General features: G+C 41.0%; 10 protein-coding genes and 2 long non-coding RNA genes across 34 annotated transcripts; 5 read left to right on the forward strand and 7 right to left on the reverse strand.

The window, feature by feature from the left end:
• The first annotated feature begins 1,080 nt into the window (after window positions 1-1,080).
• LOC110016540 (uncharacterized protein C6orf118) lies at window positions 1,081-7,114 on the forward strand. 10 transcript variants are annotated; one of them, XR_013647668.1, is made up of 13 exons: window positions 1,081-1,235; window positions 1,427-1,757; window positions 1,830-1,978; window positions 2,060-2,176; window positions 4,741-4,800; window positions 4,981-5,105; window positions 5,185-5,252; window positions 5,469-5,638; window positions 5,768-5,826; window positions 5,907-5,969; window positions 6,043-6,153; window positions 6,347-6,438; window positions 6,698-7,114. XR_013647668.1 is itself a non-coding variant. In XM_078931383.1 (11 exons), exons 2-10 carry the CDS (start codon window positions 1,442-1,444, stop codon window positions 6,110-6,112), a joined length of 1,269 nt encoding a protein of 422 aa, XP_078787509.1. In that variant the 5' UTR covers window positions 1,081-1,235; window positions 1,427-1,441; the 3' UTR covers window positions 6,113-6,153; window positions 6,698-7,114. The 10 variants fall into 10 exon arrangements, 4 of the variants coding, with proteins under 4 accessions (XP_078787509.1, XP_078787510.1, XP_020565374.1 ...); XR_013647662.1 differs by having other exon boundaries at window positions 1,427-1,978; XR_013647664.1 differs by having other exon boundaries at window positions 1,427-1,978; window positions 6,043-6,114.
• A 659-nt stretch (window positions 7,115-7,773) lies between these two features.
• pla2g12b (phospholipase A2, group XIIB) lies at window positions 7,774-10,338 on the forward strand. Its single transcript, XM_004077454.5, has 4 exons — window positions 7,774-8,583; window positions 8,903-8,979; window positions 9,054-9,219; window positions 9,292-10,338. The coding sequence occupies exons 1-4, from the start codon at window positions 8,085-8,087 to the stop codon at window positions 9,408-9,410; spliced, it is 861 nt and encodes a 286-aa protein (XP_004077502.1). The 5' UTR covers window positions 7,774-8,084; the 3' UTR covers window positions 9,411-10,338.
• oit3 (oncoprotein induced transcript 3) lies at window positions 9,791-22,591 on the reverse strand. The gene is made up of 9 exons (XM_023963193.2): window positions 22,188-22,591; window positions 18,575-18,949; window positions 18,392-18,502; window positions 16,035-16,157; window positions 15,837-15,959; window positions 13,341-13,501; window positions 12,838-13,250; window positions 11,590-11,689; window positions 9,791-10,540 (listed from the first exon to the last, which is right to left on the reverse strand). The coding sequence occupies exons 1-9, from the start codon at window positions 22,243-22,245 to the stop codon at window positions 10,388-10,390; spliced, it is 1,617 nt and encodes a 538-aa protein (XP_023818961.1). The 5' UTR covers window positions 22,246-22,591; the 3' UTR covers window positions 9,791-10,387.
• A 770-nt stretch (window positions 22,592-23,361) lies between these two features.
• Window positions 23,362-84,934, reverse strand: mcu (mitochondrial calcium uniporter). Of its 2 annotated transcripts, none has more exons than XM_011484664.4 (9): window positions 84,542-84,934; window positions 53,910-54,020; window positions 32,148-32,211; window positions 30,205-30,375; window positions 29,896-30,000; window positions 29,647-29,807; window positions 27,511-27,714; window positions 26,043-26,159; window positions 23,362-25,966 (listed from the first exon to the last, which is right to left on the reverse strand). In XM_011484664.4, the coding sequence occupies exons 1-9, from the start codon at window positions 84,659-84,661 to the stop codon at window positions 25,886-25,888; spliced, it is 1,134 nt and encodes a 377-aa protein (XP_011482966.1). In that variant the 5' UTR covers window positions 84,662-84,934; the 3' UTR covers window positions 23,362-25,885. The 2 variants fall into 2 exon arrangements, with proteins under 2 accessions (XP_011482966.1, XP_004077503.1); XM_004077455.5 differs by having other exon boundaries at window positions 53,910-54,023.
• Window positions 84,935-91,919: 6,985 nt separating this feature from the next.
• On the forward strand, window positions 91,920-128,070 carry micu1 (mitochondrial calcium uptake 1). The gene is made up of 12 exons (XM_023962943.2): window positions 91,920-92,248; window positions 96,172-96,336; window positions 102,680-102,863; window positions 104,287-104,449; window positions 107,913-107,956; window positions 118,133-118,247; window positions 120,922-121,004; window positions 121,126-121,326; window positions 122,193-122,330; window positions 124,554-124,662; window positions 125,808-125,897; window positions 127,529-128,070. Exons 2-12 carry the CDS (start codon window positions 96,173-96,175, stop codon window positions 127,687-127,689), a joined length of 1,452 nt encoding a protein of 483 aa, XP_023818711.1. The 5' UTR covers window positions 91,920-92,248; window position 96,172; the 3' UTR covers window positions 127,690-128,070.
• Window positions 114,703-114,959, reverse strand: LOC144984049 (uncharacterized). Its single transcript, XR_013647669.1, has 2 exons — window positions 114,823-114,959; window positions 114,703-114,785 (listed from the first exon to the last, which is right to left on the reverse strand). It is a non-coding gene; the product is annotated as an uncharacterized LOC144984049 (long non-coding RNA).
• Window positions 128,071-131,316: 3,246 nt separating the features above from the next.
• Window positions 131,317-137,558, reverse strand: nolc1 (nucleolar and coiled-body phosphoprotein 1). Of its 8 annotated transcripts, XM_078931390.1 has the most exons (14): window positions 137,396-137,558; window positions 137,129-137,184; window positions 135,426-135,574; window positions 135,251-135,357; window positions 135,056-135,170; window positions 134,754-134,969; window positions 134,371-134,490; window positions 134,211-134,297; window positions 133,779-134,108; window positions 133,488-133,583; window positions 132,489-133,217; window positions 132,249-132,379; window positions 132,088-132,171; window positions 131,317-132,009 (listed from the first exon to the last, which is right to left on the reverse strand). In XM_078931390.1, the coding sequence occupies exons 1-14, from the start codon at window positions 137,504-137,506 to the stop codon at window positions 131,851-131,853; spliced, it is 2,490 nt and encodes an 829-aa protein (XP_078787516.1). In that variant the 5' UTR covers window positions 137,507-137,558; the 3' UTR covers window positions 131,317-131,850. The 8 variants fall into 8 exon arrangements, with proteins under 8 accessions (XP_078787516.1, XP_078787513.1, XP_078787512.1 ...); XM_078931387.1 differs by having other exon boundaries at window positions 132,489-133,583; XM_078931386.1 differs by having other exon boundaries at window positions 132,489-133,703; window positions 133,746-134,108.
• Window positions 137,559-137,939: 381 nt separating this feature from the next.
• Window positions 137,940-140,958, forward strand: mrps6 (mitochondrial ribosomal protein S6). Its single transcript, XM_004077457.4, has 2 exons — window positions 137,940-138,468; window positions 140,827-140,958. Exon 1 carries the CDS (start codon window positions 138,092-138,094, stop codon window positions 138,428-138,430), a length of 339 nt encoding a protein of 112 aa, XP_004077505.1. The 5' UTR covers window positions 137,940-138,091; the 3' UTR covers window positions 138,431-138,468; window positions 140,827-140,958.
• A 431-nt stretch (window positions 140,959-141,389) lies between these two features.
• psap (prosaposin) lies at window positions 141,390-148,583 on the forward strand. Of its 2 annotated transcripts, none has more exons than XM_023963583.2 (14): window positions 141,390-141,723; window positions 143,475-143,608; window positions 143,726-143,800; window positions 143,882-144,007; window positions 144,253-144,456; window positions 144,532-144,675; window positions 144,765-144,821; window positions 146,531-146,689; window positions 146,757-146,849; window positions 146,926-147,109; window positions 147,321-147,484; window positions 147,577-147,657; window positions 147,783-147,890; window positions 147,966-148,583. In XM_023963583.2, the coding sequence occupies exons 1-14, from the start codon at window positions 141,690-141,692 to the stop codon at window positions 147,999-148,001; spliced, it is 1,599 nt and encodes a 532-aa protein (XP_023819351.1). In that variant the 5' UTR covers window positions 141,390-141,689; the 3' UTR covers window positions 148,002-148,583. The 2 variants fall into 2 exon arrangements, with proteins under 2 accessions (XP_023819351.1, XP_078787517.1); XM_078931391.1 differs by lacking the exon at window positions 141,390-141,723 and adding an exon at window positions 141,809-142,089.
• Window positions 148,584-148,634: 51 nt separating this feature from the next.
• On the reverse strand, window positions 148,635-153,876 carry slc29a3 (solute carrier family 29 member 3). The gene is made up of 7 exons (XM_023963584.2): window positions 153,748-153,876; window positions 153,062-153,135; window positions 152,598-152,944; window positions 152,323-152,405; window positions 151,455-151,681; window positions 149,794-149,956; window positions 148,635-149,677 (listed from the first exon to the last, which is right to left on the reverse strand). Coding segments are annotated over exons 2-7 (1,413 nt in total). The 5' UTR covers window positions 153,063-153,135; window positions 153,748-153,876; the 3' UTR covers window positions 148,635-149,085.
• Window positions 153,877-155,459: 1,583 nt separating this feature from the next.
• unc5b (unc-5 netrin receptor B) lies at window positions 155,460-221,951 on the reverse strand. 5 transcript variants are annotated; one of them, XR_013647670.1, is made up of 17 exons: window positions 221,174-221,943; window positions 174,980-175,210; window positions 174,649-174,792; window positions 173,438-173,541; window positions 172,305-172,485; window positions 170,811-170,978; window positions 170,425-170,589; window positions 168,381-168,413; window positions 165,505-165,699; window positions 164,777-165,139; window positions 164,586-164,673; window positions 164,160-164,334; window positions 162,815-163,025; window positions 160,993-161,483; window positions 159,125-159,289; window positions 157,939-158,117; window positions 155,460-157,818 (listed from the first exon to the last, which is right to left on the reverse strand). XR_013647670.1 is itself a non-coding variant. In XM_023963579.2 (17 exons), exons 1-17 carry the CDS (start codon window positions 221,262-221,264, stop codon window positions 157,653-157,655), a joined length of 2,838 nt encoding a protein of 945 aa, XP_023819347.1. In that variant the 5' UTR covers window positions 221,265-221,951; the 3' UTR covers window positions 155,460-157,652. The 5 variants fall into 5 exon arrangements, 3 of the variants coding, with proteins under 3 accessions (XP_023819347.1, XP_078787518.1, XP_023819348.1); XM_023963579.2 differs by having other exon boundaries at window positions 160,993-161,142; window positions 162,786-163,025; window positions 221,174-221,951; XM_078931392.1 differs by lacking the exon at window positions 221,174-221,943 and adding an exon at window positions 175,531-175,630 and having other exon boundaries at window positions 160,993-161,142; window positions 162,786-163,025.
• A 35,055-nt stretch (window positions 221,952-257,006) lies between these two features.
• On the reverse strand, window positions 257,007-261,402 carry LOC144984050 (uncharacterized). Its single transcript, XR_013647672.1, has 3 exons — window positions 261,156-261,402; window positions 257,655-257,830; window positions 257,007-257,427 (listed from the first exon to the last, which is right to left on the reverse strand). It is a non-coding gene; the product is annotated as an uncharacterized LOC144984050 (long non-coding RNA).
• Window positions 261,403-288,358: the final 26,956 nt, after the last annotated feature.

Below are 288,358 nucleotides of genomic sequence, written 5' to 3' on the forward strand. Positions count from 1 at the left end.
ATGGATTTTAGTCTTCATAATAAAATCTATAGATCCTAAATTTTGACGTTTTAAATTAATTGTCATCTTACGCACTGTTATCATTGGCAAAATGTGGTCCATGTAAGTGTACAGCAAGTATTGGTCTACACTAAAAGTGAGCCAGTTTACATTTTATTTAGTATTGTAAATGTTCCAATTTAGTCTGAAAAAGTATTCAGTTACCGTAGTTTATCCAACTGGTACATGGTCTATACTTTAGATCTACTTGCTTTATACCTATACTCAAGTATACTTTAAGAAAAACTTTAAGTGAGGTACTTTTTCAAGTGTAGTACCATTTTATGCATAGCCTATATTGCATCAAACGATCCTGGAGACTATAAATATAACATTTTATTGTGTTGTTTCAGTAAACTATGAAACTTCACTGGTTTTCTGCTCGTTTTCCCCCATTTGTGGGGTAAGAAATATAGATTCAAGGCAATTTACTGATGCATCACTATTTTCTTTCACTATTTTCACCCATAAAAACCCATGGTGACATCAGTGTAACAGAAAAAATATCAGAATTTTTTTTGCTGGTCCATTTTGTATGTGGTATATTCTACAATATTTACTATTTCAGGGAAAAATTGGTTACTGTTAGCTAGCCCCTCTTAAGTACTTGCTGTCATCATGTTTGATTTGTTTGAACAGACTTTTCAATAAAGCTAAATGTTTTGTTGTTGTTTTTTCTCTTAAAACTCCATGCGCTGTCTGCGGCTGCGCACATTTGTCTATTTTCAACATTTCCTCGTGTTGCCTTTGGGAAACCTGGAATTTATCAACGTCGTTCGAATTCCTCCATCGACTACTGACGCGACTTCGCCGCAAAAAATGTTTAAACTCTTTTCATTTAGTATTTTCGTAAAACCATATGTTTTTATAAAATCCATCAACAGTTATGAGCACCCATAAATATTTTTAGCTAACACGAATTTTCAGACAACGTAAAACTCTTAAAATGAATACATAAAAAAATGTAGCGCTTATCTAAATTTTAACCCCTTTACTGCGCAGATATTTGTATGTTTATGGCAAAGAGCTGCTGTCACACAAGGCACAGCCGTTATTTGGTTTGGAACCTAAACTGTCATTTGTACGATCATTACCGTGACAGTGAACGCAACACAGGCTTGTCTCCTTGGCAACCTGGAAACGCTCGAACTGACGTCCCAAGGATTTGATTCTGTTAAATCTCAGCGAGTTAGCAGGTAAAACGTCACTTTTCTGAATATTTAGCAACAAAATTTGCAAATGCAAATATTTTGTGTTAAAGTTATGTTTAAAAAAAAAAGGGTCAAAATTGTCTTTTGATTTAGTTTTGCGATATTTGCAATATTTGTGCTACAGAAACAGATTTTAAGAAGCCAAATAAAGATGTTTTGTTAAAACAACACTGCAGTGTGTTTTCACAGCCATGTCCAGCAGCTGCAGGCAGAAGCAGGGTTTCCACAGACGGCTCCAAGCTGCAGGATCCACTCAGAAGGCTGATCTCCTGACCTGCCCCACGGGTCACCCAGGGCCCGGCAGCCCGAGCCAGAGCCAACCCCCCAAAGGGACGAAGCCTTATAGTGAGAGGACGACCCAGGGACGGGAAGACACTCCAAACTCCCAGAAATGGAAAAAGACACAGACCCTAACCTGCGAGAAGAAGAAGGAAGTAAAAAAGCAGGCTTCCAACTCTACTATAGTGGATTCGGAGGTTTTGAGGTCAAGGAAAAACGAGGCCAAATTTACGTCACCGCATTCACGCACTACAGAAAACACACATCCAGGTAAGAATGGCAGCTCAGCCTCATTTTCAGGCCTTCAGGAAGAAGCCTCCTCTTCATCCAAACAACCCAAACAGTCCTCCATCCAGGAAGGCCTGAGCTCTGAAGCCTTTGACAGGCGACCTCTGGCCCAGCAGAACATCTGGGCGGGCGGAAAGCTTCATGAGAGCAAACTGATTAAGGTCAGGGATGGTCACACCGTCTATGAATGACATGCTCGCTCTGGCTCCTTTTATGACTCTCTGATTCTCTTCCATACAAAGAAACTGAAGTCTGTGCAGAGCTGGCCCAGCAGAGACCGCCTCTCCGTGTGCGGTGACGTCTTTGATGATGTATGTGAAGGCTTGCCATTATTTGGACGCATCCTGAGGGAAATTAAGGTTTTTCCATTTCCTCTCTACCCACTAGCACATTTTTAGCATGGGCCGTCGAAAGTTAGAGCCGAGAGAGAGAGTAGGTCCCTGGTGTAGGAGTGCAAGTAGAGCAACCACGGGAACCTGGCCGGCGTGCATCAGGGAGCGTGACTTTAGGGGGGGGCAGCCACTCCACCATCGCGCACGCTCGTAAAATGATGTCCTGTGAGCTCGATTCCTTCCACATGAGAGCAAACCTACTCAGAATGTTTAGGATATTTATTCACCTTCATTTGTTGGAGTGAGTGGACCGTTATGTCTTTTTATGGGAACTGCAGAAACAAATATTTGCATAAGAGAATTAAAAAGAACCCTGCAAAAATCCCCAAATCTCCACAAAACCACTAGTTTTTAGTTCAAATATCTTGATATAAGACAAAAATAACCTCATAGTAACTCGAAAAATCCATTTTAGGAAAATAAATAGACTCTTGTTTCAGAAAATTCTGTCCTTTTTTGTCTTGCAAAAAAAATCTTATCAAAAATCAAAAAGCATCTTAATATAAGAAAGCATGTCCTAGAATTTTTTTAGATTAAATTAAGGATTCTAGGTAAAACTATTCAACTCCTCTCCAGCAATTTTTGCTTTTTTTTTTTAAAGAAAAATGATCAAATTTGAAGAATTTTTGACGTATTTCTAGGAGCCTGTTTTTGCTGATTTGTTGAAGAGCAATTAATGTTGAATATCTTGCTGGGTTGTTTTTACACAGTATTTTAAAGCAGAAGTTTTATTTTTGAACGGAGATGGGTTTTGTTTCAACAAACAGATTTGCTTTATTTTAAAAAACTGGAAACTTTTGTTTTGACTTGTAATTTACATTCAATTTTTTTGACAGATGTAGCTTAAATGTGTCATTCTATTCTTATTTCTAAATGATTCAGGGCTAAAAATGACTGCTCTAGTGCTTAAAATAGGATATTTGGGGGTTATGAGTGTAAATAAACGTAATGTAAATTTATTTTTACAAATTTGAGCAATACACATATTTTAGATCAATTTAATTCTGTTTACCAGAGCAAAAATACCTTAATATGATTATTTATGTGGCTAATTTCAAGGTTTATATTGGTTTAAAAAGAGCACACTGCAAAAACTGAATCTTTAGAAAGTTTTAACAATTTCAACATATTTATTTCTGTCCTGCAAGAAAAAAACCCTATCAAGAATGTTTTTTATGAACAAGAATAATCTACCCACTTGCAGAAGTTTTTGCATCTTTTCTAAGAGAATTTTTTTAAAATTTCAACAATTTTTTGACTTATTTAGGGGCTTGTTTTTGCAGAGTAATGATTTATTTTACGACAATAAATCTTAAATATCTTGATGAATCATTTGATCTTGAAACCTCTTATATTTTGCAATATTTCTAATGAAACACAATTTTACTTTACATTTAAGTGGAAGTGGAAGAATTCTAGTCTTATTTTGGGATGATTGTGGTAGAGAAATTAGGAGATTTGAACAGTTGTAGCTCCTATCCTCCTAGGATATTTTGGAGGGATAAATGTACAACTTTATATACTTTAAAGACATAAAGCTCTTTATTTGTGCAACACACGCTAATTTCAATGCATAATATTTTTAATTAATACCTTAATATGTCTATTCTAGGCTAACTTCAAGATTTAATTTTGTTTTAAAGGCAACTAATTTCACTTGAAAAATATTATGTCTTAAAATTAGCATTGCTCAAAAAAATAGTTTTATACCCAAATATTAAGAGATGCAACATCCCGTCATCTTAAAGTAAGATCAGAATTACACATTTAAAGATAAAATTGTCACAAATATCATCATTTACAATAAAACGTCTGCCTAAAAATATTATGTAAAACTTAAAAAAACACTTGTTTCGTCAGACATGTTTGGTCAAGACGTTTTCAAGATCAAATCACTTAACAAGACAAATGTTACTGTAATGGGAAGTTGGTTTGTCTTATGATAAGATATTTAAACTAAAAATGATATTTAAAAAGTCCCAGTGTGATTTTGTTGGTTTCTTTTTGGGATGCTTTAGCAGAAAGTACTACAACTGAAGTTTATTTTATGAAGTATACTTGAGTACAAGTATATCAAATCTACTAAAATCCTTGTACATGTAGCGTAGGAAGTATACTGAATACTTTTTCAGGCTAAATTTTAAGAGGAAACAAAATAAAAAAGTAAACTTCAAGTACATTGCCTCACTTGTAGTAAAGAGTACTTGTAGTACAGCTTAATAGACTACTTTCTGCTAAGTGGTGTTGTTTTTTAAGACAGATTTTTCTTAAAATGTGTCATTCTGGTCTTATTTTTAGATCTAGAAATAAAAATGGTTGGACTATTGCTTAAAAAAGGAGATGTTTGGGGCAAAGTGTGTAAATACACTTACTTTAAAGATTTAAAACTCTTTTTTTTACAGTAAATGTTTAATTTTGAAACAATATTTACAGTATAGTAAAATGAGAGTGTTTTTATTTACTTTCAGTAAAGACAAGGCAAGCCATCTTGTATTTTTATATTATTTAACTTATGTTTCTTTGTCTTCCAGACTGAATATGATTTATATGTCAACCACTTGATGGCCTCCCAGTCCCCACAGCACAACATGGTAAAAGCTGATATGAGTTTATCTTTTTTCTTCTTCTTCTGGTTTACCTGGAAAGGTTAAAACCAGACCTGGTTCTTTCAAAGTAAAAGTCTTCCTTTGGTCACAATTTCAAAAGTAGTATTTATGTTAAAGCATCAGTAGGATTAGCCGGATTCATTCTTCATGCTTGTTGTGTTTCAGCCGATGAATGCTCTGGTGGAAGATATCGGTCGCAGCAAAGTGAGAGAAAAGGAGCTGGAGGAGGCTGAGAAAGAGGTTTGCAGGCTGGAACAGCAAGCCACGAGATCTCTGGAGGAGAATAAACGGTAACACAGCCAAAACCCAGCCAAAAGCAATGAATCTTCTGCATTCTCAGTAGATTTAGCCCGTTTGTTCTTTTTTTAGCCTCAAAGTCCAACACGAGTTGCAGAACATTCCAGCCACAACAGGCCCAGAGGACAGAACCTCAGCGGGTAAAAGACAAAAAAACCGCATCCAAACACTTGCATTTCATCCTGCAGTGAGAGCAGAGAGCACACGTGATCCTGCAACTGTTGCCTTTTTAGCGTGCGAGCGAGCAAACCTGAAAAAGAAGGCTGAACACCCAGCGTTTGTGTGCATGTTTGTGCACGGACGCATCTCTTTTCCCTGCTTTGCATTCTCGCCCGTTTCCTCTGGTGTGACAACAGATGCGTCTGTGTGGGAGAACGCCGCGCTCCGCTCCGACGTCAGCAGCTCCAAAAGGCTGCAGGTGCTGCACGTGGCCAAGGAGGTCCTGCAGTTAGAGGAGGAGGTTCAGGAGAAGCTGGTGTCCAGGGTCACGACCTCTGCAGCCGAGCGTCTCCTCCAAGAGTTAAAGGTGCTGAGAGAACACTCCAGCTGAAGAGGGTTGAGGGTTGGAATCCTCACGTTTTCTCACGCTGAAAACATGCCTGATAATTGCACTGAACGCATGAGCGCGTTTTTTTGTTTGGTTTTCTTCTCCCAGGCCGAGATAATGACACTGATAGCTTCAAATCACCGTTTAAGGACAATGAACCAGGCAAGGGAAAGTACCAGCTTTCCCACCTTATTATAAGTCCATTATCCACACTTGAGCGCATGTTTGATTTCACATTTACCCCCCAGGACCTTGAGATCAGACTCCATGCAGTTCTGCAGAAAGAGAAAGGAAGCCAGGCCACAGGAAGGTGTGTAAAGTGACGCACAATGAACGCACGAAACCAGTCTATTTGCATCTGCGTGTGTTGTGTTTCATCACAGGATGTTGTGGGACCAAATATATGAAGACCTACACCTGCGAGAAACTCCAAATTGCAGCTCGGATGACTGAACGTCAGTGTGTGCGACAAGATGCAATAAAATAAACCGAATGTAAAGTTTAAATCACGACTTCATCCATAAGAGCACAAATTGGGATGTTGGGGGGAACAGTTTACAATGTTTGTTTTAAACTTTTTTTTAAGAAACTTGTTAAAAAAAGAACTCAGTCTGACTGAATCATCTCAGACTATTTACAAGTTTTTAATAAATATTTGAAATTGCGTTTACTGAGATTTTAATTTAGGATGGATTTAAAAAAGCAACAGAAGGAGAGATAACTCCTTACAACCACAAGAGGGCAGCAGAGACATTTGAGAAAAGTGCACAGAAAAACAAGTGAGATTTATTTCCTGCCTTTGTACTTTAAAGTCCCACTTACATCATCTTTTGATCTATTTTTAAAGCGTTCCCATTGGCCTTTTGTCATTTTTAGCCAAAATCATGATTTTGTGTCGTTTTCCAGGACATAGTTTCTGCAGAGCACAAGAAGTTTGTTAGAAATTGTTAGAATAGTGCTTAGAAGTTGTGGGCGGGTGTGTTGCCGTGGAGTAACCCATCCCTTTAACCCATCTGTTTACTCTCTCTCTCCCACTAGCCTACAGCCCCTCACACCCCTAACTTAACATTACCGGTGCAACCAAAATGGGCAGCAATATCGGAGCCAACCAAGCGTACGGTTTTGAGAGGGATGGCAGCTCGGATGAGGAAAACAAAGACGAATGTGGATCTATGGAGCGGAGCAGGGAGCCCAGCATATGTGCTTTGTCACAAATCTGATCTTTTTTTAATTTGTATTTTTTTATCAACTCCTGATTCACAATGATTTGAACAAATCGATTTATCGATTTTATTGATTTTAACCACTATCACCATTTTATATGTGTGCTGTGTTTTATTGTTCCATACTTGACACTGTTTTTAATACTGACTTTGTCTCATATTAATTGTATAGCACTTTGTAATCTGGATTTCGAAAAGTGCTATATAAATAAAGTATATTATAAAAAATAAAGTTTATCATAAATAAATACTGGGAAAAAAGCCTAATTTGAGCCTAATTCTCTTATAATATGTCCTTCATTCATGGAAAAATGCTTCAAGAACATGTTAAAAACAAAAAAATGTGTGACTGCGTCTTCAAACATGACTTCCCTTAGCAAAAAGTAGTACACTTGGAGTTTATTTTATCAAGTATACTTGAGTAGAAGCGTATCAAATATATGCTACTGAGCATATACATGTAGTGTAGGAAGTAACTGAATATTTCTTCAGTCTAACTTGAAACATTTTAAGTATACAGTTTCTTAAAGAGTATATCAAAGTAAACTTCAAGTATACTGCCTGACTCATAGTATTTGACTAAGTACACTTATAGTACACTTATTTTCATTAAGGAAAACTGGATGAGTGCAGGTGCTTTTTACTTATTGTGGTTTATATGTATTTTTATCACTTTTTTTTTAAATAACATGATGCGATCAAAAAAATAATCCCATGAAAAGTTAGCCCCCCCCCCCCCCCCCCCCCATATGATAAGGGTAATGTTTTGTTTGCCTCTGTTCTAAAAAGGTGTCGGTCTGTGACCTTTATCAAAAACTGCAAAGACAATTTGAGCTCTGTTATGTCTTGAGAAAGGTCATCGTGGAGGTGGTGGTGGTGGGGGGGGGTCCTCCTTTGGGCTCAGTTTCTATATGACTTTAGTCATATAAATCCAATTATAACTTTGTGCGTACATCTGTGTTGAAAGCGCTCGTTTGATGAGCTCAAGAGCCACAGAGAATGAGAGGATTAGCAGAATTATGAAGCGTTCTCTGCTTCTATTGATATGCTGCGACCTTTTACCCCTGATATGATAGAGTGCCTTGCTGTCCGCCAGAAGCTAATCTGAGGTCAAAGTCTGCTGTCAGGCTGACGGAATCAGCCGGTGCTGCGAGCTCGTCCTTCTCCGCTGTCTCTGGAAAAGCTCCTCTGCTCCGTCTGTCATGTTCCTCCGGACCGCGGCCCTGCTCCTCCTCTGCGCTTCGCTGGCCATGTCTGCCACTCTAGTCTACCACCAGACTGAGGCCAAAGAGGAGCAGGACGCTCCTGTTGTGGAGCCTTCGCGACATGGTGATGGCGAGGCCCACGGCGCAACAACAAACGCTGCTCCAGATGCTGAAGCGGGTGATTTAAAGGAAAATGAGGTTTTGGGCAAAACATTTGCAGTGGATACCGAAGAACAGAAGAGAACAAGTTCATCCACCAAGGAGGATCTTACTAATAATGCTCCCCCAGAAGAGCATCGTTCCTCTGAGGAGACCAACGCCATCAGACCAGTCCAGACTATCAAGCCCCCAAACAAACCGCCTGCAGAAGAAGATGCTAACAGCTGGAGCCTCACGTCCATTAGAAATAGTTTTCAGACCGTGCACGGATACTTCGACACCCTGGTGGAGCTGGTTGGAGGACAGAATGGCGTGTGTCAGTACCGCTGCAGATACGGTAAGGCTGCACCGCAGATGGACCAACCGTCTGTGTAGACGTTTCTGTGAGGTGAAGCTCACCTGGGCGTTGGGTTTGGGAGACCTTTAGGCCTCTGCGCCACAACCGCTTTGTACCCATGTGTCAAAGTTGGGCAAGACATCACATTGTTCCTGGTGGTTGTCGGTTGGCACCAGTGTTTTTAGCCGCCATCAGTGTGTGAAAGTGTGTGTGCATGTATGGGACTGTGACTGTAAAGCGCTTTGAGGCTTATAAGAAGGCACTAAAGTGCTATAGAGGTGTGCGCCATTTCTCCTGATTTAAATGTGGGTTTTCACAGGAGAACCTCCTCGTCCTCGACCCAACTTCCAGCAACAAGAGCCCAACGGCTGCAACTCCTCCCTGATGGGATTCCAGGTTGGTGCATCCCGTCCAGCTGTCACATTCGTCACAAAGCTGCCCTAACACCACTGTTGTTTTTGGTCTGGCAGTTTGACGTTGGGATCCCTGCTATGACCAAGTGCTGCAACCAGCTGGACTCCTGTTATGACACCTGCGGGGTGAACAAGTACGACTGCGATGCCAAGTTTCGCGCCTGTCTGCACGCCATCTGCTCCGATCTCAAGAAGAGTCTGGGCTTTGTGTCCAAGGTTCAAGGTAAGATGGCCTCCTAAAAACGTCAGGCCATTTTCTGGACCTTCTGAACCTTCTGTGCCTTTCTCCTGCCAGCGTGCGAATCGATGGCAGACGCTCTGTACAACACAGTGTGGACTCTGGGCTGCAGGCCTTACATGAACAGCCAGAGGGCGGCGTGCGTCTGCGAAGGAGAGGAAAGGGACGAGCTGTGAAACCCCAGCAACCATCACCGTCATGGACAGTGCAGCCGGAAGCCCGGAGGCGTCTCACAGGAGCCTCCAGAAGAAGACCAGACACAGAACCCTTCCATCAGATTTGTTCATGTTACATTTTAAGAGAAGTAATGCTTCTCCATGTGACTTTAAGGATCTTAATTAATTGCTCATGCATATTTAACTATCCGTGCTCCTCAATTCAGGCCAGAATTCAGGCCTTCTGTGACTCCATTAGCATAAATTACTAAATGACTCCACATTGAATCTCTGAAAGGAGGATTAAATTTTCATTAATGGACACAAAAGCAGGAAAAAGTTGCACAGAGCTCTTCAGTTCCTATAAGCCAATCTAAAAAAAAGCCACATTCACTACTATGTCAATGTTATTAGTCACTTTTAATGAACAAACTGCATCTTAAATGGCACGATTACATTTCGATTAGCTGCTAAAGTGACGGAGCGTGTGTTAAATGTGTTTAACGTGTGACGTTCCCCCTCTTCCATCATCCATTACACCCAGAAAATGAGTCACATGTTCCACTTTTATTTTCCAAATCAGTGATGGGGCAGAAAGTACGCTGCTCTTTATGAATCCTGAAGGCCCGTAAGCTCTAAGCGAGCCTAAGAAGTGGTACAATGTGCACCTCAGGAAAAGCTCAGATTGTGCTGCTGTAGCTGGAAATGAACTGTGGCGCCCTCGTGATGCTTTTTAATAGAAACGTCAATCATTTTAATGTCTGTAAATTGTGCTTTGAGGCACAGATACACAAACTTGGACGTGCTTGTTCATCACCAGCAGTATAAATAACAGATGGGGGGGAAGCAGAGTGTGTGTAGTTATGCCTGTGTGTGAGTGAGGGGGGATAGTGCAATGCCTTTATGTTTTTGGTGTTTTTAATACCAAAATAAAGTAAAGGTGGTCACATCGAATGTTCTGTTTTTCGGGACGTTTGGTTTCTGTATCAGCAGTTTCTTTATGGTAGAATGTAGATGGGGCCCGAGCTCAGGGTGCGGCGCTCCTGGGATCCACCTGTCCTGACCTCCCGTCGAGCACGCCCCCGGCAGCGCTGGCTGCAGCGGCCGTCTCCTGCGCCGCACACCAACACCCGACAGTGGAGGTAGACTTGCTGCAAAATACAGCAAACAAGCCCAAAGTGAAATGTTAGAGAAAAATCCCAACAACGTCAAGAGGATCAGACAGAAGGACAGCTATGAAGGTGTGGGAGCCACCATTGACTGTATAATGGAACTGGACTGAGTAAAGGTGAAGTCACCTATGAAAAATGGTTTACTTCAAGTTGCTTCCAAAACAAGCCAAGTCAGTCGCCACTTTTTCATGATATGGACATAACCATGTTGAAGCCAGAGGTCATCAGTAGGCAGTGATTGGTCTGAGTTTGTCCAAGTCATGGTTTCTATGGCAACCACTCTCATCAATCCGGAGTGAGCTTATTGGAGGTCCTCGCCCCTACCACTTGAAGGCGGGTTTGAGAGAATCTGTTAAGTACATTTTTTGAACGGTGGATGTGAGAGGGATCACCTACTTTAATTGTGGCATCTGATTGGCTGCTTCATGACGTGAATCAGTTGCACTCATTGACTATATAAACAGAACTGGACTGAGTGACCCCTCCCCCCTGGCATTCCAAACAGAAAGTACTCACTGGTCATAAGAAGCTAAAATCCCATAGACTTCTATGGGATCAGACTCAGTCCTCCTATTTGTCAGAGTAACCATTCTTGCTCGGAAACCAATTTTTTAAAACATATTCCTAATGGTCCTTATTTTTTCCACAAGATATTTTTTCCTGTAGTTCAAGTTATAAACTGACCAATCAGTTGCCTGATAGGTGGCGTCATATCGAACGTTCAAAGCGTTTTGATTGACAGATTCTCCCCAGCCCACTTTCAAGTGGTAGGGGCGTGGCCTTCCAACAACCTCTGTCCTGATTGGCGAGAGTGGTTGCCATAGAAACATTGACTCAGACTCAATCGGACACTGCTTAATGATGTTGTCTGGTTCCAACATGGCGGTGTCCGTATCAGTAAAAAATGGTGACTGAATTGACTTCATTCGGCCGAAACCGGAAGTAAACCATTTTTTTTATGGGTGACGTCACAATCACTCAGTCCATTTCTCAAATACAGTCAATCGACACCCTGGTCTGCTACTCACCCGGTTGTCCCTGCCGACGAACTTAAAGACCGGAACCTGGTAGTGCTTGGAGAGCTGGTCCTTTGATGAATACTGAGTCACCGTCTCATCCGAGATGCATCTGCACAGGGAAACGCAGAGTCATGCTTTAGCATCCTGCATCGTCATCGGAAAGGCTGCTGCGTCAGGCAAACACATAAAAGAACGCTTCCAAAGTCAGCAGTTTCTGTAGTCTGAGCTTTCACCGTTTTATTTAAGAGACATTTTATCTGAAAGATGTGTGGGGGGAGGGGGGTCTGCTGTCCTATAACTTGCTATGACACTGACGTTTCGGTGAAAACAGATCGCTCTATATGTTTTGACTCTTCTCATGAGATTGGAGGACTGAATGTCTGGTATTAATTAGACAGAACTGAACAGGAAAATGACTTATTTGCAGCATATATAAAAAAGGAAAGTCTTAAAATGTGTACAAATAAAATTAAACCTGCTATCTTGAACCACCCATAGAGCTATCACCTTAACCCTAATTAGTCCAGGGCTTTTTAGCATTAGTTTACAATTTACTGTAATAAGTTATCTTTAAAACATTCCCCAGCCATCTTTTTAAAAACAAACCCCAGCTTCTTATTTATTTTTTCAGATATCTTTGATTATATCACAAAAGTGATAAAAATCACAAAAGTTGACATCAAACTATTGTGTTTTAAGATCGCATGGATGGAGACAATATAAAAAAGGTACATATCCAAGTATAAGATCATATTTCTTGTTTTATCACATTTATGTGTCATAACTCTTGATGTGTTTTGTTTTAAACCTAAAATTTGTAAGTTTTTTTTTAAACCTTTATATGAAATTGTTGACTGAAATCTATACTAATAAAGGGGTCAATGTCATTCCAGCGTCACTGCAAAAGTAAGTTTTGTCTCAAAAAAATGTCTTATTAAGGAAAATATTCTCATCAAGAAAGTTTTTCAATGGGAAAATACTGAGAGTTTAAAAAAATATAACTTGTTTAAATAAGAATTCTTGATAAAAACAGTTTTCTTGCCCTATTATCTGAATTCTTACCCAATTTGGAGCAAATCTGCCAAAGGGGTAGGAATATTTGGCTTACTTTTAATGGGCCTGTTTTGCATTTGGCTGGCAAACCCGTTGGGGATTTCAGAGACCACAAAGGGTTAAATAGACTTAATTCTGCTTATAAATCCACAACAAAGTCCAATGCAGCTCATCAGTGTCAACGTTTAGGAGAAAGGGGTTCACCCGTCTTTGATGAGGAAATATTTCAGGGCCTGGTCCGCTGTGGGTCCTGGCGTCGCAAAGCAGCTCTCCACCAGAGCAGACAGGCCCTCAACTCTGTCCTTGGGCTCCACGCCAAAGAACAGAGAGTCGTGCAGACGCAGCTGTGGGGGGGAGCGGTAAGGCTCCAGAAACTCTGCGCTCTTGAAGAGCTCCAAGTAGAACCAGAAGACTCCCCGGCTGTGGCCTGCAAGCTCCAGGGCCGAGCTGTGCAGACTGGCCTGGTACCCGTCTGACACGTGGTACTCTCTGGGGAACTCGCATGTAACCGGGAGGACCAGTTTGCTGGTCCGCACTATGACGTCCCTGCTGCTGCTCGGGTTGCTCCTGGGGAGGCCTGTCACCAGGTTGGTCCCCACAATCCTGTTTTCCGTCACCTGGGAGTCACGTCAATAATTTAACAAAGTCTCCAGCCGCTGTATGACACTTTTAACGTCAAAATTTGAAGGTGAATCCATCCTCCTGACCTCCACCACAGTGCCGCAGGTCTTCAGGCTGAAGCTGAGGTTGATGTGCGTGCCGTTGGAGACACCTCGACATGATGAGTTGGACAGAAAGAGCTCCAGTCCTCCTACCAGGTCTTTAGGAACTGAGACTGTAATGGAGCTGGAGTCGCACTGGACAGGCACTGCAGGTGTCAGGATGACAGAAACGACAGGATGTCACACGTCTGCAAAAGGGACCCGAATCCCCAGGCATCATTTGGACGCGACCATGAGACCATGAGATGCAACGTGTGTCAGTCACAAGATGAGGCAGGAAAAGAGCAACCAACCATAGACCACAACATCTGACACAGATCATGATCATTCAATATTTTACTTCTCACAAAGAAAACAATGAAGCTCACAAAGGATAGTTTGTTAAAAAAAATGGAATCACTAAACAGAAGAAGAACAAATTTTGTGAATGTTCACAGCAAACGTTTTGATCTTTGCAAAGACTAAAAACTTTCCTTTTACAGATTCAACATATTTGAGCGGGTTGCTTTAACCTCTTTGTTCGACGCCTTTCCAAGCTTTTTTCTAAATCTGTACGGTCCAGAATTTTTGTCTCAACAGGAGCTACGATCTGAAAATGACAAAAGAAAAACTGAATTTAAGACTAAAAAAAACTCAAGTTTCACTGTAATTTTTGGTTCAGAATTAAGGACATAGTTTTAAAGTTCAATAAAAGTTAAACTGTCATTCATTGTTATTATTTTGAAAACAAACATTTGTTCTTATCTTCTAAGAATAAGTGCTTGTTTTAAATGTTATGATGAGCCAACACATACTAAGATTTTCATTTTGTTCTAAAATTAGTCATATTTCCACTTAAAATCACTGTTTAGTGACAAAAACTAAACAGTGATTAGATTTTAGTCAATGTGATGAAAATGAACAATATTGTTTATTAAAAACTAAGAAAATACAATCCATTTTTCTTAAAACTAGCAAAAACTACTTATTACAGGGCTGCATAACATTTAACTTGAAGTAATTCTAGCTTTTTATCTATATTTTGACCCTTTTTTACTTGCTTGTGTGTTTTATTCCACTTGTTGCACGAACAGTTCATTTTACTACTTTCTGGTGATTTTCTTCTTTAGATTTATGATCTTTTTCTATGTTTAGCTTCTTCGTTTTGCTCCGTCCGTTCATTCATATATATATATATATATATATATATATCGAAAAAAAAAGATATATATTAAATATATGTTAAAACAAAAAAACAGACTTGGAGAAACAAATAAATTTCATTTGACTCATTTAATTTTTAGGATAGATTTATTTTAAAATGTATCAAAAAAACAAATTTCCTTTTTCTTTTTGTTGTTGTGTAAACTAAGTTGTGTAATTTAATGTACTTACGACACTTTTATGCTTTAACTTTGTAATATCGACTACTCCCCACTCTAACCCTTATCCCCCATCGTTTCTTTCTCTCCTCTTTTGTTTCTTTTTTCTGTCCGGACCAACAAGGACTGCATCCAAATATAATTTTCCTGAATAAAGCTTATCCTCAAATACGAAAGGGGTTTATACTAATATACACTCAGTCTGTCTGAAGATCCATAAACCCCAATTGTAACAATAAAATCTGTCCAATATAAGAGCCACTCAGCTCTGATCTGCTTGCTCAGCTGTTGGACGGGACAAGTTAGAAAAGAAAAAAAAAAGAAAAAATAAAATGTGTTATTTAAGCAATCTGATTCATTCATCTTCTTGACCGTTTATTCCCTTTCGGGGTCACGGGGGTTGCCGGAGCCTATCCCGGCCACTTGGGCGTAGGCAAGGGATGCCCTGGACTGGTCGCCAGTCTGTCGCAGGGTGGAATATCCTCAATCACACATCCATTCACTCTCACAGTCACACCTATGGACAATTTAGAGTTGCCAATCAACCTATGAAGCATGTTTTTGGACAGTGGGAGGAAGCCGGAGATCCCGGAGAAAACCCACGCATACACGGGGAGAACATGCAAACTCCACACAGAAAGGTCCCCCATTGATGTTGTGTTTTTCATATCCCCCAGCCGGGACCTGAACCGGGGGCCTTCTTGCTGTGAGGCAAGAGCGCTAACCACTGCGCCACTGTGCAGCCTTCTGCAATCTGATTCCCAAATCATATTATTATTTATTATTTTATATATTAATACATTTTATGGGGACTTAATTCTTAATTCCTGCAGTCATTTAATCAATTAAGACAACAGAGAAAAAATCAAGGAGAAACATCTGAAGTTTTTTCTTTATCTTGTTTTTTTTTCTTTCCTTGTTATTACAGTTGATGAGATTTTAAAATTTGATAAATTTATGTCAGACAAGGACATTTAACAAAACTATATAATCTTTCTGTCAATCAATTATCGTTAGAAAACCTGTTGTTCTCGATTAAATCTCTCCAAAAAAATCCTTCAATGACCACGTTTTCTTTTTGTAAATATTGCAGCATCCCCACCCCTCCTCACATACTCACCCTGGCATGTGCGTCTGTCCTCCCCCAGCTCCAGTCCTCTGGGACAGTGGCACTGGTGGGTGTCCTGCAGGGTGGTGCAGCTGTGGCTGCAGCCCCCACTGTTGACGTGACAGCCTGCAGTCTCTGTGTGGGGCAGCACAGGTGGAAACATGAAATGCATGTGATTATCTGCATGCAATACAGACAGGTGGTCCATACCCCTGCAGGTGAGTCCATCCTCGCTCAGCAGGCGGCCCCGCCCACACGCACAGCGCCTGGAGCCTTTGGTGTTCACACATAGCTCCGAACAGCCGCCGTTGTCCTTGTCGCATTCATTGATGTCTGAACAGAGACGGTCAAAGTTTTTCCACTTCAGACATTGAATTCCATTTTTCAGGCGTGATGGATCGAAGACCTTAAATGCAGTTTGTGAGGATGAGAGAGGGGGGCCGTGATGGATGGAAGGGGAGGAAGAGCAGAGAAGGAGGGATGCAGAAGCATGGACAGACGTCGGCGTGTTTGGATGCTGAATAATGAAATAACTGCCGTTTTCCAGCTCTGCATGCATGTCAGCCCCATCATTAGCTGCTGCTTTGCCCCACACACACACACATGCACATGTTGGCAACAATGCACACTCAGCGTTGTAAAATCATTTTTGATGCTGTTTCTTTCTAAAAGCCATCACATGCCTCTCTAATTTAATATTAATGATCTTTAGTCCTTTTACTTTTTCCAAGGACTTGATGTTTTTGTGCCTTTTTTATTATTTCCATTATCACGATAAAATGGATAAAAACATGCAAACTGCAAAAAAAGGGGCTCTTCAGAAATTAGACAAAAATTCTGACCCCATCACCAGTTCTTCTTGAAATAAAAATTAAAAAAAAGTGCCAGAAAAATGGTCTAACCAAGAATTTTTATCTTTAAGAAAAAAATTCCAGTCACAAAAACATGCTTTCTCAAACGAAATGTTCCTGATCAGACTGTTTTTTTTTAAACAAGTTGTTTCTTGATCTTGAGATTTCGCATTAGATACCGTCTTGTTTCAATTTATTAATATTTGCTGGCATAAAAGTCCAAAAGAAACATACGTGACAGTAGGGGACTATGAGTCAATAAAACATCAGGAATATTTATCATGAATGTGCTTCACAATTTGCCATATTAAAGCAAAAAACAACAAAAACACATTTGGTATTTAGGGTTTGAAAAGAAATCTAGTTTTATCTAAGAAGTGATTGCAGGGATTACTTAATTTACCAGAGGAAGTTCAGAGTTAGGTTAGGGATTAAACTAGTCAAAAATGGAACATTTAAAACTTTAGGGACAAACTTGTAATCTGCAAAAGTTTGAACCCCAACATCAAATTTATTTTTGAGTGAAATTTTCTTTTGGAGATGTTTGTTGTTAGTTTTAGTTCGTCTAAAAATGTTTTATACTTGAACACTTAAAAAAAATTAGTTTTACATCTAATAATTTCCACAATTTAACACCACGAACAGATGTTTTTGTACGAGTATAAATAAATTTTAAAATAACATTTTTGTCCTGTTATTATTCTATTTATAGTTTCCTCCCAGTCAGGATTTATTGGTACCAATTATCAGCATCTTTAAATTTGTACGGTGGCCCTGAAGTACAAATTACATCAACAAAACACTTGATGTAAAAACATTTTAAAGATCACTGTGACAGTTAAAAAAAGCAAAACAAATGTAAAAAAAACAGATGTAAATTTTGGAAAATCAAACCAGAAAACCAAAACATAAAAACCTCAGGAAAAGAAAGTAATTTCCAGAAAACAAAATGAAAAAACATGAAAATGACGAAACTTTTTTAACCTTTTGGCTTTTAGAATTTCGTTTTGTTTTCTAAAATGCTGATTTTTTTTTTTTTTTTAGCAATGGTTTTGCCTTTTCTAAATTGTTGTTGTAACCTTTACAACGTTTTTGCCTTGAGTTATTTGCTGATGTGATTTTCCCTGCACTGCCACTATAGGTTTGTTAAAAACTGAAACTGCCTTTGAATGCAGTTTTTCACACAGCCGGAGAGGAATATGGTGGGATTATAATCCTCAAATTCCTGCAATTTAAGAACTTGCCCATTGGTTTTATCTAACCAAGGAAGAACAGGGATCAGACTGAAAGCACTCCATGTTTTCTGATAAACTGTTTCATGGTAGAAATCACCAAAAAGATCAATTTTTTTTTTACTAAAAGATATTTTGTAAAAACTCCTTTGAGGCTGTTCTGGAAAAAGAGTCAAAGGATGAAATCCTATTTGACGTCATGAACAGAAAAAACAGTTTGGTCAGGACCATGAGAACAAAGGAAGATTTAAATAGAGCTAATCTGGACTTGGAGGGACTTCCCTAAAAGCCAACAGACACAAATCAGCATCTTTTCCCTTTAGAACATCTGGAGCAAGAAGATCCACTTCCACTCGACCACTTTTATTTTCTTGCCATTGTTATTCCCAAACCATTTCCCGCCTATCATTCTTCCAAGCTGCTTATCTGTGCCTCCTGGACAACTTATCTGTCCCGACTCTTCCTCCGTCCCAGCCGGTCTCACCCAGGCACGTTTGTCGGTCTGGACCCAGGACAGTTCCAGCAGGACAGCGACAGTCAGACGGCAAACATCTGGGCCCTGTGCAGTCCACCTCGTCGCATATGTCATAGAAGTCTGGGCAGCAGAAACACACCCGGTTAAAGGGATTCCCAGAGCATCATCTGAACATCTGCCAGCTTCACTCACGGCCGCAGTAAACGTGGAAGCAGACGGCGGGTTTGGGGAGGCGGTACACGAAGTATCCTCCAGGACAGGCCTTGACGTCCACGGTGGCGTTCCACTGGCAGCAGTCGTCGTTGAAGCTGGCACACACGGGCAGGGTGACGACGCCGTCTTGGAGCTGGGGGTGGCTGCCGCTGAGCCAGATGGGGGCGTGTGTTCCACAGTGGTTCTCAGGGATGCAGAAAGTGGGCATGGCGTCGCCAGCCAGGCCGGTGAAGCGGTACCACTCCCCCGACACGTGGCTGTCACACAGGGGGACGCCGGACGACTGGTTCACGTGGAACTCCGTGTTCCTCCAGGGTTCATTCAGGCTGATGTAGGCAGAGCACGGATCCAAGGCTAAGGCAAGAGGCAACAGATTTAGTCAAAACTATTTTTTTAAAGGGAATTCAGTCAGGATTTCTGTGTGGGGTTAAAACCTCTTCAGAATTGTTCAAATCCACTAACAAAACCCAAACAGGTGTTTGGGGATATCCAGAGTAAGAAGTTTTAACCTTTGTATGGGAAACTACCACCTGCTGTGTTGAGGCAAAGTAGGAAATTTGGCAATTTTCATGATTTGGTAAAACAAACTTTTGTTGGTGCAATCTCCACAAAATTACATATAAACATGAATTTATATATTTTTTAAAACCATCGTTAGCACCAGCTACAAAATTGAAACTCTTCTTAGAAATCTCTATCACTTCCTAACTCCTCCACCATCACTGGGAAGCTACTTGGCAAAAAAAATCATCCAATTAAGAAGAAGTTGTAGATTTTGAACGCCGTCAGCATGAAAAGATTCAAAACTGACTTTCCCCTGTTGTTCACGCATTTTTGACAGGATTATAGTGAAAATTTAACACCCAAACTCCCAGCTGAAGCTGAATGACATACAACATGAATGCATTAGAAATGTGGGCGTGGTTAACAAATAACCTCAGTTGCCAAGGAAATCCAAAAGTTTACTTCTGCCGAAACTTCTAAAAGTTACGTAGACCTCTTCGTCCCCCTCAGACGACCAAAAAATTAAATGGTTGCTATGGAGATAGAGCCAATAGAAAAGGCAGTAGGACAAAAGAGGGGGGGGGGGGGGGGAGGGGCGTGTGAATCTACTTAATTAGTGAGGGCGGGTAGGGAGGGGTCTGTGAGGGCGAGGACGGGCTAGTTGATGCTGCAGGCGGCTGTACTTGGATTTTTATGGTTATGTTTAGGATACTGGTGATCTCCTAATGACCACCACCAGTGCAAATGTGTCATCTGTAGAGGACATTTCTCAATGTGAATAGTTCCAAACTACTATACTAATACTGATTAACTTCTGTTGGTATCAGAGGAATTTTGGGCCTTTTTAATCGTACCAAATGTGAAGAGGTGGGTTTTTGGTGGATTTAAAAAAACTTAACTGGACAAAATTGGTAATCAGGAGGATAAGTATATATATTTACAATTTATGAACCCAAACTAGGTTTAAAATGTGTTTTTGTTTGGCTTTTCTTCCCTTTTTGTACTGGTTAAGGTATAAGTCTGTAATTCTGATCCTGATAGCGGAATCCATCTTTTAAAAAACAATCCAAATCTGGGGAGATTCTTTTTTTTTGTTTTAATGGCAGCATATTCGAAAAATGGTGACGCCTTTCAACCCGTTTACAGGCGTGATGTCAGAAAGTTGCATCAGCTCTTCTCACATGTGAGCAGCGGTGGCGCATCGGGAAAAGAGCTGCACTGGAAGAGGAAAACAAGGCGCAACAGAACAATCAATAGTGCCTCTTGTCTTCATGGCCCATCAACGGTGTAATTAAGACACAGGTGTAAAACAACACGAGGTGACATGTGGGGCACAGGCAGCACCGGTGAAAGGGAAAGCAGTCAGCATCCCTTCTACACGCTGGAATCATTTTTCTAACCTCTACTGTTATCAACCTTTTTCTAATTAACTTCAGAAAGTGTGTTTTTCTAGTATCCTGGAAACATGTGGAGCTGAGGTTTGTGCCCCTCCTATCGCTATTCACCTCAGTTTTCTGTTCATCATGAGGCTGAGCCCCTGCAGGCTCTGTGCAGCCTAGACCCTCTGCTAACATCAACAAGCGTTCTGACCCACACCGCTCCACTTTCAACAGCACAGATGGGACAGAGCGGACTCATGTGGGTGCATGTTAATGCGAGCTTTGAATCTTCCAGATGGGACCGGAACACCTTAACATGTGAAGGAAAAACGACCTTGTTCTTCTGATTCTGACTTTAGCGGATGAAAGGCCCACGAGAAGAAATCGGGTCACAACAGTCACCAAATGATGAACTTGGGTCTTGGAGCATATGGAACCCAAACAGCTGGAGCTGCCTTTAACTGACATGGAATCAAAATAAATCTGCATTTTTAAGGAACATGTAGGTTTAAATACTCTTTAAGGCTGAAACTATTTGGTCCTTGCAAAGATTTCAAACCTGACATTCAAGATATTTTACCGGGTTTTCTGTTGTTTTAACTTTCACACTTTTCCAAGCTTTTCTCAAAATCAGCAGTTGAGATTTTTTTTGTCTCATTTAGATTTAGAAATAAGAAAATTATTATAAAAAAATAAGTCTTTACATTTAACAACAGAAAAACTTGATTTAATAGGAAATCTCAGATTTCTTTGCAATTTTTGGTTCAGTTCTAAGGATGTTATTTAAAAGTGCAATAAACCTTAGACTGGCACTCATGGTCATGATTTTGAAAAAAAAAATTTAGATTTATCTTCTCAGAAATAGTGCTAGTTTTAGATTTCATGAGGATTTATTAAGATGGACTAACTGATACTAAAATCGACACTTAGTTCACATTATATGGTCGTTTCCACTATTTTCCACTAGTTTTTATTCACTGTAATCAAAATGAACTGAAAGTAGGTTCATAAAAACTCAAAAATACAAACTATTTGCTTAGAGCAAGCCAAAAATACTTATCATTGGCCTGTAAACCATTTCATTTGAAGTAATTCTATGGAGGAGTTAACTTTTTTATCTTATTTTTCCCATTTGAATGTTTGTGTGGAACTAGATTTTAATACTTCATAATTTCTTGTGGAGTTAAAATGATTTAACAGACAATTTTATTACTTTCCAGTAATTTTCTTCCTATTTTCTTTCCTGTTTTAAAGCTGCCTCTTTTTGCAGTAATAGGCATTCTCATGAGATAAACACTGTCAGATTGGGGCTAATTACACACGCCAAATATATTTAGAAATGCTTAAAAATTAAGGTTTTATTTAATCTTGCATTGAAACCAACAAGGATCTGCCCAAAAAGGATCAGACAGACATCTTACCTTTTTTTATAAAAATGTTTTTCAGTTGAAAACGGCGCACAATTATTTCGTTTTCAGATCACAAACAGACACAGCTGGATCCTATAATGTTACTGACAAAATCAAAAGGTCACAATAAAAGCATTTTCAATTTAAAAGCATGTTGAAGGACGGAGAACAAAAACAGAACATTGTTTGTCCATTGAAACACATTTATGCCCCTTTATTTGACTCTCACCACGTTAAAAAAACTTTTATAATATAAATGAATAAATGTGCATGATTAGGTGTAAGAACAGCTGAACTCACCTACACCTGGAGCTGCAAAGGCTTCCTGCAGTAGACTGATAAATACCAGAAGCATCATGATGTGCCGCCTCTCTGAAATCCCACCACAAACCCAACACTGCAGCCGCTAACCTTGACCACACGGTGTTAAATGAGTCTCTCTGTTTTTTTCATTGCTCTTTTTCACCCTGACCCCTGTATCAAACGCCCCCACTGTTTTGAACTCTGAAGCCCCTCCCACTTCGCCTCCTTCCAAAAAGGGAAACGTACATTAGCAGGTGACATCACACTCCAACCATCACATCAACCGTCTTTGCTGTGGAGGAACAAGAACAACATTTCGCTGTCTGTTTGTTTGTCAGGAAAATTGAACATTTCTTAATAAGAAGTAGTTTAAACTGAGATTATGAGTAAAAACAAATGTTTTAGGACTACAAATCCCTGCAGATCCAGCATTTTGTTGAGTTTCAAGCGATGTTGTTTCACTCCTCTGTAGCGTTGTGCCTACAGGTACAGATACATCTGAAGCTGCAGGATCAATGACATGGAAAAAAAAAAGAATATTTGTGGTTCAGAAATACTAATCACTCTTTTTTTAGGGAAATCCTGTCGCTCCATGTTACCTTTTTACAGGACACATCAGACCTTTTGGTTTAATACAACATATGACTATTTCTTAAATATAAATCTGAGTTTCTTGATGATGGGGGCCGAGATCCAATAAAAAAAATATCTGCAAAACTTTTCATGTGATGTCTATTTAGCACAACTTTAAAGACAATATCCTGGAGCTTCATTAGGGTCACTTTTCTTTTTTCCTAAATTTAGAAAACATGCAGAACAACAACATCAGTCCATAAAAAAGTGAAGATAAAAGAAAAATTCGTAGTAAAATAATTTCCAACTAAGCATTTTAGTCATGTTGGAAAGTCTGAACGCTCTTTAAGAGGCATGTTTTATTTCTAAAATTCAGTGTAATACTATTCAAATTCTATCAAATCAAGGAAATAACTTATTTTTTTTCATTTCTTTCGCTGTTTTTTTTTCAAATGAACAGGTTAATCTTAAAGGACATCCTGCACAGAAGCAGCTGGAGGTCAGGCAGGATCACAGCAGATCCTCTGGACCTTGAATGTTTCCTCTTTGCCAAAAAACAAACACAACAACAACAAAAAAAACGTCATCAGGACAAGTGTTTCCAAAAACTGGATAAGAGTTTTATTGATAATTGAATTACATTTCTCTTTTATACATATTTCATAAATGATACAGGATTTTACATTTTTCTTTTTTGCCAACATTACAGCATCTTATGTCAACTGAAGAAAACAAACACAAAAGAGGTCAGAATGAAGGACGAGACCTTTTCCATCCTAAGTCTGCTTCACTCTTTGGGCCGTTTAAAGGTGCCTTAAAGCAAGTGCAAGGCAAAAATAATTAGAACCAAAATAACAGAACAACAATATTAATGGGACTTTGGAGAAGAGGTCTGAGGTGTGCCCCGACACGAGTCTTCAAGTGACGGAGGGTGGTGTTTCCATCCGTTTCTGAAGGTGGGTGAAGCGTGAGGAGGGGCGGGGCTTTGGTGGTAAACACGACGGGGCGGGGTTCGAGCAGTTTGTTGGCTGGGGTATAAATCACATGGGTCAGGGCGGAGTCTTTAGACGGCGCCCTGACCACCGCCCTTTTTAACGACTAAAACCTCTACAAACGACGCTCTTAAATTATCTTTGCAGTTATTTTAATAAATCTTTTTTTTTTCTTTTTTACATAACTTCTCATGTAAACATACATTCATGCAACACCCTCTTTAGGATAAATTTCCCTATATTTGATATATTTCGTCTTTGAAAAGTAAAGAGAAAAAAAAGGCAATAATGGATTTCAAAGTAAGATAAGAAAAGACGATGGTGGACAGATGTGTTGAGGAGAAAAATGCAGAGGGGGGGACCAAAGGTCTGCGGGTTTGATTCACAACAAAGTCGACTTCTGATCATTCAGACAGAGCCTCCATTTGCAAATACATGGAGTTTTCCTGCATTTGAAACTGAAATGCTGTTCCTGCAGGGCCAGATCCTGTCTGATAACCTGCAGGTAAACATGCCGATCTCTTCCACGGCATCCAGCCACACCAGTTCTACGTCATCTTGAACTTTAGACAAGCTCCCTTTGGGTCAGTGCACCTCCCCTCTGCAGAGGCAGTCAAAAATAACCGGTCTAGGAGACGTGTTTCTCCTCTTTTTGGAGTGATAAAAGGGGCTGGCGAAAAAGGCCACCAATCCTCAACATGAACAGAAAATGACGCGAGGTGGACAAAGGTTGACTTGAAAACAAAAAACAAAAAGAAGACAGATATGGCTTTGAGTGGGTCTTAAAAGATATGTGGAGGAAACTGTGGCAAACAAATGTGCCCCATCAAGTACAAAAGTTGCAATAATGCTCCTAAACATTCATAAGTTTCTACAGAGGGCACACCACAGCATGCAGTCTACCCTGGCTTGCAACTGAGGGAGCAGGGAGAGGAGGTTCTCGTCTTTTTCCGGTTGTAGTGTTTCTTTAAGCAAATAAAAACATCCTTCTCCTTCTGCGAGAAAAGCCGCTCTTGGATAAAGGAGCAGAGCATGCTCAGGGGTTTCTGTGAGCCTGCGGTTATCGTCTTTAGTTTGCAGCAAACTTGGATTTTTGTCCGACATTCAGCTCCAGAGAAAGACATTTCCCACCTGATTTGATGTCAGCTCTGGTTTTCCCGCCTCCGGAGCCGTCCGTCCGAGCGGGACGCAGCTCCTGAGCCGTTTTAAAAAACACGTCGGACTGTGAACGCTTTCAGTGTAAGGCCCTCTGTGGCGGCAGACGGTTTGGACAGGACGGAAATGACTCTATGCTGAAATGGTATTCCTAAGAGAGCTCCCCCCCGCTGCAAAAGAAAACTAGCTTCTGGTCATCCATTTATTTGATTGTATATATTTATATTTATACTTTTTTTGTATTTTCTCATAACAAATATACTATGGCTTTCAAAATAAAAAGTGCCAAAATATTGTTTTTTTCCTTTTTTTTCGGAATAAAAGAACACAGTGATGTTGTTGTCGGTAGGACTGTCAGACTGCCCCTCAAGATGTCAACAGGAAGAGGAAAGCAGAGATTCCTGCATCCCGCCGGCGAGATATGCTCCTGACGGAGGTCGCACAGGGAAGGACTTTCACCTGGAGGAGGCGCGGCTCAAAGGAGGCGTGGCGGGCGGCAGAGTTCCAGGGAATATCATGGGAAACCCAAGTATCCTTGGAGGTTCGGCTTGGGTCAGAACTTCCCGGTAAACGTGTCCGAGCCACGGCTGCGTGTTTGCCAAAAGGCTGGTGACTGTGTCCCACAAACACACTCGCTCAGCTCGATGCTGCTGTGTGGCGTCATCATCATCATCGTCCTCTTCATCCTTCAGCTGTGAGACGTGTTCAGTTTCTCTCACCATCCTTTTCTTTTGAAAAATCTTCCGATTCCAACTGAAATATTCAGCCCAGAGAGTAAAAAAAAAAAAAAAAAAAAAAATTGGACAAAAGAAAAAAGAAAGAGCTAAATTTTAAACTCAGGAACAGGAGGGGGGGGGTAGTAGGGTTATAAGGCGAGGACATGGTGGCAGAAAGAAAGAAAGAAGGAAATTACAAAAAAAGCAAGAAAAAGAAAAGGAAATTAAGAGCTTGGACAGGAGGAAGCAGCTCTTTCCGTCAATTTTTTGTTTCGGATAGCTGCTGAATTGGGAGCTGGAGCTGGAGGGGGTCCCGTAGACGCTTCAGATCCAACTCCACCTGCGGACGCAGAGGAAATGAAAAGGTATGGGTGGAGAGGCGAAGGCACAACAGAATCAAAAAGAGAGAGATGTACCTCAGCGATGTCGTCCTTCAGCTTGTTGTACTTCTCGATGTCGAAGCGTGTTCTCTTCACCCCCTTGTGGAAGAACAGCAGATACTGTCTGTCTCTGGCGTCTGGGTAAACGTACTCCTGCAGGGTTTAGAGACGGAAACAATAACGTTAAGAAGAATCCACATCTTAGGGTGGAGTAAGAAAAAAAACAAAAACGAGGAATATCTTTCAGGGTTTCAACAAAGTTAAATTTAAGACAAAATCCATTCTGACGAAAAAAAATTTGTAATGTGGCATTTTTCTCATGATGGAGGGGATCATGTGGAGCAAAAAAGTATTTAGTCAGCTGCAAAATGTGCAAGTTCTCCCACTTGAAAATATGAGAGAGGCCTGTAATTTTCAACCTCAACTACGAGATACAAAGTGGGGAAAAAATAATCCAGAAAATCATCACGATGCGATTTTTTCCAACACCCGTCGTTTGCAGTGGAAGGGAAACAAACGGTCGGCGTCTGCTTTCGCTCACATGCGATTCGATTACCTGGATCCCCTTTGTGCCACGTTTATCAGGTCTTTCACCAAACCGTATATAAGGATTTCCACCAAGGCAAGGCAAGGCAAGGCAAGTTTATTTGTATAGCACAATTCGTACACAAAGTAATTCAAGGTGCTTCACAAAACAGAAAAATGCATTAAAATCACAAAACATCATAGAAATAATCAACGTAAAATTTACTTTAAAAGAAAAGAAAAAAAAAATTTTGAAAAGTGATTTAAAAATACAGGAAGGAAAGGAAAGAAAAGTGCAGATAGGACCTTTCAGTCATTTACACGGCTAAACAGAAATGTTTTAAGTCTAGATGGTTCTGGTCAAGACTCGAGCAGCAGCATTCTGGATGTACTGAAGATGTTTTACAGCTCAGTTGGTTTTATTTACTATGAGTAATCTCTATTTTTCAAGCCATTTGTCTATGAATTTGCACTTTTCCATTTTCCTGCATTGATGAGCGTAAAATAATTGGCCACCTGAGGAAAAAAATGACTTATGACCAGTTTACGACTTTAAGACATGGTGCATGGTGTTTTATTGTTTATTTTAATGTATCTTATTGTTTAGTGATTTTATGTATATTTGATTTTATGTTCAGCCCTTTGGTTGCTTTTGCTTTTATGAGTCTTACACAAATAATAAAACTGATTGAATGATTGATTCCTGGGAAAGTTTTTATTTTTTTCGTGACAAAAAGTAAAAAAAAAAAAAAAGTAGGGACACATTTAGGAATTTAGGACAATTTCATGAATTAAAAGCGGATCAAATCAGGATCTGGAGCCATTCTGTCTTAGAGTTTTTCTGAAAGTTTCTTTGTCCGATCAAGTAGAAATTCATAAAACAAAATGTGCAAATCCATAATAAAATTATATTTATGTGTTTAAAAAAACATTGTTATAAATGAATACAAGTCGCAGCAAACATAGAAAATAGCCTTACCTGACGTGTAAGAACAAAGTAGGCATACATGGCCATGGCGGTGCCATAGGTAATGAAATAGGTGACCGGCTCCATGATATCCCAGGAATACTCCCACCAGGTCAGCCGGGCCAGGATGCCAAACTGGGTGGCCATGTACGCCATGCCCCCCCAGAGCACCCATGTGGTGCGTCGCTCTGCCTTCTTACTCAGCTCCTCCCTCACCTGCACACACCAAGACAGTCATGCTTTCCAAGGGGATCAACTCCAGACAAATAAAAATATATACATGCAAAGTGATTCTAAAGAAGCCAAAAGGGCCAAAGTGATGCACGTAAATGGAAGTTAAGCTAAAAATATTGTCTATTTTATGCTAAAATAACAGAATCAGCCCTTAAAGAAACTTTTCCTAAAGATCTTCAACTTAAAGCCAAAAAGCTGTGGATTTATTGATTATTTTGTGTTCCAGAGCCCCAAAAACCCACTTTGACATGACAGAGTTTTGGCCCAATGAGCTGAAAGTACATAAGAAGAGGTTTGAGAAACTGAAAAAGTACTGTTTTTACAACAATTTAAACCCATTTTAGACATTATGATCTATTGGTTCTGAGCTTCCTGTGACTGGGGTTCTCAGACTCTTCATCATATTCTTCATTTTGACTCTGATGCTACTGCAGAAACATTTGACTGTACTGCAGATTTTCTCTTTGACCATCTACCCATAATGCTCCAGGGATGGAACAGCTTCCAGCTCTTCCTCTGATCACACCTTTGCTAATCGTCATCGTCTAGATTGACTAAAAGTTCAGGAGGTATTTGTTCTTCTTCTGTTTATTTGCTCCCTTCAATGAGGACTACTGCAATACTTTAACATATTCAGTCCAACATAAGTCCACACATCTTCATGACTGGAAAGGAGCAGTGAGACGAATGAAATTCTTAGTTTTTTTCTATCTAAATATTAAAGTTTAACAGAAAAAGAAGTAAAAATGAGAGACTACCTTCTGCACCAAACAACACTACATTTCTTACATAAAACCTTATTGGAGCAACTTTTCAGAACTTTTTCTTGTCTTTCCAAACTTAATTCCATAATTTTCCCCAAGCAAAATAAAAGCATGTTTGCCTTAAAGTTGTGTGAAGAACTTCAAACTTTAAATCATATTTGGACTGACTGGACGAACTGTCTGCTGCTGAGGTGTCGCATCATGAGAACGCCGTAAATGGGGGAAAGAAGTTAAAAAATAAAAAAAAAAGTTTAATTCATTTTAGATCTTTGCAGATGCATGCAAGCTTTTAATTATTTTTACTTATTTAACCAAGGACGTTTTATCTTGAGCAGCTTCAAATGAACTTTTAGTAGATTTCCATGTGCAAAAAAGCCTATTTTTGAAAACCTACTGCTGTTACTAAAGCCTTAGTCACAACTGCCCTCATGAGTGGATTAGTGGGCATAGAATGGGCAAACCTGTTCTGGGCATGTCCAGGGGTTGCACAAACTATCAAGGCTGTAAACCTGTCAGAGAAAATGTTAATGCACATTTTTTCCTACACGAATGCTGCAGGCGACAGGTTGCAGTGAAGACTTATACAAGCCCAAGCCACATGCACCTGTACAGGTGCATGAAAATGGAACGTACCATTGTCGTGTGTGTGGTAAGTGTATTGTGTAGTTGTGTGAGTTGGAGGCACTTATGGTGTACGGTTGATCCTGTCGTATGGCGCCCTTACGACACACTTTAGTCGCTAGTGAGGTGCGAGTCCTGGCTCCCCACTGACTGTGCCCAAATACTGCAAATGTGTGCACGTGACACGTGCATGTAGGATGCCCGTAAAGTGCCCACACAAGCCACTGTGATGGTCTAATTTCCTCTTTTCTGCTAACACTTATCACGTGAACAGCACTTAACGGGCCTCTTGTGCTGTGCACTGGATTTGAGGGGTGAAGAAATGAGTACGACACGCCTGTGTTATATGTTCTACAATTGTTTGCTACAGCGTGTTGTCTGCCGCATACCTATTAAAAAAATTGCGCATGAACATCGTCCTTTACAGGTTTGCACATTTCTCGCCAGGGGCAGTTGTGTCTATAAGGCTTTAATTAGGTGGTTTTGTTTCGCCTGTTCTTGGATCTCTGGGCAGAAACTGGTACCGGACCTTTTCTAAGGGGCGAAGTTGAGAGTTGAGGTCCTCCAGTCGCAGAATCAGTTCGCGTTCTTTGCCGAGTTGGTGCTCCTCGATGCGCAGCGTGGTGTAGAGCTGCTGCACCAGGAACTTGACGTCATTCAACCTCTCTGCCTCCTCATTGGGCAGGACCTCTGAGCGGGGAAGACGAGAGGCAAACGGATATTGAGATAACGCAACTGACAAGGAGCAGGCAGGGCCCTCCCCTCCGCTGGTGCTCACCTCTCCTGGGGGGCCGCACCAGATGTGTGGTGTCATTGATGACGAGCTTGAAGTCATCCAGCAGGAGGATGTCTATGCCGGTGGAGGAGGCAACCCGTGCTCCATCTGTGGAGAGGCAGACGGCTGATGGGTTTCCACTTCAAACTCCCCTCACCTCTCACCATAATCAGGCTTGTTGTCGTCTGATTATCATGAGAGGCAAAAGCAGAAACACAAGTGGACGTTTCGGCATAATGAGCAGCGAGCAGAGCGATGCAGAAAGTGGCGTTAAAAACCTTCTTCACTCCAGTGTTGTGTTGGTGCTCATACCCATGGAGTAGATGGCTACTCTGTCGATGCCTCTGTCCTCCGCCTGGAGCTGTTGCAGGAAAACCCCCACACAGTCGCTCAGAGGCTTGAGGGTGAACTGACAGCGCTCTCGCCGGGACGGCAAACTGACTGAGATGACTGGCAGCCCATTCTGGTAGACCACCGTCACCTCTGCAGACAACAGGGAGACAAAAGAGAGCAGTTTGAGGCTGCAAGATGGGAGAACTCTCCAGAGAGGGATTCAAATACAACAGAACTATTATCCAGCTGCTCAAATAAATAAATAAGGACAAAAACTAACTTTTGATTCTACAAAAACATATTTAAAAAAAATGCCTTTAAAAGTTATATTAAAGAATTGGTAAAGAAGAACACAATATGAGTGAGATTAAAGTCGCTTTTTCCCACTGCCTTTAAGCAATTTATCAAACTATTTGATTGATCGTTAAATTCAATAGATTTAATGTGTATGCTGTATGTATAAGGACAAATGTGCCTAAATTAAAAATCAATTATAATGTCAGGACAATAGTGTCATCTTCTTGTATTTATCCTAAATAGATTTGATATTTCTTTCCTCTTGTTATTAATGAAATTACTTGAAATAAACCAATCAATCGATCATCAAATCAATCGGGTCTCAACTGAGGATTTCTTTGAGATCCATTTTCTCCTAACGACGTGATACTAACTATACTGTAATTGAGGCAACAAACATTTGGATTCTTCCAAATTCCTCCATTTTTTATTAAAAACGTGTCACTCTGAAACCCCTCTGGGTGAAACCTGAGCAGGTAGAGCCGATCCGCTTCTGCATAAAAGTGGTTTTGGAAAGTCTGCACACCTGCAGCCATTCACTTGCAAATCACCCAGGGTTAAAGACCCACTTCAATGATAATCCTATTTTTTGGTGTTTAAAACCTGCCTTTTTCTGATGATGGAGGACAAGTAAAGCAAATTAAGGCCATGGGGGTCACACTTTTTGATATACTTCTAAGGAACCAGACCACTGGGAACGCTTTGATCAAAAGATGATCAGAGTAGGATTTTAAGATGTATTTCATTTGGAAGGTACATCAGCATTAATCTATTAGTAGTTTGCAAAACAAACATGAAGATTTAGTGATGTGCGATATTTCGTGTCCCTTTAATTAAAATAAACGAAATAACGCCCCTGCAGCTGGACGTAGTGTAGTTAGGAATTATCCTGAAAGAATTTCAAAGCAAACAACCCGTCCATCTGCTTTGTTGGCGTCCTCCTAGTTCTGCTTTCAAGGATGGGGAGGGGGTATAACAGCTGTTACTGGGTAACAAGAGGGGGATCTCAGAGCAGCCAAGAAAATTACACACCCATTAGCTGCTTTTGTGCTCGTCATAATGTATTCATAAGGCTGGTATTGCATCAATGCTGGTCCCGAACCAAACGATGGTTGTTATGAAGTTGCACAGCTTCTGCCTGATTGTCCTTCTGAATGGCCTGCAGTGACAGAGCCATGAATCAACGCAGAGAGAAGGTGATCCACGCTGAATCCAGAAAACGCCGCCCGCAGCCAAAGAGCCACTGCAGTGAATCAGCAGATCTCTGCAGGACCTCCGGCAGGGAGGTGAGGGATCATCCGCCGGCCACCCCACCTCTCCTGGAAGGTTTTGGTGGGTTTGCATCCGTCACTCCTGTTAGTTATCAGAGATCCTTCGCACACTTTTAAAACTCACTTAAAAATTGAGTTCCTTCCAACCACCTCTGCTCTCCATCACCAGCGAGCAGATGCTACATGAGACATATTCCATAATAATGACCACTGGGTGCTCACTAAAAACGATCAATGAGGCGTCTCTTTCTGGTCAAAATCACATTTGTCCCATGCAGTTTGCAGAAGCTGATAAAGTTGTATTTTTGTGTTGTTGGAAGGGATCCCCTCAGTGTGAAGAAGGGCAGGACTTACCTTCAGGAGCAGCAGAAGAACACAACAGTCTCTGGCCATGCCATGAGGGGGCGCCCCTCCAAACCTGCAGAGAGGAACAGACAGTAATTGTAGAGCTCCCCCCTTCAAGCACTCTCATTTTACAAGTTCTAGATTTCCCGCTGGGGTAAGTGAGGCACTCAGAAACTCGACACGACCCTAATCTGCCCCATTTACTTTCCTCGAGTGGCAGGATTACTCACAAAACGGTTTTCACTTGGTGACAACGCTCCTGTTTGCAGAGCTGAGCCACACCCAAGGAGGCAAGATTAGACGACTGCGGCTGCGCAGTCGCGGAAATCCATTTCACAAAGCTTCCCGTGTCCCGTTTTAACATGGCCCAAAAACAAAAACCACAGAGGGACACACAGAGAACAGGCAGCCAAAAGTATCAGCGCGGTTTCCTGCACAGATCCTGCATTTGTTCAGATCCAAAAACTCTTGCATTCATGCATTCTGTTCTAATGTGAGCGCTTGTTGTGCTTAGGTTGATTCAAGACGGCCAGACGTTCCTGCCCAATTCAAAGAAAAAAGCTGCTTCCTCCGAAGAAAAAAGGGAAACCCTCTTTCCTGCTGAATAATTCTCATAACAGAGATCAGAAACAGGACATCCCGCTGCTTCAAAACACATCTGTCAGCTTGACACTCGGCTCACAACAAGTCTGTACACAGCTGGAGAATGCCTCCACGCAGGGCCAGAGGAACATGCATGCATCCTCCTGTCTGCACGCTTTCACTGCAGAGGCACTCAGGCTCCGAGCAGCCTGTCAGTCAGGCGGGAAATGTGTCTGCCAATTAGAAGACAGATGTCTAATTCGAACGGACAAAGCCGGCGTCGAAAAGAGGAGACGACGACAGGATAAACGATGGAAACGCTGACAGTTACCTGCTGCCTAAACTGCAAGTCTGGGAGCTACAAGGAAGCGGCAGCGGCGTGTTGCTGATGCAGCACACTGGTGTGCAAGCTTTAAATGAGAGCTGCTGTCTCCAGTACAGGCCAAGTATTGACTATGCTTGGCCTGTATGGTGTGCTGAGATGGGGCTTTTTAGCCGCCTTGGAATATCTGCACAGTTTGCAGGGATCTGCTCATCTGTGCTCCGCTGCCGCTTGAAGCCAAGAAGGGAAAAGGTTTGATGGTGAGACTCTCAAAGTCCAAATCATCCGACCCTGACGTCAGGATGCACATCCGTCTGTGAATGAAAGCTTGAATCACGCATGCATGTGTGAAGGAAAGCCTCACTCCATCCCCCTCGGCACACCGCCACCTAAATGCGGCCTGAAATATTTAACAGCAGTCAATACCACAGCAACCTTGGAATCAATGTCACACAGATAAGAGAGGGAAAGACACAAACACGCCGGCTTTGTGAGACGGACAGATGAGCTGGCTGGAGGAGGAGGAGGAAGGAGGAGGTGTGACGAGGAGCAGCAGGGGAGCGGTGGAAATAATGAGGGCTTGAGTAACGGCGGGAGTCACGAGTACTTTTCTAACCAACTGTACCCCACAGCAGAGGATCCCTCCCTGCTGAAACGTGACTCGTGTCAAGAGATGGAGGCAAACGAGAGAAAGGAAAAAAGAAAAAAAAGAGGAGGAACTGAAAACAAAAAGGAGGGGTTTGAGATGAGAAACCATTGAAGGAAAAAGCCAGGAGGACTGCTGATCACTGCAGTAAAGGATTCCCTCGTCCACAAGGGGGGTTGCCCCTAGAATTCACCCTCCCTCCTCCTCCTCCTCCTCCATCCATGCAATTTGCACTGAATCTTGATGTGCTGGTTCTTCTATCGAGTGTCATCTGCAATGCGCCTTCACTTCCTCGCCATTTCATCAACTCCCGCCTGTGCGTCGGTGCAATTTCCTTCAATTAAGACTTTAAAGCCATCACGTCTGGTGAGCAGAAACCTAGCAGACAAAAAGCTCCCTTTGTAGCCGTGCCGGCTGCACGCCACCCGCCCCCCCGCACGCCCACGCCAACCTGCTGGCGTGTTACTTAACACCAAGTGTTAAATGCGTGTTTGATCCGCACCTTTCCGTGCAAAAATAAGCTTGGAGTGAGAATGCTGAAGATTCGTCAAAGCAGCAACACATCCGTGTGCAACGCCACGCGCTCATAAACTGTCAGCCGAGGAGCGAGGATCCTGTTCACCGTCAGGAGAGAGGAAAAATTATTCTACCAGTGACAACATGTTTCATGCCGTTTGGCGGGAATTTCTAACAATTCCCATCGAATTCATACATTTTCATGTTCTTCCAGCCAGCCGTTTGGCTGAACCCACCTGGGGGCTTTTGGATCCAAATGCTGATCTATTCTCACTTATTTTGTCTGATCTATGATGCCAAAGTTAATAATGTGAAGCTGGAGTCCTACATTAGAGTAATAAACTATCAATTCAGGGTTCAGCTGCAAATCATTGAGAGTTTTTGTGTGTGTGTTGTCTGAGACTAATGTGAGCTCAAAAGATCATTTCTAATGATTTAGAATCCGATGCTTTTTTATATTTAACTTATCGATGTCTTTTTAAACTTTGTGAAAAGGCTCCGAATGAATCCGATTTTTGTTTTTTACTCTTACTATGATAAACTGTCCAAACATCCTAGCTTTAGGTAATAATGAGCAGACTACTAACCATTCCTTTGATACAGGCCTTACATTGATTTATTGTAGGAATAAACTTCATTTTTCCGACATAATTCAACTTTTGGGGCGATCTTTATCCTTTTACTATAACCAAACAGAAGAGACAACACTTTTATGTTCCTGTCAGGTTTGAAACTGAAAATAACTGGAGCCAGGTGAGTTCCCCCAGTGACCACTGGGGGAGTTTATTCAAAAGAAACTTAAATTTTCTCAAAGCAAAACAAAATGCATTAAAAAACACTTGTTTTGATGCTTTTTTGTCTTGGTGGTTAAACTTAAAGACCCGCTGTGATGAAAATGGGGGTCATCATATACATCATATACATGATTTTTCTAATTTACATAATCTCCATATATTTTAGATCACTGATCTGCATTTGCCATGTTGATTTCTAAAATAGTTATGTCTATTTTTTACACAATAATTAAGTAATTCATCTTTGTCATGTGCTTTATTGATACCTAAGGATTCTTAATTCAGTCTGACAAAAGTTATTAACCGGATAATGATAAATCATGTAATCAAATGGTTACGGCAGAACAGCGGTGGCATTATATTAGTTCACTATCTTCCACTCCCTTTCAAGCAATATTTAATTTTATGTCTAATTATCTTAAGTTTGATACATCATTCCATCATACTCCTGGGTGGTGGTGGGGTGCTCGTCTGGGGCTGTGGGCGTCCCTCTCCGGTGGGGCCCTGCGTTGGGCTCTTCCGGCGCGGCGGGGGGCTGCTTTCCTGGCTGGGCTGGGGCGGCGCTCTCTTTCCCTCTGCGCCTCCCTGCTCTCTGGCTCTGGGGGCCTCGCGGCGGTCCTGCTGGCCCTGGCCTGGGTGGCGGTCTTGGTCGCCCGGGGGGCGGTTGTTCCCTGCCTGTTCCCGTGTGGCGTTGGGGGAATTCCGGCTGCCGCTGCTGCTGCGGCGGGGGTGTGGGTGTGGGGGTGGCTGGGCGCTCCTCCTCCTTCTTTTCACATTCCATCATCCATTTTAGAAGAACATAAACACTCACCTGAGCACAGGTGTTGGCTCACCTTTGCACTAATAGGTTGCATGATTGAATGAATGAAAGATTTTACACTAGTTGGTTTAAAGGCATAGGTATGCGTTCGTGAACACTATCTGTTTTGTGTGCATGTTGACATGTGGACATTTTTGCGGCTAGCAGGTGTGTTGATAATATTTGAGTGTGTGTGAACAGGCCCCGCCCTTTTTGTACTACGTTTGAACCGTACCGTAACGATAAACAACCAGTAAGTCTGTCTGCTCTATGCTGCTTCATGGTCTTACCCCCCTTCCCCTCCTATTATCACCCTCCTACCCCCCCCTCTCTCTAACGTCCCTCTCTCTACTTCCCCTCTTTCCTTTTCCGTCCGGTCCAACACCAAAGATTTTCAAACATGATTGAAATTAATAAAGTTTGGCCTCAATTACAAAAGGGGTTTATTCAGACATACCTTTGGTTTGTCTGAAGATGAATAACCCCTCTTGTTAAAATAAAATATGTCCAACACAAGAGGCCCTCAGCTCTCATCTGTTTGCCTAGCTGTTGGACAGGACAAGTTAAAAAAAAAAAAAAAAAAAAAAAAAAAAAGTTTGATACATCATTGTATGAATGTATAACTGATGATTGTAAGGTTTGTTGTGTATTATTCTTATTTGTTTGTTTGAAACAAACCATTTCAAATAAATAAAAAAATCAAATCAAATTGATGACAAATTAAGCTTGAAATTGCATTTCTACGCATTTCTTTATTCAAATCGTTGTGAATCTGGAGTAGACGAAAAAATACAGTTTGAAAAAGAACCTAATTGTGACGTAGAAAATACGCTTGGGGGGCCACAAGCTCCCCGCTCCGCTCCATTCTGATGCAGGACGACGGTAATGTTGGGTTGGGGGTGAGAGGGGCTGTAAGCTAGTAGAAGAGCGTGGTTTGAAGATGGCAAAAAGTGGCTCGAAATAGGCCATAAACACACAGAATCACACGACCACACAGTCTGTCTAAATACGCAGTCACTGCTAACAGGATCCTGAGCAACAGATGCTGACAGAGAGACGGGATTTCCAAAACTTCTGTCACTTTTCTCTGTGGTTTTCAGCCACATGACACACTTGTCAAAGGACGCAAATCTTACCCAGTGTTGAAGTGTCAAAAGCATCCTTTAGGTATCGCTTCACAAAAGAATCAGGACATTTGACTGAAGGACTCTAAATTTCCTTTTATTCATCTACCATGGTGCATGGTGTTTGTCCTTTATTAGTCCTTGACAGACCCCTTTTCTTACCCTCACCCCCTCGCCTATGTAAAACTAGGACACTTCTATCCCTCCCACGGGCCAAAAGTTAACATTGCTGCTGACTCCACTTGAAGGTCCATTTTATTCAATAAAGCATTCAATTTATGGACTAGTAAACTGAAGAGAAGAAAAATGAACATTTGGCCACGAAAACACCTTCTGAAAGGAATAAACCTGAAAGATGACTTCATTCCTTTAATCTGCTGGAGCTCTCTGGATTTGTGTTTCTGCTTTATGACCCTTTTATAGCTCACATTAAGAGGCTGCTGACCAACACAGACAGTAAAAGATGAAGTTTTTTTTATTCATAAAAACTTTTTCAGCACAAGATGGCTTGGATTGATCGAAAACTTCAGTTACTGAGCAGCAATAGTACAAATGAACCAAATAACAGACTGGAAATAGCTCAACATTACTAGGACCCAAGAATCGATTTTGTGAAAAATCGTGATACACACATACGCCGTAGTGTTTACCCCGGCGTGGGGCTTATTCAGCACACTTTGCTCATCAGATAACACAAACGGTGCTAACGTCCACACAACAGTCAGCGGCGTCTCTCCTCCAGCCACTCGACAAGATAACAAACAGAAGCTGCTTTTCCTAAGGACTCTGTTACAAGACTTTAGCAGATATGAAGGCTGCAGTCGCATCCTCATACTAAGTGTTTTCCTCTCATCCACAGAGGGAAGCCATGGGCCCCCCTCCTAATCTGATCCCTCCACTGCAATGCAGGCTGGATAGTGAAAACTATTTTCCTCTGATTAGGCAATAAAACCCAGAGAGATCTAAATGAATCCAGATGAATCCATTTCTCTTTAAGGAACTGCATTTCAGGAATGAGATTTGCTCGTCTGATTTTTCCGGATAAGACCAGCTTTTTGGACATATGGAGCGGTCTGATGGTGGCATCGACACCCACCCCACCTCCTCTCGCTGGGACCAACACCGGTGGAAATGGCTGCATTCTTAAAGAGCAGTGCAGGTTTTTACGCCGGCGACTATGGGACAGACGCCCGCGGCCACCATGCAGAGCTGGGTTCAGCCGAGCGGCAGCACCTGCTACTGAAAAAAGATGCATACACTTAAACGACCCCCTTTGACTTTCCATACAGCAGATGGCACTAGCTGCTTGTGTCAGCTTTAAATTTACTTCAGGAAGACAGATCCTCGCTCGGCTTTTTGCAGATGACATCACTTTTTATGTTTTAGAACTCGCGGTGACCTCACTGGCAATACAGAAGATTGAACCCGATCTTCCTTCTAGTTGAGCGGAGATGACAGAGCCACGGGTCTGTGTGAAGCTGGATGTTTGAAGCTCCTGTCTACCCCAGTAATCAATCATGTCGATCGGAACAGTTCTTACACAGCTTAGTTAAAGCTTAATTAGAACTGTACAGTATCCTCGCTCATCTTCTCCAACACTGGATGTTTGTGCAAAACTGCAAAAAAGAAGCATCTTTTAGAAAAGCTTTATTTATACCTTTGCTTCTTTTTTTGAAGCTTTACTTAACACTAGCTAGTGTGGAAATGTAGTTAACCTTTCTATCTCTGATTTCTGGAGGAACCAGGGTGAAACAACCTGATTTTGGAGATGGACCATCCGGGGATTGTCTGCCCTGGACCAACATTAACCAAGATTTATAGGTTGATTTCTCTGATCAATGTACAGAATCACACATTTCAGTCAAAATAAAAGTTCATTACAACAACAAACATAAACATGTTGGCATAACACTGTTTGATAAAAACTTCTAAACATCTAATTAGCTGAATTGTGATCAGGTTGGAAGATTTATTCTCTATTTTAAGAAAAAAAAAACATTGGTTTTTTTTTTTCAAAACAGACCTTTTTGCCAGAAACGCAAAATGTATCTTAAAGTATGTCCTGCATCATTAAAAAAATGTCACCAGAACATGTTAAAAACACAAATGATGAATCTGTTGTTTGTCTAAATACAAATATTATGCAAAAGCACAGAAAACCATCACCCAAAAAAAACTATTTTAAATGGCTGTATGTGAAAATCTCATTTATTTGTCATAAGATGCTAAATAAAGTCATACAGGATAGAAATTCCACGTCAGATGTTTGCAGCAGAGACGTTCCCTCCATAACGCTAATGACGGCTTCTCTAAAAAGCAGCGATTAATGCCGTATCACGCTGAGAGCCTGCATTATTACTGGGTCACCAGCAATTCGTCTCTCATCAGTGAAGCTTCAGGGCAGAAGATGCTCCACAGTTTTTCAGCTTCATCATTTTTTTTTTTTTTACCATAATCTCTTATTTGACTCCGGTTACAGTCGGATGATCCGTCAGCAATAAAATCTACAGTAAAATGTTTATGCTTTAGATAAATGGTTTTCAATCCTCGGTTTAGCGGCCGTGCTGGTTTGTGACGTTGAAATACATTCCCACAATGCTTGATAAAGAGAGATTTAGTGGAATCTGTGAGGGCCGCTCTGGGCTTGGACATTGTTTCTGCTCTATTTTTACCCCACCGGCACTCTTTGCTCGTTATGTAGCCATCAATGAGCAGCTTCTTGGGCGGATTCTGGAGTCACGAGAAGCATCATCTCGCCACCATGAAGAAGAACAAACAAAAAATGTAACAAAATACTTTACACTGCAAAAAATTACCTTTCACCAAATCGTTTTGTCTAGTTCCTTGTTTAAATATTTAAATATATTAAATATTTCATTTGCTTCCTGGTAGCTTTTCAGTGAGATGTAACGGCTTGTTTTAGGACAATACATCCTGTTGAGTTATTTGATCTCGAAAAACATCTTATTTTAAGCAAAAGCTCTAAAGAAACAAATTGGTTTTACTTTACATGTTAGGATGTTTATTTGTGAATGGTGAGGGGACTCATCTCAAGAGACAGATTTAGGGAAATTTGAAAAGTTTGAATGAAAATGAAAAGTTTACTTTGACTCTGAACAAATACATTTTTAACAACAGGATAGATTTAAGTTACATTTTTAAGACAAAATCATCTCAAAATGTGTAATTCTAGTTTTTAAGATGATTATGGATTTGGAAATAAGAATAGTTGGAATACTTTACTGTATATGGGGGGGGGGTGCATAAATATACCTAATTTTAAGATGTAAACTCTTTTTTGAGCAATAAACACTTTTCTTTTCAGACCATTATGATTATTTACAGCTAATTTCAAGATTAAATTTGATCTTAACAGGGCAGATTTTTCACTTAAAACAATAGAAAAATATGTATTTTTTTAACTTGTTTTGAAAAAGACCTTTTTCCAGTGCATGTGTGTCTCTGAGTTCCTTTTTTTATTCTAAATGATGTATTGCCATATTTTAAGTTTGCTGCCTCGCAGCCGATTTGGAAAGATCCGTAAATCGCATGAACTCTGGACAGACGCGCATGTAAGCTGCGTCCAAAATAAACCCCCTTTTATGCATTAAAACCGACCCTACGGCTTTATGCAGCTTGAAGTAGATCCTTTGAAGTTTTAAAAACTCACCAAAACAACCATTAGCTTTGTAAGAACTGAGGATTTTTTTTGACCACATGATAGGGGACATTTATGAAGAAAATTCATCTTAAAGTTGTATTGCCTAGTGTTTCTGTCTTCAAATTGTTGTGAACAGATGAAAACATGCAGACAATGTGATGTAGGACTACAATTGGCGAGCTACAAGCTCCCTGCTCTGCTCCATTCTGATGCATCCACCTGCAGACAAACAGATCTATGTAGGTCTGTGTTTCCCTCGTCTGAGCTGGAATCTGGATCTAAAATGTACGTCTGGATGGCTCTGACATTGCTCGCCATTTTTTGTTGCACCGGTAATGTAAGGCTGGAAGTTGTGAGGGGCTGTAAGCTAGCTGGAGAGAGTGTAAAACACAGCGATGATGGAAGTGGGGGCCAGTCCTGCTCAGAACTCAGAGGCGAGTTTCTGATGAACTGCAATCGCAACGCAGAAACTATGTCCTAGAAAACGACACAGTTTATTATGATTTTGGCTAAAAACGGGAAACTGGTGATGAAAAAAAAAACACCACTGGGAACGCTTTAAAATAGATCTGAAGATAATCAGAGCGGACTTTAAACATTTCTTTGACAAACTCAACAGCAATTTGTAAAAAAAAAAAATGTTTGCATAGATTTATTTATAATTTTTTAGTCACTATTGTTGAACAATGCATAAATATATGTTTAAATAAATATACATTTATATACATATTTTCATAATTCTCCTTGTAAACTATAAGGATTAAACAATTGTTTATTAAGCAAAACTTAATGATAACTGTTCAATCTTGACGATTAAATTGTTGACTTTTGTATTTTAGATCTTCTCCTCTTTATATTCAATTTTGTTCTTTTTTTTTCCTTTCTTCCATAAAATTGTATTGGTGTGTGACCATGTGAAAATTTCCATCATAGGTAAACCTCAACAAAACGATCCACAAAATCCAGAAAATCACATCACAATCAGACACTTTAATTTTAGAAAAATGGTCAAATGTAACTTCAAAAACTAAACACTATAACAAATAAAATGCTGTCTCCTAACTATCACCGAGGGACACTGTAACACGCATCTTTAATTTAGTTTGTTTTTATTTTAACAGTCTTTGTAGGAATGATAAAAATTTTGTTGTTAAGGTCAATTTGACCCGCATTCATAAACTTTAAAAAAAAAGGATTTTTCTCCTCAGTTAAATATAAATAAAAATCAGAACAAGTATACAAATACTGTATATGCATTTAAAAGGTTAAAGGAATAGGCAAAATAGTAATTCTAAATCTTAATTCATTATTTGAAACAATATTTCATTTAAAAAATAAAAAACACAACAACCTGCAGAAGGAAAATCTGCCCAGCCCACTTAATGGAACAACTGGGAGCGGCGATTTCTGTTTGCGTTCTGGTGAAACAACGAAACAGGTTTGAACAACAAAATAATTCAAGCAGAAGAAAAAAGCAGCGGTTCCCATCAGAACCGGAGGACTCGGCTGACCCGTGTGTCCACTTTTTTATTTTTTCCACTTGCGTGACTTTTTCAACCAAATCTAAAAATCACAGCAGTTGTTGATTTAATCTGACCCACCCTGGTTTTACTGCGAAGCAGAGCAGTTCTGAGAACTCGCTCCGTCTGCCGGCTCCTCTGTGGTCGACAGCAAACACGTGAGCTGCAGACCAACTTCCTCCAGGTCACATTCAGCCACAACCAAACCAGAACCTACAAGGTTTCATTTGGAGCAATACATAAACACATTATTGCCTCTTCCTGCTGCTTCACAGATGAAAACATGACGCCGCTCCGTCTATATCAAATGTTTTTCCAGCTCAGAGGTAATTCTGTAAATAAAGGTGGAATATTTGTCGAGCTTTACCACAACGCGTGCGTTACAGACACCGACATCATCCAGTTCTCACGCTGCATCTTTTATTTATGAAGCAAACCCCGGGAAGGTTTCTTCTGAGAAACGTTTCAAGTGCTTCCCAGCCGCTCTCCACGCCTTCAACAAGCCTTTGACTGCCAAACAATAAAGTCAGTGGAAGGAACTGGTGAGACGGCTCAGGAAGGTTATTTAACCTGCGTTTAACCAGTGGGTGACTCTTGACTTTTGCAATCTTGTTTTTTGTTTTCCAAAAGTTTTCAGGGACGGCAGCAGCAGCTCTGAGCAGCAGTGGTTCCAGGTGGAGGACTTATAATAAAGCAGCTAAAAAATAATAAAATTAAATTAAAAATTATTTGATCTGGAATGTTGTCAAGTTGCTTTATTCTATTTCGCTGAGGCAGGAATCTTTAGGAAATTTAAATGTTTTTAGCACAACTAAGTGTGTGGAACTTCCATTAGCTCCACGATACACCTAACACACAAACGACAATGCTATGTTCCAGCTTTATGATGGTTCTTGAGGTGGCCATGCAAGCCTCAAGGAACTGCAAGACACACCTGCGCTCCCCTAAAGATGATGTCACCCCCCCCCCCACCCCCCCAATACAGGTGCATGTGACTACGGCATTAGTTGTCCATCTTGGATCTCACTGTAGTGACCAGCAACAGGGTTCACTTTCACGTGAATAAAGAGTCTGTTATTTCTAAAGAACACATCTGTTAATGGAAGGACCATCAAACCAGAATGCGCTTGTTACTTCAAAATAAAAGCATCCGGCAAGTTAGTGAAAAGATTAAACAGCAAAAAGGTTAAAGACCCACTCCGATGGAAGTCCTGTTTTTGTTGTTTTTAATATTTTCTTTTTTTATGTATAAGTAAATAAATAAAGAAAATAAGGGTGAAATAGCTTTTCTGAGTGTTTCTTTATTCAAATCATTGTGAATCAGGAGCAGGCAAAAACATTCAGCTTGAAAAAGAGCCTATGAGTGATGATGTAGAAAATATGCTGGGAAGTCCACAGGCTTCCCTCCCTGAGCTCTCGGTGACGGCAAGAGGAAGGGGGGGTGGGGTTGTTCCACGCCGACGGTCCCGACCACAACTCAAGAGGTGAATTTCTAATAAATTCCTGCATCTCTGCAGAAACTATGTTCTGGTTTTTGGATTTTTTTTTATTTTTTTTTTTTGGGGGGGGGGGGGTATGCTTGTAGCTGAAGTTTTAAAATGTTTTTTAAACAAGATTTTTGATACAAATCTGGTTTTTAGACCAAAAAAAAAAAAAGAAAAGAAAAAAGGATTATAAACATGTTACTGGATAAAAAAAAACTAAAGTTTATGCTTTTTTTAAAAAAAGTCTTCAAACTAGATTGAAATATGTATTTACAAACAAAATTGGTTTTGTTTTTTTGCATTTGAAAAAATATTATGTCTACAAACATGATATGAAAGTAAAGAACGATTGAAAATCAAAAAAAATGTGACGTTTTTGGACAATCCTACAACTTTTGCAGATGGTTGACCACTGACGGCCTGAGCTTCACTACAGACAGAAAAAAAGGGTTTTATTGTGCTTCTTCCTTCTAAAAATCCAATTAATTTGATCATTACATCCCCGACAGCTACTGATGTACACGGCCCTTTTGCAAAAGCCAGACTGATAATGTGAAAAGCAGAAACTCCTCCAGTTGTTCTCTCACAAAGAAATTCAAAAGCTCTGACAGCAGCAGACGGCTTTGATAAGATCCTGTAATTATGCAAGTCTGCTGCGCTTCTCGTCAGCAAAAGGTTAGGCTGGGAGATGCGCGGCAGAGATGGACGGCGCTGCTGTTGAAGCGTGTGACCCGATACTGGCGGATCGAGAGATCAGATCTCCACCATCAGCTGTAGACGCCGCTTCCTTGAGAACACGGTCCTTCCAGTCTCGCCAAACTAACCAACACATCCTTGTTAGACGCTTTATTTTTTGTGAACTCAGCTGAAAGTGGATTTGCAATTTAAAAAAAACAACAACAAAAAAGATTATTGCTCAAAGAAAAAACTGATGTGTAAACTCAGAACCCGCTGGTCACAGGGTTGCTGGAGCCTATCCCAGCTGCTCTTGGGCAAAAGAAGGCCTTAACCTGGCCAGGTCGCCAATCTCTCGTTTAATGCAACTAAGCATAGCAAAAATTCTATGAATTCCCCTAAAAGTGTCAGATTAAGGAAAAATTGTAGAACAGGTTAGGAAAATATGGAGTCATGCAGATTAATCTCCTGAAAAGTATCTGGAAGAGCGAAGAAATTTCAGTCTTTTATAAGTCTGAGGACAGTTTTTGAGTCTGACTCGCTGATTGATCTAGAATAGTTTGTATTCTGCTCTTTTTCCCTCTTACAGAGGACCTTTCAGAGTAAAAGCACAACACGCATGGATCTGACCAAATCTGCTTTGCTACCATCAGAACGCCAGTTTTCTAGGGAACCAGCAACTGGGACTACTTTTCTGTTTTTTCCAACACTTTTCTCATTTTTTTCCATTTATTTTCATTTATGTATTTGTTCCTTTCATAAAAGGAAAAAACACTGAACACTGAAACAAGAAAAAGAAAGAGAAAAATCACAGTTTTCACTGCAAACTATTTGATCGTCGCAAAGATTTACAACCTTTTTTTGTGACATTTAAGAGATTTTAGCAGCTTTGAAGTTGTTTAAACTTCTCTTTGCTCTACATCTTGACAAGATTTTCATGAAATCAGCCCAGTCCAGATTTTTTTTGCCTCATTAAGATCTAGGATCTAGAAAAAAGGGAAATAATTAATAAAATGAGTCCAAATACTTTTATTTAACAATGAAAAAAACTTGATTACTTCATTTATTAAATGTTCATAAAACATCTAAATCCATTTTAATACCTAATAAAATGAAGAAGCAACATTAATTAGTTCAGAACCAAAGATATAGATTCATGTTCTTAGATTAACTGCTAATTCAGGATTTTATGACGATTTATTTAGATGGGGAACTTGAACTACAATTCTTTTTTTATGTTTTTTTTATTTTAGTCATTTCCACTTATCACACAAATTTTTCTGTCACTACAATTAGGTTCATCAAAACTCAAAATATACAACTAGCAAGAAAACACTTATTGTTGTGCTGTAAAACATTTAATTTGAAGTTAATCTAATTGACTTAAAATTCTGAACTAATTTTAGCTTATTGTGAATGCTTTTGTGGAACTCCTTGTTTCTAGACTTTGACATCTTATTAATGATGCATACGTTTACGACTTCTTATGATTAGTGTCTTTTTCCACGTCTAGGCTGCCTTTTTTTGCAGTTTTTACAATGAATCTCCATCTGTCAAAACAACCGTTTTCAGGAGTTGTCACAGCAAATTCTGATGAGTAATTGTGGTTCTGGTCGGAGCCGCTCCGTCAAATCCTTTTTTTTTTTAAAAAACTTTATAATTCAAAACAAATAGAACAAATATGTATGACAAGAACAATAGTCATAACAATGAGAATGCCAGGGCGTGGTACCTGTATTTCAAAATAAATAGTACAAAAACAGATTACTATGCATTGAAAACGTTCAAAGACAGACAGTTTTCATAAATACGTATGGCTTTTTTGTTCGAGCTAATGTAAGTAGTGTGCAAATAAGATTATAATTCTTTAATTATTACAGGGAAAAATAGTTGTGATGAAGCAAATTTTGATTTATGAATATGAAACTTACTAAATATTATAATTAGATGAATTCCCAATTTTATGTTTGATTTTATTTTATTTCGCGTAGGCCAAATATGATATATTCAAATTTCATCTGAAACTGTGAATCTAATTTGTGATTTATAAACGTGCACATTCGTGGGACGAAAAACAGTTTACAGAAACTGGGCCAGCCTGTGAGCCGTCAGGTATTCTGCACACCTGCAGAGTTGAAAGGCAGAGGTGTGAGGGCCGCATCTCCTGGCGGCATAAAACAACCGCACAACTGCGACACCGGGGAGTCCAGCCATGTCAGCCCACTGACATGCGGTTCGTTAACTCTCCCCTCATCGCCCCTCCAGTTCTTCATCACATTCTGCCCTCTCAGGCTCCCATGTCACTTTACGCCTGAATGTCAAAGTAAACTAGACTTCCCATTCATTAAGTCTAAACAGCACATCCCCCTGACCTCATTCACAGAGTTCATCCACGCAATCAGGACTTCCTCTTCCCTTTTTGATTTCCGTTTCAACTCTTCGTCTTTCTCTGTTCTTCCTCTGCTTCTCGACCACTCCAACCATAATTTCTGCCTTTCCTTCCTCTACTACAGGACTAAGCCTCTGTGTGGATGTACTGATGCGTGGACTGGGTCCAGGCCATCTGAGCCTTTTCTTTCAGAAAACACCTCAGCTCGACATGAAGCAGAAGCACAAGGCGTTCGGTGTTTATAAAGCTGATCTCTGAAAGCTGCAACAGGAGAACATTAAAGGTCTGTTGGTAAAAGACAAACACGGGTGACATTATAGAGAGTTTGTTTTATTCATTTATTCTAATTAAGTGTTAATTGCATGGAGCTAAAATCGTGCTGACAGCATGCAGGTCTCCTCCTGTGTGGATCTCGACTTTGCAGAGCTGACGGTTTTGGATGCAGTCCCGGAAAAAGCTGCAGGGCACAGAGATGGATGCAGAGCCCCCAAACACAAATAGAGAAGAAAGCGACTGCTGGGTTTATTGCACATATATGGGATTCCTTTAGGCTGGCGTCTGCAGACACAGTCATCAAACTTCTGCACTTTGAGCAAAACAATCTCTTTCTTCCTGTTTTATTTGCCGTCTTCACAGCCGACCGATGAGGAGAAACAAAACGCTGCTCTCAAAATTAAATTCTGCACAACTGAGGAACCCAATATAAAAATAATTAAGTGGGGGCTAAATGAATAGAAGCCAATAATACAGAAAAAAAATATGTATGTATGTCTGTCCGTCTGGGCGATGGCACGTGAACTCCACACGTTCATGTTTTCTTTTTCTTTAATTGTGGCTGTGTTTGTTTACTGTAAATATGCTCAGTTCTGCATAGAATGCGTTTTTGTTTTAGCCCCTCATGTTTCATGGAGAGTAGCTTAAGTTTACGCAAACATTCATTCTTCTATCTTTTTGGTATTTTCATTTTGTTAGAAGGGGGGAAAAAAAGATTTCTAAGGACCAGACAGCTGATCAGCTGGTTACTGATTTTGTGTCAAAAGGAATAAAAGACCCCTTGACACCAACCCAGAGTCGTCTTCGTTCAACACCAGAACCCAAGTGTAACGGGAAACGCGACCCAGTTACACCTGTACAGAAAAACCAAAGAGCCACCATTGCAGTGAGGACATTTGTCATGTTTATGGTATATATAACCCCCCCCCCAGCAGTCACTGAAATCACTGGTGAGCACAAAAAGGTTTTTAGTTTCAAAATTTTAGGTTTAAACTATGACAAGAGTTATAACACATGATTGTGATTCACTTACAATAAATCCTATTTCTTTAGACATTTTTTACATTGTTTTAACGTTGATTATACAGTATAGTAAACTGTATAGTTATACAGTTCTATTTTATCTATGTACATTTGATCTCAAAACAAAACAGTCTGATCCAAATTTTTGGGATATTTTCTGTAAACAACTACAAAATGTACTACTTGAGTTTCTTTGGACAGTGTCTGGTTCATTATAGAGTTAATGTGTTAAATATTGATAAAATATCTGTTAAAAAAAAGAGAAGAAGATGGGGTTTATTAAAAAGATAGATTTCAAGCAGTGCCGCAAAGAAACGGTTTAAAGATTATTAAAAAGGGCAAAAAAGGCTCTGGTTAAGGTGATAACAGAGGCCCGCACGTTATGAGCACTTATAGTTCAATATAGCAAGATTACGTTGATCATTTTTAGACTTCAATTATTTTTTTGATTAGTAAACCCAAAAGGCCCTGAACTCTAAGGGTCAGTCATCTGATGTGAAAAAACATTCTGAGCCAAACATTCTAATATTGCTTAAACTCTACTAAAAATAAAAACCCAAAAGAGGTTTTATTGGCCCTGCAACACACAGGCGACCTGTCCGGGTTAGAACCCTGCCTAGCTTGTATAGGCTCCAGCAGCCTGGTGACCCTAAAAAGGATTAGGTGGAAGATGCATGAATGGAAAATGTTTTATTGATCAGTTATTTCACATCAGGAACAGTGAGAAAAACACCACCTTTTCTAAAGTGATTCACAGAAGAGTCACAGGAAATTCTCTGAGGAGAATCTAGTGTCTACTGTCATTCACGGTTTAACGTTAGGAAGATGTGTAATATTACTGCGTCTCTTCCGAAAACACAAATGCAAAAAAAAGATGTGCCACATAAGAATCGTTCAGGTAAAAAAAAAGGAGTTTGCGACCTCAACAACACAACAGCAGCTTTGAAATATCAAAGCTGCTTCTTATCCATCTGCTGCCAAACACCTAAAATCCTCAGAAAGCTTTAATCATTGCACACGCCTAAGATGAGCAGGACGTTTGAAAAGAGCAGACGGGTAAAAGCTAATTAGGAGAAGAGCTAGTTAAAACCAAAACTTTGCATAAAAACTAACAGACTTTGTCCAGAAAGGTGCGACAAACACGTGTGTGTGTGTGTGTGTGTGTGGGTGTGTGTGTGTGTGTGTGTGTGTGTGCGACTTTCCTGTCTTTAGTCAAGATCGTGATAAACCGATCTACCGACACGCCATGCTCTTCATGAAAAACCTCCAGATCTTTTCTGCTTATTCGTCCAGAAATGAATTCAGAATTTAAAGAGGGCCTATCTCAATTCTTGAAGGTTTTTTTAATGCAACATATTAGCCCGGCACAACAAATTGCTAATTTACCGTTATCATAACATCAATACGCACGTCGCAAAAGACGGCGAAAAGTGCAATGAATGGAAACTTTAAATGTGCTAAAACAATTTTATGGCAGCTTGAAGTATTTAACGAATCAAATAAATCCCTTTATGCATCTGACCAATCGGATGGACCCATTTTATGTTAGATGTTTGCCTCCTATGTAGACAAGGGTTATTTGGAGTATAATTTAATTTATGGTGACTCTTATTTAAATCAAACTGCTGCAGTGAAATGGAAATTATGTACTTGGTTGATTTACTATTTGACCGCTAATACCGCAAAATGCGAATTTTCCTCGTATGGTGGAGCCCTACAACGTATGTAGCTTTGTTGTTATACATTGGGAACTGGTGGCGAGCCATGCATTTGGTGCCTTCAGAGACGTCCCTCTGCCTACTATCTGTATTAGCACTCCTCACAAGATTAACAATACATCGGTGGAGTCAAAACGCACATCACAGTGGTGGAACAGATTCTGAATGAGCAACTATAAATGTGCACTTTCTGAAGATCAACTTGCTGCAATTCCAAACATCCCTGAGGGAAAATTCATAAATGTCTCTGCTGTCCTGCTAAGAGGAACAACGCAATGTCTTATGAAGAGGCTGAAGAAGTGTGATGGACATGAAAGTCATTTGGTTTACTCCACATTGATATTTTATACAAGGCAGCAGTGGATGCAGTTTATTTTTGCCAGACAGCAGCAAAACTGTCATGTAGTATTAACCTGTTAACCTGAAGCTGTTGCTGTTTCAACACATATTGAAGCACTTTTTATGTAGTTTTATGTATTATTTATTATTTTAGCAGTACATTTTTTACATTATTTTAAAAAGATGAATGCTGCACTGACCAGAAGGCACTTTTAATTTCATTGTATGACAATGACAATAAAGATCTATCTATCTATCTATCGACTGCTATTTATTGCCTTATTTAATCCGTTATTTATACTGTACTTTTACTTCCACCTTGTATTATTTTTATTCTTACTCATTGCTACTTTGTTTTTCGTACTTTCCAACTGCTATTTTTTCTTGTTTTTGGCTGCTGTGACAACCCAATTTCCCCCCGGGGATCAATAAAGTCCTATCCTTTCCTATACTATCTATCTATCTATCTATCTATCTATCTATCTATCTATCTATCTATCTATCTATCTATCTATCTATCTATCTATCTATCTATCTATCTATCTATCTATCTATCTATCTATCTATCTATATCCAGGATGAAATCTCCACCTCTGAACAGGAACTATCTTATGGAATCAATTTAAGACATATTTAGCTGAGCAGAAAGTTTTGGTCTACAACATAATAACTTTCTGGGGGGAAAAAAGCCAAAAGGTTTAAATAAAGGTAAATGGGATTTTGATAATCTTCTGCTTCAAATAGACAGTTAAACTGCATGAAAACACAACATTTCATATCCCATCGTGATAACAGTGTTAGGCTCATAACACGCCACCGGCCACACTTACCCCAACAGGAGCAATTATAATAAATGCATGCAAAAAAAAAAAAAAACCTGCTCTGCTGCTGAAATAGAAGCTCTTTCTCACAATCGGGGAAAGAAAAACACCCCCCAAATAACCAGACTGTGACCCAGAAGGCTCAGTGGTTTCCAACAGAAAAAAAACGTTGAGAAACTTTCTCAATGAGGTGACAGAACTAGAAGAGAGGCACTTCCTGTGCTGAAAGCAGCACCGCACGTGTGACGTAAAAGTCAGCAGCAGCTTTCGTGGTTTTCTTCTAAAACAATTGAACTGATCCAAACGTTTCCGGCCGTGAACATTTGCAGATCATCAAAAGGGTCTTGCTGTCCTGGACGAGAAGTTGAGGCCGGTCGCCTCCGATAGTTTACATCTCCCAAGCTTTTGGCCATAAAAGGAGAGAAAGGGCTTGAAATGCACTGAGAGGAACAACAGACTTCTTATTTTTTCTGGTTGAAAGTCAGAGGACGCCTGTTAGCCCCCCCACCCGGAAAAAAAACTCAGTCAGTCAGTTATTCAAATGTTGTGGTGCAACATTGTCCTGACACTCCTTATATTAAGCCTGCCATTGTTTGCAACAAGGTGCAAACTATTCACAACAGAGATGCAAGACGGCGCTCAGCCGTCTGAGCCACACCCACCTCCAGAACGTGGACCAAAGGTGAGAACCCCACCCCCATCCATTGATAAGAAGGGGGTGGTGGTAAAATGAGAGGTATTTTACTGATTTGGGGCTATTATGGTAAAGATTTATCATCTATAACTGTAATTCTCCGCTCAGACCGCAGGCGTTCTCACTTCAGACCTGTACATATGGGGAGGCATAAGCCGCATCGACTCGAACCCAGAACTTGATTCCTCCTCGAGTCGGTTAAATATTTGACAACTCCAGCAGACGGGTCGAGAGGTTCATTGGCAGATGGTGCCGCTGAGAGCGTCTCCGCGAGCGTGACAGCATACACGGCCGTGACCTATCGGGCCTCCGGGGAGCCTGCAGCTTCACCGAAAGATGCCGAGGAGGAGGGAGCGCGAAAGAGGAAGTGCTGCCTGAGCCAGAGGAGTGTCTGGCAGACCGTGTAGATGTGGGAGGGAAAGAGAATACGGGAGGAGAACACTCATAACCTTCAATGAGGTTTTAATTTGTTTTTATGCTGCTGTATTTCTTTCTTTCAATGCTTTCAGGGCAGGACTATCGTCAGGTTTACAGCAGAGGCGAATCAGAGACATTCCCTGCTGAGCCTCCCGTGTCTCCTCCCTCTTCCTCCCTCTGAACAAAGACTTCACTCTGGAGAAAGGCGGGGGAGACTCCCTAGGACCAGTTTCCCCATCGGTTGTTTAACTGTCAAGAAGCAGGCCTTGAACCTTCAGCAGACACTTTCTTTAAGCTTTCCTCTCTGACCGCAGGAAAGGTAAACACTCTTGAAAAGCTGTTACCCAGCTGGGTATGGTCTAATGCGGCGTGTCCAAAGCCAGGATGGCCAGCACTCAAGAGAACAGATACCCTGTTCTCGTTATACCAGCTGGCGCAGGTTTGTGGGTGGACCATTTCCCGGAGAGACAAAAATGCCCCCGTAACCTTGAGCCGATTTTTTTTAACTCAACGTCCAAGTTTTATTGGATTACAGCCGCTCACAGGAATACTAAATGCAAAGAGGACGCTCTGACGGAGTCATAGAGGAATAGCTGTAAGCAGGGTTTGTTGGGGCAACACGGCTCTGAGGCCTTCAAAAAAAAAGAAAACTTTTCAAGAGAATAGCACTAATGTTCAGCTAAAGCCTTGCCAGGAACAGCAGAGTTTCACATGGGTGTTAATTTAAGCACAAAGCATCATGATAAACAAAAAATGATTTAAGACGTAAATCTAAAAGATGCTGAATATATACTGCAGATAAATTGAGCAAAAGCTCCCAAACAACCACTTTTTTGGGTCAAAATAGTTTTATAAGGAAAACAAATCTGGCTGAATAGAAAACACGTGACAGCAAAAATAAGAAATGATCAGAAAGCTTCAACCCGGAGCAGAAAAGCATTCACCAACAAACCAAAACAATATAATTTATTTTCAGACGAGACAAGTCAGAAACGTGCTTCAAATTAAAGACGATGCTTTAACCTGAAAGTGCAGATCATAAAGAAAAGACAAGAGCGAGATGGGAAACTGTTGCAGTGGGTGGGGTTACTGACAGGCTTTCTACCGCTAGCTTACAGCCCCACACACCCCCAACCAAACACAAAAGGCGAGCGGTATCGAAGCTTTCCAGCTCAGACGAGGAACACCAAGAGTGGATCCGCCCAGCGCAATTTCTACGTCACAAATTCAAACCGCATTTTTTCCGCTGCTCCTGATTCACAACGATTTGAATAAAGGAAAACTCAGGAACGCAACTTTCTTTATTTATGTCCTCCAACATAAGAAAAACACTATTTTCATCAGAAAGAGTCTTTAACGCATCAGAAACTTGTGATAGAAAACAATCAGCTCATGTGCCTGGGGAGGGTTTGCTCTTCTAAACACATTTAATCAAGGATTTCTTCATCAAAGTGGTTCAGTGCAGCAACAACCTTTAAAGGCTCCCCCCAAAATAACAGGGCTAACTGGAAATCACCAGTTGAATGACCCCCACCCCCCACCCCCACCACACACACAGAAACATCAGAAACATGATACGCCTACATCTCAATTCCATTCAAATCGTTGATGGATTTTATTCTCTCAGCACCTCAAAGAGAACGATGGAACCATGATGGGTTCTGGAACGGGAGCTTTCTGAAGGATCCAACGTTCTGCTGGTCCACAACCATCCGTAACACAATCTCTAAAACCTCATGGAAATACAGGGATTTTCTCCACTGACCATTCAGAAATGATTTCAGACATGAAGCAATGAACAGGTCAAACAAGTCAGACAGCCAGAGCTCGCCGCTGTCAGGTGCTGCTCACAGACGCAGAACTGAAATATGGATTTCCTCGCGATGTCGTAAAGCGGCACAGGAATCAATGAAAGGACATTCCGGTGGGTTTCATTTTGAGGGTTTCTCAGGACGCGCACGCAGAACCACTGACCTGTGGAGACAGGGCAGTGATGGGCTGGTTGAAGAGTGTGGAGTGGCCAGCCGACCGTAGGCCATGGGCTCTCCTGACGCTCTGACGGCTGAAGGGAGCGGGCAGGAACTCCTGCTGAAGAAAAAACACAAAATGTATCAGGTCTGTTTCATTTTTTTTAGAAGAATCTGCAAAAGTAAACCTTTTAGATTTCCTTGGCAACAGAGGTTTTTTGTTAACTGTACCGACATTCCTAATATGTTTGTATCGTGTGACGTTGTTTTTCTCGGCTTGGGCTAACAATTCACGTTTTAATATTGGGGGATAACAGACTCTTCCAAAGGTGAAAGGTCAACAACAAAGTGGACTTAACCTGCTGACACGTGTGTGAAATCTTGTGAAGATCACTTCTTCTGCTATATTGCTACATCTTTTGAAATTATTTACCATCAGTACATTTTACTAGACAAAAAACTAAAGAAGTAAAGAGTGAATGATTCAAAATTACACTGATTTAATACAATTAAAGTCAAAACGCACTTTTGTTCACTTATCTAGCGTAGAAATAATGTACTCTAGTTCCTCCATAAATAAATAAAATTGCAAAACTGTTTAAAGATGGTCAATTTTCTTAAACATTTTGAAGAACTTAAAGACCCCACTCCAATAAAATTGATGCTTTTAACTTTTTCTGGTGGCATTTTTCTGATGATGGAGGATGTATTTGAATAAAAGTAAGCTAAGTATTTTTTTGTTCAAACCTTAGAGAATTAAAATTTCAAAAAACGTGATGCAAAAGAACCAAATGCAAAATTAGAGTAACCAACATTTACATGGAGGCTTCTTTAGTGTGATAAAATGTCTTAAATGGATTCATCAAATAAATCAATTATTTAACAGTTTGATGTCAGATTTCAGTGTTGATTAAAAGACCAAAGAACTGCTGCCGTGTCTTGTAATCAGTGAGATATTTTACCTATTTCTAGAGTATTTTTGGAATTAGAAGAACCGTTTTTAAGTTTTGTCTGAGCATTACTGCAAAAACAAAGTTTGAGTTTTGGTCTCTAATACCTGGTGAGATGCACTGCATCCATTTCTGCATCTCAAATGAACTACTGTCCAGAATCCACATAAAAAAAAGCAGTTTTCCCTGATCTATTCCTCATATTACTTCAAACACAGAGGCTGTAGTTCGAGACCAAAACAGCTACAATTTAAAAAGAGTCCATCACCATGAAATGACTTTCCAAGCAGCTCTAAAACTAATGCAGTGAAACATTAAACCGGTGCTCAGAGCAGAAACCGGCTTTTATTTTTTAACCATTCTGTTGTTTAAGTGTCAATCTGAGCTAAAATACTGTGCAGATTTATATAATATGACATAAAGAAAATAGATAAATTAAGTGTGTGTTAAATTTCAGATGCGTGGTTTTCCATTAAAGTTAGGTTGCCGTAAAGCACCTGCAGGCGTTGGGCGGCGGCGGTGATGGCACCGCTTTTAGTATTACGGCTGCAAAACAAGCAGAACTAATCGTCGGAGTCAAAGCGGAGGATGGACAATGAAGCCGACTCGCCATTGTTCATAACTGCATTTGACTCAAATCAGTCCATTAAGTTGCCAAGAGGGGCAATTTCAGCAGCTGACCACCTGGTACGGAGATGAAGTGGCGACACCTCAGCCGAGTATGATATCACAGGAGGTTCAGAGACACGTCCTCCACATTAAGATAGGCAATGGACCGTGGTACTGAGACAGCGTGCCGTGGCGGGATTATTGGCTCGTCCTTATCTGTGACAGGCCAGGCGTGCAGCACCAACTCACAGGAAGGGTCTCGAGGGTCTGCTGCCTTTCCACAAACCGACAGGAGAGTCTCTCCTGATCTGTCGAGTTTCCCGCTCTGAAAACGTCTTATTGTCTGCAGCTTGTTGGTTCTGTTCAAAAACAATTGGTTTGGGCTTGATTGAGAAAAAAAATCTACTTTCATACTTTTCTATGCCCGGTAAAAGTGATTTTTTTTTTTATTTACAGAAAAAAAGCAGTTAAAAGACATTTAATCCCTGCATTGCGAAAGATTTAATCCTTCTTTATTTCGTTTAAAATTATTTTATCTTCTCTTTGCTCCACACCTTTTCTCAAAATCAGCACAAAACCTTTGGTCTCATTAGGAGCGAAGATCTAGAAAATAAAGGAATTTTATTATTAAAATGATTCCAAATCCTTTTCCTACAAACTCTTGACATTTTTATTTAAGACTCAAAAAAACTCCAATTTCAGTTCAATTTTTGGTTCAATTTTAATGAAGTTCAATAAAAGTTAAACTGGCATTTATTGTCGTTATTTTGGAAACAAAAATTTAGATTTATGTTCTAAGAAGAAGTGCTCGTTTTAGATTTGATTAGGATTTTGTAAGAGGGATGACTAAGATGTGGGGCTAAGATTCTCATTTTGTTTGCATTTTGTTCCAAAATGAGTCATTTCCACTTATTACACTAGTTTGATGTCACTGTAATCCAAATAAACTACAATAAGGTTCATAAAATAAATAAATAAATAAAAACCAGTTGCTTAGATCAGTGTTTTTCAACCTTTTTTGAGCCACAGCACACTTTAACCTTGACAAAAATCCCGCGCGGCACACCAGCATCCAAAAATTTAAAAAACTAAAAAAATGGAGAAACTCATAGTCTGTTTTGATCTACAGCTCTTCCACAATCTCACGTGCATTTTTGTGATAATTGTGGCAGAAAAAGCTGGAAGCTGCAGCTGTTTTTTCTAAGAGATGTAATAAATGTAATAAAAGTTCAGTTAGAAGATTTTAAAACTGTTTGATGTGAGTTCGTTGTGCTTTCAAGATGTTTAACAACGAAGACTCATTGTGCGCTGAGACGCTGTCACTTTAATCCAATGCATCATGGGAGATGTAGTGCAAACAGCCACCGAACGCAGACAGACTCTCTTCTCTGAGCTTCATTGTTTTGTTCACTTGTTCCACGGTCTTTAACCGGATCCCGCGGAAAGCTACACTGCTAAAGACGAGCTTTAGCTGGTATTTTTGTTGGAACTAAGCAATTTTATGAGCAGAATCAGAACAAGGAAGTGAAAACTTTAAGCACTTCTGATTGGTCAGACTGATGACATGTGATTAACTCTCCAAGAATGATTGGCGGAGACAGTTAAAGGGGCGGGACTTTTCCGCAAACAGCTTTAGTTGCAGTTAAATCGCGGTACCGTCATTCTTATCAAAATGTATTTAATAGAATCAAATGAACAGAAAGAAAAAAGTATTTTACGATCTTTCATATTCCGCAGTACTCAATGTTTTATCAGGGCCTGTTTGGATGACCACAGAGCTGATCTCCTGGAGATGGAAAATGTTTTTGGATCAGTTAATGAGGGCAATTTCCCACGGCACACCTGACCATCTCCCACGGCACACTAGTGTGCCGTGGGAGATGGTCAACACTGGTTGAAAAACACTGGCTTAGAACTAGCAGAAAAATCCTTATTATTGAACTGTTTGACATTCGATTTAAAGTAATTCTCCCTAAAATTTGGCTTTTAATGATTTTTTTCCCCTTTTTGAATGTTTGTGTGGATCTCATTATCTTGTTAAGTAAAAGCTACTCGCTGCATGTTTCTAGTGATTTTCTTCTTAAGGTTAGCATTCTTGTCCTATTGTTAGGCTACCTCTTTTTGCAATATGGCGTCCTGTGGATGAGTATATTTCTCCACAGGCGGTGTCTTTGGTAAACGGTGGTGGCGACTTCTCAACACCATCAGGCTTGCAGCACAGAGTGCACAAAGCAGTGGGCGGCTCGGTCTATTGCTGCTGATTAGATCGCCACCGACAACAGCTGTTCTCTCTAGATACTCCCAAACAAAGAGAGTCCACCCATGGGGTTTGTGCAAAAGGCCCATCCAATGCACCCCAACTGGTTAAAATCCTCCTTTAGTCCTCCAGAAAACCAGAAAAAGATGGCAAAGAAGTGACAGGAAAGATTTGTTTTTAGTGCTGCTAAAACAGAAATTCCCATTGCTTTGATTGTTATAAAAAATGTCAAAGATCCGCTCTGATGAAAACTGTATTTTTAACACGTTCTTGTGGCATTTTTCTCACGATGGAGGACACATATAAGGCCAACACTGCATTTCTGAGTATTTCTTTATTCAAGTTGTTGTGAATCAGGAACAGATGAAAAAATGCTGTCGGGTCGGGATTGGTGAATTTCTAATGAACTCTTGCCGCTCTGCAGAAACTATGTCTTATTGGCTAAAACAGCATAATCACAATTTAAAGACCACTGGTTTGAAAATAGATTTAAAAAATGATTGGAGTGTGTCTTTTTTGGTTACATCACGGTAAAAAACCAAGCCCTTACCTCTGTTTTTTTTTTTTTAAGTACTCCATCCACCTGCCTTTCACAGTTTCTCCATATTTTCAGGGTCGCTGTGGTGTGAAGCCCATCCCAGCTGTCATGTCCACAGAAGCTGAGCTGCTCGCCAGCGGATTTCTGAGACAAAGAATCATTCACGCTCACCTAGCTGCTGTTTAATTAACCCTGTTCATTCCTCTGCCAGGGTAATAGTAACTGCCACTTTCAAAGCACCCTTTTGTTGACCTTCACATTTCACACTCAGGTTTAAATAATCCACTTTACCTTCATCATTTTTATTCCAAAACAGCATGTTTTATAGGTCCATGAGAATCAGTTGTTTTACCTGGGTGAATAAAAAATTTAACATTTCCAGCTGAAGGGTTTTCCTTTGGCATTACATGTGTGAGTCTTTCAGATTTGATTTGAATTTACCGTTTATTATTGGAGTTTTTGATAAATAAATATAAAGTCGTGCTTTCGGGTCAGGAATCTGACCCCGACAGCAGATGGTGAACGGACAGAGTCTTGAAAAGGGATCGGCTGGCGTAGATCACGACTCAGTTTTAGACCTGCCCCTATGGCTTCATGTCACATTAAAACTGCATGTCCAATATATAAAAAGAACAAAGGGTGTTGTTTAATATCTGCTTCGGTAGATGAACCATTTCAAGCGAACGCACAAAAGCGATCAATTATTGCAGAGTTTACATCCCTCAGACTCCCTGGATCTCCTGCATTCAACCTCCTGGTAACCCAAGTGCTAGTTGGAGACGGAGAGGAAGCCCCGGGGAGAGCCGGCAATGGCCGGTCACCGAAAGCAAAGAGGAAGAAACCGAGATCGGAGAGGAGATAAATGAGATTTCCAACACATTAAGCACACTCAGAGCCACCCACTGCCTGCACACGAGGGGGAGGAGAGTCCTCTGACTGACTGACTGACTGAAAGCCAATTACATTATTTTATACGTGTAAGAAAAAGAAGTGACTGATCTTTGGGGGTGTCCTGATCCTCCACTGATGATAGACTGACATGCATACGCTCAAGGATAGACAGAAAATAACCCTATCAGGCTGATGTGACAGACCCAAACACGCCGCTTCATGACGGGACACTGGCAGCCCGCTCAAGGACGTGCCAGCGACGGTCTCTGGACGTCTGCTCTGCTGCAGGGCAGCGGACAAACCCTGCAATGCAAATGTTTGCATCGCCGACAAAAAAACAGAAATATGGTTCCTTACTGAAACAGAAAACAAGCAGAGGGACTGATGTTCTAATGAGACAATATGTTTCTTAATTACTGCTCACACTTTGGTCCAACTACCGTAGGGAGCAGATGGAGCGCCGGCTCATTACAGGTAGTGAGGAGCTCACAGAGCCGTGGCGTGGAGGAGGAGCCTTCTTCAAGAACTCCCTCGATCTAATAAAACTCAAAAATCCTTAGATTACTTTTTTAACACAATTTTCTTTTCTCAGAAACTGAGCCAAACTGTTGGCGGTTTTCATCATTTGTCTCAGAAGAAAACATCTGTATCTTAAAGAAGTCGTTTCCTTTGACCTCATCTCTGTGAAGGGCCGCTGAGCCACATTTCTGAACAGTGTTGCTGTAAAAAAAGGGTTCCTATATTCTCTCAGGATTCTCTTTATTTAGGAATCTCCCTCTGGTTCTGCATCAGTTCTGTCAAAATAAAACCGGGACTTTACTTTGGGATTTTTCTTTCCTCTCAGCTGTTACGTCATTGTCCTAAAACAGTGTTAGGGCCACCGTATAAAATAAAATAAGATAATGTTGTAAAACTATTAGAAAAAAGTAATAAAATCACGAGGAAAAATTGGCAACATTTTACAAATATACAGTCGTACAACTATTGGAAAAAGGTTGAAATTGTTATGATGAGAAAGCCGTACATTTATGTGGGAAATATGTCAAGATTTTGCCAGAATGAAGTCATACATTTATAGGAAAAAATGTCAACATTTTGAAAAATTTAAGTTGTAAATTTAATGAGAAAACAAGTCAGAAAATTATGAAAACAAAATGTCAACATTTTACAAGACAAAGGACATCAAAATTAAAAAAAGTCACCATTTTTTCCAAAAATATTTTTGTACAATTATGAGGAAAAATGTCAAAGTTCAACAAGAATAGTGTCGTAAGTTCATGTGAAAAAATTTCAAAATTCTTCCAATAATAAAGACAAAAATTTATACGAAAAAGATGTCAAAATTTTCCAAGAATAATTTATACATTTTTGTGTAAAAAAATGTCAGACTTTTACAAAAATAGTCATAAAATAAGAGAAAAAGTTGTAAAGTTACAAAGAAAAAGCTTTTTTCCCAATTTTATGGAATTAAAGTTGTTTTTGAGAAAGTCAACATTTTACGAAAGTAAAGATAATGAGAAATTATGAGAAAAAATGTCAATGTCAAAAGTTGAGCTTTTTTGAAAAATAAAGTTGTACTTTGATATAAAAAAGGATTTTACATTTGCAACAAAAAGTCAAGCAGATTGTTGATCAGTGTGATTTCCAGCCCATTTTCTATACATTTGCTGCAACAAAAATTAAACAGACAATATTTAATTATCTTTGCTGTAACTTTTGAAAAGCTAAAAGTGACATTTACTTTTCAAAAAGCATAACTTAGTCTTTAGTTTAGTTTGAAGCCTAAATGTAAGAGTTTCTTCTTGTATAATATTTCTGAATTATTGTTTGCCTAATTGTACAGCTTTTTTCTAGAAAATCTTTGGCTTTCTTCTCATAATTTTGTAATTCTTCTACCACCAACTATAACTGTTTGTTTTCTACTCCATTGTCTTTCATGCTGTCTTAATTGACACACAATTAGCCTGACCTTTCCTTCACAATACTCAGGTGAAGTCGTGAAGATGTGAAGTCACCATCGTTGCTACAAACCTTTGAGTCCAGACAAGAGGAGTAACAGGAAGGAACATTAAAAAATTTTGTAGAGACCAGCAACACTGTTGTTCTGTGTTGTGACAACACAACAAGCCCAAATCATGACCCATCCACCCACATGCCAGACAGTTACCATTTGTTTGAAAGTCTGGCAATACTAGTTTGGGTGGTTAGTGGGTTGTTTTTCTGTCAGACATCATAAAGGTTAACTAGTTTTTTTTTTTTTTTTAAACTTGTCTCCTAAAAACATCTCATTCCAGAAGCTTGGTGGGTACACAAGTTTTGCCAACCTCACCAATTAAGTTTGACTGTTTTTCCATTAAAACAGCCAGAAAATGCACCGATCCTAAATGCATAGGGGGTCAAAAAACATGGTACATAGATGTCAAGAATGTTGGGCGGAACAGGTTTTCCTCGGTTGCATCGCAGAGATGTGGACAAGGCGGACGATCGGCAGTGGAGAGTAAACACGTGGGTGTGAGGCGGAGGAAGAGCAGGCACGAGTCTGAATGACGCGGTGAGCAAGCATTAGCGCATCTCAGAGGAGCTCTGCTGCAGCTCAGCATACAGTCCGGCGTAACTCTAGCCTTCCACATCCATCTCTTTTTCCTGGACCTGTCACTTGACTCTGGTGGGTTTCAGGCATGCATGGGACAGGTGCAGCAGCTTTCAAAAAACAAGCCTGTCATGCTGTTTTTCTCACCTCCACCCTGCAGAGCAGCACAAAGACGGCCGGCTAGCCTTAAATGCATACCACTTTGCAAACCTGAACATGCCTTTGCCTGAGCCAGCTGTGTTTCATCAAAACAAAAAAGTTGTTTCTAATCAATCTTTATTCGTGATGAAGTCAGGAATGATGCTCAAATAAACAACATTTGCAAAATAAAACAGCTTGACGAATTCAGCAATCCTTCATAATGAGCCTATTTCGATAGAGTAAATCAATAACGGTTTAAAAAAAAGATCCAAGCGAAGTGATTTTGCATGTTAAAAGGCAACGGGCCCACCCACAACCTCCACCCACAACACTCAACTGAAGGGCTTAAAAAGGTGTCCTTCAGCTTATTATAGCTGCCTTTAGCTGTGGCCTCATATGTGCTGAATGGGCCTATTATTATTATTTTTGAATAAATATATATATATATTTCTGCTGCACTGGCTCATCTTAGTGGAGCATTATAAAATCAAATGAAGCTCCTGACAGGTTTTTCTGCTTTGAAGTTTAACAAAAAGGGAAAAATGTGAGAAAAATGGAAATGAGACTCAAATATGTAAACAAGCAGTAGATACAGCAACACAGACTGGAAAGCTTTTACTAAATGTCTTCATGAAACCTTTGACACCTCCAGGGGTAATTCAAGTCATTTCTTGTGCATCAAATGGATAAATATTAAGATTTTAGACCATTTATACCACTTTGTGCATTATGTTTGGTCAAATATTTATATGAAAAATCCTTTTTTTAATTAAAAATTAAGTTGAAACAAAACTGTGGGTGAAATAAGAATAAAAATACAGACATATAATATTTTGTGGTTTTAGGGACTAATATACAGTGTGGTTTTTTTTTACATTTTACATTGCTTTCTGTGATTTGAACATTTCTAGGCAAACTGCAGTGAGTTAAATCCTAAATACACTTAAGTGAAACGTTCATTTGGATTTTCAATCTGAGTTTGCATCTGCAAGGTGCATTTTTGTGCAGGATCTTGCGAGATGAGATGAACGGATAGGTTACTTTTCAAAGGTAGCAGACTGCGAGATGGATAACCTTCAGTCCTCCGCTTGAAAAAAAAAGGACATTCTCCTGGTGCCAAGTGTTGCCGGGGCAACAGCAGCACCTGGACTCCTACAAAGCTCCTGTGCATCATCTGCTTCTGATCTTATCAGAAAAAAAAAAAAAGGAAATATCACTCCCAGTTTATCACGTCAACCCTGTGGCCTGGATTTACAGGAAGGGGAATTTCAGAACCAGTGAAACCCCTGGACTTACAAGACAGCTCAATACATTTGAACTGTTAAAAAAACTGCCCAAGGCTTTAGAAAGAGAGCGACCACCGAGCAGCTGTGAGCTCCTCTTACAAATCAAATAAGGAGACACTCCAAACCTCCTTTTCCACTCTCACAATCTCCTTTTATCCATGTTCTTTAAATCCAGTTTACCTGAAAGGTGGGAACATCTCAGGGTTGCCCTGAGGAGACTCGTGGGTAAGGTACCTGACAAGCTTGTGTCGAAGGATTGCCTAAGAGTGCTTCCCCGCTCAGGTCTTCTGCCTCCTCACCTCTCTCCGAATGACTCGAGAGCACATGTTCCTCCCGCAGAGGGGGAGGAGATAACCTGATCCTGCTGGTGAACCGTCATATCTGTGCATGAAAGATGACAGCTCCACTGCAGATGGCCTGACAGGTGGAACTTTAAAGTCCCCACTCCGATCGATCATCTTTTGATCTATTTTCAAAGTGTTCCCAGTGGTCTTTTAATTATGACTAGCCAAAATCAAACAACTTGTGTTAGGGCTGCACAATATGAGGAAAACTCACGATATGCGATGTCAGTGATCAATATTGCAATGACGATATAACTTGCGATACATGAACAAATAGCAAAAAGGCCAAAAACATAATTTCCACTTCACTGCAACAGTTTAATTCAAATAAGAGTCAACATTAACTTAAATTATACTCCAACTGACCCTCGTCTACATAGGAGGCGAACATTTAATATTAAAGGGCTCCATCGGATTGGTCAAATGCATAAAGGGATTAATTTGATTCGTTTAATACTTCAAGATTGTTTTAGCACATTTAGGGCAACCATTTATTGCAAATTTCATGGGCGGGAGTGTTGGCGCAGAGCAACCCCACCCCTCTGTTGCTGAGAGCTCTCTGTTTAAGCGCTCTCCTGCTAGCTCACAGCCCCACGTGCAACGGACACACCAGGCATGTGATGCTCTTTCAAGCTATTCTGAGATCGCTCAACTCCATCTGGATGAAATCCACCTGCTGGACTATTAAACATGTAGTTGTAGAGTTAGATAAGTTATACAAATTAAAACCTATCTCTTTAGCAAAGCATTTACATGTTTGTTTTTTTACAGGAATCCGTTTATTAAGGAGTTTTTCTTTTCCAAAAAGGTCTAACGGCAGAGATGCCCAGTTTAGTTCAGTCTGTTTAGTTCAGTTTAATCTGTTTAGTTTAGTTTAGAAATTGTATTTTAGAACTGTTTTTTTTGTTTTGTACAAATAGTGAAGCCGTTGAGACAACTGTGCTGTAATATTGGGCTATATACATGAAACTGAGTTGAATGGAATTTAATTAATATAAGAAAAATTTGGCAATGTAGAATTACGTCCAAGCACAAACCACAGTTATTAATTTCTCCTCTTTGATCAATTTCCAATCAAATCGGTGTCTCTGACTTTCATCGCGTTATGTTCAAAGAACCTGAAAGCAGACTTAAAAACTTGTATGGGGGCCTGAAACGCACATATATGTGCATTTACATCAACTTCTCTTTGAAAGCCGGCGCTTGAATGCAGATATACGTGCATCTCACTCCAATCATAACATTACCGGTGCAACGGAAATGGCGAGCAGTATTGAAGCTATCAAGCCATACCGTTTTGAGCCAGATACCAGTTCAGACGAGGAAAATGAAGATGTAGATGGATTTATTTGTTTGCAAGGATGCATCAGAATGGACCGGACAGGGAGCTGGCGGCCCGCCCAGCGTATTTTCTACATCACAAAAGGCTGTTTTTCAAAAAGCATATGCATCATCTGCTCCTGCACAACAATTTGAATAAAGAAATACTCAGAAATTCAAATTCCACTATATTTGTATAGCACATTTCCTGCTATAGAGCATCTTCAAGTTCTTTTTCATCATAAACTCGATAAAAGTAAGACAAAAAGTAGTAGTTAGAGTAGCAAACATAGTAAAAGATGAATAAATAAAAAGAAATAAAAACCAAAATAAATCAAGTTCATTTTTAATATAAATTTTAAAATGTTTTTCTTAAAAACCTCCACAGTAGGTGAAGCCCTCGTGTCCTCAGGCGGGCTGGTCCACAGTGCTCAGAAGTGGCCTCGCCGTCGGTTGTTGTTCCGACTTTTGGCCCCTGAGGGCTCTGGGAGGGTCATAAGCTAAACGCAAATCTGATAAAAATGAAAGGCCAATCCCATTTAAACTTTTATAAACTAATAAAAGAACTTTCAAATCCATTTTAAAGCTTGATTTTCTTAATTTATGTCCTCCATCATCAGAAAAATGCCACAGGAACATGCTTAAAAAACAGCAGTAGGTTTTTAACAGAGAACCAAGAACTGACAGGGTCAAAGAGATATCCTTAAACTGGGGGGGGCTCAAAGCGTTAATTAGCTAAGCAGCACTGGGACATCGCTTCCACTCTGTTACCATTGACAGCAGAACAAGAAAACAGCGGAGGGAAAAACACTGTGTACTGTAATTTAATATAGCTGCCACGTGATGGACATGTGGCCATTAGATACTCTCAAGAACAGCATGCTGAGCATGCGGTTGCAGCAACAGAGACACGCTTATACCACCTGCACAAAGGTATAGGGTCACAGAAATGAGTCTACTACAAACACACCATTCAAAATCTCTGTTCTCGTCACAGAATGCACGCTTTGCATGAGCGAGGGGAGGAAGCACGGCTGGTTTTGCATACCGTCTGCGCATGACCGCGTGTGTGCGTGCTATAAAAAGAAGCAGGGTGATAAATTCAGTAGTGGTGCACAGGACCTGAACATGTGAAATGGGGATACTGCTGCAGCTGTAACTGCAGCTGACTCAGACATATTCAATTAGAAGAAAAAAAACTCTCTTATTTTAGTTTGCCTTACTTGGCATGCTGGAACAAAAGTGTGCTGTCAGCTGTGCTGCGAAACCACATGATGAGACCATTAGTACCAATCAGTGGCTGAAAAGTCAACTAAAGAACTGATGATGAGTAATAAACACATTTGTTTGGAATGGCATTGATTTGTATTGTTTATATTTTCACATTTCATATAATTTTAGTTTTGAAAACGCCCCAGATTTGATAAAAACTGGAAAGCTGCAGTTCTTCAAAAGACCACTTAAAATCTGAAGTCAGAGATGAGCAATTTATTGTTGACTCCAGATTTTACATTAAAAAAATAAAATCATATGTAGCCTGAGGTCAACATTTTTATGACATCTGTGTTTTTATGTGTATGTTGGTGTTGGTGGGAGGTTTTAGAGATCAAATGTCCACCCATTTGCAGTCGGGGTGCAACAAATCATGGGTAATCCATGATCCGTTTGGGTCACCAGCGACGGTTCGAGTATTTTTTATTTACAGGAATATCTTGGCTTCAAGGATATCACTAATGTTTTGTTTTGTTTTCATAAATAACATGAGCAATATTTTAATGAGATATAGATGTGTGTATAGCATGCTTTGAAGTACTTTATATGTGTTTTATTAAATACATGTTTTGACGTTTTTAAAAAAAAAAAGTAATTTGTAAGCTTTTATCTTGTTATTTTCTCCTGTTCTTTCCTTTTTACTGATCCAGAAATTGACCCAAACTGTGGACCGTAACATGTGGTGTTGTTGCAGTGGGCGGAGTAAAATCCAGCCATAATATGACAATTCATAAAAAATCCTATCCCATTTTAAATAATATATTGGGTCCTATACAGTTGTACATATTACCAGCAGAAAAATAAAGAAATATCACGATGATTGCTTTCCTTATCTTTGTTGTGCTGTTGTTAGGCGGGAACACCTATCCCTTCATTAGCATCAGGACTCGCCTTACACACCTTTCCCAGTGGAAATCCACACTATCAGGTGTTTTCATTATAAACGGTGTTGTCCTCTGGGTTCTGTATCACAGCTCCAATACTGAAAAGATTCAACTTTGATTCACAAGTTTGTTATTCGATCCATTGTATGATGGTGCAACGTTTAATTCATCTCCTCTGCAATAGCTCACCAACCAAGACGGTCTCTATGGAAATCCATGTTCCTTCCACCGCCACTTTATTTATAGAATAGCAGACCACTGCTTAACTGGCAAGATGATTTACTGTAGAGTGGGGGGGGGGGGCATCTAAAATCTTAACCTCATTTATTCCCTCTCAGATTTGCGAGGAAAAAACGTTTAAAATCAACAAACCAAAAACAAATCCCTGGAGTTGGGGAAAATGCTCGTGTGCAGACCGAGGCTGATGCAAATATGCACAAATAGAAAGAAGCATGCAGACAACGGGTCATCGCCGACCTTCCCTGACAGGAAGTCTGAGGACGTGCAGTTAGTTTCTTTTTGAGCTTTTGTGTGTGCGGAATGAAGATGAGAAACCACATTTAAAAACAGCTTCCATCGCCTGGAAGTGTCAGACAGCAGAGTCCAGTGGCAAAGTTAAATAAACTGGCAGTGGATTTCTCACACAAAAATGTGAGCAAACACTTTGAAGAGAAAACCGTCAGAGGATTTGTCCAGAAAAAAGTCCTCACCTCATCCGTCCAGCGGTGTAACGATTAATCAATGAATCGATTTATACTCCTACAATCCAACCAGAGCGATATGTCTGGGGCAAGTTATTCATCAAATCAACCTATACAGCTATAAAAAATTTAAAAAAATGAAATAAATGGATTATATTGAAACAGTATTCCCCCCATATTCGTGGGGGACCGGAGAGAATCCACAAAAACAGAGAACTACCCCAAACCCTTGCGTCTGAAGAAATGTCGGTCACCGATCCTGAAACCTTTCTGAAACATTTATGTTGCTCTGTAAAACATTTATGAAAGGACGTTGGAATATTGCTCAGCATGAAGAGCTTTTTCTTCTTTAGACCAATAGTCTGTAGCATACTGTATAACACAAAAGTGTAAGTCTGTGCCTTCAAACCAGGGGCCCGTGCTTCCTCCCTCATCAGTTAAGTGCAAGAAGGCATCTTCTTCCAGAAGAGGTCAGTTGCATCGATATTAAAAACCTGCTCTGGATGATAATTACTCTCCGTGATCATCTTCCTCAGCATTTCAGGAGATTTTCCAGCCACTTCTGAGTCAGCTGATGCAACTTCTCTGTGCACGAGCAAAAACTTTGTTGATAGGGATTGAGGAACTGGTGGAAATAGCTGTGAAATATTCCTTAGCAGCCGGGAAGACAGCTGATGGGCCGGCATGCTCTTCATCTACGCTCCCCTCCTCCTCCCCTGCAACACCTCCTTCGGACGCAAAAACTTTAAACAAGCGTCTTGAACTCTGTGTTTTTGTGATGAACCGGAGTCCCGTGACTGACAAAAAAATCTGCAAATACATGATACTGTGAATATTGGAACGCAAATAAGTGGGTGAACAATGCATTTCATTCCAGTTCAATGTGTGGAAACACTGTGACAAACAGTGTGATAGAATGTTCTACTAATGTTCCAGTTGTATTATTCTAATATGGAAAAACAACAGTGGGCTGGTCTGTAGGAAACTAAAATGTGAATGGATTTGACATGAATTCTTGTTTACTTTGTTGTACACATTTAATTTACACTTGATAATCTTGCAGAAAAACTTCACCTGCTCTGTTCAGTACCCAGGTATTTCTCTCTGAGTCACACTGGTTGACTAAAGATGTCCTGGATCAATTTTAGGTCAGTGGATCAAATCGTTCGAAATGAACCAATATCGACAACCACTAATGATGATATGAATCGAATTGTCAAAATGAATCCTTACACCCCTCCTCTCTTCTTATTTCAGAGGTAATGTCTCTGAAAAGCTGCCAAAGGTCAATTTTTTGTTGTTTTTTTTTTTGTTAACTCTGGACATGCAGGTGCTTTGTTCAGACAATATTTTTTTTTTTTGTGGGTCTGACTCAATGACTCATACAAGCAGGTATGCGCTAAAATTATTCACTCCCCCTGCTCCACTTTCTCAAGCCAATATGTAGCGAATGAGCTCCCCACCACGCTCTGCAGATACACCCCCCCCCCCCCCCCCCCCAGGTTTACAATTGACCAGAAGGCACTTGACCAATAACTTGGGTCAAAACAAAGCACAAATATTTGTGAGACCAGATTCGTTTCCCAGCTGTGAGATATTTTTGACCATTTGGGTTTCGTCATTGAAAACAATCAACTTGAATCCATGGGAAGAATTCGGTTAGTAAGGCCACATTTCCATTAAGCAGCGGAAAATGTAATTGAGTCCAAAATCAGTGACTTTTAATAGTATTTATTGCCCAAAATATCAGCTCTACATAATATCCCTTCTTCTGAAAGAATACTTTTGCTGTATCCTCCATTTCTGATGCTTTAAGAGTTCCTTGAAGTAACAATTAGACAGCCAGATCAGTTTTCCATTCAAAACTACAGTAGATGCACATGGACCAGAGTAAAAAGCAGGATAAGAAACGTGTGTTGTTACAAGTGAAAAGCATGTCAGCAAGGTCAAGCTAATTACTGCAAACAAAATACTAGGGCTGCATATTATGAGGAAAACTCAATATTAGTGATCAATCTTGCAATGACAATATGACTTGAATACATGAACAAATAGCAAAACGAAAAATTAATTTTCATTCCACTGCAACAATTTTATTTAAATGAAAGTCTACAATAATTTTTCTGAAAAATATTAAAAAAGGAGACACATAAGAACTTGTCAGGAAACACACCAAAGCACAATTATTTACCTTTCTGGTAGTACTGGTAGCTTGGGCTTCTTAAAAGGGTTTCATCTGTCTATGCTTGTCTAAACATTAAAGGTTACCATTTGTCTCTGTTTTCATCATCTTTCGATATTGCGATGTTAAATTTTCAATTTTTGTGCAGGGCTACAGAATACAGAACATTATGTTAAGTGTCCTTTTTCTTTTTAAATACAGGTCTTTAACTTTGTTGGGATTTTTCTATCATGAAAACTTTGTATGCACCCGTATCTACCATGGCATCCGTGCAGCCTTGGTGATTACAGAGCAAAGAATCCAGGCACTGAACCAAACCTGGGGATCTTTGAAGCTGAGGATGTGCACCCGGCCTGATCGATCTCTGTTAGATTCCAACTCCTTGACTTCTGCCGTGTAATGAGGCAGTCACAAGCATCCTTCATAAGATCCAGACAGCTGGTGTCAGGCAGAGGGGAGGCAGACAGTGCAAAAGAAAACTATCACACTAAGGGCTTCAAAAGTAAGTTAAAGTTTTGAAAATAAGAAAACAGCATGTTAGCCACACGGAACTGGATTATTGTTATAAACATAACAATAAAATCATGAGGTTTTGCTTTTATTAGTGCATTCCTTAAGCCTTAGTTCCAACTGCCCTTACCAGTGGATATGGGCAAATGTCTACGGGTCACCTTTGTGCCCTGTACAGATTTGCCAACCAATATTAAGGTTGTAGCGAACCCGTAGAGTAAAAAGGGACAGCCACATTTTTCTATGGCCATGCTGTGGGCAATAGTCGTCGTAGCGTTCTCTGATACAACCGTTCAGGGTAAGTAGGTAAGGGTAAAGCAGGAAAGATGCAGGCTCATTGTACAGATTTTCATTATTCCCAAATCTTGTGGGCTGCGCAAGGATTAGTGCTGTTTATATGACAATTGCATGCTCCTTAATTGGGAAAACAGACCATCAGAGCGTAGTTTGTATAAGAATTCTACAGGCATCATATGGGCATTTACATATTATGTACACACCCAGTAAGCGGCCAGTACTAGCATCTTACCAATGATTAGTGTGGTACAAGGGCGCATTACAACAACATCACCCGTGTGTCATTAGTGCGTGGATCTTACATTAGCCGTACAAATACTTCATGATACACAAGACAACGTTTTCATGATGTCCCTTAAAGGTGGCCGTACAAACCTCACCGTAACCTCAAAACACACCTACGCTCTCCTCAAAATGTGGCCACTCCTTTCTATGAACACCCCTTCGGCCTGGACAACCCAAAAACCTGCAGCACCGGTACGTGTGCAGGCATTAATATTATACTTTATTATTTCTAAAAAAAAAGTATCCAAACAAATACAAAAAAAAGTAAAACAGTGCATCCTAATATTATGTCTTGCTTTTATTTAAACACTTTTAGTAAAATAAATACATTTCAAGTCTGAGCCACGTTAAATGGGAACTTATACAAGCTTTTTTAGAGTCCTTGCCACAAAGTGGGAAAAAGTGACACATAAATGCAAGTTTGAAAAGCTGAATTTTGACAGCAGAGCGGTGAAAAGAGCAGAGTGTTCAGACGCACCAATGAAACAAACACCACCGTGGCTGGCATGTTTCCCCACAAGACTGACATGAAGAGAAACTTCCTGACAAACACCCACTCCCTACATCCATCTCAGCACAAAAAAGAAATATTACAACTCCCTTTACAGTCCATTCAACAGTGTTAGTGAGGGAAGCAAACACGAGTGTGTCACCCAACAGATCAACTCTTAAATAAATGCTGATTTCCACTCAGCAGCGCCGTCTCACCTGCTTCTGCCCCTTCAGAGATCAATGGGCTTTATCAAAGGAGGCATCAGCCTGCAGCCAGGGCAGAAAAGGTGTAACGAACTTGAAAATGTCAAGAGCTTCTTCCATTAACCCAGAAGATCGATCCCGCACCAACAGAAGAGCTACTTATCGGCCGCATAAATGCATGAATCATGGGCGGGGCATTCAAGTTTCAGCAAATTCCCATTTCCACAGTCCAGTGTTCGATAATTTGTGCATGTTATCTGCATCGCAAAGATCGTTTCCAAAGGGTGTTGTCCTTCTAGTCAAGCTATAACCAAACTGGGGCAGAACTTTGTGGTCAAAAACAAGCCAATGCATTCCTGCAAAAAGCTAATTACTTGGTGTGATCTGTAAATTCCCATCTTCAGAGTCCTTAAAATCAGACCACTTTCCTCAGAGTTTCTTTTGTTTTTCTGTGACAGGAAAATGGGGTTTTTGACTAAACCTCTAAATGGGAAGCAACGATTGTGCCGTCAGTCCAAAGATGATTTTATTTGTGCTGCTGGTGACAGCTTCACTAAATGAGAAGCCACTATCCAACATCAGAGGTGAACGGCTGGCCGAGGGAACCCTCTCACTTCACAATCCCCACGTTCCGTCAGATTACTCCATTAGTGAAATAAAACTCACTCGTGCATAGTGTTTCCCATTCTAATTAAGAGATACCTTCTTCTGACAACCTAGTCGGGTTCATCTCTCCAACTCCGTGCTTCACTTGGATGATTTTCCTGATGCTGCCCTGCACAGACGTTCGTTTTCAAAATTCACCGGAGAAACTGTGGTTTCTGCTTCTATAAGAGCTGCACCAGTTTATTTCCTTATAAACACTGACTGCAACTCTGCTTTAAACAGTATTAGCAAAGTAAATATTTAAGTTCAGTTTTGCCAGCACCTCAGAGGAGTGCAGGTTCCTGCTATGGACTTGCAGTCAGTTTTCAAAGTTTATCAGGATTACATTTGTAGGAATTCCATGTCTATTTAGACTTTGGGTTCATCCATCCGTCCATCTTCTAAACCCACTGAATCCCTTTGGGATCCTGGGATTGCTGGAGCCTATCCCAGCTAGTTTTGGTCGAAGGTGGGGTACACCTCCGACTGGTCACCACTCTGCCACAGGGCCACACAATTAAGTGACAATTTGGATTAATGGCCAGTTCAGTGGCAGAGTGTCCGCCCTGAGACTCCACAGTCATGAGTTCAAATCAACGACCGAGTTGAAAATGGCCTCTAAAAATGGGACCCAGTGCCTCCCTGCTTGACACTAAGCATTAAAGGGTTGTATTGGGAAGGAGCACGGGCGTGTCTGCAGCTCACCGCCCCCCCCAGGGGATGAGTCAAATGCAGAGAACAAATTTCACACACCTAGGTGCGTGACTACTAATGGGACTTTAACTTTTACCAATCAATTAACCTATGGCGCATGTTTTTGGACTGTGGGAGGAATCTGGAGAAAATTCCCGCATGAACAAGGAGAACAAGCAAACTCCACAGAGAAAGGATCCAGTTGGGATTCAAACCAGGGTGTTCTCGTTGTGAGGCGAGTGCTGACCACTGCACCGCAATGTAGCTAAGCGTGAGCTGTGAATTCAACATGACATCCTTCATTCATTCATCCATTCATCTTCTTAACCGTTTATTCCCTTTCGGGGTCACGGGGTTGCCGGAGCCTATCCCGGCCACTTGGGCGTAGGCAAGGGATACCCTGGACTGGTCGCCAGTCTGTCGCAGGGTGGAATATCTTCAATCACACATCCATTCACTCTCACACTCACACCTATGGACAATTTAGAGTTGCCAATCAACCTATGTAGCATGTTTTTGGACGGTGGGAGGAAGCCGGAGATCCCGGAGAAAACCCACGCATGCACGGGGAGAACATGCAAACTCCACACAGAAAGGTCCCCCATTGATGTTGTGTTTTTCATATCCCCCAGCCGGGACCTGAACCGGGGGCCTTCTTGCTGTGAGGCAAGAGCGCTAACCACTGCGCCACTGTGCAGCCCCATGACAGTGACATCCTTAATGATGCTAATTCTGAGCTGAATTACCATTAAAACAGATTAAATTGTGAAATTAACATTAGATTGAATTAAACCATGAACAGAAAAAGGGGCACCTTAATAAAATCTTATTGGTAAAATCAATAGTTTTTAAGGTAATGATGTCATCATGATGTCCCAACTGTCTTTATGGCAGTAATATTGTCCAGGGAACATTGCCACGGCACACCTCCACAGGCAGGCTGAGTGGTCTATGTCCAAGAACAGAACCAAAACCACCACAATAACACTACCCTGGGGTCAAGTAGACCCACTGATTTTTGTTTTCAAGAAATTTGATTTAAAAGTTATTTTTGCAAAACATCTCAAAACCTATGATAGGATTATTTTTACCCCATCACCCAGCTCTTGACATAGTTATTTATGATCAGCTTTCACAAGAACTCACATAAATAACCACTGCACACCACTAATAGATCAACCACTTTGTTCTCCCACTAATTAATAATTACAATGGCCAATGAGATCAATGCAATTTTTAGGTCTGTTGCTTGCAAATAGGTCCCCCAATTCCTTCAATGTTGATCCTAAATTGCCCGTGTTTCTTTTAATTAGTAATTTTAGGCACTTCACAGCTCAATTCCACTGTTATTTATGGAAAACAAAGCAACACTAGTTCAAGTAAAAGTGGAAAGTGGTATAAAATGTAGTTTGTGTAACAAAACAGCGCATTCACTTAAAATTCTGATTTTTAAAATAAATAACAGGCACATATTTCATAAAAGTTTAGGCATGCCGGCCTTCAAATACGTAAACCTTATCGAAGTCTCGTTTGTTTTGGGGTTTATGAACCGGTGTCCTCACAGATCCGTCACAGTAATGAGCCAAACATCACATTTAATGAAAGCACAAAAGGCAGGACGGCTGATGACCTTCAGGCTCCAGCAGCCGGTTCACCTGCCCTCCTGGCAGGGGTTGCTAATAGCTTGAGGTCTCAGATGGGAGCGGGTAACCAAGCATTGCTGTCATCCATCATCACATTACAAACATTGGCCTAGTTTAATGTCCTTTGCAGACTCGACTGGAGCCACACAGAAACAGGGCAAGCAGCTAATTAGTTGATGCCATGAGCAGAGGTCCACCAATCATTTACCTCTTTGAGGGAAGAATTTCTTCCGAAGCGGTAATGAAGCCGTTGTGCATCACTCTGGTCTTGTTCATTACAGTGCTATGGCAGCCGCATTATGACTGCCCACAGACAAAACCAGCTTTTAGGTCCAGTTAAGATTTGAATCATTATGACATAAAATGTTCTGCAGGCGGACGCCGCTTTACGGAAAATAATCCCTTAAGTATGAACCTTCTATGATACTATTTCACCAACTTTTTTCCCCCAAACAGCTGGTAAGCATGAGGAAGGGGCTATAATGTGACGTTGATTGTGCAGGAAAATAAAATAAAAAAAATGGTAGAGGAGGAGCACAGCCATCATACTGGCATACGTTTGAGATTCAGCGTAGCAAGAAATGGAAAGGGGGATTTTCCTGAGTGCTGTTGAACATGCTCAAAAGACCTTATTTGTCAAAAAAAACTGCTGTAATTACTCCTCCGCTATAGCGTCCAACAGCCCATTAAAGAACTGCAAAATCGTTATCTCCTCAATTTCTGCAACCTAAAGTGTGTTTACACCTATGAGTATATCAAACACTAAAAGGTACAAAAGGCACCTTAGCCTTCGTTTAACCTCCCTACAAAGCTGTCAACCTAACTGTAATGAATACTCTGACGGCGAAACAATAGCTCTAAACTCGTGCAGCGGCTCACATTCTCCTCCCAGGTCTTCACAGGTCCGTTCAACCCAAACTGACAGGAGCTCCATCAGGAGCAGAGCCATCAGACACAGCAGCATCACACAAGAAAGGTTCTCCAAGATGATCCAACACACCTTCATTATGGCACCTCGAGATTCCAACGGTGTTATTCCAAACACCTTTAAAATCCTGTTATCGTGGCATGCTTTCTGTGTACATTTGGTCCAGATTAAATTAAGAAATCCATCCAAAAACACCATTTAAGTTTGTGTACATTTTCTTTTAAAACAAAACTACTGTGTTTTGCGTCATCTGGTTACCAAAAGAGTTTCTGATTGTCTACAGGGTGTCTATTAACAAGTGATAATGGACACCTAAAAAAGAAGTTCCCGTCACATAGATGTTCTAAATCAGTGTTTTTCAACGTTTTTTGAGCCACGGCACACTTTAACCTTGACAAAAATCCCGCGGCACACCAGCATCCACGAATTTAAAAAAAAAAAGGAGAAACTCATAGTCTTTATTGATCTACAGTCCCTCCACAATCTCACATGCATTTTTGTGATGATTGTGGCAGAAAAAGCTGGAAGCTGCAGCTGTTTTTTCTAAAAGATGTAATAAAAGTTAAGTTAGAAGATTTAAAAACTGTTTGATGTGTGTTTGTTGTTGTTTTCAAGACGTTTAACAAGGACGACTCATTGTGCGCTGAGACACTGTCACTTTAAGCCAATGCATCATGGGAAATGTAGTGCGAACAGCCGCCGAACGCCGACAAACTGGCATCTCTGAGCTTTATGGTTTTGTTCACTTGTTCCACGGTCTGACATCGGATTCTGTGGAAAGCTGCACCGTTAAATACGACCTTTAGCTGGTATTTTTGTTGGAACTGAAAGACTTTATGAGCAGAATCAGAACAAGGAGTGAGGATTTTGAACCACTTCTGATTGGTCAGACTGATGACATATGATTAAACCTCCAAGAATGATTGGCGGAGACAGTTAAAGGGGCGGGACTTTTCCGAAAACAGCTGTAGCTGCGTCTAAATCGGGGTACCGTCATTTTTATCAAAATCTCTTTAATAGGATCAAATAAACACAAAGAAAAAACTATTATATGATCTTTAAAATTTTCCTAACTACTCAGTGTTTTATCAGGACCTGTTTGGATGAACACAGAGCTGATACCCTGGAGATGGTAAATGTTTTTGGATCAGTTAATGAGGGCAATTTCCCACGGCACACTGCTTGAAAAACACTGTTCTATTTAAACTATCCTGACCATCAGCATATATGTCGCTTTTCCTGTACCATGACAATGAGCTGCACCACAAATCAAATAGTTCATTTAATGAAAAAGCCATTTAAGCCGACAAATAAGAATAAAGTACTAAATTATTTCTCAAGTGACCATGGTATAAGCGGGATAATGCTTGACGAGGCATCCATTATCAGGAATTAACAGATTTCACGAAAGCAACCAGGCTTCTGTGCCGTTGGCTTAAATCAGACAACAGTAACTAACTTGCATCTACATAATAAATAGATTTTTACGTCTTTGAGGTGCAGTGTTATGAACAAAACGAGTCCCAAAACAAAATCCAACGCAGTTATATTTGAACTGCATAAGTTCAGGTGGCTTTTTCTCCAAAGAGTGCTCCAACTTCACGACTCCACAGGGCGCCATTTCTCTAAGCACAGCAACACTGCATCCATGCTGTAAATAAACTAAAATAAAAATTCCAGGAAACATTGCCTAATAAAAACACAACATAAAAAGAAGCACACAGGGATCATAACTTCAGACAAATAGTAAATTTCTCCGGATGCCAAAGCACAGCCAAAAGTGCAATCATTCAGCATGGTGACGCTGGTGCATCAAAGATAAGTTGCAACTAAAGAAGAGGGAACCATCATGCCTGCCTGATGCTTCAAGATTGGCTTCTTTCCTCTATTTCCTTTTTTTCGCTTTTCTGCAACTCACCATCTAAAACCAACGAGTAAAAAGAGGGCAGACTGTACCGAGCTCTGTTCAGCTTTTCAATTGTTACAAGTTCCTCTCTAATATTTTCAAATTGAATGGATTCTGCCAAAGCGATCTAGAAATTATTGAGGTTTTCTTTTTTGAAGCCATCTAAAGTAAATGCACTCCATGATGTCTCATTTGTTTAGCCATTTTAAACCCCAAAACAGTTTCATCATGCTGGCTCGGCTTCAACCACTCCAGCTGTACTGATGTGGAAACTGTAAGCTTGCAATGATCTGTGGTGGGAAAACGCTGAGCTATATACACTGCATCGCATACTGAATCATTTCGTCACTAACTCATGCCTGATATTCTGCAGAATCAATTTACCTACAAGGATCAGCTTTCATACTCATTACATTCTCCGTGCACACACGGACACTGCAGATCAATCTTAGCACGGAAAACCAAAGGTTGAGACAATTCTTCTCCTGAAGAAGCAGCAACACACTAAAAGATATGCATCCACGATGATTACAACTGCCCTTACTAGAGGACTGCAGGCCGTCTGTGGGCGAAAAATGGGCAAACCTATACAGGACATGCAAGTCTGAAAGAAATATCAAGATTGCAGACTACTCAGTGATCCCGTAGGACAAAAATGTTCATTCCCATTTTTTTCCTACATCCATGCTGCGGGCGACAGTTCATAGCGAACACTTGGAAAAACCTTTAAGGGTGAAGTAAGTCAAATATGGACTTATTATCTTTTGCATGTGGCCTAACTTTTGGAAATTAGGCAATTAGACATCCTACAGGCACTTACGTATCACGTGCACACCCCGTGCGTGCAGCATTTGCAACTACCACACGCATAAGAATGGTACATACCATTTTGTGGAACGTACTTGTTTGATAAGTAATGACTAAAATAAATCATCTTTAAACAACATCATGTTAGCAATGGTGACGTTTGCAAAACTGCATGTAAACAAATTGAAAAAACTGAACAAAACTGAAGTTTAAATGGTTTGCAACAAAGTCTTATGTTGGGGAAAACCACTTTACGCAAGTTATGTCGTCACATCAAATGTCATGCATGAGAGCTGAGAAGATAGTTTGTGAGATTTGTCACAAAAAAGAAAAGAAAGAAAAAAAGATCTGGATCCAGAAATCACCAGCAGATTTCCAACACAATGGCAATAAAACCAAAAAACTGAGCTGCTGCAATGACAAAGTCCAAACTCAGCGGAAGTGTTTTGGTGGAAGTGGTTTGGCTTCAAAGAGCTTCACCCAATAAATGCCTCCATAAACTGAAGCAGCAAGGGGCAGAAACCTGGATCAGATGATGGTCTGAGCGAATGATAGCAGGGGTGCAGTTCTGATAAGATTATAACCACATTTTGCTGGATACAAAAACCTATGTGTGATATTCAAACCTTCGTTTTCATGTATTGAAGGTCCGACACCAAGTAGGAACAATCCAAAGACTCAAATGTAGAAATTAAAAGAAGAAAACTAGAAATAATTAGAGACTCATTCCAATTAAAATGGTGTTTTTAACATGTTCTTGTGCCATTTTCTATGTATTAGGAAAACTGAGCATTTCTAAGTTATTCTTTATTCAAATTAAGCCTGCACAATAAATCGCACATTTATCGTTATCGCAATTTCAAGCTGTGCAATACGCACATCAGAAAACTCAGCGAAAATTGCAATAAATATTTACCTTAAATGTGCTAAAACATCAAATCGGATGAACTCCTTCACATTGTCGAGTAATCGGATGGAGTCCTTTTATGTTAGATTTTCGTCTCCTATTAAGACTAGGGTCATTCGTAGTGTAATCTAAGTTATGTTGACTCATTTAAATTAAACTGTTGCAGTGAAATGGAATTGATGTTTTTGGGTTGATTTGTATTTGTTCGCGATTTTTCCTCATATCATGCAGCCCTAATTCAAATCAAATCAGTCTAAGCAAAGATGCCCAGACTTCCCTCGTCCCGGCCACTTCCTCCAGCTCCTCTGGGGGGACCCTGAGGCTTTCCCAGGCCAGCCGAGAGATGTAGGAAGCTCATTTCAGCCGCTTGTATTTGGGACCTCGTTCTTAGGGTCATGACCCAGAGCTCATGACCATAGGAGTGTATTGGAACGAAGATTGACCAGTAAATTGAGGGCTTTGCTTTCTGGCTCAGCTCTCTCTTCTCCACGACAGACCGGTACAACGGCCGCATAACTACAGACGCTGCTCCGTTCCGCCTGTCAATCTCACGATTCAATCTTCCCTAACTCATGAACAAGACCCAAAGATATTTAAACTCCTCCACCTGGGGCAGGGACACTCCACCCACAGAGAGATGGCAAACTACCTTTCATCAAATCTTTGGGAATCAATTCTGATCATCCACCTGCAGACAAATAGATCCATGACCGTCTTTGTTTTCCTCGTCTGAGATGGAATCTGGATCAAAACTGTGCGGCTGGATGGCTTCAATATTGATCACCATTTTGGTTGCACCGGTAATATTTGGTTTTGAAGGGCTGTAAGCTTGCAAGAAAGCATGTTAACAGATGGATGATGGGAAGGGACGCCAACACTCCGCCTCACAGTTCCGCCCACAACTCAGGGCTGACTCTGACGGGAAAAATGTTTTTTCCATGAAACCTAATGTTGTACTGACCAACAACTGCAACTGAATGAATGTATGCAAGACTGCAGATGAAGTTCGACACCATTCTGTCCATCAGGGCTGCAGAACATTAATGAACCTGTCTGTCTGTGTAGTTTTTCAATCACTCAGCTCATCTTATCACGTTCAGCACAACCACAAGCTCAGTCACTCTCTTATCACCCTAATCCGGATAACTTTAGCACAGAGTCCATGAAGGCAGAGGGAATAAATTAGTTTACTCCTACACTGACTGGATTAAAACCCCAAAGAGCGGACCTGACCCCATCACTCCAACAGCTAGAGGTAGCAGATGTTCAACCCCCCTGAACAGCTTGGTTGCATATCTTTATTTTATGTTTCTGCATAAAATGTTAGGTTACTTATACAGATAATCCAGGAGTTTATCAATCTTTGCGTAAAGACTTGTTGAGTGGATTTGCAGTGACTCAACCGAGCCGCTTTGCATTACGGCAGGAATATTTCATGCGACAGCTGACTTAATGGTTATCTATTACAGGGAATGTCCACCTCTGGAGCCGAGTGTCGGCTTTCCAGCAGGATCCTGAAGCACGAGTCCGATCGCCAATTAAAAATGGGCTGTGCACAGAAGCTCTGGTCTTCCAGTGAAGCATGTGCAGCTAATTTAAAACAAACTCTAAACTATTCCCTGTAGCTTTGCATGAAAACAGTCCAGACGTTTGTCAAAATGTCTTTAATGTTAACTACCCAACATATCCTGATGCTGTTAACTTGCTAGGAAGGGTTACATATTCTAACGGAAGAGTTCGTTAGACACAGACTTAATTCATTTGTAAACAACATCCACTCTAATGTCCGGAAACTAGGTAAAGGTAAACAGAAGTTGAAGAAATGCATTGTTTTGATTTCATTAAGTACTCAAAATGTTGTTTCTCTTTATTCTTTTTCTTCCAACTTACTTTTTTCCCCAATTCCCCAATTTTTTGTCCATTCACATCTCCAGAAACGGTTTCAGCAGGTCAAACTTCCAACCATTCAGCTCATTATTGACTTAATTTCTCTCTTTGGGAAGATTTTTGGCACCTTTAAATTTATCAGGAATTCAACCAAATTCTTAAAAAACGTTCAACTTTCTTTCACCTATGATAAATTTAGGGTTTCTAGGTATGGGCGATATATCGGTACCAGTATGGGTGTCGGCCAATATTTGTATAACTTGAGCTTATCTGTATCGATAAATAATCTACCAATATTCCTCTGACTGTTTTTTAGATACACTTTATTTTAAAATGTATACTTGTTTCTAAAAGATTGGAACAAAGGTTATCAAATAATTAAAAACGATTGGAAAAATATATTTTTATTAGAGTCACATCTTGCTTTAACATTTTAATTGAGAAAAGAAATGCAAATTTATGTCACTATCACACGCTTGTGTTAACAATTTTGATCACATAACTGGAACGAGCGCCTTTTGTACTTTAAAGCCTCAGAAATCTGACAGAGCTCATTTTAAAATACCTTAAATATACAGTAAGCAAAACATGCACATATTAGTGAGCTGGAGAAATCTTTGCTTCGTATTCAGATTCAGGGAAACAAATTTGACAGCCAGCATGACTCAGCAAAACAGAGAAATATATGTACAGTTGGTCTGTAGTTGTAGGTAATGGTAAATCCCAGCTTTGGATGAATCCAAATTCCTCCTAGCTTTTTTTATTCAAATCTGTGTTTTTTCATCCATCTTGCTGTCTTTAGCTATTGTTTTGATATTTTTTGCAAAGATTACAGCTATTTAAAGCTTCATTCTCTTTATGTAGGTCTTTCATCATCAAAGAAATGCCACAAGAACACGTTAAAAACACCAAAAACACAATTTTCTTCAGAAAGGGTCTTTAACGAACAGAAAGGACATGACTGAAAGAAAAGGGTCAGTAGTTGGTTCTGCAGGTAGGCAAGAGTCCCAACAGTTCATTGGACCTCACTAATTCTTTGGGAAATGTTTAATTCCTTTCGACCAACTTTGCATTTTCTAGTTTTCTACATTTTCTGCAAAGTGTCAACGTTCATGATCATGAAGCTCCTCTGCAGTAGTTACTCCTTATTCAGCTAGCTGTTCTGCAGCATCAGCAAAAGCCCATTCAAACAAATTTCTGCAGGAAATCCATTTCATCTACTTTTAATTACTTTCAAATTAGAGCCAAGTTTGCTCATCTGAATGAAACCTTTCTGCCCATCTTAAGCTATAATGCTTTGCGCCATGCATCGTCGTAATAGACACGGTTCTAAAAAAAATCGAAGTTCTGTTGAATTTGCCACGAGAAAGCTTTCAAAATGTGTGTTCCTATAGTTTCTTTTTCTCCCAAACCAACACAGCTGTCTGACATTCTGCTTGTGTGACTTGAGTGTGGCATAAACTCAAGCGTGAAACCCTCCAGACTGCAGCGAGCCTCACAGATGGGTCCAGAGGTTTTCCTGTCACCGAAACAGTTCATCGAACAGGAGGGGAGAAAAATGACAACCGCAGAGACTGACATCAAATGGAAATCAGATGGCCTAAATGCTAAAACATCGTTGGGGGGGGGAGTGTGATAGTGAGGCTCCGCAGACAGCAACAAGACAGTGATTAAAAGCCCCACTGCCATCATCTTTTGATCTATCTATGATGCATTCCCAATGGTCTTCTAATTATGATTACGTCATTTTTGGACAAAAATTAAAAAAACCTGTGTTGTGCCGGACTATCTAGTAGTGCCCTGGATTTTAAAAGCAATTCAGACACCATGGTTAATACTTATTTTTAAATGACATCAGTAGTACAAATCTTATAAATTAAAACATTTTTTAATACTTTATGAATCTACTGTGTTCTGCTGATAAAAACTTTGATGATTTATAAAAAAGAAATTCAAATACTTTGTTTTTCCACATGACAAATGGTTTAAACGCAATGCATTGTGGTCTATATTCGCCAATCTGGTGAGCATCGGTGCACACTGTTTTTTCGCAAAGACTTCTGGGAAGTTTCCAGGGCACTGGATTTTGGAATTGTGGAATCAGACGGCTCTACAAAGTGGCAAACGTGAATTTGGACACAACCATAGTTTCTGCAGAGCGGAAGAAATTCGCCTCTGGGTTGTGGGCCCGACTGTTGGTGCAGAGTAAGCCCTCCCCTACTTCCCAACATCAATCGGTTCAGAAGCTCTCTCGCCAGCTTACAGCCCTAACCTAACATTACCGCTGCAACAAAAATGGTGAGCAATATTGTATATCCAGCTGTAGATTTTTGAGCCAGATTCCAAACAGACATTTTTTCCTACTGCATTTTTTTCATTTGCTCCTGATTCACAACGACTTGAATAGAATATAATACTCAGAAATCCAATTTTAAGCTAAATCTGCTTTATATATGTCCTCCATCGTCAGAAAAATGCTACAAGATCATGGTAAAAACACCCCAAAACTCCCTTTTTGATCAGAGTGGGTCTTTTAAAATTGGATTGGAGGAGCTTCTCATTGCACTCCAACCAGCTGTTGTAAAATGCAAACACAGGAAGTATCGAATGAAGTAGGAAGCTCTGCAACAGATTTGTACTTTCAGTTCAGTAAAGCGTTTCTGAGGCTGCAGCAGCTGCAGCAGCTACGAACCAGACCTGCATCAGCTTGCAGGAAAACCCAGGATCTCCCTGAATGGGGAAACACCCAGGGAGGGGGGCAACGGCAGGGTGGCTGGCTGGCTGGCTGGCTGGGCGGGTCTGACATCATCGGAGTGCAAGCCTCCATCTTCATGGGATGTCTCATGTATGTGTGCATGCACACAAATTGCAACTCTGAGGCCCCCCCCCCCCCCCCCCCTGCTCTCACCCTCGCGTTTGACTGAGCTCCTTCCTCTCCGGATGTTCATCATCATTCGGAGTTTCTCCTGCTGCAGCAGGAGGAGCAGGGTCATGGATCACCTTCTTCTCCAGAACCTCCTGCACCTTCAAGGTGGTCACCAGAGCAGCCCCCCCTGCCCCCCACCCCTCCAAAAAAAAAAACGAGAGAAAAAACAGCCTCACATCGCAATGCAGATGATCGGACCGGCAGCGGTTGACAAGTGTCCCTGAAAAGTTGAAGGACGCAGGAACAGCCTGGTTTTTTATTTTTGCGTGACAGGCGAGTTGCGGTGAACGCTCCACAAAAAGCTGCATTGCCCGCCTGTCACACACAGCAGCCCCGCGTCCCACCGAGGCTTCGGAAAACGCCGCCGCTCCACTCATCTTTGCGCAGGACGGATTGTCAAGAAAACCCCAATAAATTCAGAAACATCTTCCGGCTAGTTAGCTTTTACTTCCTTAGCAAGCCGCCGCTCCGGTCCAGCCCGCCCGCCCGCCTTGGCCGGTCCCCGCTCCCCGTGTGTGAGCGCTCCCGCGTACCGGGAACTTACCGGGCTTAGTATGTGCTGCTGCCGTCGCTGTGAAGACACAACTAGTGCGGGGAGGCTGCCGGTCACGGCTCCGCCGCTCCGGGATAAGAGGAGGACCGATCTGCACACTTTCCCAGCCATCGCTGTAGTGAACGCTCGCCGGGAAGGAGACTCTGCTGCGGGCGGGCGGACCGAGAGGCACCGAGGGGAAGAGCCAGGCTGGTGGGCGGGTTGTGGGGCTGGACTACGGCTGCACACACATGCCCAGTGCTGCACCACTATGCAAAGATAAATCACTCCACGGACACGCTGCGTGAAAGAGGGGGAAACATCAGCCACGCATGCCAAACATTCATTATTCAGCTTCTTCTCTCAATTCCACAGGGCTCTAGCTGGGCTTTAATACTATATTAACAAACATACATATTTATATTTAAAAACAAAATGAAGAAAAACATGTTTTTATTTGGTTTAAACACTTTTGTTTTGAAAAGTTTCTAATTTATCTGTCACCTATCTTCTTATTTTATCTATAAAACTTATATTAGCATCTATCATCCATTTAAAAAATGCATAAAACTGACAATTAAAGCTTCAACAGTTGCCCTCAGCAAAAAAGTAATCAATTTAAGTCTACTACAAGACCAAAAGTAAGGCAGAATATTTCAAGTTTACTTCTATTGTAAGCTTAATATGTTCCAATTTAGTCTAAAGAAGTATTCAGTTAATACACTTCCCACATTAAACGTACATGGTCTATATTTTATTTGTTTTATTTTATTTACAGCCTTAAGGTCCAAATATACCGTAAACACCGAAACCATACATGAAAGAAAGTAAAACATGTAGCATAAAATAACCAGAGAATGCTAAAAACAATCAAAGTGATAAACAAACAAAGTAAAAAAGAGGAAACTATAGGTATTTATAGAAGTATTTCCAAATTGGGGACTGGCACTACCGTGTGTCTAATGTGTGCTAAAAGGATTCTATTTTTAGAAGAATTTAGACGTTGAATAAACCATAAATGAAGTGTCTATAGAGGATACTTGCTATACTTACCCTCAAAAATGTTTTATTAAAAACAAACTTCAAGTGTAATACTCTTTAATTGAATTACTTAAGTAAACTGTCAATACTGAAAGTGTGGCAGTGTACTTGAAGTTCAACTATGTCAAGAATTTAATGTGTTCCTATTATGTCTAAAGAATAATTCAGTTAATATATAAATATAAAACATATTACAATGTTTCAAGGAACAAACTGATCGCCTTATTACAGAAATGAGAAAAGAATATATTTTTTAATTCGGTTTAGAAGCTTTTGTTTTGAAAAACATCCATCTTAAGTTTTGCATATCCTTTTCTTTCTTCCATAAAACTAACATAAGCTGCTAAAATGCATAAACCTGCATAAAGCTGCGAATTTATGCTTCAGCAGAACCTTTGCAAAAAGTAGTAAATTTAAGTGTTCTAGCTACAAGTAGTATATAGTAAATGTGAGGCAATGTACTTGAAGTTTCCTTATTATCTACTATTGGCAGGAAGATCCTTATTGACACAGGATGTATTTTAATTTGAAAGGAACCTGTATGTGCTGCTGTCAAAAGTAATCCTCTAAAAATATAACACTTTTATAATTCTATTATGGTAAATATTGATATGCTAAATTTTAGAAACAAATTACTTAATGACCACAAAAACATACATTTTCTTTTCTACTAAACAGTGAAGTAGGACTTTATGGGTCTCATTGAGTTTTGGTCAGGAATAGGAACAAATGGTTCTTTTATCTTAAAAGGTTGCAGATGCTAAATTTGAGACAAGTGTACGTGAAGTTTACTTTTTACATACTATTGTAAACTTAAAATGTTCTAATTTAGCCTGAAGAAGCATTCAATTAGCACTTCATATACTGCCTAAAATACTATTTTTTGCCTTCAAAGAGGCAGACACAGCTTGAATGGGCTAATTAATTTGCAGTCGCTTTCCCCCAGCAACCATTTCTCTGTCTAATATTAGCTCGTCCTTCAACCCCACTCTGAGACCATGTCCCAACTGAGAAATTGCCAGGATCAAATTTTACTGAGCCAAAACAGCTGCTAAACAGATTTAGAACTACTTTAGAGCGTCTCTGAGCCGAAAAGGGCCGAGTTCCGTTTTCTGTTTTCTCCAGAGTCACTCAGCCTTTACAAATGTGGATAAAAGGAGTGGTAATGGGTCTGTTAGGTCAATGAATGTCCAGGAGACTCACCCTGGTAGAATCTGTTTTTCTTAACCTTTGACCAATCACAAAACACTATCAGGCACACCTGTATGGGTTAAAGGAGAAAACAGATAACCTACAGTTGATTTAAGAGCCTAATAAATACACTTTGCTGTTTTTTTTAAATATTTTTTTAGTTCTATCAAGATTAAAATGACTAAAATACCCAAACAGGAGGGGGAAATACTTTTAAGAGTACTTTTTCTGTAAAGCTTAACAGCGAGTTCGTTCATCAATATGAGTATTATTGAAATGGGAATTGAAAAACAGAAGTGCAAATCCCCCATCTGTATCCAACCGGTAGCATGATTGCTAAGTACAGACAAAGAATAACAGCTTTCTTGTCTTTGAATGATCGATCTCCAACAGAGGAAGTCAAAACAATCTATTATTTGCCATTTACTTCATTTGTGATTTATTTTGAAATATATGATATTTGGATAACAGAAATGCCCCTGTTTCCTCTCCCTGCCTCCAGGTGCAAAGCATCAGGCTGCGTGGGCGATGCAATTTAAATGCAAATACCCAGCCGGAGACAATATAGCCCTTCAAGGCCTGGAGGATGCATGGATTCATAAGGTGGATCCCAGTGAAGAGCCAAACACTACCGGGCATCGGTCCATAAAAACCTGTAGTTCAAAGCTGGAACTGGTGTGTCCGCAGGGTAAACAGAGAACGCCGCAGCGAAGTGAAACCTACTACAGGGATTAGATTTCAGGGTCTTTTAAGTAATGAGAGATGGAGCTTCTGTTTGCTTTTTGAAAGGTCTTTATTCTGTTGACTGAGTGTAATCAACCTAAAATGAGAACCTACACAAAAGGAACATACCACATGTCTGCATCAGACATCTGCAACTGAGTTGGATTCTTACAGTATGTAAAAACGGAAATTTGATCCATTTTACTCCTCATTTCTCAGTGTCCAGATGAGCCCTGCCTGTGCAACAGGATCACACACCGGTGTCACCACAATCTGGCAGTGTTTCAAACTGGACTCCATTGAAATGTCTTAAGTATAATCTGAACACTAATCAGTTTTGTTTCCCTCAAACTTCTGGAGAGCTAAACCCTCAGAAAGAGGCAGGCCTCTCCTTAATTTTGCAACACGATAATGAGAAAGATCTACCGAAGGAGTTCCCATTTGCACATGTACGCACACGCCTGTGCACAACTGACATGAAACCTAGCTGCATAAAAGAGCCCCTCCCTGTTTTGACATAAAAGAAGGAATGCTTGTGGGTGTGTAGCATGCTTTTTGAAACAAATCATAGTTTTAGTCCTTGTGAGAACGAACACATGAGGGTTTAAACATACCAAAAAAATGGAAACTGTAACAGAAGCCAGCTAATGTCAGCAGGTTTCCCTTAACCCATATTTTCCTTGTCATGTAAAGTGACAACTTACAGATCAAGTTTCACCTGAGTTTGATAGCAAGCCAGGTTTGTCTGCATTGCACTATTACCAGTTACCAGCATGTTCCTGCTTTTCTGCAGGTATGTCTCTTTTATCAAAGTGAGAAAGCAAACATGCTGTGTTTTAGAAAAAACAACCTGCTAAAAATAGTTTAGCCTCCACAGGCCAGTCTTATCTCCCAACGCACCTTCAAACTGCTCCAATAAATCATATTTAATTAGCATGTATTTTTCTTGCATAGATGGCAGGCTGTGACACTGCAGCACATTCATAAAAAGGAAAGACTTTTAGCAAAATGTACTCATTTATGAAGAAGGGAAAAGCATTTGGTTGCTCTTGGAATTCAAAATATGAGTTATCTAAACCACATTAGCCATTTATCAGCCATTTCTATAATTAACAATATACTTTTTAAAACATTTCTCTGTGGTCTTAGTAGGCTTAGATCCTGTGTAATTGATAGCAGCATTGTCACATGCACCCGTATGGAGGGGGGTTGACCCGTACGGGTACCGTGGGTTTTTGGGTTGTCCGGATCTGTGGAGGGTCGTAGAGGGGAGTGGCTGCATTTTAAGCGGAGCACAGGTGTATCTTGCAGTTCCCTTGAGGCTCGTACGGCCACCTTAAGGGACATCGTGAGAATGGAATGTACCATTTTCATGCATGTGGTAATTGAGTGCCCTGTTTGTCTTGTTTCCTCATTTCTAACAGCACGACTAACCAGGTCCTTGTGCAGCGTTCAGGATGCACGTGCCTGCAGCTCACCTATTAAACCCTGCTGTTGTTTTGAGTGTCCTGTGTGACCTGTCGTTTGCAGCAGCATGCCCACAGAAAAAAATTGCATGAATATTTTTGCTCTAAGGGTTCATCAAGCAATCTACCCTCTTGATATTTTGGGCAGGCAGTGTGCCTGTACAACAAGTGTTTTTCGCCCACGAAAAGCCCATATCTACTTGTAAGGGAAGTTCTGACTAAGGCTTTATTGAAATGTCATCCTCAAGTCGTGTGGGATGTTTTAAAATCTGCTTTGTCATGTTTTACATATTCATGGGATCAATATAACACTGGCAATGTGAGTGGGATAAATGACAAAAAGTTGTTAAAAGTCAGCGGTTGCTTCTGCTCTTGTGGGCTTTTGCTGGAATTCTCGTTGCGATAACACTAATATATAATATAAGGCTTCAGGGGCTGAGAATTGCATGTTGTGGGACTTGTGTGATTAATCGCTGGCATTAATGAGCCAAGGACTAAAGAGCTGCAAGCACAGTTAAGTGGTCTCACTTATTAAACAGGGGGGAATGAGAAAAGAGGATTCACAAAACGCTTTAACAAAGGACGGTGGGGGGCAAATAGTTTACCTTGTGCAATTTGTACTACAGATTGTAAACAGCAACATTAATTTTAATTTGCATCATTGATGATATAGCTGTTCCTCTCAGCTTGATAAAATATGACATGATTTTCAAATTAGTGGCAGAAAACTGCTTACAAACAATCTTAAAATATCACAAGTTTCCAGATTTACTTCATTGTAGCTTACTGATCGACACACAGGAGTTAATTTAAATAACTTTGCAGACTACAACAAATGATTGTGACGCTATATTAGAGAAGAGTGATGTGAATGGTGAACTACCATAGACTCTATTTGCAAAGCAGCATGAAAATGAATAGGTTTCTTGGCACTGTGCTGATATCGTTATGAGGAATGGATATTATGACCTTCTCTTCATTTTTCAGGCTCAACTCAAGCTCTTTGAGTCAGTTGTGCTGCTTTGTAATCTGCTTATCTTTAGGTTATTCCAAATATCATCTTGTCATTGTCAATGTACCGGTAGGCTCACATAAAGCAGAAGTTTGGTCTGCAGAGTTTGACCATATTAGAACATATAAGGTTCTTTTGGACTGCAGCCATCCCTGACAAACCCAGAGACTTCTCCTCTCACATCCTCCATTCAGTCCAGCAAGATATGAACTCCAGACAACATTGAGTTTCAGTGGGCTGTGACAGTCAGGAAAAGGTCATGCATTCAGATCCTGCAGTTTCGTTCAGTGCTACCATTCAAGTTAGATTTATGATCGCAGATCCCCAGTCCTTTGGATCAGCTGTGATCGGTCTGTTACTTTAAAGCAATAAGTAGTTGCAGTTGTTGCTACTTCTTAAGTAATTGAATCAGCAGCTATTATAAAATCAACCAGTAACTGTGAAACATACCCTATTTCCTTGTTTAGACCAAAATGATGTAACTTGTGGCGTTTGATGGCACAACTTTGTCGCGTTTGTCTCCTTTGTAGTTGTATTGAGCTGCAGGCCAGCTCTGCAGAGGCCTGTGTCATCAGAGTAATGTGGTTCATCATAAAGGAGCGTATGTGTTTTATCTCCAATAAGCAACAATATTGTTATTTCATTAAAATGAAATTGTTTTTCTGAGTTCTGTCTTGCACACACTGATAATAATTAATGCGTGTCATAAAATACACAAGCGCAATGCAAAACTGGCCAATAGTCAAAGAAACTTGTGCAATAGTTCAGACCTTCAGAATAAATAAACTAGTATACCTCTACACACAAGTGTAACAAAGAATGAGAATCTCTCTCCTCTAAGTGTTCCAGTTTTGTGTTGTATTTTAGATGTGGGACTATGTGTTCACTATTAAAATCAAATTAATCTTTATTTATAAAGCACTTTTCATGCACATGCAAAACAAAGTGATTTACATAGAAAAAAAACATTTTTCAATTTAAAAACCCAAAGCAAAAGTAAAGTCCATCACACACACAGATACACAAAATTAAAACACACACAATGCCCACAACCCAAGACTAGCCAGCATTGAACAAAAAAACAATCAAACTTTATTCATCTTATTCACAAGTTGAAGTATATATTACTCCACCGGGCCCCTGACTACAATACCCATAATGCTCCAACAATCATAACACACAGTGTGGCTTTGTAGTTTACCAAAGTCAACATTTTTTACAGATTTTTGTCTTTTTATGGCGAACTGTATATTATTTAACAAAATTCAAGGATTTCAAGTTAACCCCCCCCCCCCCCCCCCCCAAATGTAAGGTCACTTAATTCTGATTTAATTCAGTTCATTAGATTTTCACATTCTGGCTAAGATGCATCAACAATAGTAAAACTAAATCATAAATATAAATTTCAATTTTTTTATTTCTGACAACATCTAGTTCCCACGTAGTACTGCATTGCAATCAACCTCTGTCAAAAGTTAGAAACTATTTTATAATTATGAAGAAGAAATCTGAATTTACGCAAAAAAAAAGGTTTACATTTTTTTTATTATAATAGTTACATTAGCATAAGCGCAAACCAGTGTCCTATGTTTCAAAGTGTGAAATAAGACTTTATGGCTCCTTTTGGGTTGTGGTTACTGAAAAATCGACCCGAATAGTGTTGAAGGTTGCAGATCCTTGGTCTATAGTACTCTTGCTTTACTAGTACTCAAGTACACCTAATAAAATAAGCTTCAAGTGGAGTACTTTTTGCTAAGGGAATGCAAAAAAAATGCACTGTTCCACATTAAAATCAAGACAAGTAGCCATTTTTCTTCAGCCACGCTGATTAAAACTGCTTAGAATAGCTTAATGAAAGTAAAATAGATCAGATCAGGAAATTGAAATTATTTACGTTAAATACTTAAAAATAAATAAAAAAATAAATAAAGGGGTCGTACATAAGTTATTTTAAACTAGGCTAACGTGGCGTGTTTTTCCACACCTGTGACGCATTTTTGTTTGGTAATAGATGATTGAATAGAAGACACTTTGATGAAACAAACGTTCTGAATTGTTTGAATGTTCTTGTTTTGTTTGTGTCACAAATAATGGACCCGTCCGGTTTCCTTCCACGCGCCTGATGTTGTTGTTGGGCGGGGCCGCGTGCACGTCGGTCCTCCCAGCCGCCTGAACGGCTCTCAACGCGGAACTACGTCTATTCATCCGACCGACGAGGTGCGAACGTGAACCAGACTCGCCGACCACTCCACTTTTGGACTGACTGGGGTTCGAGTCGTCGTCAAAGTGAGTGAATATAAAACGTGTTTTTCTGAAGGCGGAGGGATGGGAATTTAAAAAAAAACCCGTAGGGAGGGTTGACAGTAGCTAGCTAACAACTAGCTAGCTAGCGTTAACTGCGCTGCAGAGCGGTTACCTTACTGCTGCTAAAAGACCTTAAATTACTTATAACAACTCTCAATTCAAGTTTAAAATTAGAATATTTACGTTAATTAATGATAAGTCACTGGCAACTATTTATTATTTTACTGTTAAGTTAAGTTGCAGCAAGAATCAACGCAGAATCAATGCGTGAATCAAACGGCTACTACAACAACAGAGAGTTTACTGCAGTTCATCAAAAATACTTAATTAAAATACTTAACCCCGATGCCAGTCCATCTTAGCTTATGGTTTATGGGATGGATGTTGTTGTTAAGACCCCTAATAACTTTAAAAATCACGCCAATCATTCCTGTTCAACACACGTAGGTAACTTTATTCTGACAACAGGATGGATGTTGTTTCAGTCGTTTTCGTTTATTATTATGATTATTTTAGCTGCTTTATCACGCAGTTTATTCTATTATAGGTTAAATCATAAACATTTCAGGGGGTGACCTTAAGGATCTGCATGTACAGTTTTTCTGCAGCCAGTGATTCCTATGGAAATGATCTGAGCAGGTCATTCAAGTGCATTTTTAAATAAAAAAGGGTAAAATAATTGGGTTCTAATGGAGGACATGGAATTTACCAGATTAATGTAAAACATGACCGCAGTGTATGACCTCTTATTTAAAATAAGTTTTTGTTAATGCTTTAATGCAATTGTGTGTTAGTTGTTGAAGCCTTTAAGTTTCTTTTTTTCTTCTTCTTTTTTTTACATAAAAGAGACCCATTGTCAATAGATAATACATAAGTATTAAATGGCTACTCAGAGGAAATCATTATTTTAAAAAAAGATGTTTAGCAATATATATTTTTTTATTTCTGCACCAGTAATACTTATTTATGTTGTATTTCTTGTAAAGTATTATACAGAGCATCATTTTAAAAACCTCTTAAGACCCATTCCAATGAAAATTGTGTTATTGTTTTTTTTAAACATGCTTTTGTGGCATTTTTCTGATGATGGAGGACATATATGACGCTCAGATTTCCAAGTATTTCTATAAATAATTGAACAGACAAAAAATGTTTGAAACGGGTAGTAGTTGTGACGGAAAGGCCACAAGCTCCCTGCTCCTTTCCATTAGGATGCGTCCAGTTGTAGACGACTACATCCATGCACGCCTTTGTATTCCTCTTCCTAAGCATCGGGCTCAAAGCTGTACGGCTGGATGGAGATCTCCAATATTGCTCACCATTTTTGTTGCAGGCAGCTGTAATGTTAGATGGGCCTTAAGCTAGTGGGAGAGTGTGTAAACAGATGGATGACGGGAAATTGGGGTGGGCTTACTCCACAGTTCTGTCCACAACCCAGGGGATTTAATAAACTCCTGCCGCTCTGCAGACACTATGTTGGAAAACAGACCACAGAGGCTTATGGATTTATGGTTATTGAAAGACCACTGGGAACGCTTTAAAAAAGATAAAAAGATGATCGAAGTGGGACTTTAAAGGTTGACCATACATCTGATAGCTAAATTGATTTTCCATAAATTGTAATACTGTTCAGTGCTATGTACTAGTACCATTATGATCAATCTGATCCTCTGTTCCTTGACTATTATTACTTAGATTAAACACTTGAGGACTTTTTCATTATGGTAAAAAATAATGCTGGCTGGAGAGTTAAATGTAACTTTATTGATTCTGTAGATATGGATTCAGCTCGCAGATCTACTTACAATGTAGATTTATGAAACATATATTATGTAAAAAATGTCTTGTGCTTCTGGACATGCATTGTAAAATCATGAGCCATTATACACCGTTACATAGTTAATGATAAAGCAATTGGTCACATTTGTGATTAGAAGAGGCTACAGTTAGTCAAGAACAGGTTGTAAAGATGGATCTTTCTAATATTTGATTTTTTTTTATGTGCAGTCAGATTCCACCTCTATACCTATGTACCCAATAATGTTGCATGGATGAAAACCCTTTTTTTTGCCCCTTCTAGTGGTCTGTGACTTCATCACTATGATAGCAGCAGCTCTTTGATGCTGAAGATGCTTTTCTCATAAAAGCTTATAGTAAATGTTCTAGAAGTCGATTCTCAAGTGTGCAATTCAGAAACATTAAAGGAATAAAGCTAAGATGCTTTATGCCAATATGACAATCTAACATTAAGTGACAGATATGTTATAAATCGATTTTATAAAACACTACCTATGGATATCTAAAACCTACTTGTCCTTTTTAGTGTTTTTGCACATTGACCAATGTCATGTTTACATCGTGTTTAGGGGTCATGTTGAGGTCACCATTTTTCCCACTTTTACAGATTCATTTTTTAACCTTTTATTATTGATAAGCGTTCTGCTCATTTCCTATACATTAAAACAATCATCCCAAAAATCATCTGTTCAAACCTCAGTCGGATGCCTCAGATCTCTAAAACACGTGGATCTAGACGCGCAGTGGCCTGCAGTTGTTTCTGAAGCAGCCCTGTGAAACTGTCAGCATCCACCTTTCCTGCAGTTTTGCTGAAATGGTGCGTCGCTAATGTTCCTTCCAGTTCCAATTGTCACGGACTTCTGAACTCTTCAATTAGCTTGGGTCATGTCTTCAATTTTTTCTTCCTGCTGGCCGCATTTGACAGTCACTTCCTGAATTGTTAATGACATATCAACAGGTGATGGCTTTAGGCCTCCGTGACGTGAAGTCCTCCGCCTGGTGATGGAAAAGTGCCCACATGGGAACCGCAGATACAAGCCAGTAGCCAAATGCTTTATTGTTAATAATCTTTCTGTGGATTATGAATTAAGGGACAAAATTATTTAAATTAAAGCTGTGAAGCTTGGATTCATTAGTGGAAATTACTTTAGGCTTAGTTTCTGTTGTGGGATGATACAAAAGTAATTATTGATCAAATTGATTGACTTTTTTTCAAGTAAGATTTACTTGGATCTGGACTTGTCCTAAAAGTTCTTTTTACAGTAAAATCAGTGTTTTTTATTTTAATTTAGTTTCTTGTTTCAAAAGAATTGTGCATAATTTTGGTTCACGTGGACAAAATATGCGTGAAACAGTTAATTAAGTTCTGTTAAAGTTCAGCTCCTTTAATTTGGAAATGGTGTGGTTTTTATATGTCCGATGCTTGTTTAAAAAAAAAAAAGTAGAAAAAAAACTGTGCCTTTGTTTTATTTTCAGATATTTTTCTGTTGTAATCAGCCTTGATTACAATGGTAAAAGGGAAACAGACAGATTTTTGTTACCGGGAGCCCCTCTTAAGTTTATTCTCTTTGACTGATGCCAAAGAAGAAGCGTCTGTAAACCATAAATGTTATTGAGTGATATGTAATCACCACTTGATTTGCAGTTTTATCAGAACAGTCAGCGTCCTCCGCAGGTATACCTTCTTTCAGTCACCAAATGAGAAAAGGGGATCCTGTCCAAAGCTGTTACGACACGGGCAGTCGTCTGTGTTTCTGCAGAACAGTGCGCTTGCAAAACTGCTGTTCCTTTTTAGTCATTCACAGAACAGACTTCACGTTGCAGAATCTGTTGACTGACAAGTGCTCTCTTTTTTTCTAAATAATTGCTTGTTTTCGCATTTGTGCATTCAAACTGCTTTTATTTTTCATTTATTGTAAAAAATAAACCGTCTTGTAAGATGGTTTAGAAACATAACAGTCGGGGAAGCATCAGTAAATGTTACAAAGAGTTGCCTTTATTTCTCTAGATAAATAAAACAAGATGCATCTGTCAATCTTTACTTCCACTGCATTATATTTTTCCGTAAGAGCGCACCATTTCTCCCCTTACATCTACTTTCTCCACAGGATGTTTCGCTTGCGGGCCTTGTCCGCGGTTTCGGTGGGGCTTACGCAGGTATGCCGGCGTTATCATGGCGGGGCGGTGCGAGGACCCGCCCAAAAGAGGCTGATGCTAGCAGCGCTGGTTGGAGTAACTGGTGTTTCCGCTGGTGCGGGGCTGCTTTGGAAAAGGTAGGTCTTTTAAAACAGGCTTGCTCCTTTTTTTTCTTTAAGCAATTAGTTATTACAAATAGCCTATATGTTTGCATACATAGCAGTTTAAGAGAAACATGGAGTTCCAGATCTGTTTGCAGCTGTTCAAATTTTGTCTGTTAACGACCAACTGTAGACTTTGATCTCAGAGGAAAATATTCACTTCCCTTGTATTAAGTTAAATTTTTTCAAATTATTATTTGGAAATACAAGAATATAAAATTCTGCATTTTTGTGTGTGTTCATTTTCGTGTGAAATGGCGAAATAGAAATAGGAAACGCAAAATGATGATGTCACCTAGGTGAAATGTGCTTCAGTTGATGACTTTGGTGGGAAGTTTGTCAAGCGCCAAACGCCAGAGAGATGGAGAAAAAAGATCAGATGGTGCATCATTTAGAGCAGGGGTCACCAACCCTGTGCCCGCGGGCGCCAGTGCGCCCGCGAGCACCCCTTGTGGCGCCCGCAGGGAATGCACCCAAAAAAAAATCTTTTTTTTTTTTTTATTGAAGCAAATATTCAACAAACAACCACCGCATGTCTGTCAATGACAACAATATCAATTCTGAGATAAAGGTAGACAAAGAAAACCCAAATATGTAAACAAATATAACTTAAAAAATAATCACTAAAAGTAAGGGTCTATTACAAAAGTTTAAATAGATCAAATAAATTACACAATTTCTGGACATTCTTATGATTCATGTAATGTAAAGATTTTTTTTTTTTTTTTTTTTTTTTTTTTTTTTTTAACTTGTCCTGTCCAACAGCTAGGCAAACAGATGAGAGCTGAGGGCCTCTTGTGTTGGACATATTTTATTTTAACAAGAGGGGTTATTCATCTTCAGACAAACCAAAGGTATGTCTGAATAAACCCCTTTTGTAATTGAGGCCAAAATTTATTAATTTCAATCATGTTTGAAAATCTTTGGTGTTGGACCGGACGGAAAAGGAAAGAGGGGAAGAAGAGAGAGGGACGTTAGAGAGAGGGGGGGTAGGAGGGTGATAATAGGAGGGGAAGGGGGGTAAGACCATGAAGCAGCATAGAGCAGGCAGGTTTACTGGTTGTTTATCGTTACGGTACGGTTCAAATGTAGTACAAAAAGGGCGGGGCCTGTTCACACACACTCAAATATTATCAACACACCTGCTAGCCGCAAAAATGTCCACATGTCAACATGCACACAAAACAGATAGTGTTCACGAACGCATACCTATGCCTTTAAACCAACTAGTGTGAAATCTTTCATTCATTCAATCATGCAAACTATTAGTGCAAAGGTGAGCTAACACCTGTGCTCAGGTGAGTGTTTATGTTCTTCTAAAATGGATGGTGGAATGTGAAAAGAAGGAGGAGGAGCGCCCAGCCACCCCCACACCCATACCCCCGCCGCAGCAGCAGCGGCAGCCGGAATTCCCCCAACGCCACACGGGAACAGGCAGGGAACAACCGCCCCCCGGGCGACCAAGACCGCCACCCAGGCCAGGGCCAGCCGGACCGCCGCGAGGCCCCCAGAGCCAGAGAGCAGGGAGGCGCAGAGGGAAAGAGAGCGCCGCCCCAGCCCAGCCAGAAAAGCAGCCCCCCGCCGCGCCGGAAGAGCCCAACGCAGGGCCCCACCGGAGAGGGACGCCCACAGCCCCAGACGAGCACCCCACCACCACCCAGGAGTTCCGGGCATCCCCCCGCCCCGACCCCAGGTACGAGCCAGGACCCCCCAAGGGAGACCCGCTCCGCACTCCAGGCAGCCACCCACCCGGCCCACGGTTGGTCCAGGTAGGAGCAAGGCAGGGGCCCGCCGCCCCCGCCCAGGAGGGGGGAACCCCGGGGAAAAAAGGGCGGCCCACAAGGGATGTTATAAATATGGCCCGACCAGGCTCGGCCATGTTGGAAGTTTGGCGGGGCCCAGCGCCCAGGGGCAAGGACCAGGACCCACCCCCCAGGGACACGAACACCCCCGGCTCAGGTGTAATATGAACCCCCCCACCGTGCGGAGAGAGCACCGCCGGGCCCAGGGAGCCGGCACCCAAGGGACACGGCCGCCATCGCCAAGGGGCCCGCACCCCCCACCAGGGAAGGGGTAGGGGACAGATGGACCCAGGTCCCACCTTCCTTGTAAAATGTGTGTGCGTGTATGGGTGTTTGAGAGGGTGTTTGTGTGCATGTGTGTGTGTTTATGTTTGAATGTATATATTGAAGGGGGAGGGGTGTGTGTACTAAGGGGGGTGCAGTTAAAATTGGCGAGTAGGGCACTAAGGGGACATCTCCTGATTACTCACAGTGATGTCCCCTCACCCTCCACACCAAGGGGCCCTAAATGTCTAAGGTGCGGTTAAAATTGGCGGGTAGGGTGCCAGGAGGACATCTGCTGCTTGCTTGCAGTGATGTCCAAGCACCCCCCCTACCAAGGACCCTACATGTCTAAGGTGCAAATAAAACCGAAAGAGGGGGGGCCCACTCCATACGGCAACCATAGGAGGGGGGCCACTCCCAAGTAGCCCCCCCCCCAAGGCGCATCGCAGGCTAGACCCCCCACCCCCTCACCCTAATATGAGGTTATATAAGGAAGGGGGTAAGTTGGGGACAGCTGGTAGACTGTCCCCCGGTGGTCAAACAGCCGTCCCCCAGCCCACCCCCAGCAAAGGGGCCAGGGCCACCCAGCCCAGGGGCCCACCCCCGGAGGCGCCGACACCCCAGGCCCGGCACCACCCACCCCACACAGAGAGAGAGGAGCCAGAAAGCGCCGCCCCCCCCCGGAGCAAGCCCAGGCCCCCACCCCCAGACGCCGGCCCTAGAAGAGCTCTGGTCAGGCCTCGACGGGACCGAGGAGGCCAACCGGCCGAGGCAACCACTGATTGCCTCAGCGGAGACCCCGACCCGCTAGCCCCCCCGACCCGTACTAATAATGGGCCCCCCCTCCCCCCCAGAACGCCCCCCCACAGGACAGGGCCGACAAGCCCCCCACCCCACCCCACCCCAGACCCCGCAGCCGAAGCGGGTGACACCCAGAGCGACCGGGGGCCCCGAGAGGGTTGTCCCGTCCCGCCCCAGAGCCAGGGAAGGGCCGATCCCAGCCCCAGGTGCAGATGGGCAGCCCATCCGGCGCCGCTGGGCCCCCCCCACCCGAGCAGGGCCCCCCGCCAACCCCCCCCAGCACAGGCAAAGGGACCACCCCCCCAAGCCAAGCCAGACCACCACCCCACCCCCCCACCACGCACCCCCACACCCAAGCCCAGAGGACCACGCAGCGCCCCAGCCCGCCCCACCCAGGCACCGGACCCGACCCCCCGACCAACGGAGCCCCCCACCGCCCCCGCCAGGCACCGGAAGCCCCGACCCCCACCCCAAACCACGGCAGAAGGGCAAGGAGCAGCGACGACCAAGCCCCCCACCCCCTAAGTCATGGAGTCAACCACAGGAGACCAGAGAGACCGAATTCTTTCAAAGTTACTTGAGCTTTGGGCTGACATTTTTTCCAAGCTGATATGATCAAACAGCAGATTTCTGTGTTGACTTATGTTTATATTTTTCTTGTTTTTCCAATTTATTAAAATAGTTTTTTTGGCAATACAAAGAGTTATGAAAATGATAGAAGCTAATCCTTCTTCTATATCGATGGCACTCATGTCACCAAGCACACAAAGTGACGGTGAGGCAGTGATTGAAACCTTAAGCCAGACTGATAAATCGGCACATACCTGCTGCCAGAGAGCCTGGACAGGAGTGCAGAACCACAGTGCGTGCATGTAGCTGTCGGGTAGATTATTATCACAGTGCTCGCAAATGTCTGAGTTACTGAGACCCATCTTGAACATCCTCTGTCCAGTGTAGTAAATTCTGTGAAGAGTTTTGAGATGGATTAGCTGCAGATTTGGACTTTTTGTCAGTTTAAAGGTGTTTAGACAAAGTTCTGACCAGAAGCTTTCATCTGTGCTGATGCTCAAATCTGCATCCCATTTTTTTGTTGGAAGGGCAATATTGTTATCTAAATTACATAAAAGTTTGTATATTTTGGAGAGAGTTCTATTCATTGAAAAATTAATCAGAGTGGTAACTACATCTGGTAGCTTTAAATCGTCGTCTTTAATTTTATACTTTTTAGTAATACTTGATTTAAGTTGCTGATATTCCAAGAAGTTATTTATTCCATGTTTGTCTTGAAGTTCCTGGGGGGTTATGAATCTTCTATCAATAATTACGTGCTCTAGTTGTTTTATGCCCCCTGCTTGCCAAGCTGGGAAGTGAATCATTTTTTTGTTAATAAGGATGTCCGGGTTGTTCCAGATGGGTGTCATTTTGCACGGTTGAATTGATGATTTTGATATTTTGAGAAATTCCCACCAGGCTGTTAAGGTGGCATTTATATTAATGCTTTTGAAACAATCCTGTTTTTTAACTGTTTGGCTAATAAATGGTAGCTGTGACAGGTTGATCTTTCCACATAACGCCTGTTCCAAGTCTAACCATGAGTTGGTTTCTGGATTATTTTTTAACCATTTTAAGATGTATTGTAATCTATTTGCAAGAAAGTATTTGTGGAAGTTAGGTAATTCTAATCCTCCACAGTTTTTTGCAGATTTTAAAGTTTTTAGACTAATTCTTGCAGGTTTGTTGTTCCATAGAAAGCTTGATATGGATGAGTCTAATGCTTTGAACCATTTTAATGGCGGTTGTGTGGGAATCATTGAGAAGAGATAATTAACCTTGGGTAAGATTTTTAATGTAATATGTAATGTAAAGATTTTGAGAATAGGTTGAGGTGGTTGAGTAATCCATTAATGTGAGGATTAATATTCCTGTCTGTTTTTATTTACATTTATGTTTAAAAAGTTAAAATTAAGTTAAAGTTTTAAAGGTTTAAAAGTTTAGCTTTAGTGTGTTCAATAAATATTTATCTTGTTCGGCTGCAACCTAAAGTCTGTTTTGAAATTAGGCTCCCTCTGCAACTGAGTTTGACCCCCCCCTGTAATACGAGTCTACAAAATTCATGCATGTTTTTGTGTGTAAAATGAGCAAATAAAAATAGGGCACACAAAAGGAAGTCCTCAAATTGTGTTTTTTTTTTTTTTTTGGGGGGGGGGGGGGGGGGGGGGGGCTAGGAGGTTTTTAGTGGCGCCCTTCATACCACTTGGTGCCCATGAAATAGCCCTCGGTCTCAAAAAGGTTGGTGACCCCTGATTTAGAGGAAAAAGAAAGAACAGGAGAAACAGGATAAAGAAAAGGGTTTGTCTCTATAGCTAGGGATGCACTTTTTCTAGTGCCAAAACGACGTCAACAACCAAAATCAGATTTGCTGATTCACGTTGACTGAGCTTTTAAACACTTATGGTTGGGCAAAGAGCCTGTGTTGTTGTTTAGGTGTCACCAGCAATATTTCTACTGTTAAAGGGTAATTTTATTTTAAGTCAAGTTTGCATGTTTATGATCAGTAGGTGGATGGACCTTTGGGACAACCCAACAAAGCATTAAACTTTACCATTTTAAGCCCATCAATGGGCCTGTCCCACTCCAGGATTCATTTTGACCGTACAGAAGCAAATGGATGATTTTTGGTGCCTATATGTCAATGATAAGAATTATGTCTTGAGGAAAAACATTAATTAAAAAAATAGGTCACTGTTAATTGCTACACCTATACAGGTGTGTTGTCTTTATACTAGGCTTTAATTGTTTTTTAATAGCTGGCTTGAATAGTTTTGAAAATTTAGACTAAGGCTTTGGTAAATGCCAAATTGGTGTCACAGTCATTTGCTATTCATTTGCAAAAAGGTTTAAAAGTAGTGAAGGCACACAGTTAAAGGGACTATGGAAGGCAAAAATCTTTTGGGACAACATGGCCGAGCTGTAGGAGTGATAGATGGCGCCTCGGGGCACTTAAGACTGATGGGATGAGACTGCTTTTGGCCTTCACCACAGGCGTCATTCTTCTTGTGTCACATTAAATTGAATTATTTAGTCTGCTTTAGACAGTTCCTGCTATTCATTATTATTATTCCAGTTTTCAATTTAGCTGGAAGTATGGTCAAAATAAAAGTTAAACACATGTCAGAGCATAATTTATCCTTCACATGGTGAATGCATTTTGATTATTTTTTTAAATATTATAGCTAAAGTAAATTAAAAGCTGCAAAACACTCCAAGTATGGCTCAACTTGACCCTTGACTCCTACAGTTTCTCAGGAAAAAGAACTGATGTATTTTCTGATTTGCAATACTGTTCCTCTGGTTGCTTTAATGTTTTTTAAAAAAAAAATTCGTCCAGAAATGAAAACATGTTGATTTGGAAGAGTTAAATAACTGATGGGACCTCTCCTCTTCTTCCACAGAGCGTACGCTGATGCAGGACCCTCTGTTCGGCACTCAGAGCGAGCAGGAGGGGAAGAGGCAGATTTTGTTAGAGATGCAGGAATAGAGTCTGAGAAATCGGTGGAGTCCACCGGTGGAGGCGAGGAAGAAAAAGACGAAGAGGGGAAGAAAAAGAAGCCCCGCTCAGGATTCCGTGACCGCAAGGTAATCAATAAAATATACGTCGACATGCATTCATTCAGTGAACATAATACTTTGGATGAACCCACTCGCTGGTTCTGGTCTGGTGAGCACACGCTAGCATGTTTGACTGAATAGTTTCAGGCTCAGACAGAGCGATTTGTGGAATATAGCATCCTGACGGCGTTGGGCAGAAAATGAGCAACACAAGAGGAACCAACAGTCTTCTGTACCAAGTAAACACAGTTTTAAAGCTGCTTTCTGGGTTGTTTGAAAAAGAAATGTGTATTATTATTATTATTTTCGGATAAAGAAACATTTTGTATAAATTTGCATCATTTTTGTGGATGCTGGAGGGAATATTGCTGTTATTCTTGCTTCAGCAGCAGCCATTGTCTGTTAAAATCACACGACCGGAGGGTGAATTTATGATGTCCTTGTCCTTGAAGTAAGAGCACACATTCATGAATCCATTCCCATTTCCATTAGAGATCAGAAATGTTCTAGCGCCTCATGATTACATTTGAATATTATTTATGGGACAGCAATTATCCATACATCTTTTTTGGGATTGGCCCTGGAGGAGTTTAGCTTTTCCTCTCCGCTGACTCCTTGCAACGTTAATGCCAAGACGTAGTGCATCAAAATAATACTACATTTACTAAATGACTTCAGTAAAAATAGGCGGTCAGTAGCTGCACAATCTTTTAGACTGGAATATTTAAAAAAAAGAATGCATTATGATGAAAGGAAGAAAAACTACTTTGATGCAAATATATTAGCATTTAGAAGCTGCAGGTATTTTGATCATTCATGCTGTGGAAATGTCGTTCATTATCATAAGCTTAGACTTGGACACTAAATTGTGGCTCCAAAGTCCACCAGAGCTGCCCTCTAATATCAGTGTCTGTAATCACTTTAGAGATGTTATTATTCAAGCTTGACGTCGACCTCAAAATACAAGAGTTTCACACGTAGAGGCAATAGGAACTCAATTTTTCAGCTTTGCACCGTTAGTCTCAAATATTTTCCTGGAAAGCAGATGGGGTTGTCAAAACAAACCGTGAGCTGGCTAATGTGTGTAGCAAAGCTGAATAATTTAGTTTTGCGTTTCCCAGCGTGACGTTCCCGTGTCAGCGCTGTTGTTTTTTGTTGTGTACACCGTTTTGTGAGTTTGGAAACACTGCCGTTTCCCTTGTTTTGAGGCGGATGCCGGAAACCTCTGTGTTTTGATTGCCGACACAGGAGTCGAAAGGTTAATGCGGCCTCCCATCAGAGCTGACAACTCTCCTCACGCCTTCTACTTTTGCCCCCCGCCTCATTCACGGTTTAAATACCTCATAAGCTTTGAACTGTTTGATGTCACACATGACAACCAGCTTAATTAAATAAACGAAGCTGGTCTTCATGACACATAAAACATTTTTGCTCTTGTTCCGGTTGGCAGGTCATGGAGTATGAGAACAGGATCAGGGCATACTCGACCCCGGACAAGATTTTCCGCTACTTTGCCACACTGAAGGTCATTAATGAGCACGGGGATGCTGAGGTTTACATGACACCCCAGGACTTCATCCGCTCCATCACACCCAATGAGAAGCAGCCTGAGAGTAAGTTCTCGGTCCTCACTTCCTCCTAGCACTCTCAGTTTTTTACCAGTAAAAATATCTATACGGTAAATAATAGGTGAAATTCTCAAAGTAGGCATCTTAATTATTTTTTACAATATTATAGATGCATTAAGGCTGTAAAACCTCCTACTATACACTTATTAGGCTTTTCTCATACAGAAATTTAATTGAATTTTTAACACTTTTCTTTCTTGTTTGAGCTCTCAAAGTTCAAACCTTCCATTTTAAAGAATGAAAACAAAGATCTGCTCGCGATCAAAGATGAATGTAGATTTGTCAAGCTGAGCATAGTCTGTACAGGAGGCACCACATGGAGAAGATTGAATGACACTTTTCTACAGGACGCAGAACACAATGCGATGGAAAGACTGCGAAAGGGCAACGGCATTATTGCGAGGGACCACTGTACTGACGCACAATATTTCCTTTCTATTTGTTGATATTGTTGTTTAGTCGGGATTAAGTGTTTTTACGTGTGACTATTCCTAACATTTGCCCTAAAATTCTTTAATTACCCCATTTAATTTTAATTTGTTGACATTATAACAGTGTGACGTGTATTAGTGGCCTGTTGTAGGAGAGGAAGATTGTCCAGTCATGCTGAGTTGAGGTAATCATGACACAGCAGTTCATTAATTTCTCCAACTGAGAGCAGATCTCCAGCACGGAGCCCACAATGAATGTTTGACCCTTGACCCTTTGTGGTTCTTGAAGACTGGAAACTTGTCACTGATGTGTTTTAACAACACACTTACTCCATACAGTGTTTTAAATTCATGATACACTTCATTTAGTGCGGTAACACGTTAACATCTATTATTGGGTTGCAGCTGAATCCTTACTATGTGCGGTTGCTTGTAGTGTGTTTGTGCTTCCGAGAAGATCCAGCACTGCAGTTATCACTTCATAAAGAGTGATCCTGGTCTGCATTTGCTGCTTTTCACCGGCTCTTAAATCTGCCAGGCCCCCCGTTGCCCATCCTCTCTTGGGCTGTAACCCTTATGCCAGCGCTTCCTGATTCCTTTAGGCCTTCTTTGCGTTATCCTTCCATTTTGAATGCAACATAAGATTTTGGATTAGAGGGGAATGCATTTTATTTCACTCTAAACTTCTATTTCGTTGTCATCTAAGATGCATCAAGCCCAAACAAACAGGGAAACCAAAAAGGTTATCTGCTGCTGATGACAAATGGATGCATTAATCTGCTCTTACCTTACTGTATGAGGTCGTCTGGAGTGGCAGAGAAGTATGTCAGAGTAGTTCAGGACATGTATGAGAGAAGTGTGACGGTGGTGAGATGTGCTGTAGGTCAGACAGAGGAGTTCAAGGTGGAGGTGGGACTACACCAAGGATCAGCTTTGAGTCCTTTTTTGTTTGCTATGCTGATGGACAGGCTGACAGACGAGGTAAGACAGGAATCTCCCTGGACAATGATGTTTGCGGATGACATTGTAATTTGCAGTGAGAGTAGAGAGCAGGTGGAGGAACAGCTAGAGAGGTGGAGGTTTGCTCTGGAAAGAAGAGGCATGAAGGTCAGTCGTAGTAAGACAGAATACATGTGTCTGAACGAGAGGGATCAAGGTAGAAGCGTTAGGTTACAGGGGGCTGAGGTGAAGAAGGTGCAGGAGATTAAGTACTTGGGGTCAACAGTTCAGTGTGATGGGGAGTGTGGAAAAGAGGTGAAGAGGCGAGTGCAGGCAGGTTGGAGCGGGTGGAGGAAAGTGTCAGGAGTGTTGTGTGACAGAAGAGTGCCAGCAAGACTCAAAGGAAAGGTGTACAAGACAGTGGTGAGACCAGCTCTGCTCTATGGGTTAGAGACGGTAGCAGTGAGACAGAGACAAGAGGCTGAGATGGAGGTAGCAGAGATGAAGATGTTGAGGTTCTCCTTAGGAGTGACCAGGTTAGACAGGATAAGGAACGAGTACATCAGAGGGACGGCTCATGTTGCCTGTGTCAGCGACAAAGTCAGAGAAGCCAGACTGAGATGGTTTGGACATGTTCAGAGGAGGGATAGTGGATATATTGGTAGAAGGATGTTGGAGATGGAGCTGCCTGGCAGGAGGGCAAGAGGACGGCCAAAGAGGAGATACATGGATGTCTTAACAGAGGACATGAAGTTGGCTAATGTTAGGGTAGAAGATGTCCATGATAGAGTGAGGTGGAAAAGGATGATTCGCTGTGGCGACCCCTGATGGGAAAAGCCGAAAGAGAAAGAATCTGCTCTTACCGTTTTAATGCTCATCAGATTTTCTGGGCCAGAGAGGATGTACGGCCTCTGGAGGTGTATATGGCATACGTAGGCATGACGGCTGCATCACGCTTGAAGGGATTTTGTATTATCTATACTGTTTCCCTGCAACTGAAGTCAAAGATCTGTGTAGAATAAAAATCTACGTCCGGCTTTCCTTAGTTTCCGAGCCTGACTGTTAAAATTCTGTTTGGTCTGTACTACCATAAAGAACCCAGTTTCAATAAAAATCAAAGAAACCCTGTGGAGAAGCCACAACTCTTTACTTTGTGCTTCATTAAAGGTATAATTCTGTTTTGGGAGATTTTAACACATTCTTGTCATTTTTTTTTTTAAAGCAAATTAAGGTCCAATTGCATTTCTAAAGATTTATTTATTCAAATCGTTGGGAATCAGGAGCAGATAAAAAAATGCTGTTTAAAAAAGATCGTATTTGTGATGTAGGAAATAAGCTGCGTGGGCCACAAGCTCCCTGCTCCGCTCCATTCTGATGCATACACTTGCAGACAAATAGCTTCAAGAAAGTCTTTGTTTTTCTTATCTGAGCTGGAATCTGGCTCAAACCTGTACGGCGGGATGGCTGCAATATTGCTCTTTGTTTCTGTTGTACTGGTAATGTTAGGTCTGGGTATTGGGGGGCTGCGCGCTAGCAGGGGAGAGCGTACAGAGAGAGCTCTCGGCATCGGGAAGGGGGGCGGGGTTGCTCCGCACCAACAGTCCCACCCACAACTCAGAAGTGTATTTCTAATGAGGTCCTGCTGTTCTGCAGAAACTGTCCTCCAAAAAAAAAAAAAGAACGCAGGTTTTTAGAGTTTAGCTTGAAAACAGCACAATCGTTTTTGAAAGGCCAGTAGAAACGTTTTAAAAATAGATCAGCACATGATCCGAGTCGGTCTTTAAAGGACTTCTTTTAATACTTCTTGTTCCAAGTATTTATTACAGTTTGTCCTTTTTGTACAAAATACAATAAATACTGTCTGATTCCTGTGAGTAAACAGATCTCAAACAGAACTGACTGGATTGTCAGGGAAAATGATAACTGCAGACCAAATACAAACCCTATTGAACCTGTATTCACTGTATTTTTCCTGATACATTTTTTTTGTTCAGCAGAAATCTGTCATCTGTGTTTGTAGTTTTCTTGCCTGCTTATGCATGCATAATTTGTGCTTTTGTTTATTTTATTTTCCTCAGATCTAGGCCTAGATCAGTTCATTGTGAAACGCTATGATGGAAAGGTAAGAAGTCTGTTTCTTTATTTTTTGTTTTTCTCATCTCACTATGTCACAATAGCAGCAGCACTTCTTTAAAAGTTGGGTTGTATTAACATCTTATCCTTTGAATTGTTTTTTGCTTTTTTTGACTGGACAGCCAGTCGATAATTTTGCAGCTTTCAATGCTAAAAACAATAAATGCAAAAGACAGTGTTGAGGAATCATTCTACCCAAAAAACTAAAAAAATTTTTATTTTTTTTTAATCTTCCTTAATCACTCCTGGTTTCTGCCTTTTGACACCTTCCCTTTTATGTTAATAATGTGTCCTAAAACCATCTGTCTCAGTCAGATAAAGCCGTTCATGCACCACATACCCCTGACATTTATCAGGTCTGATGATGATGGTAGGTGGAATTCAGATGAATTAATACCAGAGTCCCTGAAAAAAGTTGGTTTCTACTGTTTACAGGAAAGTAAGCAATAAAAAAACTAAACTATAAACCCCCAACGTCATCATTAACATTAATGCTTTTCTTGATATTGATTTGTGAGCAGTACTGCCCACTTAGAGATTCCAGTGAGCATCCCTCGATCCCCCCAGCAAACCATCCTTATTCATTTCGTATTAGCAAGTCCTAAGTGTGATGATTTTAGTTTCTAATCTCATTACAAAATTCATCAACCTTGTGGATGCTAGGACTCTGGACTATATTTCCATGTTGATGAGCCAGACAAAGTCTCTGAAGCGACAGAATTGGTTTCTTTTCACAATTTTTCTCCTCCAGCTCTCGTAGTTTTTATGCCTTTTAGCTTTACGATGCCTAATATTTAGTGGACAACTCTATACTTTTAATTACTTTTAATTAAAGTCATGTACCCTTTGGAGGCTGTACACTAATATAAAACCAAGTGCTTAAAAAGTTTGGAGACAGCCTAAAATCAGATTATTACGCTTTCCAGTCATCGTGGCTCTTATCTGCTTATGTAAATATTTTAGCCCGGTCGTGTGCCGTATGATTTTGCTGTTGGCTGGAAACGCAGTGAAACCACAGCATGTTCAGTGTTTCAGCATTTCATTTTGAGGATCACGTACTTGTTTTCCTGTCGTGGTTAGAGGGGCACAAAGATTTTTCTTTTAACCCACAGAGACTATAAGCTTTTCCTGCTTTCCATTTATAATAGTTTTTTATTTTGAAGAAGCTATGAAATCGAGCTGACATGAGAGCAGCAACTGAAAAAAAACCGAATAGACTAATAACCAATCAATAGTGTGTAAATATAGACATTCATAGAGGAGTGGTGAAGTCCAAAACTAGCTCTTTTATTTGGGGTTGGGTGTTAAACATCTTTAGAAGAAGAAGCAGACGGCACACATGTCTCTCTGACCCCCCCTCTGCTGCTGGTGGTAGTATTCTCCTGGATCAGTCTAAATGTAAGACAAAATTATCCTATATAATGTTTCTGACCTGTTGTTTTGTTTAAATTGATTAATTAGACATTAAATTGTTTTAAAATGTTGTCAAACACTGTTCCTCATATTGCTGTTAATTCTGGTGATTTTTTTTTCTTTTTTTAATGTTTTTTTTAAAATTCATGTTATAAATGTAGACATGCGTTCAGCTGCCAGAAATGTTGATGAAAAGTCACGTTTTCAGTGTTGATGCCTCTCCAGTGCTCTTACCATCCATCCCCGTAGAAAGACATTTCTTTCCCACTGCCCCCTTTTTTTAAATGGTTCCATCTATCAATCTTCTTTTTTTTCCTCACACAATCTCTCCATCCTTCCTCCTTGTCCCTGCCATTTATAATGCTCCTCTATCTCCCCCCCCCCCCCCCCCCCCCTCCTGGTCTCGTTGCCGTTCTGCCCCTCCCTCTCTGCAGGACTTCTGGCAGGTATGGGTGTATGCCGAGCAGCATGTGTGCACCTGAATGAGAACTGCACTTTGTGGTCTCCACCTTCTCTCCCATATTTCTGATCTCTCTCCTCTTTGAATTACCTGCACCTCTCTCCTGAAGAAGGAACAGCTGTTCGGTTGTGTCAGTTCAGGGGAATGGCCCAACATGGATTCATCTTTGCCACATCTCAGCTAAAGCAAGTTATGACCTCAGTAAAGTTTTATAATCAATACAGACAGAACAGAAGCCAAATTATGCATTTAAAATTTGCATTTATTCGTGTTACAAACTTCACCTGTTTTTGGTGTCCAATAGCACATTTAATCAGGTCCTTCTAAAGTATTGGTGAATTAGTGAACTTTGACTCTTATTTATTGTAGGTGTCGGCCTGCATTGATTGGAGTCCATTCATTGTACCTTTGTTTGTTTAAGGATCGGCCGAAAGACCTGTTAGTCTGAGAGGAAACAGAAAGCAGAGCAGTTTCATAACAAAGCTCCACTAATAACTGAAAAAAGCCGTCTGAATGTCGGATCCTACCTCAAGTTGCAGCAACATTTGTCAATTTAATTTAGTAATTGATTGGTTTATTTCAAGAAATAAATAAAAAACTAGGGGGAAAAAGAAAAAAATGAAATATACATAGATATATCAAATCTGTTCTAAGACATTAACTAGAAAATAATGAAAACAAAATATCTTTTTGTTATTATAATTGCTTTTAACCATATATAGACAGTTTGCACATACACACATTACACACGTGACACAAAAATACAATAAGTATAGTAATGGTCAAATAAAATTTGATTAATTTGAAAGTGACTGGAAGAAGCAAACTTATCAGTCTGTACATGAAAACTGGACTAAGTGACCCCTCCCCCCTGGCGTTCCGTACAGGAAGTGGCTCCAAGAAGCCAAAACCCTATATAATTCTATAGAGAAATAAACAGATGTTAGTCATTTTATTGGTCAGAATAACCATTCTCGCGTTGATACCTTTTTCTTAACATGTTGTTGATAATCGTTATTTTTTTATACTATTTCTGTGGCCGTTATTCAAGTTATAAACTTACCAATCAGATGCCTTCATAAAGGTAGGTACAGTACTTCGTACTGGTTCCCACGTCCACCGTTTAAAAATGTTGGACAGATTTCGTTTAGCCTGCTGTCAAATGGTAGGCGTGCTCCTTTCCAACAAGCTCACTCCTGACTGTCGAGAGGGGGTTCCATAACGTCTGGCTCCAATATGGTGGCATCATTCTAGAAAAAAGGACAACTGAATTGACTTCATTTGTTTGGAGCCAGAACTAGAAGTGTTTGGAGCTACGGTCGAAGGTGTACTCTCATAAATTGATCGTAAGAAGTAGGAATGTCCCGATTAGGTTTTTATTTTTTAGCTCCAGTTAGATTTCAAGTCATTTGGTTTTGAGAATCTGCCCATAACCGAGTCCCAATCCAATACCTTTGTAACACATATAAGTGAACAAATGTAAAATAAACAGGTCCAAGTTTTACCCTATTTTTAATTTTATCCACCGTCTTTTATCATTTAACACATAAACAAGTTGTTGTTTGGTTTAAGAAAAAACTGTCAGTTTAAAAATTAAAAGAGTTGACCCGGGAAGTCTGGATCTGCAAATATCTTGCTATCTTTTCAGAGAACTGATTTTGTGCGCTTCCTTCTCAAATTATTGCCATATTCTTTTCCACTTTACAGCAATAAAATGTCGTGACATGCGGACTTATGATTAGTCTATAATAATAAGCTTAAAATGGATATCCTTGATAGGGACAACACCCAATTCCTATCAAGTTTAAGACTACGTGATTGGGCCCGATATCCAATTAAAAGGGTTTTTTTTAGTACTATTTGAGCTCATATCTGTGACTGTAAGTACTTCAATGGTTCATGCTAGTTTTCTTTGAAGGTTTTTCTTCCTCACTCAAATTAGTCAAACACGCCTTAATTTTAGCTGTGCCTTTTGAATGATCAGGTCCGCTGGCGGGTCTGAATGCTTCTGTCATTCTGGATAAGAAGATAATAAATCATGCTCAGCAAAGGGCAGGTTATGAACTGTTACCCATAAAGAGAATGGGGAGTGTCGAGACAAGCACACACCCTCCTTTCTGTGCAAAACAAACTGCTTTTTTTTTTTTTTTTTTTACTGGAAACCTTCCAACTGCCTTATGTATAGCTTACTGAAGGCATGCCTTTCCTGCTGAATTATTTAAAGTAGAGACTGTAATTCAGTTCTGCTGCACTGCTACATAATTTACAATTTATTATAGTAGTCAGTCCCCTAAAGTGAAGCTTATACCTCACTTCAAAAACTGTGAAAGCTGAGATGGTAGCAAAAAAATAAACAGATAAACAGTTCATTGTTGAATCCTTTCTGTGCTGTTCCCCTGCACTTCCTCTGTCTTGCTTTACAAATACACCTTTTCCCCTCATCTTTTCATTTCTTTCTGAGAAATATTGGCTTTTTCACATGCTTTGGTGTTCTAGCTGTCTTCCCAGCATGCACTGCTCTATTGCCTGTGGCTGGAGGAGAAATTAGGTGGTGTTGGCGCCCCCTTTCTGCGCATGATGGCACCACAGGGTGGTTTTGTATCCAGGAAATGGCTCTTTTAGCAAACATATTAGGCTGTTTTGCTATGCTTGAAAACTCACAAATTCATCCTTTTGGATTGTTCAACTGTTAGTGCTGCATGGTTTCTGTAGAGCATGAATTCGATCCTCTGACAGTCGGAGTTGATGTCTAAAATCTCCTACAGGTTGTGGCCCTCAATCTTTGTACAGTTGTTGAGGAGAAACCTCAGCTGTCACTCAGGGGTGGTGAAGGAGGCTGCTTCAGGGGAAACAAACCTTTTTATTTGTTCTGAACTGAAAACATTTTCACTCTTTCTGATTCCACAGGAACCTCCTGGTGCAGCTGCATGGACTGTTACTGCTCTGTTTGAATCCTACTCTCTGTATCCACTCTTCTTTTTTAATCTAACTCTTCTGTTTCTAAACACCTTTTCCTTGTTTGTTTGTTTCCCTTTTACTCTCTGTTTTTCTGCGTAGTTGGTTTGTTAAACAGGTTGATTCATTTGGTTGGTCTTTCCTATAATGAGACTGGTGACAGTCTTTAGTCAACAGCCTCTTTTATTTTTGCTCTCTACCTAATTGCTAGTTTTTTGTGTGAAGCGTCTGCTTACAGGTAAAAAGCCAAATGTTCACCTACCCCCACACTCCTGCATGTGCACCCCCTCAGTACAGTCCTACCGTACACTGTCATGTTGCTGTAAATGTTTGTTTTGTTGGCTCATCGGCTTTTAGGCCCAACTGATAAATATCCATCTCTACAGCAGGTGGACCAGTCGGTTTGAGTTGTTTGTTTTTTTACCTGCTGAAGTGACAGAGCCCCTGAGCTCTTATTCCACACAGAACCACACCAAAGGCCACCATTTTTATGCAGTTCTGTCCACAGAAGTCTTTTTTTTCTCCCTGTCACAAACACTGAAACACACTGGTGGGTCTCCTGTCGAACATTCAAAAAGCTTGAAAGATTTCTTCCGAGTTGCTTTCAAGTGGTAGGGACGTGGCCCTCCAACAAGCTCTCTTATGATTGGGGAGAGTGGTTGCCATAGAAACGTTGGCTCAGACCGGCTCGAACCGATAACCGTTCACTGACGATTTTCACATTGAGAAAAAATGGCGACACGATTGGCTTCATTTCGTTGGAGCCGGAAGTAAGCCGTTTTCTGCTGGTGACATTCTACTCACTCCAATTCTGACGTACAGTCAATGGTTGCACCATAGACCTGATCTGTGGTCGTCACAAACACTGTGGTGAGCAGCTCTGACTGCATTGTAGTTGTTTTTCCCCCTTACATGTTTTTTTAACTTCAAAATAGTTCTGGATGCAACGTCAGCATCTTGGCTGTCCTCAAACAGCAATTGGCTGATAAGATTATGTAAATACACCTGTCACTTTCTTGGGATTGCCTTGCACGTACATTGTTGCCCCCTTTTGCCCTTAGAGCCGTCTTCCTTTATTATTATCATGGCACAGATTCAACAGAGTGTTGGAAATATTCCCTGGAGATTTTGATCCATATTGACATCGTTGCATCATGCAGTTGCTGCAGATTTGCTGGCTGCACATCATGATGTAAACCTCCTGCTCCCCCAGATCCCAAAGGTGTGCTGTTGGTCTGAAATCTGGGGACTGCGGAGGCCATTAGAGTAGAATAAGCTCATTCACGTGTTTGAGAAGATCTGAGCTTTGGATGATGCAGCATTTTCCTGACAGAGGTAGCTAATATTGAGTGGAGACACCTTGGTGAGTCGGCAGGACCCCGATGGGTTTAGTCTATGCTCATTTAATAGTTAGGTGTCAAATATCTGCTGGGCAAATCAAAATCTGTTGAATTGTAGCCTCAGATTTGTTTTCATAGTTGAGTGAAGTAGCTGCTGAGGTTCTACATTGGTTGTTATTTTAGATTTATTGCTCTTCTGTCATCTCTAAACAGTCTGTCCATTCTCACATGACCTCGGACATGAATGTGCCAGTTTGTATCTTTTGTGCAGAGGTTTTATTTCAGTGTGATAAATGTTTACTGTTTTAAAGAAGCAAAAACTAACAACTAAAAATTCAGAAAAATCATTTTTTTTATAATAACCAAGTAACAATGAAATAAAACTCTTCAGTTGGCTTATACAACGCCTGGTGTAATTTAATAAAACAATAAATAATACATTTTTAATTTTAGCATGGCGTAAACATTTAACGTAAACATGCTGGAATGCAGTAGAGAAGCACGTTCCGGTTCAATGGTGAGACATGTTGTTTGGGTTTAAACTGAGAGTTGTGGCATCCCTAATATGCATGTTCTGTTTTTGGACCCTTCCATGAAAATCTGCAGGAAAGTAGATGAGCTTCTACTCTTCTGTTTAAACTCACACTAACCTGTCTGTCAGCAGCAATACTGTAACAGAACTGTAACAGAAGTCAGTAAATTCTCCTCTCCGTCTCTATTTGAGTTACAGATTCAGTTCATGTTGGTAAAAGTGGCAAATTTGTTAGCACTTGATTGTAGTGTTGTGTGTGTGTATAGCAGAGTGGTTGCTATTTACTGACGTTTTGTTTAATTAGAATTTAAAAACATTTTAATCATTAAGGAAAAGACAAGCTGGAACACTTCTTTAGGTCTTTATATTGATGTGAAAGTTTTAACCCTTATATAGTCGCTATAGAAATAGATTTATCATCTACATGTAAAATCCTGACTGGGTTAGACTATTCGATTTTTGGATTTTTGTCTTGTGCCTGAAAAATTGTCCTGAGGATCTGCTGCTCTTTAGCCTTGTGCAGAGGTGTGATTATCCCGTGTCTGACCTCTAACTGAGCCTGCAGCTCTGTCAATTCAAAGTTTCTGCTCAGTTCGTTATCGCGATGCAGCTGATGGTCATGACCTCAACATAGGCGACATTTGACAAACACGGTGGGGACAACAGATTTTCTTCTGCATTTGAGACCAACCAGCAAAGATTGGTTCTATAGTCCTGAACTTTTAATGCATTTTACTATCAGTGTTTTGTAGGTGCCACCATAAAATAAAATAGAATAGAAAATTATAGCTTTATTGTCATTTTACAAGTACAACGAAATTTTAGCAGCAACTACCTTGTGGGGAAAAAAAACTAAATGTGGTAAAAAAAAAAAGTTGTTCATTTCTGTTCGCTCTGGGGTAGAAGATTAGATTAATTATAGCAGCAGGGTATTTAGGAATCACCTCCTTTACAGTGGATCTATCATTACTGATGAAAACGGTTGATAAGAAGCTTAAGTGATGCATGAAGTGATTTTGCATAGATATAATCTATATTTTGTCCCTGTTTGTGCTGTTTAGAGGATTCTTTAGAGCTAAGGTTCTGTTTCTAAAACATCAGTACACAAGAGGATGAGCCACTGAATTTTTTGGGCAAAGGGCAATAAATATCACTCAGGGCAGCTTGGAGAACACTTTGTCTTCTTCTTTCTCATCCATGTCAATATGATGGCTCTCAGTGAATGGAAGAGAACACTGGTCATTTTTAGAATCCATACTTATTGGGATACTGAGTTAAAAGAAAGAAATACTCTTTTAGTCAACGGATGTTTAAGGTAAACGTTTGATTTGATTCACTCTGACAGTATCTATAGTGAAATCAGGTGGTTGTGTTGTCTGGTTCCTCTCCTAGCTGTTAAACTTAGTTGGTTTCTTTCCAAGGTGCTGGTAATTTTGTGCTTCCTCCTCAATTTGGGCATAAAGAACAGATGTTATTTCTAATGTAGCTCCTGTCATTAAAATGACAGTGTAACTACAGTATCTGTATAGAGGAAGTGAATGCTGCTTTCTTGTTCATTGAGATAAGACAGTTAAGCACATCTGAGTTTTCTTGGCGGGTTTTGGTTATCCTTAATTTGCTTAGTTTCAGTAGTCTCTCCTCTCATTACTTTTGGATAAAAAACCATTGACTGTAAATGGGAACTGGACTAAGTAACCCCGCCCCCTCACATTCTAAACAGGGAGTTCCAGAGGCTCCAAGAAGTCCAAATCCCATAGACATCTATAGCCAAATAAACAGCTGTAACTCAGTCGATCTATTTGTCAGAGTATATATTCTTGCACTGATACCGTTTTTTAACATGTTCTTGATAATCCTGATTTATTTATTTTTTCTGTAGCACAAGTTATACAAGTTTACACCGGGCCCATTATTATTATTGAAAAAAAAAAGTTATTCAAGTTATAAACTGACCAATCAGATGCTTCAAGTGTTTGACAGATTTTGTGTAGCCGCTTACATGAAGTAGGGGTGTGGACTTCCATGAAACTCACTTCTGATTGGCGAGAGTGTTTACCATGAAAACAATGACTCAGAATGACTAAAGACCAATCCCTGCTTATTGAAGTCGTCTGGCTCCAGCATAATGACGCAAAAAAATTGTATTGCAAAAAAAAAAGGTGACTCAATTGACTTTATGTGGTTGGAGCTGGATGTAAGCCATTTTTAATGGGATGACGGGGACCGCCCACTCCAATTCTCAGATACAGTCAATGATGTAAACAATCCTGTTTCTCTTCTTTTATCTGCACTTCTGTCCATGCAACGGCATGCAAGCCCTTTACCTCTTCAAGTGTCAACCCTTTTCTATCTTTTTCAACTGGTAGGAAGGATCTAAAATGTCTTTTCTGTCGCTTTACTAAACATTTCAAGGAATGTTTCAGCACCAATGGCTTCTTTTGACATTCTAATCTTTGGCTTGTGAGATCTGTGTGATGGGTAGAAAGTCTGTCCTATGGGAAACATGTCAAAGTTGTTTTAAGCGTTTTTGGAAGATGTGCCCCCATGTTTTTGCCTTCATTCGTGTCCTTCACAGGATTTTCTCCTAAAAACATTTGTCAAAAAGTAAGACATCACCGTTTTTTCAATCCATAGTTTTGAGAACCTGTTTTCTGTGGTAACTGCGGGTGAAAGAGACAAATGACGTCTTAAACGTGAGCGGCCTCCTCCGGTTTGTTTGGGAGCGTTTCTGTCTGCTGTGTGCATCTGTTTTTGTCATTGTAAGGCCCTGCTTAAGACGGCAGAGGGCCTGATGTTCTCTAACAGTTTTTTTCTCCTCCCTCCTCCTCCTCCTCTCAAATGGACCCCTTTGCAGACGGAGGTAACTCTGACCAGGCTCCGCCCCCCCTTCCACCTCTGGGCATGCTCTGTCCATCTGTTTGGTGGAGCGTCCTCCCAACGGGACGCTGTCTTTTCAGTCTGTCCTTTTTGTGTCTTCTCTGCATGTCTAATAAGCGACTTTTGTGCAGCGCTGTGAATTTTCACGTTGGCGTTCATGTTTGTACAGGCAGGAAAATGTGCTCTAATTTGAAGGCATTGGGTTGTGTTTCAGTCACACTGAAGTAACGGTGTGTGTCTTACAGTCTGTTGTGACGTTTTCTGTTCTGTTTGTCAATTTCACGCTGTCAATACAACCTTGGTGAAAACGTGTTTTCTAGCTGAACTAATGACAAACAAATGGTTTCCATCCAAACCTGCCGTCATGGTGTCATGTGCATGCAGTATTGCATGATGGGTATTGTCATGACTAATCCGTTCACTTTGCATTTTATGACGGTGTTTCACTGTTGACCACAATCTACTAATGCCTTAAATCTGAGACGCACTCATTAAGAGACTTGAAGCTGTCTGTTCTGTGGCCATAAACATGAGCGTCTCTAATGCCATAACTTTGTCTTTTTTTGCCGTTTCGGTCTGAATGAGCAGAAAATTGCCCACGAGAGGGAGAGGTTTGCGGACGAGGACAGTATATTTTACAGCCTGGGAGAGTGCGGCCTCATCTCCTTCTCCGACTACATCTTCCTCACCACTGTGCTGTCCAGTAAGAAACTTCAAACATAACTGCTGTCATTGTCTTTCTATAAATCCTGTATTCGATTAAAAACAGTCCTTTCCTCTCATTTGGAGCTCCATAAACTACAGGGATTAAAATAAAATAAATTAGCTGGACTGTTGAGGTGTTTTGGAAAAAGGCGTTTCCATGTTTCTGATTATTCTTTGGTCTGTCTTCAAAGTGCCCCCAGTGGTCTTTTATTTAAAATTAAGCCTTTTTTTTTTTGCCAAAATCCCAAAAACCTGTCATTTCCTGGGACATAGTATCTGCAGAGCAGCAGAAGTTCATAATAAATTCACCCCTGAGTTGTGGGCGGGAACGTTGGCAAGGACTTGGCCTGCGCTGATTTCTCTAACTCTCTTTACGTTCTCTCCCGATAGCTTACCGCCCCAGCTAACATTAGTGGCGCAATAAAATGGCGAGCTATGTTAGATCCAGATTCCAGCTCGGACGAGGAAAACAAAGACGTTTGTGGATCTATTTGTCTACAATTGGATTCATCAGGATGGAGCAGAGAGCTCGTGTCTGTCGTTGTAGTTTGTACGTAACAACCACAACCTTTACAAACGGCATTTTTTCATTTGCTCAAAATATTTGAAAAATGTGATTTTTTTCGTTTTTATCAGATGTACTTATAGTTACATTTTTTTAGAATTTAGATGACAGTGGTTCCTCTCTTATTGCAGGAGTTGAGTTCTAAAAATAACCCGCAAAAGGAGAAATCCACAAAGTAGAATTATAGATGTTTTAAGGCAGAAAAACTCCTCACTACACAATTTATACACTTTAGTCAGACAGACAACAACATTTTCACACTTTTCTCTGTTGTGTAAAAAGCTAAATTTCAAACAAGTGTAGTTATAGAATAAAGCAAAGATCTGACAACGATGTAGATTTATGTAGGTTTGGCAAGCTGAATGCATTCTGCACAGGAGACACACCACAGAGGAGATTGATTGACAAGGTCTCCGGCCAATCAGGACTAAGAACACAATGCACTGTTGGAAAAAAAAAGCATGTAAAACTGCACCACAAAATGATCGAAACAGTGAAAGAGGAACCGAGAAATAGACACCCATTTTTCAGATATGATTCTAGTTTATTATTTATTTTGAATTCACATCAAACATATCAACAGTTTTTTTAAACTCCTCTTTTTGTGGAGGGTTTTTTGTTCAGCCTTTTGGATAAATCTGGCTTTAAAATCTGTCTCCATTCTGTTTGAAATGTTTAATTTAAAAAGCCTGGATTGTTGTGGACAGACAGATGGTTCAGTCACTCACCTGCCAAGTTCCTGTTTGGTTTTTTCCTGGTGCTATTCGTTTCCAAAGACTTCCCTGATGGTTGTGTAAAACACACCATCTGGCATCCAGGTCAGAAGGTGCCGTCATCCTTCAGGTCCGGGCGCATGGAGGGCAGCCTCAGAGGTCTGGTTAAGTCGTTGGCAGCCAAGAGCTGCTTTGTTAAAAACAAATATGAAGAATGGAGCTCAAAGCTCAACGGTGAAAATGAATGCAGAAAAATCCAGTCTTCAGTCCTGCCAACGTCTGATCACTTCTATCATAGAAATATTCCTCAACCCAGAAGAATTACTGCTATGTACTTCAGTCTGTGCTTTGGCAGCAAATGAAGGTTTCCAGCTGCAGAAGAAAATCAAAAGCCAGTGGATCCCTGCTGTCATCTCCAGGAGTCTGTATTTAGACATTACCCTGCAAACATTTATCTCCATTTGCTTCATCCTTGGTCTCTCTTTGCATCATTTTAAAAGACCCACTCCAACAAAAAATGATGTTTTTAACATGTTCTTGTTGCATTTTTCTAATCATGGAGGGCATATAAGAAGAAAATGAAGCCTAAAGTAGCATTTCTGAGTGTTTCTGTATTCAAATTGTTGTGAATCAGGAGCAGATGATTAAATGTAGCAGCGGTCTCTGCTCGTCTTTGTTTTCCTCATCCGAGCTGGAATCTGGATCTAAACCGTACAGATGGATTGCTCTGACGTTGCTCGCCGTTTTTATTGCACCCCAAATGTTAGGTTTGGGGTGTGAGGGGCAGAGCGTGTAAACAGATGGGTGACGGGAAGTGGGGGCAGGCTTACTCTGAGCCAGCTGTCCCACCCACACATCAGAGGTGAATGTCTAGGTTCACTGGTTTTTTCATATAGGCTAAAAACAACATAATCATAATTAAAAGAGCATTTTAAAAATAGATCAAAAGATGATCGGAGCTGTTCTTAAATGCCATTGTATGAAAATGTTCTTTATGAATTTGTTATCAAATACAATATTTCCTGTATATAAAAAGATTTTTAAAAACATCTTTTTTAGCAGAAAAAAGGGAATTTGAATGTTGGGCAAAAACGAATCCTGTCAGACTTTCTTTGATCCTGTGAAGCACGGCGGCTGTGGCGGCGGAGGTGCGGGCTTCACTTTGTAGTTCTTGTTGTTTTTGTCTCCGGCATCATTATTGAGCCTGTTTGAGGCTTTAGCTTATTCCCTGCAGAGAGAGGTCTGAAATTGGAGCGCAGTAAACGCGTAATGACCGGCTCAGGGCTGAATTCTTAAGCTGTCGAGGGGTCGATTCACTGCAGCGGGTTTTCTTTTTGTGATGGATTGATTCAAGAATGTTTCTGTCTGCACGGTTTGTGTTCTGTGATGTTCAGCTCCCCAGAGGAACTTTGAGATTGCCTTTAAGATGTTCGACCTGAACGGCGATGGAGAGGTGGACCTGGAAGAGTTTGAACAGGTTAGAAGGATACAAATCACCTAAAAACTCATCAAAAAGAGGCCCAGAAGCCGCCATAGTTGTAGTTTTTTGGTAAAGTTTTTACATTTATGATTCACTGAAGCGCATCTTTCTTCTGCAGGTCCAGAGCATCATTCGATCCCAGACCAGCATGGGCATGCGGCACCGCGACCGCTCCACCACCGGAAACACGCTGAAGACCGCCGGCTGCAGCTCCGCTCTCACCACATACTTCTTTGGAGAAGACCTGAAGGGAAAACTCACCATCGGCAGCTTCCTGGAGTTTCAGAGAAAGCTGCAGCATGATGTGCTGAAATTAGAGGTAAAGGTGGAGAAAAGTCTGCTGTTTCATCTGCAGTAAGACTAAAGTTAAAGCAGAAAGAATATTGAATAAATGAAATGTTTCAAAGTTTTTTATGAACTAAAGTTTCTTTTTGCTGTAGTGTTTTTTTATTTTATTTTTTATTATTTTTTTGTCTTATATTGACATTTGACAGAGCAGAAAGAAAAATTCTGGGTTTAATCTGACCTCGCTTGCTTATTATTTAACCAACTTCATAAATTCACCCTACCTACCCGTCACCGGCAGCACTTTCAAATCACAGCAGTTGTTACGGTTACGGTTCATTCTTTTATATCGCCCGTTCATGATGGCTGACGTAGAATAGTGGCAGTATTTAAACAGGTGGGCGGAGTCACAGTAACAGTGCTGCATGAATAGACCCTTTCTTTATGACGCCATAGGGGGGAAAAAGGCCACTGTGAGAAGAGATCGTCACTCTGACCCGATTTTATTTACAAATCCGACAAATGCAAACGTCAGACCAAGTGTTTTTTGTCTGAAGTGTATCTTTACTAGATTTATAAAGATCGCAAATCAGCAAAACGCCAACAATTTGTACTCGAATATCTGAATATTCAGATACTCGTTACAGCCCTTTTGAATACATACATTTATATTTTTTTGCCAGTTTAGCCTTTTTTTATGATTTTTTTTCTGTGTTCAGACTAAAGGAATTGTTTACATAAATTGTTATGTTTTCAGCAACTTTCCCATTTAAACAGAGATTTGCTCACAGATGTATTGTTACAGACGAATCGAAAGCTTCAAGCACGACTCGGCTGTAGTTTCTGCGTCTCGTCGTGCGCCGTCGCTCAGCCTTCTGTCTCTTCATCTGCTCTCTGCAGTTTGAAAGGAACGACCCCGTGGACGGCAGGATCTCGGAGAGGCAGTTTGGCGGCATGCTGCTGGCCTACAGCGGCGTCCAGTCTCGCAAACTCAAGCAGATGCAGAAGGGCTTGAAGAAAATGTTTAAGGACGCACAGGTACTTCTGCATTTCTGGTCACGCCAGGCTTTTAATGAAATGCAAAAACAAATGAGGTGGTATATCAAATATAAAGGCAACGAGTGTGGAAAAATAAGTAACTGGACTCGTTGATTAAACTTGTTTTTAATCAGTTTTCTTTCGGTTCACATTAAGCTGATCTGGAAGGAGTGTAGTCCTCCTTCTTTCTACCAGCCTTCATCTTGTCCCTTTCCGCTTAAAAAAGGAGGATTTTCTGCATCTAAATCTGCCCTCCGCATTTCCCTGCCAGTTCTTTGAGGCGCTGCGGTCTCCTGGTGGTTCTGCTTTGCAGTAATGAGCCCATTCGCTCAGCAGACTGAAGTAACTCCCATGGACATCCCCGCCCCAAAAACAGCTCCAATTTGATTGGTTTCAATTCCAAGTCTGTAACAGTCGCATCATAATTGATTTTACATTAAAGCGCCGCAGATGTCAGCGGAGCTGTGATGAACCAGTTTGACGGTTCAGCCCTGAAATGAAATGAAATGAAATGAAATGTTGCTCTGCTGCGGTTCCGTTTAGGAAAAATCTGAAAGCTGGGGTGTCGCTGACACTGCAATAAGCATCACTGCTTCGCTCTTCTCCCTGCTTCTGTAATGTAAACATGAACCTCTGACAGTAACCAGCTGCTGCTTCTTAATTTGTAGCGCGCTCAGTGAAACGTACGATAGCGACCGTGTTTGTCAGGTATACCTGTGCGAGCGCTTTCCCCTCTCTGATCATTCATGACACTTTTTCATTCGCGTGTGTCAAAAATCTCCGCAGATTTCCTCCAGACTTTTATTGCTTGTCAAAATGACACGCTGCAGTTTTCCTGACGGGTTTTCACTCGGGATGGGTACTGTTTGGACTTCATCCTTTACTTTAGAAACGGCTCCGGTGCCTAGACGGTAGGGATGTCCTCGCCAGGTTTTTTTGGGGGTCTCGATCTGATTCAGAGGACCAAGATCCGATCTGACACGTTTGTAGCATAAAAATCCCTGATTTTTATGTCAATAACCTTCTTTAAACAATTATCACTTTAACAGACCACATCTGTGAAGTAGCTTTAAAAATCCAGTTAAATTAGTGCAACTATTAACAAAAAATAACTATTTGTCTAAAAATAGGTGATAATTAGTCATGTGAGAAAGTTTAGTCTAAAACATTTTCTGACCATATGTGATTTATGTTTCCATTAAAAGGTCTTAATGACTTTCTTTTAAAATCGCTGTAGGAGCATGAATGTGATGATGGTTACTAGCTCATATCAGTTTAACCATTTATTTATTTTATTTTTTTATCGATTTCTCTTTTAATCGCTTTTTCCTGGAGGGTGCACTTTGTAGACGGTCTCTTGGTGGCCGTCTCACCGCCGTCTCTCTGTTGAGAGCTCGGAGAGAGCAATTTTCATTTAAAAGGAACAAAAACTCGATCCTTTTTCTGTTGAAAGGCCTTTAAAAGGTTTGTCTTTAAAAGACAAACCAATAGAAACGTTTGCTGTCAGTTTTAAACGTTTATGAAAAGAGTTACTGAGCCTGCAAATCCAAATCTGGGAATATTTCGCTAACTTTACCGAACTGCTTTTGTGCGTCTCCTTCTCAAACCGGTCTCGTATTCTTCTGCGCTTTGCGACAATAAATATTTAGCGCTGATCATAAAATGAATAAAATAAATATCTGATGCCTGATCGGCATATGACATCCGGACCCAATTTACGGATCGAATCAGGACATCCCTGATAAACAGGACTCAAACCAATGGTTCAAAAACGGGGGAAAAAACACTCTTATTATTGAAATATTGAAGTATGGTGAAGCAGCGTCACACGATGGAGGAGACCGCTTAAATGTGCCTGACATGCTTTACTTTATTCTTTCTGACCGTCTGACTGCAGCGCGGCATCTCCATTTCACTGAAGCAAGCATTTAACATGTCATCGCCGCGACGGCGTCACTCTAATCCACCATCTTGTACACTTTTCACCTCACCCATTCCTATATGAAACCGCCCACAATTGCTACAGAGCTCAAATGATTGGCTAGAATTGTGCAGCAAAACTGAATAAAATTCAAGTGATTGACATGTCTGAAACAAAACGAAGCAGCAACATCCACATTTTTATCTGATACTAGTCATACCCAATACGTTGGTACCAGTACCAACTTGAGTTTCAGTAGCCATCCCATCCCTAAACTGTTTTTTTTTTCCTGTCTTGACCAGGGAATCACATTTGAGGAGGTGGAGAACTTTTTTACTTTCTTAAAGAACGTGAACGACGTGGACACAGCTCTGAGCTTCTACCACATGGCTGGAGCTTCAATCGACAAAGGTGAACCCAAACTCCTCCTCTAACCTTCTGGCTGTCGTCCTAACGACTCCTCTGTGAAGCCTTTTACACGCAGACAACCAAACGCCTATCGACTACCAGCAGCAGCAGCCGGCAGGAGAACACGATGCTCACTGACACGAGGACCGCCATGGCCCATCGTTTAACGGCCGTTCTTCTGCTCCAAAACGCCACAAAGACAGATTTCTGCTGCTTTCTTATTAACAATCAACACGGGAGCAAAACATTACAATCACTGGCCTCTGAATTTAAAATATATAAATATTTCGTTTTTCTTTTTACTGAAAGTCATCTTAATCCTAGTCTTTGTGGTTCTTATGCTGTATAGCATCAATGCAGTATCCAGTCAAGTGTGCAGCACCGCCTGCTTTGTTGAGGTTTTTGTCATATTTCAGCCTTTACTCTTGATTTTGTTTACTCCAAAAAGGCAGTTTAAGTCAACAAAAAACAAAAGACTGGAGTATAATCAGTAGTAAAAATGAACTCAAATGAATCTGCTTCCTCTTAACATCACTGGTTTGGTGCTTCTGCATGGGTTGTCTTCACTGATGGAACAGCAGGCTCCATCCTGAGGTGCTTCTTTCCATGATTAGTTTTCATGTTTACTCAGACCTTCAGGCTTCTTGGAGAGCTGCCAGGCTTCTGTAAATTCTTTGGATTCTTGTTGTTGTCGTCCAGAAAAGGAGTTTTTTTTTTTTTTGGTTTCCTTTGATCTCCTTCATGTTGCTCCGGAGTCCAGTGGTTTCACAGCCTCTCAGCACATTTCCATCGAAGCATTAATGAGCTTCTCGCCATCATTTAACTCTTTCTTTTACCATCACCTGATTATTTTCTTTGTCTTTCTTCAACATTTTACTCCTTTTAGCTCCTGGTGAACGTTCAGGGATGGATAATAAATCTAACATGTTTATGTTTTTAGTTTTGCTCATTAAAATCTTCTTCTCAGCTCCATGTGGTGAGACCATCTGCTCCTCCTTCACCTCCTTTCAGCTCCTCTTCAGCGAACGCAAAGCTTTTTAAAACATTTTTTAAATAATGATCCAAGACACTTTGACTTGTACACAGTGTTGTCTGCATGGAGCCTTTCAGTGCTCACTCCCAGCCTCCTCCTTCCTTCTGTCTCTCAGCTACCATGAAGCAAGTGGCTCGCACAGTGGCCAAGGTGGAGCTGTCCGACCACGTCTGCAACGTGGTGTTTGCGCTGTTCGACTGCGATGGTAAGGAAGCTCCGCCCCTCACTCGCTGCCAAGTGCTTTGAGAAATATTTGTTCATCTGCCTTTTCATCCTTCACAACGACTTAATCTGACACCGCCCGGCCATTTGAAGCTGCATCCTTGTGTGTAGTCGTGATGAAACGGCGAGGAGGCAAACTTGGAGTTGTTGAAAACCTCTTGGAACAGTCAGAAGATCCTCCTGAGCCCAGATTCTTAAAATGATCCTAGAACGTGTTTTGCATGTTTACGAATGCGCCAAGCACAGATTCCTGAACGCGCTTTTAGCAAACGGGACTCACACCGGACTTTCACACCGCTCTAGCACATGTCCGCCACCTACAGTTGGTGTGAAATGTCGAAGCGAAACAAATCCTTCAGAGTTTTATTACCATGTACGAGAGACTTGGTGTCACTCATTTTTCCTCCATGATCAATTTTCAAACGATTCCGTATTTTGAAATGTGTCACTAGCAACTGTGAGTCCCTGATTGGTCAAAGTTCAACTGGTTTAACTTTCGACACGCGTTGAATGGCGGATCGTTTTGTACTTAGAAGCCATGCTTAGTGGTGCTGGAATGCAATCGCTTTGAATGTGGAGGCCCGAAACACGCCTTTCCACGCACCACATAGGCTTTTCAGTGAACGTGCTCAATTGAACAATCGTTCCTGAGCCTCGTGTCACCGTAGCATTAGAAATGAGGAAATTAGACGATCACAGCATAGCGTGTGTGGGCATCCTACGAGCACTTGCCTTAAACCTGCACACCACGTTCCTGCAGTTTTTGCACCCGGTCAGTAAGGAGCCAGTACGCATACTTCCACCTGACTAACAGCCTGAGTGTGGGGTAAAGGCATCGTACGTCACCTGTAACCGCCCCCCTTGTAACTGCAATCATCCTTACAATTACGATTCACTCACCACACGCACGACAATGGTACGTTCCATTTTCATGACGTCCTTTGAGGTGGAGCCTGAAGGGAGCTGCACGACTCACCTGAGCTCACGTTAGGATTCAGCCACTCCTGTACGACCCTCCACGGAGCCCCGGACATCCCAAAAACCAGCAGCACTCGGACAGGAACGTTCCCGTTTAAACCGCTCCATCAGACTGTCTGAGGTGATGTTTGCATGACGAACCATACATTCCATAAAACACTATGAACCGCTCTGGAGTTCATCTGGAGGCTAAATTTGGTTTGGAGCTCTGTAACTGCAGACTGCTGACCCCCTCCGTCAATTTTTGCCAAACACTTTGTGGTGGATTTGCTGTTGTGCTCAATCACTTTTTCACTGGAGTGAAATTCAGACGCAGCGTGGAAGCGGATCGGCTGCACAGGAGCGTCTTATAGCTGGAACCCACCAGAGCGCCCTACTTTCTCAGTTTGACCCCGTCTGCATGTCAGCAGGATTTTAGTCTCCTCTCGACGTGGAATTAGTCTGAACACCCGATGTCAAACGTTTGCTTCAAGTAACGAATACTTTTGACATCATCTTTGTGTATTTTGAAGAAAAAATCCATACAGACAAAACCTTTGTAAGTTGAAAACAAATTGATACCAAATTCCAAGTTTCTTCATGATCTTATTACCCCCGCCCCTCCCCCCATTTCCTCCCGCCGTCTGTCCTCCTCAGGGAACGGCGAGCTCAGCAATAAGGAGTTCATCGCCATAATGAAGCAGCGGCTGATGCGGGGGCTGGAGAAACCCAAGGACATGGGCTTCACGCGGCTGGTGCGCGCCATGTGGAAGTGCGCCCAGGACACGGCCTGGGACTTCGCCTCGCCCAAGACATAATGGAGGCGGCACCCGGAAACGCCGCAGCCATCACCGCACGCATCGGAATGACTGAAGCTGCAGCACGCTCAGCAGTTTGGGCTGAGCGGGGTGTGTGCAGCAAAGCATTATGGGTATTTGAGGAATCCTCATCAGCAGAGACTGAAAATGCTGAAACAGCACTCGTTTGATTTCCTGCTGTCATCTCATCAAACTCAGCGTGACAGAAAGAGAAGCTTTCAGTCCATGACCCCCCTCCTCCCCCCTCAGCTTCTGTGGCTCACGCTTGGATGCTCGTCTTTTTTTGCAATATTCACTGTTTGTACGCTAATTATTGGTCACTGAAACACTTTAAAAGATGCTTAAAAATCCTCTATTAAAGGTGTTTTATTAACGTAAAAACTCCTGCAGCTTCAGTTTCCAAACTGTTATCTTTTGTGTTTTTACAACTTATTTTGATCTATTTTAAAATTAATTATGTTGAGGCCAATTGTAGCCTAAATAACAGAGTTATTTTCTAGGAATGGTTGTTGTAATATTCATTAGAAATTCACCTCTGAGCTGAGAGAACGTCAGCGTGGAGCAGTCCCGCCCCCTCTTCCCCTCCCCTTTGTTGAGAGGTATCTGTTTACACGCCAGCTTCCATCCCCTCCCACCCCCAAACCTAACATTACTGGTGCCGTTCTGAGCCAGATTCCCGCTCAGACAAGGAAAACCGTCCATCGTATTTTCTACGTCAAAGAAAAAATATTTTTCTCCAAACTGCGTTTTTCTTTTTCCTATGCTACTTATTAACATTATTTTTATTTAAAAAATTCGCAGAAATATTCTTTATACATGGCCTCCAAGCCACAAGAACATCAAAATCACTACAATCAGAATCACTAAAAACATGATTTCCATGGGAGGGGGTCTGTATATTTTAGCAGAGGGAAGCCATCTTTATGGGACAGGCGCTGCTGCTGCTGCTGCTGCTGACAAACATGCATGTGTGGAAAAGTGGTCAGCAGTTTTTTCTCATTGAAATGGACGGGATGGGCAGCCCTCTGCTGCACATTAAAAGATTGTCCTGCACCCCCCCTCCCCCTCACGCCGCTGCGTCGGCGAGCCAACCCTCTCTGGCCCATATTACGACTGACAGTCAGGAGCTCGGGACCCCCTCATCAGCATTCCCAGCATGCTCTGCTGCAAGCTCACACCTGCCGTTAAAGACGAATGATGAAAAGTCGCGTCAACTTTCCAACTTTCTCCGCCTGACACATTTCAGCGTCTGCGTCTCACCTGAATAAACCGAACGCCGCTGTCTGGATTCTCTGCTTGCTTAGCGCTGCTGCAGGGCTCAAAGGGGGTTTGCTTGTCAGGCTTGAGTGTGGGGGGGCTGCGTTTGGAGTGACTGCCGGCTGCCCTCCCGGGTCGTCCGTGGCGTCTTTTCGCCGGAAAAGTCTGTCATGTTTCTGAGCTTTGATGGTTGCTTCTACATGAATTACAAAAAGGGGAACTGAACCGTTTTTATTTTATGTGTTGATGACACTAAATAATTCTGACAGAAGTTTCAAAGTCGAAAACACATTTTAAAACGGGTCAGTTTGACCCACAACGTAACATAAGAAAGTAAAAAAGACCCCTGTTTTAAAGAAAATTGTCTTATCTTAGAGGAAAAATAATATTTTTTCAAAATAGTCTTAGTTTAAGAAAAATAGATTTTTCTTTCTTAAAATAAGAATTTCATTTCAGATTTTTTGCCTGTATTTTTAAAGAAAAATTTTCACATTTATAGAACTTTTATCTTATTTCTTGCAGTTCTGTTGTTGCCGTGTTGGGCTAAGTCAATAAAAAATTGATCACTTCACTCCTTTAAAGACCCACTCCCATGAAAATGGTCTTTTTAATGCGTTCTGATGATGGAGGACGTATATCAAAAAATCAAGCTTAAAATTTCATTTCTGAGTTTTTCTTTTTTCAAATCGTTGTGAATCAGGAGCAGATGAAAAAAATGCCGTTTGCTCTCAGCGATGGGGAAGGGGGTCGGGGGTTGCTTTTGGCCAATGATCCCGCCCACAACTCGGAGGTGAACTTCTGATCAACTCCTGCCGTTCTGCAGAAACTATGTCCTATAAAACAACAGGTTTTCTTTTTTAATTTAATCTTAAAACAGCAAAACCATATTTAAAATACCACTGGTTTGAAAATAGATCAAAGCATGACGGAAGTGGGGCTTTAAGCAGGTTTTTGTCAGAATTTTCAGGTTTTTTCTGACATTTAGTCAGAGCGTGGAGCCGCTGAAGCTGTCAACGTTTTTCAGTGACGCACTGGAAAATGTTCTGCAAATGGAAATTCCCAAAAGGGAATCTGTCTGGATGTTTGTTTTAATGAGAACTTCAGAGGAGTCTCCTTGTCACAGCAGAAACACGCCGGTAACAAGACCTCAGGAGAGCAAAACGTGTGAAGCACAACCACTTTAATACCTGTGCAGGGTCACGTCACCTGAAGCACAAGCACGCACTCTGCAGAAGACGCTTTCATTTGGATCCTGACCCCACCGTGTTTCATTCCATCTGCATGCCGTTTAACAGCATCACTCCGTGGAAATGCTGACTCATGCTGTGTGGGAGAAACAGAACCATCTGCTTTTGGTGCTTCGTTTGACGGAGGAACTGTGAAGCAGATCATTTCTGAGTTCTCCAATCAGAATAAATGTTCAAAACTACTTTCTGTTCTTTTGCAGCAGAGCTGCAACACTGCCACCTGCTGGCAAGAATAGTTTCAGCTTTAGACCCAAAGTTGTTTAAAAAATATCTTGTTCTCCCCAGATATACACTACTCTCAATGATTTATGGATATGGCGAAAAAACACTTAACAGATTCTCAGGATAGGTTGGTAATTGTATTGTGGTGATAGACACTTTTGAGCTTTCAACATTATGGTGGTTTCACCGTCAGTGACTTATGGCAGAACCAAAAAATTTATAAGAAAAATCGTTTCCATGTGACGTCAATTTCAACATTCAGTGGTTCTTAAAAGATGATTTTTACCTGTAAGTCTTCCCGTGAACCAGTCACCAAACCCATTTGGTTCTTGTAAGTCCAGTCGCTGCACGTTTTTATCTCAGAGACACCATAGAACCGTCTCTGTCCCCCAATTCCCCTAAAACATCCCCAACTTTCTGTTATGGATGATAACGCTCCACCAAATGCTACCAGAATAGTCACAGCTGGACTTCAGGAAGTGGGTCATGTTGACCTTTGACCTGAACCCCATAGAGGACGTCTGGAACCCGCTGAAGGTGCGACTGGATGATCGGACCCCCAAGTGACCGGACAGAAGAAACGAACCCCTCAGAACCACATCATGAGGTTAGTGAGGAGACGTCGCTGTCAAGCTGTTCATCACTGCAAATAGTGGAAATACCTGTTATCGCCATGATCAAAGATTTTATGGTCTTCATTTTCAGGTATTAAATATAAAATTAATGAAAATTGCTTCCTCTCATTCATTAGTAATACATTTACATATTAAAATTCAGACCAAATAGAAGAGACACTCATGTAAATAATATTCCTAACTCATGGTAATGTCATGTTTTCTGTTTTAGTAATTATTATATTTTCCTGCCTCAAAAAACATTTAAAGCCAAACAAACTCACCTCTGAACAACAGGATTCAATCTTTATTTACATTTCTTAAAATAAAAAGTACAGTTGAGTCATTGTAGATAGAAAAAAAAAGGCCTTTAGCTGTTTGCACAAATGCAGTCCCACTGTTGAACAGAGGAGGGCGCTCTAGCCTAACGATGTCAACACAAGTCTGAGGTCCTAATGCTAGAAAGGAATTCAACTTGACAGTGAAATAGACCGTTCTGCTTGATTAATAACAGTATATAGGAAGAGAAAAAGGGCCCAAAACATCCCATAATACAATACAGTTGATCTCATTAGACAGGAAAAGTGAAATTAAAGGATAAAAATCAAGCATTTTCTCAAAGTTACAAGACAAAACATGGAAGTGGGTGGCTCATGTGTAAAAAAAAAAAAATATTTTTTTTATATTTTTAGAGGAAATGCGTTGAACCCGGCGGCCTGAAGCCACCTAGTGGCCATAATGTTGAACAACACATGAACTTTGACTGCTCACAGTTCCAACCCGACCCTTCTGAGGTCAAACTTTCCCGGGCGGGAAGCCGCTCAGTCGCTTTCAAACTTGATGGAGTTGACGGAGGTGGAGATGGCGCCGCCGCGGTAGCTCCCCCTCTTCTTTTTCGTCTTTTCGTGGCGGAACGATTTGCCTTTGGTGAACCTCAGCACCTCGTTGGCTTTTTGGCCCCAGTCCCCGTTGGAGCCGCGCTGGAAATGCAAGAGGAGGACGCATGACAGGAAGTCCCTCCTTCAAAATAAAGTGCTGCCGAGACGGTTGGACTTTACCTTCGCGTCGAAAGAGTTATCTGCCAGGCGTGGATCCACTTCCACGCGCTCCTCTACGATTCTACGGAAAGGAACGTTTGAAGACTGAAAGGGAGAGTCAATTATATTCAATAAAAATGGACAAAAAAGCAGCTTTTCGGTGCATTTAGTGCAGATCTTACCTTCTTATTTGCCTTCGGGAAAGTCTGTGGTGTGGTTGCTGCCTTTTTGTTTTTGGGCGTCTTTAATTTGGTTTCTTCTTCTTCCTCTTCCGATGATGACTCTTCACCTTTTTTTCTCTTCCCACTTGCAGCTGCACAATGAAACCAAAGTATTTACTGTTTGCTGTGAACACTAAAGCGCCACAGCGTAAACCTGCACGGTGTGGTCTTTCCCATCAGGCCTTGCAGGCTGAAACTCACCGTTTGCAGTGGGGGTGTTGGGGGCGGTGGCGGCTTTCGGTGCCGCTTCCTCTTCGTCTGAACTCTCTGAGGAGCTGCTGCTCTCCCTGGGCTTTGCAGTGGGGGTTGTTTTGGGGGTTACAGCTGGAGCTTTCGCCTCTTCCTCCTCAGAGCTGCTGTCACTGGATGATGACTTGGCAGCTTTTGCAGCCGCTGGGCCCGGCTTGGGAGTCGCCGCCTTGCCGTTGGTGACTGCGGGTTTGGCGGTCTCCTCCTCAGAGTCGGAGCTGCCTGAGGAGCTGCTCTCTCCTCCAGGTTTTGTGGAAGCTGCAGGGACTTTCTTGGCTGCAGGACCAGATTTCTTTGTTGCTGAAGCTTGTTGGACTGAAGGCTTTGATGCAGGTGTTGCATTTTTAGCCTTAGATTTTGCAGGCTGCTCCTCTTCTGATGAAGAGTCAGAATCTGAGCTGCTATCTTCCTTGGCTGGTGTCTTTGCAGCAAGTTTAGCTGCAGGAGTTGCAGGTTTGGCCTTTGATTTTGCAGGCTGCTGCTCCTCCTCAGAAGAAGAGTCTGAGCTACTTTCTTCCTTGGCTGGTGTCTTTGCTGCAGGAGTTGCAGGCTTTGTTACAGGTGTAGCTTTCTTAGCTCCAGCCTTAGTTTTAACAGGCGGCTCCTCTTCCTCAGAAGAGTCTGAGCTGCTCTCTTCTTTTGTTGCAGCCTTGGCTGCAGGCTTTGCTGCAGGAGTTGCAGGTTTTGATGCAGGTGTAGCATTTTTAGCCTTCGATTTCACAGGCTGCTCCTCTTCCTCAGAAGAAGAGTCAGAATCTGAGCTGCCATCTTCCTTAGCTGCAGCCTTGGTTGCAGGTTTTCCTGCAGGAGTTGCTTTTTTAGCTTTAGATTTTGCAGGCTGCTCCTCTTCTGATGAAGAGTCAGAATCTGAGCTGCTTTCTTCCTTGGCTGGTGTCTTTGCAGCAGGTTTAGCTGCAGCCTTGGTTGCAGGTTTTCCTGCAGGAGTTGCAGGTTTTGATGCAGGAGTTGCATTTTTGGCCTTAGATTTTGCAGGCTGCTCCTCCTCAGAAGAAGAAGAGTCTGAGCTGCTTTCTTTCTTTGCTGCAGGTTTAGCTGCAGGTGTAGCTTTCTTAGCTCCAGCCTTAGTTTTAACTGGCGGCTCCTCTTCCTCTGAGGAAGAGTCAGAATCTGAGCTGCTTTCTTCCTTGGCTGGTGTCTTTGCAGCAGGTTTAGCTGCAGGAGTTGCAGGTTTAGCTGCAGGAGTTGCAGGTTTAGCTGCAGGAGTTGCAGGTTTAGCTGCAGGTGTAGCTTTCTTAGCTCCAGCCTTAGTTTTAACTGGCGGCTCCTCTTCCTCAGAGGAAGAGTCAGAATCTGAGCTGCTTTCTTCCTTGGCTGGTGTCTTTGCAGCAGGTTTAGCTGCAGGAGTTGCAGGTTTAGCTGCAGGTGTAGCTTTCTTAGCTCCAGCTTTAGTTTTAACAGACTGCTCCTCTTCCTCAGAGGAGGAGTCAGAGCTGCTCTCCCCTGCTGCAGCTGCTTTCTCCTTGGCCGGGGCCTTAGCAGGAGCTGCAGTCGTCTTTGTGGTTGCAGGTTTGGTTGCAACTTTGGCTGGGGCTTCATCTTCTGAGCTGCTCTCTAAAAACATGAAGATCAAAGAAAAAGAGCAGAAATGTGGATGAAGAGAGGCTTAGAAGTTCAGCTCTGCTTGGAGCTGGAAGTATGCGGTTCTTTAGTTACCGGAGCTCTCGGAGCTGGACTCCTGCGTCTTTGCTGCAGGCTTGGCTGCAGGTTTTGCATTTGCCGCCTTTGCCTGAGCGGGTTTTCCTGCAACCCGTCCACACCGTTAAGAGACGGAACCAGAAAGAATGACAGCTAAAGAGAGGAAGGAGCAGCTTACCTGCAGCTTTATCATCATCATCATCATCGCTGCTGTCTGAAGAGTCGCTGTCCTCGGCTTTGCTGGACTTTGCTGCGGTTTTCTGGATGGAAGCTGGAGGCGGGACGGCACTGTACGCTCCTGACGAAACAAGATCTGTTTTACTGAAACGTAAGGGAGTGCTCAGGCCGGAAGAGCCCACCGGTCCAGACCCAGTTTGCTTCATTTTTAATTAATTTGGTCCGGATCGAGCCCCGAGCCTTGCGTTTGGTCAGAACCTGCAGGGGAGGGGGTCCAAACAAACAGGACGGACTGTTGGAGGTCATCAGCTTCCCTCCAATCCGGAAGACTCCCAACAGTTTAGGAAGAAGAGGTGAAAACAGCAAAACCTCAGCATAACACACCTGCTTTAGGCTTTCTAGTGGGAGGAGCTTCGTCCTCTGAGGAAGAGTCCTCGCTGCTGGATTCAGCGGCGGCCGCGGCCTTCTTCGGGGGGGCTGGTTTTGCCGCAGTCTTGGGTTTCGGCGGCGGCTCCTCTTCAGAGTCAGAGGAGTCTTCGCTGCTGCTCTCCTGCTTCTTCTGGGCAGCTTTGGGTTTGGTCACAGCACCCGGACCTGCTTCTGTCGTTTGGACACGAACCAGGTTTATGAATAAATACTCCTCCTGACTTATGATAAGCACGTCAATCACAGCGTTGGGGACTAACTTGGCGCTGGAGCTTTGGCTGGCGCTTCGTCTTCAGAGTCGGAGTCTTCGCTGCTGGAGCTGCTGTCCTTCTTCCGGCCTGCAGCTGCAGCCACAGGTGCTGCTTTCAAAGGCGCCTGTGTGAATTACAAAACCCAAACATGAACGAAATGTGTGAAAATCTAGCTGGAAGGTTGAATGAGTGAGTTCCTCTGACCTTTGCAGGAGCCTTTTCCTCCTCAGAGTCACTGGAGTCTTCACTGCTGCTTGATGCAGCTTTGGTAGCTTTGCCCGGCACAGCTTTAGCCGGCACAGCTTTGACGGCTGAAATGAAAACTAAACATGAAGAAACCTGAGACGGGCGGGAAAGCTTCAGCTTCTTCTTGCAGTACCTGCAGCCGTTTTGCTCCGCTGTGCTTCATCTTCATCGTCGCTGCTCGACTCTTCACTGCTGGAGCTTTCTGCTGCGCTTTTTGCCTTCTTGGCAGCCGGACCGTTTGGCTCAGTCGGAGGCAGTTTCCGTTTTTTGGCGTCAGGTGACCTTTACAGGGCAATTACGGTCAATTCAGTTGATTTATGAAGCACTAACCAAGCTTTGCCTCGTTATATACGACTGCCATAAACGCATTCGTGCATCGTTCCTTCCTCATCTCTGCTACGTTTGAATAAAGTGACAGATGGATGACATGGAAGCACTTTCAGTAAACAGGAGGTGACAGTGGAACAGCAGAATAAGGAGAAGCCTCCAGCTGACAGCGTTGCCAGATCGGGTGGTTTTCAGCCCAATAACGCGGTTTTGGTTCCGATTCTGCAGGCAGAAACTGCTTTAGGCAGACGGACATCATTTTGGAGAGTTTCTGCGGTTTTTCGTTCCTTATTGACGTTCGCTTTCTCTGTATTTTGCATATTTCTTGTTCAATTACAGCGCAGGCAGCAAGGAGCTCTGCCCCACAGCTGATTGGACAATCCCACACAGACTGGGTTAAGTACGCCGCTGTGCTAATAATAAGGCTTTATTCTTATATTTTTCATAAACTCTTGACGTTTTTATTACACATCCTTGCTTTCCACTTAATAGTTCATGTATTCATGTTTGTCTATTGTTTTTTTTTTGGTCTTTGAATCTGACATAAAGCGGCACTGAAAAGCTGAGGCAAGAATGAAAACAACTATGTTTTTTTAGATATAAATATAAAAACAATACATCGTTTGTTTTATGAATGCATATTTACGCCTTTGGGAGGATTTTTTACTGTTGCCCAACACAATTAGAAAAACAGCTGAAGCTTTTAGGCTTTAATTAATTAATGTAATTTCAGGTGAAACATTACTTGACTTCCTTTTTTACGTTTTATTAATACTTGGAAAATATTCTATTTGTAGGAAAATTGTTATTTTTTTTGTAAACAATATGAGTCATAAGATGATTTGCCTACATTTCACCTCACCTAAATTCATGAAAAGTAAAACTATTTCCACCTTTGGTCATAGTAATATGTTATCCCAGAACCCCTAGTCCTGTTTTTTTGGGAGGTTTTGTTCCCTTTTTTAAATTTTCTTCTTTTGTGGTTGCTGTTAAGTTCAACAGGAGTCTGTTATTTTACGTTTTGCTCCGACCGGCTGCAAGAAAACAACATTCAACATGCCTCAAAGTTAGACTTTCAATTAAAATATGAAGCAATAATGAATGGATTTTTAATTACAGCTAATTAATCGCTGATCAACTTTTTGGGGGGGGATGTTTTATTTTAAGGGTTCTGGTTGTATTTAGAGAACTTATGAGCTGGAAAACCATGAAAAGACTGTCAGTACAACTAGACTGATGAAAACCTGCTGGGACACATTTGAATCAGAGAACAGGGGGGGGGGGACCTTAAAAAAAAACACTGAAGGCCAAAAAAAATGTTTTCCTCCTCAATTTCTTAGTACAAGTGAGGCAATTACAGTCAATTTACTGTAAAATGTTTGCATTTTCTTGTCATATGTATAAATTCCATTACCTTTAATAATTTAATATTTCAGAAAAGGTTTGCTATGATTAAACCTTAAATTATTATTATTGGTTAAGTGTCCGGCATATCATTCCAAAACTTACTTGACCCAGAAGTTGTAAATATTTTCTAGACTCTCCTCATTTTTGTCCAGAGGGTTCTGTAAAGGAGAAAAGTAGAAAAAGATTGACTGAAAAACACAATTCAAGCGTTACTACTGTCGGTTGTTGCCATGAAAAACGCGCAGAATCGCGAACATGTGAGTGCTGGCGACTCAACACGTGCTATTTTTTCTCTTTACCGGCACTGCGCAGTCTCAGTAAGTACCAAGAAGTAGACAGCACCAACAGGCAGACACCTGAGCTACTTACGACTTTAGTCTGTTTCAGGAACTGCTGCGCCGCTTTGGTGAACTTATTCTCCAAAAGAAAAGAATAAACGCATTTATAAAGATCACTGGGCACTGAGCCCTGCGCCGCCATCTTCACCACGCTCCTTCTGGAAAAAAAGAATCCTACTTCCAATTGCGCATGCGCTTCGCGAAGACGCGAGTCTTGAAAAAGAGATGATCAACTTCGACTTGAATTATCAAAACCGAGAAAAAGTCTAATGTTTTGATAATATTTGATCGTTGCTGATATTTTTCAATTTTATTTTCTAAAAACAATTTATAAGGAGTCATATATATTTATACAACTAACCATTCGGGGAAAATAGAAAAATGTAGATTCCTAAAAGCCGGGACTGAGTGGGAGCTCTGTATATAAAGTATTTTTAAACTAGACTTTTTTATTTGAAATGTCAGTTTTTTTTAAATTTACTATTATATTTAAATGAAAAGAATTATATCATTTTAAAAGGCTAAATTAATCCAGTCTAACATTGTTTTATTTTATTTAAAATTGCGTACGAGGTGGCGCACAATATTGACGTCATTTCCATACGACCTTGTCTGCTGTCCCTCATGTCATAACATGGTGGTCTGTGACCAGAATTCTATGGGGATTACATTATTTCTGATTTAGCTGGACTAAAATTCGAGCCAGGCGGATTACCCTGCAGAAGCGATGCCTCGCTACGAGCTCGCCCTGATCCTGAAAGCGATGCAGCGGCCTGAGACGGCGGCGGCTCTGCGGCGAACCGTGGAGACTCTGATGGAGCGCGGCGCCGTGGTGAGAGACCTGGAGAACCTGGGAGAAAGACTCCTGCCCTACAAGATGACCAAACACAACCAGAGGCACTCCCGAGGCTCCTACTTTCTAGTCGACTTTTACGCAGCTCCCAGCATCCTCAATGGGTTGTTGGATCACCTGCACCGTGACGTGGACGTGGTGAGGCCCACTGTGCTGAAGAAGGATGAGCAGGTGTCCACCAGCACCACCACCTGCTGCGGGGCCCCGCAGTAGCTGCACTGGACGGGCTGAGGGGTTCTTCCGGACTTCCTGTAAGCTCCAAACCTTTAGAAACTTAGATCTACTATACAGATTAGTGGAAAAAGCTTCGAGGAACCTTTCCAGTGATATAAAGAAGATTCTTAGCCCTTGTGCTTGTGGGGTCCAGATGACCCCACCCTTACATTGACGTGTTCTCCCTACCATGATAAAGGTGGAGAAGATTTCATGTAATCCATGGACACCAGTGAAGATCAAAAATCATTGAATAAAAAAAGGTTCAGCGCACTGTCTAGTGGGTCTAGATGACCCAACTCCCAACGTTAACGTCCCTTGGAGGCACGTTAATGTTGGGAGTGGGGTCATCTGGACCCCACAATATAGCGCAAGGGATGTAGGACAGAAATGAAGAAAGTTATCACATGTTGTATTCCTGAATTAACATAAAAAACAGCTCCATTACTGTGCCGAGAGTCTTCAAAGTGGCATAACTTTCTTAATACTCTTCCAATCCAAGAAGGGGAAGTATCATTATAGGGGCTTGTGAAAAGAACTTCAAGAATTGAAAGACACATTTGACATAAAATCAATAAAATCAAGATGAAGTAAACAACAAAAATCGACTAGTAGCATAAATAAACATCTATCAATATTTATTATATTATTATTTTATTATTATTATATTATATATTATAGAAATTTTCCTACTTGGTAACACACCATGTGTTTTACACCAAGGTAAATAATAAAACAAGCAAATGTATTTAAAAATAGGGTCAAAATACATTTAAAAGGACATCACCTAGCTTACCTTAATATGCCTATGCGGTGGTTTTGTCAGGAAAAATTTCTAACTTGTAGAGCACGGGTCAAAAACGAAGCGGGTTAGGGAGAAAATGTTGGTGTACGTCATCACTATACGTGTTTGAATTTATGTCAACAAGTGATTTAGTGATGTTTATTGCTCCACTCAAACATGGTGTACCCCAGGGCTCTGTTTTAGGCCCGCTTTTATTCTCGCTTTACCTGCTGCCACCGGGGTCCATTTTTAGGAAAATTAATGTGTTGTTCCACTGCTACGCTGATGACATCCTGATCTATCTTCTTTATTACCTCTGCTTTTATAAGTGCTCTAAAAATATTATATTGATTGTTTAATTATTGTCAGAAAAGCATAACCTGGCACACAGGTGTAATTGCTGGTCTGGCAGAAGCATTGAGGCTAATTTGGGTGGTGCGCTTACACATACAATAAAATATGTAAATGTAAACAGTTGACAGTTTGCCCGTTTCTTTACTTTTCATTTAGAAAAACACCACCAAACATACTTTTCATCAAAGTGGGTCTTTAACCTGCTAATATGACTTATTTTTTTCCAACATCAATAGGCCAAAATCAGCAAAGAGAAGGTTCAGCTGCTCATCCCACAGATAAATGTTTAGTTTAAAACAGTTCAACTCCATGGTTTAATGTCAATAAATAAGGATTTATTAACACAAAGTTTCTTTTCCTGTTACTTTTTGATTACTTTTTCTAAAAAGATTTGTGCAACAATGTAAGACTGTAATATTATTTTTTAACTGGTAAACATTTCATATTTGTATGACATAAAAAGCACAACAACAAAAACCTGGATTATCAACCCGTTAAAGCGTAGATTGTTTGATCTTTAAATCCAAACACAAATGAAAAAAACCTCTGCCTTTCTCTGAAAGGAAACTATTAGCCCCTGCTTTTTTGAATTGCGCAAAGTTGTCTAAGTTTTCCATTTGATGAAAATGATGACAGATGGAGAAATGCTTTTTTGACATTTTGGCATATCAGTGGAAAAATCATAAACAAAAAACAACATGTGCATGTGGTGATTAAGTAAGAAATGTTTACTGGCAGATGAAAAAAATAAGACAACAAAAGACATTTTTACCATAAAGAGGTAAGAAATAGATCCAACTGTCGCCACAAATAGAAATAATGTGTGTTATGCCTCAATAGAGAAGTAAGAATAAAAGCTCTATTTTTAAATAATGATTAACTTATGCGTTTGGTCAAGAACTTCCCTGATGTTAGAGCAACACAATAGATAATGTTTGTCTAGTTGATGTTTTAGAATCTCACTTGTCAACACACAGGCTTAAAATAACACAGTAACTGAAATTACAGACATGTTTTGTGAGCTTTAATTATGAAAATCCACAGAAATCTTTAATGCAGAACATTAAGATGTTCATATGAAGAAGTCCAGAAAAATCTAAATATTTGAAAAACACAGAAATTCTTAAATGTCATCTGTAGCCAGTGTCAGCTTACTTCACTTGTAGAATGTCTCACTTTCTGTGGCATCAGTGTTTTGCTTGAACATTCTGGAAGTGGATCTTCGGTTACAAAATTTGTTCCCTTTCTGTTTTTACAGGTTTTCACTTCTCCTGAACACAGTGACCCATCACACGCTGACCCTTTTTTTCTTGCTGTTGGTCTGTTGCACCGCAATTTTTAATAAACTAAGCAATAAACAATTATTTTATTTTTTTGTAAGTCATACAAACATTTGTTGTGTCTTCTTTTTTGATAGTAATGAGTTGTTTGATGACTTTCATGGCCTTTGCTGTGTCACTACTGCTATTATTTGTAAATATCCTTATTTGAAGTAGGTATGTGTTCACTAAAGGAAATAATAAACTATCATAAATCTCCAAATGTAGATTAAATAACCAGAAACAGGGCTAAATATAGTTTTTAGTTTCTAGGAATGGCATGGCAGGCCGTGGTTCTGATTAAAAACCATTGGAAACAGTAAAGTTGTTAGTTTTGTAGTTGTATTTACATGTACACATTTAAACTGAGTCATTGTGAAAATAATATATTTTAAAGATGTAGCTGGTAAGGAGAAAAACCTCAAAAGTAGGCTAATTTTTTAAAAGAAAACCAACCGGCTGCAAAATAGGTCAAATAATCTCCACCGATAGGGGGCGCTTTACAGCCAAGGCACCTGAAGCTGCAGAGAAGTTCGATTTATAGATACATTTGCAGGTTTTACCCCATTAATGACTGCTAACTATATAATATACAGTCAAACGAAGTCTACGCGCTGATTTAATCGTCGCCTATGACCTGGCTCGTGCTAATCAAGGCTGATCAGCTGTCACGTGCGCGGTCAGCTGACGGTGACTCCTCATAACTGGCGGAGCAGAGCAACGGCCGCATTGCAGCGCGCGCCGTTCACCCGCACACACCGACGCAGAAACAAGGACCGACGAGCCAGGAAACAGCGCAGTCATGCTGCTTTTAACTCTGCTTTTCATCTCCTCAGGTAAAGTCAGCTCAGATGACGGGGGTGGCTCGGGTTTGGGGTTCGAACCCGGACACGAAAACAGCGGTACTAGTTTGAGCAAACGTTTACTGCGTTTGTGTTTGGACGCGGAAGCTCGAAGGGTCCTCGGCGTTTGTAAACAGGAACCGTGACTGATGGCGTTGTTGCCTTAATCTTTAAAACACGCTAATTAACTATTGAAACATTTTTAAAAATGGCAAATAAACCACGTTTACAGCTTTAGAGGCGACCTTTGAGTTTACTTTCGGTCCACTTGGCCTTCGGTGGCGCTAACGTTTTTGCTAGCATTAGCCTGGCTAGCTAACCGTTGTTATGACATTGCTGTCCTCTGGGAAACATTTGACCGTAGGTTTGGCTTTAAATAGATCAGAGTTGCAATATAAATTTTTGTTTTTAAATCAAATTAATTTACTTTAAACTACACAGCCAATGTAGACAAAACGTGTTCAATGCTTTAGTTTAAATCTACTTTATCACAGTTGTATGATTATAATTTTTGCTAAAATTTACTGTTTTGATTTAATATTTTTAAGGCTAATCGTTGCTAACGTGTTTCTTTTACTCCCAGTCCCTTAAGAAAGGCGTCCTTCAGTGGTTTGCGCTTGTTTATAATCCCGTTTTATCTGCCAGTCTGAACAAACGAAGTGAAACAGATTATTTCTACAGCAAAACAAGGGAGATTTCAGGAAAACGGGCCTGTGTGGAATTCTGGACTGTTTGTTCAGGCCGGAGGCATTTTGAAAATGTATTTAATCTGTTTGCCTTCCATCATCTAAATGTGGGTTGGCAGCTCAGTGACATACATGTTGCTTCTTGAAGGTTTTTCTTTTTTTTAATCTCTACAGCTAAACTTGTTTCTTACAAACAACAAAACACAGCTTCCACTATACTTAAAGATTTAGTACAATTGTATTCACCTTGTTTGACTTTGCTTTTGTTGATGCCACAGCACTAAAAGCTTAAGTTTTAGTTTTTGATGGAGCTTTTCAAAGCAAAGTTGTTGTTTTTTTGTATGTTATCTGTGAGCAGTTTACTTCCATCCTCTATAAAAGTGCAGGAATGTCTTCCTTGTTTGAACAGTCGGTATGAGAACAGTCTGTTATTTTAAATAAATTCTCATGTGACTCCAAAATAACTGGCTGTTTTAGCTATACGATGTAACTAGAACCACGTGATAACCTACAAATCTTTGGTCTCAAAGCTTGTCTTGATTCACATTTAAAATTTAAGAACCCAGCGTTTAGTATTAAGTTTACTCATTTCCTATTTAAGGAGACTGGTGGCTATTTAAATTTACATGTTCTCCCACCATGAGGTGGTTCTGTGTATCCAGGAGGATCTGAGAGTTGAATGAGGAAGTGTTGTTGTTGTGGAATGAGAGGTACTTTCCTACATGACCCTTTTTTTTATTTGACTGCTAAGGAAGTATAATTCACTTTTTATATACAAAAGGCCAAACATAATTCAATACTTCTTTACAGTTAATTCAGCTATTGCTTGGAGACTGATTCAGTCATAAATTTAGCTTTGTTTTCTGACATGAAAAGCTTTTAATTTAAAGGGTTTTAATGGAATTATTTCATAGTTGCATAATTCAAATTGCATAATTTTGTGAGAATGTCTAATCCAGTTTAACCATTGAGGGATATGGTTCCTAATTATTGACTATAGTTCTACAGATTGTCATTAGATTTAATATTTTAAAACTTTTTGTTGTTTTCCCTGAAAAGCTGTAGCTACTCCTCTTCTGGGGACCGAACAGTGTGCGCGTGGCCCCCCCTACTGGTGTGAAAATGTAAAGACGGCCTCCCTGTGTGGAGCTGTGGCTCACTGTCAACAGAATGTGTGGAACAAGCCTCAAATGGTACTTTAATTTTTTTTTTTTTAATCTTTTCTGTTATGTGTATGTATATATATGAATTTTTTATTTATTTTTTTGGGATGATTACGTGAAGTAAATGATTGTTGGTTCTGGCTGCAGAAGTCTGTGCCGTGCGACATGTGCAAAGAGGTGCTGATGGTGGTGGAGCAACTGCTGAAGGACAACGCCACGGAGGTGAGGCGGACGGACACGCGTTGCAGATTCTTGATAAGCGAGCCGCTTATGGAGGGATCACGTTAATCTTTGTGATTTCAGGCAGATATTTTGAAATACCTGGAGAAGGCCTGTCAGCTCATCCCGGATCAGGGTTTGACGGAGCAGTGCAAGGAGATGGTGGATAGCTACTACCCTGTCCTGATCGGGATTATCACAGGGGAACTGGTAAGTAGTGCAAATGAAGCCTCGCAGGGGTGGGGGGTAGTCAGCGGCCACTGTGGCCAAAGGGCAGTCTGCTAAAAGAGTCATTGAGGAAGTGAATAGAAGTCTAAAAGGGAACAGAGACGCTATTGTGCAACAGTAAATCCCATGATGAGGAGGATTTAGAGTCTTCTGTCTCATCCCTCACCTGCTGCAGCAGCAGAGCAGCACTGATGCTGCTTGTTTGACTTGTTTTGTGTGCGTTGCAGGAGGATGCTGGTGTGGTGTGTGCAGCTATGGGGCTGTGCAAGTCTCAGCAGGCTTCACTGGCCAAGCTTCAAGTCAAGGAGCAGCTCACATCTAACGACATCCCTCAGGTTGATCTGTCTCATCAAGCGGCTCCCTTCCTCCTCAACATTCCCGGGCTGCTGTACCCGCAGAACCTGAAGGAAAAGCAGGAGGTTCCTCAGCAGGTGTGCAGCAGACCCCCCTGTTTTTACCTTTTATTCAGCTACTGTTAGAAATGTCTTCTGAACCTTCACCTGTAGGGAGGTGATGAAGTGTGCCAGGACTGCATCAAGTTCCTGACTGATGCTCAAGCGGAAGCGAAGGCCAACTCCTCCTTTATCAACTCTCTCATCCAGAACATTGAGGGTCAGTGTGACCTGCTGGGGCCAGGCTTGTCTGATATGGTGAGTGGCCCCCAAACTGCTGATGACTTGGCTTTTATTGTGAAAGTCCCGCATTTCAGTGTCTTGACTCAGTTTTTATGAATCTGCAGTGCAAGCAGTACGTGGGACAGTATGGCCCAGTCGTGGTTCAGCAGCTCATGTCTATGGTGAGTCTTGTGACCTGATGACCGTCTGTAATTACTCTGCAGAGCAGTAAAAGCTCCTCCTTAGAGCGGCGTTCAGCTCACATCGTCACAGCTGCTGTGGGGATTCGAGGCCCCAAACGCTGAAGTCAAATAAGAGGCTATTTTCCTATCGGTCACTGACATTGATATTTGACTATACCAGAAATGACTTCAAACATTGATTTATCAAATACATGAATTGATTTTTGTCTTTTGAAAATCTAACTTGTTAAATGTAAGACAACTTCGTAAAATCAAAATTTTTAGGTTAAAATTTTACTTTTTTTGTGGTTGTTTCATCAAATTTTGTTTTGGCCTGGAAATTTGAAATGAAAATACTAAATTATTATTTTTTTTATTTTTTTTTGCTTCATCTAAATGAGTATTTTAGCAGCCCTGTCGGGTTTCACAGAAGCTTTAAACATTAAAGTCCCACTCAGGTCATCTTCTGATCCATTTTCAAAGTCTTCCCAGTGGTATTGTAATATTTGTCCCTTTTTAGCCTAAATCTGTCGTTTTCTAGGACATAGTTTTGGCAGAGCAGCAGGAGCTCATTAGAAATTCACCTGAGTTGTGGGCGGGACCGTTGGCACAAAGCAACCCCGTCCCCCGTTCCTCTCCCCGTTGCTGATAGCTTGAGGCTCGCCCAGCGTTGTTTCTGTCACAAATACCATCTTTTTCAATATGCTTTTTTTATTTTTTGTCAACTTCTGATATACTTCAGTTTGAGTTTAAAAGAGAAACTCAGAAATGCTATTTTAAGCTTAATTTTCTTCTGCCCATCAGAAAATGCCACAAGATTGAAAAGCTTGTTGTAATAATCGGAGTGGGACTTTAAGTGTGTTTATTACAGCTTGTTAGGAGTTCCTTTATCCGTTTATTGTGTTTTTCTGTTAACGCTCACAATCTTTCTTTGGCTGCAAAAGTAAACCATTAGAAAAGCTCCACAAATCTGATTCTCAGGATAAAAAAATAATTTCCGTTATGAAAATTCGGCAAAGGTGTTTGTTTGCATTGCTGTAGCTGTTTTGAGGCATCAAATGGCATTTTGGAGATTATTAAACAATAAATGCTTTAAACTTGTTCGGATTTTATGAACATTTTCAAAGCAATTTGGCTTAAAATAAAATCTCTGATTTCTGGTCATTAAAAGCGATTACTGTATCATTTAACCTGTAATTAATTTTGTTATGACCTAATCTTTTATGTTAAGTCTTTATTTTTAATTGTATTTTCTCTCTTTGTGCTGCTCTTCAGGAAAAGGTAGGCAGCCCCGAGTTCAGCCTGTAGCCTTTTAGCCTTTAGCTCCGCCTCCTTCCTTCCCAAACGCTGCACATGATGCATGAGCGTAGAGACAGTCACTAGAAAAGTTCTTTCCTTTGCACTCCCAAACATTTCTTTATTTTTTTCTCACTGACTTGTTTGCACAGAAGATATAGGACTCCTTTGCATCTAATACACTGTGGTGTTTCTGTTTCACCGTTCTTGAGTCACTCAGGTGTGTTGGGTGAAGGATGCCTCAGTTAGCTTTGCACTCAAACATTTTTGCCACTTGTTGGGTTTGTTGGGTTTTGATTCTTTGCGCTCTTGTGCATGGGCGTTGCTGTGAACCAGCATGCAGAGGAAAACGCTCTGACGCCACGTCTGAAGCTTCACTGCAGATCCTGACGTTTGCTTTTCGCTGCTCTCAGCAACCCAAACAGATCTGTGCCATGGCCGGGTTCTGCTCTGAAGTGAAGAAGTCCGTTCCCATGATGACCCTTCAGGCTGCAAAGACGATCCCCGCTGCTAAAAGCATCCCCGCCCTCGAGCTTTTCCCTGCCACCAAGGTGGAGGCTGCTGCTGCAAAGGTACAGCAGACAGATTTCTACAAACTGAATCCTTCCAGGACAGGATTTTGACGTCTGCTTGTTTCAGAGGCTGGTTCGCGTGAAGGAGTCTCCACAGTGCGCCATCTGTGAGTTTGTGATGAAGCAGGTGGAGGCCATGCTAACGGATGAGACCACAGAGGTGCGGTCTTCGTCGCAGCAGAAACATCGATGACAGGGCTGCCGTTGTTGAACGTGTTGCCGACTCGTCTCTGCAGGAGGAGGTGATCCAGGCGGTGCAGAAGGTCTGCTACCTGGTGCCCTCGTCCCTCACCGCCCAGTGCAAAGACTTGATCGAGACGTACGGAGAGGCCATCATCGAGCTGCTGGTGCAGGAGGTGGACCCCAAGACCGTCTGCACAATGCTGGCTCTGTGCAACGACGCCAGCCGCGCCTACGTGGGTAAGAAGTCCTGTCAGGAGACTTCAGTAAATACTCTGGGTGGGCCATGAGCTCCATGCTCCGCCCCATTCTGATGCAGCCACTTCCAGACAAATGGATCCATGAATGTCTGTGTTTTCCTCGTCTGAGGGGAAAAGCTAACGGGAGGCATTTAAACCATAGAGGGTCAAACTCCAGACTGACGCTCTGCTCTGGGCTGACTTGTTTCCAGTTGCCCTGGATCAGCCCCGCTTTAAGACCGGCGGCTACTGCGAGGTGTGCAAAATGGCCGTCGGTTACATCGATGGAATTCTGGAGAAAAATGCCACGGAGGCAGAGATCGAGGAGGCCGTGAAGAAGGTCTGCAGCTTCCTGCCTGATGCCTACAAGACTGAGGTGGGTGGAACCTGCTTTAACTTTTAACCACGTCTTAAACCTTGGGTTAACCTTCAGCCACCCCCCCCCCCCCCCCCCCCCCCCCCCAACAGTGTGACCAGTTGGTCGAACAGTACGAGCCGGTTCTGGTCCAGCTCCTGCTCCAGATGCTTGACCCAGACTTTGTGTGCACGGTAAGACTTCATGAAATCTACACTTGCCTCAGCTATTTCCTTAGGGGTTTTTAATTTGATTTGTACGGTCGGAAGCGCCGGTCTTGAAGGAATTGGACCCACAGCCTGTTGTTGCTGCTTTGCAGAAAGTGGGGGCTTGTCCCGAGGCTGAACGGAAGCTGCTGGGAAGAGAACAGTGCACCTGGGGACCTGGGTTCTGGTGCAAGAACATGGAAACGGCAAATATGTGCAATGTGAGAATCCTACGAATGCCCACCGTGTTGTTGTTGTTTCAGGAATGTAAAGTTGGTTTGTATTTTCTCTTTCAGGCCGTGGCTCACTGCAGACGCCATGTGTGGGTATAGAGACCCGCCCCCCCCCCCCCAGAGGGACCTGCTGCAGGGCTGCTTCCACCTGCTAATCTGTTCAATCGACTCCAATAACTGCAGCTGTCTGTGGATTAAATTTAAAACTTTGAATGTGATTGTAGAAAGGGACTGGACTCTTTATTAATGTGGGGTGGGGGGGTGAAAGGGGGAGGAGTTTGTAGGCCTTAACTGTGGTCTGCCTCGGTAAAGTTCAGGGTTGGAAAAGTTTTTTTTTTTTTTTTTTTGCTTTAGTGAACAGTTTTTGTTCCAGTTTTTACCTGCAGTGATCCTCACCTCCAAAAACCAGACGGACTGTCTGGTCATGTGACCTAACAGACGCTGCCGTGTGCTGATTGGCCATTACCTTCATCTGTCGGTGTGATTCGTAACAGATTCTTGTTTTTGATTTTTAATTTTTTGTTTTCACTCTTCCTGCTGTTTTTGTAAATCCATGTTCATGAAGCTTAAAGGATCTCAAATTTAAACATCTGGTCTAAACTGTCGGTTGGTTCGTGAACTGAAACGAAAGTTTAACAACGTTCTCTGCAAACTCATGAAATAAAACTTGTCTTGTGAAAAGATTGGCCTATTTTAAAGTTCTTATAACGCAGACATGATGGGAAAACACGGTTAAAATTGAAGTGTTTTATTGTGTTTTGACATCTTTCAAAACAAACACTGAAATCTCATTTGAATAAAAATGAGATTCTGAACATCAGGACCTGAACACTGAAATGAGAACTGGACTGAGTGACTCCCCCCAGGTAACTCCAGACAGGAAGTTTCTGCAAAATTCTAGACGTCTAGAGACAAACGGTTCAAGTTATAAACTGACTAGACGCCACTTATGGTGAAGGGTGTGGTCTTTCAACACTCCTGATTGAGTGGTTGCATCAGACATTCAGACCAATCGCTGCTTGGTCGTCGCAAACGGCGACTGGATAGACTTCACTTGGTTGTGGCGTTACTCGCTCCAGGTGTCGGATACAATCCATGATTTAAAAACCTTTAGACTTTCATTCCAGAGTTCAAACCGTTGTAAATCAGTTTGGAGCCGTTCTCCGTGAGGAAGTTGACCAAATCAAATGTAATGCACGATGAGAACAGAGAATGCAGATCCAACAGCCAATCCCAGAGTGAGGAAAAAGGACATGACCACCCCGGTGGCCTCGGCCAGCTCGCGGGGAACCACCTTTGGACCATAGATCATCGGCAGAGTTCCTAGATACCCATTGGAGAGACCGAGGAGGCAATTAAAAACCACAGGGTACACATCGCGGGCAAACAGCACAGTGTGGAGGTGGTCCCGAGGCTGGAAGTTACAAAACACGAGGAGCGGCACCATGACGGTGCGGCACAGAACCAGAGCAGGCAGGAAACGACTGGTGGGGCCGGGAACCTGCACCCACATGGTGGCCTGTCTGCCGCAGAAGTCCGCAAAGTTGTACAGAAAGAAACTGGTGATGGGAACGAAGTAGGTGGTGGTCCAGGGGGTGCCGCTGGCCACGTCGACCGACTGGATCCCCGATGAAACGGCAGGAAACACCGAGATGGAGATGAAGAAGACGTAAAAGACACAGAACCCCAGCAGCCACGCCTTCTTGATGATCGGCCGCAGGGGTGGGACTACGCTTGCAGCTCCGCCCCCCTCATTTGTCCCTCCCATGTAGTGTCTAGAAGAAGAAGAACCCAACCGTCAGAAACCAGAAACCTCCCAGACACAGTAAAGCGATTGCTCGGTGATGTGGAGACGCAAAAACAAGCAGAGACATTTTCTGTTTTCACTCACTTTGAATATGCAAGTTTGGGCAAAAGCAGATATGAGAAGATGCAGAGCAGGATGAAAACGTCGGCGGTGAGGAAATAAAACAGGGCGCTGTCTGTCACGTCCTCTACCGCGGCGAGGTTCACTATAGACGCCAGTGAGCTCAGCGTGCCGCCCATCGCTTGACCTAAAACCAGAAACAGGAAACAGCAGCCTTTATGCTGTGCAATCACAGCAGACAGGCTTTTCATTTGAAATTGTACCCATGTAACCCTTGTGCTGTCTTAGATGACCCCCCCCTTACATTGACGTGTTCTCCCTACCATGACAAAGGTGGAAAGATTTCATGTAATCCATGGACACCAGTGAAGATCACAAATCATTGAAGAAAAAAGGTTCAGAGCCCTGTCTAGTGGGTCTAGATGACCCAACTCCCAACGTTAAAGTGCCTAGGATAGCACAAGGGTTAATAAAAGCTACAAAAAAAAAGTTTATTTTCCAATACTGCCACAAAAAAAAAACTAAAGTTTTTGTTTAATATAGAAGTAAAAAAATAATTTATTTAAATGTTTACATGTTTTTACCAGTGGGCAAAAATACAATAAAAACTAAAAATATAAATGAGATTTCTGAAAGTGCATTACCCCCCCCCCCAAAAAAATCTGGTGTTTTTCATTTTCATTTTGTATTTTTCACTTTTTATTAGGGTTTTTCGTGATTTTTGTTTTTGTTTTCTTAAAAGTCAAAAACTACAATCATGCTGGGAACTAACATCTGTTTTTATCTGCAAAGACGAGATGCCATGATGTGTCCGTGTCAAAGACATGATCCGTGTCGCCAGACGTGTTTTACCTACTTTAACCACAAACATCACAGACCACGCTAACTGTTTTGTGGGATGTATTTACAATCATCTCAGGATCATTTTTCTTGCTTTTTGAGATTTTTTTTACCTGACTTATTGATATTATTTTTGATGTTTTTTAAATAATTTTAGTTTTTTTAATGGATTTTTGAGATTTTTTTTTTGCTTTGAGATATTTTTTCTAACCTATTAAAATAATTTGTTTTACAAGATAATTTTTTTTTGTTTTTGTTTTATCAAGAACATGATATTTTTTATAGATATTGTTTAGTTTTTCACTCGTATTTTTGCGTTTAGGACTACAACAGTTGTAGCTCACTCTAAAGAAAATATTACTGATATTGTAAATTTCTGTGGAGTTAGTATTAACGATAGAGTACTTGTGCTTTATTTTAGATTATTTATAGTGAATTACTGAGAATTGGATGATGTTTTTCTGGAGTGTTTTTGTACTTTATTGACGGCCCCTGCCTGCCTCTACAGTTTCCATCAACAGGGGGCAGATCCTATTTATTGAAAAACTCCTGTAGTTTATTTTCTGCATTACTGAAAAAAACAAAGATAAACACTTCATGCTGGACAATACAACTAATACTTCCCCAAACTTTTACTTTTGCTGTATAATGTTAGGAAAACAAGTTTTTTTTTTTAAATATGGAATACAATTTGCTTCCATAGTCATTGCAAAACAACAAAATAAACCCCAGTAGTCAAATTGGACCCTGTGCATTCATGTAGAACTGCATAAAAGCTACATTTATAATCTAGCACCCTGAAAGAAATGATGAGAACGTTAAATTGAAAAGAACGTTACCCATACCTGATACGAGAGCCTGGGTGATCCTCATGGGGAAGTAGCCGCTGATGCCAAACATGCTCCCAGAGAAAATGTTGGAGGCGCCGCTGACGACCGCCACGCTGACGAGGGTCCCGATGAAGAAGTCTGTCCGGCCGTTGGACACGTCCACCTTCACCAGCGCCGTGGTCACCACGAACACCAACAGGATCACCCACAGAGACGACAAGACTCGAAGTCTGGGGGACAACCTGAAAAAAACCCAAAGTCTACTAATGCTGGAGAGAAAGGAACACAACGTTTAGGCCTTTAAAGACCCACTTCCACTTTAAGGAGGAAAATGGTGTTTTTGGTGTTTGTGACATCATTTTTTTCATGATGGACGAAACATATTTAAGAAAATTAAGCTTAAAATTGCATTTCAGAATATGTCTTTGTACAAATCGTTGTTAATCAGGAGCAGGAGAAGAAATGCAGTTTGAAAAAGATCATTTCTGTGACGTAGAAAATACGCTGGGCGGGGCACAAACTTCCTGCTCTGCTCCATTCTGATCATCCACTTACAGACAAACAGATCCATGAACGTCTTTGTTTTCCTCATCTGAGCTGGAATCTGGACCTAAACTGTAGTAGGAGAGCGTGTGAACAGAGAACTCTCAGCAGAGGGGAGGGGAAGTGGGGCGTGGTCGCACAACTCGCAGAGGTGAGTTTCTAATGAACTCCTGCCACTCTGCAGAAACTATGTCCTAGAAAACGAAACAGGTTTTTGATTCTGGCTAAAAAGGACATGATTATAATTATAAGAGACCTGGAAGATGGATCAAAAGATGATGGGAGTGGGTCTTTAAAAGGCGTTTGTGTGCGAGTTGTTGTGTTTGTGTGCACATTCTACCTGTTAACCAGCATGTAGTTGAGTATCAGACACAACACGGAGGGCACAGTGGAAGCAATGGACAGGTAACTTTCAAAATAGTCCTGACGAAAGAAGAGACGTTTTTATTAGAGTCCTCCTCTGATCCAGAAACATTTTTAAGAATTGATTCCAAACACCTAAAGAAAGTCGAAGCAGCAGCTTCGTATTTCAATAGTTTCAACTCTACAAGACGCTCACTGGCACAGTAATGGTCTTCCTTTGGGGTCACACAAACCGCCAGAAGTCTTACTCACGCTGATGTCGGAGCGACGCTCCCCCTCTTTACCGAGATCGCTGCTGTTGCTCAGTTTGTAGATCCAGTAGTGTTTGGCCGTGATGAAGAAGTTCCAGGGCAGCAGGGAGCCGATGCCCATCAGGAAGAAGAGGACGTAGACCAGATTATAGGAGTCCTCGGGGGTGAAGCGCACCACCAGGGGGGACAGGGACGGTTTGGGGAGCAGAGACTCAGACGGACTGTGATCCTCGCTGTCCTCCTCGTCCGTCGTGATCCCGTCCTCGAATAAAGTCGGACGGTAAGACGAGTTGAGACTCGCCTGCACGGGTTCGGCGTCATCCATTTTCACAGGAAGAGGCCGCGACACTTTGAGGGTAAAGGTAGAGATGAAAAAGGAAAAAAAGTGAAACAGTACTCAAAAAAAAGCTGCAAAGAGATGAAGAACATTATGAAACATTACAAAATGACGTTAAAATAACTCACTTTTACTTCTGCATGTCAACACAAGGAAACAGACACTTTTGGTTTGTTTTCTGAGGTTGTTTTCATTCTGCAGCCTGCAGGGAGGAACACAAAAGTTAGATTTAATTAATAAAATAAGTCCCTTTCTTAATTAAAATCAACAAAAACAATAACAGATTTGTTTTATGACAGATATGTCAGATGTGTATATAATAATTCTCACAGCTGCATCAGTAAATGGATCAATGGATTCATGCAAACTTAGACCTCCACCACATGAAGTCACGTGGTTTCCACTTCAAAGAGTCACTTAAACCAATAAACCTAACAAACTGTCACATTCCTCTGAGATCTGCTGACAAACTCAGAGAAAAAACAGGTGACTTGTTGGAAAAAAACAGCAGACTTTGCACAATGAAATGTGTTAAAAGGGGAACTATTCTTCACGTGATCCTTACTGAGATTTAAAAAAAAAGAACGAGATTTACAGATTTCCGCGAGTCCCGCTGAATAAACAGAGATAAGCCATACAATTGTTTCTGCATTTACAACTTTTGGAAACGTCACCGTTTTGGCCACTTTTTTGTTTATCAAATATTGCCCTACACTTCACTAAATCTTCACAAGCTTCCCCTTAAGAAAAATAAAATTGTTATTGTTTATATGCAAATAACAATAATAATAATATTCATAATAAAGTTCCGTACCGCGCCTTTCTGGGAAAATTCTCTGCTGTTTTCTTTTTGTTTTGCTAAAGTTCATTCCAAGCACGGCAAGCATTCCGGCACTAACTGGGTTTCTGGTCAGCTGACTGGCGGAAGTGGGGATCCTTCGAAGTCAAATACAGGCCTTCAAATTAAAACTGTTGCATGCAATGAAACCCACAAAATGTAAAATAACTTGAAGATTCACAGTCTATTGTTAATATGGCCCTTTTTTAGGCACTTTATATTAATTAAAATAGTAAAAAATAGTTTTAAATTTTTATATAAATAAATTAAAATAAAATAAAAAAATGTTTTTCTCTTGTTTTGAAAATAAATACTAAAATAAATCTATCGGAAGTTAAGGTGGAAAAGATTAATCTGTTTCCTGTTCAGCTTTGGTATTTACACGAAATCGTTTTGAAAATAAATACTAAAATAAATCTATCGGAAGTTAAGGTGGAAAAGATTAATCTGTTTCCTGTTCAGCTTTGGTATTTACACGAAATCGTAATATTAAGGGGAAACGTTATAAACCATATTAAATTATGGTATCAAAATTAAATATAGAAATGTAGCATTTTTGTAACAAGGTATTAAAATAAGGTGTTAGTAAAAAATATTTAAACGTTATATCTTGTACTTCACACCAAAAAATAAAATACTCACAATACGCACAAAAATTCATTTTAGTTTTATAAAATTATTAAATGATAGGAGTACGTTGCCCTAATGATTTTCTCAGATACAATAACCTAAGTTTACCAGGAGGGGGCGCTAAGATATAGCATATTAACTAAGGGTTAGTTTTGTATATCTATGGTTTAATCTCCAACTTAAAAATTGGTCTACATAAATAGAAAAACTGTTAGAAAACAAGATTAGACCAGGTTTTTCTCATTACAAAAAAGCTTTATAATAAAAACTGATTAAAGGTGAAGCCAAAGAAAGAAAACAAAACATCCAAAAATATTTGGGAAGCAATTTACCTTGTGATGTGATGACAAATTCCAAATAGTTGACCTTTGTAAAGACACATTAGTAAATGTTTTATTTATTTATTTTTTAACAAACATGCAGCCGCTTTCCTGCTTAGTTCACTTTGTATTACTTAGAGTTGAAAAAAATCCTCCAGCAGTGGGAGAACTGTTGGGTTAAACTGAAGTCAGGTGTTACGTTTTCAATTTATAGATTATAAAAAGGTTCAATTAACCCGTTAGGAGAAAGGCGCCAAAGCAGTTTTCAATTAATAATGTGTTTAATGGAAGGAACAGGTGCAAAAGTGTTTCCTATTGTTACAATCATAATGCAGCACACAGTCGCCATAGATTACTCAGCGGGAGAAATGACAATTTCTCACACATACAAAAAAAAAAAAAGATTAAAACTCTGCATAAATGTCAAAGTCAGTGGTTAAAGGCCACTTTAACATCTTCAGGAACTGGTAATGTGAGCGCCTGTCAGCCTACACGTTAAAAACTTTCAACTTAAATGGACTTCAGGGGAATTTGTCAGTAAAGTGTGAAGCTAAAAGGCACATTTTCAGCAGTGCTGCAGATTCAGTTGAAAACGGGGTGTAATTGACAAACCAAGTGTCATTTAACAGTAGTTTTGTTATTTAGCTTGAGTGCCAAGTTCCTGAGAAGGATGCAAATGCATTTTTACTCAACATTCATAGAAAAGAAAAGAAAAAAGGGGAGACAACAAGACAAACATTGCTGTTAAACTAAGAAATATAATTTATTGCATAAAAATTATATTTAGTTACAGGTAAGAAGGCTAGACATTTATTTACAATTGGTTCTTTAGAGAGACAAAATAATGTAACACAATTTATTTTGTTTTCTGTAAAAACGCCGGACTTTTCGGACAAAAGGCTGAGTTTATCTCTTTAAATCCGGTACGGCTCCAGGTAAACTCTCCAGCAATATGGCCAAAGATCCAGCAGACCCTCCAGAAATCTGGATGAACAAAACACTGTAGTCTACAGGCATCAGTCTCTGCCATCATAACTGAGAAAACGGGAAATGTCCTGCACTTTGAGGAGATCCGAGGAACTGGACGGGTTGTGTTTAGGTATGTATTCATGGCAAAGACCTGCAGGGCATGAATTCACAACATTAGTCATGGCTCGGGCTGCAGCCGTCGCATCACTTTGTTTTTGTTGTCGACATTTATAGCTTCCTTGGTCTGTGATCCATCTCTTCCATTCCAGATGGAGAATTCCCGCAGACTAGCATTTTCAAGAATGTTAAGCCATTTCTGAGAGACAGAAGAAAAAAAATAAAAACCCTGTCAATGCCCTGATCTGAAAAAATAGAGGTACTCTTTTGGGGAAAGAAAAAAACGGATGTGGAAATGCTTTTCTTTTGTACTTGCATAGCACTTACAAAGAGAAATGACAGATCGTAAAAACGTGTGCACACGTACGTGCACAGCCACCTGCCCACACAGAGCCATTCACTCACAGGAGCGTTCATTCACGCCAAGCATGAGTCACTGCTGAAGAGGAGGGATACTGATGCTGTTTTGGTTTTGTTGTACCTAAAGAAATCAACACTTTTTTTTTTCTTGAGGAGGACCCACAGGATGGGAGGAATGGCTGCACATGTTATCTCAATTACCATCAAAACATTGACAGAATGTTATTGATTATGCAAACACTATGAGGGCTGGAATCACAAAGCAGGCAGCTTAGGCAATAGATTAACAAAAGTTGCATATTTAGTGAAAAAGCATCTCTATAATTCCGTTTGTTTTGAGGTAAACTCTTGTTGATGGTCCCTCGGCGCCAAATTGATTGACGCTTTCGTCAAATTTAATCACCTTTTTAAAAAGAAGAAACTTTGCAGGAAACGAAAGTAAAAAATCTTGAACTTTAAGGTTTGTTTCATAAATTCACTAGGATCATCTCTAATTTATGTTTCAGGTTATTTTTTTTTTTACATTTTTGTATGGATTAATAATTTCGAAACACATAATTTGCTATTCACGACAGAGAATTAGCTAACTTTCCCATTTTGTCTGCTCTACTTGGATCATAATTAAACAGAGAAGCTCGGCGGCGGTCTAATCCAGGACAGATTACAAAACAGGAGGGAAAAAAAAGAAAATCCACAAATATGGATGATAACTTAAAAAGCGTTCCCTAAAGGAAACTTTTAAGGGGGGGGGGCAGCGTCTTCTCAGCAGAGTGGCTGAGCGTTGGAGGGAAAAAGGAAACTCCCCCCCTGAGGCGGGATGATATGCCAAGGCTTTGAGGCATTTGTTGGTACCATATAAAGTCAGTTCGGAAACAAACTTTGCAAATCGATCTCCTTCCACAGAGAAGAGGCGGCTTCTTTTCTTCAGCCCAAAAGCAATATGACTCAAACCTTGAGGGTTCGATCCTTGCACAAAGCAATTAGACCAGAAATCCTTGGTTGTTTTTTTTTCTTTCAGAGGTGTTTAATAACTGCTTTGTCTGTGTGTGGACTGTTGAGAAGCTGCAGGCGGAGCAGGTCTGCGACCACCCCCCCCCCACCGCATGCCCACAGCAGCCTTTTGGAAAACAAAAGCCCCTGCCATGGGGTGAGATGCTTACGCTAAGAATCCCAGCAGAATTCTGCCAATTTTTAGTTTGCAAGTTTGCAATGAAACTTTTTTAAGAGAATTTGGTCAGAAAATGCAACGTTGTTCTGGAGAAGCGGGTTGGCAGGCGGGGTGTCCCGGCATGGAATGGCTTGAAATGTGTTAGAGATGGCTGAGGATGGGTCAGATGGGGGGGGGGGGGGGGTGTTTGGAGGTAATATGAAAAGCGATTAGTGCATATTGATAGGAAGGTGTTCTTATTTTCATGAAACCGCTGTGAAAAAAAAAAAACACAAGGAAAAACAACCGTCTTTGCCCGATACTTTGTTTGTGACCAATCAACAGTCCCCATCCGTAGTCATGACAACTAGCACTTCACTTTTGCCCATCTCCTCCAGCGCGGTCGCTAAAGAGACCAGGTCCGCGTCACCTTGGTGACACGCTTCCCATAAGTCCAGCAGAACTCCCGTGGGGCTGGGCTTTGTTGCAAAGTAGTTCAAATACCTAAAAGCAAAGGGAAAAAAAAGACAGGTGACATTATTGTTGTGAAATTATCTCAGATTTTTACACAGATCATCAGAACTCTTCGATTTTCTCCATTTAAAAAAGAAATCACAATCAAACCTGTCAAAGCCCAGACTGCGAGCCAGTAGCCTCCAATCACACCCCCGAGCACTTGGAGCATCCAAACTGGTGCAGATCTTCTGGCGGATGGAGTCAGGCAGGCGAAAGGCGTAAGGTCCCACTTGAGAGGAAGGAAGGCAGGAGCCTCCCGAGGGAAGGGGCGAATGTGGCGGTAGGGTCTGTGTTTACACAGAAACGACCATATATTAGCTCTTTGTAACCATTCGTGTCATATTTGATACACACATTTCTGAGACCTTTTTATCTTAATAATAATCCAGACCTTTAAAAGTCCATGTTTTCTGCACTGTTGTTCATCATCACTCCACTAGGGGCAGTAGAAGGGCTTTTCCTGCTCATTCTAAAATTGCTGCTTCCTTAAAATCTCAAAAACCTTTTTGGCCGGAAATGCTTTTGCAGATCGTCTAAATTTTATGGTGAGACTAACTCATCTATTGTTATTCATTTTTAGTTATGTTGAAAATGTGTGGATCAAATTTAAGACAGCGGGTCTATAAAGTGATTTTTGTCCTGAACACTCATATCAATAGCTTTGCATCTTAAACTAACATTGTTGTGAGAAAAACTGACCGATTCACCCAACGTGTCATAAATGATACAGTATAAATATCACACAAAAAAATCACACAACAGTTTTTTATGTGGAATTCATCAGTTTTAACTCCAGAAAATTTCTGTCAATTCTTTTTGGGGTTCATGCTACATTCATATGCGATCTTGGACTTGTGTTCAGCTCATGCTGTTCACACTGGTCAAGCAGGGAGGGGCTTCTCCTTCTTTACCTTTTGCTAAATTACTAGTTTATGTCCGCCACCAACAGCTGGAAGAGGTTTGGTGTGACATCTTTACCACAGATCTTTTCTGAGCTTTTCCATGATTCCGACTGGACACAAACTGCAATTATTGACTTCTCTTCCACGATCAATTACCCCATCAGAGTCCCTGATTGGTCAAAATATAATTGCTTTATTTTCAATGTGTGCTCAATTACGTATAGCCTGAAAACAGTTGTAAAAGATTTGCATAGCGATAACGGAAGCCTCAATGCACGTTTACATAGACTTTCCATTGAAAGTGGTGGGCTAAGCCCGCCTCTCTGAGGGCGGTGTGGACCTAGCTTCACAGGGTCAAGTTTCCTGTGTGAGCGTTTTTCCTCGCACGTTACCTCCTGAATGTCCGTGAGCAGCTGGAAAATCTGCCCCTCCCCTTCCACCTGCCGCACGCAGATCTTGCAGGTGAGCTGCGACACGGCCAGGCTGCTTCTCTCCAGGCTGAAGGTGCAGTGCAGGGGTCTCTGACTGCCACTCCAGATGTGATAAAACGGAATCTCCTGTAAAAGAGAGACTCAGTTTCTGCCTGATCCTGAGCATCCATTTCTCCCTGGTCTCCAGAATGAGGCCACTGAGAGGTCTCTGGATGTTTATTTGAAACAGGTGCAAACTGTAATCCAGAGCAAACGTGCCGTACGCATCTTCGGTATCCAAAGATAAAGGGAATGATGTGAAGTCAGTGATCTCAGACAATAAATAGATATTTTCTTCTAATCCAAAATCAGAACTTTTTAAAGTTTTTTTTTCTAAATAAATGAACTCATTCTTTCTTCTTTTGTTTGTGCTTCATCCTCTGTTTACCAAACCTGTTCTGTCTACACAGAAATGCCTGAAATCGTGTAAGACTGGAGTAAATAAGCATGTTTGATCAGCTGACGACCCACATGCACACTCCATTCTTTGCCCTGGACAATAGTACAGCTATATTCTGGGAATATTCTAGGAGTTTTCGGATATGAAGGACAAAAACGAAGATGAGGAAGCATGCTCCTTCTTTTCTCACGTAACCTGATGACCACTGATGTCCTTAGAACATGTATGGGGTCAAATCAGGAGCAGCTTAAAGTTAATGAAAACCCAGATTGCACATTTGAAAAAAATATTCAGTTTAAAAACAGTTTTGAAACTGGAAAGTACACATTGTAAGCTTGAAGGAGAAATTGAAAAAAATGACTGTAAATGAGAAAAAATGAAATAAAATTGAAGAAATACCAGAAACTTGAATGAAAAAAATCTATAAACTTTAAATTGTAACTAATTGAAAAACAAATATTTTTATGTAAGGGCTGCAATTTTGTATTTGTTTATTTTTTTTCTTTGAGTTGATCCTAATTTTCATTGGGGTGGGGCTTGGACTCCATTGGTTACCGTTTTAGTGACATCATTCCTGCTCCAGAACAGTGTCGGCCTGTGTCCTCCCTCTTCTGATGTGCCAAACTTTGGGAGAGCATTAGCACTAACCTAGCCCATCAGAGGACACTGGCGATAGTCCCAGTAGCCAATGGGCTCAAAGCTCCACCCCCACGTCAATTCAGGATCAACGCCATAACACAAAAAAGCCTGAATTTTAAGTTGAGCACTGAAAGTGAAACGAAAACAGAAGAAAAACTGTTACCAAATAAACATTTAAAATGTACAATCTGGTTGTTTTTATTCACTTTAAAATAAATCCGATTTGACTCCATATCTAAAAACCTTTGGACGGAAAGAAATTTTCTGACCAGGAGAGTCTTTTTATTGGTAGCTTAAAGTCCAACTCCAATGAAAACTGTGTTTTTGGTGATTTTGACATTTTCTCTGGCCATTTTTCTGATGATGGAGGACAAACAAAAGGAAAAATAAATTCAAATTTGTATTTATGAGTATTTCTTCCTTCAAATTGTTGCGAATCAGACGAAAAACAAGCTGTTTGAAAAAAAATCGTATTTGTTTGGTAGAAAATACGCAGCTCAATCCTCTCAGCGATGGGGAGGGGAAAAGGGGTCGGGGTTGCACCAATGGTGCCCCACAACACAGAGGCAAATTTCTAATGACCTCCTGCAGAAACTATGTCCTAGAAAACTACACAGGTTTTGGGTTTTATTTATTTTAAGCTAGAACCTGCATACTCAGAATAAAAAAAAAAACACTGGGAACACTTTGAAAATAGATCAAAAGGTGACCAGACTGGGACTTTATCTATTCTTTGGGCGTCTTGCATCACCTGGTACTTGGCCAGCAGCTTGCTCCTCCAGTGTGAGTGAGGAATGTCGTGGATGGACAGACGGAGGTTATGGTAGCTGTCTTTGAAGAGCAGCGGCTTAGGATCTTCTAGTAACACTCCCCCGAGACTCCTCTCCAAGTCCATCACCTCCTGCACAAACACACGCACAACACATTTGTTTACTGGACTCCTTTTTTTCTCACATTTCGTCAACCAGCCTTTCAAAAATGCTTAATTAAAACAAGTTTTTGTATTTTGGAGGCTCTCCAGGCCTGTGCGTGTGACAGCGAGCAGTTAGAAAGCTGTTTGAACTTCAGCAGCCAGAAATCCTCAGCTGCCAGAGAAAGTGGTTTTCTCCCGCTGGCTGCTCTGCTGACGCCTCATGCAAAGAGAAAGAAAGGATTTCAAAGATCTGAGCTCAGGATGCTCGCTCGGTGCTTCGCTGTTGGTTTTCCCCGGACAACAGGGGTCCAACTCTGTACTGGGAGAGTCTGAATGGTTGATAAAGGATAATATGACATTACGGCACAATGAGCCACTGAAAAATAAGCTTTTAGTTTCATTATTTAGTCAGATAATATACATAAATACTGTCTTTTATATTTTAAGTTGTTTTTCATTTTTTGCCTTTTAACTATTTGGGGAAAAATCAACCAGAAATGGTTTGCTGTTGTCTTATCGTCGGCCAAAATACAAAACCTCCAGTCTGTAAATTTTTAGACTTGGGGTTTTTACATTAAATGGTGAGAATAAGGATAACTTCACACTGAATCTGCTAGAAATCCTGCCCCTTTTCTAAGACATAAAGCTCACCAGACCAAAAGCTTTGAATAGAATATTTGAAACATTTTTTCTAGTGGATCTTTTCACATAGGAAGTTTTGTATTTTGGGCGTCGCTATGTGTCGTCAACAGGATGCAGTATTTTAACCACAAGCATAGACTAGAAAAGAGTAAAAAAGTAAAAAAAAATAATCAATACATTGAATTGAGTTAGCCTTTTAAAATAAAATATTGAATTATTAAATCCTTGAATCAAATATATGTTAAAACTTTGTACAGTTTAATGCATTCAAAAAGAAAAAAAAACATATGAATTGATATTGAACTAAACTGTTTTGAATCGGATGAGTGGATTAGTGCATTTCAAACTAAATCATTCAGCAGCAAAATTCAGTGAATCTCCTTTAAATAAAGCACAAAAATATGAAGTGATCTCTATTTTCCTCTTTTTATCATTTGCTGTCCAGTTATTATAGAGGTTAATTGTGGATTTATCCCTCTGCTTTAAAAAGAAAAAAAAAATCTCATAATTTCATGTCTTCAAAAAGGAAAAAAAGTATGGGCTGCTGTAAAGTTCAAATGATATTAATGAAAGCAATTGCTGGTAACGGACAAAAACATAAATGAAAAAAGCTTTTAATTATCTGGCCTGAATCCTGCTAAGAATATTAATATAGTTGTGAAAAGAGATGAGTTTAAGGCGATGTTTTGCAGGAAAAACACGCCGGTTCAGGGTTTGCAGGACTTTTTAACAGAAATAGGATGACACTTAGTGCTATTTTTATAAAAGCACTCAAGGCTACAACTGTGCAAGTTCCAAGAAAACAGATTCTGTTTGAATTCCTCATTTAAGGGTTAAGGGCAGAATTTTCGAGGATGAACCGCTTAAGAAATGACCCTCCAATGAGATACAATCCCCATGGAGTCGTTTTTGTTGCGATGGTTAAAGAGGGAGGTAACGAAAGTGTAAAAACAGACACATGTCGGCACAAACAGAGACACCAGCAGCACCTTGAGCGCATGTGGGGTGTCATGGATACAGTAGATGCGGAGGCTGAGGTCCAGGGAGAGGCAGGGTGCTCTGGGGGCGAACAGAGCCAGCTGCAGGCGCTTGCAGGCGGGCTGCGGAGGGCAGGACTGGCCCACAAGGCCGTACGTCCCCAGCTGCTCCAGGAGGACATGGCAGCTTTCTTCTTCTAGCTGCACATAGCAAGGAGACGACAAAGTTTCCTCTCCGACTGTCAGCACCTCCTGACAAAAGACAGAGAGAGGGTTAACAGCGTCGCTGCAAGGATTTTTAGTGTTTAAAGCCCCCATTTTCGATCATGATTATGCCCTTTTTAGGCAAAATCCCAAATCTGCCCAGCGTCGTTTTCGAAGTTGTTTAGAATTAAACGTCTGAATTGTGGGCAGGAGTGTTGCCACACTGTAAGCTTGTACTATTCTCTTTGTTTTCACTCTCTCCCGCTGGATTACAGCCCCTCACAGCATTACCGCTGCAACATAAATGGCGGCAATATCACAGCTATCCTGCCGTACAGTTTAGTTCCAGCTCAGACGAGGAAAACAAAGACGTTCATGGATCTGTTTGTCTATAAGTGGATTCATCGGAATGGAGCGGAGCAGTGAGCCTTTTCTGTGTCACACATGTTTTTCAAACTGTATTTTTTTGACTGCTCCTGATTCACAACAATTTTGATAAATAAACTTCTCAGAAAAGGAACTTATGGCTTAATTTTCTTTATATATGTCCTCCATCATCAGAAAAATGCCAGAAGAACATATTAAGGGCCTAAATCATGCTTTTCTTAGCCTTTCAGAGTCAACTATATCCATACATTTGATAATCTATTACCCTTGGCACACTTAGGAATGCTTTCTAATGAAATATGACTTATTTTTGTAAATTTTCCTTCTCAGAGGTAAGACGACGCGATCTCTGAGGCTCCGCCTTTCTCTACTTGTGGGTGCCGCCCATTTTACGACGTCGAGCTAGAGCCGACCTCGGCAGTGTGTCCAGTTTTGCAAACGAAAACAAACAACGTCCGAATGTTTGCAAAGATGGATGTGCGTATTGTGCATATAAAAGGAAAGCGTTTCGCCGATCACCACGGAGAAAGTGGGCGTGTCTGTTAGCCTGGGGGCTGGAAGGGGCTGTTCTCACTGGTCTACCTCACAAAGAGAGTAAGAACCCACTTGTTTTCGGAGGGGTTGGTACTCAGAGCGTATGTTTTTAGAGGAAAACTCAGAAATGGATCAGTACCGCTTTGTGAGGAATTAACATAAAAGCTCAAAAATGTTGATTTAGCATAATATGGCCCCTTTAAAATCACCAAAATCACAATTTTAATGGCAGTGGGTGTTAAAAGTGGAAGGAATTCCCACCTCCCAGCCGCCCTGATGCGTCTGCGTCTTGAGAGTGAGGGTCCAGTCAGGCGTTGGCGTGTCCAGCTGGGCGCAGTGAGGTAGCGTGAGGACCACAGGGCGGTTCAGCAGCATGCCAGATGGTCCACAGCTCACCACTGGACTGAGCACAGTCTGACTGCCTTCGGATGGTGACCTGCAAACGCCATCCACAGATGAGTTCACGACAAGGCGTAGCACGTCGTTTAAAAAAACTAAAATAAAATAAAAGTGACTTGTTCTTTTCTCTGACCTCAGGAAAAAAAGACAAGAAAAAAAAAGCGGTTTCATGGCAGCGAGCCTGCCTCTAAAAAAAGTCACTGATTGAGGTGAGAATGAGGTCTATTCTGCCTGGTGGGCTGCAAACGGGCAGAGAGAGGGAAAGCAATAAAGATGAAGGACACTAACGTTGTTTTGTCCCACTTGTTAATAATGAGGTACATCTCGTAGAACTTCCCCTGGGGGATCGTGCCAGGCGGGACCAGCAAACTAACACCTGGGGGAGGAGATGTCAAGATCTGGCTTAAGTGTAATCAACACGGCATGACCTTGATTCACACATCCAGAGTGAAAACATCAATTCAGCAAATGCTTGTTACCTGTACTGGGTATGGTTAGACGGCCTCCCAGATTTCCCAGGGTGGCGCTGGTGCTCAGGCCCGGCTCTCTGGACAGCGTGTGGCTGTGGTATTCCCGCTCTTTGCTCACCATGCCCACAGATTTCAGGCTGAGGATCTCGCCGTCGCCCGAGTCCGCCGGGAGCTCCAGGGAGGAGAGAGTGGACGAGTTGTAGACCTTAATCTTGAGGCTGGGGAGCGGGTCCAGCAAGGGGGAGTTGGTCATGGGTATTTTGTGAGGGCTGTCGTGGACGGCCTGCTGCAGGGAGAAGAGCGGCCCCCGGAAAGTGCCGGCTGTGGCAGTCAGATCCGGTGGCGCCGGGGGGTGCAGGGGGCGGGGGTTATCTGAGCACGGAGCAAGGAAAAAGAGACGCGGTTCCGTTATCATGAAAAATGACACGAGCGGGGCTCACAGTGCTAAAACGAACACCAGCGAAATGGATTAATGTTGCTAATTCATATTTGATGGCAGGAGCAGGAGATAGGGAAGCATGACAAATGCTTAAAAGTGTAAAAGAATTAATGCGGGAAAGGATGGAGCCGACCGGGAGATGATACGAGGCCGCATGAATTATCCACAACATGATAAAAATACCAATGCAGCAGTGAAATGGAGTGTAAAGGAATACTTCCATGGGAAATGAGAGCGACAGCTTTTGTAAATAAACAACAGCGGAGCCATATTTTCCACAGAAACCATGGGAACCAACCCTGTCTGGGAGGCTTGTAGTTGCCCGGGTGGAACGCGGTGGTCAGAGCGGACGAGGAGTCGGTGATGTCTCCGTGGAGATGGCGGCATCGGCGGCGGTAGGCCAGCACGCCAACGCACAGCACCATTACCACGCTCAGCAGCAAGGCAACGACCAGACCGGCGTAGACTGCCTCACCCATACCTGGAGCCAGAGCTGTGAAAAGGCAGAATGTTAACGGGACCCCCAAAGACGCATGAGCAACTTCAAAAAGAACGTCCCCGATTAGACACCAGCTAATACTGGTGGTGGTTTTTGATTCGGGAAAACATATAAGCAACAAGACAAACAACACTGGTGAACAAGGATAATAAAACACAATAACACGTTTGCAGTCTTTGTGTGAATTTTTCTTGACAGATGTGGGGAGAAAGGTGATTTTTCTCTCATCTGTTAAAGAATCTGCTCTTGTTTTTCACAACAGTTTAACAGTTCCAAGAGTTGCCTTCAGGGGTGAGATGCAGAAAGGCTGAGTTCACAATTAAAAACCCTTGTATTCTGCCCTTCGGACTAACATTACATCACTCATTCACGTATTTAATGGGGAAGCAAAACACAAGAAAGGCAGCAGAAATAAAACAATAACTCCTTTTTAAGTACAGATCATAGTCTGGGGTTTCAATGTCATTTCAAATGTCATTAATTATCAAAGCTGTTCATAATACATATTACTATCTCCATTGAAACCATTTTACCTATTGGTCGCCTTGGGGTGACGAACAGGTCGATGTAATTTTTGGAAGGATTCGCAAAAGTAAACTTTTGGAATTCCGTGGCAAAGGAGGTTTTTCTGTTGGCCACACCCATATTCCTGATGTAATCATATTGTATGCCATATCATTTGGTTGAGCTTGAGACAATGATTCATGTATTGAATTTTCACAATATTCAAGTGAAAAATATTTGAGAAACCCTTACTACAAATCCAATTCTGTGTTTCTTATGACTTATAGTCAATAAGTTATGTCAGTTATCAGTTATGATTCTGTAGGAAACGCCATAACCAGGTTCAACGCCCTCAGCTGAAGAGCCCAATACGACTCCCGACAGGTTGGACCTTCGTTCTCCTCCTTTCAGCACTTCCTGATCTGTCTCTGCGTTGCACCACCAGAGCAAAAATGTCTCCCTACCCTCCAAAACAATGCAGCTCTGTCATTAAGCTCAACCTGTCATGACTCATCTTACACCTCAGCATGGAAACATTGTCTGGTGGGGCAATTAAGCTTTAAATAGCCTGGAACCTTGGAGGACGCACAACAGATCTGTCTCAGTCCACCAGTATTGGCACAGATAATGAGGCTAAGTGCATTAGAGCTGTGATGTGACCGATTCACGCTAACCGCAGTCTTTTTCTGTGTCATTATTGCGTCCACCGTTACCCCTCAGAGTGAGTCATGATGCTCTTCAGTCACTGAGTTATCGTCTGAGCTTCGCCAAAACCGTAAACTAGATTTATCGAATAAATCTGCGGAGGATTTTTTTAATTCATCACGTCGAAGTTTAAATTGGGTTTAGAATCCACCGACGCCTCGTTAAGTCCTGTGGGTTATGCCAAAAACATTGCCTGTACATGGGAACCGGAGTGAGTTAGTGTGATGTCTTCCATAGAAAATGGTTTACTTCGGGCTCCAACCAAATGAAGTCAATTCAGTCTCCTTTAAGGTAGGCAGTGATTGATCAGAGTCCATCTGAATGTTTCCATGGCAACCACTCTTGCCAATCAGGAGTGAGCTAGTTAGTAAGCCACACCCCTACCACCTGAAAGCGGCTACACGAAATCTGTTGCAGTTTTGAATGTTGGAAGGTGGGGGCCAGCAGGCTCCACCTACTTTTATTGAGGCACCCGATTGGTCAGTTTATAACTTGAATAACTTTCATAATATTTTATCCCATAAATTCAACACTTATTACTATAAGGAACCCAATCAAATGTCATAAATTCTTTTTTCTTACAATTAAAAAGTGGCCCAGTTTAGCTGTTCTCTATAGAAGTCTATGGGATTTGGGCTTTTGGTAAACAGCGGGTACTTCCTGTTTGGAACGCAAGAGGGAAGGGGTCACTCAGTCCAGTTCTCTCATACAGTCAATGCTGGGTAAGCAGTGTGTGTGTGGGGGTGGCCCTAAATTCACCTGCTCCCCGTTGACCTCCCCTCCTTTTCTTCTAATGGATGATTCCTTCTGACTGGTCAGCAGGCTCTCCGCGGGCACCTCAGCCCAAGTTCCCCCACGCCAGCAGAACTAAGCCCCACCCGGACACACAAGTCGGTCACGCCAGAATCGAAGCAAAAAGGAGAAAAGTTGAGGCAAAGTCGGGAGAAAGAGGGGAAAACGCTGAAAATCTGGAGAGGAAGATGAAGAGCAGTTTTGCAAAAGGGACAGGACAGAGGGAGATGAAGCTGTGATTTGTTGCGAAGACAGAGGGATTCTGGGAGGAGATAGAGCAGAGAGAGCAGCAGAATGTGTGGAAGAGAAGAAAGCCCCAGGCGGACGAGCGGCCTGGCAGGCGGGGGCCCCCGTGCTCACGTGGCGCAACTGAACCGAATCTGACAGCCGTCCGCACTTATTATCGGAAACAGAACAATAGCGAATTAGGTGCATTACTGCAGCTCCCCTCCCCTGAGTTCCCATCCCACTGAGCTGAGGGAATTACCATCACTTCAAATCCAAATCCAGCCACAGATCAGCTAAACGTCAGCAGCAAAATCGGATTTTTCACCACCAAACAAGCCTGTGCGACTCTGTGTGCACATGTTAAGACTCCTCCTTCACATGAAGACGCACAAACAAGACACACAGAACACAAGTGAGACAGCAAAGTCATGGGAAGGGGAACTTACGATGACTTGAATGTTCAATTGAGATCTTTTTATCTGCATGAACAGGAGAAAAAAAAAGAGAAAAGAAAAAAAAAATAAACTTAAAAAAGAATGGAGTCAATTTAATTAAAAAAAAGCAATTTTAATCCTACAAAAAAATAACAGCACATAAAATAACATAAAAATATAATTTAAGCATGTAAAATGTAATTTAGAATCAAAGAAATAGTAATTCTTTGCTAAAATGAAAATGAAGTTAGATGATTCCTTAATTTGTTTGGGAAAAAAAACAAAGAAAAGCGTGAAAAATGGTTGAGTTATAGGATTTTTTGTGTGGCAAACGTGGGAGAAAACGTGAGTTGAACCCACATCTTTGCTCACCTTCATCCTGCAAAAACACAAACACGTGTCCCTGTGGGAGCGCGATAACGCCCGTGTGAGTAACTGCTCATAACTGAGCGGTTTGAGGAATATCAAAACCATCTTTCTGGATTTTGTCACTTAGAGGAACTCCAATCCAATCATCGCCTCTCATATAAAGCGTGGAGGTTTATATTCGTCCAGCAGCAATTAGAAACTTCCAGGCTGTAATGAAGATGATGGCTTCTGATGTTGTTTTACATTTACGACCGGAGGAGTCTGATGGGAGTCGTGGGAAAAAGCTTTTACTATTTCAGCATCTGAATCTCAGCACAATAAGTGACCCGTAGTTTTTGCTCCAAGTCACACGTTTACAGTTAATGGACAGAATACTGTTTGCCCCCTTCATAGGAGTGTTTGATTTTCTGACGGCCTCCAGGGAAAACTCAGCTATTTGTGGCCAAATCAGAGTGTGTCGGTTTAATTCTGCTGCTCTGCAGAAGGCTTTTTCTGCCTGCCTTGCGTGCCTGCCTGACAGATCGGAAGTGCAGGGATCTTCTGAGCGAGCATATGATTGTCTGCACCCCACATGCATTCTGGAGGCTCGTCTGCATGTTTGGACATGTTGTTTTTGTGTTTGGAGTGAGGGCTTTAAGCGTGCGCTGGAGTTTATCTCCCTGCCTTCATCTAAGATTCGAATGCACTGTCAGCTGGATTCCTCCCAGCTCATCGCAGGGCTGCATACTGGGTGTCAGTGCGAGTCTGACTCACTCTCATATGCTCTTCCCCAATATAGTTTTTCGACTTGCCCGTGTCGTGCACACTTCCCACTCGATCCGCTCTCTTAGCCTCCGCTCGCTCTGTCTTTCCTGTTTCCATCTGTGCTTTTTAGACGCGGATCAGTTGCTTTCTTTCTTTCTGTGCAAGGCTAAATTTGCCCGCCGTGAAACGCATTTCTCGCCGCTGTTTACCGTCGTTCCCTGCACTTTTGCACTTTTCACCGTGTAGCACCTCAGGAATACGGCGTTGAAATAAAAATCACCTTCTAAAGCTAAAATCTGCAAGCATATCAGATTTTTAATGATCAGCAAATGAGCTTAAAGACCCACTCCAATAAAAATTGTGTTTTTATCATGTTCTTGTGGCATTTTTCTGATGGCATCTGGCTCTAAACTGTACGGCTGGAGAGCTCCAATATTGGTCGGCAATATAGGACTGTGGGTGGGGAGTAAGTATAGGCTCATTTCTCATCATCCCTTTGCGTGCATTGTCTCCCACTAACCTGCAATACCTCACACCCCCAACTTAACATTAACAGTGTAACAAAAACAAAGAGCAATATCTGAGCTTTCCAGTTGTACAGTTTAGATCCAGATTCCAGCCCAGACGAGGAAAACAAAGACGTTCAGGGATCTATTTGTCTGCAAATGGATGCATCAGAAAGGAGCAGAGCAGGGAACTTGTAGCTCCCCGGTTGTAGTCCTACATATCAACTACAAACTTGTTCAAACTGCATTTTTTTTCATCTGCTCCTGATTCACAGCGATTTGAATAAAGAAATACACAGAAATGCAGTTTTAACCGTATTTTCTTTATATATGTCCTCCATCCTGAGAAAAATGCATCAAAAATACCAAAAACACAATTTTATTGTTGTGGGTCTTAAACCAGATCTAGCCACTTTTCACTAAATGTGGGGACTTACTTCTTGCACAAAGCCCCTCGGTGCAGTTTTTGCTCTCCATCATGCTGCCACTGCAGTGCTTTCCTCCGTTTATGGGTGAGGGGGCTTGGCATTCGCGGCTTCTCCAGTGGGTGCACTCTGTCCCACAGGCGGACCACTTTGCCCACTCCGTCCAGCCTCCATCCACTGGAAGGACAGCAGGCAAGTGTAATTTCATGTGATCCTTTTTAAGCATTTGCTGTGATCTTGTGGAGGAGTTTAGGCAGCCGGCTGCTCTGCAGACGAGCTGCTTTGCAGTCGAGCTGCTTTGACACACGAAAACAGCCTGAGTGGTCGACAGTGATAAAATGATGCAGCTTGATGTTTGCTGTATCAGCAGCAGAAATACTCAGGAGGACATTGTTTACCTGGACAGAGTGTCGTACAGGTGACTCTCTGCACTGGGGGGCCGTCGCAGAACGCTCCTCCATTCAGAGGGGTGGGATTGGTGCAGCTGCGAGTGCGGCGCTGCCAGCCCCGCCCACAGCGAGCATTACACTCCGACCACTCGGTCCAAGAAGACCAGCCTCCACTTACTGAAACAGAGACACGTGCATTTAGGAGACGAGAGAAACTCCCAACATTGTTGCTCTGGTAAATTTTTAATGTTAATGACAGCAGAGCTTTTCTTAATGTCCTGTTAGGCAATTAAAACAGAAGTTATGCTTTGAAAAGGGGTTTACAACCACCCTGTGTTGATGCTTTGCTCAAAAAGTAACCTCAGTTGTGTTCTAAAGTGCAGGCTGCTTATTCTATGGAAAAGAGCAAAGTCACTTGAGAGGAATTTCCCCTAAAAATCTCCTTAACCATGTCCTGTTAAATGAATCTAACATACTTAGGAAAGAAAATTAAACATTAAAACATTAAAAGAAACATAGAAATATTAGAAGGGTGATCATTGGGATTAAAGTTTAAAGAAAGTTACAAGTGAACTGAATTCAAAGTAAGCTTTAAGTAACAGTGCGGATGTAAACCTTTGAATAAAAAGGAATTAATTGCAGCTGAGAACAGGTGGGGCTTTAAGCTGGATTTACATAGAATGAGTGTTTCAGCTGATCTAAGACTTCCTGGAAGTCTTTTCAAGATCTGTGGAGCATAGAAGCTGGATGCTCTTCACCATGTTTGGTTTGGACTCCAGGAGCTGACAAAAGACCAGATCCAGACAACCAGAGAGGTCAGGCTGGTAAATACTGGGTCAGGGGGTCAATCATGTGATTCTGGTGCAAAGCTTTCTAAACCAGCAACACAACTTTAAAGTGTATCCTGTCCTGTAAAAACACTTACAGCCAGGCCAACTAGAGATGAACGCAGATCCTGTTTAAACATCAGATCTTTAAGCCTTGAAATATTTTAAAGCTGATAATAGGCTGATTTTGTGACTGTCTTAATGTGTTTATCAAAATATAAACCTGTGTCCAGCACTACACCCAGGTTTCTGGCCTGGTTGGTGGGTTTTAGATGAATAGATTCTCTGTAGCCCAAATACAACAATTGATCTTGTTTAGCTGAAGTACCATAAATTGTGGCTCATCCATTCATCTAATGTCTTCAATGCATCTATAAAGAGTCTGTACAGGGCCTTGGTCTCTTAATGTCATTGTAATATAAATCTGTCTGTCATCTGCATAAATATAGTAACTTACGTTGTTGTTCTTTCTAACCTGGGTGAGAAGAAGCATGTCAATGTTAAATAGAAGTGGCACCAGGATGGAGCCTTGGGGAACTCCACATGTAATTTCTGCTGACTTAAATGTGAAGTCAGCATACTTCAGTTTTCCAAGTCTGTTTTGTACCCGTTTAGTACTTGGCCAGTTTTCCAGTTGTTTGAGTAATATGGGATGTTAAGAAAAGGTGTTCCTCACCGTAAACAATGACTGTGGCTGTGCTGCTGCGTCTTTTGGCAACCACATTGCGAGCCACACACGTGTAATTAGCCGTGTCCGAGAGTCTGGCCTGTTTGATGATTAAATTGTGATCGATCGTGATCAGGAAATTGGAGTCCTTTGATGGGTCGATGACATCCTCATTCTTCAGCCAATCCACCTGGAAGGATGAGGAAAGAGACAGTCATGGACCTCTAAAATTTAAATGATAAAGTAAAAAAAATAATCTAAGACTAGAAAAGTTTCTGAGCTACGACTACGCAAGATTTCAAATAACAGATGGATGGATTATTTGATGAATGCATTTCTGAGATCCCTTTCTTATTAGTATGATCAAAACTTTCCTTCTTGTAAAAAGGTAAAATCCAAGAAACTCTCAAAATGTCCTAATTTCCTTTTATTTAATCCTTTTCCCTAAACTGCTGTGTCTCAGCACAAATTGCTTAACATCAGAATATGTTTATGCTTAAAAATGAGCAGCAAGCAACACGTAAACTTACAGATTATTAAGCTATCACAGCTCACAGTTATAATCAAACATTTGGACAGTTTTGATCACTTTATGTGCCTCATATCAAACACGGGTAACGCAAACTGTGCAATTTTGTGTTAAAAATCTAGGATTTATGCTTATATTTCCCTAATATCCGTTTTTATAAGGCTGAAACATCTTTTTATCAGGCCGCTAAAAAGAACAGACATGCTTAATAAAAGGAGCATACTTAATTAGGTGACACAAATCTCTTTTTTCATCCAAATAAGTTGTGCCACTTTTTTCCAAGGATGTATAAGTCTATTTGACATGCTGTTGTATTGCCAGAGCTCAGAGTTAAACCATGACACAGTATTGATTTTAGCCGTTTGCAGCTGAAAAAACAGAGAATCTATTCACTGATGTGAGAGTTTCAGGGAGTTTTTGATTGGTGGTGTCAAAATGTCTGTGGTGTGCCCTTTACTTTTCTTCCCATTCTTTTATGTTTCCTTGAAACTGCATACGGGAAATTAGCGCAGCAGGAAAGGGAGTTCATGTACTTTTGAGCTATATCAAAAATTTAATAATTTTCATTCTCATCCAAGCTAAACCCCCAAAGTGATGGGGTTTGAGGGGGTACCTCGGCGGCGGGCATGCCCTCCGGGGGTCGACACTGCAGCAGCACCTCCTGCTCCAGCCGCACCTCCCTCCCCAGAGGCTCCTGCTCAAAGTTCTTTCTCAGGTCTGTAGACAACAACACACATCAGTTTATTAACTGACCTTCATAACAGTTATTGCTATATACATATATGCATATACATATGGGTGCTGTGGGTTTTTGGGTTGGGGGGTCGTACATTCATTTAACAGGAGCACAGACATGTCTTAAGCTACACTCACACCAAAGGCAATAAAAGCGTCAAATTTGCATCGGACGCCTATTTCGCAAACATCAAATTCTCCTCTGGTCGCTCGTCCAAAAGGGTGTTTACAAACTAGATGCTCTAGATGCGTTCAGGAGGAGCTACCGCCTAAAGATTTTAGCCTCATCGCTACACGGAAGCATTGTCTGTATGGAAGACACGGATGACAATGAGAGATCAGGTTGATTTCATTTTAAGAGCTCTACAACAGCATCGATAATCACGTCTCCATGTCTGGGTTCATGAGATCATTCAGACATTCTCCCAGCACGCCGACCTTCACCAACTACTGCAGGAGCTGCGTCTGAATGACCGTGCTTCCGTCTCGGTGACCCAGTTTGACGACTTGCTGTCCCACATTAGTCCGAGGAGGGAAAAAAATGTAAAAAACGAATACAATTAGTTGATTGTTTTATTGGTGTCTTGATTTAAAAAAATTATATTACAAAGTTTCGAAGTAGAACGATGAGCTTCTCTTCCGTGTTGGTTTTGGACTTAACCTGCTGATTGTGTCATCAACGCGCCACGTGTCAAAACCGAGTCTCTGATGGGCCAATGCCAAAGACCAGTTTTTTTTTTCAACTCTCGATGAGCTGTGCTACAATGCCCAAATCGAAGCGCTGTGTACATCGTTCAAATCACGCTGCAAGACCACCTTTGATCGCGACCGTACATTGACTGACTGAAATGGACGCGAATAACTTTCCGTTTGAACACAGCTTTAGAGTTCCCTTGTTGCTCATGCAGCCACCTTAAGGGATGTCATGAAAACTGAATATACCATTGTTGTGCGTGTGGTAAATGTATCGTAAAGTATTCGCAAGAGCAATGGAAGTTGCACACTCATGACGTACAGGTGACGCTGTCATACTCTAGTCATTAATACAGTTTGAGTACTGGGCCCTTACTGACCCCGTGTAAAACTTACATGCGATCCTAACGTAGGCCCGGACGCTCTTGGTGGTGCCGGCCGAGCTCCAGGCCACACATTGGCACCAGTAGTCTTCCAGCCCGAACAGCTCCTCCACCTGAGTCCTGGACACTGAAATGTCCACCTCCCGCACCACCAGACCTGAGCGAGAGGGAGAGATCAGGATGTAAACTGAATAATTCACTGGCTGCACGCCAAAAGCAATTAACGTGCACATAAAACCCTGTAGGGCCTAATGGATCATGTTGTTGAAAATGAAATTGGTAATTGAGTATGATGTTTATTTCTATAAATTCCGAGGTGACATCGGTCTCTTTCGTGTTTGCACCTGTGATCTGGTCCAGGCTCTCTCTGGTGACGTGATCGTTCTGGTTCACCCACTCCCCGTTGCATTTGAAGTAGATCTGGGTGGCGGGCGACGCCCGGCAGCGCAGCTGGACAGGCCGGTTCTTTACGATAAAAGCATCCTCTGGCTCCAGCAGGAACACTGGGAGAGGCTCCGCTGGTGCCGATGGATAGGAGTCAGGGAGTCCCTCTGTGTCAACGTCATCGCTGCTCTCTGGAAAAAATGGATTTGGTCAATTTCAGGGGAGAAAACAAACCAGAAAGAGGAATAACAAAACACTTTTGTTCATTTATGTAAAAACACAAAACATATTCTGCTATGTCTAGTTAAAGGACCACTGGGAATGCTTTTAAAAAAGGATCAGAAGAAGGCGGGAGTGGGACTTTAAGCTGCTGACAGCGAAAACCATAAGTGGTGAAGCTCAACATCATTATTGCCTCCGAGAGTCACCTTTCGTCTATCCAAGGCCCGGCTCTCGCTTTGCCTTGTCAGGAGAAGTGCGGGCCTGTCAGCTGAAGAAGAGAGCCGCTAACCTTCCACATGTAGGTGCTGTTGGTCGCACATTATCTCCTGACATTTCTGATGTGACACGTCGCGCGTTCCGACGCTGCCAAGCTCCTCCTGGCAGAAACAATGGCTTCCTCTGACCTCTGCAGTCAGACTATATAAAAATAATCTGATTTAGATTTGGACAGGTTGGACAATTCAGTTTGTAAAGGACTGTTGGAAACAGTTTGTGCAGATAACGTTTGACATATAATGTATTTTAAGAGATTCTTGGGATTCATGATTGCAACACAAAAAGAAAGTGCTGAAGGTCATGAAGGGATTCTTCTTTTTGTGCAATATTTATTTACTCTTGAGTAAAAAGTTCTAACTCTTTCCATTACTTTGTCTTCAGAGCAAAGCTAATGCATCTTTAATGGTGTTGACAACCAATATAAATTTCTCATAAGATTATAAAATAAGATTATAAGAATGATCTGAATTCAATGAGCATTAGGAATGAGAAAGGGGCAACAAGCAGAAAAAGGAAAATAAGGCAGTAGAAAAATCCAGCAAAGTACAGTTTCTAATTTCTTTTCTGTGACACACAAAGATGAAAAAAAATGCAGTTTCGTTGCTTTTTATGAAAATATCAGTGTGTTTTTACGCGAATCAAACACATTTTTCTTTTAAAAATGGCAATCACAACCGAAAAACACACAAAAAAAAAGCACATTTTAACTAAAAGGTTGTGTGTTCTAAAAATGCTTCCTGTCCGGATGTTAAAGATCCTTTTTTTCTGTTTCTACTTTAACTGAAAAGGAACTCTAAATATTGATTTATTCTGCTCCTCTGATCAAGCAGAAAAACACATTTAGCTGAGATTCCTTGCAACCTGCTCATTCATAGTGTGATGGGAGTAACTACAGATGCATTACAGTAACTTTAGCTGCAACTCTGCAGAGTAGGACAAATTTTCTATTGACTTTTTTTAGTATTATTTTACTCATTCCACGTCAAATAACTCTTTTAATGGCAATGGATTACTTTTTAAATGCAATAAAAGTAATCTATAATGAGTTACAGTTTGGAAGTAACTTGCACATCATTATCAGTCAATTCTCTGAAAAGAAGAGGACATGCTGAGTCAGTGGTTGCTATGCCAACTAGTGGCATTTCCTCATTTTATCACTGATGTTTTAAAAGATCCCATTAAAAATTATGATGTCAATGAATAAGAACTGTAAAATATAAATTGAACAAATATATAAGATAAAATTTTTACATCTGAACAGTCAAAGTAATTTTCCTGGGGAAATCCAGATTTAAGGTGAGCTTTAAATTCCTACATGGAGGTTTCTCCATAACTAACACCCTTATGACAGACTCAGTCGTCATCCAAAGTTGTCAACGTCCCCCAGTTCACGTATATTGCATATATTTTATAGGTGTGGGGGGATATTTAGATGTCTTGATTGTGATTGTGAACTTTAAATAATCCAAATCGAATAAAAAAGGCCATCTAACATCAAAGTTATGTTTTTCACCTGGACGTTTTTGTACAGCACACGACCCTGGAGGCCGCGTGGTCCGACCAGCTCCAACTTCACTAGAAGCTAATGTTTGGAAGCCTTTTGGCTTTTTCTATGTCGATGGTCACAGTCGTGCTGCGTGTAAGAAACGAACAAAACAAACAAGCAAAGTCATGTCGCACACTTCCATCTGGAGGAGGACAAGAATAATCAAGCAGGTGTTCCTGGCGTAGGTTAAAGAGCATCCCGGTAAAGCTAAACTATTGATTAACAATTACATTATTATGATATTTAAAGACCCACTCTGATAAAAATGGTGTTTCTGGTGTTTTTAACATGTTCTTGTGGACTTTTTCTGATGATGGAGGACATATAAATAGAAAATTAAGCTAAAAATGGCATTTCTGATCATTTATTTATTCAAATGGTTGTGAATCAGGAGCAGATAAAAAAAAGCCATCTAAAAAGGGGACATGGGGAGGGGAAGAGGAGGCGGGGTTGCCCCCACAACTCCTGCCGCTCTGCAGAAACTCTGTCCAAGAAAGCGACACAGGTTTTTGGACTTTGGCTAAAAACTGTATAATCATAATGAAAAGACTGCTGGGATACTTTGGGTCTTTAAGCTGAAATACATTTTTCCTGAACTACTTTTTTTATTGTTGATGCTGTGAAAGATTTATCACATCAAACATTTTTCATGTCACAATTTTGTAATTCTTAAAACTTACAAATGTACTTTTTTTTTGAAGAAAAGTAAGTAAAATTGTTTGAGTGTCTTTTGTTGAATTTTAAAAAAATGCATAGATTCAGGTTGCATTAATAATTGTTTCCTGAATTGTAAACAAAATCGATTCCCACCCCTAATATTTCACTGGTGGCAGCTTCGAGCTTAAAGCGTAGACATCCACAGGACGGCGACTGTCCTTAAATTCCCATCATTCTCTGCTCTTTTAGACATGTTTCAGACTGCACTCTGCACACCTGCACAGACGAACAGGTACAGACGCCACAGAGTGGTGTCTAACAATGCAAACCAATCATAACGGTCATTATCCTGCTCACCATTCTGTTCTGTCTTCACTAAGCTGTCGTCGCCACTCTTTCAGACTCTGAATTCATCGTCAATAAGCGAATGTGTTGTCCCTTCCCACCCCTCACACCCGCTCTTTCCCTTTGTCCGGCATTGATCGGTCTGTGTTCAAACTCTGGCTGAAAACACAGCCTGTCACTCGTCAGGCATGACGAGAGGCAGACAGGCGGAGGGAGGCAGCGGTTTAAGCAGAGACAGACAGGGAGGAGAGCGGATAAACCTCCATCTCTCAGTCCAGTCTGTGTGTGTGTTTGTGCTGAGAGGCCTGACAAGAGGCTCCGTTTAATTAGAACACAAACAGATGCATTGCAGAAGAGACAGACAACCTACTTCTCTAAACCCCGTCTTACTCCGGCGTAATGGAACTGAGGGTTTCAAGTGGAACCTGTGTTTTTGGGCCAGCATACAAACATTCATCAGAGCTCAGCAGCTGGCAAATTGTGCAAAATGGAGGAGACTTAAAGATGAGAACACCTCGCTGCGCCGCGCAGCAAGTCTTTTATTACTCTAATGACAGACAGCACACAGCTAGACAGCAAACACACACTTCTGGGTATCTCTTCCAGAACACACAATCATGTGAGAGCACACAAACACACACACGCTATTCTTAAGGGGTGCATTCTCATTCATGAATGCCCACCTCAACTGCAGGTAAAGTGCATACTTTCAGTAAATAAAAGTGGAAGATAGTCTTCAAAAGAAGAAAGAAAATGCATGGCAAAGGATGAACGAACCCAAAGTTTATGTGCGATACACTGCAAATACGCAAAATCTCCAAAACGATTTTTAGCCTTAAAGGGCCCTTATAGTGCTTTTTTTTAAGGCCCTTCAGGGTAAACTAGATCCATATATATGATAATATATTACCTTTTGCACACCAAAGAACGTTATTAGAAAAGAAGGAAAGTTATTTTTACGAGCAATTTTCCATCCCGGAAGTAAGTCGACCCGATCTCTGAGGCTCCGCCTTTCCGTTCCTTGTGGGTACCGCCCATTTTATCCCGTCAACTTAGAGCCGAGCTCTGCAGCGTGTCTGCCTTTTGCCCACAAAAACAAACAACATCCGAACTTTTGCAAAGGTGGACGTGCATAGTGTTCATATTGAAGAAAAGCGTTTAGCCTATCGCCGCTAGCTGCTCGGAGAAAGTGGGTGCGTGTTAGTCTGGAGGGGGGGCTGGCGGCGCAGACTCTTCCTTGAAGGGGGTGTTCCTCACTTTGTGACATCACAATGTGAGGACCTGCTCGTTTTCACGGGGTGGGAGGGGCTGGTGCTCAGAGAGCAGGGTTTTAGAGGAATACTCAGAAATGCTGGAATGGTGATTCCAGCTTAGACGTCGTACATGGATCCATCTGTTTGCATCAGAATGGAGCAGAGCAGCGTATCTTCCATGTCACAAATATGATATTTTTTAACTACATTTTTCCGTCTGCTCCTGATTCACAATGATTTGAATAAAGAAATACTCTTAAGCTTAATTTTCTTTATCTATGTCCTACATTATGAGAAAAATGCCACAAGAACATAATAAATATACTAAAAACACACTTCTTTATCGGACTGGGTCATAAAACAGGACAAAAATGTATAAATACTTTAAAATATAAAACCTTTCTTTGATTTTTTTTAAGAAATAACATTTCAGATAACCAGACTAATGCATGAGTGTTTATAGCTAATATTAGGATTTAATTTCACCCTCAATGGGCAGCACATCACAACTCATTTTAAGGACAAATTGTATTAGTTTCATTGGCAGATTTTTTCACTTCAAACAAAGAAATAAAATTTTGTTTTCTATATTTCCTAACTTCTTTTTTTCCCTCCATATCGCAGTATCGTCTGTGACGGAAACCATTTTTGTTTCTCATCCCGTCTTCCTCTGTCTCACGCAAACCCACGGATGACTATAATTTTCTTAGCCCCAGTGCCTCCAGCCAGAGTGGAGTCTAAAGCATCTGTGCTTTATCATTACCTTTAGAGAGTTAGTCATTACTGTCCCCTCCAGTGCCCTCACTATCCCAACACTGCACTCAGCACAGAGAGCGGGGCGGGGGGGGGGGGGGGGGGGGCTAAGAGCAGAGTATATAGGAAGAAAGAAAACTTGGAAGCAGCCAAACAACAGATCCACACCATCAAAGACACGGGGTCAAGCTGTGCCTTTTTTCTCTTTCAAGCATCCTATGGGGTCAAAAACAAACAACATATCAGCAGCCGACCTCCTCCTTCCGCTCTCCGAGGAGGCTTTCTCCTCGCCGTGCCCTGACTCCGGGCCTCCTTCCCCTCCTGCCAGGTGGATTCAAAGCTCAGCGCAGCTCAACTTTAATTGCAGACACAAAAGATGGAGCCCAAGACAGCAGAGAGGACAAATGATCAAAACATGACTGTGCTTCTGACGGCAGTATTAACAGCGCCAATTAATAGAGTGATCAGCAGCCGTTATGTAACTCGGACTGGCTGAGCGTATACATCCTCGGCATCCAATCGACTTCATTAGCGGCGTTGTTGCGAGAAAGCCCCGGGGGTGAAGGCTGCACTCACTCAGAGACAGGTCGAAGGAGACAGAGATGGATGAAGAGAGACGCTCTCTCCTTGCCTTCCTTAAAGGACAATTACGAGGCGTGATTGATATTCAGACCGACCTGATCTTCATCAGACTGGAAAAAAAGGAAGACAGCAAGCAGGAGAAGCACACTGCAAACTATTTGATCCTAGCAAAGATTTAAAACCCAGTTTTAGACATATAGTGTATATTTCCAGGTTTTAACTTCTTTTTCCAAGCTTTTCCCTAAATCAGCAGTCTGGGATTTATTTTTGCCTCATTAGGAGCTATGATCTAGAAATAAGGAAATTATAATCAGAAAAAGTCAGAATCCTTTTGCTCTAAACCCTTCCCAATCGAAAAACTTGATTTAAGACTCAAAAAACTCAAATTGCCTAATTTAAGACAATTGTGTTTATTTCCTGAAGGCAATATTTGAAAGATGCTATTTAAAGTTTAATAAAACTGAGACTGCCATTCATTGTCATTATTTTGGAACTAAAAAATGCAGATTTATGTTCTTAGAATAGGTGCTAGTTTTAGATTCCATGAGGATTTATTAAAATGGACAGACTTGTCCTAAGATTCTCATTTTGTTCTCCTTTTGTTAAAAAACGAATCCCTTAAATTTATTAAACTAGTTTTTTTTGTAAAATCATAACACACAAACCATATGATTGAAACTATGAAAATAATCCTTAATATTGGGCTGTGTAACATTGGATTTGAAGTAGTTCTATGTAACCAAAGAGCCACCTTTCAATTTCGCTTTTATAACCAATTGCCTATATATTATATATATAGTTTTTGTCTGTTTGTTCTGTTTTATTATATGTCATTTTCTGTATTTAATTTTATTTTCCATTTTATGGAAATTATTCTGAATTTGGTCCCAGTGTTTCCGGTGGGGATTCTTTGTCGCTTTGGTCTGGGGCTGTTGCCGCGGTTCTTGCCCTCGCTGGGCCAGGGGTCCAGCAGTGGAGCCTCACGGGTGAGGAATGGACCCCAATGCTGTCCCGGTCTGGGTGGGTACTGTTTCCTCACAGCAGAGCCAAGTCTAAAGTTACTTTTATAAGTTGCCTTTTTAAGAAGTGTTTGTTGTGTGTGGGGCCAGGGGATGTGTTAACGGAGGGAAGGGAGTAGGGTTTTTATTTGAATTTCTGCCTCTTTTTTGCTTTTATTTGTAAAACACTTCGACCTGCGCGAACTATGACTAGTTCTTTTTATAAATAAAGTTTGATTGAAATAACATTTAGCTTTTTTAGCTTATTTTGCCCTTTTTGAATGTTTGTGTGGAACTCCTTGAATCTGGAGTTTAATATCTTATTATCAGATTTCTGGTTAAGTAAAAAATCTCTCGCTGCACAGACTTTTTTAGTGATTTTCTTCTTAAGATGACAGTTCCTATTTTTAGGCTTCCTCTTTTTGCGGCGCAGGAGAAAAACGCACGACGGAGGAAGGAAAGCCGGAGCTCAGAGGTTTTTTTTATGATGGGAAATCAGTGAGCTGGCATCAGACAACAGGAGCGCAGGTCAGAGTGACACAGCATTACTTCACACATCAACAAAGGCCGGCGGCGTTTAGAGTCAAGCAGTTCACCCACAAACACACACTTCAACCAACAATTCAACCGGCCCTGCTTTGATAGAAAATGTCATTATTTCCTGGTGACTCACAGACGTGTCACTATTTTTCCACCATGACAGCTGTGCAGCGGAAGCAGGAAAAGAGAATCTGACAACTCTAAGGTTTTCCCTCGTGAAGCTTTTTGGCATTTGAAAGTTCTGGTATGCTGACAGCGGGGGGCTTTCTTTGGATTTACCACAGTCACTAACATATGGTGCTATCCTGTGTATTAAGGGATGTCATTCAAATGGCTCCTTCTTTTTTTCTGATTTTCTTTCTTTACCCGTCTGCATCATCAGTGTATGTTACATTATGTTCATCATACATAGTGAACATAAACCAGCAGCTGATTTCTCTGTTTCAGAGCAAAACGCTGACGAATCAGAGCATTCCTGAATCTGAACAATAACGAGACAGAAAATGTCAAAAGTTGCTGCTGCAACTCAGAACTCAACAGGAAATAATGAACTTTTTTTTTTTGACTCCTATGAATTATAAGCCCCGGGCTGCTCTGTGTGGTAGTGGTTAGCACCCTTAAAGCCAGAGGGTTCAAATCCCAGCTGGGAACTTTCAGAGTTTGAATGTTGTCCTTGTGCATGCGTAGGTTTGCATGCTTCAGGGGTCGATTGGTGCCTCTAAGTTGCCCCTAGGATGCGAGTGTGTGTTGTTTTATGTCTCTGTGTGGCCCCGCCGTCGCCCAACAGTAGCTGGGATAGGCTCCAGCAGCACCATGATCCTAAGCAGGTTTGGAAAATGGATATATTGATGGGATTATTACTTACAAGTCGTTAAGAGATCACGATTTGGGCTTTTTCTTTAGGTGTTTTTAAAAAAAAAAAAGAAATAAACCATTTACCCCAAACAGGTTAGAGGTTCATCATTAGATCACATGGAAACACTGACCACCACAATGTTTGCACTTGAGAAATGAAACAAGTTCTTGACTGAGCGAGTGCCCCAAAAAAAACTCACCAAAGGCACTGGGAGAACATTTGAAGTCAGCCTCATTAAGGCTCAGCAGGAATTTAGACCAGGTTCTCTTGTAGTTAACGGAAAAACGCAGTTGCTAAGGAAATTCAAAAATTTACTTTTGCCGATTCTTCTAAAAATGACATAGATGTCCTCGTCACCGCAAAGTGACCAAAAAATAGAATGGTTGCTATGGAGATAATCCCAGCAGAGAAGCAGCCATTTTTGAAGAAAAAAAGTTTTTTTTTTTAAAAAGAATTTGTCACATGCAGGGGCAGAGGGGGAGATTAAGGGGCGTGTAGCAGTCACTCAGCCAGTGAGGGCAGGTCGACATTGGGTGGATAGAGCCTTCGGGTCACAGACTGCCTCTCTTGGCTTTAATTTTAATTATTTTTGTGTTGTCAGCTGACATCCTTGAGACACAGCACTAGAACAGAGGCAGGTAGGTGACAGGAAAACGGATTGGCGCAGAGGAGAAGGCCAGGCGCGTGACGAAGATTCCCAGTGACAGAAGTGCTTTGCTCGCCTGTCCGGCATGTCCGGGTGGCAAGAGGAGACAGCCCGAGGACATGGCAACATGCATGGAAAGCACACAAAAAGAAACTTGTGACAATTTCAGAGGCCTGCAAATCTTCTTTAAAGATACGCTTGTAAATAGAGTGTTATCCCACGCTCTTAGCTGCAAGGTGTGCTGCCCTCGCACCCTCTAATTATAAATGAAGTGTGACCTGCCCTTTGTCAAAAAGACTCACCTTCTGCCTCCTTTTTTTCCCACAAGCCTTTGGTGTCATAATAACACTTAATCGCCCCTGTTGGCAGTTACGCCGTGAGGGAATGTTTGGACGCTCAGGTGCAAACATGAGAAAAAGGGCTTTTGATGCAGAAGGAAAGCATGTCACTCAGTGGTGTTTTCCACCGATAACTACGTTCATTTTGCAGACTTTTGTGGCTCCTTCACCCCTGCTGGAGGTGGAGACCGTGGATTATGTTTACCCAGTGTGTGTCTGCGACAGACACTCAATGCCGGTGTTTTTGAGCATGTGGGTGAGTGTGACTGTGAGAGTGGGAGCGCTAAGAGGATTTGTGCTTGTGTTGCAGCCGCTGCTGATGCGTTTGAATAAACAGAAGGGGGTGGGGGTGGGGGGAAGCATGATCTGTCACAGCTAGGGGGCGCCTCACCTCCCCCCCACAGAGCTCATGAATCACTGCCCATCAAAAAGTGTCCCCGTTCAGATTCTGTGGGCTCTGAAGACCACCTACCGCATGGGAAGACAGGCATAAACAAGGAGAGCTATAAATCTTCATCAGAAGAGGAGCCAGTGGGTGAGAAAGACGGCGACGTTTTCAAATGATACTCACCAAACAACAACTATTGTTTTAAGTGTAATACGTGGAGGTCAGACTTGGATTGTGCCGTGAGACTTTTCTTGTGCAGAGACTAAGGCGCCACTGCGCTGCTGTGATCAGAGCTGTCGGCCCAAAGTGGCTAGTTGCCATGGAAGGTGTTTGCATGGAGCCGGCTCCTCAGGAGACCTCCGGTCTACATCAAACACCGTGCAGTCTCACACACTTTTGTCTACAGCCCCTTTTTCCACGTTGGAAGTTGAAAATCTGTCATCCTCTGGCATTGCTCGTCTGCCTGTGTGCGAACGCGTACGGTGAATAGGTGAGCGGTACAGTGGGATGAGTGTTTGGAAGCTGGGGCTGCTTAAACGGCTGTAATTACATGAGAAGATGAGCTGCATTCCTTCCTGAGGGCAGGCTGATTACAGGCCTCTTCTCTCTGGGCCCCTGTAATTACCCACCCGATCCTGCCTACCCTCCCCAACCAAGTTTCACCCTTCGTCCCACTCTGCTGGCATGAGCTCTGCAGCGTTGGGCAACAACCCCCCCCATCACTCCCTGCCCCATGCCCTCTGGTCCACCTCTAAAAACCCCCCTTCCCTCACCGGTTCATGGTTCAGTCCTTTATAATACTTCCTAAATGTAAAAGAGCCTCTCTGATCATCAAAGTGGTCTTTTAATTATGATTATGTCGTTTTTAGCCAAAATCTTAAAGATGTGTTGTTTCTTTAGGACATAGTCTCTGCAGAGTGGCAGGAGTTTGTTCAAAATTCACCTTTTGTGGGCGGGACTGTTGGCGTTGAGCAACCCTTCCCCTCCCCAGTGCTGAAAGCTCTCTGTTTACACGCTCTTACAAGGAAAACAAAGCCAGACATGGATCCAGTCGCCTACAAGTGGAATCATCAGGATGGGACGGAGCAGGGCGCTACTTTGGTCTGTTCCTCATTCACAAAAAATTTAATAAAAAGAAAACCTCAGAAATGCGATTTTGGGCTAACAATTCTTTATATATATTCATATCTTTAGAAAAATACCACAAAAACATGTTAAAACACTATAACACTATAAACACAAATGTTTAGGAGAGTCTTTGTGAAACAAACATCATCCTTTCAGCCTTTGTTTTCCATTAAATGTATCATGTATCATTATTTTAATTAGGAAGAAGAGGTCAAACTAGCAGCCAGCTTCGTCCTCTCAGGTACCTCAGAAGAGGAGGCAGCTAGAAGGGAATCAGCAGGGTTTTTTTTTCTCACCCCATAGCCAGTGAGAACGTCTCCTTTTACGTCTCCCATGCAAAGACATCAGCAGCTCACATGACCAAGCACAGACCTCAACAATTAGGAGCTACAAAGGCAGGAGAAACAGACGTCTAAATTACATGTCCTCCACCAAGCTCCCACGATTGTTGTGCCTAACAGTCTGCCTCCTTCTCATTAGTGACTTTAGGACCTGTTCAGTATTTGTCTGTAAAAGAGGCTCTCTGTTTCAAAAACACAAGTCACCAGTAGCCCTTGTGGTATCGTAGATGACCCCACCCTTACATTGACGTGTTCTCCCTACCAAAGGTGGAAAAGGTGGAAAGATTTCATGTAATCCATGGACACCAGTGAAGATCACAGATCATTGAAGAAAAAAGGTTCAGCGCACTGTCTAGTGGGTCTAGATGAGTGTTTTTCAACCTTTTTTGAGCCACGGCACACTTTAACCTTGACAAAAATCCCGCGGCACACCAGCATCCAAAAAAATAGATAAATTAAAAAAAAAGAAAAAGCTCAGTCTGTATTGATCTACAGCCGCTCAGCAATCTCACATGCATTTTTATGATAATTGTTGCAGAAAACCCTGGAAGCTGCAGCTGTTTTTTCTAAAAAATGTATTAAAAATTAAGTCAAAAGATTCAAAAACTGTTTGATGTGTGTTCGTTGTTTTAAGACGTTGAGAGGAGAGACTCATTGTGCGCTAAGACAGTCACTTTACTGCATCATGGGAGATGTAGTGCCCGTAATCCGCCGACCGCAGAAAGACCAGCGTCTTTGAGCTTCATGGTTTTGTTCACTTGTTCCAGTCTGATACCAGATTATGTGGAAAGCTACACCGCTAAAGACGAGCTTTAGCTGGTATTTTTGTTAGAACAGAGAGACTTTTTTGCGCTAAATCGAAATAAGTAAGTGAATACTTTAACCACTTCTGATTGGTCAGACTGATGACATGTGATTAAGAATGATTGGTGGAGACAGTTAAAGGGACGGGACTTTTCCTCACAGTTATAGCTGCAGCTAAATCGCGGTATCCCGTTATTCTTATCAAAATGTCTTTAATAGAATCATATAAACACAAAGAAAAAATAATGTTATGATATTTCATATTCTTAACTTCTCAGTGTTTTATCAGGGCCTGTTTGGATGAACAAAGAGCTGATTTCCTGGAGATGGTAATTGCTTTTAGATCAGTTAATGAGGGCAATTTCTCACGGCACACTTGACCATCTCCCACGGCACACTAGTGTGCCGCGGCACACTGGTTGAAAAACACTGATCTAGATGACCCAACTCTCAATGTTAAAGCGCCTAAGATAGCACATTATCAACCAGGCTAATTATCTGCGCCAATATTTGTTTTTTTGACCTATACCAGCATTGACTTTTTTTTTTTTTTTTTAATTCAATGGGCCGATATCGAAGTATTTTTTTTTGGCTCAGATGCAGGCATGCCATTTTGTCACCAGCATTGGCTGGTGGTCACTTCGAGAATTCACCCAGAGCATGGTATAATGAGGCATTAATACCGTGTTATACCAGGGCCCGGGTGAATACTCGATTCTGATTGGCTGCTGGGTGTACATTAAAAAGTGATAACCGCACGATAACGTGACAACATGTCGCACCGTGTAACAAATAGTCCGCTTTTTGTGAAAAAAGCAATCCAAACCGAAAAAATAACAAAAATAAGGACTAAAAACTAAACTAATGAATGACTGTTTATTTCTTTTGTAAGAGACCATGGTATAAGCGGGTTAATGGCCTTCGAATTGTGCATTATCAGCAATAACGCACTTCGCGGAAGCAAGCTTTGAGTCGCATGGTTAATTTCTAATAATGCACACTTTGTCTGTCTTTAACCCTTACTTAATAACCCATTAATAACGTGTTAATATCACATAAGTAACGTGTCAATAATGAGTCAATAGTGTTTTAAGATTTTTTTTAACTTCATACTGAGGAAAAAATACTGCGAGAGCCTGTCAGCTGCTCTGTGCACAAGTATAACTATGGCCCCTCCCTCCTCTGTTTAGCGACAACAGGGAGAACGCTCCAAGCAATCTGTCTAAAGCAAGTTTTTAATGAAATTCCCAAAAAACTTAGTTTGGTGCACATCAGAAACCAGTACTGAGTTTTTTTTTATACTTCTATGTCCGTTTTGGGGTTCTGCAGTTTTTGAATCGATCTCCAGTCACCACATCGCCGCTTTGGACATCTTCAATTATGGTCAATCCAGTCATGAAGTACAAAGTGGGATTGTGAGAGCAGTCTGCCCGGTGCATCCCAACATACGTGTTCTGTGTGATTATGTGATTTGACAACTCAACTCCCGAGAGACGCAAAGACGTCTGGATCAAACTTCCAGTACAAATCACATCAGACACTCTGAGAAGGTGATAATGAAGGCAGAAAGGAGCATTGAAGGGGAGGGGGGCTTATAGAGCCAGGAAGAGGGAGAGAAATAAAACATCACAAGGAGAAGAGAGGGGGATTAAAAATGAAAAGTCTTGATCTCTTCAAGCATTATGAAGACAGAGAGCAGAAGACAGAAATAGAGCCAGCCAGGGAGTGAACCCCAGGAAAGAAAGTACACGAAAATGGGAGAGATGGAGAGTATGTGTCTGTAATCCAACTGAAATAAAGTAATGATGGGGATGGGGAGGGGGGGAGAGAGGTAAGAGGGAGATTAATGGCAGGACTCATGGTCTGGGTGGGAGTTGGAAGAAACATGGTGGCTGGAGTGAAGCAGCAAGGTAGAAAGAGCCATAGAGGTGTGCGGATGAAACATCGGCCATGGCTGCCAGGACCGGCTGAGCCATTAGAGATGTCTCTTGGTGTAATGTGTTGTGACAGGGGCTGATTCTTGTGACTAACTGCTTTGGCAGGGGAGCTCCTGTCTCATACTAATAAACAGATGAGCTGGATTGACAGGCCAACGTTGAGCCACGTGCACAACCTGTGCCGCGCACGCACACACACACACAGACACACACACACACAGAAGATGCAAAGCGGACCTTGCTGTCACATGACGCACACCAACGCAGCCCACTCCATCCAACTCCAGGTGACCAAGCGAAGACGAAGCATGATCAAACGCCACACAAACCCTGAGAGGTTGGCATCACTCGATTGCTTCATTGCGTCCCGTTGCATCAGAGAAATCCCTGGATATGGAGTCCAGGCAACAGGCTGCAGGTTGTGCGGCATTTTCCTTTACAAGTCATTTGTGAGCTAAGTGGAAACAAAGCACTAACAAATAAAACACAACTTAAATCAAAACTATCGTATCAAGCAGGAGATCTTGTAGGGATGACACAGTTATGGAAATAAAACCAACCATATGTTACGCCACTGAACAGAATTGCTGGGAAAGTCAATCATTGCTTTTCTACTCTATATGTCTATGTTGAAAGACCCACTTTGAGGAAAATGGTGTTTTTAACATGTTCTTGTAGCGTTTTTCTGATGATGGTGGACACATTTACAGAAAATTAAGCTTACGGTAATTTAGTATTTCCTCATTGAAATTGCTGTGAATCAGAAGCTGTTAGACAAAGATTGTACTTGTGACGTAAGAAAAAACATGCTGGGCGGGTCACAAGCTCCTTGCCCCGCCCCCTTTTGAGGCATCCGGTCAAATAGATCCATGTATGGCTGGAGAGCTCTCAACAACGGGGAGGGGGCAGGGTCACCCAATGTCCAATGGTCCCACCCACACCTCAGAGGTGAATTTCTAATGAACACTTGCTGCTCTGTCGAGTTTTTGTTTTGGATTTAAATGGCATAATCTGAAATAAAAGACGATAAAAAAATAGATCGAAAGATGATCGGAGTGGGACTTTAAAATGCCAAATCTGTTTTTTAAGATAAAGTTAAGATTTTTTGTTTTATCACATTACACCAAGCTTAGTAAGAGGCCACTGAAAAGTTTCTCTTCCTTGCTTTTTAAAGAATAAAAAAAAAAAGATTTTTCATGATTTCTAGCTTTTTTTGTTGCCGTTTTTAAAAACACAAATGTCTCAAACTGAAAGAAAAACCTTAGCTGAAGTTGGAACCACATCGTGGAGAAATGAATCGTTGCCTCCCTGTTCGCTTTACTCGAATTTAAGATTACAACAAAAACGTGGGATCTTAAAAATCTACGGCACACAGAAACAAATTGAGGTTCAGACATGGAGCCGTGGATATTAGAACGATAAGAGACGGCGAGATGATGGGGAGAAATGTGGTGATTGCAGGAGAGGACAAATGGAGAGGCAGTGGAGAGAGAAGTGAGATTCAATCTCCTTTGCTCTCCAGAGCGACGTGGAGCTAGTGCTGTGCAGAGGCTAATGACACTTTTATCCTTTGGATCTTTTTGCCTTCATTCTCTTTATACCTCGCCTCATTATTTGGTCAAAATAAATTTCCCTGTCTGTGCTTTGCTCCAACACGGCAGTGAAAAGGATATTTTCATGCAATATTCTTGTAACTCGGGGAACAAAATAGGCATCTGTTATAAGTGGGTGTCATTTTATTAGACAGGAAGTCACCGTTCTCAAAATTTTTACAGAAACCCATTTTAAGATTTCACGTCCATGAAAAATTAAAAACACATGAAGTTAATTTTTTTTCATAACAATTGGGAGAAAATTCAGTTTAAAGTGCTGCATATCTTCCATCTTTTTAGTGAGAACAGACAACCTGATGAAGGACAAGCACAGCGATGTTGCTTTAACCTGTGAGCTTTTCTCGACAAACCTAAATCTTATTTTGTTTCAGGTCAAAATATCGGTTGTGTCCCGTGTGCATTGAGTCAGCAGCTGGGCATCAATCATTCATGAGTCTTTGATTCCTGTCCGATGTCAACGTTTTTCGCTCTTCTTCACCGCACGCAGGGAACCTCTCCTTGACCCAAGGACAGGATGGAGGACTTCCCACAGCCTCCAGCCAGGACCAGTATGAGTGGACTGGCAAAAGTGGTCGTGACGAAGAGCAGGGATGAAGTGAGCTGACCAAAAATCCCCTTGGCGTGGACAAGCAAAAGAAGAGGCTGTTAGGGGGACGGAGAGATTGCTTGTGTGCATCTGTATCAAGTAAAACAGGGGAAGTGAGGCGCCGTCAGACGCCGCGGGTCAGAACCGACCGACTGTCGACAGTGAGACAATAATGGCGAGCGACTCTGGCCTGCTCTCGTGTCTGCTTGTCCTTTCTTTGCTGCGCCCTGAAGCAGCAGATTGATCCTGAACGTTTGTCCTCCTTCGTGCCTCAAATCCAACTGAAAAAGGTTTAACGCTCTATTGCAAACCACTTCCATGTCACTGCTGTTCCTCCAACTTTAAATAAGACCCTGATCTACATTTACCTCTTTAACCCATAAGACCCCAGATCCAGTTTTCCCGACAAATTAAACAATGTAGAATACACCATGAACCAATTGGACCACTAAGCTCATTTCTGACATTTTTCTGTTACACTGATATCACCTTACGGGTTTAATACACCTGAATTTATGAGTCCACCTAAAGTTCCACTCCATTCATCTTTCGATCTATTGTAAAAGCCTTCCAAGTGGTCTTTGAATTAGCATTATGAAATTTTTAGCAAACATCTAAACGTGCTCAGAAATGCCATTTTGAGTTTCTTTACACATGTCCTCCATCATCAGAAAAAAGCCACAGGAACACTAAAAACTTGATTTTCATCAGTGGAGGTCTTTAAGCTAGAAAGTTTCACACACTTCAGGAGGCAAAGATTATTCCCGGTAATCATTCCTGATGGATGGATGGAATCACATGACGCTGCACTGATAAACAGAGTTTGCTCGTGATAGTTTGAGAATTCTGTTGGTTGCAAACACACCCCAGGACACGCTGACCATGGCTACCAGCTTTACTTTTAACTGTGCTGTTGATTTGTGAGTTTTTATTTACTCAAATTGTTGTGAATCAAGAGCAGATAAAAAAAAGCCTTCTGACAAACACTGTATCTTTTTTGTAGAAAATATGCTGTGGGTGCACAAACTTGAAATACTAATAATAATAATAACGGAGTAGATTTATCTGTGCTTTTTCTTGTTGCTCAAAGCGCTTACAATGTGTCCATTATAAATTCACTCCTCATTCATACTTGGTGATGGTCAGCTAATGTGTGTCAGATACTGATGGATGGATGGATGGATGGCCAAAAGCCTTCTGCTCCGCTCCCTTCTGATGCATCCACTTGCAGACAAATAGATCCATGAACATCTTTGTTTTCCTCATCTAAGCTGGATCACAACTGTTCGGCTGGTGAGCTTTAGTATTGCTCGCCATTTTTGCCGCAGGTTAATGTTAGGTTGGGGGTGTGAAGCATTGCAGGTTAGTGGTAGACAGTAATGGCGAAGGGAAGTGGGGGACGGGGTTGCTCAGCGCAAACTGTCCCACCCGCAACTCTCAGGTTTCTAATGAACTACTGCCTCACTGCAGAAACTATGTCCGAGAAAACGACTGTGTTTTGGGGGATTTTTGAATAAAAATGACATAACCATAATTAATAATAATTATTGACATTTCAATCATGTTAGCAGCTATAAATGTGTTTGCACATAGTTAGCTTTTGTGCACATGAACTCCAGTGAGAGAAAATTAAAATCCCTCCATTTTCTTATACATTTTAACTTTACAGTCAGGATTACCGACAAGCATGTCACCAATGATCAAAGTTGGACTGACTGTTAGTGTATTGGCTACACCAGTTGCCAATAAAAATAATTTAAAAATTTTAAAATTAAAAGTTTTTTTTTAATTAATTTAATTTATTAACTAATTAATGTACTCAGATTATATTTATAAACACATTTTTTTCTTCGGGTTCTGTTTAAAAATTTCAAAAGAAAAAGATTAGCAAGCTACAAAGTATGATTGGAGATATTTTTCCTCCTCATCTGCTGACCTGGGTCTCTGCCAGAGGAAAGCGTCGGCACGCAGCCATATAGCTCCTGCGGATAGCAGGGCATTAAATTTGTCCCAAATCCTGATGGCCAGGACTTTCACAGGAACGCCCGGAGTCACGGCTCCTCTGTCACAGCGGACCACCGGCAGCAGCGTTTTGTTTACACGCCGCGTTTTCCTGACTTGTGTTTTTAGTGCGGTCCGTGGGGTGTACGTGCGGCCCAGCCTTTTCACTCATGTTCACTTTTTCCCCTTTCAGTCTCCCTTCCCCTGCACCCAGCTGAAGTCACGGCAGCACTACTGGTTAAGAGGTTTGTGTATCCCATTAGGATGATGAAGAGGCCTTTCATCAGAGCACTCCCTCCAGCCAGGCGCTGACAGGAGCTTTACCTCAACAAGCCTCTCAAACACGGCTCGACGTGAGACAGCACCCGGCGAAGAGGTCTGCAGGCGGTACACATACTTACAGACAAACAATCTCACACACCAACACTGACACACACATTCTAGACTGAGCAAAAAGGTTAAGACAGGGACATTTTTCTGCTACACTTTCTGATCTTTATTTAAGGTATTCTTTGGAGCATCCGTCGTTTTTTGTTTTCTTTGCATAGTTTGGCCAGGAGTGGGACTTGTACTCAGTAGTGGGGTTTAAAGGATTTCTAAAAATAAAAATGGCTCATATATTTGTTCAAGACACTATTAATCTTTGTTTTTTATTTTTTCCTACCTCGTACCAATGCGGGACAACAACTCATCAAACTGGTTCACAGAGAGACGGAAGTACCGCTGAAAGCGCTCTCATGTACACGCAGCTCCTGCAGTCCAGAAGTTAACGATCGTCGATAAAATATAAAAAAAGTGGCTTTGAATGTTCTCATGATCCCGGCGTGATTACCGTTGCTTTTGTAGAACTCTTCTAAATAAATTATCCTGATCTCTCAGCGTCATCCGTTTCTCCCATGCTTTGTAAAATACAGTCAATGCTTCCATGTAACGATGAGGCTGAAAATGTGACAGTAGCTCCTCCCACACCCGACTGGAGCGTTTGGTTAATGACCACATTTTTGGACAAGTATTGAGCATCACATTTAACGAGCATCAAAAGAGGCAACAGTCGCAAATTTGATGTTTGAATCACATTTGCATGCAAATGTGATTCAAACATCAAATGTTCATTTGTTCAGAAGAGTTGCACTTTTACTCCTAAAAGTGCAACTTCTACTCCATCCAGTGCAACTTATTTAGGATTTCATTTTTCCGGTTCCGGGTTACACAGCAGGACGTGTGGCGTGCCTCTCTGCAAAAAAAAAAAGAGAGCCGACCATGCAATTCTGTCTGATAAAAACTGGGAACCGGATATTGATAAATCATGTAATAAAATGGTTATAGTATAACGGCATGGGATTATATAAATTCGCTTCCTTCCACTCCCTTTCAAGCAATATTTATTAATATGTCTAATTATCCTAAGTATTATTTCTACTCAGTTGCTTGAAATAAACCATTTTAAATCAAAAAAAACTTTACTATGCATTTTAGCTCCTGCGACTTATACTCCAGTGCGACTTATACTCCGGAAAATACGGTTATTGGTTATCTGGAGCTTTTGTGCAAAGAAATAAGAGAGAAAAAGACATCTCTAATTCTGAGAGTGCACTCTGATCTATTTTAAGCAGGATAACAAGAGGAGTAATGGTGTAACATCCATGCTGGGCTTGGTGCAGATGGGAAAAATCATTTTTCAGGAGAGGAGAATCAGGAGCAAGAAGATAGAATGCAAGGATGAAAGAAAAAGAAGCAGTGGAAGAAAGACTTTGACAGAGATTGATAGAGGAGGAACAGGAGACGGATGAGCCACAGGAACTAAAATGACCTGCATTTGCTTCAAAATTGGATTAGTTAGGGATGAAAAGCCAAAGAAAGAATCCTGGTTGCAGACTAGATTAAAAAAAAATTAAAAACGATGACATCAGACCGATAAACAGCTTTACCAGAACAGATATGCGTTGCTTTGTTTTAATGTAAACTAATTGAAAGTGAGTGTGACAAATGAGGAAGTGTCACAGACACATAAGACGCATTTATCCCTTGCAGTAATCTTATTTTGTTCCATGCGGATTATCTTGATGAATTTCAGTTTGGAGCTGGAATAAAAAGAGATGCGCCACATTCAGAGCTGTCAGACTGACACGCCTTATCAATAACGTGACAGTTGCAATGAAGACAAACACATTTTGATCCAAAGAGTCCTGAACAGATGCAGCAAATGCTTCAGAAAACCAAAAAACCTTTGAGTTGATCATGACCCACATATTTTTTTACATAAAAAATGATTCTCTCAAAAGAAAAATAAGTAAATTAGGAAAAAAAGCCCCAAATGTGTTATTAAAAGTATACAAGAAACATTAATAATATGCCATGAGAAATAAAGCAAGAAAAAAACCTCTAGCTTCTTTAACTCTCAAGAACCCAAAAACAATTTTCTTCAGGGCTTTTAGTTAATTAAAACTAAAATGGTTTTTGCTTGTTCATTTTGGGAAGCAGCAAGTAACAGCAGCCGAAAAAACATGAAAATAAAAAAAAAAATGGAAAAAAACAAAACCAAAACAAATTAAATAATCAATAAAAAATAAAAAAAGGAATAAAAAAAATATACGATGGCCAAATATGACCCCTTGTGTTCTCCAGGGTTAAACACAAAAATCCCTCTAAATTATTTTTTATCTACCAGGGCGTTTAAGCATTTCCTCGTTGAAAATTGATTCTTTTTTAGAGTTTATACCTCTTTTTTTTTAATGATTTTACAGTCTGGAGAGACCAAGGTTATGTCCAGCAGATCATTGCCTTTCTTTGCTGTAAAAGTGACACGAACAAAACTTAAATTCCATATGTGCATAAAAATCCCCCTTTGTTTTACATGAACACAATTTTTTTGTGAAGTCCTCCTATGACAATTTTTTTTTAAATAAAAATGTTCCCAGTGGTGTTTTAATTATGATGATGAGGTTTTTAACAAAAATCCCAAAACCTTTCAAATGATGGTAGAGATTGTTGAATTGGAGAAAAACGCTGAATGGCTGATGTCCAAGAAATGTTCAGATTAGGATGATCACATACAGAAAACGCTTTTGCATGTAAAATCCACTGGTCCACTGTGGGGAGATTTTTGGATTAGGTGCAACAAAAACTTTAATCAACATTGGGTTTTATCTCCGCTCGTGAATCGGCCTCAGGACAAGTTTCTAGAATCACCTCAGAAAATCTGCAGAACCTCAGTCGGTGGGGTCATTTGTGAAGCACAATGTCAGTCTGCAAACATCATGCCGACAATATTTTTATTCCAGTTTACAATTGATTTTGCATGAGTGACTTCAGAATCTTCAACAAAGAAGCAGCTTTTGGGGCGAACGACGGCGTGTTTAGGAGTTCATAACCTCTATGGAAGAACATTTCACGCACAGCAGCCAAACAGTAACAGATTTCTGGTTCTAAGGAGAAAAAAAAACATGATGTTAATAGAGGTGGGGGGGTCGATTATTCAGAATCATTTCGTGAATTTTAAATAGTTGAGAATCAAAAAATTAATGTAATCTAACATCATGTCTGGAAACATTTTGGCTTTTCTTTTACTGCCGACGGTCAGGAACTTTGGACAAAAATCGTGCTCTGAGCAAATTGTATTTTGTATTTAAAAAAGAAAAACTAACAAAAAAAAGGGAAAAAGTAAAAGCTGTGTGAGAGAGTCTTCCAGAGAAAAACAGGAAGTCGCTGCACCGCCTAAACTTCAAGCTTCCTGTGTGGCATTGGGGTCTAGTTACTGTCAAATCCTCAACACACATCCCATAATTTCATTCCTACTGGCTCCTTTAGGTCTATTCTAGTGTTTGTGCAGAATGATACCATCTGGGTATCTGATGGAAGTGTTTCCAAGTTTTTTATTTTTGTTTTATGTAAATAAAGTATTTAGAAGATACGGAGCCCGTGTCCTGACATGGATAAAATAAAATATATCTCGTTCCCACAAATTAATATCTTGTTCCCACAAAATAATATCTCGTTCCCACGAATTAATTAATTTGTGCGAACGAAATAAATATTTACGTCATAAGTCATTCATAAACACGGATTGCTGCTTCGCCTACCGGACTTAACTCCATAAACACAGATGTAAGCAATAGTTGGATTCACAGCAGATACTATCACATTTCTGTCTGTGTGTGTCATTACATTGAATGGAAGACACGGAGAGAGCAGAGCGGCAGTAGTTTATTAGAAATTGACCTCTAAAGTTATGGGCGTTGCTGTTGGCATGGAGTAACTCCGCCCCCTTCCCTATGGCGAAGTGGAGCAAGGACACCGGCGTATTTTCTATGTCACAAATACGATCTTTTTTAACTGCAGGTTTTTCGTCTGCTCCTTATTAACAAGTGATATAAAAAAAAAATACTCAGAAGTGTCATTTTGAGTTTAGTTATGAGAAAAATGACACAAGAACATTTTAAAACACCAAAGACTCTTTAATGAGGTTGATGAAACTAGTTTTTCTGTGGAGCATCTTTGCAAAACATGAAACCGGTGCTCAGTACTATGAATGTATCATATTAATTGAGAGAGTCTCAATTATATCATGGCTATAGCTCAAACTGACGAATATCTGTGGCTGAGAAGACACTCTCAATGTTGTCTTTGTCTGCACTGTTTTTACTGAAACATTGAGATGTTTCTTCACGAGCAAAACACTCTGGAAATTTGTCCAGCAACCCTAAATGCCAGAAAAGCTCTGAGCCCAAAAAACGGGCATTTTGCGTTTAAAAACTGAGCCGTGACGCTGAGAAACCCCAGCTTCACTGCAGTAGCAGAGTCTGAACCGTAAATATTTAAAAGAAGAATCACCGAAACATATGCAGCAGAACAGAGACGTCGTCTTTGGAGTAACAGAAATATAAAGCATTTGCATAGGATGAAAACAACAGGCTTCATAGCTGGTGAACAGCTCCTGCACAGAGTTTCTTTCTAAAATTACTCCCAGGAAAAGGCTTCACTGGGATTCTAAGACCCTCTTGCATGTTCTGCTCTTTTGAGGATTTTTCTGTTTATGTCTGGGGGCTCTGAGGGGCCGAGGCAGAACTCTTGCTGGCGCCTTTTGAAGTAGTCTGTTGTGGATTTTAAAGAGAGCTAAAGTTCCCCGTTTTGTTGTAGAGGCTTTTCTTCCTGACAGTTTCTTTAACCCTTTCGGGCTGCGTGTTTTTACTTTTCCAGCGTTAATATTTTTTAACAAACAACTGCAGTGTTTTTCCAAATTTATGAAAAAAAAAAAAAAAAAGAATTAAATTGGTCAATAACCTAAAATGAAAAATGTTCCAAATCTTTTATCGGTGTTTATTCAGAGGCAGAGAAATTGAAGTTTGAGTTTTATTTAAAGCTCTTGTCTGAACAATTCAAATATCTTGGTTCAATATTTGTTTGAGGAGATTTGGTCTGTACTGGTGAAAGAAAAATGAATGTCTGTGGGCTGCAAGGAAACCGTATTATGAGACAGATCCACCTCCACGCCAAACCTCTGCACATTTTATTCTCTCCAACAGGTTTGTTGCATAAGAAAGGATTGATTTTAGCTTCAGCTGTCTGCAGGATGGATTGAAAAATGCATCACAAGTGTGTAAATGTTATTTACACCTTTTCCACCAGCTGATATAAACACTTTTTGCACCTTTGATGGTATTTTTCATCGATGTTTTCCCCAGATGACTAATGATCCACAAGAGTTTGTGCTTTTGTGGATACAACACAGAAAGTAAACTCTGAATTGTGTCATAAATTCAGAAAAAGCAACTCGTGATTATCAATGAGAAAAAAGTACTGGATCAGTCTGAAGTGGTAGCATATGTGTTTATTATCTACGCTGACGTACAAGGTCAATTTTAACTCTTAGATAATGATAAATTAAAGATTAATTTAACTAATTATTGTTAATTATTTGACAAACGTGACAGCATTTAACGAAAAAGACTTGAAAATATTGTTTATCTCGAGGTATGAGGCATAGTAACAGTATGTGTCGTTGAACTATGTATATGTGTAGATAATAAACAAAGAGACAGTACTTGTATACCAGTCCTCATGATAACGTCTTAGTATTGACATTTTTAATAGTTGACTTTTGTGTTTTATATTTCTTCTGTTTAGTTTTCATTTTAGCTTTTATTTTGTAAAGCTTTTTGGGGATGTAACCGCGTAAATAAACTCAGACGAGTTTCCGTCATACATCATCTTATTTTCTGTGTTAGATTATACTTAAACATCAATGTTATTGTTTATGCATAAATAATTAAATAAACAAGTTACCCTTAGTCTCATATGACATTTTTCCCATTTTTGACTGACGAATCCACTTAGTGGTGAAATGTTTCTTAGGTCCAGCAGCCATGACTCAACGTCAGGACATCACCTGGGTTAATAAGAACCTCCTTTGACAAATTTTAGATGCTGTTTCTTTTTCTCTGGATCATCTTTGGTCATTTTGGTTACTTTAAAACCAAGCACCCACATTATGTTACTACGGTTGAAGACACTAACAAAACTATCAAATGTTGCAGTTCCTCAAACGAACACTGGAGGCTGCTTTCCCAATGACGTCTGCTTAATGTTCAATTTTACCAACGACAAAAAAAGGTGTTTTTTAAGATTTGACTGGCAGGTGTAACTCAACAAAACTCAATTTTTTATTGTACCACCCAGAAACCCTTATTTGAAATCCAATTCAATTCAATTCAATTTTATATAGCCCAAGTGACATCAGAGATAATTGGTCCATAGTATATATCTGTATTTGGGACACAAAAAGTCATCAATTGACCAAATAATGGACCAAATGGGAGTGAAGTAAGTACAATGAACAGATATGTTTTTAAGGAGTGAAATGAGCTTAGTAGACGAGACAATTTTTGATTGGCGTCAGATTCATCATGCGGTCTTGTCTTGAGCCCATCTTCTCCTGAAGTGTTCCATATGTGTGGAGATCAATAGCATCCATTTACCAAGGTGCAGTTCATCTAATAACAAGTCTCTCAGCTGTCCACAAAGGGAGCTGCGACATGCACCCTGGTCGGGCCTTTGGAGCTGAACAGAGTAGCAAAAGGCCCACCGCCGCCTGCTCCACCTTCAAGTAGCCCAAACAGAGCTCCTGCACCCTCAGATCCATGCAGGAAATCGATAAAAACTTCACATCTTCCTCCTTGGCCGCTTGTCTTCACATGCAAATCCACAGACTGGTGCATCAAGAAGCTGTTAGTGTGAGACTTAAACATCAACAGCACTCTGTGTCTTTCTCTCTAACTCATCGAATGAGTGACTTAGGGTAACGATACAATAAACTCTTACTGTCCCCGTCTCCCAGTGCAATTCTATAATTCATCTTAATTGAGAAAAACAGCACGGCAAAAGAGGGAACTGAAGGCATGTCATGTGCAGAACAAGGCATGTATTTCTGGCAAAGAGCTTCTTTGTGTCCAATAGGTGAGGGTGAGGGTTGGCACGAACGCAAGGCAGCACGACAATGCTTTTTATCTTAAAGATTTCATCACGTCAGGACAAAAGCAAAATCTACATAAACTGATTTAAACAGGATTTTCTAAAGAAATTAGGACACCAATCTCTCTATATATTATTTTACCACGGAAAAAAAAGAGCCTATGTGGTAGAAATCTTCTATACTTGCAGGGATTTCATGCATATTCTTTGATTTATTCAGGATTTCTTCTGTTTTTTGTTTAAGATTACTGTGCTTTGACACAGAGGTATAAAATGCGGAGGCTATTTATACACTATCTAGAAAATATAGACTAAACTGGGCATCTGAATGTTAGAAAGCTGAGCATCTCTATGGCAATGCGCAAACAAAAAGAACCTCAGCAGAAACTAAAACCTGTAACTATTTTTGGATTCCTGTTTTTTGAATGTTAAACAGACAAGTAATATTTAGTTGCTGTTTTTTTTTAGGGTTCTGCTTCACATTAATAATTAATTATGTCTTAAGAAGAAAAACAAATGCATAAAGATGCACAATAACCAGCATGTACTGCAATGGGCATTTGATCTTATTTAAAACTTGCATGAACTTCGAATACCTTTATATTACAGAAAAAAATTAACACTAAAGGAAAAAAAAGGATAGAAAATAGCAGCAGTTCACAAATTGTATTTAATTTCACACTCCAAGACAGCAAAATGTTTCTTGATTCAACAGTTGCACTGTATTTCAAGCTGTCAATGTTAAATTAAGCTTTTTCATTTGAAAACAAAGCAATTTGTTCAGTAATATTAAAAAAAGTAATAAAAATGTACATTAAACACAGATTCTTAAGCCATGGATGGATTTTTTCATTTACAGGTTATCACCCAAGGCTTAATCTGCTGGCTTCCGCAATGAAACTAATTTAAAAAGTAAAGTAATTGAAAGTGTAGTACACCAAGTAACCACTAGGGAGTAGATGGACAAGCAGATCAGTGCCCATTCATTCAAATGTCCCACTTTCTTCTTCTTCTTTGTCTTTAGGGTTCTCCACAGGATTTCACCCCTGTCGTCTGTCTGGGTCTAACGCAGAAAAATGGCGACTGAATTGACTTCTTTTGGTTGGAGCCATAAGTCATTTTCCATGGATGACCTCAAACTCACTCGGTCCAGTTCTCAGATCCAGTCAGTGCTTGAGACATTCACCTGAAAGCTCTACAGTGTGCCCCCTTGGGGTTGATCCACTTTTATAACAAAATAATCTCAGCCAGGGTTTAGAAACCCCTGTATCTTAAATCATCATAAGACTAAACTGGGGGGTTAATTTTTCATGTACTTTATTGTGTGATTTTTTATTTCAGCTTTGATTGACAGGAAATAGTTTAATTCACTTTAGGAGTGTACCGGGCGTGCAACAACAATTGTCAGAAGTATTATTGATAAGTCATATTTTAAGCCAAAATCTTGATGATTGTGGGGGAAAAGGCTCTGACTTTTGATTTGATTTGATTTGATTTGAAATGGTTTATTTCAAGCAATCAAATAAGAATAATACACAAAACAATACAATCATTGGTTATACATTCATACAATAACCTTTCGAACTGAGGATAATTAGACATATTAAAGGCATATTGCCCTAAAGATACCCCAAAGGTAACATCATGTCCTCCAGTTCGACACTAGTTTAAAATCAAAACTATCTCAAGATATGTCAGTTACGCAATCAAGTGAGTCCCATTAACTTCAATTTAACAAAAGAACTAAATCAATATCTTATTTTACACGAATCAGCGTTAGGATGACATGGTTTCATGATTGACAGGCAAATGACAGACGATTGTCATTGCGCCCCCCCCCCCCCCCCCCCATTAGATGGAAACTAAAACGCTATGTTCACACTGGGCTTCGAAACAAGCGTTAAAGCAACCACTTTCAAGGAAAAGTCTATGTGATTCCACACATATTCCTGTTTCAGGCTTCAGAACTTCTCACGCTTCGCCATGCATGCTTTTAAGTAGGTTTTTGGGCTCTACGTACAAAACGATAAAAGTTAAACCAGTTGAACTAACCAGGGACTGGGATTTAGTAGTGACGTATTCTTGCTCCTGCCATTCATGCCCAGTGTTTACGAAGCTTTAGACGTTTTCACGCTGTATCATTTATTCTGAAAAGTGGGAGTGAAGCAGCTGTGTTGGTTCATTCCACCATTGTGGAAAAACAGAAGTGAAGGGTTTAGAATATCGCTCTGTGGTGCAGGAATCTCCGGCCGCCACTTGTTGGCATTCTTGGGTTCCTGTGTCCATTTAAATAAAAACCCCAAACCTTGCTTTTTAAAATCCGCTTTCCATTCCCGTCCTTCGCTGATTTGAGGTTGTACTTTCTTTATCCACCGTCTAGCACTTACGCTATCTGGGCCAGTGGTCAGCAGCTTTAATCAATTTTTCAAAGGCCCTAGCTCTGCGCCTGTCATGGGATCCCAGCAGGACAGTAGGGAATGGACGCAGCAATAATAATTATAATGCAAAATCTAATCTGAATTATGCTCTAAAGAGATTATGTCAAAATAATCCCCTGAATAAACACAAGTTGGAGGGAGGAGAGGCCTCTCGTGATCAAACGCTCTGAAGGGAGCTCCTCTGTGTGGCTGGCTACAGTTTTCCTGATGGCTTTTGTGGAGTTTACAGTGTTTATTTTTGGGAAACCACAAGATTTCATTGGCTTAGATTTGTTATTATTAAACCGTAATGAAATGTCACTCAAACAGAGACATGTTCACTTAGCTTTACAGATTGCAGAGTGGTTTTGATGAAAAATCCAAGACGTCTAATTCCAACACAAACAGAAGATTACATTTTTTTTAAGGCGCAGTAATACATTTTCTTTCAGTTTGTTTACAGCCACCACCAAGACGTCATGGCGACTAATCCCTGGCTCGGTTTAGAGGCAGCTCTCTGCTGTGCCCCCTCCCTTGCTGACTGTGACCGCGGAGGGTTCAGAGATCAGAGCGGACGGGCACAGGGCTCGCCGCGAGGTCACAGGCTGCTCCTTTGCTGAGAAGGCTATTGTCCAGCGGCTGCAGAGCTGCATCACTGCCGCTCTATTCAGCAGCTCCACTAAAGTGCAGCAGAAGCCCTGGGCCTTTTGTCCCGACGCAGGATCTGTTTGAGCCGCGGAAAAGCGGCTCACCTCATCAACCAGTGAGTTTAGAGAAACAATTAGGTCTCTGTGAAAAGGAGGGGAGTTGCACAAGTCAAAAGACAAGTTCAGCACTTTCAGGATAACTGCAGCTCCATGACAAGGAGATGCATCAAGTCAGGACCTGTGAATGTGCTGCATGAATTGCATTTTGAATGTAAAAACATTTTTTAAGATAAAAAGAGCATAGTCTTAATTTACATAAATTGATTGTGTATTAAAAACTATTTACTTTTGTTAGTAATTACCTGAAACCTGAAATACATGGACGTTTTTGCTGTTTATTTAATAAATTATGTTTAAATAAAAATTTTAAAAAAATGAATGAATGAATGAATGAATGTTTAAATAGCTACTATATTTGTTTGTCTTTTTACTGAATGGCTGAAAATTAAAATATGTATTTCATCATCATCATTTATATATTTACGTAGGACAGGAGGTCAGAATTAACAAACACAACAGGTAAAAACAGAAAGATTTAAAAAGTAAGAAATGTTATGTATAACTTTAAACAAAGTCCCATTCAAAATATTTTCCGTCAACTTCCTGGTAAACTTCAGCAGGAAACAAAACATAAACATTCGTTTCGTTTTATTTCATTGATTCTTTTGTCGTTTTAGATCATTTTGGAACAAATCCGGAAAATTTTCTCCACAGTTTTTTTGTCCTGAAAGTTTAGCTGAAAACAGTTCCAGTAGATGGATAGTAAATGAAGACGCAGCGACACCTCAATAGAAACGGAACTACTTGAAAACACTCACAGTCCTTAAAGCTAAACTGAAAACAGAAACATTTTACAGACGCGGTCTGGTACGACTTCTCCACCATGCTAGCAAACAGTCAAATGACGTCACATAAATGATCAACACATTTTTGTAATTATTTCGACTAAATGTTGATTTTATATATATATTTATTTGAATTGTCAACTATATTTAAAACAGAATAGTTTTAGTTCAGTAAACTCAAGTCACAGATTTGCCACCGTGGCTGAAAATGTTGTCAACACGGCTAAATGTTGTTCTTCTGGGTCTGTTCTGCCAATAATAAAGCACTGGGCGCACAGATTTAAAAAACTATACGCGAACATGCATTCAATAATAATAATAACAATAATAAAGGCACTTTTAGTAGACAATTATGTCAGAGCTCTGTTTGTTTACAACAGTCTTTATAATATCTTATTCTACGATAGTATCATAATTTGTGCAGACCAATCACTATCTGACACGTCATCGGACCAACGGACAGCTAATCACATAATGTGACGTCAGCACTAGTCCGAGGACCCCGAACCGAAGTTCCAGCCAAACGGCCATGGTACCTTCACCGGCTGCGGGACCTGAAACTGAACATCAATGAGGGACCTTTCTGTGTGGAGTTTGAAGGTCCCCCCCGTGTATGTGTGGGTTTTCTCCGGGGTCTCCGGCTTCCTCCCACCGTCCAAAAACATGCTTCATAGGTTAATTGGCAACTCTAAATTGTCAATAGGTGTGAATGTGAGTGTGAATGGGTGTGTATGATTGTGACCCTGCGACAGACTGGCGACCTGTTCAGGATGTCCCCTGCAGGGGACAGGGTGTCCTCATAAGTGGCCGGGATAGGCTCCGGCAGCCCCGTGACCCCGAAAGGGAACAAACGGAAGGGGAAAAAAATCTGGTCACATTTTTTTTCCAACTCTGAAAATAATTGACTTTTACTTTAAAAATGAGAACCTTCACCGGACATTTATTTTGAAGATGTATTTACTTCCAGTACATTTAGCGTAATTTAAATACCTACAATCGAAAAATATCTAGCAACTTGCCTGGAAGTTTAGTTTTTGCTATACTTTACTATAATTATAAAGGTTGCAAATTTGCGAACTTTATAGTCGCAAATATTCATACCTGAATTATTGATTGCGTCCATCCATTGATTCGGTCAATCGTTAAAGCCAAGGACTATGTATTAGGGCAAGAAATAATTCAACACTTTATGAAAGCAAAGTGTTGCTTGCGTAAATGGTTGAAGAGTTACGGTAGTCAAAAGATTGTACAGACTGGAGCTTAAAATCAGGACTGATCAATAGTTGATTTGACAGCCAAAGTATTGGTTTGTTCGTCTCTCTGCCTCAGATTTGTATCCTCACTGGATGCATCACACAGCAACGACCCATGGCTTTGCGAGAAAGTTATCAGTTCCCAAGTATTAGCCAAGTGTCTGATCACGCACACAAAATGACCATATCACACACAGTAAAAAGGCCATCTGGAAGCATCAGCACTTCTATGAGCAGAATAAAGTCAGAGTGCAGTGACTTTCTCATTTACTGCGCCTCCAAAGAGCCCCATTATTAACTTCACATAATGCAGATGTGCTTTGGGCCAATTAGTGGTTGAGCCACTACCAATGTAAGCCCATAAAAATCCACCCTTCTATGATAATTCAACAACATGACTCATGGGTAAGACTGGACCACCGGCTTGTAAATGTGTCATGATTATGACTCCGCACTTAAAACGAATGGAGCAGCTTTGTATTTCATTCACACGGAGCTGGAGCTGGGCCATGTCTGTTGGTATCAGGGCTTCTAATGAAATAAATGGACTTGTGATAGTACTTATCCGACCTCCATAAGTGGCGTGCAAAGACAACGGCCCCACAGAGGATCAAAGGCAGCTAAACGTCTCTTCTTTTTTTTTTTTTGGGTTCTCCTACTATCCAGAGGTATTTAAGGGGAGTGCACAGGGGTGGGGGTGGGGGGGGGGCTATTTTGTTTGTGGAGACAGACGCCCTCATCCAGGATGTCTCTGTGTAATTACACACCACAGAAGACCTTCATTCCTCTCCTCTTCACAGAGATAAAAGACGAGACAGACAGAGGCATGTAATCGCTCCTCTGACTGAGGGGGGGTGGAGGAGGTGGGGGACCCTGAACGAAGGGACAAGAGGATGCAGTTGGGGCTTTAATAAACCTGCAGTGTTTCTTGTTTACAGTCCCTTCTTTGCAGAGTATCTATTTGACCGAGGCTTTCATTATTCTGCGTTGCCTCGGGACAGATGTGTAAATTGCTGTGCTAATGTTAGGCCCACTACTGAGAGCCTGAGACAGCAGGAGATTTACACACTCCACACCACCGCCTGCCTGTCACTCACAAACTCATGCTCACAAGAGCATAGACAAGGATGCCACCAGCGACAACAACAGTGTGTGTGCACACACAAGTGATGCACGTACGCACCCACACACGGCAGTGGTGAACGCTGACACGTATTCATAAAAGTTCCATTTTCTTCTAATAGTCTTCTAACATAAATCTTACAAAAGACTCCACTGCCTCATCACAAAAGGCTTAATAGCAGCAGTGAGGTTACAATCTGTCGCTATTGTCGTGAAAGAATGATGTTTTCCATCCCAGGGACTATTTACTCCTGAGAGCACAAAGCGCCAAACACCTGAAAGGTGCCTGTTGATGATCTCTCTGTGCTCCCAGCTAAGAGTTGCCGCTATTACCAGCAGGAGCAGCACTCGTCATGGTTGGTCAGTTCATGCACAAAACCTCTCCTGCTTCATTCATGAAGGTACACGGATGTCCCGAGGCCACGCGGATCTTGTGTTTTAGGAGCAATCCTAAGGAGAATTGCTTTGAATACTTTCGTGTTGGTTGGTGGAAACGGGGAGGCGGACACCGGTGCTGGCTGTGTGACCTTCACAGGTTCATTATTGCTCCGCCATGTGATCGTTTGCTGCGAAAGAGCTCAATCACCAGGTTTCCTGCAGCTCACTTTACAGGGATAACAAATCACAGCATCATGAAACTTTAACATGCATAGGAAGGAAACTGTCAGGACTTGGTCTGAGGGCTGAGTCAAACGCACCCATACGGGGGGGGGGGGGGTCGTCCCATACAGGTGCTGCAGGTTTTTGGGTTGTCCGGGTCCATTGAGGGTCGTAGAGAGGAGTGGTTGCATCTTAAGAGGAGTGCAGGTGCGTTTTGCAGTTCCCTTGAGGCTAATATAGACATAAGGGGATTTCATGAAAATTGAACGCACCATTTTCATGCGTGTAGTTAGTGTAACATGAATTATTTGTAAGGATTCGGAAAGATGCATGCTCTATGGACGTGTGGGTAATGCTGTTATATGGTGTCCTCACACCATGTTCTAGTCCAGGGGTGGGAAAACCTCTTGAATCGTGGGCCACAAAGGGTTCTTAAATTTGACAGGATGAATGGACCAGGAGCAGCCGCATTAAATGTTTTGGTAATCCAACTGACAAGAGAAAGATTTAACATGGAATTTGGATAAAAACATACTTACATTTTGATGGAAAACGGATGTGGACATTTTAAAACAGAACATTTTGGAGGTTTTAATTCAAAACTGTGGCCTTTGTTCTCATTTTAGTGCCAATTGCACAAATGTGTTATGTTCCTCAGGGAAAAATGCAAACTTGGTGAAATGTGGTGTTCGAATGATCGGAAAAATACCTGTCCAACTCAAAAAAACGCACACACGAACGTAAAAATCCCCCAACAAATCTTACCACACCACATAAATGAAAAAATAACTTTCTGAACCCAAACAAAGGTCAATGTATTTGTAGTGCACTATCTATGGGGACACACCTGGTAAAATAAAACATTATCAAGGATTATCAAAATATAATCTATGCCATTTTGGCAGGTCAGATTGAATAGTTTAACGGGCCACATATGGGCCGCACTGTGCCGTCTTCTGCTCTAATCGCCAGCAAGGTACTGGTTCCTTCCAGTCCGTGTGTGAATGCTGCATGCATGAGGTGTGCATGTGATAACCGTAAAACAGCTTTAGGATGTCCACACAAACTACCCTCTGATTGTCTAATTACCTCAATTCCAACAGGCTGCACACAAGCAACATACACTTATCTTGAGAACATCACTGATGGGCTCCTTGCGCTCCTTTAAGGGTGTAAAAAAATAAAAAAATCGGTACAACACGCCTGCATCTCACCAACGTCATCCTTACTTACTCTGACGCCGAATTTTCACTGGTCCGTCTGCGATGGGGAGGAGTGGTTTGTCCTGCCACCCCTATGTTCAGTATTTTGTTCCATTCTCTTTGCTCATCCAAAACCTACACCTCACTGAGTCCTTGTAAAATGCATGTTTTATGTCAAAAATGTTATTTTGTTTGTACTTCTTAAAGTAAACTGTCGTTCTATCTTTTTGTGTTAACACAACGGAGACGCGTCGCAAACGGACCATTGGAAATAAGCCTTGACTTGTTATCCAAGTGTTCACTGTGGCTCCCAGCACGCCTTTAGAAAAACGTGCTTGAACATTTTTGCTCTACTGGTTCACCAAGCAGTCCATAATCTTAACATTTTGTGCGGTTTGCCCATTTTTGCCCTTAGACAACCTGTATTCCCCCGTGAGGGCAGCTGTGACTGAGGCTTTACTTTGACGGGACGTTTCTGGAACTTTGTCAACAACAGTGACTTTTTAAAATGAAAACTAATATTGTAAATAGAGCTGATGGAAGCGTCCTTTTATGCCGGTGATTCCATAAAAGCGATGATGTTATCAGGAGAACAGACTGAGACACAAATAAGAAGAGGAATAGCTACACAAAACCAGTTGCTCTTTGTCCCAGTTCAATCACAGACTCTGAAATGATCTCCTCCATGTGTGTCCTAAACCTTTACCCTTCAGTTAAGCTGAATTTAGGCTTTTATTTCAGGATCAGACTGTGCAGATAAGTGAGGCAGAGTGCTTAACTCCAAACAAAGAGCCAAGGAACCACAACAAGAACAACCTCTTAGACCCACCTAGAGGCTCCAATCACCGCAAAGCACTGTGCATGTCAATAAACGACCATTATTCTGGGAAACGAAGGCATGTGAATGTACGCCCTCCACCCAGCCAGCTTCATGCTCCCGTGCACTCAGGAACAACAACATTTATAAACTGTGGTTGTCACACGCCACGGTAAGTGCATTAAAAGAAAACAAACATGAATAAATGAAGAACAGAAAGCTGGAGATTAAAAAAAGTCTGAATTACCAGGAATTGTGTGTCGTCTGATGTGTCTAAACTCTTGCTCTGACAATTAAGACATCCAAAATCCATTCTCACAATCAAAACTCTTTTTTGATAAGTAATGAGTAATATCTGCATGTTTTCACAAAGTGGGTCATATCAAATGTGAAGTCTTCATCTGCAATATTTTTTGGCACTAAAGCAAAAACCTAATGTACATATCATAAAATATGATATTAAAAAAGCATCTTATCAAATAATTTTCTTTTATGTGCAGGAGAATCAAAATGTCTGCAGGTGTGTGTACAACACAAACATATGGCGACATTTTCAGGAGCACTGACAGCAGGCAATCATTTTCTGTATGAAAGCTTTAGCCTTTCCAATCTTTGGGGAGGACGATTGGACCTCTTTATGATTTGGTATCACTTTATCGAGGTTTGCCGATACTCATTACCTTCTTGGTCCCTGCTCTGCAAAAACTGGGTTGAGGTCTGGACCGTCACACTTTTATTTGTCTTTCAGTCAAAAAACATAAAACATGTCCTTCACTGTTTTTTGTGCTGTATACAGTTCATAGTCAGACATGTATATTTTTAGAGCAGCTTTTATGCATCCGGAGACAAAACTTTTTTTCACTTTTGTAATTACTGTGGATTTTAATCAAGACCTTTTTACAGGTCTTGGGGACTTGGGGTGAGGCCTCTTTTCAGGACCATGGTCCTCATCTGTAGACTAACTTACTTGAGGATCTAAGAGTTTCTGCATCTGTAAAAGTTTGTAAATGTAAAGACTTTTGAACTTAGTATTTACATAATTTATTTAATGACCTTATTTATTTATTTGACTTTCAAGCTTTTATGGTTTATCATTTGTACATTTTTTGCCTTTCTATCTTGTATATCTATTCAGTGTCTCCTCAAACTATTAGCCACAGCTTCTCTGACCATTTTATGGTCGTCTTTTGATCGCTATGTTTTTAGTGCTTTATGACATTTTATTGTTTTAACTAATGTTTATATATGTCTTGAATGTCAACTACCTTATGTTCTACGCATGTTGATGAAAGCTGCTCTACTAATAAGGGGATTGATCGATAAAAAAATTAAATTTCATGAATTTTTTCTCTTTGGACCGGTGGTCTTTCTATGTGTAACTCTAGGGGCACTTGATGGAACTCCAGTAGAAACTTTGGATTTTACCCCTTGACTGAACCAGAGAACTGGACCGAGGGAGTGTGGTGTCGTAGAAAATGACTTACTTTGGGCTTAAACCAAATTTAAAGCGATTCAGTCGCCATTTTTTGGACGGCGCCATTTTCGAGCCAGACATTGTCAGGAACCTGTGACTGGTCTAAATTGGTCTAAGTCAACGTTTCTAAGTCAACGTTTCTATGGCAACCACTCTCTCCAGTCAGGCATGAGCTTTTTGGAAGGCTACAACCCTCCAACTTGAAAGAGGGCAAAATCTGTCAATCAAACAATTTAACGCTGGACGTGAGACCACCTACTTTTATTGAGGCATCTGATTGGTCAATTAAAAACTTGAATAATTTGCACTTCAGAAAGAAATATATTAACAAATGAGTATTATCAAGAACATGCTAAAAAAGGTTTAAGAGCAATAAATGGCTATTCTGACCAATAGAACGACTGAGGAATATGTCTTTATTTCTCTATAGAAGTCTATGAGATTTTGGCTTCTTGGAGCCAGCGAGCACTTCCTGTTTGGAACACAAGGGGGAGGGGTAAAAAAAAATAATAAAAAATGGGGAAATTAGGTTTACCCAATGAAGTTCAGAAATTTCATCTTTCACTGCCACCTTGTGAACTTCAACAATGAAGTCTGAGAAGTCTCTGATAATTGTTTTTTCTGCAATATTGTCCAGTTATACAATATTTAGTTAATAAATATTTTATTTTAGTTTAGTTCAGGAGAAACCTCACAATTGACGAAACAAGATGTAAAGTCTACAGTCTTTTACTGTAGATTTATTTTATCCGTTAAGTGCCATATCATTGGACTGCTCCAAATCTATTAAACAAATTGTTTAAATTTTGTTTCTCTGGAAAACAGATAGGGGGTCCTTCAGATTTTCCTATGCAGATTTACACCTTTTCAGTTTGTGAATCAAGGATCGTGCCTCCTGTGGTTCGTCCTATAGTCACACCTCTTTGTGTTTATGTTTCTGTGTCTGGCTGCACATACATAGGATTTTCTGAAAACTCTGCACAACCCATCTGTCCTGGAATCTGTCAGTCCATCTGTCTGTGTGTCTGGCTCTCTGCAGGTCTGTCCGTCCTTCTCTACGTGATCCATGTTTCTTTCATTAAGCAGCAGTTGACGAGTGCAGAGGCTGGCTGCAGCGTGAAGGTTGAAACTATAGAAACGGGAGACAGTGCTCTGTGCTTAATGATCCACTAGACTCATACCTATTCATCTCCCCCAGCAGAGAAGCCATTGCTGCAGGGACAGTCTTCCTCTGAAGATGCTGCGTGGAGCCCGAGCTACGGTACTGGATCAACCGGTTTTGTGCGACCGCACGATGAAGGGTAGTTAAATTTGGCTCCAGGACTAATGAGTATGATCCACTTAAGAGACTTCTCAATCAAAAACAGACCAAAACAATATGTGCGCGTGGCCTATCAAACACCAGCTTCTGCTGCTGAAAACGGTTATGAAGTGCAGCTGACAAGTAGCAGCAACAAAGTCAGAAGAGGAACAGCCAGAGTTAATGAACCCTCAGCAGTCCGCATGGCTGTCCATCTGCTTTCATAATCCCCATAAACGTGGCGCGCACAGCCATGCACACAAACACGCGTGGAGAGTCTGATTATCGGTATATGTGTACGATTGCATGTTTATGTGCAGAATTGAATGTTGCGCTGAAGGTAGGGGGGGGGCGTTCATCTATTACCATGGGTTCTACCTCGGCTCACCAGCTAATCTGAGTGGAGCGACGGAGAGAGGTGAGTGTGAGGTCAGCTGTTGAGCCCATCTGGTCACCAGCGGGGAGGAGGAGGCTTGAAACACATATCCGCTGACACACTTGATGCCTGTGCGAGCTCAGACACTTAAATCTAACCTTAATTACAAGCAGGTACATCTGCCGCATTGGATGGGAGCTTTTGTCGCTTCGCACATGCTGCTGGTTTGAAAACAGATCCTAACTGTCCCGCCTGGTCCGGGGTCGGACGTGACATGACGTCCCGCTCAGCAAATGCCGTGGAATCGGAATAACAGAGACAAGGTGTTTTCGAACGAGGGTGACCTTACTTTCACTCCAGCAGAAAACGGGGTAATACCTGAGTAACGCAATCCCATTGCACAAACCTGCACCAATGCCAAACACACAAGCCGAGCCGGGACGTGCCTGTCAGCCCTTGATTAAGACCCGCATCCAAGTGAGAAGAGAATCTTTACTGTGTGCTTGGAGGCTTCCAGCTACAGTCTCAAGAGGAAAAGCAAGAATTAAGTTGTAGAATTGGAGACGTGTAGAGGAATTAAAGAGTGGATGGTGCCAGATCTCTCTCGTTCAGTCCGCAATTATTGCAGTCCAAGAGCTGAAACAAGGATTATTGCAGCAACTGTGACTGCATGTATGCATCTGTTTATGTATTCAGCTGGAGTCTGCATCCCTGAACGTGATCTTGAAACATTGAGTTAAGTGGAAAAATATTTAAAAAAAGACAGGAGCAATGAAAATGGAAGGATAAAGTGATCAAAAGGAAGAAAAAAAAGGAGTAAATGTTCATCCAACCACAAGACAGACGTTGATAACAAACCATAGGAGACAGTTGTGTTAAACTTTAGACATATACACCTGTATGGTACACCTGTATGCGGGGGAGGGGGGGTTGACACGCAAGGGCTCTTGGGGTTTTTGGGTTGTCCGGGTCCATGGAGGGTCGTATAGCATCAGTTCCCAAGATGCTCGTACAGTCACCTCAAGGGATGTAATGAAAATGGAACGTACCACTGTTGTGTGTGCAGTAAGTGCAACGTGAAGTATTCATGAGGATAATGGAAGGTACACGCACTTATGACGTACAGGTGATGCTGTTGTACGGCGTCCTTACGCCACAGTGATGTCGTCTGTAAGGTACGAGTACTAAAAAATGCTGCACGAACAGGCTGTGCATGTGCCAGGAGGATGCCCAAAAATCTGCAGTCTTGTTGTCCTACTTTCTAACAGTCAGGCTGGATAGAGCACGTGCAGCGCTAACGGGCACCTTGTGCAGTGCGCAGGATTTGTAGAGGTTAAAATAATGAAAGGTTTGGACGACAAACCTGGGTCTCACCTACTTCCCCTTGTGTGTTGTATGATGCTACGTTCATATCGGGCATGTGTTCAAGAACACGCTAAAATGTGCATTCTTATATGCGCTTTCAGCATACGGGGTTCACGCTGGAAAAGCAGAAGGCGGCGTCTACATGTTCTTCTTTTTCTACTGTTTACTAGCGCATGTCTGCCACCTACAGTAATTTTTTGAAGTTGTGAAAATCTGGTAAATTTTGGTCCAGTCTTTTTTCCTTCTGAGCTCTATTCCGATATCTGAAAGACTTGGTGTCACATCATTCCAGTGAGGAACAAACCGCGATTTAATAATTTCTCCTCCGTGATCAATTTTCAAGCGGTCTTCCGTGGATCAAAAGCAACGTCATCCATTCGTCAATGCCAAATCTAAGTCCCTGATTGGTCAAAGTTCAACCTAGCTTGACTTTCAACGTGTTGAATGGCCGCGTGTTTAGTATGTAGAACCTGAAAACAAACATGTGAATGCGAGAATTTTGAATGCGGAAGCCTGAAATGCGCATACACGTAGACCTTTAATTGGAAGTCATCTTAGACTTTTTACTTGAACTGGAATTGCCGAGACCGGTGTGAACATTGCGTAAGTGTTCACTACAACCTGCCGCATGTCCATCACTCTAATTGGTCTACGACCTCGATATTTTGGGCCTTGTTTTTGCCCGCAGACTGCGCTTATGCAGCCGTAAGTGCAGCTAGGGCTTTACGTGCAACCACAGAAAACCCCTTCACCCTCATCTTCTACACCTACCAAACGCAGATAAATTTATTAAATACATCCAACTCCAGGACAAAAGATGCATTGTTTCTTAGCTTTGTGTTCCCAGAGTCATGTGTTTTTTTTTAGCATCAGATGTGCACATGTTGGCTCAGTGTGCCCGTCTCTCCGGGGAGGCGTCATTCCCTTACTTTTGAAACACCAGCTGCTCGGCGTGCGCTCCGAGAGGTTAGGCCCCCCGGTGGCACCCACATCCACTCACACCCAGGCATGACAAAGCCTCCCTCCGTCCCCTCCTTTACCCACCATCCAGGCACCTCCCACATTTATAAGTACCTTGAGGGCAGATGGGACTCTAATAAGCGTTACACTCAGAGAAATGGGATTTTTTTCACACTGCCTTCTAAAGAGCAATTCCAAAACTCTGTCAGGAAGCTCGCTTGGAAAAAAAAATGATTGAGAGAAGCAGATATGGATGGCTGAGACTGGTATATGTGAGACTATAAAGCTATTTATACGCCTGATGAGACTATCAAGAAACTGAGGGGAGAAGAAAAGGAGAACAGGGGACAAGCGATAGCAATTTATTGATGTGGATGTGGGGGAATGCAGCTTGGTACATCAAACTCATTAAAGAGCCCAACATTAACTGCCAGTCTTGTCTGCTGCAGCAGATGAAAGTTATTAGCCCACGTCTGGGTGAATTTTCCTACATGACAACTCCGTTACAAACAAACATTCACGGTCGGAACTTGACTAAACTTGGCTTGGTGGTCTTTAGAAGACAAAAAACAAGAATAAAAAAGATGGAAAGGTCCATTGTAGTCCTAGGCCAAAAAAGACATATGATAAAAAAGGCCCATTTTCAAGGTTTTCTAAAATCAATCAATGGAATCTGTAAATGAAACGGTCAACAAAAAACACCTTCCCACCCTCTTCATACACGAACCCCCACAAAAGACCCAACCTGCAGGTGAACAGGTGCAGTAAATCAAAATTCACCCCATGATCATGTGACATAGGGACAAAAATGGCGGCTACACCACTTTTCCATTAAATCCTCCATTACAAGAATAAAACAGTTTCAAGAAAACTAATTATTTCCAAATATGGAAAGTTTTTTTCTTGTTTTTTTGTACAAAATGTCATCATTCCACTAATTTTTAATTTCTTATAATAATATTATTGTGAATTAATTTATTTTGAATCATGAATGTTTTTATTTAATCAGCATAAATGTAAAAGATTTAAGATAAAATCAGTTTACTGTTTTATTAGAGTCTGTTTGATAAAATAAAATAAAATATAAAAGCTGTTTCCTGCAGCTGCAGCTCTGCCACTTCCTTTTAGAGGCTGTCCTGAATAAAATACCTGGAGCCAGGGCAGTTCACCTGGTAACCACTAGGTGGCTTCTCACACAATCAAACCCCCTGTAATGGAAACAGTCCACTTTAGGACAGAAATGGACATATTTTATGGAGTGAGTCATGGACATACTTACACATTTGACATGTGGATTAAAGCTGATGAACGCTAAAAAGCCAAAAGGAAGATACAAACTTTTCCAATCATGTAAGGAATAAAAAAAAAGGTTATTTGGCTTTCCACTGCTTCCTTTAGAAAAGCACATAAAAAAAGTTGAAAAAGGACAAAAGCTCTTTCTTTTTTTTATTGACAAGGACACACGCAGCGATTTGGACCAGCACAGCGACTCAAATGCTGACAGAGCCTGTGATCTATGGACCTCATTGCAGCCACATTTGCTGTGTGTGTGTGTGTGTGGGTGTGTGTGCGTGTGTGTGTGTGTGCGTGTGCATGCGGCTAAAAGGGCTGCTCTGGATCTGGCTTGACCCCCCGTAGAGAATCCTGATCCTGTTGGTTACGACGCTCAGAGAGCTGCCAAGATCTTAAATGAAAATTCCTGCACTAACTCACTCTCCCCTTCAAAGTGACCCAGCAGGTCTGTCAGTATTATCCAGGCTGCTGGCGGTGGCGGCGGCGGCGGTGGCGGTGGGATGGATGGGGGCTGTCTTTTTAACATTTGATATGGCTGTCTCAGAGAGGAAACTTTTAAGGACCCCCCCCCCCCCCCTCCACACCCACAACAGTAACACACCTACAGCAAACGCAAAAAGACGATGTGGTAAAGTTGTAAATTAGTTTGTGTGTCCCGTGCCCCCCCCCCCCTCCCCATCACCCCTTTACCACACACAAAGGGGCAAAAAAAGCTTTTTGGAGTCTCCTATTCATCTGAAGCACAATGGAACCCCGCAGAGGTTTTCTTCCTGTTTGCCTGTCTGCTCCACCCATCTGCCCTCATGGGGCAGGATGGAAGGGCAGGGGGTACCCTGTCCTGCCGGCAAAAAAAGCAACAAAAAAAAACTCAGCTCCTGTCTTAACCGCCCCCCCCCAGTTTATCTCTCCATGCATCACACACTACATTTATTAGCTGCTTCAAGAACGGTGACACAATCTTATCTTTTCTCTGCAGAAAAAATCAATTGAGAGTTAGTCATTTTTCCTGTGTTGCTGAAAAAATAAATAAACTAAAATTAAAAAAAAGCAGCAGTTTGACCTTGGGATCAGCAACTCCATTCAATAAACTATTCAACTTGTAATAAGTTGAAAAAGTTTGGATGCTGCACTTTTCTGCAGCTTTAGGTCCCACAGTGAGACCAGACCAGGGCAGCTTAAACCAGAAGGATAAACACCATCAACCCAGATTGTTAAGAAAAAACCCAATAAGATCTTTGCAGAGAAACAAAAACCGTCTCTTTTTTTCCAGTTTCAGTCCAAACTTTTGTTCTCCATGCTCATCCCTCTCCTTTTCCTTCTACCTTGCGACCTGCAAAGCGCTCGCCGTTTGCTGCAGATTTATGGGCGCCACTAACATGCAGAGTATCGGCAAAGCATTAAACATGTCGGCTCTTAATACTGTGAGCTCTCTCCATCGATAAGAGCCTTAATAAAAACATCCCACTGGTCGATTTGTGTGTTTCTTCCCTTTCAATCCTCTCTCTTTGGAAGGATCATTCCTCCTTAACTACTCTTTCTTCTTCGGTGTAAGATGTTACATGTCTCTGCAGCACGCTGTCTCCATTTCCACCTTTTTTCTCCTCCCCGCTTCAGTCTGGACTGTGCCAGAAGTTTAATGATGCTTGAATGCCACCGCTAAACAGTTTTGTTCTTTTGTCTTTTCTCATAAAAGATGCTTAAATGCCCGAGATCAATCCATCTCAACATGACTCTCCTCCTCTTTTGTTTTTGATCCACTTTTTGTTTGTTGGTGTGCTCCTTTAGGACCCCCAGCTTCACTACTGCTAAAACTCTGAAATCTTTCCTGCTGCCTAAAATCCTCAACTGTCTCCTCTGGTTACACCACAAAGAGCAAAGTGGGCAAATTCCCTCCCAGGCCTAGTATTTTTGCCAAGAATTTGAGGATCATAAGCACATTTAAAATATTAACAAAGACTACTTTGCACTTATGAATAATACAGCAAAGTGGGCAGCGGCTGGCCAGTGATCCATCCATCCATCCCCTGCTGCCTGGAGATCATAAAACTAATGCACCGCCTGGGGACAGAATGTGGCCCGGTCTGGTCTCCAAGCAGGACCGGTCTGTGGAACTAGTCTCGCTCGTACCTGACGACCGGTTTCATCCATCGAGGTGCTCACACACCTGTCCAGGCCTCTGCAAATGCAGCAACCTGGCAGCCCTTTTGTTAGGAACTGCATGTTTCTGAAATGCTCCGATCTAATCTGACATCTCAATCTGTTCAGTGTCTTTGAAGCCAAATCCACTTCAGTGTTTGCTTGAGGTCAGCTTTCATGTCACATTCCGTCTTCTTCCACCCGCCTAAACCTTCCAGACCCGAAAAATCTGCAGAAATCATAAAAAACCAGCCCAGCATTTCTTCAAAGATCCACTCTGATCATCTTTTGAACTATTTTCAAAGTGCTTCCAGTGGTCACAGCAAACTATTTGATCCCTGCAAAGATTTAAAACTTTGTTTTTAGTCATGCAAGATACTTGACCGGGTTTTCAGTTGTTTGAATGTCTCTTTGCTCTACACTTTTCCAAGCTTTTCTAAAAATCAACACAGTGGGGATTTTTTATCTGATTCAGAGCTAGGATATAGGCATAAGGAAAATATTATTAAAATGAGTCAAAATCATTATACTTTAGACAACAGAAAAACTTGATTTGGGATTCAATAAAACCTAAATGTTTCTGTAATTTTTAGTTTAATTTTTAAAATTCCATAAATGTTCCATAAATGTTAGACTGGAAACATTTTGGAAACAAACATGTAGATTTACATTCTGAGAATAAATGCTAGTTTTGGAATTTATAGGGATTTAATAAGATGGATCCACTTGAACTAAGATTCTAATTTTGTTCATATTTGTTCTAAAATGAGTCATTTCCACTTATTACACAAGTTTTTTTCTATTATTGTAATCAAAATAAGTTACTATTAGGTTAAATAAAACTCGAAACGCAGCAAAAAAATACTCATTATTGGGCTGTATAACATTCAAATTTAAGTAATTATATATTCTAAATATCACTTTTTGAGCTTATTTTTCCCTTTTTGAATGTTTGTGTGGAACTCCTTGTTTCTAGATCTTAATATCTTTAATATATTATTATAAACGGCTAATTTTAGAACTTTATAGTGATCTTCCTCTTAAGATTAAAGTTATTTTCCTATTTTTAAGCTACCAGCTAAAATCCGAGCATTAATAACCTGCATGACCCCTTCGACGTGTCTCCTAGCTACTCTTATTAAGCTCACAAAGAGGCTCCTCTTTGGTGCCAGGAGTCACTGTAGGAGCTAGCTCCTGCTTTTGTTTTGGAGGAATTCTCATCAGATAAATCGGAAGAATTTAGCTTTTTTGTGTTTTATTCACATAGTAAGTGTCTACTTTCTGTTTATTTTTATCAATAAAGTCCCACTCTGATCACCTTTTGTTCTATTTTCAAAGCAGTGTTCTATTAATTAGGCTTTAGACATTTTTTTGCCAAAACCAAAAAAACGTGTTGTTTTCTAGTTTCTGCAGGGCGACAGGAGTTCATTAGAAAATCACCTCCAAGCAGGACCATTGGAGTGGGGCAACCCCACCCCCCTTTCCCTTTATTGGGTTGTAGTAAGTGGATAAAGATATTCAAAGGGGTTTCTGGATCCATTCGAATGAGACCGTTTGTTGTCACTTTTCTTGAGAGCCTCTGTGGGAGTGGCTGACATGCTACGCTGTGTAACTCCGAACAGTCCTCTCCACCAGGCCTCACCGTCTGCACCGACCACTCATTTCCTCCACATTTCTGCTGACCAGCTGCTCATCTCTGGGTCAAAACGCAGGAAAACCCACACTGCACTTATGTTTAGCCTCTGATGAAGTCATTAATATTGACATACATAAAGCAGCTCGGTCAGCAGCGGGGTATAGTAACAAGTGTTCCTGGCAGACTATGTAATTAATGTACGCGTCAACTCAGACACAGAGCGGGAAAACCTGAGCTCAGCAAAAGAAAACAGAAGAGAAAAAAAAACAGGCTGAAGAGAAGTTTGCACATCGAGAAGATAAATGCAATCTGTCCCATCATGCCTTCCCTAAATAGATCTCTGCCTTCTGTGCTCCCAGACAGAAACTTTACTGGGTCACACTGCGTCAGCGTGCACCAGTGCCGCCCCCCTCCTCTCAGGTTTACTCCCCTAACAGGACCTCACTGCAACCTGCCACTGTTTTTATCAACATTTCTAATTTCTTATGGGGGGATTTAAGAACGGCCTGCATTTTTAATAAACATAAGCTGCTTTCCACTCAGCCCGGCCAGGATCCAACACATGGAGGACCTCTGGAGGTATGGGCCATGGATTCCTGTTTCCACTCGGAACAACAGTCAGACGGTGACTCAATTAAAAGATGATTACAGATGTCAGTGAGTGAAAAAGTGAGGGCTTCAGCAGAAAGTTCAGGGCACAGAAGCCCAGACTCCACACTCCATGTTCTGTGCATTGTTCTTATTCAGCCTAAACCAAGCTTAATCCACAAACCACTAAACCCTGCAGATTTCTGCTTTTTCAATCTCCTCAGGCCGAGGGAGTGGGGAGGAAAAAGTCCACACTGGCTTACAAACATGACACAATGAAAGAGGCGACAAGCAAAAACAGATGAGAAGCATTTAGGTGAACACACCAATAGTGTCACGTGGTGCATGGATTGTGGTCCATTACTGTCTCAAGAGTCAAAATGGATTTTCAAAAGAGATGAATGACATGAATGACATGACCAACTGAGAAGGAGAAACCCGACGGAAACTTTCAGCGGTTCATTTTTTCTAAATAGAAAAACTCACCTGCACTCTGTTCCCCTGTCTTCCATTAGAGGAAGCTTGTTTGGTACCCTTGCCCCCCACCCTTTATTTTTTCTGTGTGTGTGTGGGGTGGGGGGGGGGGGGGGGCAAGAAAGGAGCAACACTTTAATTACTGCCGGCGCACCGGGGGACTTTGATTTTTCCGCTCCAAGTGAATCTTGAGGAAAAGCCCTGACTTCAGATCTGCTGCAGAACCTAACTGGATTATTTTGCGCGTGCGTCTCTGAGCGCACATATGCTCCACAAATTAAACGCCTTATGAAACATAAAAGATTAACTTACCACCAGTGCCAGACACGACATGCCTCCCGACCAGGAAGAGAAGGACCAGATAAACGAGATCTTCTTTACGCAGCATCCGAAGAAAGCGCATCTTTTCCGGCTGCTCTGCCAAGGCTGAGTCTCGGATGGTGCTGCTCCAACTGGACTCCTGACTGAACGGAGCGATGATTACAAACCCAGCGGAACTGAAAGAATATCGGGGAGGTGGTCTTTGTTTTCTCCTTCCTTATTTTAGTTTTTGATTAAATGCCTCCATCAGCCAACAGCGCGCGTAGAAATGAAGGCGCGTTCATTCCGGCCCCTGCCTAAAGTTTTCAATGGTCCATGGAAAATACTGTGCGCCCCACAAAAGTGTGGTTTCCAGGTTGACCCCCTCCTCCGCTCCGCTCTGAGCCGCTCGCGCGCAAAGGCGCAGCAAAAAGTCAGCAAAAAGTTTGGAGCATCGCTGCGCCGAACCAAGACATTAAACTAGGAGACGGTCCAGTTCCATGTGGAGCAGAACGCACATCTGCAGCCACAAACAGAAAAATTAACACATTAAATCAATGACAGTAAAAAAAAAAAGATCTTCTGGAGAAGAAGCTCCGAGGGACGCAAGCACTGGAACGCACTCCAGACCGCCGCGTGTTTCCGTCTGTCCCGGTCCGCAAGGTGTAAACATGAACACGGGGAAGAACGCCAGCCTCACTGTGCCAACCTCCGGACTACCAGCCCCCGTCTGGCCAATCATAGATCATCCTCCTCCTACTCTCAGACTGAGAGCTGTACGAGTGAAGGTGCTCTATAGGAGAGGAGGAAGGAGATGTGGAGGGGAGAGAAGGAAAACCCGGACTGCGAGGCCTGGATTCAGGAAACAAACTCAAAGTTGAGCTCAGGTTTGAAAGTTTTTAATAACCGAGCGACAGCTGAAGACATCTGAATACGTTTCTGTCCTTAATAGATCTATTCAAACCAGATTCTAACCATAGACATGTTCTGACAGCAGCGGAACAACCGTTTTCTGTGAACCTCCCTGCGTCCTCGCCTCCAATTTTACTCCCGACGGCCGCAAGAGAGCAGCCTCCCACAAATGAGACCATCTGATGCTGGATGCCCCCCATTGAGACTGGTGTGAGGCCCCCAGGGTCACCTAATGGTTTATTTTATTGCACTACACTTACATAGGAAGGTTTGGGTTGTTGTTTTTTTCATAGCTCTTTTTAAAAATCTTTGTATTCATCTGCTTTTTAACTAAGGGCAGCAGCTGTGCATGATAGGATCTAAAGACCAAAATCATGTTTTTGGATGTTTTTAACAGGTTCTTGTGACATTTTTCTTATGATGGGGGACATATGTAGAGAAAATTAAGTATCTTCAATTTAAATTGTTGTGAATTAAGACCAGATAAAAAATGCTGTTGGAAAAAGATCGTATTTGTGACGCTGGGTGGGCCACAAGCTCCCTAGTCCGCCCCATTCTGATGTATCTCCTTGCAGACAAATAGATCCATGAACATCTTGGTTTTCCTCGTCTGAGCTGGAATCTGGATCTAACCTGAACGGCTGGATAGCTCCAATATTACTCGCCTTTTTGTTGTGCCGGTGATGTTAGCTGGGGGGTTTGAGGGGCTGTAAACTAGCTGGGGTGAGTCAAAACAGATGGAGGATGGGAAAAAGTGGCAGGCTTACTCCATACCAACAGTCCCGATCACACCTCAGAAGTGAATTTGTACTGTCGACACTCTGCAGAAACTATGTTTTCAAAAACAACACAGATTTAGGATTTTGGCTAAAAACAGCATAATCCTAAAACCAATTTATTAAAAGATGATCAGAGTGGGACTTTAAAAATAGCCTTCCAGACATTTTGCTAACTTCCTAATGGACTGATGAGGATGCAGACATAAAAGCCCACAATTCTATTACCTTTGTTTGTTTTTTTTTAACATTTCATGGAGGAATGATGCTCCAGGTCTGCATGAACTCTAGAAGCTCTGGGAAAGTTCTCTGATTTGACATCGGTCTGCAGTCTCCCTCCTAGAGCAGCAGCTCTGTGAGAAAAAAATAAAACAAAATCACAGATGATCTTCCTCTCATAGTCTGGCTCACATGTTCGGTCATGTGGTGAGAAAGTTTATCCTTACTTGACTTTCCTGATATTCAAGAGTAAAACATTTGTGATTAAAGACATACGAGTTTCCGAGTAAATGACGGAAGCTAAGACACAATCCATATGTGTGTATTTGTGTGCGATTGTGGCTGAGCCTGAAGCAAAGCGGCTCTCTGAGACGTGACAGTAGCTTTCAACAGAACATCAATGCCCCACTTTGCTCAAATCCTACATCAAAGGTTATAATCCATCTGGACAAATGATGATTCTTAGACTCTCCCCTTCAATGACAATTATGCCGTTTCCTGGAGCATCCGAATTTTCGCTCCGGATCAGTTATTTATTCGCTGAATCTTTATTGTGAGTTGGGGGGGGGGGGGGGGGGGGGTGAGTCAGACAGGAGGGGAGTGACAGAGGCAGGGATACACTGTCAGAAACGGTGAGAGTGAGGAGGGTAATGTGTGAAATGGAGTTTGCAGGTTGAGCTGCAGACAAATTTCACTTGTAGAGCTGCAAATTCATTTTCTGTTTGCGTGTCCGTGCATGCCACATTTTCTGATTGCACTTCAGTGCCACCTTTGGCTGACAACCTTCCTCTTTTTTCCTGTATGAATTCATTGTTTTACCAGACTAATGTCCTTTTTGCTCTAATAATTTTCCTTTAAAACAGTTTTTTTTGTGGCAACGTTTGAAATCAGTCTGTTCAATACCACCCCAACCTATTTTTTTCACAAATATTTTACGTAACATTACACAATAATTCCACAATAAACCTGAAACTGTACAAAAAAACTTAATTCTGAAAGAAAAGGTGTCCTTTTTTCCACTGCAGAAAACCCCAAATTAAAGATAAAAACGTTTATATCTTAAAGTCCCACTCCAATCTTCTTTTGATCGATTTTAAAGAGTAGCTGTGGTGTATGTCCTAGAAAACATGCCGTTTCCTAGAACATAGTTTCTGCAGAGCGGCAGGAGTTCATTAGAATTTCAGGGGGAGCAATCCGATCTACCCTCTCCCCTCCCCGTTGCTGAGAGCTTTATGTTTACATGCTCTCCAGATGTTACAGCCCCCAACACCTCCTACTTAACATTACTGGTGGGGCAAAAATGGCGAGGACATTTGGAGCTATCAGGCCGTTCAGTTTAGAGCTAGATTCCATCTGACACGAGGAAAACACAGACGTACATGGATCTATTTGTCTGCAAGTGGATCAGAATAGAGCGGAACAGGAAGCTTGTGATGTATTTTCTACGTGATGAATGCAATATTTTTCTGACAGATTTTATTCGTCTGCTCCTGATTCACAGCCATTTAAATAAAAAAAACAATACATTTTCTTTATAATTGTCCTTCATCATCAGAAAAAGGAATCAAGAAAATGTTAAGTGGATATTTTTAGGCCAAGTATGAATAGATGACATATACATGTAAAAATCCAGAAACAATGTGAAAAATGATCTAGAAGAGCTTAGCCAGAGTTCCAAGGATTCATTCTTCTGAGTTATTTTTATGTCCCATAATTCTTGTTTTGTTGGATTTAAATCAAAAATGTCAACGCAAATAAATATTTTAAAAACCTTTACATTTAATTTTGAATGACAACTTTACCAATGCATCATTCCTACGCTGTTCCAAACAAACAAAGTGACTGGCAGACGCAGGGACTACTAAAGGTTAACAGAGACACAAGGATTATGCTTTTAAATTGGAGATCCAATCCTAAATGTTAATCAGATTTAGTCTTTTTGGAAAATATGGTTACCTCTGAAAAATTAAGTTGGACTTCCATTTTTTTTTTAAATATATATATATTGTTCTCTTAAAATTGTTTGTTGTTTTTGCTTCTACCAAGAACACACTAATGAGTTAATTACACATTTATCACCAAACCACGTTTAAAATCTTAAATTGACTCTTGGATTTATCTTTACAATAAACACATTTTCCTACCGATCCTGAGTTTTGTTTTTTCTTCCATGATTCAAACAAATCTGTGAACAAGTATGTGGGACGTTCTTATTTTGCTGATCTCACCTGGGTTTCAGTGCTTTAAATAAATGCACCAGATTGCATATAACATTCCAGATGTTCTGCACATGTCCTTGTACATTAGTTTTCTCTTCATTGCCTGTGTTACATGTTTAGATTTCCTCTAACCAAGCACTTTTTTGGGGGGATTTACGTTGAACTTTTTCTTCAAAGACCCACTTTAATGAAAATGGTTTTTTTAACATATTCTTGTGGCATTTTTCTTCACAATGGCGGATACATATAAAGAAAATTACGTAAAAAATTGCATTTCTGAGTATTTTTAAATTCAAATTGTTGTTATTAAGGAGCAGACGATAAAAAAAGCTGTTTCATAAAGATCTTATTTGTGACGTCGGAAAACGCTGGGCTCTGGACAAGGCAAAGGGAAAGGGGGGCGGGGTTGCTATGTGCCAATAGTCAAGCCCACAACTCTAAGAGGTGAATTTCTGATAAACTACTACCCCTCTGCAGAGACTATGTCCCAAAAAAACGAAACAAATTTTTAATAAAACCGCATGATCAAAAATAAAAGACGACTGGGAACGCTTGAAAACAAATCAAAAGATGATCCGAGTGGAACTTTAAACATATAGAAACAGGAAGTAGACAATTACTGTGTGAATGAAACCCAAATCTTTCTCACTTTTTTGATGAGAATTCCCCCAAAACAAAAGCAGGATCTGTTATTTCTGTAACTGTCAGATCCCATTACCTCACGGTGACTCCTAGCACCAAAGAGGAGCTCCGTTTTGAGCTTAATAAGACTAAATAGGAGACACGTCTTCTCTTTCGAAGGGCTCATGCAGGTTATTATCTCTCAGATTTTAATAAGATTTAAGCTCTTTATAGCTTCAATGAAATGGTTGGTGTCTGGAGGAGTTATAGAAAAACACGTTTTATGATATAAAGCCCACAACTAACAGTGTTAGAAATATTTGACACAAAAAGATTCAAACAGTCAGTGGTCCTGCTCTGCTTTCCACAGATTTGTCTTATAAAATAAATGATGAGAGGACAAAAGAAACATTTTGCGGGAGTTTTTATTTGAAGAGATGTTCCATTTTTTTATGCTCATATCTCCAAAATCGGGTGGCAAACATGTCAACCCACGTGAGTGTTTTGACAGTTTTAGCTCTTTAAAATTAAAAAACAGATAAACTGTGTGCATAAATAAGATTCAAGAGAATAAAAAGAGACAAAACACAAGACTTGGAGGACTTTTGAGATAAATTCAACTCAACTCAACAGATGTGACAGAAAAGGAAACAAAAAGAAGAGAGACAGGGTTTTGAAAGAATTGACCTAAAGAACTAGAAGATAAAAGCAGCATTAGTTCTCTTGTTGACACCTAAAAAAGACCCGAAAACCTGATCAATGACTGTGCTGTTCAAATTACAGACCTTAAGGTCTGGAAAACAATCTCACAAAGCTAAAAACAAGACCAACAACAGCTCTATTGATGCAGCAGAAATTACTGTCAAGTTAATCTGCGCTTAATGTAAATAATTAAAGTAAATGGTAAAAAAAAATTATCATTGTTTTAACTTTAAAATACTTTTCTTACTGTGAACGTTTTTGTAAATTATGCTCTGAAAAAAATTCCTTGTTTAAAAGATCTAAAAGATACGTGAAATGCAAATTTTTCAAAAATATTTTTGAAGTTTTACTCTCTAAAACATGAAATTCAAAACATTTTCTTACATGCATTAATGAGAATTTCATAATAACTTATGACTGTCATTGTCATGAATAATAAAAATATACAATAAAAACAAAAACAAAAATGTCCAACCAGGCAGGCTTTAAACATTCATTTGACAATTTTTTGTTTGGTTTGTTCATTTTGGGCAGCAGCAATTAGTAATATTACATATTATAACAAAAAACAGCAACCAAATTTGACCCTTTTGGGTTCTCCAGGGTTAAAAAATGCCATCAGTTGATGTTAAATTAGAAAGAAAATAAAAAACACACATATAATAGAACCCCCAACATTGAATTAATATACCCAAAATGCTAAAAATAGCAATATAGTTAACGGTTTTAAAGAAATTATTCTGACCAGAAGATGAAAACAGAACCAGATTATGTCAACAAAATAGACGAATTTTGACCTGGACAACGAATTTTATTTTAAAGTTGAATTAAAAATCAGCTGAAATGCAATTTATCCATCTTATTAGTTATTTCTTAGACAAACATTTAATTAAAAATGGTCATATTATATTAAAAATAGCAGGAATTGACTTAATGATAAACCTAATAAGAAAAATAAAACTTCAAAATGTCGACTACAATAAAAGTGTTTAGTTGGATTTTTGGAAAAGATCTTGTGTATGTATATATATATATATATATATATATATATATATATATATATATATATATATATATATATATATATATATATATATATATGTATATATATTGGGTTAAAATATTGAATTTACACATATTGGACATTTAGAATTAACAAAAAACCACAAGTTTGGAGGACAACCTGAAACCCCAAGAGAAAAGCCCTGAAAGAGGAGAGGAAAAACAGAGGGATGCACCATGAAGAAGCAGAGACAATAGGAGAGCTTTTGCTGTTGAGCCGCTATAGTTTACCCAGCAAGGCCTGCTTAGCACAGCTGCATCCCCGCTGCTGTGTGTTGCAAGCCTGCCATGAAAAGATCAAATACCCCTATCTCAGTATAACAGAGAACGTCTAAAAATAGGAGACATGCTCTAGAAGTTGCTGTGAAGATAATTGAATATTATTTTCAGGAATGATTAAGCTGACCTATCCAGTAGACTAATTATTTCTTGCAGACCAGAGGAGAGCCTGTTTAATAGATGTTGGTAGCAGTGAATAAGGGGAAATAAAGCAAGCCGTCTGCTGACCAAGGGAAAGGGATCAGTGGAAAAATAAATAATAACCATCATTAGGGTTTGGCCTGAGAAATGAGCATGAATTTATTTTGTAGCGTCGTGTCCTGGGTGGTTTATAAGAGCACTGGAGACCTTTGGCTTCTGCTGCTGACGCCCCCTCCATTTACTGTAGAAAACCTAAGAAATATGAACACTTTTTGGATACTATTTATGAATCAACGGCGTTCTGATAATGAAAACTTGGACAATTTATAGAAAATAAACTTAAATACATTTTGTCCAAGTGAGAACTGGTTCCAAAGCAATGCATTATGATCAGTATGTACTAATCTACTGAGCATTGATGCACACTACTGACTGTGTGGGAGAACTGGATCAAGGGAGTGTGACATCACCCCTTAAAAATGGCCTACATCCCAAACAGAGTCAATTCAGTCGCCATTCTTCCACAATACGGGCGTTGCCATGTTGGAACCAAAAGTCAGTAAACAGTGATGGGTCAGAGTCAGTGAGAGTCATTGTTTCTATGGTAACCACTCTCGCTAATTAAGAGTGAGCTTGTTGGAAGGCCACACCTCTACCACTTAAAATCTGTCAATCAAACGTTTCAAACGTTTGACAGGAGACCACATACTTTCATTGAGGCATCTGATTGGACATTTTCTGAAAACCTTTATTTTCATTGTACATAATGACACAATGAAATTGTAGCAGTCTTGGAGTGGTGAGTGCTATAAATCTATTAAATGAAAATGTACAACAACCAAATGAAAATAAAAGTATGGAAAAATAGAATAAAGTGGAGTGCAGCATAATTTTAAAATAGGTTTAAAACCTGAATAACTTGAACTTCAGAAAAAGTATGAACAAAAATGAGGATTATCAAGAACATGTTAAAAAAGGTATCAGAGCAAGAAAGGTCATTCTGACTCATAGAATGACTGAATAACAGCTGTTCATTTCTCTACAGAAGTCTGGGATTTTAGCCTCTTGGGGCCAGCAGGTACTTCCTGTTTGGAATGCCAGGGGGAGGAGTCACTCACTCCGGTTCTTATTTACAGTCAGTGATGCACACTAGTTTTCCACAAACCTCTGCTAGACTTCTAGTCCACTGGATTTAGGAATTGTAGATTTGGACAAATCTGAAAAATGATGAATGCCCTATATAGTGTTCTATATGTTGCAGACACAACTTAGGCCTATGTTTAATATAGATCCTTCAAAATAATGTGCATGAACAGGAGCCCTTTATGTCAATGGAATTACTTTTTTTTGATAAACTTTCGTATAAATTTGAGGTGTTTCTCATTAAGTTACATTTATATTTGTAGTATTTATATATATATATATATATATATATATATATATATATATATATATATATATATATATATATATATATATATATCCCTGACATTGGGATGTCATTCGGGCTCGAGAAATGCAGCCGGATGGTGACAAAGAGAGGCAAGGTAGTCCACACAGCAGGGGTCTCACTCCCAGAAGGAACAATAGCAGACATTGAGGACAGTTACAAGTACCTTGGAATCCCACAGGCAAATGGCAACCTGGAGCAGGCAACAAGGAAAGCTGCAACAGCTAAATACCTCCAACGAGTAAGGCAAGTCCTGAGAAGCCAGCTCAATGGCAAAAATAAGACCCGAGCAATAAACAGCTACGCACTGCCAGTTATCAAATACCCTGCAGGAATAATAAGATGGCCAAAGGAAGAGATACAGACCACGGATGTTAAAACACGAAAGCTCCTCACCATGCATGGAGGGTTCCATCCCAAATCCAGCACCCTGAGACTGTATGCTAGCCACAAGGAAGGAGGCCGAGGACTAGTGAGTGTAGAAGCCACTATCCAGGATGAAACATCCAAGATCCATGAATACATCAAGCTCAAGGCCCCAACTGACAGTGTGCTCAGTGAATGTCTCAGGCAATGGAGAGCAGAGGATGCAGTGCTGGAGGACAGACCCTCATGGGAGGACAAACCCCTGCATGGGATGTACCACCGGCTGAAGTGGCTGATATCAAGAAGTCCTACCAATGGCTAGAAAGGGCTGGCCTACAGGACAGCACCGAAGCGCTCATCCTGGCAGCCCAGGAACAAGCCCTGAGCACCAGAGCAATAGAGGCTCAGATCTACCACACCAGACAAGACCCAAGGTGTAGGCTGTGCAAAGAGGCGCCTGAAACAATCCAGCACATAACTGCAGGGTGTAAGATGCTGGCAGGGAAAGCATACATGGAGCGCCACAATCAAGTGGCTGGAATAATATACAGGAACATGTGTGCAGAATGTGAACTGGAACCCCCAAGGTCAAAATGGGAAACACCTCCGAAGGTTGTAGAGAATGAGAGGGCAAAGATCCTGTGGGACTTCCAGATCCAGACTGATAGGATGGTAATGGCGAACCAACCAGACATTGTAGTGGTGGATAAAGAACAGAGGAAAGCCGTTGTGGTGGATGTGGCAGTGCCAAGCGATGGGAACATCAGGAAGAAGGAACATGAGAAACTGGAGAAATACCAGGGACTCAGAGAAGAACTGGAGAAAGCCTGGAAAGTGAAGGTGACAGTGGGGGCAGTAACCCCCAAGCTGGAGGAGTGGCTACAACAGATACCTGGAAAGACCTCAGACATCTCAGTCCAGAAAAGAACAGGAACAGCTAAGATACTGCGTAGGACCCTCAAGCTCCCAGGCCTCTGGTAGAGGACCCGAGCTTGGAGGAGAAACCACCCGCGGAGGGTGAGAGGGGCGTTTTTTTTTTTAATATATATTATACAACTCAGCATCTGCTCTGTTGGATAATAGGTTTGCTTTATCCATATCCTCAAGAATTCCAATTTCATAAACCATCAAAAATAACTACCTTTCTCAATAAAAGTGCTAACATTAGATAACTCACAATTATATGGCAAAAACTAGACAGTAAACCTTTGTTTTTTAAAGTCATGACTGTCACACATTTAAGCAATTTTTATACAGTTATGCAACCTTTAATTTGAAGACTTTATTTTCTCAATTATATAGATCAACATAAAATGTTGAGTGTAATGCAGAAGTCACAACTCATTTATAGTTCAAAGTCATGAAGGCGGAGCTTTAATTCTGTTTGGTAATTGGAGCCACGCCGCTAAACCATCAGAAGGTCACACAGAAAGGAAGAGCAGCCATGCCCCCCACCCCACCCCCTGTGGTCAACATGACCGGTCTGCGGGAGGAAGACAGAGAAAACCCAAGGCTGCATGAACATGCAAATGCCGAACATCCTCAAGGAGTTCCGGGATTCAGACCCGGAACTCCTTGAGGAAAGGGTGCAGTGCTAACCATCCCAGCACTGAGCAGCTTGTTTAAATATTCATGCAGAATTCATTCAGATTCTTGCCTATTTAGCGTTTGTCAGGTATTCAGCTGCACTGCAGCCGTCCAAGTCTCCTGAAAGCATGCAACTTCATGTTGTTGCATTGTCAAGAATTAAACACAACTTTTTTTCCGCCAACAACTGAAATGTTTTCTTTCGAACTAACTAGCAAATGTTTGCATGATTATCTAGATTTCAACTGACATTTACATGTTCTTACATTTTAAATCCTTTATTACCTAAAAACATCCTAATGATTTAATTAAAGTATTACTTGATGATGTTTGACCAGCAACACCTGTAAATGTAAATACTTGTGCACGTTATGCAGCAACCGTGCATCACTGGGTGGTTCTGTGTTTGTGTGTGTAGGTGTGTGTGTGCCTCTGCCTGCATGGTGACGAGTGTGTCCACTGTCAGCTGACCTCACCTGTCCTCCAGCAGAGTAATCCCTGTGTGCACCTGAGCCTTCAGGCTTCAGGGCTTTTAGCAGATTGCATACGTTACATTTGGGACAATTACACTGATTGATGCCCTAGAAACTTTCCCTTCGCTTTCAGGGGAGGGAAGTTAATAAAATTAAAGGTGACAGAACAATGTGGAGAAGGAGAGAACCTGTCCTCAAGTCTAACTCACTTCACAGAAACTCAAAAATATATATGATTTTTACTCCAGTAAAGGTCAGTTGTCTTTCTGCTTAATGAAATACCAAGTTTAAGATAAAGTTGATTTAAACTTTAGAAGAATTTCTCAAAAAACGTACTTTTTTTTTGTACCAGAGTGGCAGTAAAGTCCCTCACTTCTGTGAATAATGTGTTATTCCAGTGTTTTTATGAGATGTGAGAATCAGCCTTTTTGTTCTTTTGGAAAGTTCATTTGGATGTGCTTTTTGTTCTCTGCATTGTTTCTCCCTCCTGATTTCCGTTTGCAATCACCACAGCTGCCCAACATTTATTGATTACTCCACAGCATTTATAAACTCGTGCTTTCAGTTCGTTTCCCTCCAGATTTCTCTCTGTTGAGATGAAGGTTGTGGAAAAAATACAACCCGACTGCAGGAAATCAAAGGCGGGTTTTTGAAACTCAAACAAACTGTAAAGAAGCGAATGAACAACAGGGAAAAGGTTTGGGGTGTTGACAAAAGTCACAAAAGATTCACACAAATTGCAGTAATAAACGCTGAAAAGAAACTTTTCACTCATCAGGTGACGACAAACTCAAACCAGGTGTAAACAAACACAAGTACCCTTAGCAAGAGTAGTAGTTTATTGTAAAAAAAAGGAATTCAATTAATCAATTTATAGAATAAACATTTTAAGCTTACAAATTATTTAAGTGTTCTGCCTTACATTAAGTATAAACCTGTAGTACACATCAAAACACTACTTTTTTGCTCTATAAGAAGAGGATAGAAGGGTGCAAACAGACAACAATGACAAACTGCAGTTTATTTCTGCATCAGTGAGCAGTTGAGATTTAATAACCTTCTTTTATCTCTCGACGTGTCACTGAAATTATGGGATGTAGCTTTGTGTACATCCCAAAACTGGTTTCCTTGATTACGGTGCTTAAGAGTCTCAGTCATTTAAAAAAACACCTCAGAAATCCATACTTTAAAAAAAATAACATCTCCTTTGAATACTTTTATTTAAATAAAACTATTAAACAACACTATTTTTTATCTCTCATCTCTCAGTATCGGTGCCGGAAAATCAAACCTGGCTGTTCACTGGTTTTTAGAAACTCTGCTTCTGCACCACGTTCACGTGTTTAAAGCGGCAAATATGACCTCATCGATTCCACACACAAAAAACCCATAAATACGAGCATTTCACGAAGACTATGAATCCAATGTGTTCTGATGATGAAATAAAAATATGTTAACATTCTTTTTGTCCTTCACAAAAATTGTCCAAACACAATCCATTGTGGTCTTTCTTCAGGAATCTGGTGAGCATCGATGCACACTGTTTTTTTGCAGAGACATCTGGGAGATCAGACAGCTCTCCAAAATGGCGATATATAGTGCACTATGTTGTGAGTGGTGAAGGAATTCGGACACGACCTAAAGCTCGTCAGTAACACGTTAGCAAATTCACAACACTTTTAAATCCCAACCTTGTTTGCAAAACGTTAAAAAACCGACTGACAGCCTAAAAAACAGCTAAAACAAATGTTCCTCCGATGTAGCTGACTCCCAACCTCATTAGTAACACAAAAACGTCAGACGCCGGTATTTAGGAAAACACCCAACCTTTTTTGATTCTCGTAAATAAAAAAAAACAGACAGACATTTTGACAGAGCGCCGTGTTCCTCTCAAATTTGCTTCGACATCAGTAAGCACAAACAGTAATCCATATGGACTGTCATTTTTGAATAATGATTAAAGCTTTTCAATGCGCCTTATAGACTGGAAATACTGCCGTGTGGGTTCATGGTGACTGTCATTTCTTTCTGTACCATGCACCAAGTGTTGAATTTTATTTTATTTTGTTAATGTGTCAAAAAAAACAAACTATAAATATATGAAAAAAACGACAGTATCTTCCTGATTCTTAAATTTGTTCACTGACCTCCAGAAATGTATTTCCTCGTCTTATTTTCAAATGTTCAGGATGAGACCTCGCTCTCCTCTCTGCTGCTCCCCAGCATCACAAATAAAGAGCAGGCTGAGGAGGAACTTCATTTTGCCGCTGTGAAACTCCGTTAGTGTTTTTTTACGCACTACGAGTCGTCTGGAACAGAGAGGCAACGACGTGCAGACGCTGCTACGAGGTGAGAGGTGAGATGCAGCGAAGAGTTCATGCAAACGCTAATGAAACCTAACATCTGTTCGGAGAGGAAGCTTTGGCAGCTACACTGTTAGCACTCAAACAATCAACTGTGAGGAAACTAACAACATTACTGTCAGATCAAACGGAACACGCCTTTGAGGACGCTCTTCGTTCATCGTGGCGCGATGCTTCCCGCCTGACAGTTTGCTGTGGGCCGGTTTGAAGTAATATTTCAGTTTATTAGGCCTTACATGAACTATAAACCCAAATTTTGTTTACGATCAGGGGCATCAGGGTATTGTTGACTGATGATATTTCTTAAGGGAAGCATTATGCACACTTCATGATATTGGCTGCTCAGCACATCCACCAGTCCAGACTCGTTTTTATGAGAGCGGGGGGGGCGCATCTGAGTTTATACTGTGAAGGCAACATTAAACCTCGTTGGTGCCACACACGCTAACGCCCGCATGTGTGTGTGTGAGTTTCTCTGAGTGTAGATTAATGGCCACTGGCATAAGAAATGCCTCAGACTAGGGTTTTAACACAAACAACTGCTACTTTTGCGACAATACTGGGAAACGCCGCGGGGTAAAAACATGACTTCTGGTGTCCTCTGTTACTCCTTCTCTCCCTCTCACTTCATCATCCTTTGCTCACGTTCACCTGTGCCACCTCACTAACGATTGCTCAGCGGCCATGAGTCTATCATGCATCATTGACCAGGGCTCCAGAGAGGCAGCAGCTGAGAGCAGAAGGGAGGAAACGGGAAACAAGGAAGTTTTCTATTCATGCAGGTGAAGAAAAAGAAAATAAAAGGAGAATAAAGAGGGAACGTGACATAGTTACAGGCATATGGGGACAAGAATTCTCCACAAAAGCAAAGGGAGGGGGGAAAAGTGAGAAAAAAGCTTGAGGGGACCAGGGTTATTAATCACAGTCTTGACCTGCTGGGAAACACTGGCTGCCCTGGATGGAAATAACAAACCATATGTGCTGCTTCTTTCCAGCAGAAGTGTGTTGCTAGCGGGATAAAAAAAAAAGAGCTAAAAAATTGGCAATATGCATGTTTATGAGTAACTTATAATATATCTAAATACATGCCCTGCATAAAAATACAAATTCCAAATGAGCCAGTACTCTTCTGCTACATTCTGGAATATTTGATCTGTTTGCAAACAAACTTTAATGACTTGTAGAATCTGCATCTATAATTTTTTAATATATTAATGTTTTTTAACATATTTTTTATCATTTATTTTGATTTGTGTATTTCTGTGACCCCTACCTCATTAGCATGTTACAAACTTTCCTTATATGCCCATTGTATATAATTTGGTCCATGTCCTGTGCTCTGTAGTTCATCATCACTCCACTAGGGGCAGTAGAAGGGCGTTTCCTGCTCATTTCAAAACGGCTGCTTCCCTGAAATCTATAAAACACTTTTAGTGGAAAAAGTTTTGCAGATTTTCTAAACATTATGGTGAGCATAACTTATAAAATGTTATTTGTTTTTAATAACTACTTGCAGACCGGAAAGAATTCAAATTAATTGATAATTCTTTTTAAAATAGTTAATTCAATTCAATTCAATTTTATTTGTATAGCCCAAAATCACAACAACAGTCGTCTCGATGGGCTTCAAAGTAAAACATGAACTTAAAAGGATCACGAATACAAAGAGTTCAATAGGAAAATACTAAAATGAACTAACAAACTGACTAAGCTATACTGGCATCCCTGTCCTTAGACCCCCCTTCGCGGTAAGGAAAAACTCCCAAAGAAACCGGATTCCGGAAAAAACGAAGAAACCTCAGGGGTGCCCACATGAAGGAGGGATCCTCCCCCAGGACGGACAGGCGATTTACCAGAACTCTTAGAGAAGAATTAACTTGTCTAAATCTACAACTACATATATAAAAGTCCAGCAGACGAGCTTCATCCAGCCGTGGTTGTGGGGTCAGTCACGGATGAGCCAACTGGAGTCTGGAAGCACTCCCACTCCCCAGGAGGGGAGAGGAAAAGAAGGACAATACATGAATCGCACTGCACCAAACAGAGGCATGGAGAACTAAATGATAAATTATGATCAAGAATAGAGGAGAGGAAAAGTAGAAGTAGAAAAGAAAAGAGGACAGAACCCCAGTGCACCATAGTTACCCCAGCTTCAACTTCTAGCAGCCTTTTAAAAGAAATAGTTATTAAGTTTAATTTAAACAAATTAACATTAAGTTAAATAATCTCTGAATACTAACTAGTCTGACAATAAGCCTTTCCAAAGAGGAATGTTTTCAGTCTAGCTTTGAATGTAGAAACTGAGTCGGCCTCTCTTACATGAGCTGGGAGTTTATTCCATAAGACAGGGGCTTGGTGGCTAAACGCTCTACCTCCAACCGTACTTTTACTAATTCTAGGAACCACAAGCAGTCCTGCATTTTGCGAGCGAAGTGTTCTCATTGGATGGTAAGGGACTATGAGGTCCTTAATATAGGACGGGGCCATTCCATGTAAGGCCTTATAGGTTAACAGGAGGATCTTGAACTTAATTCTAGAATCAACTGGGAGCCAATGGAGCGAAACTAACACAGGAGTGATGTGATCTCTTCTGCTAGTTCCTGCTAACAATCTAGCTGCTGCGTTCTGAACAAGCTGGAGACTTCTTAAGGAACTCTTAGGACACGCTGCTAACAAGGAGTTACAGTAATCCAGCCTCGACGTAACAAATGCATGGATGAGTTTTTCAGCATCACTCTTAGAAAGTATATTTCTGATCTTAGCAATATTCCGCAGGTGAAAAAAGGCAGTTCTGCACGCCTGAGATATGTGAGCCTTAAATGATAAATCCTGGTCAAGTAAAACCCCAAGGTTTCTAACTGGGGGCTTTACTTATGCCATCCAGGGAGACTATCTGAGCAGACAGAGCATCTCTGAGGTTTTTAGGACCTAGTATAATGACCTCAGTATTTTCTGGGTTCAAGAGGAGGTAATTAATTGTCATCCAGGTCTTGATGTCACTGATGCAGGCGTTCAGTTTCTCTATCTGGTCATTCTGGTCAGGCTTCATGGATAAATACAACTGCGTATCGTCGGCATAACAATGAAAATTAATGCTGTGTTTTCTGATTATGTTTCCTAGGGGTAACATATAAAGCGTAAACAGGATACACCATGTTAAAATGTGTGGAGGAAATTTGAGACAGTCCACAAGGAGCTTTTTTTTAAACATGCATGTCAGTCTCTTTGCATCTTAAACTAACAATATTTGATACTTTCTGTGTCTCATTTAAATTACATCACAAATGTTTTGTGTATTTCATCCAATGGGTTAAAAATGTAATCCCAAAACGTGTCAATTCTTTGAAGTAGTGGGCTTAATGATGTGGTCACTTATCACAAATGCAAGTGTCTCAGCAAATTTGGCATCGTGGCGGAATTTGTGGCTGGAGAGGTTCTAAGAACCTAAGAACCAAGGAAGGCAGCAGCGCGGTAATTGACGGATAAGAGGGTCTCCAAGGTCGCCAAAATCGTCTTAAGATCGGCCGATTGCAGACTGCCACCCTCCTGCCACTCCCCTGTTCCCGTCCCGCTGCTTCCTATCTATCGACACTCGACGAGGGCTGTTGACATAGGCCAGGGGCCCGCTGGTGACCGGACGTCAATCTGGCGATCCCAGCCGTCATGGGTCCAAATGGAGAGATGACATTGATGCTACATTGATGCTCTTCATCTGATGAAGACTACTGCTGTGGTTAGACCACTTGGTAAATTGTTTTCTTGCCCCTTACAGGGTTTCTTGGGAGGCAAGTTGTACAAAAATGTATAAATTGACTCGATTACAATGTGTGCTCAAAGTCTGAGTTGCCAATATTGACCAGTGGTGCAGAATGTCCAACTTTTAATATACCCCCAGGCTACCGGGCAGATGGCAGCCAGTGGCACTTGATATGGACGGCCTTGTCAGCCTTTTGATGCATGAGACATGATTGGCTTTAGCTGTTTTAGTGTTTTTTGTATCCCTGTCTTATATTTTTTTTTTTGTGTTGCATTTTTTTGTGTTGCATCAACAATAGCTACTAAAGTAGCTATTGTTGATTAAACTGTGGTAAAAGTGGTCCTTCATGCATTGTCCTGCTAGCTTACAGTCCCCTCAGTTATTTTTTATTTTTTCACCAGTTACTAATAGCCATTAATATAAATACCAAGTGGCTTTAGGTTGTCATTAGAATCCAAATGCCAAATATAATTTGGACCCCTTGGAAGCCCAGAGGGGTCCATTTGAAACCCATTTTGAATGCACTTTGCATGCATCCACCGATATTGATAGAGTTTACTCGATGATCTTCATTTTTCCTGAGCCTGTTCTAAACTGGTGTAACCCCTGGGCCGAAACAAACCACATGACTTTAAAACTCGTTTAAGATGACGTTCAGAGATAATATAATTGTGACGGTAAGCAAGCAAAGCTGCAATCTCTTTGCAGACAAGGCACCAATACTAACTGGTGCGCACCAGTAAGTTTTTTCTTTTTCTTTACTTCAATTTTTTTTCTTCAATGGCCCTTTAGGGGCTCCGTACTTTTTCAATTGCTTTCAGTAAAATTGTTTTCTCTCTTGCACTTTTCCACCGTTTTGGTGTTGTTGCTCATATCAAAATAAAAACAGGTCTTCTGACTGAGATATGTCAAGACAGAAGCAGGAATGATCCCTTTTTGCTCGAGGATTACAGCAATGAGCTGTTGAGATTCTTTTTTTCCCACCAACAGCATGATGACATTTTTACCTCAGCACACATGTGACTATCTGAGACGAAACTCGGAAGCATCCCGTGGTGTGACACAGCTCAGCAGGATGACTTCATGGCTTACAGCACACTTCCAGCCAGTCAAAAGGGTTTAACGTTACAATTTACCTTTCCGGGCATGAAGACAGAAAAGTCAGAAAAGGAGAGTGACAGTTTTTCTTCCCCCCACATTCCACATGCAAGCCGAGCACACTCCATTATTAGGTGTCGGACTGGGCGGCCAATCAAGCTGATAATAATAGGCTGGATTTCTGCAGACAGTGGATAGATAACACAGGCGCTGACCCTGCAGTACTGCCATGCAGCGGTCACCTTATTAGGCTATAAAAAGCTAAGGTGTGGGCGGGCTTTGTTTGCCTGCACATGTTCTCCAATCGCACAATTTCCCCTCATTTCTGGTGGCTGGAAACCAAGAGGCAGGGAGGGTGAGATGGGAAGAGCCAGACAAAGCCAATGTAATGGAGAATGAAGAATCACTTTTACACCCCTGAACAACCCCGCACAAAATACCTGATGGATTATTGTTGTAAGGAAACTCAGGCTTTGTTATTAGATTAAATTAAATGTAGATTCCCTGGTGTCCAGTTTGAGCTCCACAGAGAAAAAGGAAACTCCGAAAGCAGTAAAAAAAAAAAAAAAAGGCCTATAGAAGTAATCAACATACTTGGACTGTTGGGAGTGAGTGCAAGTTAATGGAAGCTCATGAGTTTATCATTTTAAAGTGTTCTTACTTGACCTTTATGCCCACATCAATGATGTATTTTTTTTCTCTCTCCAATGGATGCAAATCCCACCATATTTACCAGTCAAATCCATGCAAAGCAGTCAGACGGGGTCCAGAGCTGCAAATCAGGAAATGGAGCATCAGGCTAAACGGATCAAAGTGCTTTGTAAATGAGACAGATTGCGAGTGCGGGCTTTTCATAAGGCCGTTTTAATACTACAGCTTTATTGTTTTGTTTTATTTTTCTGACTTTGTGAATCTGCCGTCGTAAAACATGTTTGTTGCATGTTTTTATTCACCAACTTCAATAAAAATAGTGTTTTCAACATGTTGTTGTGACATTTTTAGGGTAATGAAGGACGTATATAATGAAAATTAATCATAAAACTACATTTCTGAGTATTTCTTTATTCAGATCACTGTGAATCAGGAGCAGATGAAAAAATGCTGTTCGAAGAAGCTTGTTTTTACTTACAAACAACAATTGCTGGCCCACAAGCTCCCTGCTCTGCTCCATTCTAGACTAGATTTTTACATGTCTTCATCATCCTTCTAGGTTTCCTCATCTTCATTGCTCACCGCTTTTGTGGCACCGGTTATGTTTACTTTGTCTTTAAAACAAAATAATAATCATTAAAAGACCACAGGGAACACTTTGACCTTTTTTTTCCCCAACCAGCGGTTTTACCATCGTGGATCAGCAACAGACTTTCCATCTCACATCTCGGCACCGTCTGGTACAGAGATGCGTATAGAGAAAGAGGTAGTGGTAGACCAGAGTGAAGCAAGTGCTGTGTGAAGGCAACTCGAAGAACAACTATGTGCAAGAATCTCCTCCACCTTTATAGCTACTTCATAATCTTTAATCAGTGAGGCAGCCGTCTGTCCGCTGACTACGAGTTCTCAGTTATTAGTGCTCATGCATGCAGCGACTCAGAACTGTCTTTTCTCTCTTTGATCTGTGTAAATTGCTGAAAGAAAACAAAAACTGTTTAGGGAGTGTATAAAAATAAAAGCTTAAAAACATTCATGTGGAAGATTAGAAGATTGCTCTTGATCCTAATGTTTCAGCCATCATGTAAAAGGCTATATTTAAACCTCATCTTTATCCTCAAATACAAGGAAAAACAGATTTGAGCAGAGAGCTGCACATGTGAGAAACAATAGCGTCAAGAGTTTTTTTTTTGTCCTAATTTATTAAAACTTAACTCCGATCATCTTCTTATCTGTTTTTTTTTTAATTCCATAAACCTGTGCCGTTTTCTTGGACAGCTTCTGCAGAGCAGCAGGAGTTTGTTAGAAACTCACCTCTGAGTTGCGGGCGTGTCTGTTGCCAACAGCACCCCCCCCCCCCCCCCCCTTCCCATCACCTATATTGAAAGCTTTCAGTTTACATGATAGGGTTAAAGAAATACTCAGAAATGCAATTTTGAGCCTGTTTGAGCATGTTAAAAACACCAAAAACCTAGTTTTAATCAGAGTGGATCTTTAAAAAATTAAAAATATACCCAAATGTTTGTAAACGACGACAGTTTTCTAAACAATAATGAATGAATGAATGGCATAAAAACACAAAATCTATATTTATTGAAGGTAATTCTGATGAAGCTGAGTTGCTTTAACACCTTACTAGAATTGTTCTTACATCCTGTAGAGCGTTTAAGTCTCAGCGCTGATTGCGAGGATTCACTTCAAATGATCCTCCCGTGAATCATTTTCCTCCTTCTGAAGCAGCTGAACCGCAGACCTGCTTCCACTCCTGTCTTGGTGACATAAAAAAGGCAGACTTTTATTTTCTAAATCTTGACACAGATTCTTTTTTTCCCTCGGATCATGCTTGACACATCCTTTTAATGTTCCATTTTTCTCACATAAAAGACTTTGTGTGTGAAAATGTGCATTTGTTCCTCACATCTAAAGGGCAATCCTGGAAAGCCGAAAAGCTCAACGGTTGTCTGCAAGTTGTCTGTTCTTGTTAGGTTGTCGTAAAGTGTTTAGTAAAAGCTTTTCCTTCTATGAAAAATATATCATTCTGCAGCAATCAGGCTTTTCAAAAACCAAAAATCACAAATACAATGGATCCAAAAAGTAGAAAATCATATCTTTCAATATTTGGATGGTGGGCAACCTTTTTCATCCTTGTGGTCTTTTGCTGTTTGAAGCAGATTTGAAGGTTTTAAAATAAGGTGTTTAGGCGGTAAAGTCCTGGTAACTCACTTGGATTGGCGGGGAGCCCATTCATTTTCCAGCACTTGCTTTGGTCTGGTTTGGGTTCTCTCTCTCTACAAACATCCCAGAGGAACAGCAGCTTCTTTAAAAGACTCTCCTTCCTGCTGGTCCTCTGAAGTTGGGCCTTGTTTGCTACCAAAACATCCAGAAAGAACATAAACTTAAAACTGGACCATTTTGCAAACGTGCTCAACACTGAACCAGCCCTGTTTGAAAAAAAGCTGCAAATGTATTTGATGTCTGTTGCAGGATGTGGAAATCCAGATGCATTCCCTGCTCAGTTGTTCTGCTCTTTGGTTTGTGACTCCCAACCTTTCAGACCATGGATCGGTTTAATGTCAGGTAATGTTTTCACGGGCCGGCCTACGAGGCAGTAGTTGGTGTCTGATATCTTTCCTTTTTCTCCCCCTCTATTTTCTCTTAACTTTTGAGGGTAAAGTTTAGGCAGATTAGGATACAACTTGAACTCTGCATGACTTTTTAAAAAAACAGACCAACAGAAACGTCAACTGAGGTGTGAAAAAAATAAAGCAAATATTAAACAAAGCAAATATTTTAAGAAAGATCACAATGGTTTTGGGGAAAAGGGGTCCCTACTGCCCCAATCTTACTCTTACGGTGTTTCCTTCCTTGTGATGCTTTTATTATTTTAATAAATAAAAAAGTCTTTCTATCAAAAAATATTTAAAAAATTATCTTTTTTTCCTCATATGTTGCTTTACGTGTCGATTACATTTTAATGACCCATTCAGATATTGCTATCAGTATTTTTCTTTTTCTGATGTCACAAGGATTTCTAGACAGCGGATTATTCAGCTGAATAAAGACAAGCAACCACACTTACTACCAGTAATTAAATCAATTTTAAATCCTCAATCAACCTAACTTACATGTTTGTTGACCCATGAGAGGAAGCTGAGGGAAATGGAGACGAACCACCCAGAATCATGCCGGGTGGTGTTTCATGCTGCAGTACAATTTGTTAAATGGATTCTAAAATATTCTAAGTATTATATAATAAACAAAGTAACAGAAAACAAAATCTTTTTGGGACTGAAAACTATCAAACAAAAAACAGCTAATAAATGTTGGTTTAATGTACGTTTAGCCGACTGCTTTGGCTTAATTGAACCTTTCAACGTTAAAGTCCTCCTCCGATCATCCTATGATCTATTTTATCTATTTTTTCCCAGTTACCTTTTAGTTAGGATTAGTTAGGATTTAGTTAGGATGCCATTTTGAGCCCAAATCAAACATAGTTTCTGCAGAGCGGCAGCAGTTCATTAGAAATTCGCTTCTGAGTTGTGAGTGGGACTGTTGGCTAACATTTCCACTGCAACAAATATGGCGAGTAATCTTGTGGTCGCCACGTCACAAATGACATCTTTTTCAAACAAAAAGAATTTTCTGCTCCCGATTTGAATAAAAAAATACTCAAATGGAAATTTATGCTTAATTTTCTTAATCTATGTCCTCCATCAGAAATAAGCCTCAAGAACATGTTAAAAACACTTTATATTTATTTATTTATTTATTTATTTTTATCTCAGTGGGCTTTTAAATATAAAAAAAATACTAAAAAGACATGCAATAGTTTGTATCAGACCACAACTAAAATGACATCTTTGTGAGGTGGGAGACACCCTTCAAAGACTATTTTCTGGCATACAAAAAGGGAAGACCTCTTCTCTATGGCAGATTCTAGCCTCTGTTGAAATTAATGAGCATGTATTTCACCAGCTTTTAGAAAAGAGACAGGTGTTGAAAGGGAAGATGTGTGCTCCTCTCATCCGCCACATGACTGTCCTGTGAAGTATGGCATGGTGAGTGTCAGCTGGACAAAAAAACCCAATTTCTGTGAATTCTGACCTCCCACGCATTGCAATCCCAAAGTTCAGTGGTGCATGGAAAGAGCAATACAACAATGTAAAGAGTGGCAAGGATGTGAAATTGAAACATCAGACCTGCAGTCCTTCTCATGTCACCTTTCTGTGGTTCTGAAGCAGATATTTCTGCCACTAAAGGAGACAAAGGAACGATCATATAACTAACAGTGTGAGGGAGCGTGCTTCCGGGCTCTGGCGTTCCCTTTGGAGGGCACCGCAGCCTTTCATCTCCCTCCCCTCCCTGCATCTATCGTCTCATCGCTCTGCTTTATGTTCTGCTTTCTGAGCAGAGTTCAAGCACTTGGGACCAGTTGAAATACTGGAAGGTCCCACTGCTGTGCTCCAGTGAAGTAGAGCATATAGTGAAACATAAAAAGCGCTGGCTTTTGTTCAACTCAAGCTCCCGCTATGTTCTTTTTTAAAGGTGGGGAGCGTTTACGTGAATGATCTTCCTTTCTTATAACCACGGCACGTTAACGACAGCATTAAAAAACAGGGCAGTTAAATTTCAAGATTGGGAAATGGTGGGAAAGTAATGTGATGAACGGAAAAGGACACAAATGGTCAAAGAAAGAATATGATATTCCAATATTATGGAATGCAAGCTTCTAAATAGGTCAAATGTACAAATCAATATTTGAAAAAAAAAAGCTAAATAAATGAAAGGAAGGAGAATGCACCTGGATCAATACATTTTCAGGTGACAGATATAGGAAATGGGAGCCCTGTTGGGTTTGTGTGTGTGTGTTTGTGCGTGTGTGTTACACTGTGTGGACATTAGGGACTAAGATCTATTCCGCATTACTGTCCTGCTCTTGTTTATTGAGAATCTACCTTTTTTTTTCCATTATATCCCCCACTCTCTCTTTGGTTGCTACCGACTAAAGCCTTAGTCACATGGACTCATGGGGGGTTTACCTGTGCGGGTGCTGCAGGTTTTTGGGTTGTCGGGGTCCGTGAAGGGTCTTAGAAAAGGAGCGCAGGTGTGTCTCGTCATTTCCTTGAGCCTCAATGGACATCATGAAAATGGAACGTACCATTCTTGTGCATGTAGTCAGTGTATCGCAAAGTATTCATAAGGCTAATGGAAGTTGCACACGCTTATGACGTGCAGGTTAACCAACTCAGTGGGTTTGTGGTAGAGTGTTTGCCCTGAGAGTTGGGTGTTAAAATCCACGGTCGATTCAAACCAAAGACTGTAAAAATGGGAATGCTGGAGGATTATCATCATTATTACTGTCTGGTGTAAATGTTAGTCAAAAGGGGCGAGGTGGATGATGGAATGCAAAAAGAAGCAGAGTGCACTGCTATCTCCGCATCAGGACCCCACAGGGCCCCCCCAACGCCAAAGAGCAGTAAGGTACAGGAGCATGGAGAGTGCAGGCGCCGGAGAGACGCCCAGCCCCAGATGAGCAGCCCACGCCACCCAGGAGTTCCAAGCATCCACCCTTCCCAGGAGAGACCCGCCCCACGCTCCAGGCAACCACTCACCCAGCCCGCAGGAGGTTGGGAAGAGAGCAAATCCGGGGCCGCCCACCTCCGCCTATGAGGAGGATGCCCCGCCTGGAGAGGAGGCGGCTCCGGGAGAATCTTCAAGACGGCCGGGTTTGGAGGAAGGAGGGGTGGTACATTTTCAGATTTTGTTAATGTTTCGCCTGATTTTAATATGGTGGTTAAATGAAATAAGACCAAAATGTTTGTTCAACTACCCCTTGTGGTATCTTGTGGATATCTTGGAGATGACTCCACCCTTACATTGATGTGTTATCCTTACCATGATAAAGATGGAGAGGATTTCATGTAATCCATGGACACCAATGTAGATCAAAAATCACAGAGAGAAAAAAAAAAGGCTCAGCGCACTGTCTTGTGGGGTCCAGATGACCCCAATCCCAATTTAACGTGCCTTGGATAGCACAAGGGTGTTTCACGCACAGCCAAGTTAAGTCGCCACATTTGTCTCGTTGGGTCGCGCGATACTACGTCATCTCACCCTCCTTCGCTCTGTTTTCTTTCCCTGTTTATCACTCAACTAAAACTACCTCCTTAGAATTAGTTGAGTGATACAATAATGATCTCCTGCTTCTACAAACACAATTACTTGGATTATAATTATCTCCTAAATCCTCATTATTATGGTAATTAGTCCACCCTGATTTCCTAATTTTGATTAACATAATGAAATCTTGAAAATAAAAATGTTTGCCGTGGTGTCTTCATCGCTTACGTGTGGAGTAGCTTTAGAGCCTCGTCGTTGTTTGAGTGATTTCTCGTGACTCAATGAAGTCAATTCTACCTTGTTGACAGGGACGGTCAGACGGTTCAAATTGGATTACACAATCACAAATGTCCTAGTCGGGACTAATGCATAATTCATCCACCCTGCTTGCTTTTTCATAATTACTTAATTAATTCCCAGCTCTAAAGAGATGGCCCAATGCTAATCTCCAGCTTCCCCTGGGGCTTTCTGTCACTGCTATGTATGTTCTGTCCCAGGATACACGGCAGCAAAGCTGGGGAAGAAATCCCAAACAATTGTACTGACTGCAACCGCCAAGCTAAATTTGCTCTCTCAGGACACTTCTCTTTGTTCTTCTTTTTGCTAATACAGTCTGGGACTCGAGATTCCAACTTCCCTGCAAAGCTCTCAGCTGGGGTTGTCTGTAGGCAAAGCGTCGCCATCCCGCTGTTCGAAACATCCAGCCTACGCCTCGTGCTTCTTCCAAGAGAGAAAGAAAAAGACTTGTGACTGATCTGATGCTCAGAAAAAATGCAGATGTACCTTCTAGCAGGTCTGTTTTTGTGGTGTCTTTGTCACTTGTTCTCTTCGTCAGGTTACATGACACGCACTGAGCTTGAACTGGAAGCAGGAAAACATTTAAAAAGAATGCAGCATGCAGTCTCAGTCATATGCTTAAGTTCTGCTCCAACATCCAGCACCCGTGTTCCCTATGCCTTTTCTTGACTGCTTTGTTGCCACGTGTGTTACTTTTTCTTGAAGGTGGAAATTGGAAATGTCAAATTAAATGTGGGAATTGATTCCGAAGAGTTGTAAGGCCCAGCCCTGAGAATTTCACAGGTGTCGGATCATATTGCACCATGAGGTAAGCAGACAGTAGGGCACTGAGCCGACTGAGCACTCACACACTGGGTCCTCAATGACCGTTGACTTGACAAGAAACACTGAATCTTTGAATTTTTTAGAATTTCATAGGTTTCTTTTAAATCACGTTCTGTCTGGCTGAGTAATTACCCCCATCAGGAAACTCCTACGGGCTTCGCGGCATAGATATTTAACTTTGCTAAGGGGATAAATGTTCTGTTTACAATTAAGAAGATGGCAGAGGGGGAACTAACTGAGGAAACAGCGACAATGCAGACTTTGCACCTATCTTTTTTTTCTACCCTCACTAACAGCCAGGATCTCTGGGATACAAACCTGCTCTTACTTACTTGAGTCTTTGTCAAAACTGTCTTTAGGGGTGGATACGGGTCGTCTGCGGTCGAAAAATGGTCGACCTCACACTCACGCTGCTGACCCACAGCAGGTATCAAGCCCCTTTGGCGGCCAGAAATAGGCAAACCTGTTGACGTCACTCAGGTAGACCGCCCGGTGAGCCTGTTGAGCGAAAATGTTCATGGACCTTTTTTTCCATTGTCCACAGGTTGTAGTGAACAATTATACAAGATGAGACGCAGGCACGTCATAGAGATGGTTTATTTGTTATTCAATCCCTAAAAAATCCTCCGCACTGTGCAAAGAGCTCGTTAGTGGAGTTGACATGAAAAGTGAGCCCAGCTGTTAAAAATGAGGAAATTAAGCAATCAGGGTGTGGTTTATGTGGACATCTTGCGGGCGTCCTACGGGCGCTTACGCATCATGTGCACACCCCGTGCATGCCATATTTTTGCCCATTTTCGCTGCTTACTACCAATGAGAGTGTGGCGTAAGGAAACCGTACAACAACATCACCTGTATGCGATACTGTAAGTGCATGCAACTTACATTAGCCTTAAAAATACTTCACTATACACTCAGCACAAGCACAGGAATGGTACACTCCATTTTTATAATTTCCCTTGAGGCAGCTTCAACCAGAACGGATGGAAAACAGCAAATTTGAAGATGCATCCATTGAAAAATAAGGAATAAATACAGATTGAATACACCAATTTCTCCTTAAAATATTACAATAACTGTGAATGCTAGAACATATAAGGTACAGCAACAATTCTCCTTTTATTTTATTGTAACATGTAAAGAACTAAACCTATTTGTTCTGGGTCAGGAGCCCCTTAATTGCTGATAAATGATTTTAATGAATACAAACAAAGCAGCACTTGTTTATTCACAGCTTCATGGGCATAGCTGTGATAGCAAATAACATCTATTACTGGAATCATGTTAACCCAAAAAGAGCGAGCCTATGACCTTGGTTCCTCGGCTCCCATTTAAAAAATGGTTCATCGCTTATTGGGCTGTAATTAGTGATTATCTGTAGAGTCAAATTATACTCCAACAACTAATTATATGTCCACTGAGAGGCAAAATTGCCACAGTTGAGGCCATGTGTCAACGTTTTGCAGACTGGTCACCTGCTGTGTGCTGCAGGAGCCCAGCGACTGTGAGTTTCCACGGAGAGACCCAGATAAGACAGAAGAAGACCAAAGACAGACTGAAAACACTCCAATCAGTGATTTGACTCAGGGCTAAAACCCTGTTAATAATTAGCCAATCAGAGCGGACTGGGCAGTGGGAGCTTGCCAGGCAGGTGCCTGGAGGTCCTCAGGGGACCTGAACCGTCTCTTCCCTTCATTAACTTTTCTCGTAGTTCTCCCTTGTCTGCCTGATCCTACAAGCAGCCGGGGCTGCTGGGTAATTCAGCCTCCATTCTCTGAGGTGACCTCTTGCTGCAGGGCTGACAGGACCGGGGAAACGGCTCTTCTTTTTAACCTCTCTTTTCCCTCTTTTTTTCCAGCACGACTTATGCTTCCAGATGTTAGCCCTTTATTACCGGAGTTGTGCTGAAACGGTCCAAATACCACGACCTTTTCTTTTTTTTCCACCAATCTTTAGATACAGAGGTCAGGGAAAAAAACGATGTCCTCTCTCATGTATTTTTATCAGCCACCTTTCCTCTCCGTGTGTCAGTCTCTGCAGAAACACAAAGACTTCCAGTCTCACTGCTGGCAGCACTTTACGAGTCTTTCACCGCCGTTCTTTGCTGATTGCTCATATTTATGTACAACAAATGCAGTGATGGGTTGAGAACGCAGCGGGTCTATAAAATCCGACCCTCAGCTCCTCTTTTCTCATTAGAGTCATTTGCAAAGCTTTCATCCGGAAAAATACTTTCACTTTTGCGACTTTAAGTTTGGTCAAACATTTGGATTAAAGAAAGATAACAATAAACACAAGCAAACAGTCTGAGTATTTAAGGATGATCTAAGGTCCTGAGCATATGTCAGAAAACCGAGCTGTCATAATGTCTACAAAGCATGCATGAATAATAATCGGTATGATTTCACATTATGGCTTTGCACATCCCCATTAAACCAGAGTTACAATGTGATTATTGCCTGTGACAAATTAAGAGGTTATATTCCAACTGTTAAACAGCTCATAGACTTTTATAGATGACATATATGAACAGTAAGGGTGCTTCAGAAGAGCAACCTGTCTTTCTGCTCTCCGTTTTTGGAACATAAAATATGACTCATTTAAGTTCACTGAAAAGTATTTGATACCATGAAATATTTTTTTTATTTTTTTAGAAATTTGAGATGTTTTACCAGGTTTAAAGTTGTTTGAACTTGTCATTGCTCAAGCTTTTTTCAAAATCAGCCCAATTGAGAATATGTAGTCCCGTTCAGAGGTAGGATCTAGAAATAAAGAACATTTTAAACTCTTGATAATAGAAAAACTTGACTTAAGACTCAAAAAGACTCAAATTTTGATGTAATGTTTGGTTCTGAGGTAAGGATGTTATGTCAAGTTCAATTAAAGTTATACAGGTATTCACTGTCATTATTAAAAAAAGAAAATTTTAATTAGATATTTTAAGGATTGAACTAAGATTCTCATTTTGTTCTAAACTGAGTCATTTGTATTTATTACAGTCATTGTAAACAAAATAAACTACAATTAATGTCATGAAAACTAAAAAAAACACAAATTATTTGTTTAGAACAGGCAAAAAAACCATTGTTATTGGGATGTATAACATTTATTAATTTTATGAAACAGTTAGCTTTTTGACCCTGGAGATCCCACCGGGGTCAAATTTGACCATTTTCTTATAACATGTACAATTTATTATCATTATTATTATTTTAAATCTATTTATCTTTTCTATTTTTTGGCCGTTGTTAATTGTTTCTGCCCAAAACGAACATACAAAAACCGAATTCTCCAAAGAAAATTGCTCCTGGGTTCTCCAGGGTTAAACCTAACTTTCTCTTCTCGAATGCTTTTGTGGAGCTCTTTGATTCTAGATTTTGGTATTTTATAAGATTTCATTTGAAGTATAAATGATTTTCTGCATGTTCTGATCATTTTATTACTTTCAAGTGATTTTCTTCTAAAGATTAGTTGTTCTTTTCTCATTTTTAGGCTTCCTCTTTTTGCAGCAACAGAAGGAAAGAACACCACCAAACACAAGTCATCCTTTCTTTTACTTATTTATTTTTCAAATGTGAATACAAATAAGCGAGCGGGCCAAACAGTGCATCAAAAGTGAACACACACTCACTGATGACAGGTGCAGAACGCCTCGCTGAGCAGCTTTGGTTACTGACAGATTGTGGCAGGCGGGCAGGTTTAGGCAAAGTGATGAGTGTCACCTTTAATCTCCAAAAGCAACACACACGCACACACACACATACACAGATGCTCAGACCTTTACGCCCCCCCCGTGCATCACATTGCTTTTTCTGCTCTGCACCCAGACTGTCAGATTACTATCCTGTCCAGTGGGCGACCCAAGGGGGGACGAGCCTTGGGGAGGGTGGGGGTAGTACCTCAGCTGATCTTGGACTTTTTCTTTTATATACTCTCAAAAAGCTGTAGCACTCCCGTCTCAGGTGAGATCCTGCAGGGCTTCCCTTAATAACTTCCTCTCTCTCTCTCTCTCTCTCTCTGCACAAATTTGGGTCCGGCTTCTGAAACGAGCCGGGGGAGGTCTCCTTTTAAAAGATTAACATAGCAGAAATTCAGATGATCACCTCTGTACATTGCACTGACTGAGGGAGGGGGTAATGAGAAAATGAGGACCCCCCCCCCCCCCCCCAAGCTGAATCCCCAAACCTGGTTTAATAGAGTGAGATCAAATGAAGCCACAGATGGAGAACAGGAATGTTCTTATCTCCACTCCAGAGAAGGAAAAGGGACATATTTTCTTTTGTTTATGGCAGTTTGATGAGATAAAAAAAAAATGTTAAAACTACATAGAAATACATCATCATGATGGATCTTTTGAAGTGAACTTTTTCACTGCCAGTCAATGTTTTTTAAATTTCATTGCATGCGCTGCAGAAAAGAGGAAGCCTAAAAATAGGAAAAGAACTCTAATGTTTAAAAGAAAATCACTAGATAGTATTAAAATTATGTGTAGGAAGTCATTTTTACCTAACAGGAAATCTGATAATACGATATTAAAATCTAGAAACAAGGAGATCCACACAAGCATTCAAAAAGGTAAAGACAAACTCAAAACGCTGTTTGGTAGAATTACTGTACATCGAATGCTGTTCAGTTCAATAATAAGTATTTTTTGCTGGCTTTAAGCAAATGTTTGTATTTTTATTAATCTAATTTTAGTTTATTTTAGAAAACTAGTGTAATAAATGGAATTGGCTTAGAAAAAGTAAAAAAAAAATCCTCATTAAATCTAAAACCTGCACTTTAAAACTCCAAAACTATGTAGATGAATCCCATTGTAATTTGAAAACATTAATTGAACTTGAAAATGACATGTTTAACCAAAAATTACAGTGAATTTTGAGTGTTAAATAAAAATGTTTTTTTTGTTTTTTTTGACTCATTTTAATGATAATTTCCTTATTTCCAGATTCTAGCTCTTATTAAGACAAAAAAAATCTGGACTATGCTGATTTCAATCTAAAAGAGACATCTGGATGATATTTTTTTATTTATTGATATTTTTTGATTAAAATTCTTGTTCAAATGTTTCTGGTTCTGCCACAGCTCACTTTAGTTTAGGTCTGTTTTTCATTTACTTATTTCAGTTTGTTTATGAAACTGTTTATCTTTCTGTCAGCTTCCTCCAGTTCGGCTGCACTCGCTTCTTTCCCATAAATCCCATTTTAGCACAAATTATTTCAAAGTGTTGCAGTCTAGTGAAAAATATAATATCCTGTTAATTGAATTGAGATGTTTTTTCTCTAATGTTAATAACTGTAAACTATTTTAATTTAACATTTTTCATACAATTGAAATCATTTGAATCAGTTTTTCACTAAAAAGACTTAAAATCTGGTAAAGTGTTTAAAATCTTTAACACTTTATTCACTATTTCTTACATAAAACGTCAACCTGTCTTCTTTTCTTAATGAAGTGGTTGAGCTGTTTTTGTCTCTGGTTCCGTTGGCCCAGTTCTGCCCTCGGTCACCCGGCCAGGGGCCGAGGCTCGATGTCACCGGTGATACCGGAGCCTGACCGCTGGTGCCCCGTTTCTGCCGCAGGGCTGAGGAGCTTCTTACCCTCATGGATTTTTCATTTGTGGATCTTACAGGATCAATGTTCTGTTTTACCCCTCCAAGACAGGGATCATGGATCAGCATTTTCTTTCACCGACCCATCACATCTTTATGGCTGTGTCTGCGCGCCTCCTCCCCCCATGCTTCCTTCATCTCACCTCACCTGCCCTTAAGAAACCACATCCCCTTGAGCTAATGCTATCGATCGCTCAGCGCATACAGTTTTTCCTCATCTTGGCCCGCCCTTGTTTGCAAAAATGCAAAAAACTGCGTCTGAACTTCATGAAAAAGCTTTTCCAACATCAAGGTGTTTATTTTTATGAGTAATTCTGTCCCTGACTGTGTCTGTTGCAGAGAATCCCTGAAGGTTTGCAGAAAGTAGGTCCCTCTTTGACAAACTAAATTGTTTATTCTTTAAAGCCCAGCGTGGGGCAGGAACAGAGCTTTCCTTCTGCACCTGTTCTCTGTTGGACAGATGAGACCTGTAGCGGCTATTCTTCCATTCCTACTCACGGGCTTTTGATCCCAAGAGGCTTTTAGTCAGGCCGGACTCATTGTCACAATCATCGTACCGTACTCTGACAATTGCTGTGTTACATAAAGCCTAACAGAGCTTCACTCCTTAAACTGCCTCACTGCACAGGATGTAAATGACTGCTCCCTTGTGCTGCCTCACTCCTGCTGCCCAGCGGACCATCGGAAACAAATAATGAATCACATTTTTACACTTTCACGGTGGCAGAGCGCAGAAACTGAAACTTCACAAAACCGTGCTCACAACACGGCAGAATAGAGCCGCCGCTGCGCGCCACACGAACTACATCCAAGCGCAGGGTGGAAAATAATTGCATTCTCCCCACACTCGGAGACAAACATTCCCCGCAGACATTTGGGTCAGTTAATTGGAATTTCACTTAGTGCCAACGCACCTTGGAGTAAGCCAGTGGGTTTGTGCTGGCCGCTGTTCACTTTGTTCCATTAGGAATAAAAAAGTCTGCTCTAATTACCTGTCTAGTAGTTTAGGAGAGTCATGCTGGCTATGAAGGAGATAAATAGAAGAGAGAATTTAAAAACCAGCTTTTTCTCTGCATTAAACTACAGGAGGAATTTTGTTTGGTGACAAATCTTGCATGAATGACAAATGTGCATATATCCAAAAGTGGGATATGACAAACCTTTAAAATCCCACTCCGATCATTTTTTGACCTATTTTTAAAGCATTTCCAGGTTTTTGTTTTATTTTATTATGATGATGCCGTTCTTAACCAAAATCTAAAAACCTGAGTCATTGACATAGTTTCTAGAGAGTGTCAGGAGTTCATTAGAAATTCACCTCTGAGTTGTGGATGGGACTGGGTTGGTGCAGAGCAACCCCGCCTCTCTTCCCCTCCCCATTGCTGAGAGCTCTCCGTTTACTCCAGCTAGCTTACAGCCCCTAAATGCTACGTTCCCACCAGCCTCGGAAACGTGCGTTCAAACGACCACTTCCAATAAAAACACAATGTAAACACGTGTAGATGCTGGTTCAGGAATCGCTACGCAAGTTTTTAAGCCTGCTTTCAGGCTCTTTGTACAAAAGCGGGCAGCCATTAAACGCATGTTGAAGGTCAAACCAGTTGAACTTTGACCAATTAGGGACTCGGATTTAGTAGTGACAAATGGGTGGCGTGCTCTTTAATTCAAGCCAACCGTTTGAAAAGTGATCATGTAGGAGAAATTAACAGCTGAGGTTCGTGCCTGGAATTCTACGACACCAGGACTTTCATATGTTGGAATAGAGCTGTGAAAGAAATAAAACCTGGACGAAAAATTCATGAGGTTTGCACCGCTTCGACGTTTCACACCAAGCCTCTTCACACTGGGAGTACATGCCCCAGCGACGGTCCAGCGTGAATGGGAACTGCGTTCAAGAATGCCCGTTCAGCGCATTCCTGAACGCATGAACAGTGTGAACGCAGAATCCCTCCCCCAACACAGCATTACCGGTCCAACAAAAATGGCAACATCGGAGCTATCCAGCCGTCCAGCTTTGAGCCAGACGCCAGCTCAGACGAGGAAAACAAAGACGTACATGGATCTAGTCGTCTCAGAATGGAGCGGAGGGGAGCTTCAGGTCCACACAGTCGGTTCCTTTTCTTATGGCTTTTTTTCACCTGCTCTTGATTCACAATGATTTGAATAAAAAAAATACTCAGAAAGGCAATTTGGAGCTTAATTTTCTTCAAATATGTCCTACATCATCAGAAAAATGGCACAAGAACATGTTGAAAACACAACTTTCATCGGAGTGGGTCTTAAAATGATTCCTGACAGAATACTGAGCCTCACAGAATCATTTAGATTGAAAATGGGAGAAACATGGAAGACATGTTTGTTTGTTCTGCCCATCTAGAAAAGCAAGCAGCTGAACACCTTTTTGACAATTGCACACTACCTTTGTTCAAAATAAACATTGAAATCCTTCCTTTATTCTCAATTATAGAAAAGTCCAGGAATTTTTTCTGTAAAAACTAGCAAACAGTAGTACATTTATAAATCAATAATCTTCACAAAAATTGCACAATGCAGTTCAGTATCAAATAAAACACTGACTTTACTCTTGTGCCTCTTGCAAATAGTTATTTGTGAGTCAACATTTTTTTAAATGAAAAAATAAAAAGATTTAAATTTGTAAAAATAATCTGAAACTGTATGAAAAGCTTTATCAAATTAAATAATTAACAGGTCCCATTGGCAGATTTTCTTTAAGCAAAAAAGATCTGCCATCTGCCAAGAAAAATCATCTTAGCAACATTTCTCTTTTAAAGATAAAAAAATTCTACTCAGACGGGTTTTCTTAAGATTCTTTTGCTATTGAAAAACGTCTTTGATGAGATTATTTTAACAGGATTTTGTTGAAACACGGCTCTTTTTACTGCCTTGCTGGTTTTGCAGTGAAAACATCCTGTTTTTTTTTTTTTTACAAGAATGCAATAATTTAGAATTTTGTGTTAAAATAGAAATTATGGAGAGAACCAAGTGCAGCAGAACTGGAGGCAGTTGAGAAAATAATTAAACAATTTAACAAACAAACTAGAAATAAATGAGTGAAAAATTGAGCAGAAACAAAAGTTAATCATCTAAACTTCTTTCTTCAAGTAGGTTAAAAATAATTTAAACAATACAAACTTTCTGCTTAGAGCTAACAAACAAATCATTATTATTCAGCTGTTTAACATTCAATTTGAAGTAATTCAATCCATCAGTTAGTTTTTGAGCTCATTTTTCCCTTTTTGAATGTGTGTGTGGAACTCCTTGTTTCCAAATTTTGATACCTTATTGTTAAATAAAAATGAGTTGCTGCATGAACTGAACATTTTACTACTTTCCAAGTGATTTTCTTTCTTTTTCTGTTTTTATGCTTTTTGCAGTGCAGGGATCACGGAATAATAATGAACATTCTGCAAATTCTTCCCTTTTCGATACAAAGAACTTGTGTTTTTTGGACAGCAGTGGCGTCCTCGGTCCTCGACCGTCAGCCGTTTGTAACATATTGACCAGGTGAACGCACAGAAGGCGGGGGCAGATGATTGGTCAGCTGATGTGGGCTGACACTAATGCAAGATGACACACGTGTGCTGAACCTCGCTACCTTGTCTGTCTTAGTTGTTTCGCTTTTGGAACCGGTTTTCTGTTACTTTAGGTTGTTGTTTTTAAGGATTTTATGTCGTTTGGATCCCCCAAAGATTTATTGAAGTGCAATCTTGGATTCTCTTTGCAAGCGTCTGATGACTTGGCCAGTAGGGGCAACTGCCAATGCTTTGGGGTATGTGGTATAGACAGCCAATGTCTGGGTAGCTGATATCCAGAGTTGCTGCTCTGCTCTCTCAGAGTGTAAACACAAATCAAAGAAGTTATAGGAGCTAAGATATCATCGAATTAATCCAGATTGATCTAGAATTTCTCAATGTTTTCTCAAAAGATAACACCAGTTTATTGTAGAGATAAACTAAATCATATTTGCTTTCTACACTATAAAAAATGGTTAGATAAATATCAATCTTTAGATTTATCTGTCATCTAGAAGCAATGAGCTCTCCCGTCTCCGTCCCCCATAATAATTTAGATAAAAACTGAAGTTTGTTCAAAAATGTTGAAACTTTGTCTCTAAAATTAGTATTAAGTTGGTTTTATTTTAGACGACGGTGCAATATGGCTGATGGCAAAGAGAGAGGAGCAGCACCATCTGTGGATGGACCGTAAACGGCCCATCCTAATTTAGGAAAACAACTTGCTGTCCTCATTCTCACACAATTCTCCACACAGGTGTATAGTTTAAAATATTCTTCAGCTCTTCTGTCAGTAGAGTGAGCTTTAATGTGCAACAACGGAGCAGAAACTTTCATTTCTCTGAGGGTTTTAACATTTCCGTCTCATGTTCTTCCCATTTTTAAGCCACTCTTCTTTTTTTTTTGCTTCCTTCCCTCAGGTATGGCTTTTCCTCACAAAGCACACCTCCGACAGTTCTCTTGCAGCAGACAAGACTCCCGATTAAGTTTGGATCTCAGACGACCTCTTCATCACGCGGCGTTTTTGCGTGCGAGTCCTTCCATGTTTTACGGAGAGTGCCAACACTCCTGTCTCCATAGTCAGGGGAAGCGTTAAGGTCAGACAACGAGCGGTGCAGGGTTTTAGTCTCAGCTCCTCATAGCGCTTCCTCCAACACATATTAAACCCACCCACTCCCTTGAACAGTCGCAGGGCCATAAAAAGCTCTGCAAGAAGGAGAGGAAAGGAGGAATCATTACCTGCAATTTATAAACCATTAAGAGGCATATTAAAAAGCCTGCAATCTAATTCACCCAGCGGTGGTCCCTGGCACTGATCATGACGAGGGGGAGAGGAGAGTTCATTCAGGGAGTGTGTGTTGGCCACTAAGAGTGTGTGTGTGTGATGTTAATGGAGTCCAGGGAGTCACCTCTAGTCGAGGGAGGCTGCTTACCTCTGCACGGATGCTGGAGTCAGCACAAGGGCCTGAAGGGAGGCGATGGAGGCGAAGAAGCAAAGCCAGGAGGTGATAAAGCAACTTCCAGGGATGCGATATGGCTCCTCCATCCCACCTCGTTCACATGGTCATCCTTTAAGGCTTCATGGTTAACGTCTAAACTGAGCATGCTGCTGAAATGAAAGGACTAATTTGCCTTGTCAACTTCATTGAGCTCTTGGTGGGAACATTATTACATCCTTATGTTGTCTGGGCAGGCACTGTAGGACTTTAATTTAAACTGCGCGGAGAAATCAAAGTCACTTGAGGTCTATAACATGAAATACTTGACAAAATTAGAGGCAAATACAGTTTAAAGCATCAAACGTGACACTTTCAATTCTTTACAAATTAGCGTTTATTCTTATTTCCTGAATCACCTCATTGTAAAACCTCACCAGAATTCATTTCTGTGAATTAATCCCCCGGAAAATGGGGGAAAGCTGAAAGACTTTGTTGAAGCAACATGGTGTTTGTCAAACAACTTTCTCCTCAACACCTCAACGAAACAGAAAAAGACAGACATTCCTCCATTATTCATCAGTGGGGACTGCGTGGAGAGAGCGTCAAACTTCCGCTTCCTGGACGTCCTCATGGAAGAGGCCTTAACCCGGACCACAAACACCACTCAGCCGCTGAAAAAGGCCCAACAGAGACTGGACTTCCAGAGAATACTCAGGAAAAAACCCACATCACCCACATCAACTACGTACAATTTGTGCATTAGGTACAGCAGCTCTACACTGACTGCAGCAGGTCTCCCCACTCTGGAAACCCTCCACAGCTCCCGCTGCCCCAACAGAGCAAGGAGCATCATCAAAGACCCCTCACACCCCGGTTTGATCTGTTACCTTTAGGCAGACCTTACAGGTCAAGTAAAGCAAGGAGCACTCTTAATCCAACTAATCCAATATTTTAAAGATCTGCTCCGATGAAAATGGTTCCTGTGGCATTTTTTTTCTCGTTATGGAGGACGTATAATTAATAATAAAGTTGCATTTCTGAGTATTTCATTATTCAAATTGTTTGGCATCAGGAGCAGAGAAAAACATGCTGTTTGAAAATGATGCATTTGCGACATTGATTGATTTCAAGTATTGTAGTCAATCCAATAAAAAAATTCACAAAGATTTATCAAACGCATTACAGAAAGGATAAAAAATGTATGGATAAAAAACAAAAAACAAAGACACAGTTAAGTCCCATTTGCTTAATTAAATATAGAGCTCACTGACGAAAGTCATGGGCGGGGCCACAAGCTCCCTGCTCTGCTCCATTCTGATGCATCCAAACCTTGCTGCATTATGCTCTTTTTTCTAAGTGTAACATAAATGACTGGTGCAGCTTTTAGATGTACATTTTAATTATTATTTTTAAATTAATTAATTAGTTGTAAATTCTTGTTTTTAATGACCAAATGGTAATCATTTGGAAATTGCTTACTTTTGTTTGTTTTTGTTTTTTTAATGAGTACAGACTGACTGAATAGCACTTACATTTTTTTGTAGATGTGAAAACGTTAAGAAACATAAAAAAGGAAACAAACTAAATTAGTACATCATTCCAGGTGAACAAATCTGCCTTCAATTCCGTGACAAAAGAACATTTTTGAAGATTTTTTTCCAGATGGATTCCAGTTACATTTTGAACAGAATAGATAGACAAATAAAAGCATTTTTGTGAAGCGTTCTGTTGTTTGTTTGTGTCCTTGCTCCGAAGTTACGCATCAATCCTCTTCTGAAACAGTCAGAACACAAACCATCAATGGGGGACATTTGTCCTCACTTGCAATATTCCTAATAAAACCTTTTAGCAGCTCGTTTGTTCCTGTTAGATACTTTCTACTTCAATGTTAAATATTTCTTTTTCACAGGATATATTTAAAATGAATGAATTGTTCCATCCAGGCTGTTCTGGATTGTGAGTTTGTTGTTCTGCTCCTCCCATCTTAATGCAGCTCCGTCTTGACTTAATGCGCGGTGCTTTTAAAACCATGCATGCTGGCTATAAATCACGTCTGACTTTCACTGGAGAGCATCCACGATAAAACCTCGTGGGAGGGAAGCGGCTTCGGAGGGAACAGCTTGTGTGCTGCAGCAGGGAAACTCGTCCGTGACGACATAACTCCTCCGTTGGCTGACGCCATCGCCGACAAGCGTGACCCAAACCGTTCTCATTATTATTTTTTACAGATCTTTAGACTCGTTATGGGATGTTGTTTTCCTACAGCTTGTTCTGTCCATGTTTTTCCAATGTACAGTGAGTTTTTTACAAAAAGACAAAAAAAAACCCACCTTATGTTCGTGAATATACATTAAAAGCAGCCTTAAACATAAGGCTGCACGGGTAAACTATTATTCTGAATCCCCCTGATGGGTCATGTTGCATAATCAAAGAAAACAGCAGAGGTTGAAAAAACATGTTTCTACATTTAGTAATGGTAACTTGTATCTCAACCATAGTAATATTCATGCTGGAGAGCAGTAAAAGAAAACACTGATCATGAGACAAAAACTTTCAATTAAATGCACAAATATCTTAGAATCCAATGAAGTTCAAACGTAAACGAATTACAGATATGGACGCCCACCTGAGGAAGTAGTAGAAGCACAAGAATCAAGATGTTTTCCACAGTGCATAGTGGAAGTGTAATGAAATAAAACTGCCACTTTGCAAAGTGATGCATCATAAAATGTCAGTGTTTAAAAAGGGGAAATGCAGGAAAGAGCAACTTAAAACCTTAATAAATAAACTCAAAGAATGACAAAATCATAAAACAAAAAGAGAAACAGAGAGTGATGAAGTGGATGAGCTCACCGCGCTTGAGAGAATCCTGAATAATTAACTGTAATAAGCTCAGACGGGGAATACTACGACAGAGGAAACAAACTATGAAACCAAAAGTTAATGAAATAACACAAGAAAGCAAACGATAGAAAAAGACAACCCTCGCGGTACCCCTCCCTAAAAGGGCTGATTCCAGATGCCCTAACCCCACTGCACTGGATGAGAGAAGAGGACCAGGAGAAGGACCAGAATACCAGGAGGTTTAGGGCCCTCCAATCAAATACAAGTGAGGGGTGTCATGGCAAACCCCTCCCCAGGAACGTTCATAAATAAACTTAAACATAGGCAAACTGTGAATTGTTTGAAGGCTGTGAGGCACTTTGTGAATGCAGGAAGATTAGTGAAAAGTTAGAAGCTGCTGGTTATTCTGTTTGATTCATAAGAAACTATAGATGTCCTAGCTTTGATTTTAACCAGTGACGTGTGGAGAGGCTGACGGCAGGTGAGGCACTGACGCCATCAGTCAGACAAACGAAGCCTGCAGACTAGATTATTCATCATTTGATTGATTGCCGTTAAAGTATGTTGTTTAAAATCTCATATCAAAACTTTTCTTCCGTTTACAAACTGTAGCATAGAGAAGAATCACCAAAATGGTTATAAGTGACTTACTTTTACTCATGATTGAAGTCTGTGTGCCTCTCCTTCTGAAGACACTGACTTGATAACCTGTTTTTAGACGTCTTCCTTTTTCTTTCTTCAGCTTTAAAAGTCTCTGTCTCCATGGAGACCACTGTTCAAGACACGTCTAAACAAATTCCTAAGTTTAGACACAATATTCTCCATTCAGAAAACAATGCTAAACAATATTAAAGTACTACTGGACGGCTGCACTTGACTTGCTCCCACTAACTCTATTATTCTTTATCTGCAGTGTCACATTCTGTGGGATCACCAGCGCCCTCTGCCTTGAGGGAGGTGTACTGGCAAGAAATAAGCTGTAATTCAAAAATAAAGCGTCTTTTTATGACAATAGAAAGACCAAAACACTAAAGCGCATGCGCCAGCTGCAGCTCAGTCAGTGTGTCCAGCGCAGGGTAGGCGCAGTGTTTTATTTTTTATTTTTTAACCAAAGAAATGCTGAAAACCCACACAGAGAAAAACGTAATCATGAATTAGACCTGTCTAAAAATTAATATTTGGATTTTATTTTTGATTTTAAAAAGTATATTCATTTTATTTTATTTGTGTATTTTAAGCTATATTTTGCCGGTAAGGCAAAATATAATCATGTCATACAATAGAAAATTAGGGAAATAAAAATATTACCAAAAGCTGAAAATGAGATTATGTACACACTGCAATTTAGTGAGAGTTTTTTTTTTATTCAAAAGGGTCATTAGTTAAATTTGGAGAAGAAGTGAAATGTCTTCAGTTCAAATGATTTGTTAAACCTTTTCTGGTATGAAGCCAACATCCATGAGTCTTCACAGATCCTACAGCTCCTTGTTTTCTGAGTTTACCTGAACTAGAAGTTAGATTTCTGTGATGTGTCCATTCTTCACGGAAACGTTAAACTTCCTTTAATACTTCATCTTAATGCTGTTCTGGTGGATGTATAATTATAATAAATCAATTTTTTGTTGTTGTACAAACTAATTTTGCTGGATTTGTTAACTTGAGAGCCGCTCTTTAAACCGGGTGTTACTGACATGAGACATTTGGAACTACTGGAAAAGAGTATCAGTGTCCAGGCTCGATACCGAGTCGTAATGGGAAATCTGTTTGAGGGAGACATTTTCAGTATTCTTGGTCCTAATAAAACCTGACTGAGTGATTCTGTTTCTATCTCTGCAGTGCTGATACAATATACACAGACCACACAGTCTTAGCCATGAAGTCTTTGCCGGGGGAAGGTCAAAAGGGTCAATAAATGTGGCGTTGAACGCGTCTGGCCGGAGCCTGAGGCCTGCTCACACATATCATAACAACATCAGAGTCAATACGCTCCAAATTGAGCTCTAATGCAGAACACTGCACAAATCGATATTCTTAAAAAGGTTACACGTCAAACTATTAAATACTTTATTGATCCATTTGCAATATGTAGTGTTTGTGTAGTTATCCTCATCCTGTGATTCAGGAGTTTTAATATTTTGACTTACGAATGTCACACGGGAAATATTTTTCATCAAGTTGACCAAATTTGACTTTTTGGGGGAGTTTTTAGTCACTTTTATCTGTTTTTAAAAATCTATACATATTTTTACCATTAAGCATACATACAAGACACTAAAGAAGATTTTTTTTAAACTTTCATACTCAAACACCTCCTACCCTGGAGAACCCAGGGGTCAAATTGGGCTTTTTTCTTTTTTTTACTTTATTTCTTTTCTTTTTTCTTCTACATACTTATTTATTGGCTACTATTTAGTAGGCCTGCACAATTACAATAAATGGTTACCTTAGATGTGCTAAAACAATCTTATCGCAGCTTCATTTAATGAATTGTATTTAATGAATCAAAAAAAATCCCAATTGACCAATCAGATGGACTCCTTTCATGTTACATGTTAGACTATAGAGTCATTTGGATTATAATTTAAGGTATGTTGACTTTTATTTAAATGAAGCTTTTGCAGTGAAATGGAAATGATGTATTTGGTTTAGTTGTTTTACTGTTTGTTCAAATATCACATATTATATTGTTATCGAAATATTGATCACTAATATAACAAATCGCGAGTTTTCCTCATACCGTGCAGCCCTACAACATCTGTAGCTACAAGGCTACAAGCTACAGGGTAGTTCTGCGGATAGATTACAGGGTTGTGTCAGGAAGGGCATCTCTGCCAAACCACCTGTGCGAATCAGTGAAAGCTGTTTTTATACCAAAGCGATTTTATAATGACAGATCGATTCGATTAACAACTTGTCTCAAACAAATTGATCTGTTCGGATCGCAGAAACATGAAATTGATTAAGTCGATTCTTTGTTACGCTCTTATCTAATAATATTCTGTAATATTTCTGTATAATTCCATGTGGAAAAACAACAGTGAGCTGAACTTTAGGAAACTAAAATGTGAATGAATTTTTTGTTAATTCTTGTTTGCTCGTTTGTGTGTATACAAATTTAATTTATGCTTGATTATGTTGCAAGAAATGTAAGGAATCTGGAAAACTTCACCTACAACGTTGAGTAACCAGGTAGTTATCTTTGAGTCACACTGGTTGAAGTTTTGGCTAAAGATTTCCTGGATCCATTTTAAGTCCGTGAATCTGATCATTAAAAGAATATCGACTGTGAGTCGTATAAGCAACAGTGAATTATGATATAAATTGTTACCGCCCTAAGAAAAAGGTTAGTGATGCTTGCAGACAAATAAAGAATGAGGACAAACAGAACGTTTAGACTATTTAGATCAATCGAAGATGAAAATGAATCATCCTCTGAACCAAAAGTGGTGAAACGACACTTTCGGAAAAGTTAAAAGCCACATCAGAGGCGAGATAAGGAGCATAAACGCAGAGGGACAGAGGAGAAATGAGTGACCAGAGGTGTTCATGAATGCTGCACATTCAATAGACAGACAAGAAAACAGTCAGGAAAAGGGGGAAAAAATCGAAAAAGGGCAGCCGAGAGGAAGAGAAAGTAAGTGGGATTGAAAGTAAAGGGACTGACAGTGAAGGATGAAAGCAGTTAAAGGTATCTGCCAAGCGATCTGTTATTTCAAAAAGAAGGAGAGAAACAGCTTCTCTTTCTTTCTTATTTTACAGCTAAATAAAGACTCTCATCAATTTAAATCAGCGGGGTTCCTGGACCTCACCTTTTCTCTGTCAGTTCCTGGGTGATGAAGGCGTGTTCCGCCCTCCCCTTGTCCATTCATCACACATAGGAAGAAGAGACCCCTCCTGGGGCATTTTGGGTAATCTTGCATGGCCGGAAATGTGGCAACGGTGAACGGATGGCGGCAGGGTCCTTTGTTATTTACTGCTCACTTAGCCCCTCTGCACCCCGACACACATGCAATTTATGAAGACAATAGTCGGACCTGCCGCGCTCCGCTGGAGCACTCCCTGATGGATGTACATGCAGCCGGGAGAGGAGGGAGAAGAGGAGGGAGGGAAGCAGGGAGAGCCAGGATGACGAAGATTGAGGCTGGTGTGTCAAACTCTTTTCATTGCCATTAAACTTGGCTTCATGAAAGGAAACAGCATCACGATCATGATCGTTTTGGAGTGGAGATGTGAATAAAAACGGACCCACTCCGGATAAAATCAAATTATATGTGTTTTTGACATGTTGTTGTAGCTTTTTCTGATGATAGAAGACATAGAAAGAAAAAAGGCTTTTTATCATGTAGAAGTGGGGGTGTTACATGTAAAACTAATGCAAGGCAGTTACACCCATTATAGAAAGGAAATATTGGAATAAAACATAAAGTTGGGAAAAGAGAAAGCACACATTTATTATTCATTAAATCAAGTCTTCTGAAAGGTAAAGACTGACTAGAACAGCAAACCATGTTTAGTATGTTTAAATACAAAAATAGAGCAACGCAACAGAGTTTATAAAAGATTCTTACTTTCAGTTCTGATGGTCTAAATCACAGGAGATTTGATTTCAACAAATGTGCTTTTTTGTTGTTGTTAAACTTTGTAACTCACAACAGACTGATTTGAAAAAATGCATGATGCCATAAACACCCTTTTTAAAGACCCACTCTGATCACATTTGCACATATTCTTTGTTCAACAAACTTATAAACAAATACAATTTGAGAGTTATGATAAAAGTAATCAGTGTCTTTTTTCTTTCAAAACCTCCTTTTTCCCTTTATTGTGTGGAGCGCGAACAACGGTGGCACCGTCTCAAGATGTGTCTATATTTCCTATCTTAAGCAAGGGGCAGAAAAGAAACAAGAATATTATTCTTCCAACTCCTCCCTTCCATTCATGGAGTTGTATAATTTATGTTGTATTCAGTACATGTCTTTGTATTTTTGATGCTTCATGAAAGAAAAAGATTATATTTGTGACAGAAAATACTCTGGGTTTGTCTCAAGCTCCCTGCTCCGCTCCATTCTGATGAATTCACTTGCAGACCAACAGATCCGCGAAGGTCTTTGTTTTCCTTGGCTGGAATCTGGCTCAGGCTGTAAGCTAGCAGGGGGTGGGGTGAGGGGAAGGGGAGAGCGGGGCTTCCATGCGGCAACAGTCCTGCCTCCAACTCTGAGGTGAATTTCTAATGAACTCCTGTCGCTCTGCAGAAACTATATCCTAGAAAACAAACGACACTTTTCTTTATTCTGGCTAAAAACAGCATAATGTGGGGAGACTTTAACAGTTGATCGGAGCGGAACTTTAAGCACTAGCATCAACTTCCTTTTGTGGACCAAACTCACAACTTCCCTCTCAGGACGTCATCTGAAATGCCACCAACACACCAAATGTCACCAGAATGTCAGTAACTCGCTGTCGGGGTCTGAGCTTTTTTATTTTGGTGCCTTCCTCTTTCTGTTCTGCCTCAACCTGCAGCCGCCCGCTCATCCGAAGACTTCACCTTTGCAGTCCCTGTGCTCAGACTCTCCTTTTATTTAGTAGGGAGGGGGGGGAGAAAGCAGCAGGGTTCTAAACGCTTCCATTTATAATGATCCATTAGAATAATCAGTGATAACAAGTCAATTTTCATAAAACAGCAGGATTAATGAGCTCAACCCTACTTATGTTCCACCCATTTTGCACTGTAAATCAATAATCCCATAATAATCTTCTTCAGTGGGGCAACAAAGCCCCACGGGCAGCATCCTGTCTGCCTCTCTGTGAGTTATCTGAGACGCCCCGCCATCTCCTTTGTTCTCCGTGAAGCTGTCTTTTGGGACTGCCAAGACCAATCGTACGTATTTTTAGTGTTTTCTTCAGTTTTTGGTGTGAAACTAAACTCCAAGAACTGGAGGGGCTGATGAGATCCTGGGGGGTGTGGATGCAAGGAAATGTAGGAGTCGCGATGGTGACGAGGTTGACACTTTTGCCTGATTCTTTTTAATCAGCGTTTCCTCCCCGTGTATAACGGCGCTCCGAGGTGCAATCGTTCTCAACCTCCCTGCCTTTGCTTTTGTTTTCTCATTTAGATTTTAATGACTTTAACATAGGAAGAAAAACAACTTTGGGAGGAAATGATTAAATCAGTTCAACAGAATTAGTCTTTTACCAAACAAAAATCTACAAGCAGAACAAAAATTAAAACAATTCATTTTTGTTTACAGGGTTTTTATAGACTTATCCCAAAGGAAATATAAAAATTCAGTCACATGTAAGTTATATAAGAAAGCCATGACGGCTATAATAAATAACAGAATGCAGAACAATTAAAGCAAATGTCTGTACTTTTATAGGTGTGTACTTCAGTCAGAGCTGTAATTTGAACATTAAATTTGCGCAACTAGCCTTCCAGCAGTGCTGCCATAGCAACTTGGAGTATTTTTAATCCTTCGGCTGGTATAAGGAACATACATGCAGCACATGTTTGACAGAAGCAATAGAATTAAAGTCTACCTGCAGGCACTTTCATTTGCAGCCCCTTTGTGGAGAAATTGCTGCTCTGCTGCAACCTGTTGATCTGCGGAGCAGGAGGAACTCGGGCCGGGGTCAACAACGGCCAAAACGTGGACTCGCTGCGCTGAGGACAGAAGTGAAAAACCTTAAATGATGCTCCACAAAAGTAAACAGAAACACAACAGCAGGATCTGTAGGAGGAGATCATCTGAGCTTCAGAACATAAACGGTTAGTAAAGACACAAGACTTTGACATTTTTACATCCTGAATCTTTTAATAAACACTTTTAGAAAAGATCTAAAAAATATGTATAATTTAATCGTTTTTATACCATGGTCCGGGTGAATGCTCGATTCTGATTGGCTGCTGGGTGTGCATTAAAAAGTGACATACCACAGGATAACCGCACGGTGAAAAAATAAGTTCTTTAAAACAACCTTTTGCCTCATACTTTGGACAAAAACAAGAGGTAAGAGGTGAACTTTCTCTAAGAACTGATGCTTTATTCAACCCATCGGAAAGATCAGCATATATATATATGGCTTTTTATCGCCGAATCTTGACTGCAGTGGTGGTGCGGCGCGACGCGAACTATTTTTTACGTAACAAATAGTTCGCTTTTTGTGAGAAAAGCTATCCAAATTGAAAAAAAAAAAGAATTGAGGACTAAAAACTGGTTACTATTTATTGCTTTTGTAAGTGACCATGGTATAAGTGGGTTAATGGCCTTCGACGTATGCATTATCACTTTTTAACGCACGCCGTGGAAGCCTGAACCGTCCGACGCGAAGCATACTTCGTCGGCCATTAACCCTTACATTTATAAACCTTCAATAACTCAAACATAACCAAAAACAAAACAAAATCTAATGAACTGAAGGAGGGTAACAGAAGCAGATATCCTGGAAAGAAGGCACTTATGGAGACTGAGGACAGTTAATAGAGCTGAAAACAGCTGTAGAGGATTATCAACAAGAACCTTCAAACTTTTTGAAATCTCACAAGCAGACAACAGCATTAATGTTTGCTTTTGAAACAACAGGGGTGCATAGTGGGTCAAAAACATTCATTTAACACAACATACTCTTCGAATAGAATATAGATTTTAAGAACTCCGGAGTGTAAAATCTTGCAGCATGCACACTAGTTCTATTTCAGAAATGAGTTATTGCCAAAATAATTTATTTAAATAATACTGAAATCTGAAAGTTTTAACAAATTCAATGTTTTAGACTTTAAATCAAGCATGTTTTGTTTTTTATATATATATTTATGTTTGCATTTAGTTGAGTTGTTTTTCTAAGTACATTTTTCATGCTTTCCCAGCTTCTGCTGGTCTGATAAAAAAGATAGGCACTTGAGGTCATTCCTTTCTATGGTACCTGCACATGTCCACAAACTAGACTCTAAAATGTGTCTACTGAAGGATCTAATGAAATCTATCAGCTAATATAACCAAGCAGAGCAGCAAATATAAGCATATCTGCCGGAAATCTGCTCCATTGTCTGTGCAAACATCTCGACTTTTGCAACGTTCAAATTTACAGTGCAGAGTTTTTGGAGCAGTGAAAAGCATGTTTTTGCATCTGTGCTGGAATAAAAGTTATGTTAAAGAATTAAATCAAAGCTGTTCGCAATGTGAATTCGTGTTGAATCACACAGGAGGCCCCTGAGAACAGCTTGCAGCCTCCTGCCTCCTCCTGCCGGTCACCTCCTCTCTCCTTGCTCCTTGCTCTGGCTGTCCCCGTCCCAATGGCACACTTTGAAGAAAGAAACAGTTGGTTCGTGCGCCAGCATCAAGCCTCAACACAGTAGTGCCTGCCTCAGCAGCAATCTCTGCAGCAGCATTTAGAACAGGAACTAATAGTCTGTAACTTTCCCTGACACTGCATTTATTCCAATAATGTAGACACATTTGAATCTGTGACACCAAACATCTGTCTTTCCCAGAATTCTAAATATTACCCAGTTAAATACAGTATCTGCAGCGAGAACATCGTCGTCTGCTCTAAAAGCCTCAGACACCATTCAGAAGATAATCCTGAGATAATGGCTGCTCAAAGGCCAAAAGAAAATAAGCACATCTGACTCCAAGAGGTGATATTTGTACCTGCGGCTAAAAAGTTCATTCTCATCTTAAACAGAAACAGAGAACAATAAATGAGGTGGTTCATCTTGGCATTAATAGATAAGATCCATCCACATTTTTAGAGCTTTACATTGTGTTGCAACTAAAGTGCAGAATCCTAAAGGCCCGTACACACCGGGACGAATATTCGCCAGGCGTTATTCGCCAGCGTTTTTCGCCACGTTTTTTGTGTTCACACCCAGGCGATTTTCGCTGACGATGAGCAGAGCGAACATGCAATTTCATTCCCTGACATTAGATGGCGCTTAATGTAAACAGAAATACTCCTGTACACAAGGTGGCGCTGCGCAACTTTATGCTTCTTAAACTCGCTTTTCCCTCAGAAAAAGAGAGCAAGTATTTACGCGCTTGTCAGAATAATACAGAGAAAAACATGAATATTTCAAGCACCAGTAGCTCCAACTGGTGCTTGGTTCGGGGATATTTTAGAATGTCCGTCATTATTGCTTCGCGCTGTGTAGACGCTACTTGGCGTCTATCTTCTTCGCTGGTATGTGTGCTCAGCAAGGCAGTTTTGTGTTTGAGCGCCACCAAGTTGTGTTTTACTGTAACTTCAGAAGCTCCAGACACGTGAGCAAAAGCGCCATTCTCATTGGTCGAGTAGATTTCGACGCGACGCGTCGAAAAAAAAAAACGAACCCGAGGCGTTTTTTTTTTTTGACGCTTTAACGCGTGGCGTTTTTTCGCGTCGGTGTGCACACTCTCGTTGGTGCCCTTTGTTTAGTCACGAGGCGTTAAACGTCGGCGAAAATCGCCGGCGAAATTCGTCCCGGTGTGAACAGGCCTTAAGACAGCAACATCCATTCCCAGATGAGATGCGGATGAGAGGCTGGTCATAGGAAAGGAGAAACAGCAGAAGCCATCTGCACGTGTTATTAAACAGCCAAGCTCCAAACCCCAAAAGTGGGAAAAAATCCAGCAATCAAAGCGCATATGGCCAACAAGCGGTGCCGGAATTATCCTCAAATGTAGGTTAATGAATTCTGAGGCAGGATGGGCTCACCAACATCATATCTTTAACAGACACACCTGCCAATCTGTGCTGGGCAGTTCGGCAGAGGGGGGTGGATTATGTTGGGGGGGGTGATCGATTTGCAGCTAAAAAGAACATCCCCATGGATGACGGCTCCACCTTAGATACAGAGCTGCTCCGCTCACCAGGGACCGTTCTCATCTAATGAAGGATGATGAGAGGCTGGAAGCACATGGATACCTACCACTTGAAGGCCTGACGTATTCAAAGCTGCCATTGGTGGATGTTTTAGCTGTTCTTGATTTGCTTACTTCTCTGTAATAAATGAAAGTTAGTGACAGTTTATGATTCTATACTTTGGTAGAAAAAGTTTCCAAAAAAGCGTTTTCAGCTTCTTATGTCAGAATTTGCTTTACCAAACGAAACAATGGTGTTTTTTTCCTTCACTCAAATATGAAATAGTTTAACTTCCAACCAATAACAGTCCAGGTTAATCAAATGTTTCAGATTTCTTGGGATTAGTGTTAAAATGTTTCCAAACTCTGTCATTTAGGGTCTTTAGATCCGCCATTTTGCTACTAGGACGTTCCAACGAAGGTTAGGCTGGTTTCTCCCACATATCCGGTCCTTTCGGCGACTGACCAAAGAGCTAAAAAACCTGGAGGGTCATAGAGAGGAGTGGCTGCATCTTAAGGGGAGCACAGGTGTGTCTCGCAGTTCCATTGAGGCTCGTGCAGCCACCTCATGGAATGTCAGGAAAATGGAGCGTACTATTGTCATTGGTGTGGTAAGTGTATCACAAAGTATTTGTGAGGATGACGGAAGTTGCACTCTCGTAGGACGTGCAGGTGTTGCTGCTGGACGTTGCGCTTACGGCACAGTGGTTGTTCACGAGGGGTGAGTACTGGCTTCTCACTGCTCACCTAAGAATGCCGCACACATGGAGTGAGCAGATGATCCATGAGTGCCTGTAGGGTTGCCGTAGGATGCAAGAAGCTCGCATTTATCACATGAACAGCACTAATTGGCTCCTTGAACAGTTTGCACGATTTGGGGAGGATAAAAAATGAAAAGTCCGTACGACACACCTGCGTCTCACCTAGTTCACCTTTACGTATTGTATAAGTGTTCGCTCTGACCTTTCGCTGCAACATGCCCGTGGCAAAAAATGGGCATTTTTGTTACGGGGAGAGGAAGAGTGAGGACCCAGGCGCAGAGAGGAGAGGAGGCAGGAGGATGCAGGGAATGGGGGTTTAATAACAAAAACTACAAAAAAAACAAAACCACTGCTTCGGCAGGCTAGAATACTCGAAAAACAGAAACACTCAAAACCAGGGAACAGCACAATTACAAACTATGGACCAGCACAGGAGGAAGGGAATGAAAAGACTTAAATACATGCAGGCAAACGAGACACAGGTGGAAACACTCAGGAAGGATGGGGACCAAAGTAAAACTCAAAACTACAACAAACCAGGAAACACTACAAAATAAAACAGGAAGTAACTCAAAACATGCCAGAACAAAAAGGAAACAAACCACAAGGGCAAACAAACAGAAACCGTGACAATTTTGGGGTGTATGACCTTGATGTTTTGCGTGTGCCCCGAACTGGTTTACCCATTTTTTGCACACAGACAGCCTGTTTCCCCCTGTGAGGGCAATTGGAACCAAAGCTTAAGTCATATCACCGTTTTTTTTATTTGATAGCACATTACCTGATCCAAACTTCAGGCGTAGCTTTGCAAACACACAGCTTGATGAATCAAATGTTTACATTTAAATCAACAAGACCCATTTCCAAAGCAGAGGTAGATTTGTCTGACTCTTTTTGAAGTCGCAGTGTGTTCTTGAAGACCGGGACAATGGCGCCACTTTACAGCAATGGCACAGATTTGTGAGACGACATCCTGACGCCATCTGTGGTGTGTCAGTTTATGACAGAACCAGGATGAGCTTTTAAAACCTGGTTTTATGGTTTAATGAATGGAGACGGACTGAAGGTGAATATTTATTTCTTTTAATCAAGCTAATTCAGGTGGGAGAGTTTGCTTCCTGCTCTTAATCCCACTGGTGTCGACGCACAGTCAGCACATCATGCACGTCTGTATACAGTCAGATGCGTGGACTGAGATGTAATTAAAAGGATTCACAATGGTCTGGGTGGTATACAATTCAACATCTCTCACTTCCTCCTTTAGCAGCTGGTGGACACTTCCTGTGCCATACAAGAGGAATGAAATATGTGTAATCCCTAGAAATGAAAAAGACATTATCTCTCATTGTGTGTCACGTGTCTTTGTCCAAAGCAGCGCCGTTCGACCTGCTGAGTGAGCAAACCTTCCTTCTCTATCTCTTTCCCTTCATCGCACTCACTACTGCTGCTGCAAATGGGAAGGCAACCGAGGGGTCTGCACTACAAGCTGCAGATTAAAGGATTACCATTAATTAGATGTCAGGGACAGAGCAGGGCTTTGCCTGTCTTGGCCATGATACAATATCTCTTAATCTGCTGCGCTCCTGGATAAAAAGAAATCAGCCCACTGGCAGAAAAAATTGGAAAAGAGGGATGAGGCCGAGAAAGAATAAGAAAGAAGAACAAAGAGGTAAAAGGACTAAAGGTGGGTTTAGAGATTGGAGAGTGAATGAAACAGTGGACAACAGCAAATATGCTTGTGGCCCACTTGAGAGTACATTGAGCTTTTCCTTATAGCAGAGTATAATAAGGCACAAAGGGGTGTAGGACACAAAAAGAAGCCAGGGGCTAACAATAAACTGAGTTGTAGGAACACAAGAGGGTAAAGACAGAGGTGAAGAGGCTTACACTTGAATTAGCTACATGAGTCCAGAGAATACAAAACAAAATACAAAAAAGACGTTTTTTTGTTGTTCTTTTTTATTAATTCTTGTCAAATTCTATCCTAAAATTGAAAAAAGAAAGCTACACAGCCACATCTAGAACTGCAACTTTCATGTGACCCCGATGATGGACAGCTGACTGGTCCAAGGTTAATGAGACACTAGTCCGTAATAGAAGTCCTGGCCCTAACGTTTGAGGCTGTTAACCCAAAGCACATCAGTGCTGACTTCATCTTTTGGTGGAATTTGATGGTGTGCCTGAAGCGGGCGAGGCCAGACCACGGGGCTCTGTTGAAGGCTCGCCTCTCACCTGATAACAACTCACCCTCTGGACGTCTGGGGTTAAAACACCATTTGGACAGGTCTTCCTAAAAGGTTTGACAGACAATAACATGAGAAAATTTGAGGTTTTTTTTTCCAGTGAGCAGCACCAAATCTAAATTTGTAGTGCTAGAGTAAATTAATGGAGAATGGCTGAGATATCATTTACTTATGGACAGGCAAAGGGCAGTTCCTCTATTTGAGGAGAGTGGCTGTGGACGTCCCTGTGAGCCCCACTCGCCTGAGACTCTAATTACTTTGGGGACCTTGAGAATTCATAGGATTTGGATACAGAAGGGGGTGGGGGGACGACGAGATTTCCAATTTGCTGCACCACTTCATGTTTGTCTCTGTTTTTGGTGTGACTTGTGCTTCGGAAATCAAACAGACAGAAAACCCCAAAAAAAGGAAAGCACAATTGTGCTTCTTGATAAAAGTGAAACGTTATCAGGGAGCTCTGGGTGCCGCTTCTCCCTGCTGAGTGTGTGCGCGAATAATAATCTGCTGAACAAACACACTGTAAACTCTCTCCTCAAACACACACGGAGCTGGAGGCAGCTTCCTCGCACACGGCCGGACGCCTGCCTGCCTGCGTGTCTGGCCGCTGAATTCCCCCCCCCCCCCCCCCCCCCGCTGCTGATCCTCTTTATACCAGGAATAAATTATTCCTCAGGAGTTATAAATATAAATCAGTTTTACTTCTTGATTAAGTCATATCTCATTCGCTTTTATCATGCCATCATTGAGACATTTACGCAGACTTGTGAAAAATTCAATAATCACCTCACAGTTGGGAAAACACTCTGCATAAGAATTTGGATGTTTGTGATTTCCGTCTGTGTCCCACCGCGAGCAGAAGATCTGGCTACATGCAAATCACCGGTCCCAGTGCTTTGTGTAATTACAATTTGGTAATTAAACCCGTATTCTGAGGAAAAGAAGTGTTAAGAAATACTCATTTTCATTTATCACAAGTTTTGCAGCTTAGATTACATTTTCGCCTGACTGAGACCCCCCCCCCCCCCCTCCCCTGTGGACTGAGGTGCTGTCGTTGTGGTTTAAAGCGCCTTACTTGACAGCAAACCCTCTGAAGCGCAATAATCAGAAACACATTTCGGTTGTGGGGTCATTCGACAGTAATTGCCTGACAGGTTGATCAATTAACACCCCCCCCCCCCCCCCCACATACACACACCAACACACAAACATGTGTTCAAACCTGCAGACACATGGTGAGACTTTATAGTGGTTAAAAAAGCTGTAAAGGTTTTTTTTTCTGGAGTTGTTGATTTTCTCTACTGAGTAAGTAAGTTAGGGATGTTTTATTTACATGAGGGATTTTCCCATTTGGTCTGAATTTTAATGAAAGTTGTAAAATTTCCCTTTGACATTATCAACACTGAATAGGAAGACACACCATTTTTATTGGTTTGATATTTATTACCCCCAAAAAGAGCCCCAAACAACAAATATTGACCAGATATTTCCACCATTTGATGAAATGACAGCTTGACAGCGGCGTCTCATGCGCCTTACTAGACTCATGATGTTCTGAGGTATTCCACTCTTCCACAAGGGCTACATGCAGTTCTGCCTGGTCGCCTGGGGTCAGATCATCCAGTCTCTGCTTCAGCTGGTCCCAGACGTTGTCCATAAGGTCATTGTTACCCATACCATGTGAGGCCCTCTTATCATATATTGGTCAGAGGTCCAGCTGTGACAATTCTGGTACCATTTGGTGGAGCATCATTATCCATGAAGAGAAAGTTGGGGGTGTTCTGGTGGAATTGAAGAACAATAATAATGGTTCTTTGGTGTCTCTGCGGTAAGAATGTGCAGTGACTGGACCATCTACAAGAACCAAATGGGTTTAGCGCTGACTGATCAGACTGTTGCACCTCCTCCACCAAAGTGAACCCTGGATACCATGTTGACCTCAGTGTATCATTCAGCTCGCTTTCTCCAGAAACACTGACGACCATCATTTCTGTGGACGGTGACTCGACACTCATCATTTAACTGGACGGTAGACCATTGATGCATTTTCTAGGTCACATTGTCTTATACCACAAATGTTCACGGCGGTGTCTTGGTGTCAGTGGAGTCACCTGCAGTGGAGTCACCTGCAGCCATTCCAGTGGTGGAGTTGGTTGTAAATGGTTTGTCTGGACACCCTAGTAACCCTCAAATCGAGTAAACGGGCCTGCAGCTGTGTGGCGTTTGCAGCTTTGTGAAGAGGTCTTTAGGTTCTGGTCATCGTTGTGGTCTGTCACTGGCAAGGCTCCACTCCTGAGTCTGTCACAAACTGACAGTAGGTCTGAGCCTTGATGAAACTCTGTTGATGACACTTTGAGACTCACCAAGTTCACCTGGAACATCTGACTGTCTACTACCAACCTGATGGCCAGGTGGTGCTGCTCGCCCGATAAGGGCCATTGTGTGTTAATGGCAGTTTGAATGATGAACTTGGAATGACTTTGCGGCTGTATTAGCATTTTTATATCCCCAGAATGTGTCTATCAACCCAATACAATAACCTTGTTATCCGGAAAATCTTTGAAGTGAAACAAACTGTGTACAACATACAATGTGTTTTCTTAATGAGAGTAGCGTGGTTTAACACAAAAGATAATACAATTGAAGAACTAGTTTGTGTTTTGTTTTTTTTTGTTCTCATTTGACAGCTTTGGATTTAAGAGGCTGCAGAAGTCCAAATCCAGAACCTGCAAACTAACTGTAACAAGCTTGATGATGAAAACAAGGATTTCATTTGTTATTCGGTTTTCATCAGTTGAGAGCCCCTAATGCATATGCACAGGTCCATGACCAATGAAACAAGAGAAATGGATGATAAACTTTCCATCCTCTCCATTCATTCCTTTTTAACAAGGGAAATGTTTTGCTCTAGCTCAGACTTAAAGAAAGCGGTAAAGCCAGCGGGTTTTACTGTCTCCCAGGACTGTCCTGACAAAAATTGAGAAGCACTGAGGCCTCACAGAGAGCCACAAAGTCACAGAGGACAAAGAGGTGGAGAGCACAGACGCAGATCTCACATTAAGAAAAGTTTAGGACATTAAAACCCCACTTTAAGGGGCTCTTGGTGAGCTGATTGGGGGATTTGCCTGAAACTAGTGTCTTTGTGTGTCCATGTATATATAGGCTTGTTTGTATTTGTGCAGCTTACCGTTGTGGGCATGTGACAGACAGAATGAGACTTCTCAACAGAAAGGGCACAGGAAAAAATCAATACGGCACACCAAGGTGTGCATCTGCAGCTCCCTCTCGTTATGCACCGCCGGAAGGATGCTGCTGGATCTGACCGAGGAAGAGCCAGGGGAATATCGAGGTACAGAACCAGATGTTGGCCTCTGCCTTTTTTTTTTTTTTTTATAATTCTTGACAAGATAATGACTTTATAGGGTGTCTGATAACATCCCCCATGGATCTTTGTGTATATTTTCTGTGTTTTTCTTAGTTTTCACTGTGAGCAGATGTAGAGATGTTCCTCTGTTTTAGGTGAGATTGTGGATACGTTTTACCAAATATTAGCTAAAATAAATCAGGAAGAAAGTGATCCTCACAACTTACCATGAAAATTGAAATAAATAGCCACTGCAGACAATACAAACTAAATTATCTACATATAAAAAGGGATTCCGGAGGTGCTTTTGGACTGCATTAAACTGGGAAAATAAAGAACATATTTTAAAAATGGATAATGCAAACCAATCCCTCTGGGCACAATTTTCCTGGACTAAGACCGTGGGACATTTCTGAAGAGCTCTGCCCATCCATGTTTATGCACAATGCCAGTTAGCAGTGCCAAAGTGCCGATAGCCCTCATTAGAATAGCAGGATCCAGGAAAGAGTCCAACTAAATGCTCTGCTCACGCAATAACAATGACGGTGCGGGGTCTCCACGGGAGATTTGAAGGTCAACAAGAAAAACCGGTTATAACAGATTTACAATTACGGCCAATGAAAACACAGCCATTTAAACGGAGTGGGGCTGTTGCAGAATGAGATTAGGGGAAGAGGAGAGGTGTTCTATAACGCTTGTTAGCGTTAAATCGATTTGAATGCAGAAGGAAACAGATTTGCTGATTGAAGTGAGCGTTTATGCATGTAGATGCAAACAAAGCTCTGTCGGTTTATGCTGAATTTTTTGAGACTCGTACTGCAAAACACACAATTTAGTACAGATAAGGAAAACTTGTAACTATTCTAAAAAACTTTCGCATTAGACGATTTTGTCCACTGAGCTTTAAAAGGCAAATTATTTTTCTGTCCCAGAGTAAAGCTTGGTAAGGCCAGTCAGCTAAAATATGGAATTTACAAAGGTCATCTTCCACATACCTAAGCCTTAGTCACATGCAACTGTACAGGGGTTTTGACTTGTAATGGCATTTGTGCGTGGTCGGTAAGGAAACAGTGCACGTAACTCCATAATGACTAGAGTGTAGCATGAGGACACTGTATGACACCAACACTCGTACATCATAAGTGCATGTAACTACCATTGTCTTTACAAAAACGTCATGATAGACCTACCACATCTACTATGTTTCATTTTCATGATGTCCCTTAAGGTGGCCGCATGAGTTTCAACCCTGTCTCTGTTGCTTTGGGTCATTAATTAATCAGAATGTTCCAAACGCCTCCATCATGTCTGCATCTCCCATCCGTCTCTCTGCAACGCAACACAAGCTTAATGCAGGAGTTCTGTTTTTTAGTCCATTGACACGTCAATGTCGCAGCAAGAAGCCGAAGATCCGGGTTTCCAAATATTAACTTTTGTTGTACTTTCAAAATAAAACGTTATAACGTTTTGTTTTATATTTAAGGGGACTTTCCCATGTGATAACGCATGTTAACACTGCAGAAGTTTAATTTCAGAAGTGCACCATTTATGAAACAAAACTTTTATTTTTACAAGGACTCGCTGATGAAGTAGAGGGCATGGGGCATGATTGCTTAAGTTTTGGATGAGCGAAAAAAGCGGGAGGAGATACTTGACATGGGGGTGGCAGGACTAACCACTCTTCCAGGAGCCAGGGGGGATGGGGGGCGGACAGGAGATGCAACAAAGACACTGTAAAGTAATTGAATGTCGTGAGACGAACCTCCTACGCATGGAGATGCACCGCAGACTGACCGGGGTAAGGCTTTGGGCAATTTCAGGGACAGCTCCTAACAATAGTCGTGTCTTTCTTCAGCATAACTTGCTAACTCACACATGCGTCAAACCAGATTCAATTTCTGTTCTAAATGCTCCTCCCTGTTGTTCTTTTTCAAAATCTTGGGAATGCTGCAGTTACATTCATGGTCTCTCAGCACCATGGGACGTGAGGATTACACCCACACCCGATTAGACCACCACCACTGCCTGTTGGGAATTCTGACAATTATCAGCCTTGTACTCCAGGGATGTGGAACTGATGGGGTACAGGGGGGTCCTGAGGCAGAGGAGGGGCAGACCAGGCACAGGCTGTCGCATGGATAATGTTTCCATCCTTAACGCTGGTCTGCTGGACTGAGATAAACCATGCCTGCTAGGCACAAGTGTTACAAGATATCAAAAGTCTGTTTGAAAGCACAGTTTGAAACGAGGCTTTTGCCTTTTTTTGTTTCTTTGCGGACTGTAAAAACCTCCCGCTGCTTATCTTCACTTATTCATTTGGCATCTTTGCTGATTTGTCTCAGAAAGTTTAGGCAAACGTTCTCCTCTGAGCACAGTGGGAAACAGAAAAAGGGCATCTGAAATGAGAGCATTGGAACAACATATGCCAATCCCTTACAACTCTGCACTTACGAGTTGCTTTTATATCCCCCTTTCCCCTTCTATCACACATATTGCCCTCCCCTTCACCTGAAACCGCCACCCCCTTCCCGTCTGCTGAATTCCCACTTGCCTATATTTGGAAAGTCATTGGGAGTGTTTGACAAAGACAAATTGAAGGGAATGTGAAAATGTGCCCCTGGCCCTGTCGCCTCGTCGTGGCGCAGTCCATCTGACCAGCAGCAGAAGTTTGGGCCATGCGGGGCCATCAGAGCTAACCTGGAGAGCCCAGCGGCCGCCGCAGACAAGTCCACTCTCCTTCAGACTTTTCAGCTCTCACCAGGCCTGCAGGAGCCAGTTTTTCCTCTCAGCCTTCTCCCACCAGAGCACACTCACAAAGAAAGTTTGTGTGTTCAGCAGTGCGGCAGAGATGTGAAAGAGAACAAAATGGGACTCATGAGCACAGTTGTACACGGGGTTCAGTCCCAGGAGGGCTCATTTTATATTGTTGTCCAGATGACCTTGAGCTGGGTGCCATGGAAACATTTCTATCCGGACTCTGCGAGGTGTCTCGGCGGCTGTGCACTTGTGAAGCGACAAAGCCCTCTCACCTCAGAACAGAGAGAAACGGCCAAAGGCAAAAGACTGGAAATAATGACAGAGCTCCTCGGTAAAGAGCGTATTAGCAAGAAATCTTTTGAGGTTTTGCCATTCATGCTCCACAGCTCCTCTTCAGACAGGTAGCTATATTTGAAAGCTATTGATGTTCTTGTCCAGTCAATGGATAACAACGCCTTGAACTGAGGAGGGAGAATAAGCTAAGCAGATGTGCAGGCAGAGAGCCTGTGATTACGTCTGAAAATGCACGTATTTGGGTTTCTTGGGGCGTGTAAAGTGCAGCAAGAAAAGAGAAATTTGGAATCTTGAGCATGTGACTCTAACGGGGTAAGATTACAGTTAAATTGAAACGAATGCCCATAGACAAACGTTTTGGAGATTTTGAAAAAAAAAGAAGAAAATATGAATACAAAGTTATATTTTATGTTTAATATGTTTGTATTGGATACAACTTTTTTCTGTTTTGTTTACAACTTTTCTTTGCCTTGACACACAATTTATCTGTCAAATTACTGTCATGAATACCACTAGAGAGACAGTGAGGAATAAAAAAAAACGCCTCTGCAATGGAGTACAGTCAAAAAATGACTAGTATTTTTATTTTTTAGCATGCTTTTATTCATTTTTGTGTAGATCATTGGTCACAACAAATAGTCACTGACCTTCGTGTTGAAGGAGTGACATCAAAAATATAATTCAAACAATAAAACCCTTACACCACATTTAGAAGTGTGTAAATAAACCTAAAACAGAATCATCTTGCTTGAGAGGTAGAGATTTTACCAACAGAAACAAAGTTGGGTATTTTGATCTCTGATGTGACTTTTTTTTTTCTAATGTTCCAGTTACTTTAGCCCTGGGTTATCTAAAGTCACAGTCACAAATACAACCACCACCTCGCGATGGGGAGGCATCGGCAGAATTTTTAAGATTAGCTGCCGCTGCTGGATTTTTTGAAAGTCGTTGACGAGGTCATGAATGTAGACGGCAGCAGACGGAAGTCACTCAGCCAGGCGTGAATGACGCCACTATGAAATTGGGCAACAGCTGGGCAGGTGGTGGTAGCTGGATTGCCAACCGGCAGCAGCTCTGATTAGACGATGTGTAAAGGTCTCCAAACGGCGGCAGTCTAACTTCCAGTGGTATATACTGTAAAAAGCACCACACGTTATAACATTATAACCAAAAAGTGTGTCGTATTGTCAAACTGCACCGCAACTGCTGCCTCGCCCAACAATTTCTTGTTCTTTTCCCTTCTTGTGTGCGTCGCTCTTCTACAGTATGATTTTTGCAGCAAGCACACTGTTCTGTCTTCTTCGTATTCTTCTCTTCATGAACTGCAATTTGTCAAGTTGAAGGTCTCTGAGTTGCTGTGGTGCAACCAACGCCATGATGAGTTTTGTGCAGCATCAACGCCTTCTCCCCATGTGGAAGCACGGTGGCAGGGATCACCAGATGTCAACAGCCCTCGTCAATTGCCACCGCTGCTGTATGATTTCTAACAATCGGACGGTGGCGGTGTGACGGCAACTGGGGGTGGGGGGGTCAGGGTCTGAAATCGGACGATAAGCGGACAATTTTGGGGACCTTAGAGACCTTCCTATCAGTGAATCGTCGCGCTGCTGCCTTCCAGCCACCCGCCTGTCTCTGGAATGCCACCACACAACCTCCAAATATGCCCGATGTGAAGAAAATGTCCTGTCGCGTAAAATTGTGAAAACCTTTACTCGAAACCTCTGTAGCCACCCCAGGGATGTAATATACTTTTTGGCAGACGTCGACATTTTTTTACACCTAATAAGTGTAGTGGCATGTCTGCTACCACTCTTTAGGCTATTTTTTCACCGCTTCTGGATCTGAAATGGTCTCCAGGGGCATTGTTTCCACGATCAGCTGTTGTCGTTAAGCAGCAAGAAAACGGAAAAGTGACGGTCAACGCTGTTGCTATTATTTGTCATTGATTTCAACTGAGTTATGGTAACAGTTTAATTTCCCTGCACAGTGCCCTCAATAAAGTTCATTTCTAGTATATTTTAGTTAAACAAATGAGCCTCAGTTCGCACGTGCGCTTTGTTTTGTGACATATTTTTGACGGTAATGTAACATTCAAGACATCTTATTCTAAACAAAGAAAAATTTGTATTTACAACAGAATTTTCAACGTAAAACTAAATGTTGCATTCCTAATTTTTTTTTTTTGCAAAGTTGTGCACAAAGTATTAAACTTTGTCTATGAGCATACATTTTATTCTGACATTTATACCCCGTACACTTCAGCTGAGAAACTGTTGTTTCTATTAAACCAACTTGTAAACTTGTCAGAGAGCCTCATCCACAGCTGTATTTGTCTGATGTGTTTGATATCCAAATTACGCAGCTGGAACTCACTCGTCTGCAAACATTTATTTCAGGAATTAGGCAACATTAGACTTTGATTAGCAAATATTGTGCCAAGGCATGACAAGACAGCATTTGTATGCAAGGTCAGAAAAAAGCAACAAACTGGCAAAAAAACATGCTAAACAGGGACATAATTATCATTCTTCTCACTCGGGCCTGAAGGCAAACGCCAAAACCTCTGACTGAACAAGCAAATGTTTGTCATTAATATTTGCACAATCATTTCATTTGAATGTACTTTGAATAATTGAACTTGCAGATGTACCTGCCTGTGCGTGCTTCATCATGTCACAGGTCATTGTAATGGACTGCAGCTGTTTGTGGACAGAAGAATAGGTTTTTGTCATGGAACCACCCCCGTCTGCTGCTTTCTACCTAAACATCAAAGCAGGAAAGAGCTTTTGGTCGGTTCAGCTCAGCATATTTATGCTTCATTTTCAAGTAAACTTTTTTTTTAATTATCTATTTCATTTATCACATATCAAAAAAAGTAAATAAAAACAGAACAGTTAAAAGTACTTCTGCACAACTGGCAGCAGTCAGCTGATGCAAACCTCTGATTGTGGTGGGTTTCTCCTTTCCTCTTAACGAAGGTTGCGTTTGTTGTTAACAAACAATAAACAGACAAACAAAGACAAAGATGTCTTACAACCTGGTTTAGTTTTTACACCAGGCAAGAATTTAATGTTAGCCCTTTGTTTTTTCCCTGTGAAGTACTCTCATCTCAATTAAAGTGCTTTCCCTGAGCTACTTTGCTCTGAGCTAAGCTGTTATGACCATGGCTCCCAGCAGCCTAATTATGCCCACGCCCACCATCACCCCCTTTCCATGCAAACCCCATACTGCACCCACGTTGCTCCACTGTGAAACTGAGGTGCGCTCTTACAGCCAGTCAGGGAATCGCATGTAGAATCATTGTCATATGGATTCGTCTATGTGGCAGTGTTTTTCTAAATTGGATGCATTGATGAAACACCCCACCAGATATCTGCCACAGGAGTGTTGCTAAACTCTGAGTCACATCCCTGCAACGGCAACCGAACATGGTGCATTCTAGTGAAAGCTGCAGCTTTGCTGTCGCAGAGTCCCTGTGATATCAGTTGGAAGCCTCAGGTGTAAGACTGACTAAGCTGCAGATTCTACAGAAAATGCAGTGAAGAAAAAAAAAACTCAAACTACACATCTTCAGCTTAAAGTAGATTATTGTGGTGTCCGTTTCCTGTTTGTTCAAGAAACAGAAGAGACGCATAACCTCAGATTTCTTTAAACTAAAGTTTGATGTCACAATAATTTAATGCATTCAATAATGTTGAGACTGTTTGAGATCTTTTCATTAATTTTTCCGTTTTAGTCATTGTGTTGACAGCGTCCACCGGCACACAATAAAGGCCGACCTCTGGACACTCCCACATCCTTTTCATATCTTGTTTGCAGTTACAGTCATGTTACTACAGCAACAGACATGGCAAGATTAACTTTAGTGTTATGGGCAATTGATGCTGAGGCTTTGGAGCTTGTGTCGGTCTGTCTGAAGAGGAGGTCTTCGCCAGCGTTGAATGTCAATGGTGTTTTGCTTCGTTGCATACGAATGCGTTGGTTGTTTCATAGTCTGTCGGCGTGTGTTGTTGTTGGGTTATGGGGTTTCAATGCATTATGAGCCAATTACAACTTGACAGACATGACGGATTTGAATGGTTTGGTACCATATGCTGCATTATTATGCATCAATACAGGGTTGGGAAGAGACAGATATTTGGAAAGTGCGTAAAAGTATTAAAAAAAATTAAAAAAATAGCACAAACCATTATTTTTAAAGACCCACTATGATCCTCTTTTGATCCATTTCCAAAACATTCCTAGTGGTCTTTTAGTTATGATTATGCCAATTTTAGCCAAAATAACATCAGTAGTTCAATAGAAATTCACCTCGGAGTTGTGGGTGGGATCTTTAGCAGCAGAGTAAGCCCAACCCTACTTCCCATAATCAATCTGCTTACAGCATCTCACCCCCACAACCAAATATTAACTGGTGCAACAAAAATGGCGAGCAATATCGGAGCGATCCAGCCGTACAGTTTGGATCCAAATGCCAGCAAACGAGGAAAACAAAGACGTTCATGAATCTATTTGTCTGGAAGGGGATTCATCAGAATGGAGCGGAGCAGGGAGCTTGTGGCTTGCTGTTGTAGATTCTACGTCACACCTAGACGATTTTTCCAACTGCTATTTTGTGTCTGCTCCTGAATCACAATTTGAATGACGAAATACCCAGAAATGCAATTTTTTAAGATAAAATCCTCACCATTTAGAAATCAAAGTCCACTGCAGCCCGGCATTAAAACTGAACAGCATTCAGTGAACGTTCATCACATCAGAGGTTCTGAATGTCCTCCCCAAAGGAACATGCCAAAACAAAAAGAGGAGCTTAAATTCAGATGACGGATGAACCGTTTTTTCATCCTGATAGTTAATTTGCAGAAATTTAACTAAATGTTTCACCAAAACAGAACCAGAAAAAGTATGGCACACCTCATTTTACTATTGTGAAATTAGAAACTATGAGTCATAAAAGCTCTAACTTTAACTGTGAGGGAAAATAAATCGTATTGTACTCAGCGTTGTCACCTCTGCTCTGCCCACATCAGCCAGACATCTGTCAGTGAGTGCTGACATATTTTGTGTTCAGCCTCGCCATTTTAGTTTCGGCCGTGTCACACGCACACTCTGTCAAGCTGTATATCAATCCTGGGAGCGAGCGCAGACACAAAGCTCTGTTAAACATCCATCCGTCTGCCTGGACGTCAAAACCTTTCATCATAGGACACACTGACTCAACCAAGAAAGAAAAGAGCGGCAGTGACGAGTCAGGCAATTTAGAATGAACACAATACTGTTAGTTTTCTTTATAACTTCTCTTGCAAAGCTTTTAACAGACCTAAATGAGCTGATATGACTCCTCTACTGTCTTCTCTACATTGGCTCCCAGTCTAGTTTAAAACTGAATTTAAAACTGTACTTTTTAGAGACAAACTCCAACTGTTGTAATAATAAAAGGGAGGGCGGAGCAACCACTTGGAAGGCGCATTCTCCTCTGGTTTTTCAGAAATGTTTGGGTTAATTAAAAGTTTTTTTGTTTGGGCAACACACAGGACAAGACAAAGAGTAAAATGTCAATAATGTATGTTGAGTGTTTTAAGACACGCCAATTTACTGTGACTTAATCTTTATTTTAGTTTCATTACTGTGATAATTGTTCTAATTTCCTTTTCTATGTTGTGTTTAGTTTTATCCTCCCTTTTACTGTTGTGAAACCCTGTGATCACAGAAAAGTGCTAAATAAACAAACATTTACGTACAAACATAAGACTTTCTTATAACAAATATTAACTACAAGTCAAGTAAATAAACTGACAGAACTTAAAAATATATATATGTATTTGACATTTTTTGCTTTAATTTTCTATTTTCAGTTTTTAAAACCTTCAAAAGAGACAATTGATGATCCCTTTTGACAGTTTGCTGTAGCATCCAGGCAGATTTGTTCAATTCCATTGAAAAAAACACCCTGACTCTATAAGTCCTGTTAATGAAAATCCATACAACAGAGTTCAATTATCTTGATTTTTTACAGACTGGTGAACCTTTACCGTCTTCACTCTGCGTCAGTGAGATTTTATTTTTACTTTTTGCTCACATTGGTGACCTTTTTCCTGCTAACTACATGAGTTTTAAAAGTTCCCTGAATGTTTTTTTTAGCATCACTTGTCATCAAAGTTGCCCATGTCTTACATTTTTTTCTAATGCACTGCTAACATCACAATTCAAAAAGAATTATTTTAATGACATTCCAACTGCAAAACCAAAAATGGTTTAATCTTAAGTGTTTTTCTAGGAATCCTCATTCTTTTCATGAGCATTGCAGCAGTTAGAGATGTTTACATTGTAGTTTAAGAAAAATTTCCAGCCCCTTCTTCAACCTTTAGTGTCTTAATGGGCTGTAAAAACAAAATTGAAATAAGCCGGCAGATTCAATCTCAAATTTTCTTGATAAATAATTCAGTGTGTCTATGACGGCGAGCAAAAGGTGTGAGGAGAGCTAAAAGCATGACATAAAGGAAGAAAGTTGAACTAGACGGTAGTCTTTTGAATGTGTTGTATGTGGCTAATAGCAATTAGGAAAAGACGACGTAAAAACGTATTCATGGACGTTGATGGGTAACTGTACTGGAACAGCAACTCATATCTTGCATTCAGCCACAAACAGCAATGAAAACCACATAAATTACTTTTTGCGTTAGCAACAAACTGTGTTGGCAAATGATAAAAACCTCCACTTAACAGCATAATTTATCATGAATAAATACAAAAAGTTGCAGCAATTGTTTAGGCTTTGAAACTCAGATACATTTCCTTAACTGAATGCTTATGAGTGTGTTTTCTTTTACCGGAGAAAGGCACAAATCTGGAATGCATAATGTGAGGAGGTAATAATAAATAAATAAAAACTCAATAGTCTGCATGTGTTTGCAAAATGTGCCTGTGCTGCTTATAGGCCTGCTCAGAATATTCTCTTCAGTCAATGAGTGCAAGAACAGGGAGCAAACCTGTGTGGCATAACAAATGAATTCAAAGCAGGTCTGTAACAAGACGGATAAGCAATACGCTTAAAATGTTTAGCTGTGACGAATGCTGTAGTTTTCTGTTAAACCAGGAACCTAAATGCAGAGCATGCTGTCATTAGATGCTTGTGATGCAAAAAAGGTGCAGAAGAAGATTCAGACCTTCCACTTCCCACTGGACAAGGACTATTACATTTTTAAATCATTGTTATTGTAGGATAGCTGTGGATATGCATCATCCATCCAGCAGACGTTAATTCATAAAGGAACATTGCACATCAGCCACTTTAGCCTATCAGGAGGGAGAATACTGGAAGGCCACACCCCTACTACTTATTATCGGGCTACATGAAATCTGTCAAAAGTTCAAATGGTGGATGTTCAACCACAGAATTTTGAGGCATCTTGATTGTTCAGTTTATAAGAGGACACATAAAAAGCAGGCCGTTCTGCTTGTAACTAGACGGCCACCACCCGACCTCGAAATAGGCCTAGTAGGGCCACTGATCGATGTCAAGTTTTAGAGAAAAATCCGGTCTTTTCTACGTAACATTTTTACTTTTCTATTTGCCCAATTTGATGAAAAACTGTTGTCGCACAGTGACATTTTAAAAATATGTGACTGTCATTAGCAAAAAAAGAAGTAGAGCAAGAATATTTATTCTGACCGATAGAATGACTGAATAATGGCTGTTTATTGCTCTATTTAAGTTTATGGGATTTTGTCGTCTTGGAGCCACTTCCTGTTTGGAACGCCAGGGGGAGGAGTCACTCGGTCCAGTCCCCATATACAGTCAAGGGACAGTTTAGTTGTGTCCGAATTACCACCCTAACCACTAATTACTAAAAAATATATAGTGCAGCACTATGCAGTGCCTTGAAATTTAAAAGCAATTCAGACACCATACTTTCTGGGTTTTTTTTTTAAACGGCTTATATGACATCATCGATTTCACGAAGTTAAAATCTAATTAATATGAGCGTTTTGCAATGATTATTTATGAATACACTGTCTTCTGAAGATAAAAAGTTAATGATTTATTAAAAAAAATACATTTAAATACATTTTTTTGGTAAAAATTGTTCCGACGCAATGCATTGTGGTCTATTTTCCGCTAAATGATGATTATTTTATTCTGAAATCTATAATAAGCTTGTGTTTAGATTTTACTCTCAACAATAGGCTGTTTCAGCTCATTGAACAAAAACCAATGTAAAAAATACAGAATATTTTAAAGTTCACCAAGGTTTTGCACAATGAATAGAAAGAAAATATGTTTGAAAGCATCATAATTAGCTTACCCTAAGCAACAACAAAGCACCAGCCTGTTAATTAGCATATCTTACAGTCAATGCAAAACCGTGTTGAACTCTAGCTGCTCTTTGAGTGAATTTAATTCTTTTTTTTTTCCAGATGACCTGTCACATTGCTCTGTTAACTTTCTTAGATCTCTTAGAAATCTTTCCTCACATATATATATATTTTAGTATGTTTTATGTAATCAAATTTGATAATCTTCTTTACTTGTCATGTGTGGCAAAATCATATTTGCTCAAAGAAATGTGCATCTTAAATACAAGTGGAGCTTAACAAACAA

This window comes from Oryzias latipes, chromosome 15 (genome assembly GCF_053564925.1).
Source record: "Oryzias latipes strain Hd-rR chromosome 15, Olatipes_Hd-rR_3.1".
In the NCBI taxonomy this organism is placed as follows: Eukaryota; Metazoa; Chordata; class Actinopteri; order Beloniformes; family Adrianichthyidae; genus Oryzias; species Oryzias latipes.

Coding starts and splice junctions, on each gene's coding strand:
- LOC110016540 (XM_078931383.1), top strand. CDS start 1,442: ATGTCCAGCAGCTGCAGGCAGAAGCAGGGTTTCCACAGACGGCTCCAA. Junction 1,979..2,059: donor ATGAGAGCAAACTGATTAAG/GTCAGGGATGGT, acceptor TTCCATACAAAG/AAACTGAAGTCTGTGCAGAG. Junction 5,106..5,184: donor TCTCTGGAGGAGAATAAACG/GTAACACAGCCA, acceptor TTCTTTTTTTAG/CCTCAAAGTCCAACACGAGT.
- pla2g12b (XM_004077454.5), top strand. CDS start 8,085: ATGTTCCTCCGGACCGCGGCCCTGCTCCTCCTCTGCGCTTCGCTGGCC. Junction 8,584..8,902: donor TCAGTACCGCTGCAGATACG/GTAAGGCTGCAC, acceptor GGGTTTTCACAG/GAGAACCTCCTCGTCCTCGA. Junction 8,980..9,053: donor CCTCCCTGATGGGATTCCAG/GTTGGTGCATCC, acceptor TTGGTCTGGCAG/TTTGACGTTGGGATCCCTGC.
- oit3 (XM_023963193.2), bottom strand. CDS start 22,245: ATGATGCTTCTGGTATTTATCAGTCTACTGCAGGAAGCCTTTGCAGCT. Junction 18,503..18,574: donor CTTCCACGTTTACTGCGGCC/GTGAGTGAAGCT, acceptor TCTGCTGCCCAG/ACTTCTATGACATATGCGAC. Junction 11,690..12,837: donor TATTTCCTCATCAAAGACGG/GTGAACCCCTTT, acceptor TTCCCTGTGCAG/ATGCATCTCGGATGAGACGG.
- mcu (XM_004077455.5), bottom strand. CDS start 84,661: ATGGCTGGGAAAGTGTGCAGATCGGTCCTCCTCTTATCCCGGAGCGGC. Junction 54,024..84,541: donor AGCAGCACATACTAAGCCCG/GTAAGTTCCCGG, acceptor TTTTTTCTTCAG/CAGGAGTTCCTGCCCGCTCC. Junction 29,808..29,895: donor GGTGCGGCCCCCCAGGAGAG/GTGAGCACCAGC, acceptor TTCCCCGCTCAG/AGGTCCTGCCCAATGAGGAG.
- micu1 (XM_023962943.2), top strand. CDS start 96,173: ATGTTTCGCTTGCGGGCCTTGTCCGCGGTTTCGGTGGGGCTTACGCAG. Junction 102,864..104,286: donor CAGGATTCCGTGACCGCAAG/GTAATCAATAAA, acceptor TCCGGTTGGCAG/GTCATGGAGTATGAGAACAG. Junction 121,005..121,125: donor ACCTGGAAGAGTTTGAACAG/GTTAGAAGGATA, acceptor TTTCTTCTGCAG/GTCCAGAGCATCATTCGATC.
- nolc1 (XM_011484665.4), bottom strand. CDS start 137,506: ATGGCGGCGCAGGGCTCAGTGCCCAGTGATCTTTATAAATGCGTTTAT. Junction 137,185..137,395: donor TCCTGAAACAGACTAAAGTC/GTAAGTAGCTCA, acceptor TCTCCTTTACAG/AACCCTCTGGACAAAAATGA. Junction 134,109..134,210: donor GTCCAGCTCCGAGAGCTCCG/GTAACTAAAGAA, acceptor TCATGTTTTTAG/AGAGCAGCTCAGAAGATGAA.
- mrps6 (XM_004077457.4), top strand. CDS start 138,092: ATGCCTCGCTACGAGCTCGCCCTGATCCTGAAAGCGATGCAGCGGCCT.
- psap (XM_023963583.2), top strand. CDS start 141,690: ATGCTGCTTTTAACTCTGCTTTTCATCTCCTCAG. Junction 144,676..144,764: donor GGCCAGGCTTGTCTGATATG/GTGAGTGGCCCC, acceptor ATGAATCTGCAG/TGCAAGCAGTACGTGGGACA. Junction 147,485..147,576: donor CTGATGCCTACAAGACTGAG/GTGGGTGGAACC, acceptor CCCCCCCAACAG/TGTGACCAGTTGGTCGAACA.
- slc29a3 (XM_023963584.2), bottom strand. Junction 151,682..152,322: donor AACTACATGCTGGTTAACAG/GTAGAATGTGCA, acceptor GGTTTTTTTCAG/GTTGTCCCCCAGACTTCGAG. Junction 149,678..149,793: donor CCCAAACTTGCATATTCAAA/GTGAGTGAAAAC, acceptor TTCTTCTTCTAG/ACACTACATGGGAGGGACAA.
- unc5b (XM_023963579.2), bottom strand. CDS start 221,264: ATGCGCTTTCTTCGGATGCTGCGTAAAGAAGATCTCGTTTATCTGGTC. Junction 165,700..168,380: donor AATTGAACATTCAAGTCATC/GTAAGTTCCCCT, acceptor GCCTTTTCACAG/CTCTGGCTCCAGGTATGGGT. Junction 165,140..165,504: donor CTACAAGCCTCCCAGACAGG/GTTGGTTCCCAT, acceptor CTCCGTGCTCAG/ATAACCCCCGCCCCCTGCAC.